Source organism: Cavia porcellus, unplaced genomic scaffold (assembly GCF_034190915.1).
Source record: "Cavia porcellus strain 051 isolate PalLab524CR breed Dunkin Hartley unplaced genomic scaffold, mCavPor4.1 scaffold_25, whole genome shotgun sequence".
Classification (NCBI taxonomy): Eukaryota; Metazoa; Chordata; class Mammalia; order Rodentia; family Caviidae; genus Cavia; species Cavia porcellus.
The window spans coordinates 11,588,093-11,865,992 of NW_026947508.1; the positions used below are offsets into that span (position 1 = coordinate 11,588,093).

The 277,900-nt window shown below is 50.7% G+C and overlaps 7 protein-coding genes and 3 long non-coding RNA genes across 26 annotated transcripts; 5 read left to right on the forward strand and 5 right to left on the reverse strand.

Annotated features, from left to right (window-relative positions):
* Window positions 1–25,028: 25,028 nt before the first annotated feature.
* Spen (spen family transcriptional repressor) lies at window positions 25,029–114,363 on the forward strand. Of its 3 annotated transcripts, none has more exons than XM_063235565.1 (15): window positions 25,030–25,347; window positions 50,147–50,467; window positions 53,980–54,459; window positions 82,432–82,592; window positions 86,018–86,218; window positions 89,279–89,430; window positions 93,091–93,216; window positions 93,696–93,809; window positions 97,336–97,449; window positions 98,675–98,775; window positions 102,971–111,182; window positions 111,472–111,954; window positions 112,115–112,309; window positions 112,703–112,861; window positions 113,225–114,363. In XM_063235565.1, the coding sequence occupies exons 1-15, from the start codon at window positions 25,265–25,267 to the stop codon at window positions 113,354–113,356; spliced, it is 11,034 nt and encodes a 3,677-aa protein (XP_063091635.1). In that variant the 5' UTR covers window positions 25,030–25,264; the 3' UTR covers window positions 113,357–114,363. The 3 variants fall into 3 exon arrangements, with proteins under 3 accessions (XP_063091637.1, XP_063091635.1, XP_063091636.1); XM_063235566.1 differs by having other exon boundaries at window positions 82,435–82,592; XM_063235567.1 differs by lacking the exon at window positions 53,980–54,459 and having other exon boundaries at window positions 25,029–25,347.
* On the reverse strand, window positions 94,083–97,453 carry LOC134472920 (uncharacterized). Its single transcript, XR_010042951.1, has 2 exons — window positions 97,314–97,453; window positions 94,083–96,778 (listed from the first exon to the last, which is right to left on the reverse strand). It is a non-coding gene; the product is annotated as an uncharacterized LOC134472920 (long non-coding RNA).
* A 1,305-nt stretch (window positions 114,364–115,668) lies between the features above and the next one.
* Zbtb17 (zinc finger and BTB domain containing 17) lies at window positions 115,669–141,021 on the reverse strand. Of its 3 annotated transcripts, none has more exons than XM_003471394.5 (16): window positions 140,860–141,021; window positions 137,728–137,814; window positions 121,010–121,216; window positions 120,072–120,260; window positions 119,264–119,401; window positions 118,858–118,983; window positions 118,169–118,410; window positions 117,946–118,088; window positions 117,574–117,874; window positions 117,368–117,455; window positions 117,137–117,253; window positions 116,919–117,039; window positions 116,708–116,838; window positions 116,326–116,535; window positions 116,123–116,212; window positions 115,669–116,050 (listed from the first exon to the last, which is right to left on the reverse strand). In XM_003471394.5, exons 3-16 carry the CDS (start codon window positions 121,212–121,214, stop codon window positions 115,767–115,769), a joined length of 2,385 nt encoding a protein of 794 aa, XP_003471442.1. In that variant the 5' UTR covers window positions 121,215–121,216; window positions 137,728–137,814; window positions 140,860–141,021; the 3' UTR covers window positions 115,669–115,766. The 3 variants fall into 3 exon arrangements, with proteins under 3 accessions (XP_003471442.1, XP_005004407.1, XP_063091638.1); XM_005004350.4 differs by lacking the exon at window positions 140,860–141,021 and adding an exon at window positions 140,797–140,818; XM_063235568.1 differs by lacking the exon at window positions 121,010–121,216.
* LOC134472919 (uncharacterized) lies at window positions 141,012–143,094 on the forward strand. Its single transcript, XR_010042950.1, has 2 exons — window positions 141,012–141,255; window positions 142,871–143,094. It is a non-coding gene; the product is annotated as an uncharacterized LOC134472919 (long non-coding RNA).
* An 11,261-nt stretch (window positions 143,095–154,355) lies between these two features.
* Srarp (steroid receptor associated and regulated protein) lies at window positions 154,356–156,720 on the forward strand. The gene is made up of 2 exons (XM_003471393.5): window positions 154,356–154,503; window positions 156,131–156,720. The coding sequence occupies exons 1-2, from the start codon at window positions 154,431–154,433 to the stop codon at window positions 156,547–156,549; spliced, it is 492 nt and encodes a 163-aa protein (XP_003471441.1). The 5' UTR covers window positions 154,356–154,430; the 3' UTR covers window positions 156,550–156,720.
* A 4,237-nt stretch (window positions 156,721–160,957) lies between these two features.
* Clcnkb (chloride voltage-gated channel Kb) lies at window positions 160,958–179,550 on the forward strand. Of its 13 annotated transcripts, none has more exons than XM_013154030.3 (22): window positions 160,958–161,255; window positions 166,538–166,654; window positions 167,693–167,978; window positions 169,819–169,924; window positions 170,587–170,715; window positions 171,263–171,391; window positions 171,784–171,923; window positions 172,171–172,248; window positions 172,324–172,402; window positions 173,133–173,258; window positions 173,447–173,531; window positions 173,614–173,715; window positions 173,844–173,928; window positions 174,135–174,308; window positions 174,698–174,767; window positions 174,884–174,994; window positions 175,226–175,439; window positions 176,036–176,169; window positions 177,870–177,958; window positions 178,058–178,141; window positions 178,826–178,912; window positions 179,145–179,550. In XM_013154030.3, the coding sequence occupies exons 3-22, from the start codon at window positions 167,958–167,960 to the stop codon at window positions 179,190–179,192; spliced, it is 2,091 nt and encodes a 696-aa protein (XP_013009484.1). In that variant the 5' UTR covers window positions 160,958–161,255; window positions 166,538–166,654; window positions 167,693–167,957; the 3' UTR covers window positions 179,193–179,550. The 13 variants fall into 13 exon arrangements, with proteins under 13 accessions (XP_013009484.1, XP_063091639.1, XP_063091643.1 ...); XM_063235569.1 differs by having other exon boundaries at window positions 167,716–167,978; XM_063235573.1 differs by lacking the exon at window positions 166,538–166,654 and adding an exon at window positions 168,160–169,399 and having other exon boundaries at window positions 167,716–168,041.
* Hspb7 (heat shock protein family B (small) member 7) lies at window positions 161,731–164,797 on the reverse strand. Its single transcript, XM_003471392.5, has 3 exons — window positions 164,523–164,797; window positions 164,005–164,138; window positions 161,731–163,132 (listed from the first exon to the last, which is right to left on the reverse strand). Exons 1-3 carry the CDS (start codon window positions 164,704–164,706, stop codon window positions 162,953–162,955), a joined length of 498 nt encoding a protein of 165 aa, XP_003471440.1. The 5' UTR covers window positions 164,707–164,797; the 3' UTR covers window positions 161,731–162,952.
* A 196-nt stretch (window positions 179,551–179,746) lies between the features above and the next one.
* On the reverse strand, window positions 179,747–196,415 carry Fam131c (family with sequence similarity 131 member C). The gene is made up of 7 exons (XM_003471173.5): window positions 196,141–196,415; window positions 184,421–184,536; window positions 183,681–183,716; window positions 183,406–183,499; window positions 181,822–182,004; window positions 181,575–181,685; window positions 179,747–180,600 (listed from the first exon to the last, which is right to left on the reverse strand). The coding sequence occupies exons 1-7, from the start codon at window positions 196,166–196,168 to the stop codon at window positions 180,320–180,322; spliced, it is 849 nt and encodes a 282-aa protein (XP_003471221.2). The 5' UTR covers window positions 196,169–196,415; the 3' UTR covers window positions 179,747–180,319.
* Window positions 196,416–224,596: 28,181 nt separating this feature from the next.
* Epha2 (EPH receptor A2) lies at window positions 224,597–253,341 on the reverse strand. Its single transcript, XM_023565743.2, has 17 exons — window positions 253,133–253,341; window positions 248,903–248,970; window positions 246,791–247,460; window positions 239,152–239,307; window positions 238,740–239,072; window positions 238,064–238,179; window positions 237,532–237,685; window positions 237,016–237,115; window positions 236,490–236,545; window positions 236,098–236,223; window positions 235,805–235,993; window positions 235,620–235,681; window positions 235,326–235,535; window positions 235,024–235,173; window positions 234,059–234,252; window positions 233,276–233,431; window positions 224,597–225,225 (listed from the first exon to the last, which is right to left on the reverse strand). The coding sequence occupies exons 1-17, from the start codon at window positions 253,215–253,217 to the stop codon at window positions 225,120–225,122; spliced, it is 2,931 nt and encodes a 976-aa protein (XP_023421511.2). The 5' UTR covers window positions 253,218–253,341; the 3' UTR covers window positions 224,597–225,119.
* An 11,331-nt stretch (window positions 253,342–264,672) lies between these two features.
* On the forward strand, window positions 264,673–267,928 carry LOC111757204 (uncharacterized). The gene is made up of 3 exons (XR_010042952.1): window positions 264,673–265,257; window positions 265,799–266,070; window positions 266,218–267,928. It is a non-coding gene; the product is annotated as an uncharacterized LOC111757204 (long non-coding RNA).
* Window positions 267,929–277,900: the final 9,972 nt, after the last annotated feature.

Below are 277,900 nucleotides of genomic sequence, written 5' to 3' on the forward strand. Positions count from 1 at the left end.
CGGGAGGGAGGAGAGGGGATCTTTGGCCTGCGGATGGCAGCGGGGAAGGGGAGGAGGGATCAGTGGATGGGGGGAGGTTCTCCCCAGACGCTTAGCCGGGGTGATTTAAACCGTGTTGGAACCAAGAGTCCCACAGAACTCTTCACTGTCACAGACCGCTGACCTTCGAGAAATCCCAGCCATCTCTGCCCAGGCTGAGTGTGTTTGCAGAGGGCTAGAGAAGGCTCTAGAAAAGGGGCATTGTGCCAGGCACGGCAGAGCAAGCCTGTAGTGCCAGCACTCCGAAGGCTGAGCCAGGAGGGTCATAAGTTTGGGTCAAGCCAGGCGACCTAGCAAGTTCAAGGCCAGCCTGGACCACATAGCAAAGTCTCTCAGAAAGTCAAAGAGCAGTGAGGGTTTTTGTGATTAAATTCAACCACTGGCACCCAGTTCCACGCGTGGATTGTTTATTTAATTATCTATTTAAACTATCTAATGCAGCTGGGCATGGTGGCACATGCCTGTAATCTCAGCATTTAGGAAGCTGAGGCAGGAGGATCATTGCAAGTTTGAGGCCAGCCTGGGCTACAAAGTGAGCTCAAGTCCAGCCTGAACTGCATATTGAGACCCTGTCTCAAAATGACCAAAGAAGAAAATTATTTAATGAAAAGGAATCATGTCTTCCTTTTGTATTATTGTTTTTGTTTTGAGGCAGGGTCTTGCTATGTAGTCCAGGCTGGCCTTGACCTCACTGCGTTGCCCAGACTGGCCTCAAACTCACAGTGATCCTCCTGCCTCAGCCTCCCAGATACTAGGATTACAGTGTGTGTGTGCCTGGCTGATGACTCCAGAAAGGACTCCCATCCCCCAGCCGTCCCCCCCTCCCCCCTCCCGGCCCTGGGAGCTGGTCATCTCCTCTGTGTCTACAGACTCACCTCCTGGGCCCTCCTATCCACAGCGTCATGCACCCCGTGGGCCGTGAGCTGGCTTCTGTCACGGGTGTTTCCTGGGTTCGCCTGCGCTGGGGCACGTGTGTCACACTGCATTCCTTCCTATTGTGAAATAATTCCTATTGTCCGAGCATGAGTCAGCTGTGCTGTTTGCCCCTTTGCTTATCCGTGGACACACAGTGGCTTCCTGATTTGGGTTATTATGAACAGTAATGCTACTACCCGCGTTCAGTTGCAGGGCTCTGTTTATTTTGTTCGTTTCTTTTTTTTTACAGCCCTGGGAATCAAACCCAGGGGCCTTTGCACTGAGCTACTGCCCAGAATTTTTCTTTTCTTTTCTTTTGGAGGGGGCGGTCCCAGGAATCAAACTGAGGACCTCAGGCTTGCCAGGCAGGTGCTGGGTCACTCAGCTCAATCCCCAGCCCTCTCTTTCCTTCCCTTTCCTTTTGAAATGGGGTCTCACACACACAAAAAAAGGTTTAGTAATAAGCTACAAAAGAAAGAAAGAAAGAGGTTCTCGGGGCTGGGGATTTAGCTCAGTGGCATAAGCGCTTGCCTTGAAAGCAGGCAGTTGTGCGTTCGATCCCTGGTAACGATAAAAAAAAAAAAAAAAGAAATAGGTTCTCACTAAATTGCTAGATTACCCAGACTGGGCTTGAATTTACAGCCCTCCTGCCTCAGCCTCCCAGGGCTGGGATATAAGCATATGCCACTACAGTGAACAGTGAACATAGATCTGTACAATTGAGGAGACAGAAAAAAACAAAACTAAAGAGGAAGCTGCGGCATAGGCCAGCTGGGATTAAGGGCAGCCGCTCCCTACCCTCCCCCTCCTGGGTCACTGTCACCTCTGAGCTCTGTACTCAGGGTCTCTGGAGCCAGACTCTGTGCTCAGGTGTCCTGGCCCCACCCCCCACTGACATGGGAGAAAGGAAATCCGGGGAGAGAAGAGAGCCTGGTGTGTCCCTGGAAGGTGAGGCCGAAGTCCCAAGTCTTGCTGATGGCCCTGTTTTATGATTCACGGGAAGGCGCCGTGCAGTCTGGTAAATTTCTCCTGACCGATGTCCATGCGGCCATGGGACAGAACCCTGGGGCTTCCGCTGGCCTTTGAGGAGCCGACACGTTCTAGGGATGGGACCTGGAGACAAGGACCTCTGTGTTAGGGCCCTGTGGGGACTCGGCATACCCAGACATGCTGCCACTGGTCCGGGGGACACTTAACATGTTACTCAAGGAAAGCGCTGCTGGGATCCTCGTGCTCCGGGAGGCTGAGGCAGGAGGCTGGCAAGTTAGACCCCCGCCTGGGCGACTTAGTGACCTGGTGAGACGCTGCCTCAAAGTTAAATCACTTCTTCTCTTGGAAATAAAGTAGACTTGAAAAAAATGGGAAAAAAAAAATCAAACCAAAAGGGCTGGTGTTCAGTGTGAGGGGATTGGGCCCGAAAGAAGAAAAGAGGGGCTGGGATTTAGCTCAGCGGCATAAGCGCCTGCCTTGCAAGCAGGCGGTCGTGAGTTGGATCCCCGGTACCAATTTAAAAAAAAAAAAAAAAAGAGGAAGGAAAGAGAAGAGAAGGGGGAAAAAAGGAGAAGAGAGAGGGGAGGGAAGGGGAGGGAAGGGGAGGGGAGGGGAGGCGAGGGGAGGCCTCAGACTCATGGTGATCCTCCTGCCTCAGCCTCCCCAGTGCTGGGATTCAAGGCTTGTGCCCTCATGCCTGGCTTACACACTGAATTTTTGATGGTATTGATTCTATAGGGGAGATGATCTGGGGGGGGCGGGAATTTCATTTCTCACTCTTTGGGTTATGCAGCATGGGCCTTTGGTCTGCACCTCCCTGTCCTTCCCATCGCCTCTGCCAGTCCGCACCTTGGGGGCCTCACTCAGGGAGCAGGGCCGGAGCCGGCTCCCTCCAGCACAAACACAGCTGTGTTAAGGGCTTCCCTGCTACTCTAGCTCCTGAAGGCAGAGCTACTGTGGCTGGCCAGCCTTATCAGTAGAAAACCAAGATAAGAGGCAGCCTTTTTCCAGGCAGTTACCATGTGCTACATACTTTCCTTCTTGGTTTGTTTTTTGAATCAAGACCTAACTATGCAGTTTGGACTGGCCTTGAACTCGCAGGCTGTCCCAGGGAGCCTCCTGCCTCAGCCTACCAGGTGCCGTCAGTGCAGGCGTACCCCACCACACCGACTCATTTTCCTTTCTTTCTTTTTGTTTTTAAATTTTCCTTTCTTAAGAGTATACTGGATGTAACTTTCTTCTTGTGCCTTGTATTTAATTGATGAGCTAAAAGAGCTAATTATGTAAATACTCCCAGGAAGACTTGGAACAGGACTCATCTGTCCTTGAGCAGCCTGCCCCTCGCCTCAAGTTGCTCATCTGAAGAAGCAGAGGAATAGGGATTGAGCCCAGGTCTCCGGAATGCCAGACAATGCTCTCCCACTGAGCCACACTGCCACCCCTGCAGTCTGACTCTTTCATGTACAAAAGCATGCACGTGACATCCCTGTGACATTCCTGCTGAGGAAGCAGAATCTACTGTTAACGGGCTGCTGGGTTCAGGAATTAGGACATCACTGAAAATGTGTCTTTCTGCGTACTGGTGCCTCTGTCCGCAGAGGAAAGTGCCATCCCCAATGCTGCGTGTAGTGGTCCTTTCTGTGTAGTGTTGCCCTCCTTGAGAATAGTTTCTGTAACCAGGTACTGTGACGCTTGTCTCAAAGCCTGGAGTCCCAGTCACTAGGAAGGCTGAGACAGGAGGATCCCTTGAGCCCAGAAGATCCGGATCCGGAATAGCCTGGGCCACATAGCAAGACCTTGTCTGCAAGAAAAAAAATTCCAGCACGTATTTGACGCTTACAGCACCTTTGGGCGCGGAGCAGCCCACACGTCAGGGGCCCACAGGCACCGGCAGCTCACAGCCTTGCACTCAGGGCAGCTGGAGAGCAGCCATCGCTAGTCGTGCGAGGGGGGCCTGGGTGGAGTGGACAGAGGTCTCACCATGTCCCTCAGATCATGCTAAATGAGCATATACCAGGTCCTCTGCCCCCTAAAAAGGAAAGGCGGGCTGGGGATGTCACGCGTGCAAGGACCGAGGTTCAGTTCCCAGCACCAAAGGGGAAAGAGGAAGGGAGAGAGAATGGGAATCAGATTTTCCAAAAGTCAGAAACTTTGTGCAAATTCAGCTATTGCTTCTTCTTTCCTGCAGCCTAAGAGCTAGAACAATTCCTGTACATTTACTTATTCTTTGAGAATAAGTCCAGACCGGCCTTGAATCCCCTTTGTAGCCCGGCTGGCATTGATTATTTATTTTTAATATTTATTTATTTATTTGGTTCCGAGGATTGAATTCATAACCTTGCACTTACCAGGCAAGTACTTGAGCCAGTAAGCTAAATCCCCGGCCTCAACTATTTATATTTTATTTTACATTATTATTATTATTATTATTATTATTATTATTATTGGTACCAGGAATCAAACTTAAGACCTTGCACTTGCCAAGCAGGTGCTGTACCACTGAGTTATATCCCCAGCACTATTTTTTGTTTTTGGTGATAGGCTCTCACTAGGTAGCCCAGGCTCCTGCCTCAGCCTCTGGGCGCTAGGATTACAGATGTGTGCCCCCATGCATGGCTTCCCCATATTTTATTTTATTTTATTCTGAGACTGGATTTCACTATGCAGTGCAGGCTGGCCTCAGACTCCCAGCAATCCTGAGTGCTGAGATTATAGGTGTGTGCCACCATGCTCAGCTCCCTGTATTTTATTTATTTTTGGTACTGGGAATTGAACTGACAAACAGGTGCTTATACTGCTGAGCTAAATCCCCAGCCCCTCTATATTTTAAATGTTTTTCTTTTCTTTTCTTTTTTTTTTTTTTTGTCTTTTTCTTTTTTATTGGTACCAGGGATTGAACTCAGGACCACACAATTGCAAGGCAGGCGCCTATGCCGCTAAGCTAAGTCCCCAGCCCCTTAAGTGTGTTTTTAAAAAAAACTAAAGAATCATGTTTCATGTGAAAATTACATAAAACTCAAAATTCAGTGTCCGTAAAGATAAAGTCGCATTGGAACACCTCCGTAGTCATTTGCTTACATATTTCTTTTTTGTTGTTGTTTACATATTTCTGTGGCTAGACTATTGTGTCATGCTGGCAGAACTGAGTGACTGCCACACACAGAGATAACAGGGCCTTCTAAGCCCTTTACAGAAAAAAAAAATTTTTTTTGTCTTTTTGATTTTGTTTTGTGTTGTTGGTGTTTGTGTCTTGTTTTGATACAGGGTCTTACTATGTACTTCAGACAGGCCTTGACTCAAAGCAATCCTCCTGCCTCAGCCTCCCAAGTGCTGGGCTTACAGCTGTGTACCACCATGTCGTTTTGTTTTATTTTTGAGTGTGTCACTATAGATCAGGCTGGGCTGGCCTCATAATCACAGCCATCCTCCTGCCTCAGCCTCCCCAGTGCTGAGATTACAGATATGCACCAATGCACCCAGCTGTGTTTTGATTTTTTGAGACTAGCCCTGGCTATGTATCCCAGGCCAGCCTCAACTCAAGGTTCTCCTGCCTCAGCTTCCTGAGTGCTAGGGTTTCGGGTGTGCCTCACCTGGCCCAGCTCAGGAAGTGTTTATTATCTGGCCTTTGAGAGCCGGTTTGCAAATACAAATCTGGGGCTGGCCCAGTAGCTGGGGAACTTCACACACAGCCAGCAGGGCTGCAGAGATCACAGCGAGCCAATCACAGGAAGCCCAGTCTAGGGCTGGAGGCCTGTGGCTCCTTACCACAGAGAAGCAGGGCTTTCTCCTGGATCCTGTTTTGGCTTTGTCTCTGCTCTGGGCAGCTGAACCCGCAGCCCTGAGAGCGAAGGCATCGGTGGTCAGAGCAGTTCTCCCCCTTGGCACCCCACACTCTCACTGTGACCCCATAATCAATAGCGTGTCCTGTCCTCAAAGGAAAAACACTGAGCCTAGGCGGGAAGGGCCACACGGCCCCTGACCACGACATAATGCACTGGTGCTGGACGAAATGCCAGAAGCCAGGGATCAGTGAAGCCCAGAACAAACCTGCTCATTGCAGGGCCAGCGGCTCGTCGGGGGCTTTCCCGGCCCTGGAGTGCTTGCCCAGAGCTGCAGGAGCAGAGAGGGGACAGCAGCGATGCTCAAGGCCCAGGGCCCAGGGCTGGAACTGGGCTCCTGATCCAGACCGAGGAGGTTCCAGCTCTGTTGTGTCGGGGTGCCAGATCCTAAACGGGGGCGGTGGACTTCGATCCACGCGGCACTTACAGTCTAATTACTGTTGCAGAGGGCCTTGGGATCCTTCGGATTAAAAAGTCCCCCGGCAGGACGCGCGAGGACCGGGAGGCAGAGGCACTGCACGGGTGGCCGCTCCCCGCCGCCGCTGCCGTGCTGCCGCAGGCGGGGTGGGGGAGGAGGTTAGGGTCCTGGCCACAGGCGTCCTGCCGGACCCAGAACTGGGCCACAGGAACTAGGCCAGCGGCCCCGGCAGGTGGCGGGGAGATCTCCCTGGGCTCGCAGCGGCCCGGAGGCGCGGGCTGGGCTTCTGGGCCTGCGCACCCGGCTGCGGGCCAATTAGAGCCGCAGCGGCGCCCCCGCCCGCCAGGAAGGGCCGGCCATGGCTCAGCTCCGGGCCGTCCCGGGCCGCCAGTGGGCGTCCCAGGGTTTCTGGGAACCCAGCTTTTTTTTTTTTTTTTTTTTTTTCCTAATTAATCCTGAAAGGCCTGGTGCTGGGTTACAGCAGGAACGGAGCCGGTAGCCTAATTAGGAAGCCCCATGTTGCAACGCTTAAAATACATATGGGAATCCCAGTGCGTTCCCAATGCGCCTTCCTGAATTTAATCCTAAACCGTTCCGTTCAATCCTCTCTTTACAGGGGATCCTGGTTAATTATGTAATGGCTTAACCTCCAGTGACAAGGATGGAAAAAAATGGGGAAGCAGGCCAGGAGTTGATTCCCTTTTCCTTGCATCTACTCCGGCAGGACCACGGGGAAGGCTTCTGGGGAATAAAATCCCAGCAGAGCTAGCTGCCTTCCGACTCAGCAGTCAAGTAGATTACTTTTGCCTTGGAGTGCATGGGAATGCTCCGAATTATTGCTTTTTCCTTGCTATTTTTATCCGCCACAACTGTGGGACCAGGTGGGTCCCCCGGTATTTAAGAAGACCACATAGATTTACCCATAAATAAATGCTGCAGTGTGCTTGGGCTATGTCGAGTTGGAAGAAAGTAAGGAACCCTCAGATGTCTAAAAATGTATTCTGCTAGGCGCCGTGGTGCACAGCCGTAATTCCAGTGTTCAGGAGGCTGAAGCAGGAGAATCACTTGAGTTTGAGGCCAGCCTGGGCTCTGTAGTGAGCGCAAAGCCAGCCTGAAATATACAGTGAGACCCCATCTATAAACAAATAAATACATAAATAAAGTTTATTCTGTGCTAGCCCTGGTGGCACAGGCCTGTCATCTCAGCTACTTGGGACGCTGAGGAAGGAGGATGACAAGTTGAACACCAACCTAGGTGATTTAGTGAGACCCTATCTCAAACCAAAACAAATGAAAGGGCTGGAGGAATAGGCAGTGGTGTAGCTCAGGGGCACAATGCTTAGCTAGCAGGTGGGAGGCCAGGGTTCAATCCCCAGTACTGCCAAAAAAAAGCTTTAAATAAAACTTAGAAGGGGTTGGGGGTTCAGCTTGCCTCCCTGGCAAGCATGAGGTTGTGAGTTCAATCCCCAGGACCAAAAAAAAAAAAAAAAAAAAAAAGCGTGACATTAAATAAAACTTTGGGGGCTGGGGTTTAGCTCAGCGGCATAAGCGCCTGCCTTGCAAGCAGGCAGTGGTGAGTTTGATCCCTGGTACCGATGAATAAGAAAAAGACAAAAATAATAAATAAATAAATAAAACTTTGGGCTGCGGATACAGCACAGTGGCACAGCGCCTGAGTGGAGAGCACAAGGTCCTGAGTTTGAGTCCTGGTACCAAAACAACAACAACAGACACCTTTGTTTCATCACCTAGAAAAGCTGGCACACGACTCTAGTGCTGCATCTGTTTTGTAAATTATAATGTTTTTTCAAAAAACAAAGAAACTGTGCATATCACACCCACGTTTCCAGCATCCAGTGCTTTACTTTGGGATTTAATTTGTGCCAGTCACATAAAGATAATTCCCAGACAGTTAGTTTTCTGGGTTTGTAGTGTTAGACCGGTGTCTCGAGGAAGACTCCAAGGGCCTCGCTCTCATGTAAAAACAAAAGGGGTTTTTATTATTCCGTGTACACGGGGTCCTCCAAACAGGTGGAAACGGAGAACCCTGAGCTGGGGCAAGGCTGGTGTTTTTAAGGATGAAAACCGCAAAGCAAGCATTGTTAGTCAGCAGACTTTATCTCTGAGTTTCCTGACATAATTATCTTACTCTAGCACCACAACCGTTCTATTTGTAGAGGGCAACAATGGTTAGCATATCAATTAGATAAGATTTTACAATTCTTTACAGAAGAGAGCATTGATTAACATATCAATCTTTTACCCAGGGAAAAAGGAAGACACACATTTACAGTTACAGGTATTACTATGATATAAACGAAGCTATTTTTGTGAAGAATGTACAATCTAATACAATCTGATGCAATTAACACAATTTGTGACGGGGGCTACCGGATAGGGAAGACCCAGGATGTCAGGAGCTATTACCTCAGGCCTTTGTTTTATGGCCTTTAGGAAGTTAAAACTTAACCTAGTTAGATTTGAAGAGAGAAGGGGAGGGGAAGCACCAGGTGGAACGAGCTTTCTTGGTCTCTTCAGTAGCACTGTGTGGCTCACAGGACCAAACATCGTGGTGATGCACTGTGCTCCTTCCTCAAGTTTCAAAGCAACGGACAGGCGGGGGATGTGGAGTCTGGGGATTGAACCCAGGGCTTCATACTATGCTACATTTCCAGCTCTTTATCTACTAATTTATTTTTTTAAGACAGAGTCTTGCTGTATATCCGAGGCTGGCCTCAAACACAGAGATCCTCCTGCCTCAGCCTCCTGAAGACTGGGGTTTCAGGTGTGCACTACCATGCCCAGCTTATTTATTTTGACTTTTTCAAGACAGGGTAGCCCAGGCTGGCCTGGAACTCATAGCAATCTTCTTGCCTCAGCCTCGTGAGTGCTGGAATTACAGGCATTCAGCACCACACCCAGTTTTTTTTCTAAACAGGATATTGCTAAATTGCCCAGGCTGGCTCAAACTTGTGATCATAGAAGTCAGGAAACTCAGTGGACTTCATCCTCTAGCTCTCAGTTTAGATTTCAGAGCCACATAGTACAGCACAACCTGTGACACCAGCATTCCAGAGGCTGAGGCAGGAGGATCTCTGTGAGTTTGAGACCAGCATAGGCTACATGGCAAGACCCTGTTTTAAGCACTAATAAACAAGTTTAGATTTCAGTAGCATTTCTTAGATTATAGAGCACTTTTATATCCATTATCTCATTTGATCGGATTTTTACAAAGAACCACCCCAAGAGGTGGGCAGGTACAGCATATGTAGTATAGTTAATGGATTCATTTCTAAAATTAATTCCATGAATATTTATTGAGCAGCTAATTAATGTGTGTTAGGATGACGATCGTTCAGTGGGAAATCAAACACATCAGGGCCCTGCCAAGAACATTTATGGAGCTTGCCAGGGAACACAGAATGCAAATCCAAATCTTTTTGACTGACATATATATTTTTTGAACTGCTGTCTTAAATCAGAAAAATAAAGCATAGGTAATTATCTCTTTTTGTTTTTATTTTTTGTCTTTTTTGAGATGGGGTCTCGCCATGCAGTTCAGGCTGATCCTGAGCTCATTTTGTAGCCCAGGCTGGTCTCACACTTGCAATGATCCTCCTGCCTCAGCCTCCCAAATGCTGGGATTACAGGCATGAGCTACCACGCCCGGCTGAGATGATTATCTTGATGCTGTCTCTTAATAAATTAGTGGCAGGGGCTGGGGATTTAGCTCAGCGGCATAAGCACCTGCCTTGCAAGCAGGCAGTCGTGAGTTCGATCCCTGGTACCAATAAAAAGGAAAAAGACAAAAAATAAAATAAATTAGTGGCATCTCACACATGGACTTGCTCAACCACGCACGCTTGCCAGCTCTACATCCTGTCTTCCACGCCTTTACTTGGGGGACAGTTTGTACCCCAGTTCCTCTGAGGACAAGGGCACCGGGCTAAGGCCCCATTCTCTCCCCATCTCCTGGATTCCATCAGGAGTGTGGGGAAGTCGGTGTAATTCCTCCTACGTTAGACACAGCTGGGAATGGTGGCCCGCACCTGTAATCCCAGCTGTCTCGGAGCCTGAGGCAGGAAAGTCACAAACTGCAGCCTGGCAGAGGCAACCATGTGACACATGCTGATCCTGTCAAATACAAAAAGCCGCTTCCTGCCTGCCCTGCCGCCCTGCCCTGGAACTGCTGAACGCAGATTGAAACCTTTACAAACTGAACCAAAATTAGCACAGGTGGGCTGGGGTTTGTGGGTCCCTAGCTCAGTGAAGATTCGGGTCCAAGCCCCAGTATTTCGGGAAAGAGCCCAGCAGGTTCAGGTCCGCCCGGGCAGGCAGGCGGTGAGATCCTGCCTCAAAAGAGAAACAAAATAGAAACAAAAAAAAGGGAACAAACTTCTCTGTAATTCAATTTTCCAGCCATGGGTCCTTACCAGCTGCCATTCTTATTTTGTTTGGTGCTGGTGACTGAGTCCAGTGTGTCACACATGCCAGGCAAGCACCCTGGCACTAGGCTACGCTCCCAGTCCTATCTGGGTATTCCTTTGTGTGCTGTGTGTGTGCACCGTGTGTGCTGTGTATCACGTATCACTGGCAGAGGCTGGCAATGGCTCTGCGTCTGCGCCACATCCCCAGCCCTCTCCTTGGAGCCAGGGTCTCCCTCGCCCAGGCTGGGCTCCCCTTTGCAGTCCCCCTACCGGGCCCCCAGGCAGCGGGGATCACAGGCAGGAGCCACTACAGGTGGCTCTACCTCCCGGCTCTGTGCCCTCCTTTTAGAGTTTCTGAACAAATGCAGAAAAACTGAACCAGGAGTGTTTAGCACTGACGTAAGTAAATTCAAATACAGAACTTATCAAAACAAAAAGTTTGAGAACCTGGGTTCAAAAGCCAGCACCAAAACAGCCTTTTTTTCATACATGTTTCAGGATTTTAAAAATGCATAATACAGGGGCTGGGGATTTAGCTCAGCGGCATAAGCGCCTGCCTTGCAAGCAGGCAGTCGTGAGTTAGATCCCCAGTACCAATAAAACAGAAACAGACAAAAAAAAAAGCGCATAATACTGTATACTAGCGCCTCCATTCATGAATACTTTTGTTTAAGAACAATTTGGTTCACATAGTATCTGGTAAACTTTGGTTCTGTTTGCAAACTTTACACTGGGTGACAAACATGAAACGGGGTCATCTTTCTGCACAAACATCACAGCCTTCTTTTCCAAACTTGCAGAACAAATTAAGCTTGTGAGCTGAGGTACCATCGTATTTTCATCACATGTTCCAATACGCAGTAAGGTTAGGGGCTGGGAGTGTGAATCAGTGCCAGTCAAGAGGCTTGAGTTCAATCCCTAGCACTATAAAAACAAACAGGAACATGGTGGTTCATATTGAAAATAATTTTTTTTTTTGTGCCAGGGATTGAACTCATGACCTCGAGTTTGCCAGGAAGGTGTATAAGCCACTGAGCTAAATCCCCAGCCCCAAAAATAAAAATTTTAACTAGGGGGCTGGGGATTTAGCTCAGCGGCATAAGCGCCTGCCTTGCAAGCAGGCAGTCATGAGTTTGATCCCCGGTACCGATAAAAAGACAAAAAAAAAAAAAAAAAAAAAAAAAGTAAAAAAAAATTTTAACTTAGTGTGGTGGCACATACCTGCACTCGGGAGGCTGAGGCAGGAGGATCATAGTGAGTTCAACATAGTGAGTTCAAGGCCAATTTGAACTGCACAGAGAACCCGTCTCTTACCCCCCTCCCCCACACACAAAAAAAAAAACTTAGCTGAGCACAGTAGTACACATTATGACCCCGTCTCTCCAGACTTCCCCACTGCTGGTGTTTCTACTTGCTCAGGCCAAAATGTAGGGCTCATCTTTTTTTTTTTGTACCAGGAATGGAACTCGGGACCTTGCACTTGTCAGGCAGGTGCTTATGCCACTGAGGTATATCCCCAGCCCCAGGGCTCATCCTTGATTCCTCTTTTTATAAATCATATGTTCAGCTCGTCAGAAAGCCCCTTTGGACTTACTTTGAAAACACACCCAGGCCCTCCTGGCTACTAGACCTCCCCTTTCCCATCTGGGTCCCTGCTCCTTCCTGAGGCTTCTTATTCCCCACGCATTGCGGAACCCTCTCAGACCTCAGGCCTATCACTCAAGGCCGCCTCCCTAACTGAAGCCAAAGTCCTCCCGCTGCGACTCAGCCCCATCTATAGACCCTGGCCTGCTGGGTCTATAGGGTCACCCTTCCCTGCTGACACGGTCCCTTCCGGCTCTTCGGCTCAGCTCTCCTGCTGTCTTCGTGCACCACTGCCCTGGGCCAGTCCTGTGCCTACCTGGCTTCTGCGGGAAAGGCTCCCTGCATCCGCAGGCAGCCCTCCGGGTCTGTAAGGCGCACTCTGACACACACCCCCACCCCCCACCCCCGCCGCAGACATTTCAGGACGCACCTCATCTCTTACCCTATTTCTCTATTTTCACCCTAGGACTTCACATTCCTGCTTTTCAGTCTCCTGATTATATTGGCCCCGCTATCCACTCTCCACAAAATCTTTGTCTTCATTCAGTGACATATTCTAAGCACAAGTAGGACCTGGCACATGGTTGAGCCTCAGAAACTGTTAAATAGCCAGGCCTGGTAATCCCTGTAATCCCAGGACTCAGGAGACTGAGGCAGGAGGATCACTGTGAGTTCAAGACCAGCCAGCCTGAACTGCATAGAGACCTTGTCTTAAAAAGACAAAAAACAAACAAAACCCACCAAAAATGAAACAAAAAACCACACAAAACTGTTAAATATACAAATAAATTAAAACTCAAGTCCAGAAAGTGGTTTTTTTTTTTTGTCCCATTCCCTGTCCCCCGCTTGTTTTGAGACAGGTCTTGCTACTAGGCCAGCCTGGCCTCTAACTCATGTCCAGCCTCCTGAGTCCTGGGATTACAGGTGTGCACCACCATATCTGGCAGAAGCCATTGGTTACATTATCTGATAGGCCATTTAAATCATGATGTCAAAACAATAAATCTGTTTATTTCGTTTAATCTGCACAGTTGTCAAGATGGGATTTTGCTTGAGGAAAGGCCATTCTTTTTCAGGAAGGAAAAACATGTTAGATGTCCTGGGAATATTTTCACTTTTATAAAATTTTTTTTAAAGAAGAAAGCTGTTGACTGCAAGGATTTTTTTCTTTGAACAATACTTTTGAAGTGCACTTCACAACTGTGTGTCTCAATGTTTTGCCTCAAATGGGGGAAAAAAGAAACCAATTATACTATGTGGTGTTTCCAAAAATATTAAGAGGGACTTTCCATATTACTAACGCTCCTAAAAGAGCTCATTTATCTTTACCAGGAAAAGGTTATTATTTTGTGTTTTAAATTCTCTCCCATGCCAAAATTTACAAGAAAAGTTGTCCTTTCCAGGAACAATGGATAGACAAATTTAGTGTTTCTGTTGTTCAGAAAAGCATACAAACTCCAATAAATGCCCCCCCCCAAATTTTTATATATATAAAACAAATCCAAAAGCACAGGGCCAGGGGTTTAGCCTGCATGGCAAGCCTCCTGATACCAGAACAAACAAACAAAAACAAAACACCCAAAAAACAAAAACCAAAAAAACATACAAAAAAAAGCATGAGCCAAAAAAGCCAACCACATATCTTTCCATTCTGTACTGGCAGTCTTCAGAAACCGGGTAAAATCAAAGATTTTAGTGAATGCTTTCATTTTTTTAAGAAATTTAAAAAAGGGAGTAGAAATTAATCCAGACCCTTCCCTTTCAGAAAGAAAACCGGAAGGCACAATGGGCTATTTTGGAATCCCCTAGTCCTGCTGGGCCGGACATACCAGAAAGAGATCTGGGACGACAGATACAAAGGCCTTTGCACCCCTGGGGCAGATCTGGAGATCCTTGGCGATGATTCAAAACCTGTTTGAACTTAGCTCTCTACACAGTTCACCTGTTCAACCAAATACGGGCCTTTCAGCTTTCGAAGTTGAAAAATGTTTGCAGGCCAATAGTATCAGGGTGGGGCAGGAGGCCACCCCAGGACTTCTGTACCACTTTTTATTTTGCAAATACATACCCCTGGGACATAAGGGAGATGCCAATCTCGTAACCAAGACCTACTCTTTAGGAATGGTGATGCATGCTTGTAATCCTAGCCCTCCTGCTGAGGCAGGAGGGTCAGAGTCTGAGGACGCTTGGGTACACACAGTTGAAGGCTAGCCTAGCCTATACTATATAGAAGAACCACGTCTCGAAAACTAAAAAAAAAAAAAAAAAAAAAAAGAGCTAACTGAAATAAACTGGCACCTTTTTGAGGCAGGGTCTTACGGCCCAGGCTGATCTTAAACCTGCAATCCTCCTGCCTCCGCAAAATGGTTTGTGTGATAAATGTAAAGGCTAAATGGATGACCTTAGCCTGAGGTGGTGGCGTACACCTGTAATCCTGAGGTACGAGGATCACCGTAAATTCGAGTATAGTCTGGGCTACATAATTCAAGCCACCCTGAACTACATAAAGAGATCCTGTCTGAATACAATGTAAAAAAAAAAAAAAGACATTACGTGTGTGTTTTATAAAGAAAACCATACCATAGAAACTAAAATTGTTAAGGTTGATCTTCTAGTCTGTACAAAAACATGCTGGGCATTTATTCCCTCAATTTTAGTAATTCCCTAAATCGGAGCATAATAGTCTGTATTCCCAGCATATGCCCTGTTCCCGACGAGACTAACGGTTTAACTCTACTTTGAATATACAGGCAAGAAGAAAACTGAAAAACATGTTTCCTAAACACTCACTGCCCCAAGTACAGTAGTTCAGTTAAAAAGATTTAGAACTGGAAGGACGGTATAAACACTCTCATGGAGAAGCCATCAGTCCCATATCTGTTCCCTCAACGCTTCTGATTTTGTATCTCATCATTATAAGCTTCAGCCTTCTATTAATGAAACTGATCATTAAGTCCCAATACAGAGTAACCATCACACACACACACACACACAAACCCACTCTGCGACAAGGCCATCAAACCACTGGAGCCAGGAAGGGCTGACTCCCTTATGAACTCAAGCTGTTGGGAAGAAAAAACAAACTTGACCCACGCACGGCTGGAAGACAATTTTAAGCAGCCTTACTCTTGAGTTTCCTGGCTTTGTTGATTCGAACCACGACATTCCCATGAAAACCCCAAGACATAGTTGAACATTTTCCCGGAAATCAGATTGGCACAGCTGTCTCGGCATTCGAAACGTGGTTGGAACACACATATTATTTTATTGAGTCAGCTGGCTATTTACATACTCATAAGAGATCTGAAAAAGCAATTAAAAGGAAGGTGTGCTCCACCGACAGAAACCGAAGACCTCACGCCCGTGGTCCGGGCAGCCGAACCCACGCGAATCGGCCCGGAGCTGCTCCGCCGCAGCTGCGCAGTGCGAGCGCCGGGCCAGCCAATCAGACGCGAGCGCTCTCCGCCCGCCTCGGGCACCTCCGCGGTGTTTTTCCTTTGTAAAGCGATCGGCCTCCGGGCCACATGGGCTGCAGCACCTTTGTTCAGGTGCCCGCAGCCGCTCGCTCTGCCCCGCAGCTTCTTTGCATAACGCCTTGCTCCTCCCGAGGGTCCAGAGAGCGGCTCCCCACGCTGCGTTCTAAACCCTAAGACAAGGCTTCCTTCCACGTCGAGCCGGGCAGTGCTGCCGTCCACGCGTTTAGCGCGCGGGAAAGGTGTGGGATCTTCGGACGGGTTCCCAGGCCGTGGGGCCCGCACGCGCCCAGCACCTCCCAGGCGGCGTCGCAGGAACAAAGGGCCGCGCCCGGGCCCCGCCCCCGCGCAGCGCGAAATGGCGGCCGCACCACAAAATGGCAGCCAAGCACCCCGCCCCCTGGCGCCCCGGGCCTTTGCTGTTACGTACAGCAGCTTCCCCGCACTCGCAGCGTTAGCTCCACGCCACCTTAGTGGGGACGAATGGCGAGGGAATCACAGAGCCTTCCAAAAGGCGAGACTACGGAAAACGGAGTCTGGAGCCTCTAAAGCGGAGCCCGGCAGCTACGCCTAGTTCTAGCGCGGCTCCGAGCTCTGGGCCGCCAGCGCCCGATCCACCGCGCAAACGTCCCATGGCGCTCCGGGCATTTCAGGCCATCTTTGCCCTTTCCCTGTCTTGGAGGCGAGGGGTCTGGGTACGGCCACAGGAAGCAGCGGCTGGACGGTCCCCGTGTATTTCCCCGCGGTGTGAGGGCCTCTGAGGGGTCTGGCTCTGTTTTAGCCTGTTGCTTGAGAGTTGTGGAGGCAGGGCGATGGCGGTCTGCTTTAGCTATTTCGCATTCTCTCAAACGCAGCTTTCCTGTGTTTCCCATCCCCCAGCTTCCCTTAGGCTCAGTAATTCCAGAAACTTCTCAGGGAAACTCGAAAGCCGCAGGTTTCGCTGCAGCCGTCTCCCTCCCGCCGCATGCGCGATGGGTGTGGCGCGCGGGAGTGTGAGAGTGGTACGTGCGCGCGCGCTCGCCCGAGGGGGAGGTTCTGTCTCACAATGAAGGAAACGGCTTCTCCCCTCCCCCAACATTGTCGCGCAAGCGCGAGGGAGCAACTTCCCTGGCCTCAGAGGGACGCGGAGAGAGGCGGCACTAAGGTGCTCCCGGCCTGCCTCTGCGCGCCTGCGCACTGAGCCCTCCCTGCCGTGCCCTTTTCCCCATTGCTTGTAGCAGCCGCTTTGATGTAAAGTTGCGTATAAGCACCTGGCTGGTCCCTTGCTCTTCGTTTCCTTAGCTCCGGGTTGCGGAAACTGTACCCCTTGAGGGGTTATTGATTGTGTAGCACGGGTGTACCGGAGAGGAGCGGTCTCTTTGTGCCCGGGGGCGGTGCCCGCGGCTTCCCTCTGGCTCCCGCCCGCGCCATGTTCGGGAAGGCACCCGACGACGCGGTGTCTCCCCCAGAGGAGCGGAGCGGCCCTACCCGAAGCGCTTGCATTCGGCGCCGCCTGGCGTCCTTGTTCACTGGGCCAAAAGAAATGTGTCTGTTAGGCTGGCCGCAGCCCGTGGCTCTGGGGCTCTGGGCAGGGCCGCCGCTGCGTCTGGTCTCGGTGGGGACGCAGGCGCAGCCCGGGCTACTGCCCCGGCTTCCCTCTGCACACTCGTGCTCGGACAGTGCAACCGCAGTGACTCTGCTGTCCTTGAGACGTCCTCTTTCTTTGGGAGTGTGCTGTGAATTAATTGCCAGGGCTGTGAGTTCTCATTTAAAAAAAAAAAATCCTACTAGCCAAGGATAAAGCCCCTAACCGGCTTCCATGCAGCCTATGCTCGCGTCCAGCACCTTCCTCCCCTCGCTGGGGCGACGGTGCCCTGATTATCGGCTTGGGGCGCACTTCAGCTCCCCGTGCATTCACGATTGGAAACTAGCACGGTGTTTGTGAAGGAAGCATACTGGCAAACGCAATGTAGCACTGGAGGGTCGCCAGCCGCACTTTGGCCCTGCAACTCGTGGGCGGGTGCAAACTTTGGCCGGCAGGTGCGCGCGCCGTTGACCGCGGCGAGTCCGAGGTCAGGCCGGGGCAGCGCTCTGGGCGGAGCCTCTTGTTGGTGGCCCGTAGAGGAAGATCCGTCTTCCTGGTGGGAACTACAAGGTGCTGCCCAGTCTTTAGCTGAGTACCGTGTCGCTCGCCTGTAATCCTAGCTCCAGGGGAGGCGGGAGGACCACAAGTGGGAGGGCAGCATGGGTGATTTAGCAAGACCGGCTCAAAATAAATGTTAAAAAGCGCTGGGGCAATAGCGCAGCAGTAGATTTGATCCTCAGTACAAAATTAACCAAGAAAGATTTAGAAAATATAGGATAAAGCTTTCGAACGTTTCAAATTTGACCACATAAGACATTAACCATATTAACATGAGACATAACCACATTAACCATAACAATATTATTCCAACTTCCCACACATTTCACAAATAATACTAAATTATATTTGTAATTCTGAGAGTACATTGGTAATATTTCCTTAAATAGAGGAAAAAAGAGCAGCTTTTATGGGATAAAGAACAATAGAAACTTAAACATTTTCTTTTTTGAATAAATTATAGCCAGGCGTGGCAATTTTTTTGCCATCTCTTTCCAACTATATCATTCAAAGCATTAGCGCAATGTGTTGTCACTGATTTTCTTAAACAGAAAAATCAACTATTATGCTGGGTGGATGCCTGCAATCTCAGCTGCTCCAGATGCTGAAGAAAGGATTGAAAATTCAAGGACAACCTGGGCAGCTTAGAACCTGTTTCAAAAATCTGAAAGGGCCAGAGATTTAGCTCAGTGGCAGAACAAACTTCTTGGTTCAATCTCCAGTACTGGGGAAAAATATATTTATCTTTCTTAGAGGCTTGAACAGTAAATTATGAAGTGTTGGTTTTGCAAAGTGTAATCTAGAAAACTAGATTTGGTAGCTAATAGTATTCAATTTTTTGGAATTTTGAAAATTTGTGCTTAGATGATTTTCCCAGAGTACACTTTCTATATGTAATTCAGGTGGTAATGTGGGTCTCTCTCTTTCTGACCCCCAGAAATAGCAGGATACCTGCAGGGTGTAGGGGTACATATCTGTGATCTCAGTATTCTGAGAGCCTAAACCTGGAGGATTGTAAATTCAAGTTACTGTTTAGCCTGAGACACTTCAGGATTTAGCAAGATTGTGTCTCAAAATTTTAAAAATTTTAAATAAATAAAAGAGCTGGGGATGTAGCTCAGTGTAAAGGCCTGAGCTTCAATCCCTTGTATGTATCTTTTATACAGAAAGAGAGATACAAAGAGAGAGGAAGACAGAGCATGATGTCAAACACTCTGGTAAAAAACAAAACAAAACAGTAGATACTAGATATGGTGATGCATGCCTGTAATCTATGCACTCAGGAGGCTGAGGCAAGAGAATCATTCACTACCAGTTCGATGCTAGCCTGTATTACACAGTGAATTAAAGATCAGTCTGAACCATACATCAAGACCGTGTCTCAATCAAAACCACAGTGGTGTTGTCTATTTTCGTGTGTGTGTGTGTGTGTGTGTGTGTGTGTGTGTGTGACCCTGATTGTAACAAAAGGAATATTATCAAGTTCAAAGTGGGCTTTGGTCATTTTAAGGCTAGTTAATATATTCCTATATAACCAGACGTGGTGGCTCATGCCTGTAGTCCCAGCACTTGGGAAGCTGAGGCAAGAGGATCGTTGCGAGTTCGAGACCAGCCTGGGCTACAAAGTAAGCTCAAGGCCAGCCTGAACTGCATAGTGCAAGACCCTGTCTCAAAAAAGACAAAAAAATCTATATTCCTATATGATACCTTTTAGAAGAAATGCTTATATTTATGTACATGTTTTCCCATGAAATAGTTTTAATAGCTTAGGACACATTTGTCACCAAATCCTTGTTCAATATCTGGTAACTACTCTGTCCTCCCATTTCAATGGTGATATTAATTTACCTGCTTTAAAGAGAAACAACCAACAGAGAGAAGAGGCAACCCACAGTGTGGGAGAAAATGTTTGCCAGCTCTGCCTCAGATAAAGGATTAATATCAAGAACATATAAAGAACTCAAAGTCTCCCTCATATTTAAAAGCCCAATCCCAAAATGGGCATCTGAGATGAATACACACTTCTCAGATGAAATATAAACAGCAAATAAATATATGAAAAAATGTTCAAAATCACTAGTCATTTGAGAAATACAAATTAAACAACACCTTAAATACAAATTAAATACAAATTAAACAACAATACAAATTTCACCTCACCCCAGAAAGAATGGCTACTATCAAGAAATCAGTAACAAATGCTGGAGGGGTTGTGGGGAGAAAGGAAGGCTTGTTCACTGTTGGTGGGAGTGTAGACTGATACAGCCACTGTAGAAATCAGTGTGGAGATTCCTGAAAAAACTAGGACTAGAGGTCCCATTCAACCTGGCTATTCTCCTTCTGCATATCTTCCCAGAAGAATTAAAGACATTATACCACAGTGATGTATGTGCACCCATGTTCATAGCAGCACAATTTATAGTAGCCAGATCTTGGAAACAAGCTAACTGCCCATTGACTGAGGGATGGATAAAAAATGATGTACTTTTACACAAGCACATATTACTCAGCCATAAAGAAGGAAAAACGTGAGACTTTTACAGGTAAATGGACACAACGTGAGACCATTCTTATAAGTGAAATAAATCAGACATGCATTTATAAACATCGTGTTGCCTCAGTGTGAGAAGCAGAAATAATATACATGTATATACACATAAATAAAATATAGTTAAGATGGTTACACTACTGATTTCTCTGAGTTCATTGAAAGAAAGGTTTGCACTGGTACTGTTCAGACATTGAATACAGCTGTCTTGTGTTCTGGGTATGCACAATGTATGCACCATTTTTGTCCTGTGACTATTGTGTTTTGCAATTTTTAAATTTTTTTCCTCTTTGAAATAAAATGGATTTGGAAAAAGATAATTTATTGGCTTTAGTTGCCACGTTAGCATCCAAAGCTTGGTGCTGAGGCTCAGCCGCGTCCCCCATCTGATCTTCTGTGACGCATGACTGAACTCCTCCAGGACGTCAGGCATGCTAACTGCAGCAGCTCCTCCTCACAGTGTGAAAATAAGGCTTGCTTAGAAACAACTCTATTTTAATTCCCCTCGGCAAATGGCGCTGCTTTAAGGTCACCTTTGGAATTCTCTTTAACATTCAAATGAGGAAATGCACTTCACCATCTATTATAGATAACTCAGCCTACTTTTTGATCTTTTCCAATAAGCATCAATTATTGTTAAAATAAAAATAAGAGAATAACAGCGTGTTGTCTACTTGATGTTTTCCCCCTCCTTTTCTTCTTTTCTTTGAAAATATGCAGAGACACATGCTTATAAGAAATTCTGCTCCTTTCACTAAAGAAAAAAGTATAGAAAAAAAAAAAGAAAGAAAGAAATTCTGCTCCTGCCGGGGATTTAGCTCAGTGGTGTAAGTTCCTGCTTGGCAAGCTCAAGGTCATCAGTTCAATCCCGGGTACCACAAAAAATAAAAAAAGAAATTCTGCTCCTGTAAATATCTGTAAACAGATAGAAATGAAGAAAATCATTCCCGGTGTTTCCTGGTGGATTGTAGCCAAAATGAAAAGCACGGAAGTGTAGATACAATCAGACACTTGATTTGGGGCTGCACAAAGGTATATGCTTATCTGTCATGTTGTCATGAAGAGCTTTCACAACAGAAAATGTCGGGGGAAAAATAAAGGCAAGGAACTAAGTACACATTTTTTCTTGTTATTGTCTGTGTGGAGAAACTATCGCTGTAACACAACCTTTAGGCCAATCCAGGAGAAAAATGTAGTAGGAATACATGCTTCTGTTTGTTAAGCAGAGAGGCAGTTTTATTTATTTATGGTGCTGGGAGTTGTATCCAGGACCTCTTTAACTGCTAGGCAAATGCTCTATCACTGAGCTATATTCTGAGCCCAATATGTTGCTTTTTATTTATTCATTTAATTTTTTTGAGATGTGGGGTTCTTTGTGTATTTCCGAGGCTGTTTTGGTCTTGAATTCCAGGGCTCAAGTGATCCTTCTACTTCAGCTGCCCAATAAACTGGGACTATCCCTCCCTACCTAGATTTTGTTTTTTTAATTTTATTTTTTGGGTCCAGTCTTTTTATTCTTGTGATATGGAGAAGCTAGTATAAATTCATCTTCATTGCTTCTTACTTTATTATTATCATTGATAGATTGAAGCCAGGGCCTCATACGGCAAGAAAGTACTCTATCACTGAACTACATCCTCACCCCTTTACCTCATTTTTTATAATATCTATTTATTTAATTAACTTATTTTCCAGGAGTGAGGATTGAATTTAGGCCATTGCACTGAGCTATGTCCCCAATCCTTTTCTATGCTTTAATTTTTTTGGTACTGGGAATTGAACACAGGACCTTGCACTTGCCATGCAGGCTCTGTGCTGCTGAGCTATATTACTCACTCCAATCCATTTTATTTTTATATTTTGAGAGAAGGTGTCACTAGGTTGCCTGGACTGAGTTAGTTTTTTATGTTTTTTTTTTTTTTTTTTTTTTTGAGAGAGTCTCCATATGTAGTTCAGACTGACCTCAAACTCATGGTGATCCTGCTGTCTCAGCCTCCCTAGTAGTGGGATTATAGGTATGTACCACAATACCCAATGAATTAGAACTTCTGATCCTCCTGTGTCAGCCTTGGAAATAGCTGATTTTACAGGTGCTTGCTATCAGACATGGATCTCTTTTTTAAATACTTTATTTTGGGACTGGGGATTTAGCTCAGCGGCATAAGCACCTGCCTTCCAAGCAGGCGGTCATGAGTTTGATCCCTGGTACTGATTTAAAAAAAATGTAAAGAAAATATAATCTCTCTCTTTTTTTTTGGTCTTTTTCATTTTTATCGGTACCAGGGATCAAACTCATGACTACCTGCTTGCAAGGCAGGTGCTTATGCCACTGAGCTAAATCCCCAGCCCCGAAAATATAATCTCTATAAATACTTTTATTTTGAGGCAAGATCTTGCTAAGACACTAAGTTGCCCAGCCTGGGATTGAATTTGGGATCCTTCTGTATGCTCCCCAAGGGTGCTGGTATTCCAGGCATGCACCACTGTCAATCTTATATATTAATGGAGCTTGATTTGCTTTTAATTCTACCAAGTAATCAATTCCATATTATTTTCAAAAATAATAATTTCTATTTTATTTCATGATTGACTTGCATGAAGACAAAAAACCAAACTAAAGCAAAACAACCCTGTGATGCCACTGGATACTTTAAATTATGAATGAATTTTTTTCTATTATTTGAAAATACTGGGGTCGGGGATATAGTTCAGTGGCCCTGTGCCTGCCAGGCAAGCACAAGATCCTGAATTCGATTTCTGATAACAAACAAAAAAAGTAACGATAAATTGAGTATAGCATTGCATGCCTATAATCCCAGCTACTTGGGAGACTGTGGCAAGAGAATCCAAGATTCAAGATAAGCCCAGACAATTTAATCAGACCCTGCCTCAAAAATAAAAAGGGCTGAAAGTATAACTTACTGGTATAGTACTTGTACAAACTGCAGGGTTCAATCCCTTATTCCACAAAAGCAATGCAATCATCATAATTGTTTGTTGCTGAAGTTCCCAAAACAGTCCAAAAACAAAACAAAACAAAACTGGAAGTATTGAAATATAGAATGTAACCCAAGTGGACAAAATAGTATATAAAATAAACCAATTAAATCATCCAGCTTAAAATCTGTACAACTTACAAGTAAGCTGATCAAAGTTTCAAAAACCAATTGAATGGAAAAAATGCCAACCAATACAGTAAGGTTAGTCTCTGAGTTAGCAAATCTTGTACTGTAATTGTTGCAACTATGTGATTAACGGACTTGCTTAGCCTAGTGGATACTCTGAGAGAAGAGATTCACTTGATCAGACCTAGTGGGATCAAGTTTATTAGACCCAAAATAGACTGTTAAGCCAAATCAAAGAAAGTTTAGTGTAACTTTGCCACGGTAATTTTATACTCTCAATTTATTAAGAAACTATAGACTAGATGGCAGACAGACCCAGTGTGAAATTTTATCCTCTTCGAGACAAATGCAATTATGCACAAGTGACAGCTAACAGTGCTGTTGGTTATGATAATATGCAAAATAGTGTAACTTGACAATAAGATGGTTTGTATTTAGCAACAATAAAACCAAATATTTAAACATTATCTTTCCTGAAACATCACACTTCTGTTATTTCTATCGATAAAAAATGGGAAAAAATCGAGTTGTTGACTGTTCCAATTAACTCGATTTTTCGGTATTCAGCACAGTTGCTCTAGCTTTGTGGGTTTTCCCCAAGTTTCAGCAAACTGATCTTTGTGTAAAAATTAAACTGTAGGTTTAAAAAGCCCTTAGGCCTACAAAGGTTGGGTATCTGATCCTTTCTTCTGCTACACGAGATGTTGTGATACTGTTCTGAAGGGAACAAGGTTGGATTCGCAACTGTTTCAGTTCTAATACTTGTGCATTGTAACGACAGGATATCTCGCAAAAGGTTTCACAAGATCCTATATAAAAGCGTTGCTTCATGTTACAAGCCAATGATTCCTGGGAGGGATGGGTCTCTGAAGCCGTCATTGCTCAGCTGGGCGGTGAGAAGGGCGGCCTTGTCCCGACCACTTTCCCAAGCAGGCGGAGATCCAAGGGCCCGGAAACGGTCAGGGACAAGTCTCAGGTTGAGATAGGACGGGATTCTAGGTTTTGGGAGAGGGGCCTGGGCAGCCGTGTTGACTCTAGATCTGTCGAAATCAACCCCATTTTTCTTTTTTTTCTCCCCAGGCTGGCGCCAGGGACGCCTACACCACCGGCTGGAAGCTGCTGCGCGCGGTCCAGACCCGGCGTCTGCGGAGGGGCCGGCCTCCAGCAAGGCGGCGCGCCTGCGTACTAGACCCGAGCGCGCGCGCGTCGCTTCCCGGCCTCGCTTTCCTCCCGCCCCCGTCCTTGCCTCGGCTCCCGCCTTTGCCTCGCCTCAGCCCCCGCCTGCCCCAATTCGGCTCCGCGCGCCTGCGCGCAGGCTGTGAGGAACTGGGCGCCCGGGCTTTGGAGGGCGGGTGGACGGACGCGCGCGCACCCGCGGCGAGGGGGCGGCGGCCAGGCGGCGGGAGGCGGGCCGCGCGCGCCGGTGGGAAGCGTCCGGCCGCCACAGCGCCAGCTCCGTCGTCGTCGCTGCCGCCCGGGTCCCGCTCGCCCCTCCTCCCGCTCCCCCCGCCCGCTGCCGCCCGCGCGCATGCGCCGCCGGAGCGCGAGGGTCGGCTTCGGGTGTGTGGTGGCGGCACAGCGGAGCTGCGAGGCCCGAGAGTCGGAACCTGGGGGAGAGGGATGGTCTCTGCACGGGGGGGAGCCGGAGGAGCCGCCGCCGCTGCCGACGCCACCGCCGCAGCCGCCGCCGCCGCCGCCCCGGCGCCCGCCTCCCGGCGCTGACGGCCTCGCTCGGAGCCGGCGAGGGGGAGCCGGCCAGCGCGGTCGCCAGCACGCCACCCAGCATGGTCCGGGAAACCAGGCACCTCTGGGTGGGCAACTTACCGGAGAACGTACGGGAGGAGAAGATCATCGAGCACTTCAAACGGTGAGTGCGCGCCGCGCGGCCCGCCGCACTCGTCCTCCGCCGCCGCCCGCCGGCCCGTTGACGGTCTCCTCCATCGGCAGCGCGGGGATCCGGCACGGACCGGCTGGCGGCGCGCGGTGCCCGCTTCCCCCGGGTGTTGTTTGCCCCCTCCCCGTCACGGGGAAGGAGGCCAGGCGCTCCCTCGTTCTCCAGCCGGCTGTCGCCGAGCTCGCCGTGGCCGCGTCCTTGTGCGCTGCTCTCCGCTCCGAGCCGCGGGGCCGGGATCCGAACTCGCCCGACAGCCCCGGCCCGGCGCGCCTGGGTCCCGTAGCAGGTTCCGCGCCCCGCGCTCGAAATGTTGGCCCCGGAGCGGGAGGGACGCGGAGAAGCCCGAGGCGCGGTGATGCGGGCGAGGTGGGAAGGCGCCCGGACCTCGGGGCCTGTCTCGGCGCCGCGCACGGTGGAGGTGGTGGGCACTTGCGTGTATGCGGGGCTGGGTGGAGGAGGACGCCTGGACGGCTAGAGTTGAGTTACTGCGCTTGTTGGGGCGCTTTTCGCTCCGAGCCCGCCTGGTCTGCGGGTGGTGGACGGGGCACCGAGCCTGCCGGGAAGGCGACTCGGCAGCCTTTAAAAGCGCTGCTCCCCGGCCTCAAATTCGGTTTATGCAAATCGTTCACAACTGGATGCAGCTGTTTTCAACTTGCCTGAATGTATTTTGTTTGTAAAACATAAGGTTAAATGTTGCTGTCGATATAGTTTAGTCGCCTAGTGGTATTTAGCTCTTGTTTTCTTTGTGAAATCTGTGTACCGTAACTGGCAGAGGTCGCAAAGGATCCCTGATTATTTTAAAATGAGTTGGACTTGCACAATGAGAAGGACCTTAGCAAACCTGCGATTGTTTTCACCATCGCCGTTCTGGGGGTAGTAAAAACCCTGAAAGGCTCCAAGTTCGGTTTGCTCTAGATCCCTCTTACTAGTGAGTGAGGGAATTACGGAGTGGCCTTATTAGTGAGTCACCCTGGGAAAAATGGGTTGCGTCGCTGCCGTGCGGCCGCTCGGAGGGGGAAATGGACGCAGCGGCCGCAGCGCTCCGTTTTTGTAGACAGAGGGAGGACTGTCGGCTCTGCTGGCGGCGGCTGTTACCCGGGTATTAAATCTTCGCCGCCGGAGCGCGCGTGTGCGCGTGTCCGCGTGTGAAAAGAAGCCGGGCATAGTGAGACCATTCATAACCTGCTAAGCCGCCCTCGGCGGGCGCGCTTGCCGGGACTCCCGGTGTTTACTACGTTGTGCCTGGGAAAGCGGCGGGAGGGAGGTCGGGAGCACACGGTTTGCCCCCGTGCGCCCGGGTGAAGGGAGACCGCGGGCGGAGTCGGGAAGCAGATGGGAACTTTCCTGGCGCTGCTCCACCCCTTGCCCGCCCCCCGCCCTCTCCGCCGTTATCTTCAGTGTTTGGCGGAAAATCATTTAGGTTCACTTTGTTGGAATGGAAAACCCACTGAGATGTGATCACTTTGATCTCCTTGTGGACTTTCTCTGTAGGTCCCTGCCTGGGAAATTCGTTTGCCCCGACGTGCAAACACGTGCATTGCAGTATTCGCTCTCTGTTCTGTGGCTAGAAGTGTCATTTCCCATTATGCAGATTCCAGAGACACCGCTTGCCTTTGGCGGGGAGTTTGACCCCCGTGCAGTTGAGGGAATACGGAAAGGAGCCAGGAAACCGTCGCGGGCGGTCCGGGGAGGTTCGGAAGCGGCAGTGCCGCGGCCCGGCTCGTGTGAATGACTTTCTAAAATGGCGGCCAGGACCCACTTTATGTGGGAATCGGCGGAGCAGATCTCAGAATGCGCCGGGCGGGCGGGCGGGCGGGCGGGGGGCGAGCTGCGGCGGAGCCAGAGCGGCGGTCTGCTGGAGGAGCAGTGCTGTGTTAGAAAGGGCTTAGCTGGCACATTGCTCACGACTGCATTTAAAGGCATATCTTGCCTATTGCAGACCAAAAGCAGATGCTGCTGATAGAAGGAGGTTATTTTGGAACTAAGCAGGTCTTGCGTCCCTCAGGCTCCATTGTTTTAAAGGCGACTTACTTCATTTTTAAACGACTTTACTTTATTTGAATAGGTAATCTGTTTTAAAATAATATTCAGATGTATACAGGAAACATCTCCCTTCGCTCCTGACCTTCCTGGTTCTTACTCCTCACCCCCTTATTTCTGTTTTCTACTGTATTTTTCTGCACCTGGAAGAAGTTTTTTTTTTTTTTTTTTGAAGCAGTGTTCTTGCTGATCCAGCGATGGAGCTAAACAGACCAGTCTTTTAAAATGCCTGTTGTAGAATATGTTTTGTAAAATGTGTGACTGCTACTTGAAAGGAAAATGAAATCTAGATGATTTAAATGAAAGGAATAAAAGGTAGTTGTACCAAAACGATAGCTCTGCAAGAAAACGTAATGGTATTTATCTCCTGTGTATTGCAGAAATCAGAATGAAAAAAACCCCATGCAATTCCTATATTAAAAATGAAGCTTAAGTGCCCTTTTCCCTAGCTGATTACAACATTGACTAATAACAGTTTTACAGGATTAAGAGGTGTACACTGGGAATACATTACATAAAACGTTTTCAAGATGAAAATTCTCTTAACAGCGATTAGGCTTTTGCATGAAGTATTTGGATTAAAAAAACAACCAGATTAATCCAGACAACTGTGGGGGCAGGGCAGCTCAGAGACATTTTTAAGGGAAAAAAAATTAGTCAGTTTTTTAAAAACTATATTTTGATCAGTGATTTTGGTAGACAATAGATTGAAGGAGGGATGCTTGCTGATTTGGCTTTTCCCCTTCAGTGCCAAAGAAAGAACTTAGAATATAATCAGAGTATTTTTAAAACTTGGTTTTATCTGCTTGCACAATAATCTATTGTGTTTATTCTCTTTACAGCTTTCCATATGGTGAATTAAGAAAAATAAATGAGGACTATTTCTGAATCAGGTTTTAGTTAACAAAGATTCATTACCGGTGCACAATAGAGAAAGTCCTTTCCTTTGTATGTTGGCTGGGTTGAAGGGGGAAGGGAGGAATTACACAACAATTGACTGCTGTCTTTTAGTTGTGAGAGGTGTATACACAGGCAACTCCTTAAATTAAAATGGGCAATAAATAGAACCTTTTTAAAAATTTGAAAATTCTGTGTTCATTATTTTTAGATTTTTAAGTAAGTGACACATTAGGTTCTTCCCATTCATTCCCCACCCTTAGTTTTATAGATTAGGTTAAACATTATGCAAAGGTGGAGTGAGGTAGGGCCTCATATAAACATGTCAAAGAATGAGACCCATTTAAAGTTGTATTTTGGGGGCTGGGGATTTAGCTCAGCGGCATAAGCACCTGCCTTGCAAGCAGGCGGTTATGAGTTCGATATCTGGTACCAATAAAAAAGAAAAAGACAAAATAAAAAAATAAAGTTGTATTTTGTTTTTGCTAATTTTGAGTGTTTTTCACAGTGATTTCCCTGAATTTAAATACCTGGAATGAATGTTACATGTCATGTCACATGTATTCAGATATTTTTTTTCTTGGATAAAATATGAAACGAGGAAGAATTTCCTTGTCCTTACTTGCTGAATAACTAGACATAATTTTAAACTTAAACAACTTTAACTTAGCTTATATTATTATTATTATTATTTTTTGGTAGCAGGGATTGAACTCTTTTTTTCTCTTTTTTAAATCAGTACTGGGGATCATAGGGCTTGAACTCTTGATTAACCTCACACTTGCCAGGCAGGTGCTTATGCCACAGTTAAATTCCTGGCCGTAGCTTGTATCATTTCTATATCATTTCTTTGAGACCAGGCAGTTTCTATGAAATGACCTCTGGTTTTGAATATTATGATTTTGAGTATCTATTTGCATGAGAGGTTTTTGCATGTTTTAAAAATACTACCAAGAAAAAGGATACCACAAAGATTCAGTTACCTTGAAATAGTACTAAAATTAGGACCAAATTCTTAATGCCTATGGCAGATTGGAGGATAACAGGGCTCATTGCAAGGAAGAATGATGTCATTTGACTTTTGTAGACTATACCTTTTCCCAGCTACTTTTGTTGTAGATTTTTGGTTGCTTGGGATTGTATCATTTGGTATGTTTACAAAGAAGTTTCAGGCTTGATTTATGTGACGTTTTAAATTGAACAAATTTTAAATGTTGTGGGAAAACGTTTGTAGACATTATAAAGATAATGGTAATGTGAGTGAGCTTTTTCAAATGGCCTTCCAAGGGGCTGGGGGTTTAGCTCAGCGGTATAAGCACCTGCCTTGCAAGCAGGCGGTCCTGAGTTCGATCCCCGGTACCGATAAAAATGAAAAAGACAAAAAAAAAAAAAGAATGGATAAGAAAAATATGTTATTCAAATGGCCTTCCAAGTCTCACTTTTTCTTTATTTTGAAGTTTTATTTGCAGCCTTGAGAATTGAGTGTAAGATCCTGCACGTGCTAGGCAAGTACTACATCTCTAACCATGTTGCTTACATTGAAAAAAATTGAAATATTTGATGAAAACTAGTGTTATCTAATTGGAGGCCATGTATTTCTTTTATTCCCCATCTTGTCCTTCCATTTCCTTTCTTTTTGTTTTTGCTTTTGCTTTTGAGAGAGTTTCCCTATCCATGTACTGTAGTTTAAACTGGCCTTGAATTCATTATGTATAGCCCAGTCTGATCTTGAACTTAAAACCCTCCTGCTCCAGCCTCCTGACTCTGATTCTGGAGAGCAAACCCAGGACCTCATAGATGCTAGGCAGTATGCAAACCATTGAGCTATAACATTAATCACTACTGTTTTAAAAAACCACTTCTGTTTGAACTGTAGTTAGCTAGTAGTAAATAGTGAAATCTGAAAGTTCCTTGAGTACATGGGTACCTAAATTTCATTGTTGTGTGGTTGAAATAAATACTATTGAGAACCTTGAAGCAGTTGAATAATAATCTGTTAAGCAAGAAACTCAAAAAAGTAACATCAAGTTTTTATTTACTATTATTATTTGCTTAATAGTTGCTCATATATTTTTCCCTTTGTTCTTTTTTTTAGTTGCTCATATTTTGACTGAAAATAGCATATTCTGTGGAAACCAAATGTTAAATGGCTTTATTAAAGACCATGTAATTTTTGAGTGATATCTAGCTAATATTTTATTTATTTATTTATTTATTTATTTATGGTGATGTTGGGGATTGAACCCAGGGCCTTGTGCATGCTAGGTAAACACTCTGCCAGTGAGCTACATATCCAACCCTTTTTGTCTAATCCTTTTGTCCTCTTCCCCACAGCATCACATCCTTTTGTCTAACTGACTTTTAATGTGTAGAAATATGCTTTGCAGTGAAAAGATGTTCTTGGTAGAAAATATTTCAACACTATATTCAGATTGTTCCCCCTGCACAGGTCCCTGTCTGCCAAGTGAGAAATTGTCTAAAAAACCCACTGGAATGGTTCTGTAAAATCTTAAGTTTAGTGAATTTTTAGATCTGATTACTTACGATTTTATTTTGGTTTTGAAATGAACTCTGACATATTCAAGGGTTATTATTCTATAAAGAATGGTGCCACTTACTACAGTTGGGAAAAATTCAAATAGGAAACACTGTAATGATTTTTTTGGAAACACTTTAATTTTTGTCTCATTTACTTGGTGCTAGATTTTTAATCCATCATTAAACTCTAAGAGTACTTATATATGATTTTCTTTGTAATAGACGTTGAAGACATTGACAAACAATATGAACTTTTTATTCTTTTTTTTTTTTTTGGTGGAACCAGGGATCAAACTCATAACCTTGCGCTTGCCATGCAAGGTGCTTATGGCACTAAGCTAAATCCCCAGCCCCTTCATTTTTTTAAATCAGATTTTGTTAGTATTTTAGATATATATAATGATCACATTCATCAATATTTATTTGTTTTTGAGACTAACTCCAAACTCATGGCAATTCTCCTGCCTTAGCCTCCCAACTACTAGGATTATAGGTGTGTGCCATCATGAACAGTCTTTTTAAAAAAAATTTTTTTTTTTAAAAATTTTTTGAGACAGGGTTTCACTGTGCAGTCCAGGCTGGTCTTGAACTCACTATGTAGCCCAGGCTGGCCTCCTACTCTCAGTGATCCCAACTGCCTCAACCTCCTGAATGCTGGGAATTATAGGCATGTGCCATTACATGTGGCTAATGGGAACGTTTTCTAGTTCTAGCTTGCATTGGTTTAGACTGTTAAATTCATACTATTTTTGCAGATCCTATGTTTGTTTGTTGAGGCAGGGTTTCAGTATGTAGCTCAGCTTGATCTGGAATTCACTGTGTAGACCAGGCTGGCCTTCAGCTCATGGTGATCCTCTTGCTTCAGCCTCCTGAGTGCTGGAATTACAGTTGTGCAACCCCATGCCCAGCCCTGTTTGTAGATATTTTAATGCACTGCCTTGTGTGTGGAGGTCCTGGAGATTAAATCCAGAGGTGCCTGCCCTATAGTTAAACTATATTCCCACCCTTTTTAATTTTTTATTTCTAAACAGGGTCTTGCTAATTTACCCAGGTTGGCTTCAGATTTGTGATCCTCTTGTCTCAGCTCACCAAGTAGTTGGGATTATACATATTTGTTACTGTGACTGGTTTATGCATTTTTAAAATATATAATTCATTCATAGTTTCTTTGATCCTTAGAGTTGTTTGACTCAGTAATTTTTTTTTTTTACATTCACCATCACTTGATGTTTTTCAGTTTAAAACCTGAGGCATAAATACTCTTAAAACATTTTTATTTAAGAAACTACATTTGCTGGCTGGTACATGCCTGTAATCCAGCACTTGGGAGACTGAGGCATTTGGAATCCCTGGGAATTTGAGGCTAGTTTGGGCCACATAGTGAATTCAAGGCCAATTTTACCTGCATAGTCAGACCCTGTCTCAAAGGAAAAAAAGAAGAAAAAAGAGAATATGTCTTTTATAAATCACTAAGTTGATAAGAGAGCTGTGGATATGGCTTAGAAGCAGCACGGCACTTGGATAGCATGTAGGGATCCTGGGTTCAAGTGTGAAGCACAGGAGAAAAAAGATAGCAGATACTTTTTTTTTTTTTTTTGTACTAGGGATTGAACTCACAACCTTGCACTTGCCAGGCAGGCGCTTATGCTGCTGAGCTTAAATCCCTGGCCCTTATTTTTTTGTTTTGACCACTTTTATGTTTACCTTTTGTATTGGGGATGGAAGCCAGAGGCTTTGCACTGACCTGCTTGCTGTTGTTTGTAAAAGTTCTTTTCCATTAAAGTTTATTTATTTTTTTGGTACTGGGGATTGAACTCATGACCTCGCACTTGCAGGCAGGTCCGTATGCCTCTGAGCTAAATCCTTGGCCCAATTAAAGATTATTTAAAAGTCATCTTGGAGTGGGCTGGGAATTTAGCTCAGCGGCATAAGCGCCTACCTGGCAAGCGTGAGGTGGTGAGTTCAATCCCTAGTACCAAAAAAAAAAAAAAAAAAAAAAAAAATCCTCTCATAAAAGTCATCTTGGATCAAAAGAAGATAAAAGAACAATTTAATACTTTCTTGTATCCAAAGGATGTAAGGTCTGAATTACATGCCTGTAATTTCAGCGCTCTGGGAGGTTGATACAGGAGGATCAGAAAGTCCACTCCAGCCATGTCAACTACTGAGAAACTGTTGGAATATTTGAAAAAAGAATTGGTGATATAGCTCAAAGTAAAGAGCCTGGTACAATTCCTTATACTGTCAAAAAAGAAAAAAAAAGTATGTTAGAATCTTCAATGAAGACTACTACCACTTAGATCAGAAATTAGAGAACTACTAAACTTGAATGGGAAAATATATCTTTTACTAATCTTATAGGAATCTAGTATTTCTTTCAGCTATGGTATAGCAAAAGATCTAACTCAGTAGTGCAAGTAGTACTTATGATTTTGTTAACTATACAAATCATATATTTTCATATTTCATGATGTTGTTGCAAGTGTATCTCATTTTCATCACAGCTTGGAAATTATAGTAGCCCCAAGACCTCTTGTTTGATGCTTTTATTTAATGCATGAGTAAGGAAGCGTATATTTTAGAAGTATTTTAGAAGTATTTAAAAGAAAGGTATCTTGGAGGATTTGGAAAGTTCACAGAAGTAGACAAAATAGTAAATGAATAGGGGACTGGGGATTTAGCTTAGTGGCATAAGCACCTGACTTGCAAGCACGAGGTGGTGAGTTTGATCCCCAGTACCCTCCCCCCCCAAAAGTGAATGAATATCAAGTACCTCTCATTCAGCCCCAGCAACCATTTAGTGGATGATTCTTTTTTTTTTTTGTCTTTTTCCTTTTTATCGGTACTAGGGATTGAACTCACAACTGCCTGCTTGCAAGGCAGGCGCTGATGCCGCTGAGCTAAATCCCCAGCCCCCTAGTGGATGACTCTTGACAAAAACTAAAGGAAAGGGGGACAGTGCTTTGGAGGTGAGGGTGAAAAGGACTTGTATAAGAAGATGGAATTTGATACACCAGTTACTAGTTTCCCAGGCTCAGCGCGATGGTTTTTTTTTGGGGGGGGAGGGGTCTCTTTGAGTCAGGGTCTCACTATGTAGACTAGGCTAGTCTTGAACTCACTTTGTAGCCCAGGCAGATCTCAAAATGAAGTGATCCTCTTGCCTCAGCCTTCCCAATGCTGGAATTACAGGGGTGTAATGACACCAAGCTGTAGCTCAGTATTTTGATCTTACTGTTGACCTCCCATAGTGTTGGGATTACAGGCTTGCGCCACTGTGCTGAGTTTATGGTAAACTCTTGCCTGTGGTACACACCACCACCACTGTGATTGTTGACAAATGGTAATTTATCTATTCCTGTGATAGTTCTGCATTTTTTTCTACTGTAGACTAAAACCTGTCAGCTTCCTCATCTTACCTTCCCTTTCTTCCTCTGTAAAAAGTCATTTGAAAAATTATTTACCTATTTTTTCCTATGAATTTTAATGCAGTATTTAATTTATTTATTTGTCTTTCTTTTTTATCGGTACCGGGGATCGAACTCATGACTGCTTGCTTGCAAGGCAGGTGCTTATGCCGCTGAGCTAAATCCCCAGCCCCTGCAGTGTTTATTTTGATGCCCAAATCATTCTGGTAATTGACCAATGGAAGCTCCTTCATCCTGGAGCTGGAGAATTGGTGGAGAGGAGAAGGAAAGAGAGAGGCTAACTAGCTTCGATGTCCCCTTCATTGTTTTAAGTATTTATTTCTGACCAACAGAGTGCTTTTTGTGTCCTACTATATTTTTCCAGAAAGCCCTAAAGCTACTTAGAAACCAAGATCTGGATGCTCCCTTTGACTATTGTTGCAGATCTGAGGTTGTGTTTTATGTACACACACACACACACACACAGAAGAACTTAATTTTTTTTTTTTTTTTTGTCTTTTTTGTTTTTATCGGTACCAGGGATTGAACTCACGACTGCCTGCTTGCAAGGCAGGCGCTTATGCCGCTGAGCTAAATCCCCAGCCCCTAGAAGAACTTATCTTTGTTCTGTAGTTTAAAGCTGTGAGAGCTGTGAGTCTACCTGTTTTGCAATACGTTAAAACTTTTTCTGGTCTGCTCATTTCCATGTTTGTAAATCCCTTCTCAGACAGTAAGAAGTGTGACTCTCATGACACACATGAGTGGGAGTCAGGCTTTTTACAGTGTATGTGTATGTGCATGTTTTTTGAGACCGAATCTCTCTGTATGGTTCAGGCTGACTTTGAATGCACTGTGTAGCCTGGGCTGCCTTGAAAGTGTGATCTTCTTGCCTCAGCTTCCTGAGTGAGGGGTTTACAGGCGTGTGCCACTACTCCTAGCGACATTTATTTATTGGTCGTTGAATTATGTGTTGCATGAAGCTATTATCACAGCTGCTTTGCCTCTTTCCTCCTCTGGCATCTCTAGGGACATTATCCTGTGGCATCAACCTGTTTTCCCCATTACCTACTTTCTTTCTTAGAAACCAATGGGAGAGGACCAAGAAAAGGAAGGGAGCCACGTGTGGTAGCTTATTGGTGTAATCCCAGCACTCCATCGAAGAGGCAGGAGCATCCCCCAAAGTTCAGGGCCAACTGCCTGGTGCGACAGGAAAGACTACATAGTGGGACAGGGGGAAAACTACACAATGAGACAAGGGAAAAACAAAACAAAACAAAACAAAAACAATGTGAAGGAAGGCTGAACTGAAAGTGACTTACAGGTTTCTGCTATTCTTTTTTTTTTCCTCTCATAGGAGATAATTTGTGGATTAACCTGCGAGTGCCAAAATGGCACTTGTCTGCGGGGCTACTTTGAAGTAGGTTGAGTAATCTCTCTCTCAGAATTTCAATTTGGTTCTACGTGTGCTGCAGACTTTTCTGTGACTTAATCACTGGAGCTGAGTCTCACAAAAGAGATAGGAGGATGGCGAAAGTTCATTTCTTGCGAAAATGGTACCAATTATTTTGGTGTCTGCCACTCACTCTGAGTGGGATGAGTGAAATTTCCCAAACCCTACCTCCCCAGGAATATTACTGACCTCAGTTCGGTTTTTTGTTTTTTGTTTTTTGTTTTTTTCTTCTTCTCTCCTTCAACTGTTGCTGCCCACGGAAAGCCTTCCTTAATGAATTAAGATCCTTGCACCTTGGCATAAGCCATAGGATGTAGAAGTTCTAAGTTTACTTTGAAGTATATCTCAGTGGTTTAAAAATATTCCAAAGTACTGTTGGCAGATAATTACACTAACGCAACTAATTTCTCCCCATTCTTAAATGCCTAGTCAGTAACCAGGTTTGTAATTGTCTTAAAGTGCCCCTTATACCCTTTCAGGAAGCAATCTTGTGACATCCAGAGTGTCACACATGGTAAGGAAGTGTTCTGACCTAGCAACCCCCAGCCCAAGTTTTTTTTTTTTTAAACTCAGGTCCTAAATCATATTATGACTATCAGTATTTTTTTGGAAAAATTTTAATTCATATGCAATGAAACAATCATTTTGTTTAGAATTTAATTTTTTTTTTATCGTTACCGGAGATCAAACTGCTTGCAAGGCAGGGTCTTATGCCGCTGAGCTAAATCCGTAGTCCCTAGAGTTTAATTTTTTTTTTTTTTTTTTTTGTCTTTTTCTTTTTATCGGTACCAGGGATCGAACTCATGACTGCCTGCTTGCAAGGCAGGCGCTTATGCCGCTGAGCTAAATCCCCAGCCCTGCCTAGAGTTTAATTTTAAGAAATCAAAGCATCCTACCTCCTACCACAGTCAAGATACTGCTGTTTTTGTTTTCATTTACTGTTAGATATTTGCACTGTTTAAATCTGATAGTCTGTGGATTTTAGTTTCTTTGCTTAGTTTGCTTTCTTTGAGAAAGATCGCACTTTGTAGTTGAACTTACTATGTAGCCCGGGATTGCCTAGGTCTCATAGCATTCTTCCTACCTCAGCCTCCTGAGTGCTGGAATTACAGGCATGTACTACTGTGCCATATCTTACTGGTTTCAAATCTTTAGTTTTTAAGGTTGTTCATTTTAGTGAGCTTGAGTCCTTTCAATGAATTGAAATTCTAGTACACCCATAGTTAGAATTAAATGCCATAATAGATGCTGACTTTTTTTTTATTGCTGAGGATCACACTTGCTAGGCAGGCACCTGTACCACTGAGCTAAATCCCCAGCCCTGATAGATGCTGACTTATTATATAGGTGAGTCTACTTTTGGTTAAAGGGAGATTTATGAATTTCAAATTTACAGAGAATTCCTTAATTTAGTGTGTGATACAGTATATAAAACAAAGGTATTTATTAACACATTTATTATCTAAAGTTGGATGTATTTAACTTTTTAAAAATTCATTTTATTGGGCCAGGGAGGTGTGGTGGCATACTCCTGTAATCCCAGCACTCAGGGAGGCTGAGGCAGGAGGATCATTGCAAGTTTGAGACCAGCCTGGGCTACAACGTGAGCTTAAGCCCAGCCTGAACCCCGTAGCAAGACTATGTCTCAAAAAAAGACCAAAAAGTTAATTTTATTGGTGCATTTTAGATATACATGATAACATTCATCATATGGAATTTGTACTTCTTTATGATATATCTTGCTTCTTTTTTCCCTTTTTCTTTCCTTCTTTTCAACCCCTCTTTCCTTCCTTATTTTATAAAAGCTTTGTTTCCAGTTTTTCCATCTATAATCTTTTTTTCTTTTCTTTCCCAACAAACTAGATTTTAAGACAGTTTTATAACATTGGTGTATCCATTACTGTGAAATGAATCCTTCTGCTAACCAACTTCTATTTTTAAAAAAGCCTTTAGTCAGTAGTGGGTGCTATTTATTTATTTATTTATTTATTTTTGAGGCAGGGTCTCACTGTACAGTTCAGGCTGACTTTAAACTCCCTGTGTAGCTCAGGCTGGCCTCAAACTCACAACAATCCTCCTGCTTCAGCCTCCTGAGTGCTGGGATTATAGCCATGTGTTACCATGCCTGGTGGTTTTATTTTAAAAGATCACAGAATTTTTAGAGTTTTTTTTTTCCTTACAAATGGGCAGTGTCCCCCACGCCATCTGTTTTATTTTAAGGAGAAAAAGAAGATGAAGAAGAAAAACTACAACAAAATTTCTTTTTTTTTTTTTTGTCTTTTTCCTTTTTATCGGTACCAGGGATTGAACTCACGACTGCCTGCTTGCAAGGCAGGCGCTTATGTCGCTGAGCTAAATCCCCAGCCCCAACAAAATTTCAAAATATATGAATCGGGGTCAACAATGGTACATACATTGCAGTGGTACATACATTGTACATACACTGTCACCCCCAAATCATTGAACTAGAGCACAAGACATCTGTATTCAGCCGTCCGAACAGTACCAGCACAAATCTTTCTTTTCAATGAACTCAGAAATCAGTAGTATAAATATCTTAACTATTTTTAAATATTCATGTACATACACGGTTTTTCTTTCAGCTCCTCACACTGAGACAGTATAATGTTTACACATGTGTGTCTTATTTATTTCACTAATGAGTGTGGTCTCAAATTACATCCATTTACCCATAAAAGTCTCCAGTTTATCCTCCTCCTTTATGTCGGGGTAGTACTCCATTGCATAAAAATTCCACTTTTTTTTTTTTTTTTTTTTGGTCTTTTTCCTTTTTATCGGTACCGGGGATCGAACTCGCGACTGCCTGCTTGCAAGGCAGGTGCTTATGCCGCTGAGCTAAATCCCCAGCTCCCACATTTTTTATCTTTTCCACAGTTAATGGGCGTTTAGGTTGTTTCCAAGATCTAGGTATTATAAATTGTGCTGCTATAAACACGAGTGCACATATATCCCTGTGGTATGATGTTTTTAATTCTTTTAGGAAGATACCTAGAAGAAGAATAGCTGGGTCCAATCACCTCTAGTGCTGATTTCTGAGGAATCTCCACACTGCTTTCCACAGTGGTTGTATCAGTCTGTATTCCCACCAACAGTGGAGAAGGGTTCCTTTGCCCCCATATTCCCTCCAGCATTTGTTGGAGGGAATGCATTGGTTTTTCCAGTTCTTTATATGTTCTCGATAGTAATTCTTTATATGAGGAAGAGCTGGCAAACATTTTCTCCCACATTGTGGGTGACTGTCTCTTCACTCTGTTCATGATTTCTTGGGGCCGTACTTCTAAAACTGTTATACAGATCAATGCAATCTCAATCAAAATTCCATAGCATACCTCACAAAATTAGAGAAAACAGTCCTAAAATTCATGTGGAACCAGAAGAGACGTAGAATAGCAAAGGCAATCCTGGACATCAAGGACAAGACAGGGGGCATCACAGTCTCTGACTTGAAATTCTCTGGGAGTGAGGTGGAATCTCAGTGTTGTTTTAATTTGCATTCTTGAATTATGAGTGATTTTGAGCATTTTTAATTATATTTATTTGCTGTTTGTATTTCTTCATCTGAGAAGTGTGTATTCATCTCAGATGCCCATTTTTTGGTTTTTCCAGTTCTTTATATGTTCTCGATAGTAATCCTTTATATGAGGAAGAGCTGGCAAACATTTTCTCCCACATTGTAGGTGACTGTCTCTTCACTCTGTTGGTAGTTTTTCTTGCTGCGCAAAAGCTTTTCAATAGGATAAGATCCCAATTACTGATTTTTTTGGTGACATTTCCGGTGAAGTTGGGGTTTTGTTTATAAAGTCTTGTCTTTTTTTTTTCATCTTTTTGAGACAGGGTCTTGCTATACAGTTTAGGCTGGCCTTGAGCTCACTTTGTAGCCCAGGCTGGTCTCGAACTCGCTAGGATCCTCTTGCCTCAGCCTCCTGAGTGCTGGGATTACAGGTGTGAGCCACCATGTCTGGTGACAGAAAGTCTTTGCTTATACCAGTGTCTTTAAGAGTTTTACCTACTATCTCCCAGCAGATCTAATATTTCTGGGTTTTTTGTTTTTCTTTTTTCTTTTTTGTACCGAGGATCAAACTCACAACCTTGCGCTTGCCAGGCAGGCACTTATGCCACTGAGCCAAATCCTTAGCCCAGTATTTCTGTTTTAATATTGAGATCTTTGATCCATTCTGATTTTAGCTTAGTATATGGTGAAAAATATGAGTCCAGTTTTAATCTTCAGTATGTGTAGAGCCAGTTTTTCCAGCACCATTTATTAAAGAGGCTATCTTTCTTTCAGTGAATGTGTTTGGCACCTTTGTCAAAGATAAGATGGCTTAGAATGTCTGGAGTTGTGTCTGCATCTTCTAATCTTTTCCAAGGGTTTTGGGCCTGTTTTTTATTTTTATTTTTTTCCAGTACCACACTGTTTTTATCACAGTAGCTTTATAGTATAATTTCAAGTCAGGGATTGTGATGCCCCCATCTTGCCTTTGTTGCCCAGGATTGCCTTTGCTATTCTAAGTCTCTTCTGGTTGCACATGAATTTTAGGGTTGTTTTCTCTAATTCTGTGAGGTATACTATTAGAATTTTGATTAAGATTGCATTGAATGTGTATAACAGTTTTGGAAATATGACCCATATGGGCAGTCTTTTCAGAGGCTTGTTGATTAGTTGAGAAGTATCCTTTTGTTAAAAGTTAATTTTACGGCTGGGGATTTAGCTCAGCGGCAATAAGCCCCTGCCTTGCAAGTGTGCGGTCGTGAGTTCGATCGCTGGTACCAATAAAAACGAAAAAGACAAAAAAAAAAGTTAATTTTACATAGCAGATATTATAGGTGTGAGGTAATGTGTGTGTATGTGTGTATAAATACCCCCACCCAAAAATAATGATTCCTGCAGTGTTTTGAAGAATTTTAACAGTTGGGGCTTTACTGAACACAAATGGCTTTTCCCAAAAGTTATAGTTACCAAGCTTTTCATGTACAGGAATCTGGACACTCACTATGAATTCAAAGTCAGATTGGTGGATATAATTTTGTTTTAAATGTTGTCAAAAGTTTACTTGAAAAGTGAGAGGCAAGGAGGTAAGGGAAGCACTGGCTCTGTAGTGTGAACTTGGACTGAAAAAGTGAGGAAAGGATAGAAGAGAAGGTAAAGGTGCACTCTGTCTTGACCAGAGTGGGCTGCCGTGAGGAGTCACCGGAACACTGCTGGATCTAGTTTTGTTGGTCAGATTCAGTTTATTCCCAGTCATGAAGTTTTCTCAATCCCTTTTTAAGTAAAACCGGTAGTTTTTCCTGTCAAAAAGTAATTTGGGGGCAGTTTTGGGTCCAGTCCCTAGCACCCCCACTTCCCCAAAGAAATCCATGACCAAGAGAAGGTATTTGCTAGATATGCATATACCTTAGAAAGGAAGTTCTGATGAGTACTACAGCATGGAGGAATCTTGATACATTATGCTATGTGAAATAAAACAGTCCAAACGGACATACTGTGTGATCTGTTAACACACACGTGAGATTTCCAGAGAAATCAACTTCTTGGAGACAGCTTATAGGATGGTTGCTTTGCTTTTTACTGTTTATGAGCACTGCTGTAGTAAGCAGTCATAGACAGTTTGCAGGCATATACATTTACACACAGAATCATTCTTTGCAGTTCTGGGGCAACCATAATGGCACTGAGCTACATTCTCAGCCCTTTTTAAGTTGCTGGCCTTGAACTTGCAGTTATCCTGCTTCAGCTCCTTAAGTAGCTGAAAGTATAGGCGTGTACCAGAGCATCAGTGAGTTTTTGTTACTAATTAAATCATAATTCAGGATCTCAGGTAGGAATCATCATGTATCCAGGTCTTCCTTTACCACCCTGGGAGAAAGACAGGAGAGAGAGAGTGGAGCCAGTTTAGATCTTCCTGGGAAACAGTTTTATGCCCAGAGGCTACCTTGCAAGTGTGCGGTCATGAGTTCAATTGCTGGTACCGATAAAAATGAAAAAGACCAAAAAAAACCCCTTTAAACTCAACATACAGGTGGCAGAAAGATTTGTATACCACTTGCACAAAGAGAGATAGCATTCTTCTTTCAAATTTCCCATTCCGTGTTTTAAAAAATTTAATTACTATTTTTTAAGGAAGAAAGGTTTATTGACTCACAGTTTCCAGTGGGCTCAATCCAACATCAGTTTGCTGTAGAACAGAAAGAACACTGGTGGGGGGTGGGGGGGCATGTTAGAGGAAAGCTGTTCAACCATGGCAGAAAGGCGCTGAGTTTTTTTTTTTTTTAATCAGTACTGGGGATCGAACCCACGACTAGCCTACTTGCAAGGCAGGCACTTATGCCGCTGAGCTAAATCTCTAGCCCCGCTTTTTTTTTTTTTAAATTCCTTTCAATACTGAGGACTGAACCAAGGGTCCCAGGCCAGCTAAGCAAATACTTCCACCACACAGCTACGTCCATTTATCTTCCTCTCTTTTTTAATTTTCAGACATGTTCTTGCTAAATTGCCCAAGCTGGCCTCAAGCTTGAAATTCTCCTGCTTTAGCCTTCAAGAATGCTAGGATTAGCTTGGTGTGGTGTTACATGGCCTGTAATCCCAGCACTCAGGAGGCTGAGGTAGGAGAATTCCAAGTTTGTGAGTTTGAGACCAGCCTGGGCTACAAAGTGAGTTCAAGGCCAGCCCAACCTGCATAGCAAGACCCTATATCTCAAAAAGACAAAAAAAGGAAAAGGAAAAAAAAAGAATACTAGTACTATAGATCGTTGCCACTAGGCCTGGTTTTTGTTTTTGTTTTCGTTTTTTTGAGATGACTATGTAGTCCAGGTCATCCTTGAACTCAGTGATGCTCCTGCATCAGCTTCACAAATGCTGCTGTTGCTGAGGATTTAGCTCAGTGGCATAAACACCTGTTGGCAAGAGCGCAGTCGTGAGTTCAATCCCTGGTTACCAAACAAAACAAACAAACAAAAACAACTGCTGCTGTTATAGGCATGTATGGTATCCCAGCCCTTTTTAATTTTATTTTTTATTTTGAGACCCAGTCTCAATAAATTATTAAATTGCCTGGATTGAGCTTGAATTTGTTTGTTATCCTGCTTCAGCCACCCAGAGTTCTGGGATTACAGGGTGTGCCACGATTTCTGGCCTGAACCTGAGCAGCGTTTTTTTTTTTTGGTTCCAGGGTTTGAACCATGACCTTGCCCTTACCAGGCAGGCACTTAAGCTGCTGAGCTAAATCCCTGGCCCCTGAGCAGCTTTTTGAAGTGTGCTTATTTTATATACCATTTGTGTATATGTGTGTGTGTGTGTGTGTATACATATATGTTTATTTGAGACATGGTCTTGCTATGTAGTTCAGACTGGCCTTTCTTTTCTGTTTTATTTTATTTTATTTTTTTCTTTTTGAGATAGAGTCTCACTGTGCAGTTCAGGCTGGCCTTAAGCTCACTTTGTAGCTCAGGCTGATCTCGAACTTGCAGTGATCCTCCTGCCTCAACCTCCCAAGTGCTGGGATTACAGATGTGTGCCACCATGCCTGGCTAAGACTGGCCCTTCCCTCACTTGTGTAGCCCAGGTTACCCTTAAACTTGTCTTCTGCGTCAGTTGCCCAAGTGCTGCGATTGCAGGCATGTGCCACCATGCTAGGCTCTGTAGGTGTATATTTTAAACAAACATCCTAATCATGTATTTTGTCTGCTTTTTGTTCAGATGTCTCTCTCCCTTGTTATATAACAACTCTTTGCAAATTAGGAAATGATTTATTTCTTAGGTGTTCCAAGTATTTTTCCCTTTTTTGTCTTATTTAATATTTTACTTTATAAGCATTTTAAAGATTGTGGTGGAGATTTATCTCAGTGGCAGAGAGCTTGCACAGGGCCAAGGCTTTGATTCTCAGCATTTAAAAGCAAAGCAAAACAAAACAATCTAGAGGTTGAGGGATTGAACCCAGGGCCTCATGCATGCCAGGTAACTGAGTTACATTCCCAAACCAAAACAAAAATACATTTACGTTTCTAGGAAGTCTTCCTTTTTGTATGCTTAAAGTATTTCCAGTCACTGAAACAGGAAATAAAGGTGTGGGGTCGGGATATATTGAGTAGAGTGCTTGCCTAGCATTTGTGACACCCTGGATTCTATCTCTACCATTGCAGAAAGACAGGAAGGAAGATAGGTAGCTTGGTTTATTATGACACTGAAGGAAAGCCAGTCTTTTAGTCTAAATATAAGCTCAAAAGGTTTATAAATTAGTAATGGTTTATAAATGAGAAAAGATGTTAGTAATTCATAAAAATGTTTGGTATAGAAAGGTAGTATAAATGTTAATGTTATTGCACTATTCCAGGTAGCTTGATGTTTTAATGAATACATTCATGATCTGAGTTCAAAAGAGGTATAATATAGAATTTTACTGGCTCTTTTGGGGTTCTGGGAATTGAACCCAGGGTCTAATGCATGCTAGACAAGTGTTCTACCACTGAGCCACCTATTCAGCCTCCTTGAATCTTTTTGTAATGTTATAAAGAATATACACAGATCTCTCTGTCTCTGTCTCAGTCTGTCCGTCTGTCTGTCTCTCTCTCTCTCTATATATATATTTTATTTTTTTTCCTTTTTTTGGTCTTTTTGAGATAGGCTCTCGCTATGCAGTTCAGGCTGGCCTTGAGCTTGCTTTGTAGTGCAGCTGGTCCTGAACTTGCAACCCTCCTCCTGCCTCAGCCTCCCAAGTGCAGATATTACAGGTGTGCGCTGCCACACCTGGTTCACATAGATATATATTGTTAGAAATCATCTAACTAGGGGCCCTGGGTATTTAGCTCAGCAACATAAGTGCCTGCTTTTGCAAGCGCGTGCTTGTGAGTTCCTGGTACAAAAAAAAAAAAAAAAAAAAAATCATCTAACCAGAATTTAATATTAATTTTTTAGGCCTCTTTTTATTCCATATGGTATGTTCATTGCTCTTTACTCTGTCCATTATAGTTCCTGATCCTTTGCCCTTTCTTCTTCTTCCCCTTCTCCTTCCCCCACTCCTTCTCTTCCTCCTTTTTTTTTCACTAGTTAATGGATTACATATTGTCCTCTTAGAAATATTTGTTCAAGTTACAAAATTAAAGCATATAAAATGGACATTCAAACTGTGAGACTGCAAACAGTTCTGTTCAGTGAGCCAACAAAACTCAGTAGTAACTTCCTCCTTTTTTATGGTGTAATGGATTGAGTCTGGGGCTTCCTGCATACTGATCATTTGCTTTTCTTTCTTCTTTTTCCTTTTTTGGCTTTTGAGACAGGGTCTCGCTATGCAGTTCAGGCTGGCCTTGGGCTCACTTTGTAGCCCAGGCTGGTCTTGAACTTGCGAGGATCCTCCTGCCTCAGCCTCCAGACTGCTGGGATTACAGGCATGCACCACTACATCTAGCTTGATCATTTACTTTTGAATAAAGAACAACTTGGTGATTATGGAATGGGAGGGCAAAAAGGTAGGCAATATACAAAGACATTGTTATTTTGATATACTATTGGAAGATCATATAGGTTAAGTGTTCCTTAATGCTTGAGAATGAAAGTATTTCAAATATCAGAGTTTATTTTTGTATTTTGGAATATTTGCATGTGTAGGTTGAGCATCTCAAAAATCTGAAGTTATCTGAAATGTGAAAGATTATGAATGCCTATATGACTCAGTCTGAATTGGGCTTTAGATTGGTAACTGTCTAGGATAGTTTCATGCATTTGCAAAAGGATTGATTTTTTTTCTTCCTCAATTACAGTCCTGCCACTCTTCCTTATATAGTAGGATTTCAAAGTATTGAGAATTTCTGAGGAACTGAGGAAGGAATCTTTTTACGTGGGAATAGAGAGGTAATATTAGTGATGATAGAAGACTCAATTTTTCTTTTAAGTGATGCTGGAGATTGAATCTAGGTCCGTGCAAGTACTAGGCAAGTGTTTGTATCTCGAGCCCCTCAGATGTGATCTTTCAAGCCTTGACTAAGAGGACCTTGCTATGAAATTTGGATACTATGAGGATATAGTTCTGCTGTCTTGTTTCAGGAATGACTCAAGGATTCTTTTCTGTAGTAGGAAGACTTGTGTGCAAGTGATACATGTAGAAGTTCATTATTATTGCTTATTAATAGGTCATTTTCAGAAACTGGAATTAGAGTTACTCTTGCATTCTTGTTGGTAATTCAGCCAATGAAGGTAGAATGGGAATGAAAAAGAAAGGTATTGGGAGACTCCACTGGGTTTTAGCATACTAATAATCTTTGCTTTTAAGTAAGTGATTTTTTAAAAATATTTTTAAAATTTGCAGTACTGGGTACACACTCTACTGTTTTTTAATTGGTACCGGGGATCAAACTCACGACAGTGTTGCTTACAAGGCAGGTGCTTATTCCACTGAGCTAAATCCCCAGCCCCCACACTCTACTGTTGACTCATATATCTCTAGCCCCTTAGAAATAATTTTTTTCTTGAAACTTATTTATTTATTTGTCTTTTTTTTTTTTTTTTTTTTTGGTCTTTTTTCTTTTTATTTGTACCGGGGATCGAACTCATGACTGCCTGCTTGCAAGGCAGGTGCTTATGCCGCTGAGCTAAACCCCCAGCCCCTATTTGTCTTTTGTCTTTTTGAGACAGGGTTTAATTATGCAGTTCAGGCCAGACTTGAACTCAAAAGCAATCCTCTTGCCTCAGCCTCCTGAGTGCTGGGGTCACAGGCATGCACCACCATGCTTGGCTTAAATTTTATTTTGAGACATTGTCTCCCTAATAATTGGGCAGCCTTTGAGCTTTTTTTTTTTTTTTTTTTTTTTTTTTTAGTGTTGGGAATTGAACTCAAGACCTGTGCTTGCCAGGCAGCCACTGTACCATTAAGCCATATCCCTGGCTCCGTTTCCTCTGAAGCTTTTAACTTCCTGCCTCACTCTCTTAAGTACTGGGGATTTCAGGTGTGTGCTGTTGTGGCTGGTAGATCATTTATATATTTTAATGATGGTAAATAAAAATATGAACTAGTTTCATAGTGTTTGTAAAATTATTATTTTGGGGGGGGGTGTTGGTGGTGTTGTATTTTGTAGCCTAGGCTGGTCTTGAACTTGCAGTGATCCTCTTGTCTCTGACTCCTGAATGCTAGGATTACAGACATATGGCACCAGGGCTGGTTTTAAGATTAAAGACAATTCTGTTAAGATTGTTAATGTCTCTCTGTCTTTTTTTTAAATTTTAAGGCAGGGTCTTACTAAGTCCCTAAGTTGCCTGTCTGGGTTTGAATGTGCCAGCCTCATATATCAATATCCTGGAATGCTGGTATTATAGGCTTTTACCTCCAACTGCAGTTTAGGGTTTTTTTTAATTCTTCAAAAATTACAAATGAAGCCAGGCATGGTGGCACACAGTTATCACCCTATCTCTTTCTAACTGTTGGGAAGGCTGAGACAGGAGGATCAAAGCTCAAGGCCAGCCTGAGCAATTTAGCCTGGGCAAGTTAGCTTTGAAATGTGGGGTTGTAATAAGATACACATTATATAAAATGTATCACTTTAAATTTTTTTCTTTTTGGTACTGAGAATTGAACTCAGGATCTGTGCTTGCCAGGCAGGTGCTGTGCCATTGTCTTTGTTTTTTTGTTTTGTTTTTTGAGACAGTCTCATTGTGTAGTTTAGGCTAGCCTTGAACTCACTATGTGGCGTAGGCTGGCCTCAGACTCACAGAAGTCCTTCTGCCTCAGCCTCTGGAGTGCTGGGACTACAAACCTGTACCACCATGCTCAGCTTGCTTGCTTATTTATTTTTTTATTGAGAAAGAGTTGTGCGATGTGGTTCTGGGTGTCTTTGAACTCACTGTGTAGCTCAGGCTAGCCTCAAACTCATGGCAGTCCTCCCACCTCAGCCTCCCGAGTGCTAGAATTATAGGCATGCACCACCATGCCTGGCAATCATTTTTAAACTGTACAATTCAGTGGTATTAGATACATTGGCAGTATTTTATAGTATCACTAATTCCGCAACTTGTAATACAGACACTACCCATGAAGTGGTAACTCCTAATTCTCATCTTCCCCCAACTCTGGTGCCCATGTGAAGTTGCCTGTTGTAGATAATCTCATATAACAAGCATCACCTACTGTTTGTTCTTTTGTGTGTGGCTGTTTTGCTTAGCATAATGGTTTTCAATCATGTTCCAGTATTTTATCAAAACATCTTTTTAATGATAATGATATTCTGTTATGTATATTCATATGCATTCCACTAGTGACTTTTAAGTTCTTTCCAACTTTTGGCTATTCTGAGTAATGGCTGTACGAAGTATTGGTGGACACATACATACCTGTTTGAGTGCCAGTGGAATTACTGGGTCATATGGTAATTCTGGGCTTAACTTTATGAGATAATGCAAAACTTTTCCACAGTGGCTGCCCATTTTACATTTCTACCAGTTGTGCCCACAGCTGGTTCACCATATTTTTGTTAGTGCTTTGTTTTTTTTTTTAATTTTTAAAATTATTTTGAAGGTAGTAAAATACAACAGAACAAGATGGAACAAAGCCATTTGAGACAGTGTAGTGAAATTGGTACCGAACTTCACAGCAGGTTACGGGGATAACAGTAATAGGTACCATAGTATATGTTGTTATCTTTACAATAGTTGTTCTTGCAATCAGTTCAGGCTGGCCTTGAGCTCACTTTGTAGCCCAGGCTGCTCTCAAACTCACAATGATCCTCCTGCCTCAGCCTCCTGAGTGCTGGGATTAGAGGCGTGAGCCACCACGCCCGGCTCTCATTTTTCTAATGAGTAAATATTCTGAGCATATTTTCATATGCTTTTCTGCCATTGGTGTATTTTTGGTAACATGTTTTGCCCTTTAAAGAGTTATACCAGGTATGGTGACACATGCCAGGCTAAGACATTGGGATTGCAAGTTCCAACCCCGTCAGTTTAGGGATTTAGTAAGACCTTGTCTCAAAAATAAAAACGGGCTAAGGATGTAGCTCAGTGTGAGGTTCTAGGTTCAACCCTCAGGTACCCCCCTCCAAATTCATGTATTCATGATACATGTTCTGTGTCAAATACATTTGAATGTATTTCTGTGTTTGTATGGGGAGACCTATTTCAAATTCATCAGATTTTTCTCCACAACTTATAGAGGGTCAATTATTTTATACCAGATAGTTTTGTTAGTTCTAATTGTTTTCTGATAAAACTGGATTTTAGTAGTTCCTTTTTAAGAGCTGGTAAAATCGGGGCTGGGGATTTAGCTCAGTGGCATAAGCATCTGCCTTGCAAGCAGGCAGTCGTGAGTTCAATCCCTGGTACCGATAAAAAGGAAAAGACCAAAAAAAAAAAAAAAAAAAAGAGCTGGTAAAATCATATTAGGGAACATAAAATAGAAACATGTTGCTTTCTTATAAGCTTCTTCATAGGAAGTGTAAAATTATAATCATGAATTGTCAGCAAAAATAAGTACTATATTTAAAAGTGCTTCTAGTTGGGGTGGTGGTGCCTATCTATAATTCTAGCACTTGGTAGGCTGAGACAGGAGGGTCTTTTTGGGTTCAACGGCAGCCTGAACTACAGAGCTAGACTTTGTCTCAAAAGAAAAGTGCTTCTGCCTGGCTTTGTAAGGTGGGATTACAAGTATATAAAATATAATTGTTAACTTCTAATGACATTGATAGAATTTTCATGATTTGTTTTTTTGTACTGGGGATCAAACTCATGACCTCACACTTGCCAGACAGGTGCTTATGCCACTGAGCTAAATCCCCAACCCCTTCAATGAATTTTTGATGATCACAAATTTTGTTTCTCATGAGTGCTCAAATTTTTTCATTATAGATGCAGTATACATGTTTTAGGAATAAAAATTAGAATATGATTTATTTAGTTTTTTGAGACAAGGTCTCACTGTGTGGTATAGGCCATCCTTGAACTTGCTTATGCAGCCCGGGCTGGCCTTGAGACCTCATGGTAATCCTACTATCTCAGCCTCCTAAATTATAAGAGTGAGATTATAGGTATGAATTATTCTCAGATTTATACAGATGAAAGACAATTTCAGTTAGACCTAAATTACAAATTTTAACACCTTGGAAATAGATTATGTAAGACAGCTTGGGATCTAGCTTAGAGTGCTTACCTGGCAGGCAAGGCCTGAATTCAGTCCCCAGCAAGCCCCTCCCCCCACTATATTAAAATATGAGTATTATTTAAAAACAGGCACACTGATAAATGGGGATTTATTTTTGGTTTTAAGGAATATTGGAAAGCATGTCAGTTTTTTTTTAGTAAGAACACTGTCACTTACTGAATAAAATGAAATCTGTATAATTACACAGTTAACAGTTTTTACTTTAATAGAAGCCTTTTAAAAAACATCTTAACTCATTTTGGAAAATTATTGATATAATATAATAATGTTGATCTTTTTTCTCCCCCCAGATATGGCCGTGTGGAAAGTGTTAAAATTCTCCCGAAAAGGGGATCTGAAGGAGGAGTGGCTGCCTTTGTGGATTTTGTGGACATCAAAAGTGCACAGAAAGCTCACAACTCCGTTAACAAAATGGGAGACAGAGACCTACGCACGGATTATAATGAACCAGGCACCATTCCGAGTGCTGCTCGGGGATTGGATGATACAGTTTCCATAGCATCTCGTAGTAGAGAGGTTTCTGGGTTCAGAGGAGGTGGTGGAGGGCCTGCTTATGGCCCCCCACCATCACTTCATGCACGAGAAGGACGTTATGAGCGGAGACTTGATGGGTAAGTTCCAAGGTTTCTGTAGGCAGGTATTTTGTATTTGATGTGGTGAGAAACAGAAACTCATATTTAGGGGCCCCAGATGGATTTAAAGTTTTGGGCATTCTCAATGCTTCCTATTTTGGGTTGGAAACGGAAGTGATTTCTGTCCCAGTGGCTGGTGTCTTATGGAATCGTAGAGGATATTTCCTGCAGTGGATTGGATATCAGCTCCTGAGATATAATATGGTGGAAGAGCTCCTATGACAGCATCATTTTTGGAGTTACCTGTCTTCTAGAATTAATTATTCCTCCTTTTGGATAATACTAAAAGCCTTCTTTGGATATATCCCTTCTACACAGTGGAGTTACTTGGCTGCAGATTTTGTGGTCATGCTATTTGGAATATTTCTGGAATATTAAGAGCCTGCAGATTGTTTTAGAAGTTACCTGCTTCTCGGTTTTCACTGCATAAAGTTTACAAACAAATTGGATTGTCATGAAAAATGTAGCAGACCATAATGATGCAACCATTTGGATTCTACAAACAATACTCTACCATGGAAATGTATACTTGGGTGAAGAAGAGTGAAGGCATTGCTTGAATTTTCCAGTTTGGATCTACACAGTTTCAATATTGGAATTACACTCCTTGATGGAATGGGGGAAAATTGAGATGATGGAACATTCCTAAATTCTGGAATATAGCCGTTCTTTTCTAATTGCTGGAATGTATGGGATGTCACGCTTTCAAAATTTCATTAGCTCAGAGGAAGAGGATTACTATTTCATTTCTTAAGTGAGTTGCTGCCTAATTAAAGGTACTTTACTTTGAACTCCTGGTGGTGATTGCTTATGGATACAGAGATCAAAATTGACTCGGCTGGATGGCTACAAAAGCAAACAACTGGCGAGCAACCCTGTCTTCCTCATTTGTTGGAATTGTAGAGATTATTCCTCTTCTGCCAGATAATCTGATTCATACTTAGGGCTGGAGATTTTTATGAATGTGGATCAATTTATAATTATCTGCTATCTCAAGAAAGAAGTCTGGGGGTTTAAGAGTTACAGTTTGTCTGGGACTACTTGCTTCCAGTGGAATTATTTTGTTTGGTCACTATGATTTTTTTTTTCTTTGTGGTCATCTAAATATCATTTGACACCCTTGCCCATTAAGAAGGTGGATTACCCCTGTAAGAGGGGCCAAAATTGGGGAAGTTATGTTCACAATTCTCTCCCTAGGTTTAATTGGGATTATAGGTCGTGTTTCCAGAGTTGGAAAAGGTTGGTATGTCCTGACCTGTGTATATTAGCCCCTCTCCTAACCCAAGTCAAACTCTTTTTCTCCCCACTAACTGTAGAAGTATTTAGTACTAATAGATGAATCAAAGAATAGCTGTTAGATTTCAGTTCTGCTAGCTCATATGCTTGCCTTCTGTATCTTCCTAATGGATAAGAATTTTACATATTTATAAAGTATCAACTGTAGGAGTAAGTCTTGTAGAACATTTTGCCTATTGCTTCTGGTTTATCAGTAATAATGGCTCTCAGTGATTAACATTTGATATAGTGCTAAATGAACTACTCATAAAATTTTTTCTTAAGTGTCAAGTTTCAGAATTGTAGCAAATAAAAAAGGAGAAAGTCATTTAATAAATGGAAGAAAGAGGCCGGAAAAAAAAATTGAGCCGGAGATTTAGCTCAGCAGTGTAGGAGTCTGCCTTGCAAGCGTGCAGTCATGAGTTTGATCCCTGGTACCAAAAATAAATAAATAAATAAACAAAGAAAGAAAGAAAGAAAGAGGCTGGGTGTGGTGGCACACTTCTGTAATCCCAGCATTTGGAATGCCGAGGCAAGAGGATTGCTGTGAGTTTGAGGCGAGCCTGGGCTACAACGTGAGTTCATGGCCAACCTGAACTTCATAGTGAAACCCTGTCTGCACAAAAACAAAAACAAAACAAAAAGAAACTTGAAGAAGGAAGGATATTGCTGAATTTTTTACTAGGCCAGTTGCTTTTCATAATAACAGCAGCAACAAAAACAAAATAGCCTAAGAAAATGGGATTGCTACTGAATAAAATGGTGGGTTAAGATACTGGAGAATATCCTTCACTGGAGAGATCCTAATTTATTTTTCATGATTCTTTAAGCCTTTTTGGTAGAAGTTAGTTCCACAGATGAAATTGAAGGAAGCTCAAGTGAGTTGGTCCCTTATTAGGAACTCAGAAGCTGGGTTTCAGTTACCCACAGAAGTAGAGAATTTACAATACAAGAATCAAATTTGTTTCTCATTTTAATACATACTTGCACTGTACAATTGTACATGTGCTTTTTCATACTTTTGAGTAAATAAATATTCAGACCCTACTGAAAAGGGATCTGGGGATGTGGCTCAGTGATAGTGTACTTGCCTACCTGTGCAAGGCCCTAGGTTCTATCCCTACCCCTGCAAAAAACCAAACCAAACAAAAACATAAAGTTAAGCCACTGCCAGTAGTTGAGTATATTACAGTATTAACTATGTTACAGTTCCTGACATTGGCTAAGTTTGCTACTGTCAACTTGAATATAGCTAAAAATAAGAGCACATTTCCTCTGATCAATAAGTACATATATTAACAAATTGACTTATGGAATAAGACACTTTAAATGTGAAATTTGCTATTACATAGGATTGCATGTGGTAATCCCATATTTTGATATCTTTAGTGTTTTAAGATTTCATTTTTGTTATTAAATATATTTAGGCAGTTTATGTAGTTTGGCAATTTTTATAATTAGCCAAATAATTAAAGTTAATGAGTACATTGGGTATGATGGTGCATGCCTGTAATCCTAGCTACTTGGGAGACTGAGCAGGAGGATCATAAATTGAGGGCCAGCCTGTGTAACTTCTTGAGATCCTCCCTCAAGATAAAAAAAAGGGCTGGGCATTTTAGCTCAATGCTAGAATGCTTGCTTAGCATGTGTGAGATTTTAGGTTTGATCCTCACCATTGCCAAAAAATACTTAGAAAAAGTAACATTCACAATTTTTTTTTTCTAGATTTCTTTGAAATTTCTACCTGCAACAGAACATGCACTGCAACAGGGCTTTCATGTCTGTGTCTAAATTTAGTATTAAAATATGGCCTCAAATAAATTTGCAAGTAAATACAATTCAGTATATATTTTAATCAGATGAAAGTGTAAAGAACTTTCGTATTAGAATGATAGTTTCTTCCAGTAAATTTAAAATAAAAAGATGGTATATACGTGTAATTCTGTAAATGAGCCAGAAAATCAATAATAAAATGAGCAACCTACCAGCAGAACACTAGTCATGAAAGCTCAGTTAAAACAATGATTGCTCAGCCATGAAAATAACTTTGGGAGTAAAGTAAAATGTTAAGCTTGTCAGTGTTTACTTATTAAGTAGGCTAATGCTGTTTAGAAAATGATCAGTTGCAGAGACAGTTCTGAGGTGAATGTTTGCATGACTGACTTAGTTTTGTTTGCTCTTTTCTGATTAAGTATTTTTCCCCCTCCTGAATGCAGGGCTTCAGATAACAGGGAGCGTGCTTATGAACATAGTGCCTATGGACACCATGAACGGGGGACGGGAGCATTTGATCGGACAAGACATTACGATCAGGATTACTATAGAGATCCTCGGGAGCGGACATTACCACATGGGCTCTATTACACTTCTCCTCGGAGTCGAAGTCCAAACCGTTTTGATGCTCATGATCCCCGATACGAACCTAGGGCTCGGGAGCAGTTTACACTGCCCAGTGTGGTACACAGGGATATCTACAGGGATGATATTACCCGGGAGGTACGAGGCAGAAGGCCAGAGCGGAATTACCAGCACAGCAGGAGTCGCTCACCACACTCATCCCAGTCTAGAAATCAGTCTCCTCAGAGACTGGCTAGCCAAGCGACTAGACCCACCAGGTCCCCTAGCGGCAGCGGCTCTAGGAGTAGATCCTCCAGTAGTGATTCAATCAGCAGCAGCACTAGTACCAGCAGTGACAGGTAGGTTAACAGCCTTTTGTTATAACAGATGACTGTTAAATTCTCAACGATCAATGATAATGGTTTTAGCATAATGATTTTTTCAAGAAAATAATCCTGGATTGTATATATAATATGTAAAGTAACTTTAACATGTGGACATTGAATTAACTAGAAGCTAACCAGTGATACAAATGCTGTTTCATCCTCTAAAAATGCAGTATTAAAATTAAGTTGCCAGCTGGCATAGTGGCGCACGCCTGTTATCCCAGCACTTGGAAGGTTGAGGCAGGAGGATCACCATGAGTTTAGGCCAGCCTGGGCTGCTTAGTGAGTTCAAGGCCAGCCTGAGCTACATAGTGAGACCCTGTCTCAAAAAAAAAAAGGAAAGAAAAAAGCCAAAAAAGAAGGTAAATGACTTAAGGTATATGAGGATGAGTCTTATGACACTGAAAATGTGGTATACCTAAAGTTTTTAAACTTTTTAAGTGCACAGTGCCAATGTATTTTTTGTTATGCTTGAGCATTTGTAAGAGCTGTTTGGTTAAATGTTTATTGGTGAATTGTTGACATATTAGTGTTTGAATCAGCTTGTAAACGTATTTATCAACATCAAGGTGGTTAACCAAATTTAAAACTCAAATAGAAAAGGTTTCTTTAATTGGGGTTGTGATGTTCTCTAAGGCTAAAATAATTCATTTCATTTTAGTTGGGGATTTGTTTTTTACAAGGAAATTTATTCTAAAGGTGAAAAATAATAAACTGAGCATAATTTTAACAAAGAGACAACAGAAGTTACATACGAATTTTGAGAGAGTAGATCTAGGTAGATGGTATAGATCAGTTTAAGTTTAGACAATTTAAACTCTCTGGACCTCAACTTTCTCAGCTTTTTAAAGAAACTTTATGGAGTTATTGTGAAGATTAAAATGAAAACTGCTTATAAAATTCTAACCTTGATACCTACTATACAGTAAATGAATACTGTCCCCCTCTTGAATGCTGCGTTCTTTGCTTGCTTGCTTGCTAGCTATTCTTACTAATTCAGATGCTGATAGTCTTTGGGTTCCTCCCGTTCCCATGTTGGTTTGTGTGTATGTATGTATGTATGCTTTTGAGACAGGGTCTCACTATGCAGTTCAGGCTGGCCTTGGTTCACTTTGTGTAGCCCAAGCTGGTCTGGAACTCAGCTTCCCAAGTGCTAGGGTTACAGGCATACACCACCACATCTGCTTGCCATTGTTGTTATCATTGTTATTTAGTTAATCCCAGATTTCTTAGTGATGAATTTAGGTGTTGTAAAATTTAAAAATGTAGGACACAACTCCTTTGATCTGGTTAAAATCCCAGAATATTTTTCTTTCAGTATTGGCTACTTAGGTTTAAGAAATGCAACGATTATGTAATTTAATGGCTGTTTTTAGGCTTCCTAAATTTCCTAATTCAGAATAATAAGTGGAAACATTTGGTTCTTAAAATGAAACAAAGTAGTTCGTTCAGGAGGTTAGAAAAGTCAGCTCTTGTGTCCAGCTTTGCCTCTCCTTTATGATATGGTTGAAAATCTTCAACTCTCTTTTCTAGAGTCAGGATCTTGATGTGTAATTCAGGCTGACCTCCCAAGTCACGGTGCTCCTTTTGCCTCAGCCTCCCAAGTGCTAGAATTACAGGAATATGATACCATGCCTGGCCTCTTAACTTCTCCTGATTTCATTTGTTGTATTTTCTAGGTAAATGATTGGTGAAATTCATTTGAATCCTATAAACCGATCATTAAATCTTGTTATATTTTATTTTTTGTTCTGCATAAAATTGTCTTAATACTCAAGTTTGCTGGGCACAGTTGCACACATGTAACTTCAGGACTCTGGGAGGCTGCTTAATTAAGAGAAAGACTTTGTCTCAAAATAAAAAAATTTACAAGAACTATCAATGTAACTAAGTGCAGAGGCCTTATATTTAATCCCTGGTACTTAAAAAAAAAATCAAATTTTAGTCATTTAAGGAATTTCACTGCATTCCTTTGGTCAAAACTTACTGAGGATAACATGTTAGCACTGTTGAAGTTGGGAGAATCAGTGATAAAAAGGCTTCTGTGGTGTTAATACTTTGATGGGAGTTATAGTGATCTGGTCTCATTTTGTAGGCTTAAAAGCTTAAACCTAAGGTGATATAAATTCCATGGTCATATGTTTAAAACAACAACAAGAACAAGAAGTCTGTGCTTCTATTTACTATACACTACCTGGAGGGCAGGATGTGCTTGGAAAATGTACTTGTGGACTAATTGTGATTTGAAAAAGTGATAGCTCAGTGGCACAAGTGCTTGCCTGGCAAGTGCAGGGTCATAAGTGAGATCCCTGGTACTGGGGTGGGAGGTGGTGAACAAGAGGACTTTTTATGATCACTATTCTGGGTTACAGTAGCTTGATTTATCTACTTAAAGTATGCAATAGTCTGACAAACTTAATTTGTCTTACGTAATGTTTTAGTTAGGCTAGGATTTACCTTGTGGTAGTAACGTGCACTGTTGGACTATATTATCTGACAAGGTTAAGGATAATTGAAGTCTGGCTGAGGACAGCTTCTAACCATGGCTTGGGGGAGAACCACTGACAGATTTTTGCTGTTTCCCTTTCCCTATGTGTGTAGGGTCTTCTGTTAGAATGTTATCCCCCACCCCCAGAGGTTATAGTACATTATGTAGGTCATTGGTTTCCTTTCATATGCAATCATATTTTCTAGAGCTATAATATTTTGACTTTTAAATAACTTGTAGTTGATTACCTGAACCTAATTCATGAGCTTATTGATTCTCTTTTAGTTTCAATGACAATGGCAGCTGCTATGTAAAGATAATTTTTGTTTCTATACACAAAACAATGGGAGAGTGGAAAGAGAATTATTTAGTCTACAGGGAGATGTATGAAGTAGCATTTGCTGGGTGGTGGAGGATATATGTATAGGACATAAGCAGGGAGGGAAGCATTTCAGGCTAGACAGGGAACATTAAGGGCAGAAGGAACAACCTGAAGAGATAGAACTAGACAAGAATGTTTTGAGATATTTAGATTTAACCACACTAGAGTGTTGGGGGAGGTGGTTTTCATCTGTGAGCCCTTAAAGAATTTTCAAATCAAGATGACTTCTGGAGATCTATGCTTCAGAAAGATGATTGGTGGTATAGACTAGAGATTATGGTTAGGAGTCCATTTTAGTACCTTAGAGAGGGAAAATTGAATTGAGTTCTGACCTGGGACAGTTAGGTGAGATGTTGCACTAAGAGGTAGATTGCTGATTTATTCAAAATAATAAACTTTGGTGAATGGCTAAATAATGGGCTTTCAGTGCTGTCTTGTAAGAATAGGACCGAGTGGTCTTTGTATGTACCAGTATATTGCCTTTTTCAGAGTACTCCAAAAACAGTTGAAATAGTACTTAGGCACTTTTCTTTCTTCCTTTCCTTTCCTTTACTAGTTAACACAAAGCATAAAGCAGAATTGATGTAGCTAGGTAAAAAAAATTTGAGCATTGTGTTGCAGTGGAGGAAAGCATACAGAAATAAAGTTGTCTGGTATTGAGAGAGTATGCATTAGCTCTGGGTTCAGCTTCCCTTTTTATCACATTAGCTCCCTTTTGTCTATAATTATACTTCGTGCAAAGTATTTTCAAATCTTATATAAATTCTTAGTGTTTGATTTCCATTTGGAAGATATAAACTCTTTTTTTGTAATCTTTAAAACTTTACAGTTGAGCCTGGGTTTGGTGGCACATGCCTGTAAACCTAGCCCTCCTGAGGCAGGAGGGTTGTCAAGAGTTTAACACCAACCTGGGCTATATAGTGAGTTCAAGGTCAGCCTGTACTACATAGCAGGATCTCATTTCAAACAGAAAAAAAAACAACAAAAACACTTTACAGGGCCGGGATATGGCTCAAAAGCACAGCGCCTACCTGGCAGGTGTGAGGTTGTGAGTTCGATTTTTGGTACCAAACAAACAAAAAACACTTCAGTTGTAGAACTATGACATTCCTAGAAATTCTTCATCTTTTTGAGACAGAGTCTTGCTATGCAGTTCAGGCTGGTCTTGGGCTTAAGCGTAGTCTGGTCTCGAACTGGCAATGATCTTTCTGCCTCAGCCTCCCAAGTGCTGGGATTATAGACATGAGCCACCATACCCGGCTCCTAGAAATTCTTTAAAGATATTTATAATTAACACATATAGTGGCAAAATACCCATAGAAATAAGTTTCTCTGTCTCTAAGATTGATGGGAAAAAAACTACCTTTGATCCTCAAGTTTTATAGTTTTGGTGAACAGATTCCTAGCAGTGCATTTCAAATGAGTAAACATGTAATTAATGGCAGTGTAGTTGTGAAGTTATAAACAACATACCTACTGTTTCCTTGCAACTGTTCACAACATTTAACTGGTAAGAACTGGGGCTTCAGCGTATTGGCTTTCTCTTCTGCTGCCCAGTCCTGCTGGAGGTCTCTTGGTAGGGCCATTTAATGAGTCATTTCTTTCAAAAGAACACCTTAAATAAATTAAGTTCCACGAAAGCATTTTTTCACAATTTTTTGATTGGAGTTGAAAGTACCTTATAGTTTTCCTAATGTGTGAGAATAATTGTGAGTGGGCTTTAGTTTATCAGGTGTTCATTTTGATCATGGGCAAAATGATTGGGGTAGGTAAGAGGGGAACCTGGATTGGATGAGGGCCAGCATTATGGCTGTCTGCTATCCCATAATTAAATTAAGTGTAACCTTCCATGGTGAAAGTAGGCAACAAATGCAGTAATGTTAATAAACCACAGTAACTTCACAGTGTGAGTTATTATTGTTACCAATAGAAATCCGCAGATATTTTAATGTTTAATGTTACGGTAATAGATATCTCAAATTTGGGTTATATTTATCTTTACTTTGACAGTGGGATAGGTATTAAACTCAGTGTTAGTAAAGACATGTTACTTTTAGTGTAATTAATTTCCCCTTTGCTCCTTTTTACCGTATACATTTATTTATTTGTTCATTTTTGTGAGACAGGGTCTTGCTTTGTAGTTCAGACTGCTTAAACTTACTATGTAGCCGGCCTGGCCTCAAACTAGTGACAGTCCTCCTGCCTCAGTCTTCTGAGTTTATTGGCATATGCTACCACACCCAGCTACTTAATAGATTTGAAAACATTCTGAAAGGTGGTTCATGTTGTCACATCTTCACCAACTTGTCAAAAATGGCATTTTTTTTAGTTGCAGTTAGCTCCTGATTCTGTATTCTATAAAAATTTATTGAGAACATAGAAAAACAGATGAAATAGTAATAGAAAACAGTTGCAATTTTGAGACTCCAACATCTTTTCTTGTTTCAACCCCTCTAGCAGGTTGTTTTCCTAAATGTCCTTACAGGTTAAAGTTAACTGGATTTCACATCCAGCTATCCATTTCATAAGGAATACCTTACCTTTTATTTATGAAATAACATTGCTCATAAAATTGTATGGGGCTCTTAAAATAGGTCAATTTGGATTAATCTGGCTGTGGCTAATTAATGTAAAGAAATTCTACATATGTGATTGCGAGTTAATATAATTAGATTAATGTGAATGTCTATGACGAAGTATATCTTTCTTGTTTTGCTGAAGTTAGTCTCATTTTTTTGTCCCCTTTAGCATATTTTTTGTTTTTTGAGCAGCCTTTTCCTCTAAACCTGGCTCAGTTGAAGGAGGATATTTCAGCTAATTTCAGACCTTTATTACTACATTTTTGGTTTTTTTTTTTTTTTTTTTTTTTTTTTTTTTTTTTTTTGGTCTTTTTTCATTTTTATTGGTACCGGGGATCGAACTCATGACCGCCTGCTTGCAAGGCAGGTGCTTATGCCGCTGAGCTAAACCCCCAGACCCACATTTTTGGTTTTTGAGGCAAAATCTTCCTCTGTAGTCCAGGCTGGCCTAAAACTCACTATCTTCCTGCCTCAGTGTCCTAAATCCTGTAGTCACAGACATGTATCACTAAGCCTGGTTTCGGACTTATTTTTTTCTACTGTTAAATATTTAGATGGAAATTCTTAAAATCAGTATAGTAACTAAAAAGAAATCTACATATAAATAACTGTAGCCAGTACCCTCTCATTGTCTCTATAGCTTTCACTGAAATCATAAAATCTTTTTTCCCCTTTTTTGTGCCAGAAATTGAACTCACAACCTTGTGCTTGCCTGCTGAGGTCTCTCCCTGGCCTACTCATGTGGTCTTAATTGTACTGAGATAACCTGTTTGAAGATATTGTAAGTTTAGAGCAAGTAGTCTTTGTTGTATTTTGAGACAGGGTAGCCCAAGCTTGAACTGATGATCCTCCTGTCTCAGCCTAAAGTGCTTGAGTGCCACTGCACCTAGCCTTAATAGATTTTAAAAATTACAATGAGCTGAATGTGGTTGGGGTACAGCTGTAATTCCCATCTTTGTAATTCATGGGATTGAGGTGAGAGGATCCAAAATTTAAGGGCATCCGGGGCAATTTAGTGAGACTCTGTCTTCAAATTTAAAAAAATGAAGATGGAGCGCAGTCATGGACTTCTTGCCTAGTGTGGGTTTAAGCCCTTTAAAAATGTAATTGAAGCTGGGTACCATGGTAGTTGCCTACAGGTTCATCTACTTGGGAAGCTGAAGCAGGAGGATCACTTGAGTCCAGGAATTCAAGATCAGCATGGACAACATAATGAGACTATCAACTCTGAATTTAAAAATTTTGTTTTCAAATTTTCAGTGTATAGTTACATTATTTAAATATCTTTTTGTTGTCACAGCAAAAGGGATTGAACTCATGGCCTGGCACATGCTAGACAAGTGCTATGCCACTGAGCTACATTCTCAGGCCTTAGAATATGTTTTGAATTGTCACAAACTGGAAGTTTACCAGGGGGAAATTTAGGGGCTGGGGATTTAGCTCAGCTGCATAAGCACCTGCCTTGCAAGTGTGCGGTCATGAATTCGATCCCTGGTACCGATAAAAAAGAAAAAGACAAAAAAAAAAAAAAAAAAAAAAGCGGGGGAGAATTTAGGAACAAAGAAAAGAGTGGGAAAGATGAACAGTTATAAATTTGGGGGCAGGAGTAATGATTGGGCCTTAATGCTGAGCTACAGTATTCCTAATCTTATTTATTTATTTAGTTCCTTTTTAAAATTTGTTTTTGAAAAAAGATCTTGCTGAGTCTCTGAGCTGCCCAGGTTGGGCTTAAATTTGCAGTCCTTTTGCCTCAACCTGTTAAAGTTCTGGGATTACAGGCATATGCTAACACACCCTGCCAAAAGCTATATATTTAAAGAACTGTATCAACAGAGCATTCATCTTTCTTGCTAGTCACATAATTCTTCATAGAATTTAAAGCAGTCAGACTTTTTTAGTTTGCATGGTCTGTTAAGGTTCAAAGTTTGTGGTTCTCTCTCTTCTGTTAGCTTTGCATTGGAACAATCTGATATTTATTGAAAGGGAAATGAAAAGTATTTTTTACTGCTGGTGTTACTTGCAGAATGTGCCTGTATGTTTCTTTTAAGTTATATGGTTTGAGTAAATTAAATCAGAAGTTTTCTATAAGCCTAACACTTTTAACTAATGTTAGACAGTTTTTGTTTCCTGTGATACTGGGAATTGAACCCCGGCCTCATGCATGCCAGGCAAGCCCTGTACCACTGAGCTATATACCTCTTGCCCCTGAATTCTTTATTTTTTATAGTAGACATAAGAGGGTTATAGAAAAGAATGTGACCCTTTCAGTTGGGTTACAAAACAAAACAAAACAAAAGTCTTTCCCTTTCTTTACTTCAACAAACCAGATCTGCAGATCATTTTGTGGATAATCTGGATGTTAAAGATTACAGTTTCTTTCTTGTAGAAGTTTCAGGTCTTTCCTCTGGATGATTTGCAATTCATTTATTTTAATTGTGTAGGAGACGATCATCCAAGTTCAAAAAAATGTTCAGAATTGCTGCTGTTTTGCAAGATTGTGAAAGAATATGGTTGAGGCTGAAAAGATGAGGGAAAGCATTGGGGTGGTAACTCATAATGGTAGTGTGCCTTCCATTTCTACAGGTGTTAATTGGGAGAATCTATGTTTATTACTTGGATTTTCTGTAGTAATATCTTGTGCTAGAAACTTCCACGTATTGCAGCAGTTTTAATATATATACTAAATAAAGTTGTTTTTTGACTCAGCGTTTCACTGTGTGGTTCAGGCTGGCCTTGAACTCACTTTGTAGACCAGGCTGGCCTCAAACTCCCAGTGATCCTCTTGCTTTAGCCTCCCAAATGCTGGGATTATAGACGTGCACCACTGTGCCCAGCTAATAAAGTGTTTTTTTTTTGTTTTTTTTTTTTTTTTAAGTAGAGTGGTTTGTGGTATATGTGTGTGTGTGATGTCCTAACACTGTTTAATTATAAAAACACATTTGTCTAAATTTTTATCATCAAGTGATAATATTTCTATAAGAAATATGTAGTAGTTTCCAGATTCAGTTAGAGAAAAAATTTTGTTTGGTTGCATTGTTACTCTTTTTTGAGACAGGCTCTCCTGTAGTTCAGGATGGCCTTGAACTTCCAGTGATCCTCCTGCCTCAGTTTTCCAAGTGCTGAGATTACAGGCATGTGTTACCACACCCAGCTGGGTTGTTTTGTTTTGTTTTGTTCTGTTTTTTAAATAGAAGAAAGTACTACTAAAAGTAGTGGTTTTTAGTCTCAGAAAAATTGTTGTAACTGAAACTATTTGTGATTATCTTTTATCTTTTTTTGACTGTTCTATTTGTAGCTACATAAAATTGAAGTAAAAGTACAGATTAAATTGGCTTTATTGTATAATACCAACCTTTTTCTTTTTACTACTATGATTATACTTGACAATATGAGGTGAATCACTTAAATTGAAAGGATTTTTTGTTGTTGTTGTTTGAGTGCCAAAGAGAAAATATCTTGTGTTGAGACCAAATTATTTTACTTATCAACTAAAAAGAAACAAAGAAAACAAAATTATATAGTGAATATCAATGATTAGGTGTATTTTCCTTTTGAAATAACAAATGAAGTATATATTTTTGGGAGCACTCAGAAGATTTTCAGGGAGGAACTATAAAGGTTTAGAGAAAACTTTTCAATTAAGAGGCCAAAGTCAAGGATAAAAAAATTTTTTTTTGTAGTGCTAGTAGATCAAACCCAGGGCCTTGGTGTGCCTCTACCACTGAGCTATGCCTCAGCTCAGTAAATGTTCTTAGGAGAGACCTTTTTAATTTACCGGTACCTTTTTTTTCCTTGTGCAGGGGATTGAACTCACAACCTCGAGTTTGCCAAGCAGGCACTTATGCCGATGAACTAAACCCCTGACCCCTTTTATTTTCATTTATGGAAATAGTTCACATAGGCAAAATGCAAATATTTGTATTCTTGTTTAACTTTAAGTAAATTACATACTCCACATAGTTGGTTTGTTTCTGCCTTTTGTTGTGGTTCAGTTTTACTTTTTAAAATATAGTTGAAACTGACAGTTCAAAAGGGAGAATGTTTTGAGGAAGATTAGTGTTATGTATAAAATGCACTCATTGCTTTGGACCTTTCCAACTGTCAAATGAAGTTTCTGTCTTGAAGGCTACAGTTGTCACTTGTGATGGAAACCAGTAAAAGCCAATCAGTGGTTTTACTGGCTGAGTGTTTTCTCTCCTTGAAAATAGTGGTATACAATTCTTTGAAAAGTTGCCCGCTTTGGAGATGAGTTACTGGAGAGAAACATAATAGCAAGCCTATTAAAAACAGTAGGTCTTTCTTCTTTCTGTCTCAGATACCTATCACTTTGAGAAGAAGATGAAGATTTGCTTATTCCTTGTTTAATGGGGTTTTAGGACTGTTTCGCGGCATGGACTAAGTGTTTAATAGTTGTGTGTTCTGAAAAGATATGTCTTTAAAATTTTTTTCTATTCATCGGTGGCAGAAAAAACCTGCAGAGGTCACTGAAGAGCCCATATTTTTGAAACACATTGCATATTTTGACTGCTTTTGCATAGTTCGCTTTGTTTGTCACTGTCTGATGAGCAGCTCACAGCTTTGTCTTTGGGGATCATAATTACCTGCCAAGCTTTTTTTTAATGCTAAATATGGAAAGCAGCAAAGTGTTAGGCATTCCTCTGATGGGGTTAGCTCCCATTGGAGAGCTCTGTAAGCTGGTTAGTTTCCTTTCTGGTTTTCTGGAAATACTGTCAAGTATAGCATTTTTAGTAAGGCTTTTTTTTTTTTTTCCCCTTTTTTCCTTTTTTGAGCAGTGTGGATCTTGTTTATGGATGGCCCTTCTATGTGTAGGTGGTCCATTTTGGAAACAGGTGCTGGGCTGACCCATGTAATAGTATTTGTTTTACTGCTAGGGAAATGACAACCAGATAGACCCAAGTGGTGAGAGCACCCGGTTTACCCTGTACCGCTGGTAGCCAGTCTGAATATTGTAAGGGAAGTTGGAAAGTGCTTGTTTATGACTTGAGCCAGCCTAAACTGGAATCATCCAGTTTGAGTTGGCTGCTTGCCACCTCCCTGGGCTTCCTTGTTTTGCCAGCATTTCTGGCAGGCTGTCAGCCCAGGGGCGGGACCCGAGCTGTGTGACTGGACAGGCAGTGGCAGGACCTGGGTGGTGCTGCCTGCACCAGCCACCCAGGGATGCCAGTTTCTCCGGCTTGCTCATGGGATGCAATGCTGTATTTTGGATCTGGCAAGGGTTAACATCCAAGACTAGATGGTAACAAAATTACCAAAAAGTATATCTTTCCATTATTGACCCTTAGCTCCAATGGTAATTTTTGTCTTCTGCCCCTTTAGAAGCTAAAGCTTGAAAGGCTGCTTCTGCCCTACTACTGTGGGATAGCCTTACTACATGCTTAGGGAACTTTGTTTTAGTTAGGTTAGCGTGTCTCTTCCTTACCTATTTATTTTTACTCTTGGGTTGTGTTGGGGTTCATTCTGGTTAGTTCAGCAGAAGAGGTTATAATAGGTTTGTGATCTGATACCTTTTTTAGTGTTTTTTTTTTTTTTTTTTTGATACAAGGTCTCACTGTGTAGTGCAGGCTGGCCTTGAATTTGCTTATGTAGCCCAGGCTGGTCTTGGAGCTCACAGTGATCTTGCCTCAACCTCCCAAGTGCTGGGATTATAGGCATGGGCCACCCACATTTGGTTTATTTGCTTGACTTGGAAACAAAATATGTAAATCCCTTTAGAATAAGGTTCCTTGTAGTTTTTAATTTAATCTCACCATGAAAATATTACTGTTGCTTTAAAAACTAAAAAACTAATTCAGTGGATTAAGTTACACAAAACATTGTTAAAATTGAAAATGCCAAACCAGGATTGGAGATTAAGCTCAGTGATTGGGCAGTTGCCTAGCCATGGGTTTAATCTCCAGCACAAAACAAAACAACACCAGGCCAAAGGTTTGTGTGTTTGACTTGATTGTTATTTATTTATTTTTTTGAGACAGAGTTTTACTCTGCAGTCTAGGCTGGACTTGAATTTACTGTGTACCTGCTGACCTCAGATTTTCCGTGCACCTCCTGCCTCAGCCTCCCAAGTGCTGGAATTACAGACATGGGACGCCCACACTTGTTTTATTTGACTTGAAAACAAAATATGTAAAACTCTTTAAAAATAAAACCCTGTGTTATGCTTCAAGTTGCAAAATTGTAACGCAATAACTATATAAAGTGGCTCTGAGTAGAAGAGTTAAATGATTAAACATGGCCAGGATTTCTGATGAGAGAAGACCATGAAGTTACTCTCATATATTTCAATAAAACCACAAATAAGAGTGCATTTATTTTTGTCTTATTGGATGCCAGAATCTAGCAGTGTAGAAAATGGATAGCTTTATTTATGTATTAAGCTTTTGGAATGAGGTTGATAGCTGTGTCAGCTGTTTTACTTAGAGCAGAATTGGTGGTTTTGTTCTTTTATCCCTCTTTCAGTGTGTTGACTTGGAGTTTCTGTGGTGTTTTCAGAAGCTACTATATAATTTCATACTGCACCAGTCATTCATAAAATAAAAGAAAATAGACTTCCTTGTTTATAATAAACATTCTATTTTCTGAGTTCAGAATTAGCCAATATTTCATGCCAGAGACCCTTTTCTGCCCCCAATTTAAAAAAAAAAAAATCAGTGCCTCAGAGTGCGAACTCTGTGATTGCCTCTATCTCTGCAAAGGTGCTCACACACTTCCCCTGTCCCAAAATGGAACACACACTCTCTGTAGTCTGTATAGTGGAGGCTGTTAGTCACTCACTCACATGCTGCTTAACTGCTCCTATGTAAAGTCATCTCTAGAGAATGTCTTCTACATCCACTTTCCATAGTCAATAAAATAGTAAGTGAAATGTCTCTTAAAATTGCACAATAATTAGATTTTGCTGGGTGTGATGATGCACACCTGTAGTCCCAGCCCTTGGGAGGCTGGTGCAAGAGGATTGCCATGAGTTCAAGCCCAACCTGAACTACGTAGTGAACTATCTCAAAAACAAAACAAAAAACTGATTATTATTATTATTATTTTTTTTTTTGTCTTTTTCCTTTTTATCGGTACCGGGGATTGAACTCACGACTTCCTGCTTGCAAGGCAGGCGCTTATGCCGCTGAGCTAAATCCCTAGCCCAAAAAACTGATTTTTTCCTAGGAATCTCAGACTCATAGTGTAAAAGAAATGTTTTTAGGGTGGAAGAGAAGATTAGAAATAGAAATTATGCCAGAATGGGGTGTAGTACTATATGCCTATAACACTAGGGCTCTGTGAGGTTGAGGCAGAATTGTAAGTTCTGCTTGGGCAACTCAGTGGCTTAGCAAGACCCTGTCTCAAAATAAAAAGGGGAGGAGGTAGATTGGGGATCTTGGGATGTAGCTCAGTGTGAAAGCTCTGGGTTCAATCCCTACTACTACCCCCCAAATATATATATATATATATATATATATATATATATATATATATATGTATTTGTGTGTGTGTGTGTATGAATAAAAAGATGTGACTGGTAAAATATTTTTTTGCAGATATGTGGGAAAACTATATAGTTCCGTAAAGTAGGTTAGTTTCATGAATCGTTTAACGTTTTCTTAATTCCATTAAATAAAATTTTTTTCCCTTTCACACCCAGCAAAATTCTGTGTTTCCTTGGCACAATTCTTTGTGGGCATTTTTATTTTTGTTTTTTTTTTGGTACTGGGGCGTGAACCTGTGTGGTTTTTTTTTTTTTTTAATCATGTTTAAATCACTATCTGAATGTTTTTCAAGTTTGAAGTAGTAAATATGCTGAACTAAGGTAAAGTTTTTTAGAGTTATTTGTTTTGTCTTGTTTTTATTTTTTAATTTATTATTTTGGGGTTAGTGGGGATTGAATTTGGGGGCTTAAGCATGGTAGGCAATAGATAAGCATACTACCACTGAACTATTACCTAGGCCTCTTCTCTAATATATCTATCTATCTATATATCTATCTTTCTTTCTTTCTTTCTTTCTTTCTTTCTTTCTTTCTTTCTTTCTTTCTTTCTGCCTGTGCTTTTAAGATTGAAATTTATGAACTGCACTGCTTATTTGTTGGAGATGTTAGGAATTATGAGACATGTGACTTTACAAAGATGAGACACTATAATGTCATTCCGACAAACCCTATAAGCTGAGCTACATCCCTGGCCTTTTTTTTTTTTTTTTTTTTTTGGCCTGGTACTGGGAATTGAACTCAGAATCTTGTGCTGACCCTGCAGGTGCTGTGCCGCTGAGCTATACCTCTGGCTCCTCCCTAGCCATTTTTATTTTGAGAAAAAGTCTTGGTAAGTTGCCCAGGCTGAGCTCAAATTTGGGTTCCTTCTGCCTCAGCCTTCCAGACTAACTGAGATTATAAGTGTGTGCCACCATGCCCATGTTCCAGTGGTTCTGGTGCTTAACAGTTACTTTAACATGTACTATGCCTTTAATGTGTTACTGCCAATAACTGGTATTTATTAAGGGCACATACATGTATTTGGGGCCATGCTTAAGAATTGTTTCAGCATTGAAATGACCCACATGTTCTTTCATTTAAAGAATGATATGCTTTGTTTACTGGGGGAGGTGTTTGCTTCTAGAGCCAGGTTGTTCTGATACTGGAGGCATTAGCCCTATGTGGACATTGGGCATCTGAGATGTGCTGACACACTGGGGTGTAGCTCAGTGGTAGAGTGTTTGCCTAACGTGCTCAAGGACCTGCATTTCATCCCCAGTACGGTACGGTGAGAAACAAAAACATGCTAAAAGAGTAAGTCACATATTACATGATCAGATTTGTAGGGAATGTCTAGAATAGATGAATCTATAGAGACACAAAGTAGATCAGGAGTTGCTAGGAGCTGGAAGTGGGAGAGAACAGGGAGTTTTTGCTTGCAGATATGAAGGCTTTTGTTTGTTTGTTTAAATGAGGACATGAGAATGTGCTAAATTTTGTTACTAGTGATGTACTAAAAACCACCCATTGTTCACTTTTAAATAGGTTACTTTTACTTTGTGAAATTGTACCAGTAGAACTACTTTAAAAATACACATTGCCAAGCATGATGGCACATGGATGTAATCCTGGCACTCTAGAGGTTGAGGCAGGAGGATCCTGTGAATTCAAGGCTGGCATGATTACATAGCTAGATCTTGTCTCAAAAACAAAAACAAAAGCTGGATGTGGTGACACATCCTGAAAGGGAGGCTGAGGAAGGAGGATCATGGCAAGTGTGAAGCCAGCCTGGGCTACCAGGTGACTTCAAGGCCAGCCTGAACTGCATAGTGAGACTCTTGTCTCAGAAAGATAAGAAAAAAGTAGAAACAAAAATCACCAACAAAAAAAGCCCCCAACATATTAAAGTAAGACCCTATCTCAGAAAACCAAACATTGCATTTAGAAGACTTAAAGATCTGAAGTCTAAAAAGTCTATGGTTTTTATGTTGATTACACGTTCAAGTACTACATATTAGGCTAAATAAAGTATTAAAATTAATTTCATCTGTTTTTACTTACTAAAAATGTTGCTGTTTGAAACTATTGAACTACATTTCTGGTATATATTATTAAATGTCTGTTGGGGCTGTGTGTGGTGGTGCACGCCTGTAATCCCAGCGCTTGGGAGGCTGAGGCAGGAGTACCTCTGGGAATTCAAGGCACCCTGGGCTACATAGTGAGTTCAAGGACAGCCTAAACTACATAGCAAGATTCTGTCTCAAAATGAAAAGGAAAAAAAGTTGGGCAACACTGTTCAAGAAGCAGATTCATAACTCATGTCACAAAATAATTTGTGTATCAATTTATGAATGGTATAAAGATTAGAGTCTGTTTTCTTTCCTTCCTTCCTTCCTAGACCTTTCTGTTCTTTTGGCAATTATGGATTAATAGAAGTAGCTCTTTGAACTTTATATTTAAAATATTAACTGAACTACTTCTAGATTTTAATTTCCAACAAATGTTTTTTTTTTTTTTAAGACATGGTCTTACTATGTAGTTCAGGTTGGCTTTGGACTCATTGTGTAGTAGCCTAGGCTGGCCTTGAACTGCCTCAGGCTCCCTCCCATTGCTGGGATTACATGCATGTGTCACCATGTCCAGTTTTTTTGGATTTTTTTTTTTGTTTGTTTTGAGACAGTGTCTTGCTTGTAGTTCAAGCTGGCCTCAAAGTCACAACAATCCTCCTGCTTCCGCCTCTCCAGTGCTGGGATTACAGGTGTGTGCCACCATGCCTGACATTCAACAGATTTTTGTATTGTTCAATTTATAGTAGTTTGAGAATGATTGAAGAGTGTCTTCATTCCTCTTCCTCTTTTTCTTTTCTTCTCCTTCCTCCTTTCTCTCCACCCTCCTCTAATTTTTGAGATGATTTCACTGAGTTGCTAAGTTGCCCAGGTAGTACTTGAATTTGAGATCCTTTTGCCTCAACCTCTAAAATTACAGGCATGCACCACCACATTGGACTGAAGAAGATCAGTTTAAAATGATGGCTGATTCTTTTGTTAGTGATATAAAAATGTGTCCCTGTTTACATACAGTGCAGTTGTGTTAGGATTAGAAAACGATAGACTTGTACGTTGGTTCTGGGCACAATTTCTGTAACCAAGATCTTTGTTATTTCAACCCTAAAGGGTGGGAAAATGCCTTCTGACTGTGCTTTGTCATCAGGGTGGTTGGAGCCATTTTGACTGGCACGAGAAGAAACTGAAAATTTAGGGTGGGCTTTCTTACCGAATAATTTGTACTCCTTTAAAAATTGAGTGCCCCAAATAGTTGATAGCATATGCTTTCTTTCTTTCTTTTTTTTGTCTTTTTCATTTTTATCGGTACCAAGGATCGAACTCATGACTGCCTGCTTGCAAGGCAGGCGTTTATGCTGCTGAGCTAAATCCCCAGCCCAGCATATGCTTTCTATTGCAGTGTTTTGTGTGTTTCTAACTTCTTGGACTTGGAAATGCCTGAATATAGAGTTTAGAAGTGGAAATAACAAACTTCTTTTGTATTCTAGGTAGGAAGGATTATGTACTTAGCAACAAAGCTAAAGCTAAATTGCAGAAAGTTCATGTTTACTTGTGGATTTGGTAAAGGCTCCATCAGTTGTGTGTCTTAGAATAAAACATTTTACTTGATCTGTGTGCTTTCTTGGTTTATATTTTTTGAAACATTTTAGTTGCTCATATAAGAAATATATCTGGGGGCCAGGGGTTTAGCTTAGCAGTCTAAGTGCCTGCCTGGCAAGCATGAGGTCATGAGTTCGATAAAGCATGAGGTTGTGAGTTCAATCCAGTACTGGGAATTGAACTCACAACCTTATGCTTGCCAGGCAGGCCCTTAGGCTGATGAGCTAAATTCCTGGCCCTTTATAGCTGATTTTAAATACTATGTGTTTAAGGTAATGTGGGAACCCTACCATTAAAATTGGGACCAGGTTTTTTTTGTCTGATGATCTCTTGCTAATGAGAAAAAGGATTTGTTTCTTGAGCAGGCTTTACATCTGTGTAGAGGGCATCCTGCTTAATGCTTTTTTCTTTTGGTTACCTGAGTGGAGCTTTCTGACTATTACGGGGTTGCCAGCCATGTAATAAGCCCACAGATTAGGCTCTTTGGAATTTAAACCAAAAGAAGTTCTCTAGTGCTGATGTTGTCTTGGTCAGTGAGAATATGTAGAAAAAGCATTATTGCTGTTTACCCACTATGGGTTTCTTTTTTGTCCTCCTCCTCTTCTTTTTCTTCTTCATCTTTGTCTTTTTCTTTGTCATCTACATCATCTTCGTCTTCATCTTTTTGAGATAAGGTTTTACTATGCAGTTCTGGCTGGCCTTGAACTTACTTTGTAGCCCAGGCTGGCCTCAAATTTACAGCAGTCCTCCTGCCTCAGCCTCCCAAGTGCTGAGATTACAGATGTGTGCCACTACTCCCAACCTTACCCACTGTGATTTTTGCACTTACCAAAATCTTTGGGGCTGGTGATGTAGCTCAGGAGTAGAACACTTGCTTAGCGTGTGCAAGGCTTTATTCCTAGTACTGTTAATTTTTAAAGTCAATTAGGAGATTTTAGTGCTCAATAAAACTCAGAGAATGTTACATGATTGGGAGTAATAGATTGACAAAAGCAAAGCTTCAGTTCACTTCTGCTGTTATTGTCAGCTACAGTTGATATCTGAAACTACCATATTATGTTTTAATGCTAAATTTTATAAGCCTTAAATATACTTTAAGTTGTAGTAAGAGATGCAGTACAATACTTGCCAGTTTAATTTTTTTTTTTCCAAGAGACAGAATCATGCTATGTAGTTCAAGCTGGACTTGAACTAACTATATAGTCCAGGCTGGCTTCAAACTCATGGCAGTCCTCCTGCCTCTCCCTTCCAACTGCTGGAATTACAGGCATGTGCCATCCTATCTGGCTGACCATTTTAATAGTTTTCAAGTGTATACTATATTTCACTGGTGTTTTGCGCATAGTTCACCCAACCGTCATCAGTATCCATCTTTAGAACTTTTTATCATTAAATAGTTAACTCCATTGCATTCTCTCTCAGCCATTTAGGAACTATCTGTCTCAGACTTTTAAAAATCTTTTTAATGAAAAAAAATTTTTTTTGTTCTGAGGCTCAAACTCAGTTTTCTGCATGCTGTACCACTGAGCTATGTCCCCAGCTTCTGTCTCCAAATTTTTTACTACTCCAGGTATCCTTTTTGTGTAGTACCATACAACATTTGTCCTTTGTCCCCTGGTTCAATTTCATTCAGCATATTTTCAAAATGCATTTACCTTGTTGGATATATCAGAATTTCATTCCTTTGTAAGACTGGATAATATTTCTTTATTAGTTTTGGGTGAACTTTCATTATCTGGCGTTATTCCATAGATAAAGTATTCCATGTTCCAAAACAGCCCGAGCCTCTCCCCATGAGTCAGTGCCATTCTTCGTGGACTGCAGGTAGAGAGGAGCAGGCCACACCAGCAAGCAAGCCCAGTCGGAACCAGCAGCATGCATGGTTCACTGCTGGACTGGGAACAGTTAGACCCCAGCCTCTTCTGGCGTGCAGGCTGGCAAACAAGAAGTACCACCCCGTCCGTCTGTGGCGCGCCCCCTCCCCAGCAACCAGTTTATCTAGAGAAACACAGGCTGTGACGATAGCTATCCAGGTGAAATGCAATTGGATGCATGTGGTGCTTGGTGTTTCATTGACCTTGCAGGTCTAGGGCCAGTGGTCTGATCATAGACTCAGAGGATAGCAGTACGCAGTGTGGCATCTGGGGGATCTCCTCCTGAGTGTTGCAGTAGCCATTGTTGATTCTCTGTAGTCTTGTTTGGAAGTCCTATATCCTTTCCATTGTTTTGTTGGGATAGGGTTTGTTTGGTTTGGTTTGACTTTGTTATATCTGATGGCAAGAGCAGCTATTTCAAAGATAGCAAGATATATTATGGTAGCAATTTTGGATTTGTTGTTGGCTTGTTTTGAAGTCCTTTATTGCAGTCATTGTTCTGTTTGATTTTTACTATGTCTAAAGTTATCTGCAGCATTATGGTTATTGATTTCATAATGTTTTGAAGTCCTATATCTCTTACAATGGTTTGTTTTGATTGGTTTTAGTGTATTTTATCCTCTTTAAAATGAAAAAAAAAAAAAAAAAGCATTCCATGTTTCATTTATGTTAACTGGTGGTGGCAGCAAACTTAAGACCTGTGTGCTCATCGGTATCATTGAAAACTCTAAAAGGTTCATCATCACTGACTTATGTAACTCTACTTCAAGACAGTCAGAAGCTTAAAAATATTAACTGCAGCTGTAATTTCATTCTGGAAAATTATTTATATTAAACCTTTCGTAGCTGGGCATGGTGGCTCACGCCTGTAATCCCAGCACTCAGGAGGCTGAGGCAGGAGGATCATTGCAAGTTCCAGACCAGCCTAGGCTACAAAGTGAGCTCAAGGCCACCTGGACTGCGTAGTGAGATCCTGCTCAAAAAGGCAATAAATAAATAAATAAACAAACCTTTTGTAAGCAAGCTAACCATCTACAGCATATTCAGTTTAGATTTAAACAGCATTTTCTCCCAACACATACTCTGGTGGAGGGTACTGGGGATTGAACACATGGCCTTTGCGTTGAGTTACAGCACCAGATCTTTATTTTCTGTTTTGAGACAGTGTTTTGCTAAGTCACTTGCTCTGGGCTAGCCTCCAACTTTCAGTCCTTCTGCCTCTCTGCTTGCCAAATTTTAGGATTGTTTTATAGGCATGTATCACCACTCTTACCTGTAGAATGGAGCCAGTACCTGTCTAAGATTTGAACATGCTTAGTATTTTTAAGTATTCAGCTAGAAGCTACATGGAAACCAGGAGAATTCAAGGAAAGTTTATGAGGTCTATGTTTTTTAGTCTTAAGAAATCCTTAGGAAACAAATGGTTACTATTGGTTTATATCAGCAGTAAAAAAGCTGATTGTGGCAAGAAGTGTTGTTGACTATAGTTCTTTTTCTTCCTCTACCTTTTTGTCTAGTAAGAAGCAATACTTCTCTTTTATTGTTTGTGTTTTTGTTTTTTTAGACAGGGTCTTATAACGTAGCCCAGGCCAGCCTTAAACTTCACTAATTCAGTTCTGTCAGATCTTTTCTCATTAGAAATCTTTCTACTTTCTGATGCTAGGAGAAATCTAGTAGACTAAAACAGTTAAAAGCTAAAAATCTGATTCTACAGTAACACATCTTTTACTCTTAATAGTTTTTGTCAATAGCAATGCTCTAAACTTAAGAGTTTAAATAGTTTTTCATTAATTTTGGCTTAAAAGGACTTTGTTGTTGATTTGTACACTTGAGTTCTGCAGTGGTTTCCCCAGTTCTTTTGTAAAAACACAATCACCAGTTAGAGCTGGCTGTTACCTAGGGCAGAGCACAGGTTGTGAAACTCCCTGGATTCAGCTGAAGCTTATGGGCAGAGAGCAGCAGGGAACCTGTTAGCATGGTTTAGATGCTGGTTCTAAGAAACAGCAGTGTAATCCCCGCTCTCAGGAAGCTCAGACTGGAGGATTACTGTGAGTTCAAGGCCAGCCTGAATTAGACAGCAAGAAGTCTCAAAGAAAAAAAGAAAGAAACAGAGAAGAGCCACCAGCTTGATTTTATTTTGTAGGTCATCTGTGTGTGTGTGTGTGTGTGTGTGTGTGTGTGTGTGTGTGTTGGAAGTATGTGTAGGAGAGTAAAATAATATAAAACTTGTTTATTTATTGATCAAGTGATTGGTTGAGGAGGTGTCCGACTGGCCCCAGCTGGCCTTGATCTAGTAATTTTACCTGGGCTGGCCTTGAACTCGGTTCTCCTGCCTCAATCTCCCAAATGCTACGATTACAGGAATGTGTCACCAGGACCACCTATCAATAATGTAAAAGAATTCTAGTTTCTTCAGATACTTGTTATTTTTATGCTGACTTTTTATTTTGGGGAGTTACCTATTTTTTGGTTCTTTCTCTCTCTCTCTCTCTCTCTCTCTCTCTCTCTCTTTCCCTCTCTCTCTCTTTCTCTCTCTCTGGTGACACAGGGATTGAATTTAGGATCTTCTCCTTGAGCCCCCCACCCATCACTCACCCCCACTTCTGAGACTTGTCTTGGCTCAGTCACTGTATTGCCCAGGCTGGGCTTGAAGTTGAAATCCTCCTGCCTCAGCTTCCTAGAGTGCTAGGATTATATTTGTACAACTCTACACCCAGCCCCTTTTATTATTTGTTTGTTAGTAGACAAGTTCGATTCTTGTCTAGACTGACCACAAACTTGCAGTCCTGTTGCTTAAGTCTCCCAAGCTGCTGGTATTAGGCATGTACCACTGTGCTCAGCTTTTTTGCTCAGCTTCAAGTCAGATTGTTTTTATTGGTTACACAGTTGTATTACCATTTTTATTTTTTTTAATTTTATTTAAGGAGAAAAAAAAAGCAGAGAAAGGGTACAAGTTATACAGATTTACAGAAAAAAAATAAACAGTAGGAAATCACTAGTTAATGGATTACATATTGTCATCTTAGAAATAATTGTTCAAGTCACAAAATTAAAGCTTGTAAAGTGGACATTCCAACAATGATACTGCAAACAGTTCTGTTCAATGATCCAATAAAACTCTGTGATATCATTTTCTATCTTATACACTTAAATATACATGCAGTTATATAGTTTAGAGCACTTTCTTTTCCTCTCTTTTGTACAGTGACTATTACACATTTTGGGTTTCATTGCTCCCACGGTTCTTATTACTTTTTTGGAAGAGAGTAAAACCAAATGCGACATAACAGAACAGAATCGGTCAAATCAAAAGGGTGGACATAATAGATAATGTAAAAACATAATACAAGGTGATCAACAATGGTTACCATAATGCCTCCCACTATCTCTAATAGAATTGCCTATATCATTAGTTATAATAAAATTGAACAAAACAGTAAAGAACAAAACCAACAAAACCAAAACATTGGAGACATTGTAGGTCTTCAAAAGTAGATAAAAGTCAACGAGAATGGGCGTTATAATGAATCTCATTATCTTCACAGCTGATGCCTAAACTTTCGAACCTGATACTATCCAGCAAAACAGAATAGGGGAACATCAGTCAAAAACAAGCTGGTGAGAGTAATACAGGGCTTTAAATCGAGATAATGGAAAGTCAAAGTGGGTTACTATAATATATCCTGCTATTTTTATTTATTTTTCCTTTAAGTAAAAGGATAAAAATAAAAAAGTAAATAATGGAGTGGAGATTGAGATAAAAGAGGGCATAACAGCGAAACAGCGCAGATTAAAACATAACCATTTAGGCAGAATTGTATTACCATTTTTAATGCAAATTTAAAATGGCTCCAAATCATAAAGTGCAGCACCCCATTAGCCTGTTTATGTGAAATAGTTTTACTAATTTCTTCTGGACATTGTTCTTGGATAAGGAACAATCTAATTTGATAGTAAAGTATCACCTCAGGTCCCTAGGTTGAAGGTAAAAAATTATGTTGTATATAAAAAGAAGCTATTTTAGTATAGCTTTTATTGATGTAAACCTTACTCTAGAGTATATATAGCTATCCAGTATATGTCACTGTTGGTCATTATTTGTTTAAAAATTACAAAATAGTTTTGTCTGTAAAGTTCTTGGACCTTGGTGTTGATATGACGAATGACACATCATAAGAAGTTAGTGGCTTTTTTTCCTTTTTTTTGGAGGGGATCTTGTGTAGTGTAGGCTGCCGCACACTTGCAGTGCCGCAGCCGCGAAGTCCTGGGAGTACAGGCGTGTGCCACTGTTCGTGCTCTGCATTTTATCTTTGTATCATGGTTTTCAACATCAAGTGACTACAGAGTGTTTTGTATCCCAGTTTGACCATGAAAAGTCTAATTCTAAAAGTTGATCTACTTTTTTTTTTCTTGGAAGTTTGAGAGATATGTAGAGATTTTTTATGAAATAATCTATTACTAATAAGGAAGAATAATCACCTAAAGATCCCGTGTTTTAATCAGTCATGGTGGTACGTGCCTATAATCCCAGGGCTCCTGGAGGCTGAGACAGGAGGATCACAATTCAATGATTTGGTGAGACTATGTTTCAACATAAAAGGTAGTTCAGTGTAAAAGCCCTCTTGGTTCAATTCCCAGTGCTGGAAAAAATAAATCATGTGTTATATTGCTCCGTGACACTCCTACCCACACTTCTCTTTTTCATAGCACTTGGTGACTTGGAGTCACACATTACACATGCTCATCAGGAACTCCCACCACTGAGCTTACATACATCTTCAGTCCCCTCCACCCCCAACTTTTCTCCCTTTCTTCCCCCTTTCTCCCTCTCCCCTCCTCCTCTCTCCCCATTTCCCCGTCTTCCCTCCCCCTCTCCTTTCCCACCTCTCCTTCCCTCTCCCTCTCCTATCCCCCCTCTCTCCTTTCATTCATTTTTAATTTTGAAACAGGGTCTCACTCAGTTACCCAGGCTGGTCCTGAATTTGTGATTCTCCTGTCTTAGTCTCCTGGGTAGCTAAGTCTAGAATAGCAAGAATTACAAGTGTGTGCCACTGTTCTCAGCTATCATGTTAATGTTCAAAAGAAGAAAAGACAGTCAAAGAAAAGATGTAGGCCAGTGTTTCTCAACCATAGTACTAGCACTCTTCACAGTCGAGACCGTAGATTGGTTGTGGGGACTGTCCCTGTGCCCCACAGGGTGTTTGTTTATCACCATTGCTGGCCTTTGCCTACATGATGCCTCTGAATGCTGTAGTGCTGCCCTTTTCCCTAGAAAAGAAAGATAAAATGCTTTTGTTCACAGCCTACCAGTGCACAGCCTACCAGAGTTCTGAGTGCAGTGTAATAGCCATCCAGTGACTGGTCTTTGCTAGACATTTAAAACCCTTCCTATCTTTTCTTTTTTTGGTGCTTTGAATCCAGGCTCTTACCTCTGCATTCACTCTACCATTGAGCCATACTGCCAGCTTGAAACTTTCTTTGTATGTGTTATGTATATGTATATGTACATACACACACGGTTTGTTTTTATGGTACCAGGGATTAAACTCAGGGCCTCTCACAGACCTACATCATCAGCCCCATTTCTGATTTTTATTATTTTATTTTTGGTTTTTAGTTTTTTGAGACAGGATTTTGCTGAGTTGCCCAAATTGGGCTCAAATTTTCAATCTTTCTGTGTGACTCCCAGAGTGCTAGGATTATAGGAGTATTTGCTGTATATGTGTATGTATATATTTTTGCTTTCATTCCAGAAAATGTTTCTAACAATCATCTTTTTTGCAAAGTTCCATATAACAAAGTCTCTGAAAACTTTTTTTTTGTCTTTTTCTTTTTTTATCAGTACCGGGGATCGAACTCATGACCACACACTTGCAAGGCAGGTGCTTATGCCGCTGAGCTAAATCCTCAGACCCTGAAAACTTTTTTTTAAAAAAACAGTGATGTGGTGGTGGTGGGGGTCAGGTTAATGTGTGTCATATAAGTCCTAGAACCAGGCTGGGGGTGATAAAGTGCTTGCCTGGTATGGGTAAGATCTTGGGGTTCTGTCTCCAGCACTGATGGGGAAGGGAGGCTTAAAAGATCTTAAGATCTTAGTTAGAACAGCTATTATTTTTCCTCACAAATTAACAAATGATCCAGCTTCAGTGGCACTAGCACTGGTGCAGATTTACCACAGTTAGATGTTTACAGATAACACAGGGATATAAAAATGTAGAAGCCAGTCTTCCATGGTCACCCTGTGTGGTGCTGGTGATGGAACCCAGGGCCTAGCACATACTAGGCGAGTGCTCTAGCACTAGGCTGCATCTCCAGCCCCTTTTAAATTTTAATTTGAAGCTGGGCATGGTGGCTCACGCCTGTAATCCCAGCACTTGGGAGGATCATTTCGAGTTCGAGACCAGCCTGAGCTACAAAGTGAGCTCAAGGCCAGCCTGAACTGCATAGTGAGACCCTGTCTCAAAAAAGACATAAATAAATAAATAAATAAATTTATTTTAATTTGAGACAGAGGCTCTCCAAGTTGCCCAAACTGACCTTGATTTTAGAATTTTCCCCCATTTGACTCAAGCAGCTGAAATAATAGGCATGTACCACTGCTGTGGCTTTCTTTTTAGTTTTATCATGTATATCTTTTTTGTTGTTTCATTATTTCAGTAACCAGAAATTCTGCCTCTGTCCACATTTGTTGACTGCTAGTACTTTTTAAAATTTAAATACGGGTCTTGAATACGGGGTCTGGTGCATGCTAGGTAAGCCCTCTCTTTTGAGGAAGGATCTTGCTAAATTTTCTAGGCTGACCTTGAACTTGGAGAATCTTCTTGCCTCAGTCTCTCAGGTAGCTATCATTATAGGCATGTTTCTTGAGCCCTGGCCACCTTTGCTTACTCACTCTTACTAAGGAATCTTGGTGTATATACTATCAGGAGTATTATAATTAAAATATATTCCTTCCTAGTTACCTTATGATTCACTGGAATTAAGTTGGTAAGTCACATAACATATTTGTACTGCGGTCTTGTAGTTTTGTACATCTTGTATTACTTAGAGTATGTATGTGTGTATGTATTTATTTATTTTTTGCGAGGGCCTTGAACTCATTGTGTAGCCTGAGCCAGCCTGGAACTTGCAGCAGTCACTCCTCCTCCTCAGCCCCGTGAGAGCTGAGATTACAGGCTTGAGCCATTGGCTATGTAGTTATGTAGCACATGTAGCAAGGCTTTTTTTTTTTGTACTAAAAACAAGGTTAATTATGTAACCTGAATTTCAATGACAATGTAAATATCCAATTCAGGATACTTTTTTTTGTGTGTGTGTGTCTTTTTCCTTTTTATCGGTACCGGGGATCGAACTCATGACTGCCTGCTTGCAAGGCAGGTGCTTATGCCACTGAGCTAAATCCCCAGCCCCTAATTCAGGATGCTTTTTAGTACTAGCAATACTTTTAAGTAATGATCTAAAAAAGCTTCCCTTTTTACAGATGGGACATTGAAGCCTGATCATATACAGTGTAGGAGACCTGGCAAGGACAGCTTGAGGTTTTTGTTGTTGGTGGTGATTGGTACTGCAAATTACACACATCAAGAGCATGCACTCTACTGTTGTGCTCTGTAGCTCCCCCCCACCCCCATCAAATCCTTTTTGGTTCTTGCCGACACAGCTTTATTTCTTCACGTTTCAAGCTGCAGAAACTGAAAGTTTTTGTGATAGCCTCATGAAATTTTCTGTTTGCTTTAGCATGTGGCAGCTAAATTAAAAAAACTGTTTCTGTAAGAAGGCAGTCTGTATTTATTTTTTGGGGGAAAAAAGCAATTCTTTTCATCCTAAGCTTGTACTCATATATCTAAATAGACTGGTGATTGTTCTGGATATGAGATTTGTAGGTGTAGGGTAGGTAACAAAAATTATCATAGGTTATTTCCTGTTGTTAGTGTGCTTAAAATGGATTAACCTCTAGTTACTTGTTTGAATGATTAGGCTTCTATAATAGAAAGATATAAAGCAAAACTTCACAAAGTTGGCCATATCTGTAAATAGCCTTTTATTAGTCTATTTGAGAATGCCAGAAAACATCTTAAAAACCACAGCTATCTTGCATATCCCACACTGAAAGTGAATTTTAACAGTTCTTAGGCATACATATTTTTTTCTTCTCATTTTTAAGTTGTCTTTCTCTTGAGAATTTTATTAAACAGTAATATGTCCAATTTCTTCAATTCTCACTTTCCATATTATCCAAAAAGAAGAGAGCCTGAGCTAACAAGGCTCAAGTAAAATTATATATTTCAGTCAAAAATGTAAAGTTAATTTACCAGTGAGGTAATACAACAAATAATAATGTGGAGAGAGCATCTAGAATTCATAAGTCTGAAACTGGAAGTGTTTCAAAATTTGAAACTTCTTGAGCACCAACATGACACCAGGAGTTGAAAACTCTAGGTCATAAAACATTGTTCCTTGTGTAAGTTTATTTAAAATATATAAAGTTACCATTAGACTCTGTGTGTAAGATGTATATAAAACAGATGATCCCCATGTTTAGACTTGAATCCCATCCCAAGGTATTTCATTCATAAAAAGGTAAAGTGCTTCTTACCCTAAGCATTTTAGATGAGGGATACTCAACTTGTGATAGGAGAACAGAGCCAGAACTATGTTGAATACCTAGCATTTCAGACCCCACACCTGTGGATTATGTTGCTTATTCTTTTTGCGGGGGCGGGGGGCTTGAGACAGAGTCTCAGTATGTAGTGCAGGCTAGTCTTGGAATTTGCTTTTTATGGCCTAGGCTAGCCTCAAACTCACAGCCTCAGGCTCCTCAGTGCTGGGATTACAGGCTCACACCACTGTACCCAGCCATATTATTTAATTCTTAACCCTGTAAGATAAATACCATTTCATTTTACAGATATGGAGCCTGAGGCTTATTAGCAGGAGGTTAAATGATTTGTCCAAGGATCTGTGATACATATCTGAGTCAAGATTTGAGTCTACATGTCTGAATCCAAAACCCTGTGTATCCATTGTGTAACTAATGTACTCAAAGTGAATTGCATTCCCTGGCTTTATTTCATTTGAAAAAACAATGACCAGGATTGCTTACAGAACACAGCACTTGCTTTGGGGCAGCACATGTTAGTGAAACAGTGTTACTCTTACACCCATTCTCAAGCCATGTGCACACTTATGTATGCAATGTATGAAAGCTGGCCTTTCATACATTATTGTATGTGCACACTTATGTATGCACTGTCTTCTGCCATCTTCGAAGATTGAGGATGTGGGGCCTCCAAAGAGTCCATTCTTACACCTTAGACCTGTTAATTGTTGCTGATTTTAAGCCAATTTAAACTGTTTATTATTGCTAATTTTTGTTTATTATTCATTTTAAGAAGTTTCATGTTAATATTGTTTTATATGCTACTCACATAGGCTTTTCGCTAATGTTTGTGAGTGTACTTTGTTTATTTTGCCTTTCTGCAGCAGTGAGTCCAGCAGCAGTTCAAGTGATGACTCTCCAGCCCGATCCGTTCAATCTGCAGCAGTCCCAGCTCCCACATCCCAGTTGCTTTCATCTCTGGAAAAAGATGAGCCCCGTAAAAGTTTTGGGATCAAGGTTCAGAATCTTCCAGTACGCTCTACAGGTAAAGTTTTACATGATGTATGTTCCTCTCAGCTATTGATGAGGAATGAAATAGATCTTTTGTTTGTTTTTGGTGCTGGGAAACGAACTCAGGACCTCGGGCTTGCCAGCTAGGTGCTGTGCCACTGTACTATATCTCCAGCCCCTGTTGAGGAATAAAATAAACTGGGAAATAATTGTGTATTTGGTAGCAAAAAAAAGCTGTCCTTTGTGATGCATTGATATTTAATACCGAGTACAGTGGCAGCAAACCTGTGGCATGAATGCCAGCCTCATCTGGCTGTTACTGCAAGCTCTGAAAGGTTCGCCGTCTCTGCTGGTACAGCCACTTCCTCACAAAACTAAAACTGGAAGCTCTATTTGACCAAGCCATTTCTCTTTTTAGGTATCTTCCCAAAAGAGGTGTTTTATTTTGGTGGGGGAGTGTTTTGTTTTTGGTTTTTTGAGAGAGGGTCTTGCTATGTATGAAAAGCTGGCCTTTCATACATTATTGTATGTGCACACTTATGTATGGATATATATATATATATATATGTAGAAATATTTTATGGCGAATGGTATATAAAGATAGCTTTTTGGCTTTTTTTCCTCTTTGTGTTTGAGACAGTTTCACGGTGTAGCCCAGGCTGGCCTCAAACTTGGAGTGATCCTCCTGTCGGTCTCAGCTCTCATGTATGGGGATAACAGACGTGTGCTGCCATAGCTGGTTGACATGATTTAATTTTGAATAAATATATTTCTGGATTAAATATTTTGGTATTGGGAGAAATTTGGTGGGATGAAATTATAGAAATGCTACTTTCATTTAGATTTATTATGTGAACCCGGCATCCTAAATTACATAAACTAATTTTGAGCATAAATTTAGGCTAGAAAACATACTTCAAAATATTAACATTTTAAATAAAGGAAGCATGAATTACAGAAAAGTATAGTACAAACTATTCTTTTGTGTGTGTGTGTGTGTGTGGTACCGGGGACCAAACTCACAACCTCTCACTTGCCAGGCAGATGCTTATGCCACTGAGCTAAATCCCCGGCCCTACTATAAGCTGTTCTGTAGTCTCAGTTATCGTGATTATTTTTACTGGTGGCTGATCCATAGTATACTGATTCCTGCATTATGTGTATTGAGTATGTAAGCTTTAAAGCTGCTGGTACACAGTTAAGTCATCAAAGACCAGATTAAGCATTTCTTAGCTAAGTGCATTTCCACTATTGCTTACTTTTTCAGATGGCCTGTGAAACTTTTTTTTTTTTGAGACAGAGTCTCACTATGTAGTTCAGGCTGACCTTAAATTCACTTTGTAGTCCATGCTGGACTCAAATTCACAGTGATCCTTCTGCCTCAGCCTCTTACATGATAGAATTACAGGCGTGTACTACCATGCCTGGCTTCAAATAGCATATGAAACTTATGTACTGGATTTTTGACTATAGATGCAATAAAATGTTGGCATATTTTGGATTTAGATTACATGGTAAGTTAAAAATGACAAAGAAATAAAATTGTCTTGTCTCTTAGCGTATCTTTTGTTTTTATGTGTGTCGTTCTTGTACCAGGGATTGAACTGATGACCCCTGTACTTGCCAGGCAGGTGTTTGTGCCACTGAACTAAATCCCCAGCCCCCTTTTGTTTTTAATTTAAAGCAAATTAACACAAGACCCTGTTAAGCTTGATTTTTGTTTTGTTTTGAATTTTGATTTTTTGACAGTCTGGATGTGTCCTTTTGGCTAGCCTTGAACTCACTCTGGAGCCCAGGCTGGCCTCAAATTTACAGCAATGATCTGGCCTCAACCTTCTAAGTGCTGGATTGCAAGCATGTGCCTCCACAGCTGGCCTTTGTTTTGTTTTTTGGTGCTAAGTATTAAAGCCAGAGTGTCTGCATGCTATGAACACATTCTTCCTCTGAGCTTTACCCTGGCCACAAGAGTGTTTTATTGGTATTGAAGTTGTTCAGTGTATCACACACACATCTCACATAGTTTTATCATTGAGATGGTACTGGGAAGGCTAGAAAATGATGGTGCTTCCTAGGTCTTTAACACTTTTACTTATTTACAAAGATATATCATATATCATCAGGTGTGGTGGCTCATGCCTGTAATCCTAGTACTCAGAAGGCTGAGGCATGAGACCAGCATGGGCTACAAAATGAGCTCAAGGCCAGCCTGAACTGCATAGTGAGACCCTGTCTCAAAGACCAAAAAAAAAAAAAAAGACAAAAACAAAGATACATATGTATTTTTACTATGCACATATTAAGAAAATAAACTTCTTTTACATAATACTCCAGATTTTAAAAATTCGACATTTTGCCATTCTCATTCATCTGTCTCTTATTTTCTTCCTTTCCTGCTCTACTTTTACTTATTTTTATTTTTTGATGGTGTTGGGGATTGAATCTAGGGCCTTGAACATGCTAGATAAACATTGTACAACAGGTTTTTTTTTTTTTTTCCCTCTCAAAGTGAATTCTTGATGTTATGCTGTTTCATATCCGGATACTTTTTACTGACATTTTCCTGGAAAACCAAAAATCCTTCTTAATATATATCAAGTAATATCTAATATCAACCTTATTTTTGGAATTTTATATAGTAATCTCTTAAAGAACTTTTAAAAATTATTTAATTCGAAGAATAAAACACTTTTTTGGGGAAGGTAGCACTGAGGATTAAACTCAGGGCTTTGTGTAGCTAGGTGAGTCTCTACCATTAATCCCCTGGTGCATTTTTTATATTTGTTTACTTACTTATCCTCCCCCCCCCCCCCCTTATTTTCTGAGACAGCATCTCACTAAGTTGCCTAAGGAGCACTGGGATTTGAGATCTTCCTGCCTGAGTTTCCCTAAGTGCTGGGATTATAAGAACTGTTTGCTTGTTTGTTTTGGTGCTGAGCTAAACCTCCAGCCCAAGTAATGGGATTACAGGCATATGCCACCACATAGAAAAGGAACATTTTCATTTACTTAACTTTTTTTTTTTTTTAATAACAGGGATTGAACCTGCCTTGCCCTGGCCAGGCAGGCACTTGTGCCACTGAGCTAAACCCCCGTCCTTTTCATCTACATAATTTTGGTTTTTAAAAAATTTGTGATGCTGAGACTCAAACTGAGAGCTCTGCATGTTAGGCAGGTGCTCCACCACTGAGCTACATGGTCCTAGTCAGAAAAGGTAACATTTTAATGTTAACAAGACCTAGATCAAAAACCAAGCCAAGCCGAGTATCACTGTCTGCCTCTGTAGTCATAGTACTTGGAATGCTGAGGCAGAAGGATCATTTATGCTCAGGAGTTTGAGACTAACCTAGGCAGCATACCAAGACTTCCATCTCAACAAAACAAAACAAAAAAACCAACAAAATAGTTTGATTAAGTTTTAATTAACTTGGAAATGTTAACTTGTTTTCCTTGGGGATTTAGATACAAGCCTTAAAGATGGCCTTTTCCATGAATTTAAGAAATTTGGCAAGGTGACTTCGGTGCAGATCCATGGAGCTTCAGAAGAGAGGTATGGTCTGGTGTTCTTTCGGCAGCAAGAGGACCAAGAAAAAGCACTGACTGCATCAAAAGGAAAGCTCTTCTTTGGCATGCAGATTGAAGTAACTGCATGGATAGGGCCAGGTAAGAGACAGGTTACACACACCGTACTCCAGTGAATGTGAGAGTGCGGCCTGTTATCTAGGATAGACACATACTTGTGGGGTTTTGTTTTTTGTTTTTTTCCTTTTTATCGGTACCGGGGATCGAACTCAGGACTGCCTGCTTGCAAGGCAGGTACTTATGCTGCTGAGCTAAATCTCCAGACCCCATACTTGTGGTTTTATTCATTGGTGTACTGTTGATGTCTTCTCTTTTAAAGAGTGTAGGAAACAGTTCCTAGGAGAATGACAACAGAATTACTCTGAATTAGAAACTATATGTTGATATTATTTGAAGAATTCACTAGATGTGATTTATTTCCATTATACCCAGCACAAATTGGATCAGTTATTGTGAAGCTGGTCACTCTCATATAAGTCTTAGGAGTTGGGCCTGTTGGGAATTTCAAAAGAATATTTTATTAGCCCGAACCTCCCTATCAGACCTGTTACAACAGGCACAACACTGGTCAGTATTTCTCAGAACAAACTGTAGTGCTTATTTAAAAATGACCTCTTTGACCTCAGCCTAGCTAACTCGTTCAAAATTGACACACTCAGTTTTGGGGACTTTTGATTTAAAGCAACTTTTGAATTAATTTGCAAAGGAATTGGTAGAAATATTAAATTCTACAGTTACCTTGTGAAATTGAAACTGCTGACCTTTTAATTTTGGTGCTAAGGACCTTACCAGGGCCTTACGCATACTAGGCAAGCACTCTACCATGGAGGTGTACTTGGGCCCCACACAACTGAACTCTGTAAGTCTTTGAATAGAATTTATGGCCCCTTTATACAGTAAACATGACTGTTTCTAAAATGCTCATTTTATAATTAAGAGAAAAAATACAATTTCTGTGATAAGAATATGTAAATGTTATATGTATATTATAATAGGCATAAAGTTGTTAGCGTATATATATTGTAAAATGGGTATAATTTTCTGATGGAATGCAAGAATTCAAGAGAATTATTACCTTTTTTTTTTTTTTTTTTTTTTTTGTCTTTTTGCTTTTTATCAGTACCAGGGATCGAACTCACGACTGCCTGCTTGCAAGACAGGCACTTATGCCGCTGAGCTAATACCTTTTTAAAGGAGGACTTCACACTCATTTCTTCTCTATTGATTTTGACTTGTATTGCGCTACATTGTACTGTGCTAAGAGCAGATTTTTTTTTGAGACAAGGTCTTACTGTGTAGTTCAGGCTGGCCTTTTAGCTCAGGTTGGCCTCAAACTCACGGCGATTCTCCTACCTCAGCCTCCCAAGTACTGAGATTACAGGTGTTTGCCACCATGCCTGGCTATAGGAGTTGTTTGTTTGGTTTTGGGTACTGGCGATCAAACTCATGACCTTAAGTACTTACGACACTGACCTAAATCCCCAGCCACTGTTTGTTTGTTTGTTTTTGAGGCAGAGTCTAACTATGTAGTTCAGGCTGGCCTTTAACTCACTATGTAGCCCATAACTGGCCTCAAACTCAGATCTTTTTGCCTTAGTCTCCCAGGTACTGAGATTACAGGTGTGTGATCTCCTCCGTGCCTTGCTTTTCCGGTTTTTTTTTTTTTTTTTTGAGTTCTTCTGTAACACATTTGGATGCTGGGGATGGGGCTCAGTGTTTCAGCAGCCCTAGCAACCATGAGGACTTGAGTGATTCCCGGTACCCCCCAAAAAACAAAAAATATTTGGGACAAGTCAGAATTGCATAAAGAATATATAGTGTGTCTATAAATTATATAAATTTTAAGAACCAAAGTTACAGGGGCTGGAGATTTAGCTCAGCGGCATAAGCGTCTGCCTTGCAAGCAGGCAGTCGTGAGTTCGATCTCCGGTACCGATAAAAAGGAAAAAGACAAAAAAAAAAGAACCAAAGTTAGTAAATAATGAGTCTCTAATATAGGGATATTCAGTTGGTGACTCTCAAATCTCTTAAATAGTAGTGCCTGTTTGAATTTTAATTGTAAAAAAGGTTTTTCACCTATTTGGGAGGCTGAGGTACATGTATCTCTTGAGCCTAGGAATTTGATGGCAGTCTGGGCAAGATAGACTCCTTTCTTAAAAAAATTTTTAAAATCTTTTAAAATAGAACATACAGTACTGTACTATAATTATCAACAAAACTTTGAATGTTCCTGCCCTAGACCAAGTTAACAAGTGGGGCTTTGGAGAAAGGCAGTGATTGAATTAGAAATTAAGTCAGGACTCTGGTACTAAGGAATGGAAATTGCGAGCCATGTTTAGCCTCTTTCTGTTTGTCATTGGGGACCATACAACACCAAAAGAAGATGTTTTGTTAAAGTTGCCTCAGTCAGTTTTCATAGTTACTTTTTTTTCCCTTCTTTTCGAGACATGGACTCGCCATGCAGTTCTGACTGGCCTTGGGCTTACTTTGTGTCCCAAGTTGGGTTCGAATTTGCCTCCTAAGTGGTAGGATTATAGGAGTGAGCCCCCACACCCAGCTTCATAGTTACTCTTGTATCTAAAAAACCTGCCTTTCAACAGCTGGGTTATTGTGTTAATTAATGTGACCAACATGAAATGCTAAACATATTAAAATGTTGAAAAGTAAATGAAATTAATGGAGCCTAGACTATTTTCAGCTGAGTTTTTAAAACATATTCCAGATAGTAGTTTTATATTCCACGCTGAGAACCAGCTTTACAGTTTTTGCTGGAATTTTAGAGCTATATGTGTGCCAGTGATTAACTTGAAAACAAGTTCATTTAAACTGAAATTTTGTTCAGTTTCCAGTTCATTTTCTACGTAAAAGATAAAACCAAAGTGTGAGTTCATCTTTATTAGCTTCTGTATTTCTATTCTAGTGTGGTGTTAACAAAAGGCAGCTATTTTGAAAGTGTTTAAAGTATTTCAGTTTGTGAGTATTCAAGTCTATTATTTCAGTTACATAAATGCAGATTTCCCCAGTTTTATATATATAAGACATATATCTTATATATATCACACACACACACACACACACACACACACACACACACACACACATTCTCCTCTGAGTTTTACTTTTCCTCTACTCTGCTTACAGAAACGGAAAGTGAAAATGAATTTCGCCCCTTGGATGAAAGAATAGATGAATTCCACCCCAAAGCAACAAGAACTCTCTTTATTGGCAACCTTGAAAAAACCACTACTTACCATGACCTTCGCAACATCTTCCAGCGCTTTGGAGAAATCGTGGTATGTTGCTTTGTTGATTAAAAACAATATTGAGCCAGATATGGTGGCACATGCCTGTAATCCCAGGACACGGGAGGCTGAGGCAGGAGTATTGCCATGTGATCAAGGCCTCTGTCAGCTACCTGGTGAGTTCAAGGCCAGCCTGGACTATATAGCAAGAACCTATCTCAAACCTCCCCCCAAAAAACCAATATTAGATCTTTGTCATAATGCATAATACAGATGATGGTTTGGCATGATATTTAATGGTATAATAAATATATTTTCTCATTTGCTCTGTGCATTTTTAACTTCTGTTAAAAGATGACACAAGGTGTATAGCTAGGCGTGGTGGCTCACACCTATAATCCAAGCACTCAGGAGGCTAAGCCAGGAGGAGGATCGTTGTGAGTTCCAGGCTGGCTTTAAATTCACTGTGTAACCCAAACTGGCCATGAATTGGAGGTTATCTGTGTTGCCTCACCCTCCTCAGTGCTGGGATCATAAACATGTGCTTCCATGCACAGCTGATTGGATTCTGTTGTACCATCTGTAGTCGTGTGAATTGAAAGAAAAATCTGGAAGAGAAAACGTTTGTAAAGAGGAGCAGCAAGTTAGTGTGTGGTTATTAGGTGATCACATCAGGTATCTTGGGAATTATAGAATGTGGATGTCATGTGTTGGAAGTTTAATTCTATTTTAGTTTTAATTAAAATTAGCAAGCCATAGTGGTGCATACCTTAGCCCCAGCACTATAGAGGCTGAGACAGGAGAACCATCTAGAGTTTGAGGCCAGCCTGGGCTGTATAGTGAAGCCGAATAGATAGATAGATAGATAGATAGATAGATAGATAGATAGATAGATAGATAGAAATTTTAATTAAAGTCACTTTATATTATATAAGTCATTCTTAGGAATACAAGTATTTTTCTATTTCCTGTGACTTAAAGCTTGAATCAATTCATAGTAAAAGTTGTTTGGCCATCGCTTTAAGCAGTTGGGATATACTGTTTCATTCTTTTTGAAAAAATAAGGAAATTACTTCTGTTTTTGAAAGTCTCTTCACTATTAAGAGTGAAGAAACTGTTGTAGTATATTTGGGCTCTAGAGAGTAAAAGTGTTTTTGGTAAGAATAGCTGTGGTTAATCTTTCAGGGATGTGTGTATACCCATACATCTTTCTTTTCTCCTATCCTGTCTTTCTTTTCTCTTAATACTTTGTGTGGAGCTGTTATTAGGTATTGAAATGAGGCCTGCCTGTGAGCTACATTCTCAGCCCCTTTTTGTATATATGTTTATTTGGGGACAAAGTCTTGTTACCTCCCTCAGTTGCTGAGACTGGGCTTAAATTTGGAATTCACCTTCCCATAGCCTCCTGTATTGCTGGGATTAAGGTGTATACTTTGTTACCTGACTGCATATGTTGTTGCTTTAAGCAAAAGATCCTTGTTTTGATTTGATTTGTTTTGTTTTGAATGACATAATCTAGTCTTGTGAATAAAATGTTACCAGTGTCTGATCTAAACTTCCTAAGAATTGGGAGCAAGAGATATATTTGGTAGAAAAGGAAAAACAGAAAAGCTGTATTGAGACATTATAATACTCATCTTTTCCTGATTTTTTATTTTTCATATCCTTTTGGTTTTATGAAAGTGGTTCATATTGATTCAAACTGTACTGTCTACCTAGGTGGGTGACATGGAGCTCACTTCCCTATCTGGACTCTGGTTTCTGTCTTTAGACTTTTATATGCATATTATTTAATTTGTTGTTTGGCATTCATAAGTATAAATTGATAAAGCTTTCAAACATACTTTTATGATGCTACTTAATTTTGGAGCACTATACAAGGGTATAGTTAGGTCAGGCGTGGTGGTGCACTCCTGTAATCCCAGCACTCGAGAGGCTGAGGCAAGGAGGATCGTTGAAAGATTGAGACCGGCCTGGGCTACAAAGTGAGCCCAAGCCCAGCCTGAACCACATAGCGAGATCTGTCTCAAAAGGACCAAAAAAAATACATATATATAGTTGGGCACACAGATACAGTTATCAGTATTGCTGAAAAAGGGATGATTATTGTGTTAATAGGGTGACCATGTTTATATTGTTTTTGAAAGCCATGATCTTAGGCTAGCAATCACCGTCAACTGCTTTTATTCCCTCCCTTGCTTCTTGCCCTCACCCTCTTCCTCCCCCCTTCCCCTCCCCCTTCTCTTTTATTCATTCAAGATAGTCTTGCTGTTTTTGCCCTGGCTTAAATTTTTAAGTGACCCTCCTTCCAGTCTCTGGAGCACTGTGACTACCAGTGTGTTCCCCTGTGCCTAGCATTGAGTATTACCATTTTAAATGGCACACAGTCTTTTTTAATTTTGAGAGTCACTAGGTTACCCAAGCTGGGCTCGAGTTTACATTCCTTCTCTCTCAACCTTCCAGATTGCTGGGATTACAGGCATGCACCTCCAAACTAGGTTTATCCTGATTTTGGGGGGAGGGGTACAATTCAGATTACTTTGAGTTTTTTATTCTATGTAACAGTTAAAATTAGCTCCTCATTTGATCTCTGGTACTGAAAATAAGTAAATACATACATACGCAAGCAAGCAAGCTCCTTAGGGCTGGGATTTAGCTCAGCAGTTTAAGGGCTTGCTTGGCAAGCGTGAGGTCATGAGTTTGATGTCCCATACCAAAATAAATAAATAAATAAATATCTCCTCTTTTGCATTGTTTTGAAGAATATTTAGTATAGATCATTGCTTTTTAACGATCCATTGAGTAATTCTTCAGTACATTACTCATTTTGCTGTTTTTAAGTGTTGATTATTGGCTTTTGCATTACTGCTGTTTTTAAGTCTCAGTTAAGCTCCCTTAAGGAGGCTTACATATTTACAGTCCTTACTCTGCAATTCATGACACAGCTCATTGTTGTTTTAAGTGTTGGTTTCTCTGGACCACTTCCATGTCTGCACCCAGTATTTTCACCTCTTCCTTCCAGCAGACAGGATGAGTATCAGATACCACTACAGGGTTTGTGTGTTTCAAGGAGAGAGAGTGTTCTTTGTAGAGCATGTCTTTAATGTAGGGACAGTCTTTCTTCACAAAGTAGTTCAGGTATTTATACATCCATTCATTCTGGTTGGGGGGACTGTTGACTATATTCTTAGCATCAACCACTGGCCTTGGCTCAGTTGGATATACTGATATCTGGGTACGTGTGCTTGTATGTCTGTCTTCTGACTGAGGACTTCAAACCATTTTTATCATATTTAGGGTATTAGATGATGCCAGAAGGAATTGTAAGAATGTCGCAACTTAGACTACTCTTTCATTATCATAACTTCTTTTAACACTGATATTGTGCATTTTAAATTTTGAGTTGCAGTACAGTTGCTGTCTGTGACCATAAATGCTATGATAGGTAGTTTTTAACTACTGATTTACAGTGATTATAATGTACAGTTTTAATTAAGAGAAGATTGGGATTTTTTTTTAAAGAAATAAACACCTGGGGCTGGGGATTTAGCTCAGCGGCATAAGCACCTGGCAGTCGTGAGTTCGATCCCCGGTACCGATAAAAAGCAAAAAGACAAAAAGAAAAAGAAATAAACACCCTACATGGAGTTGCTTAATTCCATTTTATTTTCATGTTGGCGTATTACTAAATGGTAGTTTTGGCTTTTTCAGGACATTGATATTAAGAAAGTAAATGGAGTTCCTCAGTATGCATTCTTGCAATACTGTGATATTGCCAGTGTTTGTAAAGCTATTAAGAAGATGGATGGGGAGTACCTTGGAAATAATCGTCTCAAGGTAAATGAATTTTCACAGAATGTTGTATTGTGATGATTTGTTTAAGGTCTGGAGTTTTTGTGCCTATTTGTGATTATTTAAGATTGCAGGACAGTTAGACAACCATAAAGGAGATACACTTTTCTTTGTATCCACTTCCTATCTTAATGTAATTTGAACTATACCTAGTTAGCCATATAGGATTGCCTTCTTTTTTTTTTTTTTGGTATGGGGAATCAAACTCAAGACCTCGTGCTTGCCAGGCAGATGCTGTGCTGAGCTAAATCCCTGGCCCCAGTATTGCTTTTCTTGAAAATTTTTATTTAATTTTAACCACACAATTTCCACTTAATATGTTGATTTACGGGGCTAGGGGTAACTCACTGGTAGGGTTCCATCAAAAAAAAAAAAAAAAAAGGTAAGAGTACTTTTCTAAGGATTTTTTAGTTGAGTAGTGATTGTGAACTTTACTAATTAGAAATTTCACCTTTTATATTCAGTTGGGTTTTGGAAAGAGCATGCCTACAAACTGCGTATGGTTGGATGGGCTCTCTTCAAATGTGTCGGACCAATATTTAACACGACATTTCTGCCGGTATGGGCCTGTGATAAAGGTAGGTTGGGGCTTTGGGCATGGTTCAAACTTGCTTCTGACTTTTTTTCTTGCTGTTTAGTTAATTTCTAGTACTGCCTTTTCCTTTTCTTTTCTTTCCTTTCTTTAATAAGTTGCACATTAATTTTTTTGTTTGTTTTGCTAAAATTTGGTCTATAAGGACATTGTATCTGTTAGTTTATGGTAAGAATATTTTGAAAAAGTAGCATTTGAGCAAGCTGAGTGTCTTAGTTACTTTTAACTCGTCGCTGAGACAAAATACCTCATGCCCAAATTGGGGAAGGAAAGGTTTATTTCTCACAGTTTTTGGAAGTTTCAATCCATACTCAGTTGCCTCCAAGGCAGGGTGACATGGCAGGGCTGCAGTTCATGGTGGCTGCAAACGACAAGGCAGAAACTGGCAAGAGAGAGACACACACACACCTCTATCTGGGTGTAGCTCTGACATCATCAATCTAAGTGCTAGAGAATGAACAATCACAGATGCATAATGCAAACACATGAGGCCTAGGGGCCACCTACATAAACCATGACACTTGAGATTTTTTTTAAAATTTGAAATTTCTCTACAATTAAATAAAATAAAATAATTCTGGGTGTGGTGGCACACATCTGTAATCCAGTACATGGAAGGCTGAAGCAGGAAGAACTTGGTGAATTTAAAGCCTGCTTGGGCTACATTGTGAGTTCAAGGCTGGTTTGAACTACACAGGGTCACCCTGTCTCAAAAAACAAAACAAAGTGGTCTGGGGATTTAGCTCAGCGGCCTAAGTGCCTGCCTTGCAAGCAGGCAGTCATGAGTGTGATCCCTGGTACCGATAAAACAAACAAACAAACAAAGCGGGCATGGTGGTGCATGCTTGTAATCCTAGCATTTGGGAGGCAGAGGCAAGAAGATCACTGAGTTAGATGCCAGCCTAGGCTATATTGTCAGTGGGACCCTAGCACATTACACAAAAAACAACAAAACAAAGCAATATTTCTTAGAGATCTTTGTAATTCTATCTCACATTAAAATTTGTACACTAAGGCAGGAAGATTACGGGATTGAGGCTGCTAGCCTGGGTCACCTAATGAGACTTTGTCTTGAAAAGGGAGAGGGCAGGCATGGAAGCTCATGCCTGTAATCCCAGCGCTCGGGAGGCTGAGGCAGGAGGATCCTTGCGAGTTTGAGACCAGCCTGGGCTACAAAGTGAGCTCAAGGCCTGCCAGAACTATGGCGAGACCCTGTCTCAAAAAGAGTAAATAAATAAGGAGGGAGGATTTAGCTCAGCGGTTCAAGTGCTTGCTTGATAAGCACAAGGTTATGAGTTCAACCCCTGGTACCCCCCAAAAAAATAAAAATAAAATTCTAATTAATCTCTTTTACACTAGAAATGTAGTTTGACTTGTATTTTGGGTTTTTTCTTTTTCATCTTTTTGTGACAGGGTCTTGCCTTGCTATGCAGTTTAGGCCGTGAGCTCACTGGGTAGCCCAGGCTCCTCTTGAATTTGCAACAATCTTTCTGCCTCAGTCTCCCTGAGTACTGAAATTACAGGCCTGTGCCACCACACCCAGCTTTTTGTTCTTGTTTTTGGTACTTGGAATCGAACTCAGGCAGACAGGTGCAGTTAAGTTCACATAGCAGAATATTCATTTAATCAGTGTTTGTTATATAACACACAATCAAGGGAACAGGAGCTCTGGATATAATTCCATTGTGTGACGGTAAAGCTTTAATTCTTTCTTTTAAATTTTATTTTTAATTATTTATTCTTTTGTGGGGGGGTGGCAGGAATTGAACTCAAGACCTGCTTGTCTAGCAGGCACTGTGCCACTGAACTATATCACTGGCTTAAATTTTATTTTAAAGAGAATAAAACCAAAATAAAACAGAAAAAACCCAATCAAAACAAAACAGTGGAAGTGATATAGTACTTCAAAACAGGATAATAGGAAATCAACAATGGCTGCCATAATGCCTCTTGTCTTTCAAAATTGCTGCCCATACCATCAGACACAATAAAATCAAAATGGAACACTGAAGAAAACAAACAATAAGGGCTGGGGATTTAGCTCAGTGGCATAAGCACCTGCCTTGCAAGCCTGCGGTCGTGAGTTTGATTCCCGGTACCAATAAAAAAAAAAAAAAAGAAAGAAAACCAAACAATAAAAGAGAACACAGCATTGAAAACAATATTGGATTTCAAAGACAAAACAGAAATTCCCCGTATTTACTATATTTCATATTTTTATCCTCTCAAAAGATGCTGTCACCAGCTCTACAAAATCAGTCAGACAATATAAGCATTAAGCTGTTCTTGTACTTTAGTTGCTATCAACTCAGTCTGGGTACCTCTGACAGGTCAGCTGGTGGTTTGGGAAGGCAGGGTTCTTGTCTCCTAGCCTAAATACAGTTGGCTTCTTGTTTTCTCCTCCTGGGACCTGCATGGCTTCCATCAGCTCAAGAAAAGGGAGAATTGGCTTTGTTGCAAAAACATTTCTGGTTTCCAGGGTTTCTATACCCTCCCAGGGGGTCTCTGACCCCTGCAGGTCACTGGAGATCAGGGCTACAAAGCAGCAACCTAGACCTCCTAGCACACAGGACACCTGAGCTTTAAGCTAAAGGCCCATATGCTCTGTATAACTTTTGACATTAGCTTCATTTTAACTTTTGTTGTTTGGGGATGTGCTTATCTTCAAGATTGCTTGTCTAAAAATACAGCAGCCTTAGGATAGTAGTGCTACTGATAGTCAAAATTCATTAAAATTTTTTGTTGATTCAATATTGTAATTTTGTCCCTCCTTTTCAAGAGTGCCTGCCTGTCTGCCTGCCCTCCTTTCTCCTTCCACCAAAAGTAAATGCTTCACTTAAATACAGCACAGTAGTCAGTCAGCGTTGAGAGCGAAGTAGCCAGGCATGGTAGTGCACACCATCTTAGCACTTGGGAGACTGAGGCAGGAAGATCACTTTTGAGTTCGAGGCCAGCCTGGAATACATAGTTCAAAATCAGCCTAAACTACATAGAAAGATGCTATCTCAAAAAACAAAACAACAACAACAACAAAAAACTCCACACACACACACACACACACACACACACACACACACGCACACACAGAAACAAAAACCAAAAACAACATTGAAAGCAAAGTAAAATACAGAAAAACAAAAAACAAAGGCCACACTCTCCGTGTTTCTGTGTATATTTTATTTGTGTTTACTGTAATGTGCCTTGTGAGAAAAGGCTGTAATTTTTAAAAAATAAAATATGTATAATACTTTTTCTTGTGGGTGTGGTGGTACATGCATGTAGTAACAGCACTTTGACAGGCTGAGGAAGTAGAATTACCATGAATTTGAGGCTTGCCTGGGTTGTATAAGGACATTCAAAGCGAGCTTGTACTACAGTGAGACCCTGTCTCAAAAAAATTTTTTTTTCTTGGTAACTTTTTTTTGACTTAGGTGGTTTGTGAAGATTGACACTTAGGAGTAGTGGATAAAGTTCTTAACTTAGTTTTTACCTTGTTTTGTTGTCTTTTGCAGGTGGTGTTTGACCGTTTAAAAGGCATGGCCTTGGTTCTTTACAATGAGATTGAATATGCACAAGCAGCTGTAAAAGAGACTAAGGGGAGAAAAATTGGTGGCAATAAAATTAAGGTGCGCAAAATGAATGACTTTAAAAAGAAGCTCAACAAAATTGAATTCAAATCTCAACCCACAAATAACTGGCATCTGTAGATTGATGGCAAGTGGGTGGTTTACAGGACATGGTTTATATATGGCGTCAGTTTAGGGGGGAAATCAAGATTGTAACGCTCAGCATAACAAACTTGTAGGCATAGGTCTTGTTAGCTAGGAACCACAGATCCTTCCCTAAAAATTATGCTGCCTCCATGGGGATCATGGGTGCACGCTCATTGCAAGCCCACTCACAGTTGTGACAAGTGTGTCTATGCCCAGAAGTGCCAGCTATCACTCAGTCAGCTCCTGCAGGCTCTTGCTTTCCTCCTCTTCTCTCCTAGAGTGGGGAACTACTGCAGGCATATTACTTCGATCTGTTATTACTTGTTTGAAAATTTTATATTTATGGTTGTTTGAAGGAACTGTAATCTTAATCACTGATGAGATGGTATAGTAGAAGTGTTGCTGATAGTTATCATATGCTGAATGAAGTTGAAAGTTCTTCCATATTATGTTGCAGCTGTTGTTCCAGTAAATGTATTCAGCTTCTTGTTCTTATTTTTTAATTTTTTTGGATTTTTAAGATAGGGCCTATGTAGTTTAGACTGTCGTTAAATTCAGTATGTAGTCTAGGTTGGCCTTGAACTCACAAGGATTCTCCTGCCTCAGCCTCCTGAGTGCTAGAATTACAGGCATGCCCCACCATGCCTGGCCTCACCAGCAAATTTATGTACATCAGAGGTTTTGGTGGATTTAATTGCTCTGATTATTTAATTGCCAACCTAGGTTCCTAATAGTGATTTGTTTTGAGTTTTCCATTTTACTTTTTCTACTTCTGGAACCTTAATTACATTTGTCAAGACTTGCATAAAGTTGGTTAGATGTTGTGGACACTAGCATTCATTGGGCTAAGGCAGGAGAGTTGCTACAAGTTCAAGACCAGCCTGGACTACACAGAGAGTTCGAAACCAGCCTTAAAACTATATGGTGAGGCCTTGTCTTGGGAGTGGGGGTAGATTTCTATGAAATTAGAGAGATCTTAGATTAACAAAATGTAATTTCAGTCTATGGAAACTACTTCACTTGAGACAGATTAGGCATTCCTGAAATTTTTTTTTGAATTATGAAGAATTTTCAAATTGGAAAATGTTTTCCATGATTAAAATCTGAAATTTGTATCAAACTTGTATTTTTTTTGAAGGTGGATTTTGCAAATCGGGACAGTCAGCTGGCATTTTATCATTGCATGGAGAAATCTGGTCAAGATGTCAGAGACTTTTATGAAATGTTACTAGAAAGAAGGTATGTATCTTAAACCTAAGAGTATGGCTTGAATTTTAACATGCAGTGCAGAGATGTTAGATGGGTTAAATTTTATTTTTCGGGGCTGGGGATTTAGCTCAGCGGCATAAGCACGCCTGCCTTGCAAGCCGGCAGTCGTGAGTTCGATCCCCGGTACCAATAAAAAGCAAAAAGACAAAAAAAAAAACCCTTTGTTTTATTTTTCACTCCTTGACTTATATTCCCGTCTCCTAAAAGACCTTTTTCAGTCTGTCATGTAGAAACACAGGGTTATTTTTGTGAATCCAATTTTCATGTGGCTCATGGGACACTGGGATACCCTATCTAAATTTCTTAGTACTTTTACGATTCCTAATTTATTTACTTTTGTTTTGGCTTTTTGAGAACAGTTTTGTGTAGTTCAGGATAGCTCTGAGCTTACTGTGTATCTCAGGCTGGCCTTGAACATGTGGCAATACTCCTGCCTCAGCCTCCCAAGTACTGGGATTGCAGCTGTACACCAGCATGCCCAGCTGCTTCTGCAGTTTTAAAGAGTTACTGTTTTAGGGGCTGGGGATTTAGCTCAGTGGCATAAGCATCTGCCTTGCAAGCAGGCGGTCGTGAGTTCAGTCCCCGGTACCGATAAAAATGAAAAAGACAAAAAAAAAAAGAGTTACTGTTTTGCCATGTTGTAACTTTATGTGCCATTAATTATAAGTACATATCACCCCATCCTAGTTTTAATAAAATATAGTAGGGTGTATTACACATAAGGCACTATTAGTGCCTTATGTAATTAATAATGAAAACATCAAGTTTTTACCACACAGGCTCATACTTTTACTAAAAAAAAAAAAAGTAAAAAAATTTAAAAAAAAAATTTTTTTTTAAATCTGTACCGGGGATCGAACTCATGATCACGTGCTTATGCTGCTGAGCTAAATCCCCAGCCCTTAAAAGTAAAAACTTATAAAAGAATAGTAAGATCTTGGCTGGGGTATGGCTCAGCCGCATAAGCGCCTGCCTGGCAAATATAAGGTCCTGAGTTTGATTTCCTGTACACCCCCCCCCCCCAAAAAAAAAGACTAGTAAGAGGATTATTTGTTTTGATTCTCTGAAGTGACTCAGCCAGAGCATATAGGAATTTATGACTTTGGCAATATGAAAGGTAAGCCTGGTTTTCCAGTGGGAATGTTTTTAATCCTGGTAATATTGTATTTGATAGTTATTCTGCTGATTAGACAGTATATTAAAACATCCTAACACCTGGATATGGTGGTGCACACCTTTATTTCCAGCACTCTGGGAGGCTGAGGCAGCAGAATTGCGTATTTTTAGCTCAGCTTGGACAACTTTGAGACCCTATCTCAAAATTAAAAACTACCTGGTATGTAGCTTGGTTTGAAGGCTCTGAGTTCAATCTCCAGTAGGGAGGCAGTGTGTGTGTGTGTGTGTCTGTGAAAATGGAAACTTTTGTCCATGTGGTGAAGCCTTTGCACAGACGTGCCTCTGCTGTTAAATCTCTGGTCCTGCACAGATGTGTTAGACAGGTGGCTTTGTGTGAAAAATGCCTTTCCGTCTTCTCAGTGGAGAAGAAAGAGGCTCTGTGGCAAAGAAGAACCCTGTCCTGCTCGTGCTACCACAAGTCTGTTGAAAGCATTTCTGTTACCTCTTCATTCTAGTTTATTTTTTTGTGGAAATCACACAAAGTATCTCTTTTGAGTTATTTCCTAGTAGAATGTGGTGCAGTAGTCACTGAACACAGAATGTTTTATGTTAAAAATGATGTCCACGGGGGCTGGAGGTTTAGCTCAGCGGCATAAGCTCCTGCCTTGCAAGCAGGCAGTCGTGAGTTCGATCCCCGGTACCGATAAAAAGGAAAAACACCAAAAAAAAAAAAAAAAAAATGTCCACTACCAGATTCCTAAAAGGATGATAGTTTCTTTCTAGTAGATAGAAATCCAAATCATTAAAAAATGAAAACCAGCAGTCCTCTGGCTGCAGACAGTCTCAGTGGACTGTGCTGTTTTCTTAATTGTGTCATGCGTGAGTGTGCACAGGCCAGAGGATGTGTGTCTCAGTAAGGGGAGAGCACGTGCTCATTCGCTGGCTAAGTGGTGGCATGCAGTCACTGTGAGTACATGAGGTGCTTAAAGGCGGTCTTACAGGGATTCCAGTCATACGGGGGTGGCAGGTGTGTTGCAGGCCTACTTGCATCTAAGATACTAAAAGGTCCAGTAAAGGCCTATGTGTATGTTAAATGTTTTTGTTTTGTTTTTTAAATGTTTTTTTAAAAAGCAATATCTTATGAGAGGTGGGTAATGTGGTGTGTGTGTTTATTTTTATATATTATTACTCAAAACTCATTTTTGGCCAGTCACTTATCTTAGTGATGGTTTGGCTTCGGTTCTGGCTTTTTGGCTCTTGCCAATGGTTATTTATCCCTGTCTGGTGATGTGTATTTCTTGGGAGTGGTGGGGTGTGTGTGACTTCTGGGACCTGGATTTGCCCTATGTGGTTTCAGACAGTAGTTCCTGTGGAATGCATTCTTTGCAGTAGAACTTAAGGATTCTTCTATTTTCCATGGAGTGAAGTCATCCTTGTGAATAGTTGATGCATGAATAGAAAAAACTTTTTTCCATTTTTCTAAACAGTTCACTTATTTCCCAAGCTTTTTTGTTTTTATTTTTTTCTTTTAGAGACAGGGCCTTGCTATGTAGGCTATCCTTGAGCTCTCTGTATTGCTCAGTGAGCCTCTTGCCTCAGTCTCAAGCACTGGGATTGTGGATGTCTGCCACCGTGCTGAGTGCCATGTTATAAGAATATCTTTCTAGGGGCTGGGGATGTAGCTCAGTGGCATAAACTCCTGCCTTGCAAGCAGGCAGTCATGAGTTCGATCTCTGGTACCTATAAAAACAAAAAAGACAAAAAAAAATATATCTTTCTATCCTCCCTTCCCCCGTTCTCTGTACTGGGGATTAAACTTGGAGCCTTTTACATTCTAAGAAATCATTGTCCTTGACCTGTATCCCCAACCCTTTTTTAAATTTTGAGAAAGGTTCTCACCAACTTTCATTAACTGTCCTACAACTTACGATTCTCCTGCCCTGACATCCTAAGTAGCTATTATAGGTGTGTGGCACCATGCTGGCCAGAACATCCTTGGTTAAAAATGTAATTGTGGTGAGACATAGTGGCATACACTGTAATCCCAGTGCTCAGGAGGCTAAGACAAAAGGATCACTGCAAGTTTTCCAGGCCAGCCTGGGCTATAGAGCAAAACCCTTCTCAAAACAAAACAGTAATTGCAAAAGACTTAGAATTGTGGGGTGTGCTGCTGGTGTGGTGGTGAACGGCTGTAATCCTAGCACTCGACCGACTGAAGCAGGAGGATTACCATGAGTTCAAGGCCGGCCTGAACTACATACTGAGACCCTGCCCCCCCTCCCCCCCCCTGCCCAAAAGTCAATAATAACAGTGAAAAACTTCTTTAAAAAAAAAAAGTAGGGACCAGGGATTTACCTCAGTGGCCTAAGTGCCTGCCTGGCAAGTACAAGGTTGTGAGTTTGATCCCCAGTACCAAAAAAAAAGTACATTTTGATAGTGCTTAATAACAGATAGTGCCTGCTATGTTGTGACTCTTGAGTTAAAAAAATTGAATCATTGCTGTCCATTAGGAAATAATGTACATTATGTACATTGTTCCAAATTTCTAGTGGTCAAATTAAAAACTAAAAAAAAAGTAGCAGTTAATTTTCTTTCACTATATCTAAAATACTGTTTCAACATATAATCTTAAGTTAAATTAAGTTTTAAATATTTTAATTCTTTCTGAAATTGAGACATACTTGTAATTATTTGTCGAAATACTATGTGATAATTTGACATGTATACAATGTGCAGTGATGAAATAAGGATAATATCCTTTTGATCTTAAATATCATTTTTGCTTGAGTGCTTTTTGTTTTTTAACTAGGTCTTCGAAATGTAGTGTGTGTTGTGCACTCATATCTCGGTTTAGATGGGTCAGATTTCAGGCGCTCAGAGTGAAACATGGCTGCCCAGTGGCTGCTGTGTGGGAAGCTACCCCAGTTATCAAGTGATGAAACAGTGTGCAGCGTGTTTAGCACAGAGCTTTCTGACCTCCTGTGTATAACCCAGTGTGTAAGTGATGAGGGGATAGAAGCAATAAGGGACTCTTCCTTGTTTTTGGCAGAGAGGAGCGAAGAGGATCCTATGACTATAACCAAGAGCGGCCGTATTACGAGAGCATTCGCACTCCAGGCACATATCCTGAGGACTCCCGGCGGGACTACACTGCTCGGGGGAGAGAATTCTACTCGGAGTGGGAAACATACCAAGGAGACTACTATGAGTCACGCTATTACGATGATCCTCGGGAATACAGAGATTACAGGAGTGATCCTTATGAACAAGATATTCGGGAATACAGTTATAGACAGAGGGAACGAGATAGAGAACGCGAAAGATTTGAGTCTGACCGGGACCGAGACCATGAGAGGCGGCCCATTGAGCGGAGTCAGAGCCCTGTGCACCTGCGCCGTCCTCAGAGTCCCGGCACATCTCCCTCCCAGACGGACAGGCTGGCCAGTGACTCTGAGAGGAGGCTGTACAGCCGCTCCTCAGACCGCAGTGGCAGCTGCAGCTCCCTCTCCCCACCACGGTACGATAAACTGGACAAGGCTCGTTTGGAGCGATATGCAAAAAATGAAAAGACAGATAAAGAACGGACTTTTGATTCTGAGAGAGTGGAGAGAGAGAGACGCTTAATACGGAAGGAAAAAATGGAAAAGGACAAAACTGACAAGCAGAAACGGAAAGGAAAAGTTCATTCCCCTAGCTCTCAGTCTTCAGAGACAGACCAAGAAAATGAGCGAGAACAGAGCCCTGAAAAATCTAGCAGGAGTTGTAATAAACTGAGCAGAGAGAAAGCCGACAAAGAAGGCATAGCCAAAAACCGCCTAGAACTCATGCCTTGTGTGGTTTTGACTCGAGTTAAAGAAAAAGAGGGAAAAGTCATTGACCATGCTCCTTTGGAGAAGCTGAGAGCCAGACTTGATAATGATACCAGCAAGTCTTCTGTCCTGGATCAGAAACTTCAGGTCTCTCAGGCTGAGCCTGCAAAACTGGACCTGTTAAAATTGGAATCTGTTCGCATAAAAGTGCCGAAGGAAAAGGCACTTGCAAGCCACCCTGAGGTAGGAGATAAAGAAGTCAGGCCTAAACCCAGGAAGCACCTCAAGCCAGAGCAGGCTGCTGATGGGTTAAGTGCTGCAGACCTGGAGAAGCTGGAAGCAAGGAAAAGGCGATTTGCAGATTCTAGTTTAAAAGTAGAAAGGCAAAAACCAGAAGCCAAGAAAAGTAGCCCTGAGATGGAAGATGCTCGGATAATTCTGAAAAAGCAGGCTGATGTGTCATCTCGAGATGTTATTTTGCTAAGGGAAGGAGAGTCTGAAAGAAAGCCTGTGAGAAAAGAAATTCTTAAAAGAGAATCTAAAAAAATCAAAGTGGACAAACTTAATACTGTTCCCAGTCCTAAAGACAGTCAGGAGCTTGTCAGTATCTCTGCTGGGTCTGGCTCAAGGCCCAACTCAGAGCTACAAGCAAGATTGGGAGAGCCAGTAGTGGAATCTGCAGAAAACCAAGAAGTCCAGTCCAAAAAACCTAACCCTTCAAAACCACAGCACAAACAGCTGCAGCTCTTAGATGATCAAGGACCAGAGAGAGATGATGTCAGGAAAAACTATGGCAGTCTTCACGATGAAACACCTGAACGTAAACCAGGCCAGGACAAACCTCATGCAGTAAATACTGAGGAAAAAATTGGCATTGACATTGATCACACACAGAGTTACCGAAAACAAATGGAGCAGAGTCGTAGAAAACAGCAGATGGAGATGGAAATAGCCAAGTCTGAGAAGTTTGGCAGTCCTAAAAAAGATGTAGATGAATATGAAAGACGTAGCCTTGTTCACGAGGTAGGCAAACCTCCGCAAGATGTCACTGATGACTCGCCTCCCAGCAAAAAGAAAAGGATGGATCATATTGACTTTGATATCTGCACCAAGAGAGAGAGGAATTACAGAAGTTCACGCCAAATCAGCGAAGATTCCGAAAGGACTAGCTGTTCTCCTAGCATTCGCCATGGTTCCTTCCATGAAGATGACGACCCACTAAGCTCCCCAAGGCTAACGTCAGTAAAAGGGTCTCCTAAAGTAGATGAAAAAAATCTCCCCTATTCTAGTATAACAGTGAGGGAAGAGTCCTTAAAATTTAACCCTTATGATTCTAGCAGGAGAGAACAGATGGCAGACATGGCCAAAATAAAGCTGTCTGTTTTGAATTCTGAAGATGATCTAAATCGTTGGGATTCTCAAATGAAACAGGACACCAGTAGATTCGATGTGAGTTTCCCAAACAGCATAATTAAGAGGGACAGTCTTCGAAAAAGGTCGGTTCGGGATTTGGAACCTGGTGAGGTGCCTTCAGATTCTGATGAAGATGGAGAGCACAAATCCCACTCACCCAGAGCTGCTTCACTGTATGAAAGCTCTCGATTGTCTTTTTTATTGAGGGACAGAGAAGACAAATTACGTGAGCGAGATGAAAGACTCTCTACTTCTTTAGAAAGGAACAAATTTTATTCTTTTGCACTGGATAAGACAATCACACCAGACACTAAAGCTTTGCTTGAAAGAGCCAAATCCCTTTCTTCGTCCCGAGAAGAAAATTGGTCTTTTCTTGATTGGGACTCCCGGTTTGCTAATTTTCGAAACAACAAAGATAAAGAAAAAGTTGACTCTGCTCCGAGACCAATTCCATCCTGGTACATGAAAAAAAAGAAAATCAGGACTGACTCAGAAGGAAAAATGGATGATAAAAAAGATAATCATAAAGAAGAAGAACAGGAAAGACAAGAATTATTTGCCTCTCGTTTTTTACACAGCTCAATCTTTGAACAAGATTCCAAGCGTCTGCAGCATCTGGAGAGGAAAGAGGAAGAGTCTGACTTCACACCTGGCCGGTTATACGGGAGGCAGACATCAGATGGAGCAAACAGCACGAGTGACTCCGTCCAAGAGCCTGTGGTCCTATTCCATAGCAGATTTATGGAGCTCACCCGAATGCAGCAGAAGGAAAAAGAAAAAGACCAAAAACCTAAAGAAGCTGAAAGACAGGAAGATACAGACAGTCATCCCAAGACCCCAGAAACTGCTTCTGAGAATAAAGAATCTGAACTGAGAACTCCTTCTTTAGTCGGGCCTCCCAGTGTCACAGCTATGACTCCAGAATCAGTGTCACCAGCACAAGAAAAAGCAACCAGTGAAAAAACAGTACAGTCACCTTTGGTGACAGAAGAGAAGACTGTGGAGCCAGCCTCTGTCTTGGAAGAAGCAAAGCCCGTATTGGAACTGGCTCCAGTCTCTGTCGAACAACCAGAACAGGTAGACTTGACTGCAGGGACGGACACCAGTAAAGACGCTGCTGCGGTGCCGCCGTCCATGGTTGAAGAAAACGCATCCACTACGCAGCTGCCTTACCTGGATGCCAAGCCTCCAACCCCAGGGGCCTCGCTTTCCCCAGTAGAGAGCAGGGTGGATCCAGAACCTGACAGTGCTCAGCCACCTCCGAAACCAACTCAGAAGCTTGGCGATGCTGATGAACCCAAAGCAGAAAAGGCAGATACAGCTGCAGATGTCGAGCCCAGTGCAGATCCAAAAGCTAAAGTTGTTTCTGAGGTTCAGGCTCAAGCGCCTGAAAATGTAGATATTGATCCTCCAGTTGCTACAAAAGATAAGAAGCCAAACAAAAGTAAACGTTCCAAGACCCCCATCCAGGCAACTCCAGCAAGTGTCATGGAAAAGCCTGTCACTAGGAAGAGTGAGAGGATAGACCGAGAAAAACTAAAGCGGGCCAGTTCTCCTCGGGGAGAGGCACAGAAACTTTTAGAATTGAAGATGGAAGCAGAGAAGATTACCAGGACTGCTTCTAAAAACTCTGGGGGGGACTCTGAGCACCCTGAACCAAGTTTGCCTCTCAGCCGAACAAGGCGCCGCAACGTGAGGAGTGTTTATGCAACCATGAGTGACCATGAAAACCGCTCTCCAGCCAAGGAGCCCGTAGAGCAGCCACGAGTGACCAGAAAGAGACTGGAGCGAGAGCTTCAGGAGGTAGCACCAGTTCCCACCACTCCACGGAGGGGGAGGCCTCCAAAAACACGCCGTCGTGCTGAGGAGGAGGAGGAGACTGAGGCCAAGGAAGCCACAGAAACGCCCAAGCCCGCTGAAGGATGGAGGTCTCCAAGGTCTCAAAAATCAGCAGCCACTGGCGGTCCTCAAGGGAAAAGGGGAAAAAATGAACCAAAAGTTGATGCTGAATGTGCTGAGGCTTCCTCTGATGTGGGTCCCCAACTGAACGTGAAAGAAAATAACGCCAAGTCCAAAGTCGAAGAAGCTGGAGGTGAACAGAAACGTGACAAAAAAGAAGCCATCACAGACAAAAATACATCTGACATTCCTCCTGTTGAGGTGGTAGAGAAAAAGCCAGCCCCTGAAAAAAACCCCAAATCAAAGCGAGGAAGATCTCGAAACTCAAGGTCAGCAGTGGACAGATCTGCACATCTGAAAAGTGCAGCCACAGCTGTTGGCCCTGGGGAGGCTGCAGGAGCTGTGACACGGCATGAGGAAACAGAAGCCTCGGTCGCGGCAGTCTCCCCTGAGAAAAGCGAGAGTCCTCAGAAGGAAGGTAGTTCCTCATCCCAGCTGAAAAATGATCCAGTGGATCCCAGCAAGGAAGCAGAAGAGGAGGACGCCTCTGCCTCCAAGGTGTCCCCCGAAGCCACTCAGCTAGCCAGGCAGATGGAGCTGGAGCAGGCCGTGGAGAACATCGCAAAGCTTACTGAGCCCTCAGCCCATGCAGCCTACAAGGCAGCAGCTGCGGGCGCAGCCGAGGGCCTCGCCACAGAGGACAAGGCCAAGCCCCCACACCAGGCGAGTGAAACAGAACTGGCTGCCGCCATCGGCTCCATCATCAGCGACATCTCTGGGGAGCCGGAGAATTTCCCTGCTGCCGCTCCTCCTTTCCCTGCCGAATCACAGACAGCTCTGCCGCCACAGACGCAAACGCTGCAGCCCCAAGAGGAAGGGATGGAGCCCGAGACCCACGAGGCAGTATCTGGCATCTTGGAGACAGAGGCTGCTGCAGAATCTTCTGGGCCACCAGCCAGCACCTCTGCTACCTCAGGAAACCCAGCAAATGCCAAGGACGCCAGAGGGAGCGGCAGCGAAACCTCCCAGCCGGCACAGGAAACCAAAGGGTCAAAGGAAGTGGAAGTTCCTCCAGCTCGGAGAGACAAAGGGCGCCAGAAGACAGCTCGATCACGCCGCAAACGGAATGCAAATAAGAAGGCAGCAGGTGCCGCCGTGGAGCCCCATGCCTCCGAGTCTCCCCAGGCCGAAGGCACGAGCCCTGCTGCCAGTGAGGCGGTGACAGTGCCACCCCCAGAACCTCCAGAGGAAGAAAAGCAGCAGGAAAAACCCCATTCCACTCCTCCTCACGTGTGTACCTCTGATCCTAACAAGACTCTGTCTACAGAGAATTTGTTCCAAGAGGTCTGCATTGAAGAAAAGACTCCCACCAAAACACCTGTGCTCCCAGACCTCCCCCAGTCTTCCCAGCCAGCACCAGTGGAAGATGAACCTCAGGCCAGGTTCAAGGTGCATTCCATCATCGAAAGTGACCCAGTGACTCCGCCCAGCGATTCAAGCAACCCCCCACCCATGATTCCTTCTGTAACTGCTGCAAAGCTTCCACCCGTGCTGACCCCTGGAGGAATCCCACACCAGAGCCCACCTCCTAAGGTGACAGAGTGGATCACCCGGCAGGAAGAGCCACAGGCTCCCTCCACGCCATCTCCAGCTCTTCCCCCTGATACCAAGGCCTCTGATGTGGACACCAGCTCCAGTACTCTGAGGAAGATCCTCATGGACCCCAAATATGTGTCTGCCACAGGCATCACATCAACCAGTGTCACCACGGCCATCGCAGAGCCTGTAAGTGCCGCCCCTTGCCTACACGAGGCGCCAGCTGCTCAGGTTGAATCTAAAAAGCCTCCTGTTGAGGACAGGCCAGCAGCTCCAGTAGCAGCCACCTCTGATGTGCAAGCCTCAGAGGTTCCAGTAACCACTGACAAGGAAAAAGTGGCCCCAGTTATTGCTCCTAAAATTACATCTGTTATCAGCCGGATGCCTGTCAGCATTGATTTGGAGAATTCCCAGAAGATAACCCTGGCAAAGCCAGCTCCTCAGACTCTGACCGGCCTGGTGAGTGCCCTCACTGGCCTGGTGAATGTCTCCTTGGTCCCAGTGAATGCCCTGAAAGGCCCTGTGAAGGGGTCAGTGGCCACACTGAAAGGGCTGGTGAGCACCCCTGCGGGGCCAGTCAATGTCCTGAAGGGACCTGTGAACGTCCTCACAGGGCCGGTGAATGTCCTCACCACGCCAGTGAATGCCACCATGGGGACAGTGAATGCCACAGCTGGCACTGTGAATGCTGCTACGGGTGCAGTAAGTGCCACTGGGGGGGCAGTGACGGTCACAGCAGGTTCAGTGACTCCTGCGTCTGGTGGTGTGACTGCTACAGCAGGGGCACCAGCTATGACAGGTGCAGTGATTGCACCGTCAGCAAAGGGCAAGCAGAGATCAAGCAGTAATGAAAACAGCCGCTTCCACCCCGGGTCCATGTCGGTGATTGACGACCGTCCTGCAGATGCGGGCTCCGGCCCGGGGCTCCGTGTGAACACGTCGGAGGGCGTTGTGCTCCTGAGCTACTCAGGGCAGAAGACCGAAGGTCCACAGCGGATCAGCGCCAAGATCAGCCAGATCCCCCCGGCCAGCGCAATGGACATTGAATTTCAGCAGTCAGTGTCCAAGTCCCAGGTGAAACCTGATTCTGTCACCCCGACACAACCTGCACCCAAAGGACCCCAAGCTCCCTCAGGCTTTGCGAACGTGGCCACCCATTCCACCCTGGTGCTGACTGCCCAGACCTACAATGCCTCCCCTGTGATCTCCTCTGTCAAGGCTGACCGCCCGTCCTTGGAGAAGCCTGAGCCCATCCACCTTTCTGTGTCCACACCTGTCACCCAGGGTGGCACGGTGAAGGTTCTTACCCAGGGCATCAACACACCCCCAGTCCTGGTCCACAACCAGCTTGTTCTCACCCCAAGCATTGTCACCACTAATAAAAAGCTCGCTGACCCCGTCACCCTCAAAATAGAGACCAAGGTCCTTCAGCCGGCCAGCCTTGGGTCTACACTCACACCCCACCATCCCCCTGCGCTGCCCAGCAAGCTGCCTACAGAAGTGAACCATGCTGCCTTGGGGCCCAGCACGCCAGCAGACCGGGCAGGCTCCCACCTGGCAGCCACCAAGTCAGACACACACTCCCCCCGCCCCAGCGGGCCCGCGCCAGCCCCGTTCCCCAGGGCATGCCACCCCAGCAGCACCACGTCCACAGCGCTTTCCACCAATGCCACAGTCATGCTGGCTGCAGGCATTCCAGTGCCTCAGTTTATCTCCAGCATCCACCCAGAGCAGTCTGTCATCATGCCACCGCACAGCATCACCCAGACTGTGTCCCTTGGCCACCTGTCGCAGGGTGAGGTGAGAATGAACACGCCTACCCTGCCCAGCATCACCTACAGCATCCGGCCAGAAACGATTCACTCTCCTCGGGCCCCGCTGCAGCCCCAGCAGATAGAGGTGCGGGCCCCGCAGCGTGCAGGCACCCCACAGCCGGCTACGGCCGGAGTGCCCGCTCTGGCCTCCCAGCATGTTCCTGAGGAGGAGGTGCACTACCATCTCCCCATGGCTCGAGCTGCAGCCCCCGTGCAGTCCGAGGTGCTGGTCATGCAGTCTGAGTACCGGTTGCACCCATACACCGTGCCCCGGGATGTACGGATCATGGTGCACCCACACGTGACAGCGGTCAGTGAGCAGCCCAGGGCCATGGAGGGGGTGGTGAAGATGCCACCTGTCAGCAAGGCCCCTCAGCAAGCTGGGAAAGAAGCTGCCAAGACTCCTGAGGCTAAAGCCGCCCCTGCCCCTGCCCCTGCCCCCACCCCCGCCCCTGCCCCACCCCCTATCCCCACTCCTGCCCCGCCCCCGCCCCCTCCCAGCGAGGCCCGAATTCTCACCGTTACCCCCAGCAACCAGCTCCAGGGGCTGCCTCTGACGCCCCCCGTGGTGGTGACTCATGGGGTGCAGATTGTGCACTCCAGTGGGGAGCTGTTTCAAGAGTACAGATATGGAGACATCCGCACCTATCACGCCCCAGCACAGCTCACGCCCACCCAGTTTCCTGCTGCTTCCGTTGGCCTGCCCTCCCGGACCAAGACTCCTGCCCAGGTGAGGTGGGGCACGTGCTTGGGGGGCTCCTCCTATCGCTTAAACGTGTTGATAATGTCTTGGGGTTTAAAGAAGAGGCATGAGGGCAAAAGGGTCAGATCACACCATGGAGGGCTCCAGCTGGGGGCAAGCTCAGTGTGCCACGTGTGTGCAGTGGCTTCTGCCTGCAGTGGGGCAGAAGGTAGTGGACCTTCTCAGCCCGCACCTTCCGGGGCGCGCTGGCCCTGCGTTGGGCCCGGGGTCTGTGTATAGCAGACTGACTCTTGCTCTGCCTTCTTTCCCACCCTAGGGGCCTCCTGAAGGTGAGCCCTTGCAGCCCATTCAGCCTGCTCAACCCGCACCACCCACTGCACCCGTGCCGCCCTGCAATCCCCAGCTCAGCCAGCCTGGCCAGCCGCCGACTAGCAAGATGCCCCAGGTTTCCCAAGAGGCAAAGGGGACTCAGACAGGCGGCATTGAGCAGCCCCGCCTCCCAGCTGGAGCTGCAAACAGGCCGCCTGAACCCCTCACCCCCCAGGTTCAGAGGGCACAAGTGGAAGGCGGCCAGACTTCCTACCCCTCGCCCGTGTCGGTCTCCATGAAGCCGGACCTCCCAGCCCCCCTGCCCGCGCAGGCCGCTCCAAAGCAGCCGTTGTTTGTTCCTACAACTTCAGGCCCCAGCACCCCGCCAGGGCTGGCTCTGCCGCACGCTGAAGTCCAGCCGGCCCCCAAGCCAGATTCCTCTCCACACTTGACTTCCCAGAGATCCGTGGATATGGTCCAGCTTCTGAAGGTAAGCGTGCGTGAGGGCCGGCCCGTCTCCCAAGCTGTGTTCCGTAGTCAGTGTCCTAAGATCGCGCGGTGGACCTAGGCCAGCAAGCTGCTGCTGGGGCCGTAGGCAGCCCCCAGCGCCTCAGCCACGAGCTTGCATCTGCTTTGTCTTCTGTGAGCAGAAGTACCCCATCGTGTGGCAGGGCCTGCTGGCTCTCAAGAATGACACAGCTGCCGTGCAGCTCCACTTCGTCTCTGGCAACAACGTCCTGGCTCACCGGTCCCTGCCCCTCTCCGAAGGTGGCCCTCCGCTGAGGATCGCACAGAGGATGCGGCTGGAGGCCTCTCAGCTAGAAGGAGTGGCCCGAAGGATGACGGTGAGAACTTCCTGGGGCCCAGATGAGCCCTGCCCATCATTGGGGAAGGCAGAGTTGTCCCTTGCCTGCCTCTTGGTTTGGGAGGGTTTTTTTTTGTTTTTTTTTTTTTGGTTTTTTGGAGGGAGGTGGTACTGGGTATCAAACTCATGTCCTCACACTTGCCAGGCAGGCACTTATGCCACTGAGCTATATCCGTGGCCCATGGGGACAGTTTTTGAAGTGGCACCTTGTCTTACTACTAGAGTGTAAAATACCCCTACACCCCAAAACAAGGCTTTTTTTTCTTTTAACAAATTCACCTCAGAGATGGGAGTCTTAATGGACGTAGCACCCTGACTTAGACACAGCTGCTGTTTGGTTAGGAGGCCCCTGACCGCTGTCTTCTCTGCCCAGGTGGAGACAGATTACTGTCTGCTGCTGGCCCTGCCCTGTGGACGTGACCAAGAAGATGTGGTAAGCCAGACAGAGTCCCTTAAGGCTGCCTTCATCACGTACCTGCAGGCCAAGCAGGCGGCAGGGATCATCAACGTTCCCAACCCTGGCTCCAATCAGGTTGGTCTAGCACAGCGTCATGTCCCTTGTCCTCCCTGACCCAGGAGGGGCTGGTCTGTGGCAGGTGGAAGTCACCAGCATGAGCTAGGGTGTGCGGCAGTCCTGGAGGAGGTGGGCAGAGGGCATTTTGGATAGAGGCAGCCGGCACCGCGTGGGAGGGGCCCGGGGAGCCCAGGGGCTGAGTCCTGGCTGCGGGACATCACCTGGGCTGGTGAGGCCGGTCCAGGGCGTCGGAAGCATGCTGGAGGCGGTGTGCCGAAGATAGACGGTCCCTCTCTCTCTCTCTCTCTCTCTCTCCCCCTCTCTCCCTCTCTCCCTCTCTCTCTCTCCCTCCCTCCCCCCCCCCCCTGTTGTCTTTTCCAGCCCGCCTATGTGCTGCAGATCTTCCCACCTTGCGAGTTCTCTGAGAGTCACCTGTCCCGCCTGGCCCCGGACCTTCTTGCCAGTGTCTCCAACATCTCTCCCCACCTCATGATTGTCATTGCCTCTGTGTGAGCCACTGGACTGTCACCACCTCAGGGCATTCCCCCCCCCCCCCAGGGTCTACCGGAAAAAAAAATGAACACCAGACTATCCAGTCAGGCAGCGAGCGGGGCAGCTGCACATGGGACAGACCCCACTGGCGGACGCTGCCGCCTCACCCGCCCAGCTCCCAGGGTCACACCTCCCTGCGTGGCGGTGCTGCTTCCTTGTATGTTTACATGACACTGTCGCCCAGGGCGTGCCACTGACTGAGGGACTTACAGACACCTTGGGGGCTGGGCTTCTCTCTTTCGGGAGAAAAGGAATAGGGCAGTGGAATTTCTGTTTTTAAGAAACAAGAAAACAGGACTGCCTTTGCACTAAATTAGTGACTTGGACTTTTGCACAGTGAAGACAGGCTATGACACTCTGACAGACGTCTTGGTGTGTGTGAACACGTCACGGACGCTAATGTAGGACTCGGAACTTCTGCTGAAACCTTGGGGTCAAGGAACATTTCATTGGGTTTTTTTGCCCCGCCGCCTCTTTTTTCCCTTGCTCATTGGATGTCACCTTTAACTCCTGCTGCCACCACCTCTGTCTCACCAGGATGTACAGTTTACAGTGGAACAGGAGCAAACATGATTTTCTTTCTTGGTGGGATATGCAGAACTTGGGATGTGTGTATATATAAATATATAATATATATAAATATATATAATACTGACTTAAAATTAAATTTCCCCGACATACATTTTTTTTAATCTGTGCCAAAAATGTGTTTTCAGAGAAAATCTTATTTTCATACTCAGACTTTGTATCGTCACTCATTTGTATCAGTGCGCTTCAGGACAGCACGGGCACTGCCCGCGGTGTGGAAGTGTCACTCGGCACCTGTACAAAGAGACTGGCCAGCCCTGTCCTGTGCCCAGACCTCTCCAAACTTCCTAACACTTATTAATTTATGAAACTGTTTTTCTCAGCGCAGTTTTGTTTTGTGTGTCCATTGGATTACAAACTTTATTAAAAAATACAAAACACCTGAAGTGTTAATGTGATTGCTGCTGGGGGCGCAGGGGGCACTGGCTCAGGGGAACAGCTCAGGCTCCGCACACCTGCAAGGACTATAAATCGGCATTTCCTTTGCGGGGCATTTCACCTTGTACAGAAGAGTCTTTGGTGAGGGACAAACTTTCTCCAGGTTCTGGCTGGTGTGTGCAGGTCAGTGTGAAGTGTCAAGGTCCTGCCTGGCTCCAGGTGACTGGACGGCACTCCAGCCCTGACACAGGAGGAGATGCTCCTTTGCGGAAGTGTTTCCCCGCCCATGCACAGAAGCCCTGTGCTTGGGACGCACCTGGACCCCACATGCCAGGCTCGAGCTTGGTACCCACTTCAGCCCATTAATGTCTCACCCAGGCCCAGGTCCTGCTCTTACTGCTTCCAGCCCCCAGTATGGTGCCAGTGGCTCTTGCAAAGCTGGGAGCCAGAGGCTGGCCTGCTGGTGCTCCTTGTGTTTCAGTAGGCCATGCACCTGCTGCCTGGCAGGGGTGCAGAAGGGGTGCTCAGGCTCCTCGCACCTGGAAGGACTATAAATTATTTGGCACTTCTCTCGCAGTATCAGTGGGGCTCCTACAAATAAGCCTCCCAGCGTATCCAAGCGCACAGGATGCAGTAGTGTCACCTGCGAGGAGGGGCTGGCTGTGCGCAGCAGGCTGTCAGTGTGGGTAGACAGCCTGCTTTTGCCCTGCCCCTCCTGCCATAGTGCCCAGTAGCTCCCGCCGCCCCTCTGGCCAGCCTGGAGCTGGAGACAGAGTCAGGGACATCAGTATTTCCCCAAGGACAGCTCTGGCAGGGTCACTGTGCAGCCAGTGCAGGGCCCTCTTGCTTCTGCGGGCTCAGAGGCACCCGGGGGCCTGGCCTGCTCCTTTTCGTGCCCCCACGCTCCCAGGAAAGCACCCTTGAGCCAGACCCGCAGGCAGCCAAACAGGGCAAAGCTACTGAGGTCTCTGGCCGGGCTTAGTTTGGCTGAGGAGCTGGTTCCGTCCGGGGTACCTGGCTCTTGGGGAGCAGTATGGGCCTTCCCACTGCCCACCCCCGCCACGCAGAGGTGAACAGGGACACTTGACAGTGCTCAATGGCCAGAACATTCAGGCCTGGGCTGGGGAACTGCAGCCTCTGCCCACGTGCTGCACTGCCCCACTTAGGACAGTAGGCCTGGGGACAGACACACCTGCAGCAGGGATGGCAGGACTTCCCAGGAAGGCTGGTCCTGGCCAGTGGGGCACTTGTATCACAGCTGTAGCTGCCAGCCCTCCCACTCCCCCAACAGGGACCTATAGGCGGCATTAGAAAATAATCAAATTTATTCTCTAGGTAATGGGGCCGCCCTGCTCAGTTCTAGGGTGCATCCACCCTTAAATAAAAGTCAACAGAAGGCCTCCGGTCACTCGGCAGGCGGTGCACACTCGGGAGCGGCCGGTGGGGTCTCTGCTGGCACAGGGACGCCCTCAGCCCCATCTCGAGGGCGGAAGACAAGCTCGCCGGCCTGCAGCACCTGCCCGGCTGGCCACGTGCTGCCCGGCCCATACTGCTGGTAGAAGTCGGCGTCCGTCTGAAACATGACCAGAGCCTGGGCTGTGTGGATCCGAACGTGCTGCGCCAGACTGTTGGCATCCAGGAACTTGTCCCCACAGGAGTCACAGGCATAGAGTATGTGGGTGTTGGGGTCTGTGGAGGGGGACTGCGGTCAGGCTGCGGAGGCCCGGGGCACCAGTGCCCACACCCAGCCGGCCCTCTCACCTTCTTCCTGCACTTGCTTCACGGCTTTGCTGATCTCAGCTTTCAGCACTTCTGTCTCATCGGCTGTCACTGCTGCCCCCACGGGAACCACTGTGGACAGAGGCAGCAGGGCCTCAGGCGAAGGCCGCAGTAACCACCCTCCCATGCCAGTCCGGGGTGCGCTACCGCTACTGCAGCTGCCCTCTGCTGCCCAGCACCCGCACCTGTGAGCTGAGTGACGGCTGTGGCTGCCAGTGCCTCTGTGGCCAGCGTGACCATGTCATCGACAGTGACCACGCTGACCTCGCCACCCTCCTCTGGCTCCAGGATCTTGATGCCTGCCTTGCCCTGGTGCACGGTCTTCACGTGGGAGCGCAGGTTGTCCACCCGGTTGAAGCCGCGCCCACACTTGTCACACAGGTAGGGCTTCTCTCCTGGTGGGGAGGCAAGGTTCGCGCCTGCCTCGGGGGAGGGTGGCTGGGGGGGCCTGGGAGGCCCTCCAGGCCTGTTTCCCCAGCAGCCCTGTTTTCTCCAGCAGGAAGTGACAGGCGCCTCTGGAGGCTCTAAGGAAAGGGTCTAACCTCCCCTGCTCGAGGCCGCGCTCACCCGTGTGGATGATGATGTGCTTGGACAGGTCGCCCACGTTCACGAAGGCCTTGCTGCACACGCTGCACTTGTGCGGCCGGATGTTGTCGTGGTGGCGGATGTGATTGGCCAGCTGGCTGGACTGGACGAACCTAGCGGCGCAGGGAGGGAGTCACGGTTAGGGCCGAAGGGCGCCGGAGCGCAGGGCGGGGGCACCCCGAGCCCGCCGCACCTCTTGCCGCAGCGCTCGCAGACGTAGGGCTTCTCCCCGGTGTGCTGGCGCACGTGGGCTATGAGCGAGCTGGCCTGCGTGAAGGCCTTGCCGCACATCACACACTGGCACGGCTTCTCGCCTGCGGAGGGCGGAGGCGGAGGCTGAGCCTGAGCCTGAGCCTGAGCGCGCGGCTCCGCCCTGCCCCGCCTGCGGCCGGCCGCCCGCCCGCCACCCACCCGTGTGGATCCGGACGTGCCGCTGCAGGGCGCCGGGGTCTGCAAACTGCCGCTGGCAGTGCATGCACACGTAGGGCTTCTCCCCGCTGTGGATCCGCAGGTGCCGCTTGAGGTTCCCTGTGGAGACGGGGACGCCCGTGGGTTAGGGCCGAGGCCGGCGGGGAGGTGGCAGGCGGGCGGCAGGGTGGGCGGCGGGCGGGGTGGCAGGCGGGCGGGGAGGCGGGCGCCTACCTGAGGTGGTGAACTGCTTCCCGCACTCGCGGCACTTGAGGGGCCCGTCGGCGATGTGGATCTTCAGGTGCGCCTTCAGGTTCCCCACCTGCGCCGGGCAGCGGTCAGGGGGCAGCACAGCCGGGCCAGCGGGAGGGGCTGGGCACCTGGCAGGCCACCACTCCCGGCTGGCCCCTGCGGGCCGCCCCGTGGCCCCCGCGGTTCACCTGATTGAACTTCTTGTCACAGTGAGGGCACTTGTGCTCCTTGTTGGTGTCGTGCGTCTCCAGGTGGCGCATCTTGGACGTGGGGTCGGAGAAGGAGCGGCCGCAGTAGTCGCACTGGTAGGGCTTCTCGCCGCTGTGCACCAGCTGGTGGCGCTTGAGGTTGCCCGAGGTGGTGAAGAGCTTGCCGCAGTCCTCGCAGCGGTAGCGCGCCTCGCCCGAGTGCCGCTTCTTGTGCAGGTTGAGCAGGCTGATGAGCCGGTAGCTCTTGCCGCACTCCTCGCAGCCGTAGGGCTTCAGCGGGCTGCGGGGACAGGGTGGTGGGCAGGCGGGCGGGCACCGCGGGGCGGGCGGGCACCGTGGGGCGGGCGCTACCTGTGCGTCTTCTCGTGCGCCTTGCACGCGGCGGGGTCGGAGAAGGCCTTGCTGCACTCGCGGCACGAGAAGGGCTTCTCGCCGGTGTGGATGCGGATGTGGCGCTTGAAGTTGCCCGTGTGCGTGAACTCCTTGCCGCAGTCCTGCGGCACAGCGGGACGGGACGGGCGTGAGCGGGCTGGGGCCCGGCCGGCGGGAGGGCGGCCCCACCTGCGCCCCGCACCTCGCACTTGTGGATGACAGAGCCGTACGCCTTGGACTCAGTGCGGTCCCCGTAGGTGCCCGAGCGTAGGCTCCGGGCCTCTGCACCGAGCTCCTGCCCTGAGTCCGTGCCCACCGACTCCTCAGTTTCCTCGGGGGCCTCCCCGTTCTCCAGCCGAGCGCCCTCCTCCTTGGCCTCGGCAGGCTCCGAGTCCTCCTCCTCGGGCTCCTCTTCCCCTTTGCTGGCAGGCTCCACCTCCATTTCTGCAAGGGGCCGGCAGCACTGAGGCACCTGGGGCGGGCACTCTGCCGCTCAGGGTTCAGGCCCCACACCCCTTGCTCTGCTGGGCACCTGGCAGGGCTCCAGCACTGTCTGGGCATGATAGGGAGGCAGTCCCAAGCACCGCCGGGGAAGGCACCAGGCTCTGTGACCTGGGTGTCTGCTATCTGGAAGCGACAGGTATGGCCTCGGTCAGCTGCAGATGGGCATTTCAAGCCAACAAGCACTGGGAGTGCTGTGAGCAGCAAGGCACGGCCTGCGTCACGGTGCTCCTGGACTCTCCACCAGGATGCGCAGCTCAGGTTCAAGGAGGAAAAAGCTGACACGGATGGTGGGTGGCTCCAGGTGGGGCTGGCCAGCGCAGGAGGGGAGGTGGAGTGGGCGGCAGACAGCAGGCCCCAGGAGGGGATGCATCCCAGGGCCGGGGGTACCTTGCTCTGAGTTCTCCGACAAGGCAGCCTCGGCTTCTGCTGCGGCCATGCCACTCGCGGGGTCCGGCTTAAGCTCCACAGGCAGGGGTTCGCGGGGGGCGTCAGCCCTCTCTGTCTGCTCTGCGCCTGAGGCGGGAGGGTGAGCATGGGAGGCGGGATTGGAACCCTCTGTGCAGGGCTGATGGCACTCCTAGACCAGGCCCCTGGTGGTATCTGGAAGAGACTCCTCAGAACAAACCCCAGGGAGGCCCATGGGTGGGCGCTTGGGTCGTGTACCTCCCTAGTGCAAGCCCCTTACCAGTGGCACTGGGGCCCAGGGTGCTGGCAGGTGACAAGACAGACCTCTGACTTGCAGCTGCCCACCTCCTCCTCCAGGCAGCCAGTCTGTTCCCAGATCATAACTCACCACTGGCCGTGCTCTGGGCCTGGCCACCCCGCTCCTCTTTGAGCTCCCCGCCTGGGCCTGGGGGTGCACCACTTCCAGCTTGGTCCAGCCTGCTCAGCGTGGTGGCAGCAGCCTTTTCTCTGGCTCTCCTGTCACCTCCTGAAGGTGGAACATGTGAGAGCATCCATTTCCCATGAACAGCCTACCATCTGCCTGTGGTCAGGTGGCCTAGAACCTTCTTCTGGTTCTGCTGGGTTCCCCTGGGGATATCTATGCAAAGAGTGGTGGCTGGTCTGTTTGCTGGAGCCCTGGCAGGGCACCTGGCCTCTGGGGCCTGGGTATTTGCTATCTGGAAGTGGCAGGCGTGTCCCCAAGCCCCAGTTCTAAGTCCAGCGGCCACTGGGAATGCAGCAGTGGCATCTCCTGCCTATGTGGGGCACGCAGGCTGGTCAGAGAGAGAGACTGCACGCGCGCGGTACAGACACTGTCAGAAGTCAGCACTCAGGAAAGACACGGCACTCCGAAGGCATACGGCTAAGCCTGGCCACAGGGAGGAGGAGAATGCCGGGGAGAAGTCAGCTGAGGCAGGGTCAGGAGCAAGCCCCGCCCCACACAAGCCGGGACGCGAGTGCAGCTCCCTGGCCTGTACTGTGCAAAGGTAGCAAAGGGGCTGGCCCCGGGACCTTCCTCAGATGTGACTGCGGCCAGCCTCTACCAGCACTCCCAGGAGAACAGGCGGCATAGGTAGCCCGAAGAGCCAGTGGCAGGGCCCCCCTCAAAAACGGGGTGTGGAGCCACCTGCTCAGAAACAGGTCACCAATAATCCTACCTTCCGCAGGTGGAACCTCAGGATTCTCTCCAGCGCTAGTGACTGGCTCAGCAAGTGATTTGAGAGCGTGGCAGGCTGAGACGATGTCCTGTATCTGGAGGAAGCTGGCCACGGCCAGCACGTCATCCACGTTCTCGGAGCTGAGGCTCAGCTTGGCCGTGTACATGAACTCCAGCACCTGCCCCAAGCCTGCCAAGGACAGGACAACCATCACAGACCCTCAGCTGGGTCCAGCAGCCCAGCAGCCCGCCAGCCCAGCAGCCCCCCTTTTGGCAGCAGGTTCAGACACTCAGCCGAGAGCTTCTGTCGCCATCTCCTGGCAGCCCAGCAGCCAGCCTCTGAAGAGAGGGCCACCAGGTGTGGATGCCATCCTGCAGCCAGGGCAGGGCAAGAACATCTGCCCTGCACACCCTTGGCCACCTGCTGTACTGCATCCCTGGTGATGTTTCAACCCAAAAGCGCAGCACCTCCTCAACGCTCTGTCACCAGCGACCACCAGGACGGTCATCTGACGCCTGTGGGTCTCAGTCTCCACGACTATAAAATGGGAGAACATCCCCTGTCCTGATTTCTCACATGTCACACCATTCTGGGTCAGGAACCCAAATCCAGGACCAGCACACCCTTGGTCCCACTGCAGAGCCCACTGCAGCTGGCCCTGGCCATCCCCATCACTGTCCCCACACTCGTGCTCAGCAGTGGGGCAGTGTCTCCAGGGACCCGACCCATTCCGTCCATACGGACAGGACTTGTCCCATGTTCACCATGGCCTGCAGCGCATGAGTCCCCACTCCCAGAAGGTGGCAGGAACTTGGTATATGCTCAGGACTGAGACTGGCATGGGAGGCCTGCAGGTGCCACCCTGGGAGGGCCTGCATAGCTTGGGGCCACCCACAGCTTCTGGCCTCAGCAAGCTCGCCCTGGCCCCAGAGGGGTACCTGCCGCGTTACTGATGTCCAGGTGCACCACGTCCTTCTGGTCCACGAAGAGCATCTTGAAGTACTCGCTGCACGCTGCCAGCACTGCCTTATGGGCCTTAAAGTCAACACCATCCACCACAAAGGTGCAGTCACACAGAAGCCCCAGCTGCCGCTGCTGGTTCAGCTGCTCCAGGACGTGCTGGCTGTGCTGGGGGAAGTCCATGGCTGCAGAAAGCCAAAGGCCTCTGTCGGCACAGCGAAGGCAGCCAGCCCAGCTCGCCTGGCAGCCCCAGACTCCCGCAGGAGGGAGCAGCAGAGACAGGGACAGTTAAAACAGTGGAGACGCATTTTGGCTCCTGAAGGGCGGAGAACTCCAGGCACCCGCCGCAAGCCGGGCTGGACCAGCAGCTCCTAGGTGCCTGGGTGTGCTGCCAGGGAAGCCCTGAACCAAAAGGCAACAAGGCACTGACCTGGCCATCGCTGTCTCTTGCCAGGTGATGACAATAAAGAGTCAAAAAAGGAAACAAACACAAAACACTGCTTGCTGTCCTCATTCCAACAAAGGAACGAAGACATGGTCAGTCCATCCCCCTCCAAAAAAATCACATCTGAGAGTAAAGGACAGGTGTTCAATAGGACACGTTCAGCTTTAAGAAGCTCTATTTTGTTCATATTTTTCTTGCCCCATCACGAACTGATGCAGTGTTTGTTCAGGGACATGACAAGGTGGCTCTTTCATCAGTGGGTGTTTCAGGACCTGGCCCCTCTCCCACGGCACCCACAGGCCCTGGGCAGTTCTCTGTGCCTACTAAATTGGGTCCTCCAGGACGCAGAGCCCCTCTGACTCACAGGAATCCCCCACCTCTGGAAACCCTGTCCTGGTGGCTTTTTCTGGATAAGCAAGAACTCCGATCCTGATCCCAAGAGCTGCTGACTAGCCACTGTCTCCAAGCCAAGGGCCTGAACACCCCACAGGCACCGGGAGTATACAGGTGCCCAGGACAGCTCCCTGGCACGGCCCTGCAGTACCACCAGTTGCACTGGCCAGGGCTAAACAAGAATCACAGCCCCCCATGCCCAGCACCACTTCAGATCTGTCTGAGGATCAGTAGTTTCCTAGAGAAAGCAAGCAGGCCTTCTTTTCTAGAAAGAATCAGTCTCAGAATGTTTTAAAAGAAAAACCAGCACCCTCTTGTGAGGCAACACTGCACAGATGAGCACGGCGGGTCAGCCCAGTGGTGGTTCTCTGCCAGCTGCTCCAGAAATGGGTTTGGACTCCTCTCTCCTTGAGGCCGGAGTGGCCCAGGCCGTCTCTGGGAGGCAACAGCCACGGGCTCTCTGTCACCAGGCTTCAGTAAGTAGCTCTGGCTGCTCCATGACATCAGCCTCCTGGGCTGAGTCACTGGCACTGCAGCTGGGAGCCCCCGTGACCATGTATGGCTGCTGTCAAATGAGCTGTGGTGAGAGCCACGCCTCGCGGGCCAGCACAGGTCCACCCGCTCCGTGGCAGCTCGAAAGTGAGGGGCATGGCTGGGCATGGAAGGACAGGTCTGTAATCCCCGTAGCTTGTGAGGCTGAAGCAGGACAGTCACAAGGTAGAACCCAGCCTGTAATATTCAGCAAGACCCTGTCTCAAAATAAAAAAGTAAAAAAAGGGATTGGGACACAGTTGGATGCAAAGGCCCTGGTTCGATCCCCAGTACTATGGTAAGTATTCACGGAGCTGGAGAAGGTCACTCAGCAAATAAAGGGCGCCCAGCACTGTAAATAAGCTCCTGAGCCCCGTGTGCCAGCCCTGAGCCATGGGCTCCAGGCCACTGCAGCAGGAGACCAGAGACCCTTCCTTCACTTTCTCCTCCACACGCAGCCCAGGCTGGGCCCTGTCTGGCCACACCACTTCTCACCAACGGGGGACACTGGAGTGCTAAGGCCTCTAACCCTGGAAGGAGCAAGGTCCCACTGGTACCCTGAAGTGCAAGGGAGGATCGTGGCCGTGCTCCTCCTGAGCCTCAGACATACAGCAGAACCTGGGCGCAGTCCTCAGAGTTAAATGCCCTTGCTGGGGTCCTTGAACCTCGGTACTGTCTCAGCAGGGCATATAAGACCAAAGGCAGAAGGCCTGAGCCAAACTGCCCGAGATCTGTCTTCTCTGTGGTAGAAAAGCCATGAACACACAGAAGCGCAGGGAAGCCCCAGCCCCAGCCGCTCCCCCTCTGCACACTGGGGAGCCTCAAGTGAGCTATCTCCGGAGTGCAGAAAGGAGGGGACAGGACGCGAGGGCCACATAAGGCATAACCCTCAGTTAGTGTCAGAGTCTGCAAGTGAGGTCCAGGCCAGCCCCCTCGGTCGGTGGGCCCTGAAAGCTGAGCTGGCAGGGACATCTCTGAAGCTCCTCCTCAGCGCAGTGGCTGAACCCCACTGGTGGGAGCCTGTGTTCTGCCTGGCCAGGAAGAGAACCGTGAGGAGTGATTAGGTGGCAGGGTGGAAGCCTAGGGCACAGCAGTGAGACTACAACAGCCTTTGAAAGGCCACCTGGAGCTCCCAGAGGAGGGCAGCAAACAAAGCCCAGCCAACTGCCCTCCTGGGGCTCACACCCTGGCAAGGGCTACAGGCACTACCACTGTTTTCAGGGGCCTTAAAGGCCCTCAAGACAGGGCAGATGGTACCACCCCCACCACGCACAGGAGAAGCTAGGTGACCCATGCATCACTGTGCACCGGGCCCTCTTCTAAGGTAGGAGCTGAGGTGGCTCCTCCCCAGATGCAGGGGTCAGGAGAAAACCAGAGACCTCTACTTCCTCAAGGAAGTTCCAAGAACAGCTCCCCTCCCCAGGGCATCTGTCCTAGTAAATAGAAAAAGAAAAGAGAGGTCAGGTGTGGCGGCTCATGTCTGTAATCCCCACACTCTGGGAGTGTAAGACAGGAGGCTCTCAAGTTGCCAACCTGGGCAACTCAGTGACATAACAAGACCTTATCTCAAATTTAAAAAATTAATGAAGGTCTAGGGGATGTAGCTAGTGCAAAGGCCCCGCATCCAATCCCCACCCAGTACAGAAAAGCAACACAGAAATGGAAGCGAAAGGAAGGGACAGAGGGAGAAATGGGTGACAGGTGAGGGGAAAGAAAAGCAGCAAGGTTGGGGGAACTAAGGCGGGAGAGGACAGGAAGACCCAGGAAGGGAGAGAAGGAAGAGCAGCCTGTTCCAGGCAACAGACAGGCAGCAGCTCCAAGGGGGCTGGTGCAGGTAGCTGTGGGGGCCGTGCAGGTGCCGAGTGCTAAGTGGGTCACCCACAAAACAGCACTGCCAAGCACCTCCCTCTGATGAGCACCCCAAGCTGCATGCACAGTGAGTGCTGTTGGCCTTGGCTCTTCCCCGGATGCTTCCAAAGGCTCCCCAGGCTGTCTGCAGCCAGCACGGCCACATCTGGAAGGGCAGAGACAGGCAGAGCCTGAGGATGAAGCACAGCCCGGACCTCGGGGATGAGCAGCGGAACCAGAGCAGGGACGGCACAGGCCCTTCCTCACCACAGCTGTGGCCCCTCACCTCCATGAGGACGAACATGGGCACTGGTTAAAGCTAGTTACGGCAAAGACCTCAAAACTAAGCACCACACAGACAGAGACCACAGCCCATCACGCTGAGTCCCAGGTTAGATGCAGAAGGTGAGTCCCAAACGATACCCGGCTTGCCTCATCCTCTGTCCCCCGACCAGCCTTTTCCTCTGATGAGGTCGCAATCTTTCCTGGGACACCTCCAGCAGCCAGTTCTGAATCTGTGATTCATGCCCCACAGCCTGGGGTCTAGGCTGGGATGCTCTCCTATGACCCACAGCCTGGCAGGACCGAGTCTGGGGGCCCCACTGGGAATTCTCTGGGGATGAAGGGTGGCACTTGAGGGACACTGTGGTGCCGTCCAGGCCTGCGAAACAGGCATCCTGCTGTCCAGCTCATCGGATGGGGCAGTTGGGCCTGGACTCTAAAGGCAGTGCAGCAGTCCCTCCCACCCTGCCCAGTACCCTTTGTGGCCACTTGGAGTGGAGGCACAGGGCCCAGTGACAACTCTGGGATTAGAAACCTTTCTCCAGCTGCCCGCTGAGTGCTATCATATGCATGGGAACAAAGCAACTGCCCAGGCAACTTCCAAAACTGAGAACTGGAAATCACTCATGCTTAGGAGGTACACTGTGCAACCGGGGACAGTGAACCAGACAGAAGGACGAAAGGGAGGGGTCACCCGAAATTAGGGCCTCTTCACTGGATGGCGGGGAGGTGCTGCAGGGCTCTCCTGAGCCACTGGCGCATCCTGGTTCTGCACTTGCACACACCTAGAATAGTAAACATTTGTATGAAGACATTTCAAAATCCAACAAAATTTTTAGTAAGTGAGGTACAGAGCCACACTTGATCGAGTCATGGCACAGGGACCAGGCAACTCTCATCAGGGCCATCCTGAGGCCCCAGACCAGCTGGCAGCAGGACACTGCGGGTCAGCAGAGCTAGAAGAGCCACAGCCATGTAGGCAGTAGGACCAGACAGCTGGCAGATCCACCTCATGCATCCTCCAGGCCCACAGACTGCTGGTGAGGAAGCTCTCTCTTGAAGTCATGAGACCCACTGCTTAATTCAACAGGTCTGTCATGATGGCCTGCAATCTCAGCACTCAGGAGGCTGAGGCAAGACAGTAGAGAGTTTCATGCCCAGCAGTGCCACAACACAGTGAGTTCAAGGTCAAGTATGGACTGCACAGCAATATCCTGTCTCCACAACAATAAAAACCAAGATCCTCGTGCCTCTTTTTGCTTTTGCTGCCTTTGCTGTCTTCTATCATCACCATGAAGTTGCCCCTCTGCCATGCCATCCCTCTGCCATGCCATCCTGCCTTGGCACCAGCTGACTATGGACTGAAACCTCCACAAACTGAGCTGAATCAACCTTTCCTTCCTTGACAAAACAAACAAGTTCCTCCTATCACATGCACTTACAGAGTCTCTGCAGACCCTGTCTTTAAATAAATAAATAAAGCAAGCTAAAGACCTTACTTAGCAGATGGTGTCTCCATGCCTTTTATACTGGGTACCTCGGGTGCACTCAGTCACCCCATTCTGTGACTTGACCCTGTTAAGAAGTGTAATAATAACCCATTATTCCTTTCAACGCATCCTAGGAAAGTCCCAGAGCACAATTAGCAGGGAGGGAGGGAGGAAGGGAGGCGAAGGTGGGAGCTGAGCAAAGAGCTCTGCACAGCAATTTTCTCCATCTGCGGGGAGGACTTTACTTTGACCCACTGCTCCCTTAGACCCCCGGGGGTGATGCTGATGCTGAGTGCCCCATGGAGCCGCCTATGAAATGTGAAACACTACCCAAGTTATTAGCGAGCACTAAACTGCAGGCAGGGTTTCCACGCTGCCACAGTGGGGCCCATTAGGCAGGGAAACAATGGCCAACTGCAAAGAGATGCTGAGCTTGACAATCCACAGGGCCTGGCTCCCACAGCAGGCCGCACCCTGCTGAGTCCCCACACAAACAGTGCAACAGTGGTCTTCTCTAAGTTCCTTGAGGAACCTGGGAGCCGTTGGGAGGTCACCACCTGGCTGCCAGCTGCTCCATTTTCCTGGCTTTCTAGAAATACAGATGGCTCAGGGGACAACTCAGGCCAAGAAATGGATATTCACATTAGGCCAGCCATGCAACTCTGAGGCCCACCTGCCCAACCCCACCAACTACCCCAGGTAAAAAACTGTCCCCTGGCATGGAGCTGGGCGTGGTGGCACAAGCTTATAATGTCAGCTGAGGCAGGAGGATCGTTGCAAAATTGAGACCAGCCTGGGCTACAGCTGGGCTCAAGGCCAGCCTGAACTGCATAGCAAGACCCTGTCTCAAAAAGACAACAAAAACAAAAACAAAAAAAAAATTGTCCTCTGGGAGAAAAGCACATATCAGTAGGAAAAAAAGCAGATTTCTTAAATCTAACAAAACTCTAAATATAAGATTAAGTCGCAACATTGATTCTGCTTCGAAATCATGTCACACAGCTGCAGGTCTCCAAGGCTGCCCCAGGGGCCACGCCAGGTCCGCTCCAATCTGCGGGGCCAGTGCATGTCCTGGGGTGCAGTAAGGCATCTGGCCCGAGACACCACGTCCGAGTACTTACGACGTGACGTGGGCACTCAGACCCTTCCCTCCACCTTGGCCACACGCTCCACAGCCCCAAGTTTCCCAGGCGTCCTTTCAGTCCTCCTGTGAACCTAACAAGCTCACAGCAGGGGCGGGTGTCTTTCTCCCTGAGAGCACTCACAGCACCTACCCCAGGCCTCGGTCTCCTGCAGGTACAACTGCGATGGGGACCCGGCGCTGTAAACTGTCAGATCCTGGACTTTTCAGTATGGCTAATTCAAGTGTCAAAATATCTCGTGCAACCATGGCAAAAGACAGCTGGATGCTGGGGACTGGATGATGACCCAAGCCTCCCTGGACAATGATTTTCCATCCCACGAGTCACAGCAGCTCCCATGTGCTTCGAGGTCTGTCCCCTCCCAAACAATGCTGCAACAGGGATAGATGGATGCCATCACAGCAGCGGTGAGCTCTGGTGGCAAAGATGTGTACCATGCTCCTGTCTCGTCCCACATTCTTGCCTGCTCTGACTGCTGCCACTGGACAGGGTGTGAGGCCAGTGCCCACAGGCTGAACTTCCTGGCCTTGACTGGAACCACGTGTGGCTTCTCCAGCGATTACCCTGCTGGTGGTGTTCTTCATGGAAGACACAACACCGAGACGCAGGACTTGAGGAACAACTCCACGTAGGTGCCCAGGAAACCTCCCCAGGTATAGCAGATCACAAGCACTCAGTGTTAGGGCACTGTCCTTGGGGGGCCTCACTCTCTACAGCAGGACCAGTCACGGAAAAGGCTAATGAGCTTCAGGGGCATTTCACAGGGGCCTCCCAATGCTTGTCTGAGGTTACAGCTCTAAGCTGAGGGAGGAAGACGGGTGAGAAATCACACTATCAGGTCCTGAGCACTTCAGAGAAAAGTAACACACACTGAGGTGAGTGGGAAAGGAGCCAAGGGATCCCTCTGAGGAAGGGCATTTAGGCAAAGACCTGAATGAAGTACCAGAATAAGTCACACCACTATACGCCCCGGGACCACAGGGACTCTGAAAGAGCAAGTGCAAGGGCCCTGGGGCACACTGGGGGGTGGGGGGGACAAGACCTCCTAGAAGGCTACCTTGGAAGAGGTGAGGGCATAGCAGGGGCATTTTCCAAAGGCCACTCTGGAGATAGGAGCATCAATCAGGTCACCACAGTGAACAGCAAAGTGGTGATTGCCTCACCAAGATGGCAAGGGGCTCAGGCTCGGGATGTGTTTTAGTACAGCAGATGTGGCTGATGCTCGAAATTCCAGCCCAGGAAAACAAAGAGAGAGAAAGAGAGAAAAGAAGGAAGCAAGCAAGCAAGGAAGAAAGAAAGGAAATTCCAGCCCGAGAAGCACTTCGTGGGGGACTGCATGGTGGGGGGTAGGCGGCAGAGGGGAATCAAGAGGCCCAGTTAGGATGACGGCATCACCTATAGACGGCGGCCAGCAAGGGAGTGGCTACTGCATCCAGAAGACAGCAGCAGACGCCGGGCGAAGCATGTGTGCCTGAGCCCTGGGCGCAGATCACTCAGCCTAAAACAGGAAACGCGCAGGAACAGACTGGGGAGCAGCAAGACCCACAGCAGACCGGAGTGCACCCAACAGTGGAGAAGTAGAACATCTCCCGCAGGCCCGAGCTGGGGCACAGGGGCGCGGCAAAGCCAGAGACGTGGGCAGCCTGGAAATGACCCAGGCGCCACGGGAAGCCAGGGCTCCTCTCCAGGAACAACAGGGGGCTGAAGCCTCCCGGGAAAGGCAGGCAGGGTGGGCATGGTGCTCCTGCCTACAGTCCTAGTGATACAAGAATGGAACGCTCCACCTACTACAGGACCCTCACGAGCTCGTGTTCTCTAAAACTGAAGAATGAATTTTAGGAACAACGGAGGTTAAGAGCAGAAATATTTATTGAGAGAAAGAAAGCCTCTGTCTGTCTGGGAGAGAGACAGAAGGGGTCCTGAGTGGGCTGCCAGGGACTCTGTCCTTTCTAGGGATTTTTATGGAAAAAAATCATGAGGTGAGGCAGGTCTAAAGTGGGAAAAACCAGGATCTCGAGAGGTACACAGGCATGACGTGGGACAGAGCTACGGTCAACCAGTAAGTTTAACTGTTAGATAACACTGAACAGATCAGGGACAAATGGAGGAGCAGTCACATAGCAAGCAAGCATTCTTGATGGATCAGTGACTCTTCCTATTGGGGGCTGGGATGCTGACTCCTGGTTTCTCAAGGTGATCCAGACTTAATCCCTAAGGAGTATATTTAAGGGGGTGATTGCGTTTGTTTTGCCTTCTGTCTGGAGATCTGGCCCACAGCAAGAGGTGTGTGTCTCCTCCAAAGTCACTCGACATCTGGTCCTCTGCCAGCTTCTTCGAGGGCCCAGCCCTGTCTGACTGCCTATAATATTTCTAACTGGTTCAGCTGCCTGTAACACTATCACTCAGGAGGCTGAAGCAGGAGGACAGCCATGGGTTCAAGGCCAGGCTGAACTACACAGTGAGACCTGTCTCAAAAAACTGAAAATAAAGAAAAAAAAGAACAGCAGTCGTTTGTGCGCCCCGTCCACAGATCCTTCCAGCAGGAAAGGAGCGGTGCCAGTGCCGGAGGACAGGGCGCCTGGCACCTTCTAAAGAGACATAAGCAAAGGCACTACGATTCAGGCAGAGGCAGCACGAGTCCTGAAATGGGCGTGTGACACACCGGGCCTGGGCTCTGTAAGAGGAGGAGCAGGTGCGGCGGTGGCGGGTTCACACCCGCAGCCAGCCATCAGGCAGCGGTGGGGAAGCCCCGCTGAACCAACTCGGGGTGCCCCCTCCAGCGCTCCTTACCCGGCCCCTCCCTGCGACCCCATGAAGACCTGGAAGGTGGCGGCCTCAGAGCCCCCAGCTGGCTATGCTGCGTGTCCCCAGCTACAGCCCTGGCAATGACTCGCACCTGAGCAAATGGCCCTGAGGAGGCAGAGACGGGAGCGAGGCGGGGACAGGGACATGCCATTGATATCTTCACTGTACTCTTTACCCCCTGTAAAATGATCTATTACAGGATTAAAACTCAGGGAGAAAGACACAGAAAGACAGGCAGGCAGCGAGAGAGGAAGAACAGCAGAGATTCAGAGACCATGTTTCTGTTCATTCAGAGACACATGCTTCTATCCTGCATTACCCTGAGGCCGCTCACCTGCTGTGAGACCTGGTCGCTGAAAACTTCTCAACAGGAAAAAATGTCTCATGTGGGAAATGGAAATTACAGGCACCTGACAGTGTGTCACTCGGGAAGACCCAAAGAGCGCAGATCCCGTAAGGGGCCTCCCCTAGAGCAGCAGCTGGCTGCTCCTTCCCGGTGACACTGCAGCTCAGCCCTCCTCCCAGTCACACCCCCCACATGGCGTGAGAGGCACAGGGGCCTGGGACCCAGCCTCGGCCTTGGGAGAGAAGCCCGGTGCGACAGGCAAGGGTGTGTGAGGATGTGCGCTTCCACTTCCTCCCCACACAACGGGGGTGGCAGTGAGGGTCCCACTTCACAAGGCTGGCGTCGTCTCTATCACTGCCGTGTCACACGCAAACCAGTGCCTGCAGTACAGTATAGGACAAGGGGGCCCCGGGGCCCTAATTCTCACTTGCCCCGCCCTGCTTCTAAACGTGGGTGTAAAATCAGCACCCAGAGCCCCTCGCAGCGAATTCCCGCCTAGCAGCCGGAGGCCTGAGTGTGGGCTCACTTGCTCACAGGGAAAGCAAGGCCCCACCACCTACCTCCTACAAAGGTCTCAGTGACACAGAGGAACAAAGAGGCAGCAGGAGAAAGGGGACAGACTGGACAAAATCGCAGAGAAACGAAACGGCTGGGAAACCTCCAGGGGAGGAGAGGCCTGGGCTCCACTGACATGCAGCAGGCAGACTTCTGGGTGACGCCTGCTCGCCACAAGTGACTGACTTTGCCGGGTTTGTATCCACACCAGAATCAGGTGACAGCCAAGGTCTCTTCCAACATTAAGAATTAATAAATGCTGAACAAATGAATGTCATAATGAGACTGCCAGATTACAAAGGCATGCGTTTGGGGCTGGGGATTTAGCCCAGTGGCATAAGTGCCTGCCTTGCAAGCAGGCAGTTGTGAGTTCGATCCCCGGCACCAATAAAAAAGAAAAAGACAAAAAACAAATGAACAAAGGCATGCGTTCGAAGTGTGACAGATACTGTGTGGGTGACAACAAAAATGAGGTATTTGCTAACACTCAACAGGTGCCTTCTGTTTAAAACTTTCCCTATACTATTATCTTTTTTTCTTTCTTTCTTTCTTTTCCTATATTGGGGATCAAACCCATGTACCACTGAAATATGTCCTCTGGCCCTTTATGCAATTTTTTAATGTACAGACAGGGGCTTGCTAAACTACATGGGCTGGGTTCAAGCTTGCAATCCTTCTGCCTCAGGCTCCAGAGTAGCAGGGATTCCACATGTGTACTGCTGCACCTGACCTCTAGTAATAAGATTGCCACTTGTGAGCACAAGTGATACAGGACATAAATACCAACTGTGAAAAAAAATTATACACACACACACACACACATATATATATATATATATATGGCAGAGGCCAACATCAAATGTTATGTTTACTACTCCAAAGAAGATTATGATTACGCTAAGTGAAGATTTTGTAAAACTTGACTGAGAGAGACTGAGGAATGGCTCAGGGTAGAGCCTGCCTACTGGGTATGATATGAGAGGCCCAGGTTCAACCCCCAACACCACAGAAAAAGCCTCTTGGCTCCCTGCCAGGGATGAAGGAGGCTCCCATCAGGATTATTAGGAGGGGCGGCCCAGGGCCTCAGCCTGGGCCCTCAACAAACAGGGCCACCAACCTCCACCTTCCAATCCCCAACACGTGTGATGGCAGCCAGCAAGGGTGCGGGAACCCTCCTCCCACAGGAGCACTCTGCCAGCCACTCAGAAATGTGAGCTTCTGCGAGAAGTAGAAACCACCCCGTGCAGCCCCTGCCTCCACCTGCCTGTCTCTAGGCTTCAAACAGGTGACCTGGAAGCAGAACCACAGACAGAGACACAAACAGAGCCTGGCCGGAAGGCCAGGGCTGCTGAGGGAGGCAGGCGGCCTCCTCAGGCCTCCGGGGAAGGAACGAACAGACTGGCCACTGAAGGGCAAGAAAGGCTGGAAGGAAATCGAAATGTCCTCAGTGCCCATGGCTACTCTGGTTCTCAACTTCCCAAAAGCAAATGCACAAAAGCTGGGGACAGTGCTGAGAGCCTATCTGGTAAATAGGGAGTTAACAGCTGGGCGAGGTGGCACACACCTAGACCCCACCCAGAAGGCAGGCTGAGGCAGGCAGAGGGATCACAAGTGCAAAGGGCAACTTGGCAAGACTCTGTCTCAAAATAAAAAGGCTGTAGGTGAGTTCCGGGGCAGAACCTCTGCCTATCATGTGGGGGGCTCTGGGTTTAACCCCAAGCACTGCAAAAAATAAAAAATTATCCCTGATATGTTAAAAGCTCTTCAAAATTAATCAACCACAAAGCCAAGCATGGTGGCACTTGCTGAAATTCCAGTATTCTGGGAGGCTGACACAGGAGGATCACAAGTTCAGCCTATCCTGGGGAACTAGTGACTCAGCAAGATCCTGTCTCAAAAAAAAAGTCTGGGAATGTAGCTCAGTGCCAAGGCCTGGGTTCCATCCCCAGACGTGGTGAGGGTTAATGAACTGCAAAACCACAGGTTTCACACAAAACATCCACACCTTCAAGTATCACGGCAAAATGATTCCCAGCAGTGGGAAGGCAGAAACAGTCCAAACGTCCACAACTGATGAAGGAATAAACAAGACGCAGAACACACCCACACACTGGACCTTACTCGGTAAAGAGAGGATGCACCCATACCTGCTACAGCGTGAACCCTGAAAACATGCACAGCCCACGAAGCCATTCATCAAAGACCAGGCTGCAGGATTCTATTATATAAAATACGCAGAATAGGCAAATACAGAAAGACAGAAAGTAGACTATCGGGGGCCTGAGGAGTGGGACAGGGATAAAGAGGCAGTGACTGTGGGAGGTGTGGCCCTCTTTCTGGAATAAGAAAACAGCAGAAATTCCCAGTGGTGAAGGCTGCACAGCTCCGCAGACTTCACTGAAAGCCCCGAACTGTATGCTTTCAGTGCCTGAACTGCATAGTATGTGAACCATATCTCAATAAAGCTGTCATTACAAAATTAATCGACAAGAAACAGATTTATCTCCCAACAGAGAAGTGAATCAAAGAAATGAACAGGCAATTTGCAAAAGAACTACAAACGGTCAACACACCCCACACAGAAACAAAAAAAAGAGTTTGGCATCCATCACTGGTAATCAAAGAAGCGCAAGCAACCACTTTAAGAAACAAGCAGGCAAAGATCTGCAAGACAGCTCCCCCTGCGGCAGGGGGCAGGGCTCCATCCTGAGGGCACGCTGCCAGGCTGCAGGGTCTAGGACTGCAGTTTAGTTTGGTGCTGCTTTCTCGGTGGTGCTGGGGTGGAAGCTACAGCCCCAGTCCTGCTGACCAAACTTTAACCACACTCACTGGTTGGGTAATGAATGCTTCCGTGTGAGCTGCTGGGTGAACCCGCAATGCACACCTGTGACCACCCCACCCGATGGGTATCTCAGCCAGGTACGGAGAAACTGTCCTGGAAAAACAATGTAGCTGGAGCCAAGCTGGAGCCAAGCGTGATGGCGCACACCTGTAATCTCAGAGCTCAGGAGGCTGAGGCAGGAGGATCACCATGAATTCAAGGCCAGTATGAACTACCAAGTAAGGGCCTGTCTCAAAACAAAACAATGAACGTAGGTGGAGCACCATCACCAAGAGAAGCAGCCTTGCTAATGACACCCTCTCCTACATGAAGCCCTCTAGGGGATGTTACTGGCGTGGGAAACCCAGAGGCTCACTGCCTCCCCAGGGCAGTGGCCACAGAGGAAAAAGTGACTGGAAGAGCTGCCGGACTCATGAACGCTCAATGCCCCCCTGTGACAAGGGTGTGCATGTTGTCACCCCACAGTGCAGAGGCAAATCACAGCTTGGCGAGGCTGTCACCTGCTTTGGTCTGCCACCACACCCAGGCTCAAGGCCAAGCCCGTCACACTCTAAAAACTATGAGCTGCCTGGGTGTGGTGGTGCACACAAGGTATAATTCCAGCACCCTGGAGGCTGAGGCAGGAGGATCACTGTGAGTTTAAGGCCAGCCTAGGCTACCTAGTGAGACCCTGTTTCAAAAAACAAAATACATATATACTGTGTCCTTTCTACTGCAGACAAGGACAGAATTCCCAGGCAGAGAACACCAAGTTCAGCAGACCCTTAGCCTGTTCCCAGAAGACAAACTCATGAATAGGGACCTGCCACGGTCTTTTCCCTGGTACCATGAGAATTAGCATACAAAAACCCAGGCATGAACGTTACTCTTTAATTTCTAATATTCACAGTTTGCTACTGCCAAATGACCTACAAAGGTAAAACTATGAAACATCTCAATTTTGGGGAGTGCCACTCACCAGATGCCCCGGTCAACTCTCCCAATGCACACAGCAACAAATGCTGAATAAAAACTTCAAGGCATGTTTTTAAACGCATCAAAGAACGGGTAAGTCAAGTAACCAAAGGAGAGGGCAAAAACTAAACAACAGCTGGAATCCAGGGAGTAAGGAAGCTTGGAAATGGGGTGTTGAGAGCGCTTGCTGAACTGAGCAAGCCTGAGCTCCCTGCCCACCAGGAGCTCACAGAAAGGAGGTCACAGGAGCCCTCAGGGAAAGCAGGCTGCGGAAGCCTGCCTCCACCCGATGCTGCCACTGGGTGGCGGTGCCACAGGCTCCCCTGAGAATGTGGAGCCCCAGACAGCCCCAGTACACTACAGCCCATCACACATTTTTACAGTCCAAATCCATACCACATGAAAGGTATTCTTCAGGCAGATGAAGAGATCCCAGAATTATGAGATGTAGACGGAATGCAGAACGAGGGGAGTTCTCATGAATAATGACAAAGTCTAACACAAAGCTAAACGATACCTCATAAAGTTTTTAAAAGAACTAAAACACACCTACAGAATAAAAGTGAAGAAGGCAGTGCCAAGGACTCCAAGTGCTGCGAGGTCCTGAGTGTCTAAGTGTAAAGACACTGATGAAAACTAGACTTTGGAGAATTATGTAAATTCAAAGATGTACCATGTTCATGGATGTAGCTCCGTGTGAAGGTCCCAGGTTCAATCTCCAGTACTGTAACCAAAAGTGGGGAAAAAAAGGGCAAGTAACTGCCAGCTGTGTGGCACTCACTTGCACACCTGGGACCCTAGAGGAGCAAAGGCAAGAGGATGAAAGTAAAATGCAGGTGTGCCCTGTGGGAGAGGTGGCACACAGGGGACTCCAAAGGTCATGGTAACATTCTTTTGGTAAACCAGGTGACAGGACAAGGTGTTCCTTGTACCCTTGTTCTTTATAAACACTTTCTTTTGCATCTATTCAACACTGAACGTAAAACCAATGACAAAACTGAAGAATGTTTTAAACAGCATTTGGAAACATGAAGGGCAACTGATTCAGGAAGCCCAGAGAGCCACTGACAGGGGTCTGGAGCCAAGGCCCCGGAGGAGCAGAGCTGCCCCTCACCCTGGGCCCTGGTGACAGTGCCAGCAGGACGCTGCTTCCCACCGGGCAGGATTGAGAAACTGGACAGTGCCTTCCCTGCAGACAGGAGAGCCGCTTCTCAGAGTGACAGCTCCAGTGCATAAGTGGTGGGGCGAGAGAGCACATTCCACCACCCAGACAGTTTAGGACCTACAGCCGAGCTCGCTTGGGAGTTCCAGCGAACCCAGGCCTGGAAGGTGCCGGCAGCTGAGCCGCATCTGTGCTGCTGCTGCTGCTGCTGCGACTGGAGGGAGGTCTCCATTCTAACCTCACCTCCGCTGGCTTCCTCCAGCGCACAAAGCAAGTCCACAGTGCACGCCCCGGTTTCCCACTTGTGCCTGTGCCTGAGCTGATTACATTATTGAGGTCAACCCTAATTCTCCCAGGGACGGCTAAGCTACGGTCACCCCAAGGAGCTCTGAGAGTGCCACACACCCGTGCTGACGGAACACACGCCCCTGAGGCACACGTTGAACTGTCTCCATGCCAAACACCCTCTGACCTCCATCATGTCAGGCACTTAAAACTGGCCCGGCAGGGCATGGTGGGACATATCTGGATGCTGGCGGGTTACCTGCCCAGCTCACAGAACTCTCAGAACAGTTCCGTGAGGTGGACCCTGTGACCCGGATTTTACAGATGAGGAAACGGAGGCTCAGCAACTAAGTACCTACCCCTGCAGCCAGAGCACCCAGCAGTGCAACAAGGATTCTCATTGGCCCTAGAGTCCTGGCTGCCTGATTCTCTCTGCGCATCCAACGTGCTCTTCCTCCAAATCCCAGCATACCGGTGCTCGGGCCTTCTGCTGCCAGCCAGCCTCCTGCGCATGCCCACAGGCTTGCCGATCTGAGTCACTAAGTTGCTCAAACTTGGCTTGCACTTGTGGTCCTGCTGCCTCAGCCTCCAGAATGCTGGGGTTACAGGACTGTATCCTGCACCCTGGCTATACCACACCTCTTCATCAGACTTCCGGGTATGTTTCTTTCTCAGTACCATGACTATCCACCCACTGAGTTGGGAACCCTGAATGCATAAATAAGCCTGGAGTCTCTCAGCCCAAGCACCATAAATCTACTCACAGTCAGAGCAGCATACTTCGAGGAGATGGAGATCTGGGGCACAAACCCAGCCTCCTTACTTATTCAGTGGACTTCCTCTCAGGTGGGCCTGCACCCCAGAGCCGTAATCAACTACCCTGGATGTCTCAGCCAGTTTTTCCTCCAGTATTGGGACAGGCACGACTCAATTGTATCTGGTTGTATACCAGATGCAATAGTTAGCTTATGTTTGGGAACCATGTTACACAAAAACGTGTCTCTTTTTAAACACCAGAACCTTAAAGGAATAAGTATGTGCCCCTTGCTTTGTCCTTTCCATTTGCCAGACAGATTCACACATGATGGCAGGAGCTGGAGCAGCCAGCATGGACCATGAGATGGATGCCTGAGTTTGAGCAAGGAGAGCCAGGTTATCAAAAAGCCCTGTTCCCAAGTGGACTCCATGGAACAAAGTGACCCACTCCACCAGCACTTTTTAGTGAGGGGTGAGAAATAAGATTCTACTTGCTTTCAGCCACTCCATTGGGGGAGCTGCTTTCTGGATAATTTACTTCTTTCTTTCTTTTTTTTCTTTATTTGCAGTGCTGGGAATTAAACCAAGGGCCTTACACATGGTCTGCAAGCACTTGACCACTGGGCCACACCCAGGCCCCAGTGGAGATTTTAGATGGCGCCTAATTAAAACAGTGGTGTTCCCTGTCCAATAAACCCATTCTGGTCTTTAACAACTTCTCAACCAAACAGCAAAGGGCAGTTTGTCACTACTAATTTGAAAGAAAATTCTCTTTGAAAGGGCTATCTGAATCATGCTGAGCACAGAGGAAGGACAAACTCACTTCCTGCTTGGGTGCGTGGTCGAGCAGGAAGACATACCTCAGATTTCCAAACAGCCCAGGCTGTTCCTCTCCGAAAGTCTGTCTGCGTCAGCCCCAGCTTCGCTCCCCTTCGCCAGCCCGTTACCTGTGTCAAAGAACACAAAGGGAAAATCTGATGAGAACACACAAGGTCCCTCCTCCTGCTCCTGAACAGCCGTCCCTGCATCTACTCATCCTCCACAGCTCCGTGCCTGGTGCACTGCCTGGCGCCAAGTAAGTGCTCACTAAATAGTAAATTTAGTGTCCTGCATGCAGGACACTGTGCGGGACCTGAGACCCGGGACCCGGGACCCAGAACACAGGGTGGATAACCTCAGCCTGCGTTCCCACACTTGGGAAATCCTGCCTGATGAAAAAGACAGACTGTGGGCCAGGGGTTTAGCTCAGCGGCACAAGTGCCTGCCTGGCAAGTGCAAAGTCATGAGTTTCATCCCCAGTACCAAAAAAAAGAAAGAGAAAGAGTGTGACAGTAAGGAGCAAAAGCAAGGGTGCACTCTGTATCCCTGCAGTACAAGCCTTCCTCTGGGACATTCTGGACACTTCATATTTGTACTCTCATCCCAGGTAAGCACATTCTCTCCCGTGACTGTAGTGACCTTTAGTGGACAAAGCTACAGGATCAATACCAGGCAGCTTTACTTAATGTTTTAAAGGCTCCTAATTCCAACATGTTCAAAACTTCTGTATCTCTTTTTTTAGTCTGAGACAGGGATTCACTATGCAGTTCAGGATGGCCTTGAATTTACTCTGTAGCCCAAAATGGCCTCGAACTCACAGCAATCCTCCTGCCTCAGTCTCCTGAATGCTGGAACTACAGGTGGGCAACTCACTGTCTTGCTCAATGTGTCGGCACATGCCTGTAGTTCCAGCACTTGGGAGGCTGAAGCAGGAGGATCGCTGTGAGTTCAAGGCCAACCTGGGCTACAAAGTGACAAAACACACAAAACCAAAAAATCCTCTGTCTGTCTTCACACTGTGGTTGTGAAGTGGCATGGGATAGGAGATCACCTGAGTACAGGAACTCGAAATCAGCCTGGGCAATAGCGGTACTTTTCAAAACACACAAAGCAGAACTGCTTTGTCCTGCTCTCTAGCACAGCGAACCCTACCAATAATCCACCAGTAAAATTTGGGACACTGTGACTCCGCCCTGCCCTTAACTCATCAAAGTAATCGCCAAGTTAGCTGGGCGTGGTGGTGTATGTCTGTGATCCCATCACTCTGGAGGCTGAGGCAGGAGAATCCCTGTGAGGTCACGGCCAGCCTATGTTACACAGTAAGTTCAAGGCCAATCTGAACTACATCATGAGATCCTCTCTCAAACAGACCAAAAAAACCAAAGTAATCGCCATATTTTCTCAGTTCTACCCCCAAAATCATCTCTCCCAACCTCCTGCCTCTAAGCAAAGACCACCCTCTTTTCTCACCTGGATCAGCCTAGCAGCCTCCTAACTGGCTTCCAGGCCCACTCCCTACCAGACCTTGAGAGATCTAACTCACAAGTATGATTCTCTCTAAGTTGTTTTGTTTTGTTTTGTTTTTGAGACAGGGTCTCAGGCTTACATAATCCAGGCTGGCCTCAAACTCGTGGCAATCCTTCTGCCTCAGCTCTCTGAGTGCAGGGTTAGAGACCTCACCTGGCATGAATACATAAATATACTTTTTTTTTTTTTTGATACAGAGTCTCGATCTTCAAACTTCAGCCTCCAGAGCACTGGGATGATTGTTAATGCCTTTTCATTAACTTAAAGCTCAGTTTTCAACTGGGTTTACAAGGTCCCCTCAAGACTTAAGACAGCCAGCTCCCTCAGCTTTTACCTCCCATTTCTCTCTTTAGGTTTGAGCGACTTGAACTTTCTCATACCTTACACCTTCCTTCTCCCCTCCTGCCTCACTTCCCTACACATCCCTTAATACTTCAGCTTTCTGAGGACAGAAGCCTCCCCGGTCTTAACCTCACTGTCAGAGCAAGGCTCCTGTTCTGACGTGTCAGAATTGCCTATTTACCTCTGTCACTCTCACTCTTAGCGCTGGGAGTCTTTTAGCTCTGGGTAACAGAAATACAGTGACAGTCTTGGACGTGGTGACACATATCTATAATCCCAACACTTGGGAGGCTGAGGCACGAGGGTCGCTGTGAGTTCCAGGCCAGCTTGGGATAAACAGTGCATTCAAGGCCAGCCTACAGCACATAGTGAGATCCTTGTCTCAAAAAAAAAAAAAAAAAAAAGACAAACACACAGTAACAGGAAGACAGAAATACTGTAACAGAAAGACAATCATTTATCCTGCAACCTTAGGAGTTCTAAGGACCCATTACCTCGTTTAACCTTTAGACAATCTTAGGAGGTAAAATTTCACCATGTAGTTCAGGCGGGCCTCGAACTGACTACGTAATCCAGGCTAACCTCCAATTTGAGGATTCTCCTGCCTCAGCCTCCTGAGTGCTGGGATTACAGACATGCGCCACCACATTTGGCATATTTTATCATCGCCTCAGCTTTAAATACGGATGAGAGCTAGGCAGAGAAGGCAAACCTAAATTGCCTAAGGAGGCAGCACGGAGCCGTTAACCGGGCACGCTAACTACTACCGGGACTGAGGCCGTGCGCAGCACTGCTGTGCTCGGACCTATCCGGTGCCGAGCCACCGTCTGCGGAACGAATGAATGAGTAAAGGATTCCACACAGGGCAGTGAGGGCCTCCACTGCGCGCGCAGCCCCTAGGCCCTGCACCCCGGAGCCCCCACCCCGGACGCCGGCACCTCGCCCCCAAGCGGAGCAGAACGCCCACCCGCCGCGGCGCGCGGGGTCAAGGAGCGGTGACAGCCCGCGGCGGGGGCGCAATGTTGCCAGCTGCAGTGTCACCCGGCCCGGAGGCTCCTCGCGCTCCCTCACCGGAGCAGCCGGCCCGCCGCCCACTCGCCGCTCGCTAGCCGGTCGGCGCCCCGCCAGAGTATCCCACAGCGTCCTGCACTGTGGGGGGTCCCCGCAACCCCTGTTCCTGTCTCATTCCATTTCCCTCCCCTCCCCCACACAACCGTCCATGGCGTCCCGCCGCGCCTCACCCTCCACTGCCTCTGCCCTGGCTCCCAGGACTCCTCCGGTCCCCGGCGCTTGCTGACCCTCACCTGCCATGTCCCAGACCGCGCCGCAGAGGGAGGTGCATCACGGCCGCGAGAAGGCCAGAGACGGCACTTCAGAGCAGACAAAGGGCGCCGCCATGTTAGAGTCGGGCGGAACCGGCCTCGCAGGCTTCCCGGCCGCAACTTCCGGCGCATGCGCAGCGCTCGTGCTAGCTGCGCGACCGCTGGCGGGCGCATGCGCTTAGTCACCCAAAAGTTCTACCTTGCAGTACTTCTGCGCTTAGGGTTGTCCTCGTGATAACTGCCTTGGGTTTCTATTCTGAATGGTTCAGTAGCAGCTTGCATGTTTTTTGCACTTACTCTGTGCCAGGCACTGTGGTAAGCGCTTTATGTGCGTTATTTCATTAACTCCTTCCACCGACTTACTCAGGATCCACAAAGGTAAATGAATTACACGTAGTAACGCATCTAAGTGATGGAGTAGAAATGGGAACCTAGTTGTGGCTCCAAAGCTGCGGGTTCCATTATAGTTTTTTACTTTATTTACCATTGACTTCTCCCTCACTCTTCGTGGGTTTCCTTCGTTTTTCCTTCTGATTCTTTTATTTCCTCTGATCGGTAATTTTTTGAAGAAATTGTGCCTTTAAATTTTTTATTAGTAAAAATAAAATTAGGCTGGGGATTTAGCCCAGTGGCATAAACGCCTGCCTTGCAAGCCCAGGGTCATGGTTCGATTCCTGGTACCAAAAAAAAAAAAAACAAAAAACAAAAAATTTATTAGTGTATGTTTGCAGTACATAGTGATTACCATTAATGTGGGGAGGACGTTACACGTACATAACACATCTTTCCATCTCCTACCTTCCCCTTCCCTCCCTGTTCCAATTCTTGTTCCCTTTCCCGTTTGCAAAAACTCTGTTTTCGTTCCTGTTCTGTCCCATGCCTGCTTTCTATGTGACTTGCCTCCTCATTTGATCCCCATTTAATCAATATTACCTAATCACTTATGCTCAGAATCTTATCGATTGACCATAGTTTTGTCCCCCTGCCATGCCCCGCTTGTAATTTCCAATTTTTTCCCTGCCTTGTGCCCACTTCACTTCATGGTTTTGCCATATGACAATCCCTAGAAAAGGCTGGGTCCTTAGTAACCCAGTCAGGACTCTGTCTCTGTCTCTGTGTCTCTCTCTCAGAAGCTTTCTTGCCCCCAATAAATATATTCTTCTCTCCACCCCCGAAAAAAGCATACTTAGTGATGACAATCTAAATGTCTATGTATACTATAAAATTCCTGCTAATACTATAATATCTTAAAATGCATTACTTACATGTTTCTTTTTTTATTTGAAGAAAAAAGGATAGAAATAGAATTTCCAAAAAAAACCCCTCTATTTACATTACTTTATTCAATTATTTCTACCCCACTCCTTTCCCTCTCCTCTCTCACCTTCCGTCCATCACGTTTCATTCATTTGAAAAAGATTGCTCTTGGGCTGGGGATTTAGCTCAGCGGCATAAGCACCTGCCTTGCAAGCAGGTGGTCGTGAGTTCAATCCCTGGTACCGATAAAAGAATAAAAAATTTTTAAAAATATAAAAAAAGAAAAAGATCGCCCTACTGCCTCTTTATCTGTCTTCCTTTTCTGTTTTTCTCCTGCCTCATATGAGAGAAAACATGTGATGTCTAAATCTTATTTCATTTGTTTTCAATTTAGTCTCAAACTGCATCCATTTACCTATGAATGCTTCAAGTTTATCTTCTTTATGACAGAGTAGTACTCCATTGTCTTGTTTGGCTTTTGTTTTTGGTTTTTTGTTTGTTTTGTTTTTGTCTTTTTAAAACAGGGTTTCACTTTGGAGTTCAGGCTGAGCTTGAACTCACTTGTAGTCCAGCCTGGCCTTGAACTCCCTCCCATGGATCCTCCTGCCTCAGCCTTCCAAATGCTGAGATTACAGACGTGCATCACTGCGCCCAGCATTCCATTGTGTATAAGTCTTTCCATGATCTATAATTTTAACAACACTCACCATCACCTACTAATTTCTTTGACTTTCAGTCATGTGGATTTTGTGAGAATTCTGACCCTGAGTGAATCCGACTCCCCATCTTGCTTTCCCTGAACCCAAACAGCTAAGCACAGTTGGAAGGAGCATCTCATGGGATGGACTACACCACATGAATTCATGACCACGCCCCAGATGGGACTAGGACAGATGTCATCTGGCCAGCTCAGTCTTTGTCGCAGTGATAACGGAATAAAAAGCCCAGCAGCTGATGTCATCCCTTCTGTTCTGTTTTGTTTTGAGACAAGGTCTCACTATGTGGTGCAGGCTGGCCTTGAACTCACTTCTGTACCCCAGGCTGGCCTCGAACTCACAGTGATCCTTCTGCCTCAGTCTTTACAGTGCTGAATTGAAAGCCTGTGCCACCACACCACACCTAGCATGGGCTCTTCTTTGAAAAAAAATTTTTGACTGTTAGCATGAAATGTATCTTGATATATTTTCAACTGTATAATACAGTATAAAAATCTCTAGATCGGGCCAGTGATTTGGCTCAGCAGCAAAAGCACTTGCTGGTAAGTGCAAGGTCATGAGTTCAGTTCCTGGTTCAAAAAAAAAAAAAAAAAATCTCAGAGTCTGTTATTGTCAGCAGATTTCTATAACGTTAGTTTCTCATAATTGAGACCTTATGCCCACTTATTAGCAATCTTCTGCTTCTTCCTCTCCCACCCTGATAACCATACTTCTACCCTGATTCTGTGAGTTTGACTGTTTTTATTTATTTTTGAGGGGTTTCTTTCTGAGACAGGATCTTGCTATTCTGTTCAGGCTGGCCTTGGGCTCACTTTGTAACCCAAGCTGGTCTCAAACTCACAACAGTACTCCTGCCTCTAAAGTGCTGGGATTACAAGAGTGCACCCTGGTTTATTTGTTTTTTGAGTGTTGTGTTTTGTTTGTTTGAGACAGGATATCACTAGGTAACCTGGGCTGGCCCCAAACTCATGGTGATCCTCCTGCCTCGGCCTCCACCATGCCTAGCCAAGGTTAACTATGTTTAAATACACCATATAAGTGGAATCATGCGGTGTCTTCTCATGGCTGGTTTGTTTCCTTGGTGTATGCCCTCCAGGTTCATCATTATTGGTTCACAGAGCATATTAAAAGTGAATGCTAGGGGCTGGAGATTTAGCTCAACAGCATAAGTGCCTGCTTTGCAAGCAGGCAGTCATGAGTTTGATCCCCAGTACCGAAAAAAAAAAAAAAAGAATGCTAGAGGCTTTGGGTCTACACTAGAGGAAGTAGTCCTGCTGGGGCGGTGGTGAACACCTATAATCCCGACTCTGAGGAGGCTGAGGCAGGAGAATCACAAGTTGAAGGCCATCCTGGGCTACATAGGTTCAAGCCCTCATTGAATCACAAAGAGCCTGTCTCAAAAAAAATTGTTTCCCCTGGTAGCTGCACAATTTTGTATTTCCACCCACAGTGCTCAAGATTTTCAGTTTTTCCACATTCTTACACATACTTATCCTTGGCCTTTTTTTTTTTAAACAGAGAAAATTATAGCAGAAGTGATAGAAGTCATCTAACTTCCCAATATTAAGTGCAAATCTATCTCTGTATTGGTCTGTGTGGAATGTGGTCAAACAGGACTCAGCATCTAATCTTTCCAGAATCTAAAAGGCTACAATTTTATCTCCTCGACTCAGCCACAGTGAGATCTGGAAGGCGGAAGCAAGGTAGTTGCCATAATCCTGTGTTTAAGAGAGAGATCCTGCTGCCATCCCTGCCCCCCAGGTAGGTTGTTTGTTCCCAGTACTGGGGTTTGAGCCTAGGGCATTGCAATCTGGGCTCACCAGTGGCCCAGAGATCAAAAAGGACACCAGAAAGGTAACCCTGTCCCTGCTAGGCTGTGGCGGACTGACAACTGGTGGGCAACTTTAACGCCCAGTGGAAGTGAGTGGGCGTGGTGCTGGGTGTGGAAGGTCCACTTGGGGATTGTTGCCAGCCACCAAAAGAGCTGGAGAGGAAGACATAGTATTGTTGGCTCTCCTGGAGGGGATTGTTGCACGTCTTTCCTGATATAAACATGGCTGTTCTCATCATTGGAGGAGCTCAGGACCATGTCACTGAGAATGGCTGTGGTTCACTTTGGGGGAGCTCTGGCCCTTACTTTGAACATTGCTTCCTGGCTCCAGTGCAGACCCCCCAGTCTACTGATACTGACCCTTCATCCCACTGGCACAGACTTTCTAGCTTCCAGTGCTGACCTTTGGACCTTCCCAGTGCAGGTCCATGACACAGACTTGCATGAGCCATTGTCATGGGCTTTAGGTCTTCAGTTGGATATTGCCACCGATCCAGGCCCTCAGCTGGATTCTTTGGGTCTTTAGTGTGTGGACAGATTTCCTGCACTTTTTTGTGTTTGAATCTTTGAGTGACTATTATAAAATAATTCTATGAATTAGGCGTCCTGTTTAAATTGTTTCCCTTGCAAACCCTGACTGGGAACATAGGCAGAACCAATATTCTCTAAATCAAAGTAGTTCCAAACCTGGTATATATATATTTAATGCAATCTCAATCAAAATCCCAATAGCATTTCTCATAGAACTGGAAGAAATAATCCTAAAATTCTTGTGGAACCTTAAGAGACCCAGAACAGCAAAAGGAACCCTGGGAAACAAGAACAAAACAGAAAGCATCACAATCCCTGATCCAAAGTTACAGCTCAAAGCCACAGTGATAAAAGCAGCATTTCACTGGTCAGAAACAGACACATGGATCAACAGAACAGAGCAGAGCATGCATGGACAATCCCAGGCACTTTCAGTTATCTGGTCTTTGACAAAGGGACCCAAAATCTACATCAGAGGAAAGATAATTTCTTTAATGACTGAACGTTGGAAAAACTGACTATCCCCGTGCAGAAGATTGAATCTAAGGGGCTGAGGATTTAGCTCAGTGGCATAAGCACCTGCCTTGCAAGCAGGCAGTCCTGGGTTCGATCCCTGGTACCGATAAAAAGGAGAAAGACAAAAAAAAAAAAAAAAAAAAGATTGAATTTAGACCTCTATCTCTATGACTAGATTAAAGTCAAAATGCATCCGCAATCTAAACAAAACTCTTGCTGGGCATGATGGCACATGCCTGTAATTATAGTCATTGGGAGGCTGATGCAGGAGGATTGCTGTGAGTTCAAGGCCAGCCTGTACTACACAGCAAAACTTTGTCTCAATCTCTCCCCCACCAATAAATAGAACTTTTTTTTTCTTTTCTTTTTTTTTTTTTTTTTTGGTACCAGGGATTGAACTCATGATCACGCGCTTGCCAGGCAGGCACTTATGCCGCTGAGCTAAATCCCTGGCCCTTATTTTTCTTTTTTTGGTATAAAGGTTGAACTAGGGCTTCATGGTTGCTAGGTGGGCACTGCACCACTGAGCTATATCCCCAGCCCAAAATAGCTTAAAAAAACCTTTTTGATCTTCTTTGAGATAGAGTTTCATTATGGAATTCAGGCTGGCCTCAAACTTGCAGTGATCTCAGTAAAATTCTTGAAGACATGTGGTAAAAGAAGAAAAAAGGAAGACAAATTCGTGTTAGATTAATGCTATAATCATAGATTTGCGTGTCTCACTTCCAAGATCTCTATTTAGTCAAAACAGCAGCAGCAATAACAACAAATCAGACACAAGCTAAAATAGCCAAAAAGCCTCCTGGTGCCTTTTTGCTCTAGGAAAGTTTACAGCATTGAAGTCCAAGAAGAAGGCATCTCTGGCTGGTATCCAGACTGGGTAGAAGCTGGATTCTGTGGCACCGTAATCCCAGCACTCCAGAGGCTGAGGCAGGAAGATTGAGTTTAATCCTAGCCTCGGCAACTTAGTCACTTAGCAAGACCCTGCCTCAGGGGGCTGGGGATTTAGCTCAGCGGCATAAGCACCTGCCTTGCAAGCAGGCGGTCGTGAGTTCAATCCCCAGTACCAATAAAAAAAAAAAAAAAAGAATTTGATATATAGATAAGTGAGGCATATAGAATTCCAATTAACCATAATCAGAAAAAATTATACAAATGCATATAATAGTCAAGATTTCAGAAATTCAACATGAGAGCAGAATATTAAAAGCTGTTAGAGAAAAAAAGAAACAAGCAAAACCCATCATAATCACAACAGACTTCTCGTCACAAATTCCTGAGTCAGGGAGAGTTTAAAATGAAATTTTCAACCTCTAAAAGAAAGCAGCTTCCAGGCCAGATATTTAGCTCAAAATGCTGCATATGAGAAACACATTTTATTTTGTGGGCGGACTGAGTATCAAACTCAGGACCTTGCACTTGCCAGCAGGTGCTTATGTCGTTGAGCTAAATCCCCAGCCCATGAGAAACACATTCAACTCACAAAGAAACTCATAGGCAGGAAGTCAAGGGATGGAAAATGATACTCCATGCAACAGGAACCCAGAAAAAGCAGGGGCAGCTATTCTATTTGCAGACAAAGTGGAGTTCAAGTCAGGACTGATCAGAAGAGACAAAGAAGGTCACTATATACTTGTTAAGGAAGAAATTTTTAAAAAGCACTGATAGGTGCTGGTACTGTTGTCATGGGGGACCTCAAGACCCTACTGTCACAAATAGACAGACGAACTTGACCAAAAAGTCAACAAAGAGGTATCAGAACTGAACCACTTCCACAAAAAAGGTTTTAGTAGATGTCTACAGAGCGTTCCACCTCACAACATCAGAATACACATTCTCCTCAGCTGTGCACAGGATGTTCTCCAAAGCAGCCCACACACTAATTCATGCAACATTCTTAACTAAGTGCCAAGGAGGTAAAATGATCCTGTGCATACTGTCAGACCATAGTGAATGGGAAACCGAGGGCAAAAGCAACCACAAGAACATAAACACATGGAAATTAAGTAATATCCTCCGGAATAGCCAATGGGACACAGATGAAATTAAAGGAGAAGTTACACAATTTCTACAATTAAACAATAATGCCAATACAATATACTGGAACTTACAGGACACAATGGAAGCAGTCCTACAAGGAAAATTTATAACTGTGAATTCCCATCTTAGAAAACCAGAGTGAGCACTCGGCAGGTTGAGGCAGGAGGACTGTTGTGAGTCTGAGACCAACCTAGGCTACAAAGTGAGCTCAAGGCCAGCCTGAACTGCATAGAGACCTGACTCAAAAAGACAAAAAAGAAAAAAGAAAAAAAGACAACACAAACACACACAAAGAAAGAAAGAATAAATGAATGAATGAAAGAAAAACAATGAGCTGAAATAAACAACCTAATGTGAACTCCAAGCTTCTAGAAAAAGAAGAGCAAGCCAAATCCAGATTTGTACAGGGAAGGAAATTATAAAGATCAGAGCAGAAATTAAGACAGTGAAGGCTAAAAAACAGTACGCAGAATCAGTGAATTGAGCTGGTTCTTTGAAAGACTGAATGACACGGAGAAAGCCTCTGCCAACATTTTTTTGTGCTGTTTCTTCTCTGCTGCGAGAAACAAAGTATAAATGAGCACCAAATGTATAATAGATACTGCGAAACAAAGAAAATGTTCAAAGAGAAGGGGGACGGGGGAGGAGGGAGGAGAAAGGAAAGAAGGGACGAAAAACAGAACAGAAGGAGAAAGTGGCAGCAAAACTTCTGTAAATGAGGAGGGAGGTGGAGGGAGGGTGGGGAGGGGGAAGGGAAGCTGCACCGTGTTCAGGCCCACGGTTCTTAGGATGAGTGCAGTCATTATGTCTACCTAAAATATACCAATAAAATGCTTGAAAACACACAGAAGTGAGCAGCTGGCACCAATACACACTTCTTAGAGGAAGTATAAATGGCTAACAAATACGTGAAAGAATGTTCCACGTCCCTGGCCGCTAGAGAAATGTAGATTAAAACAACACTGAGATTCCAGCTCACTCCAGAAAGAATGGCAGCCTCCAGAAATCAAAGAACAGCAAATGCTGGCAAGGCTGTGGGGGAAAAACAAGCCCTTATGATGGACCTGGCTGGTGGGAATGTAAACCAGCACAGCCACTATGGAAATAAGTATGAAGATTCTCGGGAAACTCTCAGTACTGTGTATAGTGATGCAGGCCTGCAATCCCAGCAGTGGAGAGGCTGAGGCAGGAGGATCACTGGGAGTTTGAGCCTGGGCTCCACAGGGAGTTGAAGGTCAGCCTGAATTACAAGGTAAGACCCTGTCTCAAAAGCAAAAATAAAAACAAAACCCTGAAAAAATTAAATATAAAAAGTGGATTTTATAGGCCTGAGGATCTAGCTCAGTGGCAAAGCGCCGGCCTGGCAAGTGTGACGTCGTGAATTCAATCCAAAAAAAAAAAGGATTTTATTCTTTCTTAGTTTGTGTTTTGCAGTGCGAAGAATCAAAACCAAGCCTTTGCGCATACCAGGCCTGAGCTGCCCCACAGAACTGCACCCCAATCCCAGGAAAGGATTTTCATACTCCTCACGGGCACCTTTGGTGCACACTTTAAAAATTCTTTCCCATTTAAGTCCTGCAATGCATTGCCAGCCCTCAGGGAGGCCGAGGCAGGAGGGTCACAAGACTGAGTCCAGCATGGGCAACTCCAGATTTTATTTTTGTACCGGGGATTGAACTCATGGCCGCACACTTGCCAGGCAGGTGCTTACACCACTGAGCTAAGCCCCTGCCCACCTAAACTGATCTTCAACAGGCAGTAATTCTCCCGCTTCAGCCTCTGGAGTGCTGGAATTATCACATTTTCTTTCGGGTTGTCTTTATCCCTTCAAGTTACTTATTTGTTTCCTTTCCTGGCCTTGCTGCAGAAACGGGGTCAGCCATCGCTGAGGATGTCCTGCACCCCGCTTTTCCCCGGCTTTGTCCCTGCTGTCCCCTAGTTCCTGTAACTGAACTCCAGAGGCCTGACGAGAGGCAGATGGAGTTTCTGATAAGAACACCGCAGAGGAGGCGCTGACCTGTCCAGCGAGTCACTGGGGCCTCGTGGGTGTGCTGGTGGGAGCAGCCTTTTCCTCTCCACTTCTGCTCTTCTCTTCTCTTCTTTTCTCTTCTCTTCTCTTTTTCCTTCTTTTCTTTCTTTTACGAGATACGGTCTTGCTATGCAGGAGGATTACCACAAATTGAAGGCCAGCCTTGGCTGCATAGTGAGTTAAAGTGCAGCCTGAGTTACACAGCAAACTCCCAGATGGGCGTGGTGGCTCACGCCTATAATCCCAGCACTCGAGAGGCTGAGGCAGGAGGATCCTTGCGTGTTTGAGATCGGACTGGGCTACAAAGTAAGCTCAAGGCCGGCTTACTTTGCTGAAGTGCATAGCAAGCCCCTGTCTAAAAAAGAAAAAGGATCCCAAGAAATGTATTACAGTAAAAGACACAGGACCGTGAGAGCCCTTTGAGTCCCCACCCCTTGCCTTCAGCACATTTATCCCATCGTCCTGGACACTCTCCAAAGTCCTTCTGCAAGTCCTCTTCCATGAATGTCTTAGTTGCCCTGTTGTGCCCAACTCAGCGTCCTGGAACAGTGGAACATTCCCTCTCCTGGTCACTTGGGCTTGGGGAGGCACCAGAGGTTGCACGGGGCCAGATCCAGTGCGTAAGGCACCCTGTGAGGTTTTCTCCAGCTACCTTTCCCTGCATTTCACTGACCCCAGGGTGCTGGAGTCTCCTGCTGGCTTTAGCTTCCTTCTGTCTTGAGCCAAGAAATGGTCAAGGAAGCGCGAATGGTAGCAAAGGTTTATTACAGAGAAAAAAAGAAACCGGCTCTGCAGGGTGAGTGTGGGCGAGTCAGTGGGGGATTAACGGTGGCGATGGGTCTGCTTTTGATTTTCATTTTTTGCTTGATTTGAGACAGGGTCTGCTGTATAGTTCAGGCTGCCCTTGAACTCCATATGTTTTTATAAAACACTATATGTTTAAAAACACTATATGTTTTTAAAAATCTATATATTCACCCTATTGTTTTATCACACCTCGTATGTAATCTTAGTCCTGTGACAGAGTTGTGCAACCATCGCCGCCAGCTAATTTCAGAATTTCACCACCCCCGGAGAAGCGCCTCACTCCTGCCTCCCCAGCCACAAACCCCAGCCCCCTCTCTGCCATCATGGCTCTGTCTGTTCTGAGCATTTCATACAAATGGAGCGCACAGTCTTTGTGGACTTCCATGCTGTTTGCTTGTGTCTTGTTTGTGTTGCTGGGGACCGAACTTGCTGGGCAAATGCTGGACCACTGAGCAACTCCCCCATCCCACAGTAATTCTGGCCTCGTTGCAAAGTGGCTCAACTCATATAGCTTCTGTACGCTCCACCTACAGTGTCCCCTCTCGTTAGCATCTTTTAAGGCTGTGGGATATTTGTTAAAACCCGGCAGGCCAAACCAGGTATGGGAGGCCCACGTCTATAATCCCAGCACTCAGGTGGCTGAGGCAGGAGGATCACAGCAGGTTCCAGCCTAGTCTGGGCTATAAGACCAGCCTGAATTACATGGGAGATCCTGTCCCAGAAAGACAAACAACAGCAAAACAACTCAGCAGGCCCAGGCTGAGTGAGCAGCCCAGGGGGTGGACATTTGCTTAGCAAGCGTGAGACCCTGGGTCCCCTCCCCAAGCCAACACCCAGAAGCAGGGAAGGCAGTTCTGAAACCTTAGGGAGATCTGGGAATCAGGTTTCATTCAGCTGGAGCACACTTTTCTGTAACTGTCCAGCGAATGGCTGGGGCGTCTCTGGCCTCCCCTGGTCCCTGACCGTCTCTCAGTGTCTCTGTGGCCTCCAGTCCTTGGCGGTTTGAGGACCACTGGCCTGCAATTCACAGATGTTTCTGTGCTTGGAGTTGCCCAAGCTTGTCTCACGTTTAAACTGAAGTTTCCAGTTTAGGGAAGGAGCTCACAGGTGTGAAGTTCCCGTCTTATGACACAGTATGGAAGGTGCAGCTGTCACATCACCACAGCCACTTTAAGAAACACGCTTCATGGCAGCATTCTGAGGAGGCTTGTAGGGAGCCGAGTGACAGGCATTGCTGTCTCAATGTCTCTCTAAACTTGTTGATCTGCAGGCGGGATCAGAGGCTGAGGCAGGAGGATCACCAGTTAGAGACCAGGCTGGGCTGCAGAGTGAGCTCAAGGCCAGGCTGAACTATGTAGTGAAGCTCTGTCTCAAAAAACTAAAAAAGACAACCAAACAAACAAAAAAGGTAACATATATATTGCCTTTTTTTGTTTTTCCTTATTGGGGGTTGAACCTTGGGCCTTGACATTGAGCTACATTCGAACCCTTTTTAATTTTTCAAAATTTTGAGCCAGGGTCTCCTTAAGTCAGTAACTTGCCCAGGCTGGGCTTGCACTTGTGACCTCCTGCCTCAGCCTCCCAGAGTGCTGGCATGTAATCATGCCCAGCTTGACCAACCCCTGTTTAACTCATTTAACGCAGGCAGCCATATCCAGCTAGAGTTTAACATTATTGTTTTAGTTCATTATTTGCATAGCATATTAGTTTTCTTTTGATGCTGTCACAAATGACCAAAATGTAGTGGTGGAAATTTATTCTCTGTAGATCAGAGGTCTGGCCTGGGTCTCGCTCGGCCATTCCCCAGGGTGCTCAGCACCCTGGAAGTCACGGTGGGTTGTGGAGTTTCCAGGAAAGCGCAGCTTCCTACCAGCTCCGTGGTGGACACTCCCAGCTCAGAATCCCTGCCTCCTCTCTGTGCTATCTCAGATTTACTGCTGGTTTGTGTGCCGGGGTCCTGACTATCATGACCAGAACAGTAAAGTTAAAGGCTCTGGCCTCTTGTCCTTGGATCTGAGGCCGCTGTGGAACAACTTCATTCAGGGCCATGAGAGTGGAAGCATCCTTTCTCAGCACCAGGACTGGAAATATTCATCTGTCTGTCTGTCTGTCCATCTTCTTCTGCTTCTCTTTCATCTGCTCCTTTTTCTCTCCAAACTAGGCCTCAGAAGAAGCTAAAATTTCTCCTCCCTAAGGTGAGTCATAGAAACTAAGAAAACACCCTAATCTCCCCGCCATCTGTCTGCTTTGAGGGCAACCATAAAAACGTTTTTTTTTGTCTTTTGAGACAGGGTCTCACTATGCATTCAAGATGGTCTTGGACTCACTTTGTGCCCAGGCTGGTCTCAATTTGCAATGATCCTCTTGCCTCAGCCTCCCAAGTGCTGGGATTACAGGCGTGCACCACCACGCCTGGCAAACCATAAAAATTTACCAAGGCCAGCATGAACTATAATAGTGAGACCCTGTCAAGGAAAAAGGAGAAAGTGTGACCATGTCGTGGCAGTGTAGTGGGAGAAACCGAATCTGGGTCCTGTTCTATTCCTTCGGCTGAATCTGAAAAGCCCGCAGTGGCAGGTGGAGGCCTTGTGTTCTTCTGTCTTCCACACGGGTCTGTCTAACCCAGCGGGGAAAGGGTCTCTCATTTCTGGATCCTCGTGACCACGGGGGCACCCACCAATTCCAGAAGAAGCTCGCATTGCAAACTCCACAGCCCTCCTCCCAGCACGAGGCCCTTGGGAACGGGAGTCCCCTCGCAGGTTCTGGGGCCCAGGGCGTGAACCTCTGCATGGGACCTTTGCTCTGCTTGCCAGACTTAAGTGTTTGGTGTGTTTATTTTTCATTGTTTTGTTTTGGAACTCAAGATTGAACCCAGGACTTCCCACTGAGCTACATCCCCAGGCCCTCTTTTATTTTTTTATTTTGAGGATACAAGTTGTCCAAGTTGGCCTCAAAGTTGCCATCCTCCTGCATCAGCCTCCCCGGTGGCTAAGATTACCAGCATGGGCCACCATCACCATGTCTGTTTGCCTCTTATTTGTGCAAGTGATCTTGGTTATTATTTTATTTTATTGTCTTTTTGAGTCAGGGTCTCTCTATGCAGTTCAGGCTGGCCTTGAGCTCACTTTGTAGCCCACACTGGTCTCGAACTCACAACTCTCCTGCCTCAGCCTCCCAAGTGCTGGGATTATAGGTGTGAGCCAGGAAGCCTGGCTGATCCTGTCTATTTTTAACATAGCAACACCAACTTTCCTCTTTCTTTCATTCTTTTTCTCTTTCTTTCTTTTTTTATGCAGTACTGGGGAGCCAACCCTGGGCCTTTGCTCTGAGCTACATCCCCAGCCCTTTGTTTTTTGAACCAAGGTCTTGCTACATTGCCCCAGGCTGAGTGTATCATCCTGCCTCAGCCTCCCAGAGTGCTAGGATCACAGCTGTGCACCTCCTCCCCCAGTGACATTCAGTTCTTAGGGGACAAACAAAAGAAGCTGATGAAACCGCAGATACGGAGGCAGTTTTGAGAAACCAGGCCTTGCCTTTCAGAGGAGGAGGTTCTCCAGGACTGTGACAGTCAGGGAGCAGCTGGCCCGGGAAGGGACTGGTGTCTGTTTATAGGAAGCCTGCGCCTGAATGCAACAATAATCCTGTTGACATAACCGTGTGGATCAAAGCAATCCCCTGACTGCCCCAGGCCAGTTCCGGTGGCTCAAGGTGGAATTCACTCAGCGGATCCGGATCCGGTGAGTATAAACGGTCTGGTCCTGGCCCGAGAGTAACCACATCCTGGAAGAGGTGGCTGAGGACCAGTCTCCTCCTACCAGAGCCAGGCATGGCCCCCTCGGAAGACCCCAGGGACTGGAGAGCCACCCTCAGTGACAACTTGGGCCAGGAGACCATCTCGGGTGAGAGGAGCTCGGGGGGCTGAGGGGAGGTGGCTGGCTGGGGTCCCGTGGGAGATGCAATTTCGGGGCTGCTGACTTCTCAAACATAGTGAGCTTCGTTCACTTCCGGTATTAAGCAAACTACCAGCATGTCGGCTTTCTCCTGTGCTCCTGTCACAGTCAGAGCATGTGGTTACAAGGACAGGTACACCATGCTGGAGACCTGGAAAGTGACTCTTTTGGAGGGTAGGGGTTCTGGGCATTGAATGCAGGGCCTTAGGCCCTAAACTACAACCCCAGCCCTTTTGTAGTTTAGACAGGCTTTTGCTAAATTGCCCAAGCTGGGGTCTAATTTGTGATCCTCTTGCCTCAGCCTCCCAAAGTGCCGAGAGTACAGGCATGCGCCATGACACCCAGCTGAAAAGTCTTTGGATTCAAACAGCCCTGCTCTGGTCCTCGCTCCCCTGATAAAGGGATCCAGTGTTTTCTTCACTTTTCTCCTAAAGACTGGACTCTGAGCTGGGGGTGGGGTGGTGGCCAGCTTGGCTTAGTACACAGCAGGGATCCTCAGAGCAGGTGACCCAGACGCAGGTAGGATTCTTCAAGGCTGTGTAGGAGATTGTAGAGGAGGGCGTTTTGGGCTTGATGACGGGTTTCAGTAATCCCAGTACTCTGGGAGGCTGAGGCAGGAGGAATACAAATTGGAGCCCAATATATTAAGTTAGTAAAGGGCAGGGGATGGAGCTCAAAGTCAGGGCCTTAGGCTGCAGTCCTGTTACCAAAAAAGAAAAAAAAAATTATGCAGGAGGGCAAGGACCATTGTGCTCCTTGAAGACCACCAACATTTGTGCAAGCTGAGTCTGGGTTCCCTCATCCGCAGCAGGTCATCCTCTCTCACCAGATGCCCCTCGGACCTCAGGCAGAGCAGCCCCTGGGAGCTTGTAAGAAAAGCTGGATTTCAGGCCCCACCCAGATGTGTTTTAACCAGATCCTGGGTAGCTGCTGTGCAGTCCGAGGAGGGGCTCGGAAACAAAGGTCTGGAAGGCTGATGGCTGGCAATGGAGACACCAGGATCAAAACTGAGGCTGGAGGGGGCTGGGGATTTAGCTCAGCAGCATAAGGGCCTGCCCTGCAAGCAGGCAGTGGTGAGTTCAATCCCCGGTACCTCGCAGAGCTCTTGCCGCTGGCATTCTTGAGACTCTGAGTTCATCCCCAGCACTGTGAAACCAAACAAAAATATAAACAACTCATAATCCCAGCACGGGGAAGGCTGAGACAGGAGGACGCTGTATGTTCAAGGTCAGCCTGGGCTACACAGTGAGTTTTAGTCCAGCCCAAACTCTATAACAAGATCTTGTCTCTAACAAACAACCAAAACCAAACCAAACCAACAAAAAAAAATCCTTGGGTCTCTGCCATACCGAAATCATGTCCTTAGAACCCCACCTGTCCTATCTACATCTCTCTGTGTAGTTAGGCTGCCCTCCAACTCAGCCATCCTCCTGCCTCAGCCTCCCAGGGGCTGGTGTTACAGGTGTCCACCACCACACCTGGGGTCATCTTTACATATCATCAAAAAATGAACAAACTGCAGAGTGAGTGTGCACCCTGTGCAAATACACACCTCTAGTCCTTTCCTTCCTTCTAGGTGGGAAGCCAGCCCGTCCTCAGACCCTCCCCACAGCACATGTGACTTTCATCATTGACTGTACCCGTGGGAAGCAGCTCACCCTGGCAGCACCCCCAGCACCACCTCAAGTTCCCAGTCGCAGCCAAGGCCCCAGCCAGGGCCCCGTCACCCCATCAGTGAAGACCTACATCGTGTTCTGTGGGAAGAACCAGCCCCCTACCACTCAGGGCATCTCCCTGGAGGGGAGATGCGCTGCCTGGGCCCAGGACACCCTGCCGCCCTGCCCTTCCCGCACCACCAGCCTGTCCAGCCCCCAGGAGGTTCCCAAAGCCAAGGGAAACCCCTGGAGGGCTGGGGCTGTGGCGTCTTCACCTTGGGGGGCCGTCAAGGGCTCACTCAAAGCCCTGTCCTTCTGTGTCTGTGGGCAGGCTGATTAGACCTGTGCGCCCAGGATTGGCCTCCCTTCCTCAGCCAGGTGGGGGGCTTTCGTGCCTTGCCTGAGCCCAGGGAACAGCACTGCTAGGGCTGTCACTGTGGTTTTCTGGGGGCTCACATTCTTGGGATGGGAGGATGGAACAAATAACCAAATAAAGGTGGCTTGAAACAGGGATGTGTGATGTGCAGGTGGGAAACGGGACCAGTGTGACAAGGAGGAGATTTTGGGGAAGGACTTGGTGAGCAGGTGAGGCCAGAGGGTGCTCTGAGAGATGACATGGCATCTCTTCCCGGGGGAGATCACAGTGCGGGCCAGGAGCGCACAGAACACTGGGAGGGGGTGTGGCCGACTGATTGGGAGATGTAGCCAGGTGCTGTGACGCAGGCCTGTCACCCCAGCATTCAGGAGGCTGAGGCAGGAGGACCACCATGAGTCCAAGGCCAGCCTGAACTCATGTGAGTTCTGTCTCACATATCAAGACCTGTCTCAAAAAACAGGGAGGTGATCAGAAATGATACAGGCTTATATTTGTTCAAAGGAAGAGATTATTCCTTATTACTGCAGATCAGGGTCACAATGTCCCATACATGGGAAATGAATGGGAAAAAGGGGTGCTTGATCCCCAACCCACAGGACCTTCATGCTCTAGGGCAGGAGGGAGATAACTGGTGTGGGGTGTAAGTTGGGTGCCTACCACTGTGTGCCAGCAGTACCCATGGGGGGAAGCACTGTTGACATACCCACCTCAGTTTGGGAACAGAGACAGAGAGGTTGAGGAGGGCATCCAAGGCCACCCAGCCTGCCAGGAGGTCAGAAATCAGTCAAGCCGGGAGCCCAAGCTCTTGGTCCCACCGTGGGGTGCACAGACTCCTGTCCTGGAAGCATCTCCTCTAGGTAGAGGGGGTCCCGAGAGAACGGACACATCTCAGCCTTGGACTCACACCTGGGTGACTCGAGGGAGGGAGGTGATGGCTGCCTGAGCTTCAGATGAACGTGAAGGGGAGAGTGGCACAGAGGTGGGAGACACAGGGGAGACCCCAGCCAGCTCCAGGGAGAGATGGGGCTCCTGGGGCAGTAGCCTGCCACAGAGTCACCGAAGGGAAGCGGCTGGGGTGCAGGAAGGAGCAAGGTGGTCCTGGACGGGCTAAGGTTTCATCACTGAGTATCTATTAGGCACCCACTGTATGCCAGGCCCTGGCCACAGTCTGGCTAGGTCAGTGAATGAGACAGACAAGGCCTTGCCACGAAGGAGCTGGGAAGGATAGCTGTGCCCAGATGCACACTAAAGAAATCAGAAAAGTGGGAGGCCGGACCCTCCAGGCGGGCTGGGTCACGTTTCCCCGCGGCTGCCCTTAAAAAAAAAAAAAAAAACAGAAATCAGAAATCAGAAGCCACATCACAGGAGGCCTGGGAGGCATGACAAGGGTTTACTTTGGGTTTTTTGCAGTAATAAGGATTGAACCGAGGGTCTCTGCATTGAGCTACATCCCCAGCCCATTTTTGATTTTGAGACCAGGCCTCATTAAGTTGACCAAGTTGGGCTCAAACTTGCAATTCTCCTGCCTCAGCCTCCCAGAGTGCTGAGAGTATGGGCATGGGGCGCAGCTTTCTGATTTTGCTCTGAGATGGGACAGCCAGATATGAGTCCAGGATGTCCTGGCCAGGCCCGCCTCTGAGCAGGACCCCTCTCCCTCTCTGGCTCCTCTCCCTGTAGAGCGGACACAGTAGACAGGCGCCGGAGAAGCCGAGGAGGTGAGTCAGCTCAAACACCATGCACGAAGGCTTGGACTCGACAGGGTGCCGCTGGAATCCGGGCAGCACACGCCCATGCGGAAAGCTGACCCAACTCCCTGCCCTGTGCTCATTCTTGAGGTCGCTGCTCTAGAAGAGCCAGAGACAGATTGCCCAGGGAGCAGAGACCCTCAAGGACAGGGAGGCACATCTAGTACTCCACCAGCAGGTGTCGCCCTATCACCAACCTGGAGGACACAGGATCCAGACCTGGGCGGGGAGAACCAGGGACCCCACAGGGCAGGGGTCACAGTGATGCGGACACCACCCAAACTTCTTCATTCATACCCTGAGAAGAGAGTGCCTAGGCCAGCCGTAGTGATATTGACGGATTTACGGTGCTTTCTTGGTAAGAATTCTGGGAGGGATCAGGAGCGCCCTCTATGGTCCAGATTTTTGCCAATGTCCACTGCCGGAGATTGAACCCAGGAACTCACACAGGCTGGGTAAACACTCTTCCGTAGAGCTTTTAACTTTTTATTTTGAAACAGGATCTTGCTAAGTTGCTCAGGCTGGGCTTGAACCTGTGATCCTCCTGCCTCAGCCGCTCAGGTTTCTTGGGTTAGAGGTGCCTGTCACCACACCCTGCTGGTCAATTTTATATGCAGGGCTGGGGATGCAGCTCAGTGGGGAGGCCCTAGGTTCAACCCCTAGGACTACAAAAAAAAAAAAAAGATGGTTAATTTTATGGTTTGATTTTAGCTCAGTAATTACTCTTTAATGTATGCACCTTATAAATGTGTGAGAGACGATTTTTGGTTTGTTTTAAATTGTCTTTTAACAAAGAGAAGCAGGAGGAGAGACAGGTGCTGTCTGAGAGGTGGGGAAACCACAGGAAAGCAGGGCTGGCGAGGAGGGGACGAGGGGGAAGAAGGTTCCCAAGGGGCAGTGACCCACACCAGGAATCCCGACCGGGCACGTTCTGCAAGTTCGAGCCCAGCGTGGGCTACCCAGCAAGATCCCAGCTCAAAATGCAATTTAAAAAGAAGCAGTGCCTGTAGAGGCCACGTGCTCTAAGGGACAGTGGTGACAGGGAGCACTTGCCCTGCATGCATCTGGTGCCTGGCAACGTGCTGACTCCTCGCACAAGAATCAGAAAGGCACAGACCAGGCTTTGGTAGGTAAAGCGACTGCAGGGGTCACACAGCCAGTGGTCGGAGCTGAGATGGGGATAAACAGGCAGTTACGCAGGGAGCTTCTCTCTGTCCACTAGGACAACAGGGATGCAGAACTGAGGGCAGAGTCCACCGGCACTGAGTGGCCAAGGGTGCAAATGAGTGTGTGTATGAATGAGTGTGCAGGTGAGCAAGTGTGCGGTGCTCACACCTCACCCTCTCCTGGGTCCCCAGCCTCACAGCGCCCACCCCCACTCCCACTGGAGGCTGTCCCTGGTTGGACAGGGTGCTCTAATCCTGGCACTCTGGGAGGCTGAGGCAGGAAGGTAGAGCGTTTGAGACTGACTTAGTGAGACCCTGTCTCAAGCCACAGAGAAAGGGCTAGGGGTTCAACCTCCAGGACCACACACAGGAAAAAGAGGAGGAAGGGGCGGGGGACAGGAAGAAGAAAAGGAGACAGGGGCTGCTGCCAGGTGCTGGCTGCTCCCAGGGTGCCCACCTGGCTGTGCTGACCGTGTACACCACGGGTCACCCAGGGGCACCCGTGCCCAATCCCCCACACCAAGCCCTGGGCCATCTCTGGCTGGGGCGCGTGGGAAAGCTGACCACCTTCCTTGCACACAAAGCTGTCAGCACGGTGCCCATGAGAACTCAACGACCAGGTGACCACCTTGAACACCGCTTTGCCCTGCCCAGATGGCAGCCCTGTCCAGATGCCCTGCCCAGATGGCAGTGCCAACCTCAGGGAGGAAGAAGCTAAAGCTCGGGGCTTCCAGCCCCGACGACCAGGGCTCAGCTTCACTCACCCCTCCCCCACCTCTCTCCACCCCTGCGCCTCGGAGAAGACCCAGGGGCCGCCATAGGTTCAGCAGGTGCAGCTTGCTGTGTGACCCTGAGCCAGGCTCCTGCCCTCTCTGGGCCTGAGTCTCTGCATCCTAGCATGAGGCACTTGGGCTGGCTCTTTGAGGGATGGGGAGCCTTAGGCGTGAGCTCCCTTTATGTGCCTTTGGGTTGCTTTTGAAGGAAGAGTTTGGGAAGGGGGATGTCTCTGGGCTGGCTCGCTGATAGTTCTGGAGGGCTTTCTGGAGGAGGAGCCTTTTGGCCTGGACCATGCCTTTAAATGAGAGGGACCCTGGGTGGCCCTCTGTCTTTCCAGCTTTGCCCACCTATCCAGGCCCTCTCTGAAGTTACAAGACCTGAGAGGTCCTTGTCCTAGTGGGAGCTGCGGGAATGGAGTGGGTGGATAAACCTGCGTGCTCCCTGATGGGTTAAGAAAAGACTGATCCTGGTCCGGGTGGACTGGACAGAGGCCTGCCAGAGCCACCAGCAGGGGTTCAAATCCTAGCCATCCCGCTTCCAAGCTGGGTGACCTTGGGCCGGTGACTTGACCTCTCTGAGCCCCTGTCCTTCTGAGCTGCACAGAAACCGAGTCGCTTGCAGTGGGGGTGTGGCCGGCGCTCCGGCGGGATGAATGGGGCCTTGGTTACTCTAAGTCCAGTGCCTGCTCAGCCAGGCCTATATTTAGCCCGGGAAGGGGCGGGGGCACCGGGACACAAAGCGCGGCCCCGCCCCCCGCGGGGGTCACCTTGGCCCTGGCTCCCCAAGCCCGGTGCGCTGCGGTGGGGTGGGCTGGGGCCCGGAGGAGGTGGTCCAGCCTTGCTGGCCGGGCAGAGGGAGGAGCCTCCAGGGTAGGGCGTCAAGGTGAACCTGACCTCGGCTCCGGAGGGGGAGGGAGCTCCACCGGCCCCTTTCCTCCACGCAGCGGGCGATGAGTGTCCGGCTGCAAATAGCCTCGGAACGGGTGAGTCAGGAGGCCGGAAATACCGCACCTCGCTGCCCTGCTCCTGACCGCGGCAGAGGGCTTGTCCTGGATCTCCCGAGGGCAGAGGGGTGGGGTGAGGTTACCCCCAGAGTCCCTCGGCCCAGCTGTGTGACCTTAGGCCGGCTGCTCAGCCTCTCTGGGCCCCAGAGCCCCCATGGGCTAGCAGAAGGGGCCCCGGGCACCCTGCCTCTCTGTGCCCCTTCACCCAGGACGTGCTGGGCACAGGGGTCTCCAGAATGAAAGAATGAACAAAAGACAGGGACAGGCCGCTGGGAGACAGGGTCTCACAGAGACAGTCCTGGACTCCGCAGGTGGGTGAGGGGCGCAGGGGGTGGCCCAGGGGCACCACATTCCCCAGAGGGCTGCAGCACGTTACCTTGGTTCTTTATCCTGGGTCCCCAGCCCAGCTGCCTCCGACTGGGGCTTGGGAACTGCAGGCAGGGACCTCCAGAAATCTGTGACACTGTCATTTATTGTGTGTGCAGGTTACAGCGCCCCACTCCCCCACTGCCCCGCCCACCCTCCCCAAGTGCCCCAGAGCCGCAGGGGTCAGAGGCCAGTGGACAGTTTGACCAGCCAGGAGGCAGGGACAGATGTGGCTCTACCTCGCCCTGGGCCTGACTGTGAGCCTCCCTTCCCCTCCCCACCTGCTGGAAGACTGAGCCACAGTCCCACAGATGGGGGCCAGGAGGGAACTGGGCTGGGGGCTCTTTCTGTAACCCCCTCCCCAGCCCCTGAGGTGCCGATCGAAGGGACTCCCCTAGGCCTCAGAGGTGGGGCTGAGAATGGCTGATGTCCTGGGTTCACTGCGGACTTAGTTTCCCCATGGATAAAAATCGAGGGGCTGAATCCATTTTTCGAGTTGGCTTCAGTGGTGATGCTGCGTACACAGAGGACCGTGGGTGTGGGCGTCAGCTCCATACTCAGCCCTGGGGGGGGCGCAGGGGGGGCAGGCGGGTGCGCCTGTGGGGTGGGGGTGGGGGTCACAGGAAACTGGGGTCACTGGAGGGGACCCTGGCTGCAGGGAGTGGCCTGGGAGCCCAGGTTTGCCCTGGGGGAGGACAGGTCCAGCATGCCTGAAGCAAGATTTTAACCTTCCGCAGTGAACCAGCTGTATTGGAAAAACCCCTTCCCAGCAGAGTGTGGAGCCAGGCGCTGGCACAGCTGGCTGGGCTGCAGGAGCCGCCAGGGGAGGCGTCCACCACCTGGCCCTCTTGGCCTCCCGGGCCCTCAGGCAGTCCCACCTGGACAGGCACATTGCCTGTGACCGTCCCTCAGCCTGACCTGCTCCGCTTCACCGGGGAATCCCCAGTGCCTGGCTCCCCCCCTTGAGAAACTCCACAGATCAAAGGATTCCCGTCTGTCTGTCCTGCAGAGCTTTTATCCAGAGCCCCTGCCTGTCCCCAACCCCTTCCTCAAAGTGGGTCTTTAGGACCTTGCTGTCCCTACCCAGCCCCTCAATTCCAAATTGAGAGACGCCATATTTGGAATACAGGGGCCACGCCAGCCTTCCATAGGAGGAGTGGAGGACTCTAGCTTGGGGGTGATGCCCACCTGGGGCCTAAGGGCTTTGGGAGCTGAAATGTCCTGGGCAGGGGGCATCATCCAGGGCTCTGCAGGCTCTGGGGAGGCCGGTGAGGGAGGCGGGAGGGTGGACAGGGCAGCAGCCGAGGGTCTCAGATTTTGATCTCTGTCCTGAAGGTCTGCTGAACGTGCTCCGTATGTGGGTGACGCCGTGCCCGGATGGTGAGGCTGCCATCCTCCCGCAAGGCCGAGGTCACCGAGGTTGGGTCCACATCCTCCGGCAGCTGGCACTTGTGTGCAAAGGTGTTCATGATCGTGCCATCAGCCGCCAGCTGGGGAGGGAGATGGGTCAGTGTAGGCTGTCCCCAGGCCTGAGCACTGAAAGCCCGGGCTCCTGGACACTCAAGCACATGCAGGCCCACCGCTGGGCCAGGCCACCTGCCCCGCCCCCACAGCTCTGCCAGCACACAGTGTCCGGCGCAGTCTGCGGTGGCTGAGTCACCGTCGGGGTGGCAGAGGGCACGTGCTGCCTCACGCCCCCTGGCAGGGGCTCCCTTCCAGCTTCACAAGCTCTGGGGAGGAGCAGGAAGGCTTGGTCACATCTCCTCCCAGCCACAGCTGGCTGGCTGACCCAGAGTTGCTTTCCTGTCTGCCTGGGCACAGCCTCTGGCCATGCAGAGGCTGCAAGGCCTTTTAGGGGCTCAGGCTCAGTGACCTGTGGCCCTGAGATCCGTGGGTGGAGGGGGCACTGCAACCCCAGCTTTGCATCTCTACTCACAATCTGGGGCTCCCAGGATGGGGTCTGGGCCTCTAGCTCCCAGTGGAAGAGCTGGAGGGGTGGCATGTGGGGACAGCTGCCCGCCGCTGCCCAGGGAGTCCTCCACCTCTCCAGCTGCCCACCAACCTCTGCCGGCGGACCTAGCCTCACTCCACCACTGCCCCTCACTCCCCTTTCCCCAACCTGGATGTTAGCTCTGGTGTCCCCTCAGCCCATGCCCCAGGGTCCCTCAGCTGCTGTGGGCTCCTGTGCTCCATGTCTGGACACCTTGGGGAGGAGAGAGGCATGGGGGCCACCGTCCCCCAGTTTGCCTGGAGGAGTTCAGATGGGGAAGGGACACTGCTGGGGATGGGTAGGGGATGGGAGGAGAGGACCAAGGGTGGAGGAAAGGGGTGGAGGGGAGACATGGGGCTGGGCCTGGCTCACCTTCTCTGCCCGAACCTCGATGTGGTTGTTGGAGGTGGTGACAATGATGTCCTCAGGGGAGAAGTCTCTGACGTCCACAGCAAACTCGTAGGCATCTCCGAGGGTCTTGATGTTGCCGGGTCCTGCGGGGCGGGCTGTGGGGAGGGCAGCTGTGAACCTGGATGTCTGTACCCGTCTAGGGGAGGGATATGGCTCCTGAGCCCTGCCACTGCCTCGTCCTCTCAGAGCCAGCCCTTCCCGTGTACCCTGATGACATCAGCCTACGGCAGCCCCAGCCCCACAGTGCCCACCTTACCCGTGCCATGGTGCCAGCAGACCTGGCTGCAGTTGCCAGGCCTGGGTGGGGACACCCTGGGGCCCACCTGTGTTCATGACCACATCTGTTGCAGTGGCCACAGGTGGCTGCAGGCTATGTGGCACCTGTTCCTGGCTGTGGCAAGCATGGTACCCTGGCTGATGCCCTGGACTGGCTGTCCCCAACCTCTGTGAGTCCCCTGCCCCCAGAGCCTCACACTTGCCTGGGAAGGTCAGGGGCTCCGAGTGGGGCCGCATGAAGCTGCCAAAGTCCTCGGAAAAGAGGTTGAGGGCCTTCTCCATGGGGGGGTCCTGGGGCGGGAGGGCACAGGAGGATGAGGAGGAAGAGGAGGAGGAGGAGTGGAAGCTTCTCTCCGCTCTGAAGGAGGAGGATGTCCGGTGGCTCATCCACGGGCAGCGCTGGGCCCTGTCCACGCGGGCAGGGGCAGGCAGGAGAAGGGTGTGGGTGCAGGGCTGTGGCGGAGCCTGCTGGGCCCTGACGGCCCGCGCTTTATAAGGGCCGACTGTCCCTGGGCGCAGGGCCAGCCTCTTGTCTATTCGCTAAATTTAGGCCTCTTCACGCTCCGGAGGGGGCTGGAAATCTTCACCGCCTGGCATTCCAGGGCCATGGCTCCAGCCCCAAGGGCCTCCGCATCCCACGGCCAGGGAGCTGGGTCCTGTCCCCTTGCTGGGGGCTGGTACTGTCCCAGGACTTCTTAGGTTTGGTGTCTGCCCCATCAGTCTAAGGGCTCGCTTGGGATGGGCCTTGTGCTCTGGTAGACTGCAAACTCCCTGAGGGCAGGGTGGGTGCAGGACCTCTTGGCAGACTTCCAGGAGCTGAGGACCACCCACCCGTGGGGGGCAATGAGCAGCCGTCCCCCTGCCAGGATTCCTGCCCTTGGAACACTTAGGGGGCAAGAGAAGTGAGCTGGCAGCCAGAGGCAGGGCTAGGGCTGGGCTCCGACTCGACGGGGCAGGTACTTAGGTCACTGGCTTTAGAGATCCCACAGGTCCGCTTCCCAGCGCCTGTCTGCTTGACCTCAGCCTCAAGGTGGAAACAGGTACCCTAGCTCTGGCTTCCGGGTGCCACTGGGCATAGGCTCCCCTTTGCAGGATGGTCCCCTTCAAACCTCCCCACCCCCCACTCACAGTAGGATGCTAGGTCCATTTTATAGACAGGAAAACAAAGAGAACCCAAGGGGTGGGCCGGGCTTTGTGCAAAAAGAGCTGGAATTCCAACCCAGACCGTCAGATGCAGGTTTCTTCTAGAACGTACACCTGTGGAGATGGAAGATAGCCCTACCTCCTGCCCACCTGCTGTTCCGAGGAGCAGGGACTGAGGTCTTTCGGAATCAGGGCAGAGCTGGGGAGGCTCAGCTGGGGGGCGGCTGTCTGTCCGTCCAGGTTGCAGCTTGGGGCTCTCCTCCCAGATCCTGCTCTTCTTTCTCAGAGCAGCACAAGCCCTAGGTCCCCTCCCCTCCGTTTGCTGCCATCTCTTGAAGCCCTCCAGGTGCTTATAGCAGAGTCCTTTGCCATGCCCAGCACCTGGCAGGGTGTGTGTGTGTGGGGGGGGGGTGTGGGTATGTGTGTTACTAGGACTTAGACCCAGGGCCTTCACACTGAGCCAAATCCCCAGCTCTTTATTTAGTTTTTATTTTGAGGCAGGGTTTCACCAAGTCCCTAAATTGCTCAGGCTTGGCTCCAATTTGCCACCCTCCTGCCTCAGCCTCCCAGAGTGCTGGGATTACAGATATGCGCCACCACACCTGGCTAATGTTCTTATGTGTAGGAGACTGCTCCTCTGGCACTGTTTGCAAAGAACAGTTAGGAGTTCTGGCTCCCCTTGCTAGGAGGGGCTCCTCCCTTATTCTGCAGCTCCCATGAACCCCGTCTGGAGCTCTATTTCTGGGGGCTCCCTGTGGGGCTGCCACAGGGGCCCATGGTATGGGAGGGGGAAAGGCAGGGCACAGGGGGGCCAGGGTGCTGGCTGGAGCAGGAGTGTCACTCCACACAGAGGGTCCTGCCTGTATCCCTGAGTCTCAGCAAGGGGCTGCTGGGAGGTGACAATGCAGAGGCCAGGGGGAAAGTGGTGGGGGCCACTGGCCACCCGGGGACAGGAGCCAGAGGCTAAATGCAGACGCTCTGTCATGGTGCCCGAGGGCCTGAGTCACTCTTCCTGGACCTGGATCCCTTTCCCACCCCCGCCCACCATTCCTCCTCCCTCCTGTCCCCATGCCAGGCAGGCGTCATCCACGTAAATGCGGAACCTTCTGGCTCTGGTGACCAGAGGGACCTCCAAAGGTCATCACGGCCCTTTCCCTGACTCTGGCCATGGCTTTTCCTCAAGACCACAGAGGTAGGGGTTGCTTCAGCGATGATCCAGTCCTTGGGGGGAGGGGCGCAGTGGTGCACACCTGCGGTCCCAATGGTCTGGGAGGCCGAGTCAGGAGGACTGCGACCTTTGAGCCCAGCCTGAGCAGCTGAGCGATTTAGTGAGTCCTTGTCTCTAAATTAAGAAAGGGCTAAGGATGTAGGTCAGTGTAAAACCCTACACTAAATCCCTTATACTACTAAAAATCGAAACAAAACCCATGCCCTTGAGTTCAGAAAGCATCCCAGCCTGTGGCGCCTCTCACTAGTGCGATGCCCTGAGATTCCTCCTGGCCTCTGAGAAGGATTCCACCACCTGTGGTCTGCTCAGAGCCCAGTGGCAGGGACACCTGTGATGCACTGGACACTGCTGAGGCCTGGGCAGGTGGATGAGCGAGGCAGAGGCAGACCCCACTCCCATGCTCTCCTCACTGGACAGAAGAGGGAGCTGAGGCTCTGGGTGGTGCAGGAGCTTCAGGCCTGCTCTCCTTGTCCTGAGCCACCTCCCCAGGTGCCCAGTGTTTCATGAAGCTTCAAGAGAAGTGGGGGGTATCCACTCGAGACCAGAGAGTGAGGGTGCAGATGCGAGCAGGTGGCTGTGGGATTGCCACGCAGCTGCCCGAGAGCAGGCACGGGTGTTTGGGCTGTCAACACAGCAGGCACAGGCCGGGGTGTGCCCTTGAGCCCCCTCCCAGGCACAAGCATCGATGCCTCTGCTCTGCTGTGAGCTCACTTGGCCAGGCTCCCGGCGCCAGAGGCAGCTCAGGGTCTCGGGTTTTCCCAAACCCCTGGGGACTCAGCGTGGTTTTCTGGGAGGTCACTTGTCCGAGGCAGGCGATGGTTGTCCCTGGTCTCTTTTGCAAATCTTCCAAAAATAGATCCTTGTTCTGCTGAAACCTCCAGGTCCCGGGCAGTGTCTGATAGGGAAAGAGCCACTCACTCTGGGTCTGAGCTGAGCCTCTGCTGTGTGACCTTGGATAAGTGACTGGCGCCTCTCTGACTCTCCATTTGTCATCCGCAAAAGGGTGACACTGCCAATCCTTACAGGTGGGCGGATGATGAGCCACGCTGCAGATGAGGGCTCCTGGCCCATGAGACTCACACACCGCTCCGAGTTCGTGTCCTCCCCGCAGTGAGATGAGGTCTGCGAGTGGTCCAGAGGCCCCGGCGGATGACTCGATTCCAGACGCAATTGGCTGACAGGAGTGTCCGGACATGAAGATCAAATCCTGTTCCTCACCTGCCTCTGGAGACCTTTACCCTCAGCCCCCTCCCTATCCGTGAACAAGATGAGGAGCCTGGGGCTGAGTGTGAGGGCGGGATCCTGGCTCTGCCCTGGGCCTCTGGGACCTGGGTTTTTGTTGTTGGCTGATGTGGGTGTTTTATTTACTTTTTTTAAGAAATGTTGCGTGGGTGTGGCATACTGAGGATAGAAAGCTAGTCCTTCACGCTGGCTATATCCCTAACTCTTTTATTTCTATTTTGAGACAGGGTCTCAACAGTCACTAAGTTACTCAGGTTGGACTTGAACTTGCAATCCTGCCTCAGCCTCCTAGAGTGCTGGGGTGACAGGTGTGTACCACCGAGCCAGCAGGGGTGACGATGTTTATAGTTTTTTTCTTATTCTTTTTTTTTTTTTTTTTTTTTTTTTGAGACAGGGTCTCACTAAGTAGTTCAGGCTGACCTTGAGTTCATTATGTAGCCCAGGCTGGTCTTAAACTCACAGTAATCCTCCTGCCTCAGCCTCCTCAGTGCTTGGATTACAGGTGTGTGCCACTAAACAGGGTTTTTTGAAACAGGGTCTTGCTTTAATTCAGGATGGCCTTGAACTCAGTAGGTAGCCCAAGCTGGCCTCAAGCTCCCAGCAGTCCTCCTGCCTCAGCCCACCAAGTACCGAGATTACAGACATGTGCCACCACAGCGTGCTGTTGCTGATGCTTTTGAGATTGAGTCTTGCTCCGTTGTCCAGGCTGTCCTGAAACTTCTGGCCTCCGGTAGTCCCCTTGTCTCAGCCTCTGAAGAATCTGCAGTTACAGGCATGAGCCATGGCACCCAGCCGGCCTCTGTGCTCTTGGGAAATAAGCCTTAGATTTCTGCAGTGCTTGCTTCTTTTTTTGCAGTGCTGGGGAGAGAATGCAGGAGCTACATCCCCCATCTATTCTTATTATTTTAATATTGGGTCTCTCTAAGTTGCCAAATCGCTTAGATTGGGCTTAAACTTGTGATCTCCCTGTCTCAGCCTCCCAGATGGTGGCAATCACAGTTGAGCACCATGATGCCTGTGCAATGCCATTTCTTTAAAACAAGCTAATGCTATTGCCTGCCTGGATCTCTGGGAGCACTTTGAGTGTCTGAGGAGGGCCAACAACTGTCCCTGGCACTCAGGGAGGCTGAGTCTGGACCATCCTGCTCCAGCCTCCAGCTCTGGGTCTCCAAGAGTGTTGTGGGAGCCTGCAGCAGGGCTGGGTGCCCCGCTCTTCGAGCTCTGGTGTGTGTGTGGGACACCCTCTCCCTCCCCCCAACCTTGCATCCCTTGGCAGCTGTGCCTGCAGGGCTCAGTTGGCCTGAGCGGTCCCGGCTGGTTTGTCAAGGACATTCTTAATGGCCATGAGGGCAGGGCGGGCGTTGATTGGCAGCAAAAACACACACAAGCACACCTGTCCAGGTGCTGGGGCTGTGGGCTGTGGGGAAAGGCTCTGCTGAGGAGGCCCAGGGGCAGGGCAGCCGACAGGTGAGGCCTGCGTGCACTCGGAGGGGACCTGCCAGGCCAGGTGGGCGGAGGGCTGGGGGCTGTGACCTCAGACCGGGATTCAGGGTTGGGGTTTCCCTGAGTCTTGCAGCCTGAGGTGGGGGTGCTCAGAGATAGGGTGGGGAGCAAGGCTGGCCATGGACAAAGGGACCACACCAGGACACAGCCCAGTGTCCCGGGAGGGTGGGAACAAGGACTTTGACCAGAGGGCTGAGGGTCCTGGTCCTGCCTGTGCCTTCTCTGCTGCTGGAGAGTAAGGGGCACCTTGGCCCCTGGAAGCCCCCATCTCGCACTTAACACACGGGCCCACACGCGCACACTTGGCCTCTCCTGTCTGTTCAGAAGGTAGAGGACAGCAAAGGCTGGGTCAGCAGGGGTCTGTCTGTCTCTCCACTCAGCAGCACCCAATGGAGGAGCTGGTGGGGCTGCGTGAGGGGTCCCCGGGGAACCCGGTGACCCTCCATGAGCTCTGGGGCCGGTGTCCCAGCATCCGCCGAGGCGTCCAAGGTGAGAGCTGGGTCCCCTCCACCCACTGCCCCGGCCTGCCCTTCAGGGCCCCACCCCAAGCCCAAGAGCAGCACCCTTCTGTCTTCCTTCCTTGTGTCCCCACAACCACTGCCCAGATCCTCTGGGTGGCAGGGAAGGAAAGGGGCAGTCTGGCTGCCCACTGGCCTGGTCACCTGTGCCAAGCACCTGCCTTCTGCTCTTGGGAGGTAGAGTCCGGGCCTGGCCGCTGTGTTCCCCTCTACCCAGCCCACTTCCCTCACCCTGTGTGCCAGGAGGGGTCCCAAGGGCCAGCAGGTGGCTGGGAGCCTCGGGTTGGGACCTGTTTCTGGGGCCCAAGTTCACTGCTCTTGGAGAATGTCCGTTAGCCAGGGGACAGAGGAGGCAGAGGCCACAGAAAGGGGCTCTGTGAGCTTCCAGGCCGGGCTGGGGCATTGTTGAAGGCCTGGGAGACTGGTACCAGGCCCTGGGGTGACCCGCATGCTAAGTGGAAGCCCCAAGAGGCCTGTGACAGCCACGGCTGCCTGACCCACACTCCAGCTTCTGCCCCCCAGTGCCCAGTGTGGGTCAGAAGGCCGTGGTAGGAGCAGCGGGCCCGATGCCTGCTGTGCCCAACCTTCACCACTCCTGCGGCCTGCGGGACTGTGGCCCAACGTCCTGTGCAGGTGTCCTGGAGTGGCTGAAGCGGATGCTGTTCCGCGTGGGCGAGGACTGGTACTTCCTGACGGCCCTCGGGGTGCTCATGGCGCTGATCAGCTATGCCATGAACTTCGTGGTGGAGCGCATGCTCCTAGGTAACAGTCCCGGGCACCCACACGCTCTCTACCCTGGGCTGGGGGACCTGCACATGTCCTGGGGATGCCGGATGGGCCACCAGGTGCATCAGGGGTAAAAGAGGGCTCAGTCTGCTCCCAGCTTCTGCCTGGCTGTGTGGCCCTAGGCGTCTGCCCCTCTCTGGGCCTCCACCACCTCATGCTTTTCTCACCTGAGTGCTGCCACCCTAAGGCCACCTGGAGGAGGTGCTGCAAGGCTGGGGGTGGGGGGCCTCAATTTCTCCAGAGGCTCAGCTCCCATAATGACAGCTGTCACTGAGACCATGCACAGCTGTCTCCTGTGGTCTACAGTGACTCTTCGAGGGAGGTATTGTCACTGACCCATTCACCAGATGGGAAAACAGAGGCTCAGAGAGACTGAGTCACTTGCCAGGTCCCTCCGCTAGGAAGTGGTGAAGCAGTATCCTCCTCCTGCCCCTGCTTGGGGCCTACATGGGCACCACAGCCTCTGGCCCCGGGGGCTCTGAAGGCTTCGGGGACGCTCACCCTGACACCCCACCGTCCTCAGCACACAACTGGCTGTACCGGGAGATCGGGGACAGCCACCTGCTCCGGTTCCTATCCTGGGTCGTGTACCCGGTGGCCCTCGTGTCCTTCTCCTCCGGCTTCTCCCAGAGCATCACGCCCTTCTCTGGAGGTGAGTTCGCAGCCGTGCCCCTGCCTGTGAGCTTGGCGCTGTGGTCCCCGCTGGCCGTGCACTGGGAGCAACAGGGAGAGGCAGGCTCAGGACACTGTGCCTCCATCTGCCATCATGCTGCAGGAAGCCTGCATGTGGAGTCCCGGGTTGCCATGGGCTCTGCCTTTCTGTGTGTGGGGGTGGGGATGGACTCAGATGGAGTCGGTCCTGGGCCCTGACGCCCCACCCTGGGAGGCCCAGCTAGAAGAACACAGACAGCCCGAGAGCCCCTCTGGGCCTCCGCCTGCTTTTCTGCAAAATGGGAATATGAATCCTAACCTCGGAGGGCAGGGAGACTCAACCAGACCTGGACGGCAACCCTCTACCTTGGCCTGGTCCTCACCCCCCTCCAGGCTCCGGGATCCCCGAGCTGAAGACCATCTTGTCGGGGGTGGTTTTGGAAGACTACCTGGACATCAAGAACTTCGGGGCCAAAGTGGTGGGTCTGTCCTGCACGCTGGCCAGCAGCAGCACCATCTTCCTGGGCAAAGTGGTACGGACTCGACCCACCCAGCCTCCTGCCCTCCAAGAGCAGTGGGAAGACAGACCGGGTCCCCCATGTGACAGCAGCCATCTCAGGGGGGCCCTGGAGTTTGGGAGGATGGCAGTGGACAAGGGTGTGATGGGGAGGCCATGCTGGATCTCAGGAGGAGGAGAAAAAGGAGAAGGAAAAATCGGGGCCCAGTTCCCCCGCCCTGGGGCCCTTGCCCCATGCCCTGTGCCCACATCTCATCCCCCAGGGTCCCTTCGTGCACATTTGTGCAATGATGGCTGCCTACATGGGCCGCGTGCGGATCAAGACCATCAGGGAGCCGGAGGTGAGGGGCTCGGGACCCCGGAAGGATGGGGGAGGAGGGAGGGGCTGCCTCTGAGCCCAGGCCCTGTCTCCCCAGAACAAGAGCAAACAAAATGAAATGTTGGTGGCGGCAGCCGCAGTGGGGGTGGCCACTGTCTTCTCAGCCCCCTTCAGCGGTGAGACACCCCTCTCCTCGCCCCTGAACCCCCAGGGCTCCACATGGCCCTGGCCTCTCTGCCTTGGGGCTGACCGGCCACTCCTGTACTCAGCAGAGGGCCCGGGACCAGTTCCTGCTGTAGTCCTGCCCAGAGCGGGGTGCAGGGGGGCAGGTGTCTTCGGGAGGACACTAGGCAGATGTGACTTTGAGATCTAGTTCCCACTGTGTGACTGTGGCCCCTGAGCCCACTTCTCTGAGCCTGGTTTCCTCAGCACAGGTCCTTAACAGCCACCGAGGTGGTGCACACCTGTCATCCAGCACTGTGGGAGGCAGAGGCAGGAGGACTGAAAACTCAAGTCCAGCATGGGCCACCCGGTGACTTAGTGAGACCTTGTCTCAAAAGTGGAAAATGGGGGCTGGGGATTTAGCTCAGTGGCATAAGCGCCTGCCTTGCAAGCACGTGGTCATGAGTTCCATCCCCGGTACCGATAAAAAAAAAAAAAAGTAGAAAATGTGTTAAAAGGTCCGGGGATGTAGCTCAGATTGAAGGCCCTGGATTCAATCCTTAGGACTGAAAAAAAAAAAAAAGGTTGGGGTTCCCCTTGCTTGGGGCTCAGGCCATGGGCGCCCCCACTTCAGGACCAGCAGGATAGGTGGCCCTGGCCATCCAGTCCCCAGGACAGCTGCTCAGTAAAGGCCAGGGAGAGGGTGACACGGCGGGGGGGCCTCCTGACTCAGTGTCCCTGCAGGTGTCCTGGTCAGCATCGAGGTCATGTCCTCCCACTTCTCCGTCTGGGATTACTGGAGGGGCTTCTTCGCGGCCACCTGCGGGGCTTTCATGTTTCGCCTGCTGTCCGTCTTCAACAGCGAAGAGGGTGAGGCCTCCCCTCCCCGATTCCCCTCCCCTCCGTCCCCATCTGTCCCCCTCCCCTTCCCTGCTCCTGCCTCCTGACTCCCAGCCTGCAGGGCCGGAGGGTAGGGCTGGACCGTGGGGGGCCTTGAACGCCAGGGGTATTTGGGGTCCCTGCCCAGCCTCGGACCCTCGGGCCCCTCCTGCCCCCAGAGACCATCACTGTCCTCTACAAGACGAGCTTCCGCGTGGAGGTGCCCTTCGACCTGCCCGAAATCTTCTTTTTTGTGCTTCTGGGGTGAGCGGGGTCCCTGAGGGCCGGCTGGGGTGGGGGCTCCTCGGGCCTCACCCGGCCTGACCCCCACCCGTGCTGTGCCCAGGGGCATCTGCGGCGTTATGAGCTGCGCCTACCTGTTCTGTCAGCGCTTCTTCCTGGGCTTCGTCAGGAGCAACCGGTTCACCTCCAAACTGCTGGCCACCAGGTGCGCAGGGGGGCCCCAGCTGAGCCCCATCCCCCTCTGAGCCCCCCGGGAGGGATCAGACAGGGATCCTCATTTCTGGTCCAGGCGGTGGGGAGGAGGAGGCGCTCACGTCCCCTCCCTGCCCCCAGCAAACCACTGTACTCAGCCCTGGCGGCCCTGGTGCTGGCCTCCCTCACCTACCCGCCCGGCGTGGGCCGCTTCTTAGCCTCTCGGGTAAGCGGGGGCACGGTGGGAGCAGGACCCCATCCCTTGCCTCCTTTTACATCACCTCAGTGCCCAGAACACCCTCTAAGGGAGAGGCCTTTGCGTCCCTTGACAGCTGAGGATGCTGTGGCTCTGGGAGGTCCCCAGCTGGGTTGGAGGTGGGGTGGGGTGGGAGGCGGCCATCTGCCCCGCTCCAGCCACCTGCCCTGCTCCAGCTGTCCATGGGCCAGTACTTGAACTCACTGCTCGACAACAACTCATGGGCTCTGGCCACCCGCAACTCGTCCCCGTCCTGGCCTACGGAGCTTGACCCCAAGAACCTGTGGCTTGAGTGGTACCAGCCGGAGTTCACCATCTTCGGGACGCTGGCCTTCTTCCTGCTCATGAAGGTGGGTCTCCAGCGCCAGCGGGTGGGTTGCCTCCTTGAGCATGGAACCTGGCCTGGCCCTTCTGCCCACACTGCGTGGTCTGGTCCCTGCCTATCGAGGTCTCAGACAAGTGGCTTCAGTTCCTGGAGCCCCAGATTCATGATCTTTGAAATGAGTTATCCAGGAGTGGTGGTACATGCCTAATCTGAGCACTGGGGAGGCTGAGGCAGGAGAGTTCCCACAAGTTTGAGGCCAGCTGTGGTTACATAGTGAGTTCAAGGCCAGCCTGAACTGCATAGTGAGACCCTGTGCCCAAAACAAAACAACCTTAGAAAGATAAAAATAAAAATAATAAAATGGGGTAGGCACTGTTGTCTCTAACCTCTGCCCTCTGCCCTCTGCCTGCCCAGTTCTGGATGCTGATTCTGGCCACCACAATCCCCATACCTGCTGGGTACTTCTTCCCCATATTCGTCTACGGTGAGCCCAGGGTGCTGAGGGTCTGAGAGGTTCCGGGGTGCAGGGGTGGGCCCATGGCTCCTGGTCTACCTCCCCCGGGACAGAGGCCTGGCCCTTCATCCCGAGTCTGTGATCAGGAGCTGCCATCGGGCGCCTCTTGGGGGAGGCCCTGTCTGTCGCCTTCCCGGAGGGCATCGTGGCTGGAGGCGTCGTCAACCCCATCATGCCAGGGAGCTACGCCCTGGCTGGTGAGTTCAGGGCTGCTGGCCGGGTGGTCGGGTGTGTGCCATACCTGGAGAGTCGGCTGGAGGCTCCATAGGGCACAGAGGGGTATCTGTCCCCTGGTTCATGGAACTGGTGCCTCCCTGAGCCGAGATCCCTCTTGGCATTTGTCTGTCCTCTGGTCACCATGCCCAGCGGAGCCCAGCAGTGCTTCCTGGCCCGTGCTGCCTGCCCAGCCCTCACCTCCATTCCCCCAGGGGCGGCGGCCTTCTCGGGGGCCGTAACCCACTCCATCTCCACGGCGCTGCTGGCCTTCGAGATGACCGGCCAGATGGTGCACGGGCTGCCCGTGCTGATGTGCGTGCTGGCGGCCAACGCCATCGCCCAGAGCTGCCAGCCCTCCTTCTACGATGGCACCATCATCGTCAAGAAGCTGCCCTTCCTGCCCTGGATTCGGGGTCGCTACATCAAGTGAGGAGCTGCTGCAGGGGGCAGGGTGGAACCCAGAGGGGGCTGGGGGTCCCCAAAAGAAAATGCCCTGGTCGCTAACCTTGGCCATGGTGTCCTCTGGTCCCTGTGTCCCCCAGGGCCCTGCATGGTCCAGCTCAGTGCACAGCACAGAGCCAGCACCAGCTTTGGATGGGGGCTTCCCTCCCTGCCCTTACTGCATGTGGGAAGTGGGGGGCAGAGCCAGAATGGGGGCCCCCATGCTTTCCCTGGACCACACGGGACCCAACAGCTCCTATCCACAGAGAGGCAGGGTCTGGAGGCTCTGAGAGCTCTGGTTAAAGGTTCATCTCCAAACCTCAGTTTCCCTATCTGTCAGATGGGGGTGCCCAGCCAGAGGTTTCTAGACTTCAGAGTTGGTTTGACTTTGCTGTGTAACTTGTCTCCCTGTGGAGTTTTTCCAGAGGGCTGATGGGATAAATCAAAGCAAAAGAGCTAGGCTGGGGGGGTCTGGGAGGCTCAGGTGCAGGCCTGGGCCCTCCGTGAGGAGTCTCAGGCCTCTTCCCAGCCAAGCTCCCTAGAGACTCTGGGGACCTGACAGGAGCACCCTCTGCCCGCAGCTCCCACCTGGTGAACGTGGGGCACTTCATGACCAGCTCCATCACCACGCTGGCCAGGGACGCACCGCTGCAGGAGGTTATCAAGGTCGTGACCTCCACAGAGGTGGCCGAGTACCCGCTGGTGGAGAGCACAGGTAGCCGGCAGGAGGACAGGGGCTGGGGACAGGGGCAGGGCCAACAGGGAGGAGCAGGGCACGTGTGTGGGTTTGAGTCTGGGCCCCGGCTTAGCTGTGGCACTGGACAAATCCTTTTGCTTCTCTGAGCTTCTGTCGCCCCATCACTGACATGGACACAAGAGCCACCCTTGGGGGCGGGCCGGGGGGGGGGGCTTGGGAGCAGCTTCCCCAGGCCCTTGTCCTCCTGTTGCCATGACGACAGCATCTTTTGAACCATAAATGAATGGTGGCTGTGGTTACCAGACAAGGGCAGCTGGGTGCACTGGCACACACCTGTAATCCCAGCACTCTGGGAGGCTGAGGCAGGAGGGTGGCAAGTTCAAGTTCAGCCCTGGCAACTTAGAAACTTAGTGACACTCACTCTCAAAAAATATATAAATATATATACATATGTATATATTTAGGGCTGGGTATGCAGCTCGGTGCAAAGGCCCTGGGTTCAACACCCAGTACAAGGGGGTGAAAAAGATGCATAAGCTAAATCTCAAGGGCGGATCTAAGCAGCCCTGTCGGGGTTACTGCCAGCCCACCGGACCCCTTGGGGCAAATGAGATGAGGCACACACATGGCAACTGTAGCATGCCTGGATTTGGGTCCCCACTTGCCCTTTGGGTCAGCATCTGGCGCAGTGAGGGACCTGCACAACCACACAGGTTGTCCCTGTAACCACCCTTGGAGGAACATGAGCACTTGTGGCCCATCCACACTGGCCAGAGTGGCCAGAGGCCCTCGCCCCAGGGCTGGTGCTCCATGCAGCAGAGCAGGCGACATGGACTTGGCACGTGGGTGACCCCAGGGGCTTCACCTCCTAAAACAAGGCGTTGACCTCAAAGACAAAGTTGTTTTTTTTGTTTTTTTTTTTGTTTTTTTTTGTCTTTTTCATTTTTATCGGTACCGGGGATCGAACTCATGACCACCTGCTTGCAAAGCAAGTACTTATGCCGCTGAGCTAAATCCCCAGCCAAAGACGAAGTTTTCTTCTACACTGGAGCCACAGGGAGCACAGAGGTCCCGGCACCCAGGAGTAAACAGCTTTGTTTAGGACAGGAGCGAGCAGGGGTGCGGGGACCCCGAGCTCTCAGCTGCACGGTAGAACCTGGGGCCTCCTGTGTGCCGGGCAAGTGCTCTCCAAGGAGACCGAGACAGAGGCGCACCCCAGCCCAGCCCCCAAGTTTTTACTTTGCTGGACAGAAAGCAAAGGAACCAAGGTGGCCCTTCAAACCCCCACTACCCCCACTACCCCAGGGCTAGTGAGAGCCGGGGCAGGAAGGCCTCAGAGCCCCGCGGCCTCTGGGCAGCGTTCACTCCCTCATCACCCTGAGCTGGACGCTGAGCCTCCTGTCCTATGAGAAGCAGGTAATGCCCTGGTGTCTCCATGCCAACGTCTGCAGCTCCTATTGAGAGGCCCTGTAACATAGGGATCTCGGTGGGGACCAGGAGGCATCCTCACCCGCCACACTCTTCAACCGAGGCTGAGTGACCTTGAGCAGGACAGCTAGTGACTGTCCTCGTGCCTCAGTTTGCTGTCCTGTAAGATGGGTGAGAAGGGTTATAACAGACCACAGTTTTCCTCCTGGACGGGAGCTGAGCCTTGTGCCGGGCACACTGTGGGGAGTGAGTTCCACCTCCATAACCCCCTCTCCCTCGCCACCTACCAGAGTCTCAGATCCTAGTGGGCACGGTGCGCAGGGCCCAGCTGCTGCAGGCCCTCCTGGCTCCGCCACCTTCCTGGGCTCTGGGGCAACAGGTGGGTCCTGGACAGGGCTGGAGGGGGTGGCTTGGAGGGCAGCCTGGGGAGAGGAGGGAAAGGCTGGCCCGGGACCCCATTGTCCCTTTCTGTCTCCAGCGGCATCTTCAGGATATCCTGGCTGAGGGCTGCCCCATTGAGCCAGTGACCCTGCAGCTGTCCCCTGACACCACCCTGCACCAGGTAAGCACAGCAGACCCGGTGGCCTAGGTGGAGGGGAGACTTGAGCTCCAGCTTCTCCGCCCCCAGGGGTGCTGTCTCTTCACCCAAGGGTGGGCACCTGGGGCCCCTCCCTGCCGAGGTTGTGATGCTGGGAGACTAAGGAAGCGAGGGCTCAGGAAACAAGCCACTGGGTGAGAGACAGTGGTTCAGAGCATCACATCAGCCGGGCATGGAGGTGCACACCTATAACCCTAGCTACTCAGGAGGCTGAGGCAGGAGGACCACATGTTCAAGCCATTTAGTGAGACCCTGTCTCAAAATAAATAAAATGGGCAGGAGGGTAGCTCAGTGGTTTTGGACTCTGGTTTCAGACTCCCTTTTCCCCAAAAAAGTGTTGCATCAAAGGACCTGTGGATTTCAGTTTTCCGTCGTCCCCCACATTCTCTGGGTGTGGTTTTGGGTTAATTACTTAGGCCCTCAAGGCAGAGCATGGCCCGAGAGGCCCGGACCGAGGATGCCCCCTTCTTGGAGCTGAGGCTGGAAACGGTCTTCCCACCTGACTCCCCGCCCTGCTCCTTGAGTGGACTCTGGCGGCCCCTAGCGGCCACAGTAGACCTCGCAGGCCGTGTCCCCGTCTTTCCTCCTGCGGCCCCCCAAAGGGGCGCACCCTGCGCTCCAGCTTCTCCTCCTCACCTCCCCTGCCAGGCGCACAACCTGTTCGAGCTGTTGAACCTCCAGGCGCTCTTCGTGACGTCGCGGGGCAGAGCTGTGGGCTTCGTGTCCTGGGTGGAGGTACCAGGGTCTCCAGGGTGGGCCAGAGCAGAGGAGGTGTGTGTGTGTGGGGGGGGGCTGCTTCTTCCCTTTCAAAGTTTGGGGACTTTCCAGGACTCTGATGAGCCCCACTTCGTGGCCCACCGTGTCTCTGAGCCCAGCTGCTCCTGTCGCCTGCAGCGGTTCTCTGGGCTTCCAGGACGGCCGTCCCCATCCCCCCCCCCTTCCTCACGCACCCCTCTCTGTGCTGCAGCTGAAGAAGGCCATTTCCAACCTGACAAACCCCCCAGCCCCGAAGTGAGCCGGCCTGGCAAGACAGACGGACACCTGGTGGCCCTAGCGACAGCCCCTGCCTCTTCCCCTCCACCCAGCCCAGCTCCAGCCTGGCCCCGAGAAGCCCCCACAGTCCCTGTGTCACTGGGTCCCATGGTGGGGGGGACAACAGCGACTGCCTCGAGTGACAAAGCTCTCTTGGGCAGACAACTGGTGACAGCGGGGGGGGGGGGGGAGGGAGCTCAATGTGGGGTCCTCAAACCACACTACGGGCGACGAGGGCGGACTCTGGCGCCCCCTGGCGGGGCAGACTCCCACCCCAACTCCGGAGAATAAAGCGGTTCCTGGAGCTGCCTGCTGGCCTCCTCTGCCCTCAGCTCCCTGCCCTCCCCGGCCTCCTCCTGTCCGTTCCTTGGCAGGCTGATAAATGGGTCCCGAGGAATGGCACCTCAGGGTGCACGAGCCTTGGGCAGCCCCGGGGTTCTCTCCCACCTGGGAGAAGCTGCATGTCTTTGCCCCATGCTGTTCCCTTGCCCAAGGGCTGGAGGACACCCCTGCCCTAGCAGAGACCAGGCCGATTCATCAGGGCATAGCCACCACTTTAATGTCTCCGGAGAACCAGGGGGAGCTAGGCAGTGCGAGGAAGGGAAGGGATTCCCTGGGTTAGGGAGCTGGGCACTGCGGAAGCAGGTCCAGAGGGTGAGGGACAGACAGACCCTCCAAGTGCCCAAGGGTGCTTAGCTTCCAGAAGAGGCTACCTGCCTTCAATGGAGCAGGCACCCAGGAGTCGGGCTGAGCCGGGTGCAGGCAGGCCAGGTCCCCAGGCCCTACTCCACAGGGGCCTCCTGGTCCCGTCTGTGATGTTGTCTGCCTGGGGACACGGCTGCAAGCTCCCTGGGGCCGGGATGGTTGCCCTGGTGTCTGTGGAGTCTTTGAGCTCACAGAGTGAGATCTCCAGAGAGCAAGGGGCCCACTGGGCTGAGAGGAGAAGGGGGGTTTGGCTCCCACCGCGGGGCGCAGGTCCAGGAGGCACAGAATGGTCCACCACGAGGGGTACCTGCCCCGTGGAGTCCCAAGAGGCCCAGGCTCCAGGCCTTGTTTGCAGACGCTGCCCACCAGGCCCAAGGAGGTGTGGGGGTGCTGCACCCTGCCCGCTCAGTTGTAGAACACTTCGTCCTCCTCAGAGAGGGAGCCACTGTCCACCGAGGGCAGGGAGCCCTGCAGGGGGGCCCCACCGCTGGGCCCTGGGCCCCCTGGCAGCTGCCTGTGATGCTGCTGTTCAGGGCTGAGGTGGTGGGGGCTGGCAGCCGTGATGGGGATCTCCTCGGGTGAGGGCCAGTCCTCAGGGGAGAGGCCTGGGGACGAGAGAGCCAGGAGGCTGTCATCTCCCACGGGGCTGCTCGGAAGGCTGTCCTGAAGATAGATGCTCTCCAGGTCTGGAAGGCAAATGGGGTACGGGACAGGATGGGGACCTGCGGCTGCTCCGTGCCCTCCACGGGGTGTGGGGGGAGGCAAGGGGCATGGGACCTGCCTCGTAGGGTCCCCATGGGCATGTCGCTGAACCTCTCTGAGCCCTGTCTCCTCCCTCTGACGGGGTGGAGTAGCACAGAGCAGGAAATGGAGCCAGACCCCTCTAAGGATGGGGACCCAGTGCCCCTGGGGCCTGGTCTGGCCCTCCTGGTCACAGGGAGGATCACGTGGTAGGTTAGCATGGGCATTGCCCAGGACCCATGCCCGCTGATGCCCCCTGTAGGAATTCGGGGTCCTAGAAAGGAGGTGAGCTAGCTGGGCTCCGTGGTGCATCCTTGTAACCACAGCACTCTGGGAAGCTGAGGCAGGAGGACTGCAAGTTCGAGTCCAGCCTGGGCAATTAATGACTTATGGAGAACGTGTCCCAAATAAAAAAATGGCTGAGGATGTAGCCGGGTGTGAATGCCCTGGGCTCAATCCCCGGTACTGCAAGAAAAAAAGGGATGGGTGGGCAGAAGAAAGGAGGGAAGGAAGGAAGGGAGGGAGGAAGGAAGGGAGGGAGGGAAGGAGGGAGGGAGGGAGGGAGGACGGACAGGGAAGCAGGGGAGCCAGGAGGTTGTTCCTGGGGGTGACTCCAGATCTGGCTCTGATGCTGCTGGCTGTGAGTCTGGTGACTTCGACCCTTTAGTGCCCGAGGTTCCTCATTTGCACAGTGGGGACAATGGGACCTGTCCCTCAGGCTGCCGTGGAGATAGTGGACTAGTGCATGGGCAGCGTTGGGTACAGTGGCACTTGTCCTGCTCAGGTCATCCCTGTGCCATGGCTGGGTGAGGGTCGCAGTCTGTCTCACAGGAGGGAAGGGCTGTGGGGGCCCCTGCATCCGAGTGGGCATCCAGAATCCCGGATGGTCCTGCCCACCCTGCCACACCCCTGCGTGTACCATGGAGCTGGACAGTGTCCCCGGGGCTGTCCTCAGGGCGCAGCTCCTCATCGTCCAGCGAGGACCAGGCGCTCAGTGTGGCCTCTGTGATGGCAAACTGTTCAGCTACCCCTGGGGGACAGCGAGGCCCCGCTCAGCAGGGACATGGGACACGGCTGGGATCGGGCACCCACTCCATGCCACGTCCCCTGCCGCCCACCCCGCCACCCCCTCTGCCCGCGTGGGGGCCAGGTCCCACCCCACTGACCTGCGGCGAAGCGTGCCTCTCGGAGCTCGTCCGGGAGGCAGCAGTAGTGTTCGTCCTCCGCCGGGGTCGGCGCCCAGCCCGCCCGTGGGGCGCTCCAGCCCTTCCACTCGATGAGGTGTGCCACGCGGCCACGTGCCATGGCCGTGGGCTTGGTGATGTGGTCCTTGATGCTCTGCACCACGCCTGGGGCCACGGGGACGGAGGGTGACAACTGCCCCAGCACCCAGTGTCCTCAGCCCCACCCATACGTAGCCTGCACCCCACATCTGAATATCATCCAGTTCCTCCTGGGCAACAAGTCCTGAACTCCAAAGCCGCATGCTACCCTGTGGCTGACGCCTCCATGTACCCACCCTGCCCTTGCTCTGGTCAGCTCTGTGCCCCCGATTCACTTAGAGCCATGCCACCCTCCATGTCCCAGCCCAGGGAGCAGCCCTGCTTCTTCTGCAGATGGGTCACACTCCCCTGATGATGCTGGTCCTGTGCTGCAGGCTCCTCCAGCTGATGGCAGCTGGGAAGCAGGCAGAGGGGGCTGCCTGGAGGAGGAGGTGGCTCTGAAGGGGGTGGGTTTGATCAGGTGGATGAAGGCATTGGAGAGTCCTTAGGGAGCCATCACCTCTGGGGTGAGACACGGGAAACCCCAACCCTAGGATCGCAGACAGGCTGGGGACCGAAGAGCCTGGGGCCTGCAGAGCCAGGCTGGGCCCAGACGGTCTCGCAGAGGCCACCACAGGAGAAGGGTCAGCAGAGATGGGGCAGACCCACCGCCGAGGCAGAGCATCCTCATTGGGTGTCCCGAGTCGAGGGTAGAGACAGGGTCATTAGGGGCCACACAGTGACCCAGCAAGGGACAGGGAAGGGCAGGGCAGATGGAGAGGACTCCAGGGGTAGACGGCTGGACACGGAGGGTGCCGGAGAAGGGCAGGCAGAAATGAGTCAGTGTCTCCGTTCACTATGACTGAGCACAGATCTGGGGGTCCCCGAACCCCGACAGCACAGGCACATGCCTGTAATCCTAACGCTCTGGGAGGCTGAGACAGGAGGATCATAATTTCAAAGTCAATTTCAGCAGTTTAGTGACTTAGCCAGACCCTGTCTCACAAAGTAAACACAAAAGGGCCAGGGGTGTAGCTCAGCCTGAAGGGGCAGTACTGCCCAAAAAAGGGTGTGTCTGTGAAGGACATGAAGGGCTGGGGGTGGGGGATGGTCGTGAGCAAGAGGGGGGCCCAGCACCCTAAGGCTGTTTCAGAGGAGGAAAGCTCAGGCTCGAGAGGGCCGCTAGCGACCTAGAACAATGGCCTGGGGCCGCCGGGGTCCCAGCCAGCCCAGCTCAAGCTGCACCCTTCCCGGAGAACTGCCAGGGTCCCCCAGAGGAGTCAAGGGCTGACCAAGGAGGATGAAGGCCCAGCAAAATCCAGAAATCTGAGCACCCCAGTAATGTAACACCAGGAAGCAGAACCCCTAAAACATTACCACCTTGTTGCCCGCACGAGCCTGGTGTTTAGAAAGCACTGAATCCAGCAGGCCTGCCCCCTGCCCGCTCCCTCCCGCAGCTCTGTCCAGGAGGACACAGCTGGAGCCTACCCACGAGGGACGAGGTGGCGAGGGCTGCCACACTGTAGCTGCTGGCGCGGGCTGTGGAGTCACACAGGTAGCCGTTCGTGGTCTGGAAGCACCTCTGCAGTGAGGGGGTGAGGTGAGCAGGGAGGGTGGGGGCCGCTTCTCCATGGCAGCAGGACTCCCACCATCCAGCCCACCAAGCCAGGGAGGACAACCCAGTCCCCCTCGTCCCCAGGGTGGGTAGGACCGTGGGCACAGCGGAGGAGGGCAGTGGTGTTCACCAGGGCCTTTGCACTGACCTGCCAAGGATCCCAGCAGAAATCCTGCTGTTTGTCCTACGGTAGGAGGAGAAAGGGTCAGAGAGGGCCCAGCTGCCACACGGCTGCGTCCTGAGCTGGGGTGGAAGTGGGGGTGTCTGATGCTCTACGAGGTCACAGGCTGCCCATGGGTTGTGCCCTGGTGTCTCCTGGCACTCAGAGAAAGGAGGAGGGGACAGCAGTGGCCCTGGGAGGGAGGTGGCAAGCAGGTGGGCTCTGATCTGGGTATCTGTAGACTGCTGACCCAACATCTCGGGCCATTGGGTGACCATGTCATCGATGGCACAGATTGTGACACCACAGGGCACAGTGCCTGTCGCAATGCTCCATGTGTACCCTCCCAGATAAAGGCCAGAAAGCAGTCAGGCTGACTGGTACATTCGAGCCACAGTTCTCTGGGGCAGGGCTCCACACCGCACCTGGACTTAAGGAACTTGTGTAGAGAATGCGCCCGAGCTGCTCTCGGGGTGGGGGCGCAGGCTGCTGAGGAGCCACGGACTTACCTCGGAGCCCGCTGTCTGTGGGCCTGAGATGACCTGGGTGCAAAGACCTTCAGGGCAGGGCTGACTTTTCTAAACACACCTGGCCTAGTACCAGGATGCCCGGTTCCATCCAGCCCCTCCTCACGCTGAGCTGCAAACCTAAGGGGCCCTGGAATGGCTTCTGCTCACTGTGGGCAGCTGTGGGGACACAGAGGAGGCTGGGACAGGGCGCCTGCTTACCTTGCCAGTGACATGGCCTGCCGCAGTGGCAGGAGGGTGGCCGGGAGGCAGGTCTGCGGTGAGGGGGGCTGTGCCCCGGGGCATGGGGCAGTCCTTGTGGGCACTTGTGAACAGATCTGGAACCAAGGATGAAGACAGACAGTTAGGAAAGCCCAGCACTGGCCAGAGAAATAAAGCCAGAGGAGGGAATCTGGCAGGGAATGAACCGAAGTAGAAAATGAAGTCCAATTATGTTTGCAGGTGATACAACTTTTTATATACTGGAAAAAACTAGAGATTGAATTGAAGCCATTGAATTGGTAAATGAATTCAGTAAGGTTGCAGGATACAAAAGATACAAAAATAACAGCTTTCTGTTATACACCAGTAGCAAATTTGTTGAAAAAAAAAATCAAGGAAGCAATCCTAGGCACAAGGTCCACGATGACGATGGTGATGATGATGATGGCAGGCAGGGTGGTGCACACCTGTAACCCCAGCACCCACCCGGGAGGCTGGAGCAGGAGGGTCGCTCGCTGTGAGGCCAGCCTGGGCTACGTAGTGAGGGTTCAAGGCCAACCCGAACTACATAGCAAGATCCTGTCTCAAAACAAAACAAAAAACCCATAATAATATATGAAGGATCATCTACAATGGGAATTATGAAATTACTGAAAGAAGTTGAAGAGGGGGTTGGGGGTTTAGCTCAGCGGCATAAGCGCCTGCCTTGCAAGCAGGCAGTTGTGAGTTCAATCCCCGGTACCGATAAAAAGAGGAAAAAAAAAAAAAAAAAAAAGAACAAGCCTGCTTGACCGCGTAAGACTTAATCCATGGAACCAATCACGCAATAACCTGCCATCAGCCTTGTACTTCCTAATTGCAAAACATATTTAAACTGAACTCTAAGCTGACTTGGGGCTGGTGATTTGGACTCAGACTCAGCCCCCAGTGCCTTCCACACTCCTCGGTGCAGAGTCTTCCATTCAGTGTGATAGCATTTTTTTTTCCTACAACAAGATCAGTTTTCAGGGAGACAGTGGCACATGCATGTTCATGCAGCAGCAATGCCTTTCACAGCTGCCAGGGTACAGAAGCAACGGCAGGGCCATCGATGGGTGAGTGGACTAAGGACGTGTGGTGTGGACACAAAGTGCAGTATTGCTCAGGCATAAAGAAGAAGACAGTCCTGAGGCATGCCATGGCGGCGCACACCCGTGATCCCAGCACACAGGAGGCCGAGGCAGAAAGCCTGCCACAAGTTCAAGGCCAGCCTGGGACACATAGTGTCTTGGTTACTTTCCGGTTGCTGGGACAAAATATGCCACGTCCACAAGTTAAGGGAGGAAAGGTTTATTTAGCTCAGAGTTTGTAGAAGTTCCATTCCATAATCGGCTGGCTCCAAGGAGAGTAGCTTGGCAGAAACCGTTCCCGGCAGGCAGAAGGTAGCCAAGCACCAAGGGGTGGACCAGAGCCTCCCGTCCCTTCTGTCACCCGGCTACTCAGGGCGGGGAGCCCTCATGCTGTTAATCCTAGTGACCCTGCGCCTAGCCCTGCACCGTGAATCAATCTCACCATCGCACACTGCAGACCCGGCCACTGCTGAGAAAGCCCCGCCTGTGACCCAGCCAGGCTTTGCCGGACAGTGAGACACAGGCCAGAGCACACAGCGAGTGCAAGGCCAGCCTGAACTCCACGGTGAGACCTCGTTTTGAAAAAACAAAACCAAAGAATGAAATCCTCGCAGCCTTGGCAACATGGGTGGAAATGGAGGACACGAGTCCAGGGCCGCAAGATCTCATTTATGTGGGAGCTAAAAAGTGGATCTTGCAGAAGGAGGGGGTGTGATAGGCATCAATGAGGCTGGGGAGAGTGTGAGGAGGGATGGAAGCGTGGTTAATGGGGTACAGGAGGGCGCACGGGGGAGTATGTGATACTAGACACTGAACTTGGGGCCTGTACACTGAGCTATATGTTCACTCAATTTTTTTTGAGATAGAGTCTCACTAAATCATGCACCTGACACTTGAATTCACAATCCTGCCTCAGCCTCCCAGAGTGCTGGGATGATGGGTATGCTTCACCACACCTGGCTAGAAAGAGTAACTTTTTTGTTTGCTTTTTGAAACAGGGTCTCACTTTGGAAGCCAGGCTGGCCTTGAACTCACCATGTAGCGCAGGCTGAGCATAAACTCTCCATGATTCTCCTGTTTCAGCCTCCCAAGTGCTGGCCTGACCTCTACTTCTGCCTCCTGCTGTTCCCTCCCCCAGGCTGTGCAGGCTTTCAAGAGGCAGCCAGCCCAGTGGCCCTGCAGGACACCTCCTTGTGGCCAAGTCGAAGAGGGGTGTTCTGGCCCCGCAGGGGTCTGTTGCAGGCGGCTCACGCCCACCTCCAAGCCCCCAGCCCACACCTGACCTCTGACTGGATTTCCAGGCCCCTCCATGGAAGCCTAAATTGGGGTCCCAAGCAATCCGGGCAGAAGGGAGATCCTGACTCGGGTCCATCTTCTCCCTCTCCCTGGGTTTAGGAAAGGAAGCAGCCATCCTGGGCATCCATCAGACTGTAGCAGCCGAACGTCTGTAGTTTCTGAGTCTGCTCCCTGCCACCCCTGGTAAGATGAACCTCCTGGCTCTGGCCCGAGTCTCCACTGCACCTGCTCCCAGGGTGGGCTGGTCACTGTATCCACCCCCACCCAGGGGAGGCACAGTCTGGCCCAGTGGGGTCCCCGCAGAGTCCCTGTGGTTGGGGTTAGGGGTGCTCCACGCCTCACCTCAGCCTCCTTCCTCCCAACTCTGTGACCGCCCATGTGCTCCCCTGGCTTTCTGGGAGGGCTGTAGGGCCAGGAATCTGCCCTGAGAATAACATTGGTGGGTGGCCGGCTGCACACCTAGCTGGGTGGGGAGCCCCTGAGATAAAGGGCAGCAAGTCCCCTGCGGGTCCTTCCCTGCAAATGGGGGCTGTGGGCATGCAGTGGTTTTTAAATTTATTATTATTACTACTTTCTTTTGAGAGGAGTCTCAGTGTGCTGGTCTTGAACCTCTGAGCTCACCTGTCCTCCAGCCTCGGCCTCCCAAATATTTGGAACCACAGTCAGGGGACTCCAGGTCACCGCTGTAACTTTTTTTTACCTTGTAAACTTTTTATTTATGTTGAAACTTTTTTTTTTTTTTTATCGGTACCGAGGATCGAACTCACGACTGCCTGCTTGCAAGGCAGGCGCTTATGCCGCTGAGCTAAATCCCCAGCCCCCTATGTTGAAACTTTTTGACTCTTCTGTAATTACCCCAGAAAGAATGACCCTCATCAAGAAATCAAATAGCAACAAACATTGGCGGTGCGGGGGGAGGGTTTGTTTCTGCTTTGTTGCAGGGAATAAGCAACCACAGTGCAAATCAGGAGGCAGATTCCTCCCAAAACTGCAGCTGGGGATTCCGTCCAACCCACCTATCTCCTGCCTGCCTTTCAAAGAATCAGAGACACCGTGTTACCCTGATCCACGCGCGCCCGTGTGTACAGCAGCACAGACCACAGACGCTAACTCCTGCAAGCGGACGCTACGTCTGTCAGCAGATGGGTCGATAAAGGAAAGCGGAATTTACACACACGGAGCCCACGCTGGCATAAAGAAGGGCAACTCTGAGTCATCTGAAGGGAAATGGATGTGCTTTGAGACCATAATGTTAAGTGAAACAGATCAGACAGGCAAGCATAAATATCACACGGTGTCTCTTATCTGAGAAACTCAAAGTATCAATGACGAGCAAATTAAAAGATACATAATAGGAAGCAGGGGGACAATCTTTCTCCAAGGGGAAGAGGACCAAGAGATGGGGGAGAGAGGGAGAGGGACAGAGAGGGGGTGAAAAAGGATTGAAGACTTGTTCTGCTCATGGACAGACTCCCTGTGAGGAGTAGAAATATTACGCGCTGCACACAGGGCTGACACAAACGCATTGTATGGCTCCACAAAAGCTTTTCCTACACGGTGCTGGGGACTGAACCCAGGACTTTGCACACTGTGCTACATTCCCAACTATTTTATTATTATTATTGTTATTATTATTATTAATTTTAAGACAGCAGGGTCTTTGTAAGCTGCTAAATTACTCAGGCTGGACTCAAACTTGTGATCCTCCTGCCTCAGCCTCCCAGAATGTTAGGATCTCAGGCATATGCCACCACACCCAGCTTCAAAAATATTTTCTTCTGGGACAGTGTTACAGGCAACTGAATTACATAGAAATATTACAGGCAGTCAGGCAGAACTGGGCCCTCGAAGGAACCAGTGCAGAAGGCCAGATACCTTGCATCAGTGAGAGAGATAGGTACCTCAGCTGTGGGCCAGATCTCAAGACAAAAGGTCAAACAAGTACACACACATAGTAAGGATTGATATTCTAAATAAGTCTCCGTCATCCTGAGGAAGCCAGGAGTCACCATCCCAACCCCTACAGGAAGAGTCACTGCTCTTTAAGCATGCCCGCTTGCTATATGACTCGCTTCCCCATTTGTCCCTGATTTAATCAATTTCACCTGAGCAATTAACCTTATTGGTTGACTGAAGTTCTGTCCCACCTCAGGCCCACCTTGCGAGTTCCCATGTTTTCCCCACCTTGGTAGTTTTACCCTATAAAAGTCCCTAAAAAAGACAGCCTTTGGCAGCCCACTGAGGACCCCTTCTGTCTCTCTGCTAGATAAACGCTTCCTTTCTCTCAATAAATATATTTTGCTCTTAACCTCTGTTGTTCATTCTTCAATTTTAGAGAACACAAACTCACACCTGAAACCTGGCAGGCTGGGGGTTTCTTTTCCTGTATCTACAGGGACAGATCTCAGTGGTCCAGCACTTGCCTTGAGCATGGGAGGCCCTGGATTCAAGCCTCAGTGCAGAAAACACAAATCCACACAAATAAAGACTAAAAAGTTACTACAGCGAACACATATACCAGTGACACCAGCATTCATGATCATGATCGAGTACTGGACTATACATAGCGGCCCGTGTCCTTTCATACGGCCACAGCAGGACTGTTTACAACAGCAAACTACAAACACCTGAGAAACATGTGGCCTGGCACTGTCACAGGGTGAAGCTCACTGTTCAGCTCCTTTCTGATCTTACGGAATCACTGTTGTGTATGCTGCTATCGCTGATCAAACACGGTCACGCAGGGCACAACTGTATCTGAGGATTCACACTGTCCCCCCTGTGCAGCCCAAGCCAATGACCACCAGTCACAGGATCCAGTGCTGAGATTATGGGCATGCACCTGACTCCAGCTAAACAACCCAGGAGGAAGGCCTGGCCCTGGGGGTTAGGGCTGGAGTCCCTCCCTCCATCGGAGCTCTCTCCCCAACAGTGGTTGCAGGTTCACCCGACCACAGCATTTAGGTCTCTACAGCATGGCCCACCAACGGTCTTATCTAGCTGACACCTGACCCTCCATGCCCCTACGTGGAGCGGGTCTACAGCACCCTGCACGCAGCACTCTGCACGTTGTACCCATGTCTCCTGGGTCTCTCAGCAGAGCACAACTAAGAAGGGCCTTCTTCAGCTTTATTCACGTGAGTCCCTGGCTCCTGCCTTCAGGCCCAGCACGTGGGAGATATTTCCCAGCACCAAATATTTCCCGTAAGGAAAAGGCAGGAGAACCTGGATGCCCAGGTTAGAGCTCCAGATAAAAAGTGCTTTGCATGATATCTCCAGCCCCACCCCAACATCATGGGAAAGAGGGACCCTAAGAGAGGAAAGGCCTGGCAGAGCTGAGGGCAGACACACCCCTCAAAGTGCAGCCAGCCCTGGCAGGAGGGAAGACGGTGGCTCACAATGATGCTGGGGAACAGTTTCCTCCTGGCCACACTGGACTCTGCAGGAGACACCGGGGCTTTTGGCTGGAGGTGAGGTGGGGCAAGGCAGGAGGTTGGAGCGGGCTGGAGGAGATGGTCTCTGGAGAAAGGAAGCCAGGGACACCTTAATCCCCTCCCATAGTGTCGCAGGCATCGGGGGCAGAGCAGAGGGGACAGCGTCCAGCAGTCCTGGCTGCATGACCCTGAGCTGGTCCTACCTCTGTTTCTGTGTTTGTACAGGTAGTTTTCTACCAGCAAGTGCGGCTTTCATGAGTCAGGTGAGCCACTGACCAGGCGGTTATTGGTGGTGGCCCTGGGGATCGAACCCTGGTCTTCACTCTGAGATACAGCCTCAGTCCTAGCTACTTAGCTGCTAATTTGAGATCTTTCTGCCTCAGCCTCTCAGAGTGCTGGGATTACTGGTATGTGCTACCAAGTCGAGCCTGACTAGGTCTTTTTTTTTTCTTCTTAAGACAGGGTCTCACTATGCAGTTCAGGCTGGCCTTGGGCTCATTTTGTAACCCAGGCTGGTCTCGAACTCGCAACGATCCTCCTGCCTCAGCCTCCCGAGTGCTGGGATTACAGGAGGATGCCACCACATCTGTCTATTTTTAAAAAAACAAAATAGGATGGAGATGAATGGAGACATTAGGGCCCACAGCAAGGTCAGGTTAGATCTTGTTTCCTGAAGTTTCTGTTTGATTACATGGAACATGGCTAGGGATGTAACTCAGTGACATAAGCACCTGCCTGGTAAGCGCAAGGTCCTGAGTTCAATTCCCTGTGCCAAAAAATAAATAAATAAGTAAAATAAGTGATGTGGAGCACACATGTGTGCACACACACACTGAGAAAGGATTTTCAGGTGTGCACACTGGATCGAAGTGCAAAATAGATTAATGCCTTGGAGAGGTGCTGGGGTATTTGGGGTCCATGACCACTCCCTAAAGCTGTTTTTGAATTCTGCAGCTTCAGAGTCCCACGTGAGGGGGACACAGAGCAGCCAGCACAGGAGACGTGGCAGGCAGGTGGTGTCAAAGGTGAGGAGCTGGTGGGCTCGGGGACTCTTGGCTCCCTCCCCTCCACAGCGGGGGTGCAGGTGTCACAGCCCCAGTGCTTTCTCTCCCCCCCCCCAGGACTTCAGTCCCGTGATGTCACAAGCTCGTTGCTATGGAGACGTCAGGTAAGGAACCAGCCCAGGGTGAAATCACAGGCTGCTCTTAGCCCAGCTGGGACCAGGCTGCGTCACTGCCAGGAGCCACTGGAAAAACAGCTTCAAGGAGCATGGGGGCTGGGGCCAGCTGGAGGGGACCGCGAGCTCCTGCCTTTCTTGCGGTCTCCCATTTCCCAAGGGAACCGGGGGAGACACCTCCTTTCTGGCCCCACCTAACTCCCTCAACCCCAAGGTGGTCCGAGGCCCCTTTTCACACTGCTCCCTCCTCCCTTTGCCCTGGCCTCAGGAGTGACAGGCTTCTGGTCACCACAGCAACAGGAGGGGCCATCTCTATCCTTCAGAGAGTGAGCCATCACCCAGATGCCTGTCCACCCCTCCACGTTCAGTCAGAACTTCCTTTCCGCTCAGGGATGTCTCCTGCCTCCGTCCCCAGCGCCCCATCACACAGCCTACCAGCAGACATGGAACCCGAACCCATCTTGCGGCCAAGCTCACACCCCGGGCTCCCTGCTTGTTCCCTCGGGGCCCCTTATTGGATTCAGAGCCACCCAGCGCCTGTTGCTGTCCTTTAGGGCTTGGTGTCCCAGCATGAGTCACCGTGGCTGCCATCTGTCCCCTGAGTGTCTCCCGGGAAGGGAGGGGAGGTCCTGTTAACCTCTGCGATTTCCCAGAGGCCCGGCACGGGCCAGGGCGACTTCTTGTGGAAACCACGCAGTAACCAAGCAGCAGCCTGGGCACCACCCACTCCCACAGTGCCCGTCCCCAGCCAGCCACGGCTCCTGCTCTAGGTGTCTCCTGCTCTAGGTGCGCAGGTGGCCCCTCCAGACGCCCCTGCCCAGCTGTGACAGCCACACTCTGTCCCGGGCCCTGGAGGAGCGGCTGCCCCCATGTCTGGCCCCGGGATCCAGCCCCCACACTTTCCTACAAGGCCCTGGGTGCAGCCACATGGCTGGGCCCCAGGGGCTTCTGCTTCTCCAGGAGATGAGAATCTCAGAGCAGGAGGAGGTGCATGCTCCACAGCGGCTGCTTTGTTCCTGCCTCGGTTTCTTTTTCTGGACAAGGGGATAGATCCTGGCCAGCCGCTTCTCTGGTGCTGTCCTCCCTTAGAGGGAGGCCATCCAGGGTGAGCCTTTGGCCTCCACCTGGTGAGTCACTGCCTGGGAGCAGGTCACGGAGCTTGGCATCGATAGTGTCCCCAGCAGACTGAATGTCCTCCTCTCCCCAGGACATCTGTTTGCAAGTCACTTGGGCCTGGATGATAGCTTCGTCCTTGGGTTGGTTTAGCTCAGAGCTGCCCAAGGAAATCCTCTTCTTTCCACCCACAGCAAAGGACCTCACACACCCCTGCTCCTTCTGTGTCCCCTGCCAACCTGAGTGCGGTCAGGCTCTCTGGACAGCTGTTCTAACCTCACCTCCTCCAGGCAGCCTGCCCAGATTGGCCTCTGCTGGATCAGGTGACTCCTTCACCAGGAGCCCTATGGGGCCCAGGCTGGCTTTCAGTGATTCGCTGCTACTGTTCAGGACACATCTGCTATTTCTTGGGTACTTTCCTTTCCTTTCCATCCACTGTCCTTCCCTGAACCCTTCAAATAACCCTGCAGAGTAGACACCTTCATGTCCACTTTAGAGATAGGGAAACCGAGGCTCAGAGAGGTTAAATTATTTATGCAGGGTTACAGCACCCCTTTCGGCTAGTAAACGCCAAAGAGGTTCAAACCTAGGCCAAGTCCAGCTGGAGATATTGGTGCACATCTGTAATCCCAGCTACTCCACAGGCTGAGGCAGGGGGACCGCCAATTCAAGGCTGGCCTGGGCAACTTAGGAAGATTCTATCTTAAAATTTAAAAAAGCTGGGATGTAGCAAAATTCAATTCCCAGTACCATAGAAGGGGGCGGGGAGGGGTTGGGGTGTAACTCGGTGGCACAGCACTTGCCTAGCATGTGTAAGGCCCTGGGTTCAATCCCTAGTGCCACCAGAATTGTGCTCTGGGGTCACACAGACGTGCATTGGAGGAAAGGCCTGTGTCTCTAGGCTCTGGGCCCCTCCCAGGTGGAAGAAAAACTAACTGGGTCAGGGAAGCGAAGGCTCAGCCTGGCTCAGCATAAGCACCCAACAAATGGTAGCTTAAAAATAGATAACAAACACAAAACAGCTCCCGGAAACAGCGTTAATCTAGTCCCTGTCACTTTCCTGCTGTCCTCAGACCCTGAGTAAGCGAACACCTGCCCGGCCTCCTCTCCATGAGGCAGGACAGCACCCTTTTCAGCCAGAAGCTCTGGATCCGCTGTGTGCACAGAAAGCAAATCACACACATTCCCCAGGGGCGGAAGTGCGGGTGCTTACGTGGGGCTCTGTGGCAGCACAGATGACACTGCGAACGCTTTGCAGGAATGAAGCCACTGGGTCCCCGGCAACCAGAAGACACCAACACTGTCACCTTCCCATTTTAGGGCCAAGGACACGGACGGTGATGAGACGCTGAGGTCACTGAGGTGTCCACACAAGCCTAAGCAAGTCGCTGAGGTCACGAGGCTCATGAAGCGGGGAGGGGTAGAAATTCAAACCTCAGCTGGCCGGGGAAAGCCTGGACCTGAGGTGCGGGTGGTACAGGCTCCAGGCACAGGGTGGGCATTGACACAGAGCTCACAATTCTGGGTGCTCAGGCTGTGCCCTGGACCCTGCACTGCCTGGGCAGATGGGCTGTTATTAACAGCACAGGTGTGAAGAACAGGTGGGAACTCAGGAGCCCAAGGAGTCCTGCAGCTCCAGGGAGCAGGGCAGATGCAGGCAATGCAAGCCAACGACACCCCCCAGGATGGGTCTGTGCACAGGGTTCAAGCCTTGGCTCTGCTATTTCATAGCAATCCATGAGTCATTCAACTAGCTCCTGCCTGGTCCTTGTAAAACAAGGACTATGGTGGTATAGGGCCAAAGCTGGCTTTTTTTTTTTTTTTTTTTCCTTAATTTGTTTTTGTTGGTCCTGGGGATCGAACTCATAACCTCACATCTTCCAGGCAGGCATTCAAGTCACTGAGCTAAATCCCCAGCTCCAAAGCTGGCTTTTTGTGCCAAAAACTTCCAGACTATACCTGGTAAGCAGTAAGCACCTGGACTGTATCAGTGACAGCTGGAGGGTAGGTGGCCTCCGTCCCATTTGTCCTGCTGCATACTAAGGCTACAAGTGGCCCTGTGCACTCAGCAGGGCCTGGGGATGGCCCTGGGGAAGCCAGGCAGACCAGAGAAGGTGGAGAGGGTGTGTCCTGGCCAGGGTGACCTCAGACAGGCCTGGCAGAGGGAGCATCAAGCATGGGACAGAGAGGACTTGGACTTCAGCTTAATGGTGTGACCTTGGCAGGGGTCTCTTGCTCTCAGGCCTCTGCTCTGTGCTCCCTGACCCTCAACTCACAGACCAGTCCACCTGGGGCACGGTCTCCACGGCACTGGGCACAGGATGACCAGGTGATGGGGAAGGGACACATTCCCCGAGGCAGTGTCCAGGTGCCCAAGGCCAGCCGCACATTGACTCTGCCTGGAGCCTTGGGGGTTTCTGGGGACACCTTAGATGTTGAGAGCTGAGAGCCTACGACTCCTAGAGAACCTGCAATGCTCAGCACTCTGAGAGCGGCCTCCCCTCCCAGAGGGCTGCAGGCACAAAGACCCGGCCTGCTCCGCATCTGCACACAGTAGGTGCCCTATGAACTCGCGAGGCCTGGCCAGCAGCTAACGAAGCTTCTCTGGCCTGAGCTGTTCATTCCCCTCCCCGACTCACAATCCCACCTCTACACCTCCCAGGGACATCCACAGCCACCTTCCCAAGTGTCCCCAGAAGCCTGTAACAAAGTCCTGGGAGGGGGAGGGGCCCTGCTCCTGCCTCCAATCATCCAGACCAGTCCATCCCTCTGCACCCGAATAAGCATTGGGGGTGGTGGTGACCGGTGGGATGTCTGTCCCACCGACTTTGAGGTCAGGGTCACTGATCTGGCCAGGGCCACCAGAGCCCCACACCCTAGTCCTGCTGCGGGATGAAGGTCCCAGGTGAGAACCAAGCCCAGCCCAGCCTCTTCCTAAGGTGCTGCCCAGCAGCTTGCTGGGGAGGGGGCTCCGGAGTCACTGAGCCCATTCCCCAGCCTCTGGACCCCACTCACGGGCAGTGGGTCCTCAGGCCTGGCCTGGGTCCCCAGGTGGGGGCAGCTCACCCCAGCTCCTTGGCAGCACGTTGGGGACAGTCAAGGGTGTCAGGTCAAAGAGAAAAGCAGCGGTCCCCCTAGCCTCAGCTGTCCCCTGACCCCTCCAGCGTCCTGTCCTGATCAGGTAGGGAGGCTCAGGGTCAGGGATGCGAGCAGAAGGGAAACCTTGTTTAGAGCTCGTACCACCCTTAACCCCTTCCTGCCGGGCCCTGGCATTGCGGGTGGGGGCGGGGTGTAACGAGGTCTGAGTGTTGGGGCGCCGAGGAGGGGCGGGTCTACTTTATCTCCCTGGACCCCCTTCCCTAGGAGGAGCCAGGGGGAATCCGAAGCCTCCAGCCAGGCGCCCCGCGGGGGCTTGTGGCCGCAGGGAACACAGCGTGCGGGGGACCCTGCTCCATGCCACCTGCCGGGTGGAAGCCGGGCTGGCATGCGGGGACCTCCGCCCCTCGCAGCTCCAGTCCCGGGGTGCTGCTGGTCCGCTGCCCCACCCGCCTCCTCGGAGCGGCCGCGTCCCCAGGCCCCCGCGCCCCTCACCTCGCGACACGCAGGAGCCCATCACCATCACGGGGCCGCGAGGCCGCGCCGCTGCGCCTGGGGTGCGACGGGCCGGGCGCTCATGTCTCCTCCGCCCGGGCACGCGTGGCGCTGGCGCAGGGCGGGCGCAGGCGGAGGGCGACCCGCAGGGGCCGGGCTTGGGCTGTGCGCTCTCGGCCTGGCTCGCGCCGGGTCTTCCCCGCCGCCAACGCCTCCCACGCGGCGCAGGCTGCTGCCAGGGGCGGTGACACGGCGGGGCGGGGCGGGGTGCACAGGCTGGGGCTGGGGGGGGTCCGGAGGGAGGGGGAGGGGAGGGGGATGGAAGGGAGGGGAGGGGAGGGTGGGGAGGGGAGGAGAGGGACGGAGGGGAGGGGAGGGTGCCCCCCCACCGCCGCGCACTCCTCTCAGACCTGGGGGGGACGCGGGCCGGTGTGGAGGGACCCCAGTTTTGCTCAGGTCAACCTGAGGCTGAAGGTCAGATGCAGCAGGGTAGGAAGGCTGCAGGCGGAGCCTAAAGTAAACATTAATTTAATGACAGTGACCTGCACACACAGTGAGCTGCACACACAGTGACTCCAGTGGCTTGTTCTGCAGAGGGAGGCCCTGAGGGTCCCGATGTCGGGGTGCCTTCTGGGGACCCTCAGTGTGAGGGTCAGTGCCTTTGACCTTGGGCTCCTCATCTGGGGGCTGCTGGTCCAAGGTGGGGGCACAGAGAGTGCACTAGTGGCCTCTGTGCTGGACAAGGGAGGTCTAGTACACTGAAGGGGTCAAGGGCTGCCTAGGGAAGAAGGGTAAACTTAGGCAGGAATTTTTTGTCTCCATCCCGGGTGTCCGCCAGTGGAGCACGAGCAGCTACGTCTCATCACACACACACTGGTACACTCACACTCAACTCTGTGTGAGCGAACTCTTCCATGTGTACCTCCCCCACTCACTCTGCATGTACACCCACATTTGTGCACATATTTACACACACATTTGCACACACACTGGCTCGGGGCGGGGGTCACTGGGGGTCCCTTGGCCAACCCTCCCCGGTCTGAAGCACACGCACTTGGACCTGTGCTGCTTCCCTGTCCTCCTGCCACTGCAGGTGACCCCATAGGATGACAGATTTGAGGCAGGGCACTGGGGCGTGGCCGGAGGCTCAGCTCCTGGGTGCTGGGTGACCTCTGTGAGCTGCTTCCCCTGCGGGGCTCGGCTTTTCACTTGTTAGCTGTGGGTAAAAATGTCGCCTGATGAAACTGCTGTGAGGGCTAGTGACATAATACAGGCAAAAACACTGACTCTTGGTGGGTACTTACGGCTAAACTGAGTAGTCCTCAGTGTCTGTAGGACCTACATTTCCTTGGATTCAATCACCTGCAGCTTAAAAATATCCAAAAAACAAAGAATGAGTCTGTACTGCGTATGCATTGATTTTTTTCTTGTCTCTTCTCCCCCTCCCCTCTTTGGTGGCCTCTGCAGTCATTCTTTTTAATTTTTATTTTAAGACAGGGTTTCATTACATTGCTAAGTTCCCCAGGCTGGGCTCAAACTTGTGATCCTCCTGCCTCAGCCTCCCAGAGTGCTGGGATTACAAAGCATGCGCTACCTCACCTGGATTTTCCTTGTCTTTATTCCCTGCACAGTACAGAATAACCGCTACCTGCAGCATTTGACCTGAGATGACCTGAGTCTACAGGACGGAGGTGGTAAGCAGATGCCACACTGTTGTATAGAAAGCATCCACCTGGAACATCCACAGATTTTGGTATCCTTGGATGATGGGGGTCTTGGAACTAATCCTTCATGGACTCTGGGGCAGAACTGTAGTACTTTGAAACAGGGTCTCACTATGCTGTCCAGGCTGGTTTTGAACTCACTATGTAGCCCAGGTTGACCTTGAACTCTTTTGATCCTCCTGTCTCAGCCTCCTGACTGCTGGGATTGCACATATACATCACCACATCTGGCTCAAGCGGAGACTGAGAGAGACAGCATCCCAAGTCTGCTGCTCCGTTACCTCCCCCAGCTTCCCACAGGCAGGGGAGGTGGGAGCCCCCACTTAGGAGACACATAGGAAGCGCCTACTGTGTGCCAGTGGGAAGGGGGCAGGAGCACCTGTCTCTGAGTGAGTACCACGTGGGTGCAGCTGCTCCGCCCTCCCACTCTGGCCTTGCTGAGGCGGCTCTGTGGGGACCTGGGCAGAGGAAACAGAAGTCCTTTTTCTCATTCCTGGCATGGAGTGGCTGGGGCTGGCTTGGAGAAGGGCTCTGACTCACCGTGACGCAGGATGGTCCGTCATAGCTGCTGGCAGCTCGACAGCTCCAGGACACAAGGGACAGAAGGGGACCCCTGCAGAGAGGACAGGCAACTCACTCACAGGAGAGGATCGCTCTATGTGGACTGAGACAAGACGAGGCTGGGCCGTTGGCTATCCCTTTGGTGCCTCCAGCCCCTGGCGCTCACGCAGGTTAGCTCCGTGCCAGCCCAATCCTCTCAGTGGACCCGCTGCTCCTCAGAGAGGGGTGGAGGTTTGCCAAGGTCACACAGCAGATCGGTGGCAGAGTGAGGACTAGAACTCAGAGCTCCTGCCCGGCAGCCAGGTCTGGCCCCAGCCTGAGCCTGGGCCCTGTGGGGGCAGCGCTCCCCCATTGCGTGTCCACAGTCACCTTCCCAGCCCTTGGAGTTCCGCTGAAGCGGACGATGTCCAGACAGCTCTGAGAAGTGTGGCTGTCCTCAGGCAGGCTGCCCTGTCCAGCTCACCTCATCTGCCCTGTGACCTTCGATGCCTCCCTCAGTGCCCTCCGGCTATGCAGGAAGGGCAGTCAGGCCACGCCCTTCCCACCTGGCCTCCCATTCTCTCAGTATGTCCTGGGCATCCAGGGAGCGTGCCCTCCTGCAGGCTACCCCACTTGCTCCTGCTCATTTGTGGTCACTAAACAGCTCTGAATGCCGGCCCTACTCTGGGCACTGGAGCGTGGACACTGCAGGGCTTGGTTGGAGAAAGATTAATCAGGTCCTCAGGAGCTGCCACAGAATGGACGCAGCCAGTGCCTGCAGGGCATCCTGGGGGCAGGACGGAGACAATTCCCTTCCGAGGAGCCACTGCATGGATGGCTTGAGGTCAAAGCGGAAGGTGCTGCATCCCCTGCCAGATGAGTTCGTGAGGAGGTCCTTCTGCAGAGGCTCACCACAGGGACAGCCGAGGTGACAGCGACCCTGAAAGTACACTTTGAAGGCTGGGTGGGATGTTGACAGGCTCTTCACATATGAAGGTTTGGAGGCAGGGACATCTCAGGACACCGAGGCAGTAGCATTTGGGGGACAGTGAACAGCTGCTGCCCTTCTCAGACCTCCAGCATTCCCCTAGGGAGGCTAGCGGCTGACAAGCAGAACATCGAGGTGCTGGGCAGACCTGGGTTTGGATCCTGTGCCCAGAAGGATGTGTAGCAGGCACCTAGTGCGTGTTGACTGAATGCAAGAGAACAGGGCTCACCCAAGGTCCCGTGTCTGGGAAGCAGTCACAGCCACGGCTGAGTCAACTCTCAGAGCACTGAGGGGGCCAGGCTCTGTCTGGTCTGAGTTGATGCTGGACTGAGGCGGGCAGGGCACTGCAGACTGGAACTCATGGGTTCACAGGGAACCCACCTGTTTCCTCTCTGCGAAGTGCACTGCCATCTGTCACCCTGTATGTGTGTGGGGTCCCCTGTTTCTCTGGTCAGGGTTGGAGCTGGGAGCCTTCCTAGGAATCACAAGAAAGAAGGCCACAGGCTGAGTTCAGAGTATGGCCACTCTCAGCGGAGAGTGGATCTGATTGTCACCTGACCCCATTCTCTGTACCTGTGGATCTGATTGTCACCTGTCCTTATCCCCAGGACAATCAGCTGGATGGACAAGATAGGGGAGGGAGAGAGAGATCAGGAAAGCTCTTGGTGTTCAAGGAGGCAGAGCCCACAGGGAGCTCCAGGTCCAAGGGAGGAAACGCCTGCCGTGTGGGGCCCTAGGACACGGGGAGAGACCAACCCCCACCCAGGGGGCCTATGGAGCAGAGGGAGATGCTGAGGTTTCTCCAGAGCGCCTGGCCCACCCAGGACTCAGAGGCTGGCATCCTGCCTCCCAGGTGCCAGGGTCTCCGCAGGCAGGAAGAGGCCCCTGCTAGAAGACAGGCACAGATACTGAGGGGGCGCCTGGAGCTGACTGTGAGTGTCATGCCTTGGGTGGCCACTGTGGGGCAGCCTGAGACAATGCCATCCTCCCCAGCCTCCATTTCCCTTCCTCCCTCAGCTAAGTGACCCAGAAAGTACCACGCTGGCAACTGAGACCGGGCCAGGGCTCAGGGCTGTGCACGCCACACCCTGTGCAATGGAGCCGGGCACAGGCAGAGGGGACCAGTTCTCTCACATGGGGTGATGTCTGCCCTAGGGTGGGACTCAGGCCTCAGCACCAAGGTGGCATCTTCTCTGAGCTGTGCCTGCCAGGGTTCCACTATCTTTTCCTGGTTGGCACCGTCTCCTAGAGGCTGGCAGTGCTCCTGGAAGTGCCTGGTCCTGACTCCCACACTATGGATGTTAGCAGCAGAGCTGGGACCTGGGCCCCACAGCCTGTGGGACTCCGCGCTCCCATCCGGAGGGCTCAGAAGCTAAGTGCTACTTCTGGAAACTGGGCCCTGCCTGGGGGCTGCAGGGGCCAATGGTTGGAGCTTTGGGGTGGGGGGGCTTGGGAGACTGGGATGTGCCTGCTCCCAGGTCCAGGTGTAGGATTGGGGGCTTCCGGCTGGAGTCCAGTCAGAGCCCTCCCCAGACACTGGCTGGGCTAGGCAGGACTGGAAGGGAGACGGGCAAATTCCCAGTCTGATGAGGGAAACAGCAGAGGAGCCCCAAGTCAGACAGAAGAGACCCAGCCACCCCAACCAGCTCCATCCTGAGTGGGGAGGACCCTAGGAAGAGACCAGGGCTGCACAAGCTGTGAACTGCTCCCCACAAGGCCATACCACACACATCTGTCCTAGTCCTACCCAAGAGGTGTCGCCTGTCTCCTTCCCTCATCCACACCTTCAAGTGGTGCCTGAGCTGCCCAAAGACAGGCTGCAGCTGACAGGAAACAGGTAAGGTCCAGCTGCCTTGGAGACCGAAGCTGCCCACAGCTTGTTCTTGTAAATAAAGTTTTATTTAAACACATCTGTGCTCATCTGTTTGCCTGTTGTACGTGACAGTGCTGCCCTACAACTGGGGATCAGTGACTTGCACAGAAAGGTTTGTTCAAGCCCAGTTTAGATTCTGACAGAGGAGGAATCAAGAAAGTAACAAATCATGAACCACACCAGGCAGGGCACAGCACGGCCCGGGTTTGAGAACTTAGGGTGAGACTGACCACTTCTTTATTTTGTTTTGAGATAGATTCTCACTATGTAGTCTAAGCTGGCCTTGAACTTGAGGTGATCCTCCTGCCTCAGCCTCCCAGGTGCTGAGATTACAGGCATGCACCACCACAACTAGCTGACCATTGCTTGGCACTTCCACCCCTGGTACCCTGAGCAGGTCAGCCAGGCAGGATGGGGCAGCACACGAGAGCTGGCCCTTGTGGAGATCGACCATGGCTAGAGTCTTCTCTTGGGTTGGTACTCGTGTCAGGTAGGGCTGATGTGCTCAGCTGGTCTCACACCTGCTCATAGCGTTTCCCAGGCTTTGTCCATCTGCTCTCAGCTGCATGGTGCCCATCCCGGAGGCAGGCAGGAGACGGAAGCCCCTCCTTTTACAGACGGGACAGCAGCACGCCACCAGGCACAATGAGTTGGCCCAGGCTTGTTCTACATCCCCTACAAGGCCTTGATGTTGTGGGAAAGCCCCGGATGGTGCTCAGGACCCCGGGGTGCTGGCCCAGGACTCATTCGGGCACGTCTGTCCCCTCCAGGCCTCTGTGTGTTCCTCTGTGCCCCAGAGGGTCAGGCACATGGGGCTGTTAGTCCTGCCGGCTGCACGCCGGGGCTCGCCCAGACCCTCTGCGGGCCTTGGTTTGCCTCTGTAAAATGGGGAGATGAATGCGGGGCCCTCCCACACTCCCGGGGCTGGTCCCAGGCCAAGGAGATCACAGGTGGGAAAGCTCTTTGAGTTTGGTGAAGAAAGCAGCTCTGTAAACCTAGGGGGTTATTAGGCTGGGCCAGGCCGTTCAAGCGTGGGCGCTCAGCCCGGAGATGTGGCAGTACCCAGCCTGGCCATCAGAGGGCACTGTGGAGAAGCCGGGCCGATCCCAAATTGGAATCCACTAGGTTCTTCCAAAAACACCTGCTGAGACCCCGTGGCGGCACCAAGCCTGTGATGCAGGGCATGGGGACATGGGCAGGAATGAAAGGGACCAGTCCAGTGGCAGGGTGAGCAGATGGGGACAGGGTCTTAGCCTAGAGTAAGATAGCACAAGGGTAGGCGCTGGGCAGGCACAGGGACCGCCCTGCCCTGGAAGAGAGGTCCAGGGGAGCTTACAGGGAAGCCAAGCCTGGCTGCCTGGGATCAAATACCGGCTCTGTCACCCCTGGGCAAGTCACCACCCCTCTCTGGCTTCAGGTTCCTCACCTGTAAACTGAGAAGAAAAACCGCCCTCCCTCCTAGAGCATCTGAGGGCCAGTGAGCTAAGCCTGGGTAGCATTTTTAGAACAGGGCCTGGCCATGGCAACCCTTGACTGTCTAAGCCTGAGAGTGAAGCTGGCGAGGTGATAATGCCTATAATCCTGGCACTGTGGGAGGCTGAGGCAGGAGTGTTGTAATTTCAAGCCTAACCCGGGCCATTTAGGGAGACCTTGCCTCAAAATAAAAAGGGCCGAAGGCTCTGGGTTCAATTCCTAACACTGTACTGGGGGGAAAAAGATGCAGTAGCAGAAGCCACGAGGGGTTTGTGTCCACTTGGGAGGTGCGGCGAGGACCGGGCCAGGCAACTTTGGGCTGACAGCTTTGGATGACAGGGAAGAGGAACCCTGACTCGGGAGGGAATTTGAAGGAAAAAGCCCAGCCCGCCTGCTTGGCACCCTTGAGCCCCTTCAGCCTCTCATGAGTGCAGCCCTTGGTGTCTCTGAGCCTCGGCCTCTCCCTCTGTAGAATGGGCGATGGCCCCTGTGTGACAGGGCTGCGGAGTGTCCCCAGGCCAGCCTGGCTTGGGAGGAGCATGAGTGCAGTGCCCTGTGTCCCAAGCCCTGTGTCCCAAGCCACCAGCCCCTTTGTTAGGAAAACCAGTCAAAGAGGAAACACCTCCCCCCAAACAGACAGAGCCCAGCCCTGCCCTGCCCCGCCCAAGCTGGAGGGCCGTGCTCTGGGAAAGTGCCCCCACAGAGGTGCTCGAGGTACAGTGAAGGCAGAGAAGTGGGCTCCGGGACAGGCCCTGTTCACTACAGAAAAGCAGAGTTCAGAAATGCGAGGGAGCTGGACATGGTGGCACATGCCTATAATACCAGCACTCAGGCTGAGGCAGGAGAACCTCTTCAAGGTCAAGGCTAACCCTGGATACATAGTAAGTTCAAGTCCAGCTTGCATGGCATAGGCGTAAGACACACAGATGAGTACCAGGACAATTCCAGGGGCTGGGGATTTAGCTCAGCGGCATAAGCGCCTGCCTTGTAAGCAGGCAGTCATGAGTTCGATCCCCAGTACCGATAAAAAAAAAAAAAAAGAAAGAAAAAGACCAGGACAATTCCACTCAAAATAAAAATCCTGGGTTGAGGATTTAGCTCAGCGGCATAAATGTCTGCTCGGCAAATGCTAGGTTGTAAGTTCAATCCCCAGCATCAAAAAAATCCCAGCTGGCCATGTTGGTGATGACTACAACTCCAGTGCTCAGGAAGCAGAAGCAGGAAGACTGCCATGAGTTCGAGGCCAGCCTGAACTCATACTGAGACCCTGTCTCAAAAAACTAAAAGGAAATAAATAATGAATAAATAAATTCTTAAAACCCCAAGCCTCTCACTGTAACTACTTCTTATTGCAAACAGTTTAGGAAGTGAGGATTCGTCTGAAGGCCATCGTTTGGAGGGAAACTGAGGCTCCAGGAGGCCGTGCTGGGACTCTAGACTCTGTCAGCCACAGAAAGGGAAGTGCTGAGATTGTGCCCATGATACGGGCTCTCTGTGTGGGAGACATGGACACAGAGAGCAGGGAGAATGGGTCAATAAAGGCTTTGCTAGGTCTGGTGTCTTGGAGGCCTGGAGTCTCGGTGCCTTTCCAGGGCCTGGCTGGGGCAGGAGAGGGGTCAGGGCTGAGCTGGTACTGGGGAGAAAGGGGCGCCAGGCTGTCCAGGGTGAGGGCCGTGGGGTGCTGGAGACCAGGTGGCAGGGGCTGACGGGCACAGGGGCTGGCAGGGACTGTCCAGCGGCTCTGTCCATCCTTCATGGGCCTGAAGTCCCTTTAGGCTCTCGGAACCTCTGGGTCTCCCCATAACTCTCCTCCCTTTCCCCAGGTTAACCTCTCCAGGGGACCCCATTTGCTCCCCTATTTCCTCCTGTTTCTCCACCGAAATCGAGGCTGGGCATCCTGGGAGGGGGAGGGGCTGCAGGGTGAAGACCAGCTGAGTGACCATGGGAATGAACCAGCAGGTGGGCGAGAGCCGTGGGCCCAGTGTGGGCTCCGAGCTCAGTTCTTAGTTCAGTCCCACCCCTCAGTTCTCCCGCAGGAAACCCGGGCTCAGAGAGGGTGTGGGCCCTGTGGTGGGTCACACAGCCCCGAAAAGCTGGGCTGGCGCCACCCCAGGGTGGATCCCCCGGGGCAGCTCCATTGTGCTCTCTCCAGCAGGAAACCGCTGCGCTCAGCAGCCCTGGAGGAGAAGAGGAACGGGTTTGGCTACGTGACTGTGACCAGCAGGCCTAGCCAGGCCTTGTGCCCGGAAAACAACCTGCTGGGTGGGCAGCGGGTGGAGGCCTCCCGGCCTGGCGCAGGGGAAGTAGCTGAGGGGTGGCTTCCCGGGGCTGGGAGGAGGCTTCAAGTTCTGTGCCCCGAACCTGCCCCTGAGGGGGGCGGCACACGGTGGGTGGCAAGGTCTTGGTGCTGGCAGCCCCTGGGTGACCTGTGCAAGATCCTGTAGGCTCCTCGGCTCTGGGTGGGCAGCCGTGGGGGAGGGAGGCTCAGCAGGCCCGGCAAGGGGCTGAGCCCCCACAGAGCTTCCCATCAGGGGATTTGGTGGGTTTGTGCCAGTGAGTCCCCTCCAGGCCCAGGGGCTGACTCTGGGCTGGCGGGGCGGGACTGGCTAGGAAAAGGTCCTGGGGCTCAGCCAGGACCACAGGGAGGACCTTGAATGCCAGACCCACCAGGAGACCAAGGAGAGCCATGGAAGGCAGCAGTCCAGGGCCAAGGTGCTGGACCTGGTGTCAGAGGAGGCCACACTTGGGCACCAGCAGGGCACAGGGAGCGGGGAAGGGGGTTTCATGGACGCTGGTGGGTGATGGAAGAAGACAAAGGAAGGGATCGCAGGCCTGCAATCCCAGGATGGGGGAGGTGAAGCAGGCCTGGGAGCTGGGGCTGGCGGGCACTGGGCAGAGCCTCAGCTGGAGCGGCTGCTGATTCTGCCACCCTGAGCCATTGCTTTAGGAAATGAAACTCAGAATGGTCACCAGGAGGAAACCGCCTGCCCAACTTACAGGAATGGCCCTAAGATGGAGTGGCTGTACCCTAAGCTTAACTCTAAACTTCTGCAGGCCACAGCCTCACGAGCTATGGGGACAGCAGGACAGGGCTGTATGGGGACATCTCCTGACTGACCCCAGGCTCTCCCTCGGGCTCCCAAAGCCCCAGCTTCCTCATCGGTGAAATAGGCTCCCATGGTGCTTGGCCCAGAAGACTGGTGCCAGGGATGAGGTCCCTATGCAGGATGCGTGGCACACATGAGGTGCCCAGTGTCTGTCACACAGCCTGAGGGACAGATGTGCAGCACCCATCATGTAGAATCAGGAAACGGAGGCTCAGAGAGGCTCAAGGGGCTTGTCGTGGTCACCTGTAGTTCTAACCCCGAGCCTGGACTCTGTGGGGAGACGGGTGGGCAGGTGGGGGGGCAGGGGCAGGACCCACTGTCCTGCGCTTGGTTCAGGAAGCAGAGACCCACACTGCCCTCCCAGCCCTCCTGGCCTCTTCGCTCCTCTCACCCCTCCCGAAGGCAGGCCCCAGAGGGACCGGAGTAGCACCCAGGAAGCAGCTCTCTGACTCTGGCTCCATTCTGGGTCTGACTTGGATTCTTCCTGCCTAAGCCACAGCCCATTTCCTGTCCACCGCCTTCTGGGGTGACAGGTGGCAGCCACCCTCAGTGATGTCCCATCCCTGCCCACCAAAGTGGAAGAGGCACTCGCCAGCCCTGAGTTGAGGCACCATCCTTTCTGGCCCAGCGGTGGCCTGGTGCTCTGCAGGCTGGCCCTGGGTGGGAAGCGCAGTGCCTCCCTCCTCAGGGTTGCCGTAGGTCCAGGACGGCTGGACCGGGATCGTCCTCCTCTGCTCCCTTCTGGTGCTCAAACCCAGCAGGGCCTGAGTCTTGAATGCCAGGCAGAAGCCAGCCAGCCCTCTGCACACCTGGCCAGGTGAGAAGGCGATGGAACCGGAGCCAACTCATCGCTTGGGTGGAAACAACAGCCCAGTGGGAAGCTGGCAGCCGCCTCCGCCTCCCGCTCCTGGCCCCCTCCCGGGAGCCCCGCCCACGGGGAGCAGAGGGTGCCCCAACTTGCCGGAGGAGTTTCCATCCCACACCTGTGCCCACACTGGGTGTGTGCAGAGGTGACGGCTGGGGGCCACAGAGAATCTTTGTCCTCCAGACCTCCTCCCCTCCCTGCCCCCCTGGCTGATGTTAGGGAGGTGCCAGGGCTCTTGGAATGCCAAGAGCCCCATCAGCTCACTTTGGCAGTTTCCTCCAGGGCCAGGTCAGCAACAAAGCAAGGACTTCCTGTTCCCACCAGCCAGGACCTGTGCCCCTCACGGGAAGGGTATAGCTCTAGTGTTTCCAACAGGGGAACAGGTCCCCACTAACCTCTTGACCCAAGCCCTGGTACCCCACTTTCGAGATGGGGACTCTGCCTCCTTTGCCCCGGGAACACTGCAAATCCTCAGGTACGTGTGGAGTGGGCAGTGGAAGCTCAGAGAGGGCAAGTGACCCAGCCGAGGTCACACAGCCAGAAAACAACTGGGACTCAACCCAGGCCCACCCACTGAGGTCACACATACGCACACAGGAATGGGCGCCCACCCTGCTGCAGGACATACAAGCCACTCCTACACCCCAGGGGTGCACCCATGCACACCCCAAGCAGCATACCCGGCTGCCCGCACCACTCCCCCCGCCAGCTCCTGCAGGTACACAAACTTCCTTCTGAGCTGGTCTCACGCTCTCCTCCGTCACCACCCCTCCTCCACGCCTGCAAGAGCAGGACGGCACTTGTCCTGGTCCACCCCCACAGCTCGGTGCCCTCTGCTACACTGGCGCTACCCTGGGCCTCTCTGGAGGAGGCTTGAGAGGCACAGAACGGCAGCACTGGCCCCTGCACAGTGTCTGGAGGTGGCACAGGGCATCCTGCTCACAGTGGTGGCACTTGTGCCCCAAGGTGGGGGGCTCAGCAGCTGGCAGGCAATTCTGAGAACGGAGGCCTCCACTCAGGGAGAAGCTGACGGCCAAGCCCCTGGGCTTTCCTCCATTGTTCCATGTCCCTGGCCCACATGGGGACCAGCTGGGGTCTCAGGTCCCTGCAGAGGGGGAAGGGCACTTGCTCTCTGAAGCAGGCTGACCCTGAGATGGACCCTCCTGCCTCTCTAATAAGAGGCCCACATGGAAGAGGGGCCAGGGAGGCTTGGAGCCCCGGGGAGGAGCTGGGGTTTGTGCCCAACTCCACACTCCCAACTTTGCCCACAGTTGTCCGTCTGACCTCACAGCAATCCCGGGAGACAGAGGAGGTGTGTTTATTTATCTCAGCTACAGCACCAGTCTACTTTCTAGACAGCTAGGACACTGACCCAAAGCCCCCGGCCCCCGGCTTATGGTGGATGCTCTCCAAATATTGCAGCAAACCAATGGGCCAAAGGGCTTGAGGCCCGGATTTGAATGTAGGTCTGATGCCAGGTCTCTTCTCCCCACCCTGTCCAGCTTCTCTGCAGCCTCGAGGCCCACAGATGAGGTGCAGCAGGCGTCTGCCCCTCACGGGCACCCTGTGTGACACAGCCAGCTCTCCGGGGCTCCGTGCAGCGGCCTTTCACATGCAGAAAGCGAGGCGAGCCCCTGACAGTGCCCTGGCCTGTCCCACTTGGGGTGGTGGGCTGTGGCCACGGGGCAGCGGTCACAGACCACCGACATCAAACAGGGCCTCTTCACGGACCACGATGAATCGAGACCAAAATGTGAGACCTCGCCGCAGTTGCCTCTGAACACGCAGACAGATGGATGAACGTGACCCAAACCACAAAAGGCCACGCCATCTCTGTCCCGGCTGAACGAGGGTCAGCAGCTTCCTTTCTAGATAAAAATCACTAGGATCCTCGGTACACAGTTATGTTTGTGATGGCAGCAAGTGGTGAGCAAAGCTCACTTCCTTGCGTCCTTCCCAGGGCCCCCGGCTTGCCTGCCCCCCTCCTCGTCCTCCAGCGGAGACCTCACGGTTCCCCGAGGCCAGCGTCCCCTTCCACCAGTGGCGCATCTGGCTGTGCCCAGGTGTGTATGGTGGTCGCTTTTTAATGGCCTATGTTTGCAACACAAAATAACTACATTGGTTTTGGGAAATTGGAATCTATGTAGCGCATTTTGGTCATTTTAGGCACCAGAAGATCCTCCCTGCCCGCCTCTCCTCTCTCTCCTTGGCGCTGGTCCCGTCCTGATAGCCAAGGTCTGGTGGTCTTTGGCTCCCAGTACGCAGATATGATGACAAAACCCCACAACTGAACAAGACTTGTCTTGTTCTGCCTGTTTCGTTGACGCCTGTGGAGTCTCGGGCCAGGAAAGTGCCAGCCCCAAGGGATCAGCCTCCCAAGATGCCCCAGACAGGGCCCTACCGGTGGCTCTCCAGCCACCCGCAGGAGGCCCATTCCCAGGCTCGGCTGGAGAAGGCCAGCTCCCTGCTGGGCCTGCTGCTCCTGCAGACCCCACCCACCCACCCTGGCCCCAGCTGAACTGTGACATTAGGGACACCCCTGCCAGGCCCTGCAACTGGGCACGAGGTCCCTGTGTGGACAGGACAGACAAAGGGCCCAGCCCCGGCCAGGAGGCAGGAGACCTGGCTTCAGGTGCTGTCTTCACCTGCCTGCCTCTCCTTTGTCCCCTGAGCCCACGCCCCAGGGGGACAATGGGTGGGTGGGCTGGATGTGACCTGTCCTCACCTGGGACCACACCCACCACGCTATGGCTCCAGCCCCCTTCCGGGATTGGGATTGGGACCTTGGACTGAGCTGAGGGGCAGGGGAAGACCTAGGAGACCCCTGCTGTCCCCCTCACTGGTCCCTAGACCCCCCCTGCCTGGGCAGAAGCGCACCACATGGTCACTCCCGGGGCTTGGGGTGCAGGGCTCTGCTCCCCTCCGCCCCATCCCTCCTGGTGTCTGGGCTCAAGGACCACATCCAAGTCAAACAGGACGGGCTGGGCCGGAGGTGCCGCAGGAAGGCCGGCAGAGCCCCGGGGCACGAGGGGAGGACGCGGTGGCAGGGGCAGCGGGAAGGCATCCGGCTCTTGGCAGCGGGGCATGTGGCATCCTCCAGGCTGCCCCCGGGCAGAGGAGAGGGAGGCAGGAGCGGAGGTGACCTTTCCAAAAAGGAGCCCTTCCGCAGGAAGACGAGGGAGTCTGAGCCGGTGATGGCTACTTTCCGTGAGCCGTGGCTTCAGTGATTCCCCATGCGTGCGGGAAGCCTCCCTGACTGCAGTGTGCCCAGGGCTCCCTCAGCTGGCTTCTCCTCCTGACTTTGGTCACACTGGGCTGTAACTGATTACCTGTTATCTGCTGGGGGAGTTGGGCAGCTTCCGCCCTGTTTATGACTGAATCCCTGGGACAGGCCTGGCCCGTGGTGGGTGCCACGTAAGCATTTGATGACAGCTGGAGGAAAAGTGACAGTTATAGAGATGCGGCCATTCTGATGTTGGGACGGCTCCTAGTGGCAGCAGGCTGTGCAGGGCTTTGAGATCAGGAAGGGAAGCAGAGGGAGGGGACATCCTGGCCTAGAGAAGGATAGAGGCTTCTCCTTCCAAGCCATGGGCTGGGCATGGTGACATATACCTGTCATCCCAGAACTCTGGGAGGCTGAGGCAGGAAGATTGCAAATTTGAGCCCAGTCTGGGTAACATATAACTTAGTAACTGGGACCAACATTGCTGCTGAGGACAACTAGAGTTTCTAACTCCAAGTTTAAAAAAGGGAGAAAAAAATCATTTTAAGAGTGTCAAAACCTAACAAGGTAGAAACTGGATGTAGTGTGCGCACCTGTAGTCTCAGCTACGGGGGAGGCTGAGGCAGGAGGATCATTTGGATCTAGGGGATAGAAACCAGCCTGGACAACAAAGTGAGACCTGTCTCAAAACAAAAGCAAAGCAACAAAGTAGCAAGATCCTTAGCAAGAATTAGAAGGCAAGTATGCAGAGAAAAAAAGGCCAGTGTAAAAGATCACATTTTCCCTGGGAGTCTGCCAATCTTGGCCCTGAGCGTGGGGGGAGGGCAGGATGACAGGTAAACCTAGCACTGAGTGTGGTGGCACACGCCTGTAATCTCAGCACTCTGGGAGGCTGAGGCAAGAGGATTGCGAGTTTAGTGGCCAATCTGGGCAATTTAGGGACTCAGCTGACCCTGTCTCAAAACAAAGGAAGGCGTGGAGGATTAACTCAGTGCAAAGGCCCTGGGTTCAGTTCCTAGGACCGTATAGGCACACACAAAGCTAAGCCAAAAGCTGGGGCATAGCTCAGTGGTAGAGCCCTCGCCTAGCAGGGGGTCAACCACCAGCAACACCCCAAAACAATGTTCTGATTTTATAAAGAGACAGGAAAGGAAAGGAAAAGAAAGCCAACTTTTGATTCAGGAAGAGGGGTCCAAGCTCCACATCATCTGTTTTTCTTTATTTCTCTTTCTTCCTTTCTTTCTCTCTTTCTTTCTCTCTCTCTTTCTTTCTTTTCTTTCTTTCTTTCTTTCTTCTTTCTTTCTTTCTTTCTTTCTTTCTTTCTTTCTTTCTTTCTTTCTTTCTCTTTCTTTCTTTCAAGAAAGATTCTTGCTAAGTTGCCAAATTGCCCAGGCTGGGCTCAAGCTTGTAATTCTCCTGTCTCAGCCTCCCGGAGTGTTGGGATTACAGGTATATGGCACCACACGTGGCCCATAATGACTTCTGGTGTTGGGATTACCAGAAATTATGGCCTTAGAATCACAGGCTCAAAGATCCTCATGAACAAGCTGATGCTGAGATTCATACGGGAATGTGAAAGTCCCTTTATAGCCAAAATAACCTGGAAAAGGACTTTGGAAGGCTCATGGTTCCTGACTCCAAAATTTACTACAAAGCTAGAGTAATCAAGACTGTAGGACTGTAGGACTCTCTGTAGTGGTGCACTCTATAATCCCAGCACTCGGGAGGCTGAGGCAGGAGGATCGTTACGAGTTCGAGACCAGCCTGGGCTACAAAGTGAGCCCAACGCTGGCCTGAACTGCATAGCGAGACCCTGTCTCAAAAAAGACAAAAAAAAAAAAAAGGAACAAGACAGCAGAAGTGGCATGAGGATGGACAAACAGACCAATAGGATGCAATTGAGATCCCTGAAATAAACTCTGACATTTTTGTTTAACCTAATTTCATCAAGGATGTTAAGAAAATTCAGCAGAGGGATAGTTTGCTACAAATTACGTTGGGACAACTGGATTTTCACCATCAACTCAAAGTGAGGGTGGAATCCTCAGGAATGAGATTCCTGCCCTAAAAAGAAGATACACAGCTGGGTGTGCTGGTGGCGAACGCCCATAATCCCAGATCTCTGGGAGGCTGAGGCAACGGGGTTGCAAGTTTAAACCCAGCCTGGGCAACTTAGTGAGAACTTGTCTAAAAATAAAAATATAAAATATAATGAGGGCTGTGGATGTAATTTAGTGCAAAAAACCTGGGCATAATCCTCAAGAAGGAGAAGGATGAACAGGAGGTAGAGGAGGAAGAGGAGGTATCTCTCTCTCTCTGCCATCTTGTGGGCCAGGAAGAAAGCTCTCACCAGAACCAACCATGCCTGCACCCTAATCTCAGACTTGTAGCACAAGGAGCATATTTCTGCTCTTTAAGCCACCCAGGCTACGGCATTTCTGTTACAGTCTGAACTAAAACGACATCATTAGTCATTAGGAAACGGGCGTCAAAGCCACAGTGAGATTCTGCCTTCAGCCACTAAGGCAGCTTCAGCCAAAGAGACGGACCACGGCCAAACCTTTACAGGTTGGCGACAGGAATACAGAACAGCCTTGCTGCTTTGGGGCATGGTTTGGAAGTTCTGAAGGATCCAGCAATTCTACTGCAGGGAATACCTCAGAGGAGGGGAACGTTCTCACACAGAAACCAGACACAAAAATGCCCACAACAGCATTTATCCTTATTATTCCTGACACAGAAACAACCCAGACGTCCACACACCGAGGAATCCTAGAGCAAACACGGCATATTTACAAAGGAAAAATTATGCAGCCATTAAAAAGGATGACATACTGACACACACCACAGCGTGAATGAACTTCAGGACTTTAGGGGAGGGGCCGAGGATTTAGCTCAGCAGCATTAGGGAAAGTGATGTGGGCCAGCTACAGGGCCACACTCTGGCTATTTCACTTACATGAGGGGCACAGTGCCCAGAGCTTACACATGCTGGGCAAGTGCTCTATCGCTGAGCTACACCGGCATCCCTGTATGCCTACAATCCCAACGCTGGGGGAGGCTGAGGCAGGAGGGTGAAAATGTAAATCCCCCTGTGGGATTTAGTCAGATTATGTCTGAAAAAAAATTAGGAGCTGGGGATAGAGATGAGTGGTAGATGGCCCCTGAGTTTAATTTCCAGGGCCCCACATCAAGAACAAGGCAAATATTACAGTTTGTGGATTATATCTCAGAGACCCTTGGGGTGACACTAGTTGGTAACAGCTAACTAGCTACCTCCTGTTGAGCGCTAATGACATATCAGGTATGCCGGCTACTAGGGTCATCACCCCACAGGCTCCTCTCAGCGTGCCCACAAGTCCGAACTGTTGCTGTTCCACTTCACAGATGGAAACCGAGGCAGAAGGAGGTAACTGGGCCTCAGTCAATGGCGGTGACAGAGCTGGGATTCTATCCAGGGGGCCTTCGGAATCCCGATCCTGAGACCACCATGCCAACCGCTCAGTCTCCACAGAGGGAGCCTGGGGGGTGGAGGGGGTCCTGCCCAGGTCACGCAACCCAGGGACAAGGGAGGACCCAGGCCCATTCCCCCCCGCCACTCATCATAAGAGGCCTTCGGAGTCAGGTCCTGCCTGGGCTGGAGGTGCTGTGAGCCGGCAGAACCTAATTTTCTAGACGCAAGAGGTCCTTCCTCCATGTGGCCCGAGGAGCCCCGGGAAGGTCTGCAGGGAGAGGAAGCCAGAATGACCGCCATGGGGGAAAACTCAGCCAGGCTGGGGTGCGCCCAGCACACCCACCTTGTCCAGGGGAGGCCTCGGAAGCCCTGCTGCAAAATTGGGCATTGAGAGAGATGCCAGGCTTGCTCAAGGTCACACAGCCAGTAAACAGTGACACAGAGTGTTAACTCAGCCACCTCGGTCTGTGTCTGAGCTTCAGCCACCACGCAGGCCTCCAGGGTGAGCAGAGGGATGAGTGGGTGGGCGAATGGGTGGGCGGATGAACAGGGAGCGTGCTGTGCTGCCCGACACCGCCCCAGACTCACTTGATGGGCCCGCCGGACAGATGTCAGGGAGGGGCAATGAACAGCGGTTTGGGGAGATGGGACCTGACAAGTGGCTGGGGACATGGGTGAGGGTTTTGTTCCCCACTGGCCGGGGCAGAAGGTACAGGGAGAGCCCAGAAGGGGGCCCTGGTGCCTGGAGCGGGGCTGGGAGTCCAGGCAGCTCTGGGTGGACTCCCAAAGCGGGCAGGTCCGCCCTGTCTCCTCAGCTCCGGGTCTGCAGAAGGGGCAGGGCTGTCCCAAGCTGCTGGATTCAGTACTGGGCTGTTATCTGTCACTCAGGGCCAAGTGTGGCCCAGTAAGGACAAAGGCCAGGTCCCAGGCTCCGCACGGTAGGAGTCTGCAGGAAGGGCCTCTTCTCCCTGTGGCCGCGGGACCCCCCTTTCTGGAAGTTGCAGCTCTACTGATAGGGACACCCCAGTCTGGGGTGGGAGGTCCTTTCTAAGGGAAGGAAAGACACAGGCCCCAGGTTGCTGGCACATGCTTCTTGGTGACCAAGTCCTATGAGACATGATCAAAATAGTGAATGCTTAAGTTTTTTAAAAAATTCATGCTAGGTGTGGTGGTGCACACCTGTAGTCCCAGCACCCTGGAGGCTGAGGCAGGAGGATCACTGGGAGTTCAAGGCCAGCCTGCACTACAAAGTGAGTTCAAAGTCAGCCTGAACTAATGAAATCTTGTCTCAAAAAAAGTTTTTAAAAATTCAATACAGCAAAAGATACACAGTCATCACTGTTTGTAATAGCTAAATCTTGGGAACAGTCCAGATGCCTATCAACTGACAAATGGATAAAGATAGGGGTTTTCTTATACGGTGGAGTACTACTATGTCATAAAGAAGGGTAAGCTTGAGAGATTTCTAGCTAAGTATATGCTGAAATCATAGTTTTAAAATTATTTTTATTTTTTGAAACCATGCCTTTAAGTGAAATAAATTGGATACACATGTGTAAATACCACATTGTTCCTCAGGTGTAAGAAACCAAAAATATAAATAAGGACCAAAATATATGAAAGATATTAGGAAATGGGATAAAAATGTCCAAATGAGAAGTGGAACAGGGAAGGGGGAGGAGGAAAGGAAAGGAAGAAAAAAGTAAGAGAAGGGAAAAATAGAAACAAGGCTTTTGCAAATAAGAATGGAAAGAGGGCTTGCAGGGAGGCGGAGAATAGGAAAAAAGAAAAAAGATACGTACAGACACAAATTCCCTTTGATGAATGTGATCCATATGGATATCAAAAGTGCACCAGTACAAAATTTTAAAATGCAAAAAAGCATACGTTGCCGTGAACCCTGCTTGAAATAGTGCTCTCACTTTGCACCCTCATCCTGTGGATCCTGTGACTTTCCCAGGCATCTCCACAAGCCCTTTCGTGTGTCTGAGATGTGATCAAAAACTCAGGGAACGTTGCTGCCGGGCGCCATCCGCAGGTCAGGCTCATCAGAACAGAACCCGAGCCCTCCCGCACCTCGCTCCTCAGACCCGGCTCTGCGTGACACTGGCTCTTCCCAGAGTCAACACACCAGGGAAGTTGGTAAATGTTCTGAATCGATGCGGGCCACTCAGGTGGCCAGGATGGTACAAGCCAAGACATGAAACAGGACCTCCAGACCTGCTGCAGAGGCGGTAGAAGGAGGCGGTAACGGTTTTGAGGCGAGGGAGAGTATTTCAAGGACCCTGAAAGGCACTGTAAGCTTTTGCTGCAACCAAATTTTTCATCATGGTAGTTTTTGATCACGCCACAAACTCCACTTGAACTTACGGGTTTGTTTTGTTTTCTAGTTTGTGGTGCTGTGAATGGAGCCCAGAGCTTCGAGCACGCTAGGCAAGGCTTCCGCCACTGAACTGTGCCCCCGACCCTTTCTTAAAAGTTCATTTTGAGACAGAGTCACACTAAGTGCCCAGGCAGGCCTCACACCGAATCCTCCTGCCTCAGCCTCCCAAGCAGTTCGGATAACAGGTGTGTGCCACTACATCCAGCTTCCACTCACACTTAACAAAGCAGGGGTGCGGTTATAAAGGGGTGAACTCGAGAGTTAGCGGGCCTGGGTTCCCATTCTAGCTCAGACGATGTGTCACTCTGGCCAAGTCACTTGTCTCTGGATCTACCTCGGTCTCCCCCTCTGTGAAATGGGCACAACAGAAAGAGCTGACACACCAGGTGCCATAAGCAGCACTTTCTGTCCATCCTAAGCAAGCCCTGGGTCTTGGCACTCAGATCCTGTCACCTGAATGCTACTGCCAAGTCCTAGGTCTCCTGGAACTCACAACCGGACCATACCTAAGGTCCAAACAAGACACAGACCCACGCCATCTGGAGGTAAATGCCGGGAGGAAATACTCAGAGGTTTGGGAAGATGACATCTAACCAGATTTCTCCAAAACGAGGCCGCCATGGCGGCTGGGGATATAGCTCTGCCACAAAGTGCCTGCCTGGCAAGCGCAAGGTCATGAGTTCAATCCCCCGTAGCAACAAAAAATAAAAAGGGTATACAAAACGAGGAGGAGGCCCTGTGGGAGGGCCGGGCGAGGACCCTGGAGGAGGGACTAACATGGCGAGCGGGTACCAGAGAGAGCCAGAGTGCGGGCGCCTCATACTTGGACATTTGACGACATCCTTGGCTTCTATCTGTGGGACGCAGTAGCACCACCCAACCTCAGCTGTGACCAACAGGTCATCCCTCAAGGTCGCCTGGCAGGTCCAGGGCGTCCAAAATCATCACTGGTCAAAAACCATGGCAGGTGGTGAGTCGGGCAGATGCCAAGCCCAGGGTCCTTCCAGGCTCGGACAATGAGGGGAGGGTCCCGGGGTGGACAGGCTGGAGCCTTAGTCATCCTTCTGTTGCTGGGATGAAATACCTGACATTCAGGGCTTCCGGGAGGGATGTTTGTTTTGGCCCGTGGTCCCAGAGGCTCAGCCCAGGGTGGGCTGACCCAGAGGCAGCCGCAGCATAGCTGAAGGGCGGGGAGAGGAAGGCTCGGCCCTGGCAGCCAGGAAGCAGAGACCGAGGAAGACCAAGAGCCAGAGGAAGGGGCAGGGGACAGTAGCACCCCAAGGCCACGCCCTAGCCCCCAACTTCCTCCAGCCAGGCCCCGCCTCCCGCAGCCATGCAGCCTTAAACTCACCAATGGGCCAACCCACTGCCGGGGTCAGCACCTTGGTGACCTGGTCACCTCCCCTGGCCACTCTGAACGCTGCCGCACACCATCCAGCCCTCGAACACAGCTTTGGGAGACCGGTGACTCCGCCCTGCCTGGGGGTGTCCCACCCAGCTGTGCGAGAGCCCCCCACAGCCGCATCTGAAGCCCCTCCTGTGCGCCCCAGGACCCCACCCTTCCTCTCCATGCCCTAGGGGACCCCCAGCCCCGGTGCTCCACAGGACTCTGCTCCTCAGGGGTCCACCCCAGCATGCATACCAGCAGGTGACCTGGAACCCCAAACCTGAAGGTAAATCAGCCCCGGAGCGCCCCCTTCAGCTCCCTGTTCAGGGCAGATAGAGGGAGCCCCTGAGACTGGACAGCCCCTCCCCTCCAGTTCTCCGTGTCTGCTCTCTGGGTGTCTGGGTCCTGCTTTCTCTGGGTATCTCGTGGGTCTTTCCTTGTGCCCCCACTGCTGCCCCAGTGTCCATGTCCCCCTGTCCCTCTGTTTGTCCGCTCTGTCCTGTCCTTCCGAGGCTCTTCCTCTGCGCCCTGGCATCCTCCCCTCCCCCGGCCTCCCCCCGCCGCTCCCGGAGTGGAGTCTGTGTCTGCTGCGGTGGCTCCAGTGGCTTGGATGTGCTCAGCTCGCTGCTGTCCGCATGATCTCACTTCCCCACAGCTGCACACGCACCCCGGTTCACAAACACCCGGAATGCACCGCAGCACCTACGGCAACAAGCACGTGTGCAAATGCACCAGGTTATACATACGCATGTCAGGCACACACGTGTGCATACAGGTCTCCTTACCTGTCTGCAGGGGACCTGCCTCCAACCAGCCCCCACTTGCCAGGTCCCAGGGAGCAAAGCCACATGGCCCAGCCCAGGCCAGCTCCTGCCCCTCCCTGCCCAGCCTCGATGCTGAAGCCCCTGGCCCCTCTCCCATGGACCTCTGTGGCAGGGGGCTGGTCACCAGTCAGGGCCTCCTCTCCCTCTCCCCTGGCCATCTCTTCTGCCCCCCGCCTTCTGCCAAGGCAACCAGTTCTAATGGGCGCTGGAGACCTGAGTCCAGCCAGCTCAGCTACCATCACCCTGGGGATCCCTGGGCATGTACCTCAGTGTCTTGTGCATTAAACAAGAGTCAGCACAGTCTGGCGGCCTGGCTGGCACGCGGCGGGCACTGGACAGGCGAAGCACGAGGCCCTGTGGACAGCTTCCTGCCGTCCGCCGGCCTCCCGGCCCCCCTAGTCTGGGCTCTGGGCACTTCCATCCATCGTTAACCCCCCACTGGCGGCCTGTCTCCAGGAGAGCTTCCCAGCAGGCTTGGGGGGTCGGAGGGAAGGGGGGAGCCAGCCTTCTGCCTTCTAATTTAGATTCCTGGGTTTCTGGCAGGAAGCACAGGGAGGCTGACGCTGTAATTAAGGCGATTTCTGAGGCTGTGGGAGGAGGCAGGAGCCCACTAGGGGGCTGGCCCCCCAATTCTCCTTTCTCCCTGCCAGAGTCCCAGCCTCGGAGCTTCACCAGGCTCCCCTGTCTTCTCCCGGGCTCTGAACTCAATTTCTGCACCCCAGGAAACCAGAGATCAGCTGGCAGCTGCGAGCCAGGGGTCACACTCGCTCCTGAGTTACTGGGGGCCTCCCTCTGTCCTCTGTGGGTCCAGTCCCGGGGTGCAGGCAGACTCCAGGCATGTGGCTCCTTTGTTCTGTCCACTCCTTACCCAGGCCCCTCTTTACCGGGTCCCCTCCCTCTGCATTCCTGAGGAGTCCGGGCAGAGTCTCCTGTCCGGTGAGCTCTGTGGCAGGGGGGCTCATCCCACCCAGGGGTAAAGGCCAGGGCAGCACCTGGACCTGAGCACCCTGTGACCCAGTCTGCCCAGGAGTGCCCTGAGGCTGTGCAGAGCCTGTAGTGGCCAGAAGGTGGCCTGGGGCTCCGTTTCACTCTAAGGCTCACTGAGGCTCAGGACTGGCATCCGTGGAAAGCGGCAGCGGGCCCAGGGAGGCTGCCAGCGCTCCTGCCTTCCCCGGGCTCAGTGTGGCAGAGGCTCCGCCAGTGACCTTCCTGGGTTCCTGCTCTGCCAGGCTCTGTGGTCCTGGGCGACTCCTGCCCTCTCTGGGCCACCACTTCTTCCTTACTAACAAAGAAGGCCAGAGCTTTCACCAATAGCAATTCCAAAAGACGAGGGCCCGTGTGGGCGGGCTTGCCGCTTTCTTGGTGGAGATGGGATACTTTAAAAATTAGGGTCAAGCACAAAGACACCAGGGGACAGCCCAGGTGAGGCAGGTCGCACACATGTGGCCTTCTATCCTTTTTCAAGTCCCAGATGGTGGGGCATCTTTGCCTTCAATGGCTTTGGATTCTGAATGGCTGAGTTCCGGCTCTGGGGCTGGGCTGTTTAGAACAAGTGTGTGTGCTGCATGTGAGTGCGTGTGTGTGTGTGGGTGTGTGCACGCGCCTCCCTGTAAAGGGCCCAGCTTCTTCTCAGCTCTAGCCTTAGCCCCACCAAGTGGACACTAAGTCCAGGGGGCAGATATGGCTTGAGGCGGGCCTGGAGGGGGTGCCAAGCATTCCCTGCACTGAGGAGAAAGAGGGCTTTTGTTGCCCCCAAGCCTGGCCACCCTCAGCCTCCTTGAATGCCCCGGGCACCCTGCCAGGGATAGAGAAACCCACGCAGTGATGCCAGGGAATGTGGAGGCCGCTGCCTGCCCCGATCTCTCTCGGATCCCTGGTTAGCTGTGCCCTCCTCCCAGCTGAGGGTCCAGATGCCACCCTGGATGGGGCTGGCATTGGTGATCAGGTGTTTTGTACCCTGGGTGATGCTCTGGGTGATGGGTCCCACCTAGCCTGCCTCCCAGGGACCTGGTCTGCAGGGACCTCTGCCTTCTCTGGCTTCCGCTGTCTGCCTCCTTCCCCGGCACCCGGGACACCCCCGAGCCTCCCCCTCAGATCTGGAATGTAGATTGGGGTGCGGGTGGAGGTGCACACAGGCCTGGACTTTCTCCATTGCTGTGGTCCCCCTTGCTGGAGGAGGTGGGCCGGAGACACTTGGCCCCTGGTGGCGGCGGCAGGGCCTCATTGTGACCTGGAGGCCCAGACTCTGGAATGCAAGACCTCTTGCCATCCCTCCCTCAGACACTTTGCTTTGTCCTCAGCCTGGGTTAATAGGATTGGGAAGGGGTGGGGGGCAGCCTCTGGTGGGGGACACCCCCCTGCATGGCCACAATGGGGCCCTGTGACATCACACTGCCCCCTGCTGTGATGTCCGGGATGGCACAATGGACCTTCCCAGACACCCAGCCTGGGCTGGACAGATGGTCAGGGGTGGGGGTGAGGGGCGGGGCCGGACACCTGCAGTTCTAGGACTCAGGCCTGGGAGTGGGGCTGAAGGACAGGGCAGGGCGCCAGGTGGGCAGTGGCTGTGGTCCCACAAAGCATTGTATCCACATTTTGCAGGGGTCAGAGGCAGACAGATAGACAGACCGACAGGCAGGCAGGCAGGCAGGCAGACAGGTCTCTGGGGAGTGTCCTTCAAGCCCACAGATTTTGGGGCTGGGCAGGAGGGCAGGTTGGGGAAGGGCAGGGAGGAGAAAGGGCTGGAGGGTGGGACAGGCAGGGCAGGGTGCTGGCTCCTAGAGACCTGGAGGCCAGCCTGGGGCCTGGGGTCGGGGAGTAGGATCCAGGCTGAGGCCATGGAGGACTGAGAGGGGTCAAAGGGCCGAGGGGTCGCGTCTGTGCCCAGCAGGAGACCTGGTGCCACAGCTGCCCGCCTGTGTGGAAACTGCATCCGCAGGCCTTGGGGCCAGGCCGCTGGGGAATGTGACGAGGCTGCCGAAGCGGCATCGGGCCCAGCGGGAGGGAGAGAGGGGCCCCTCCTAGGCGGGGTGGGATGCGGCCACAGCAGCAACAGCTTCCCAGAAACCAGGCCGACTCCAGCGGAGAAGACTGGCTGGCAGGGAAGGGCAGGGCGTGGGCCGGAGTGGGGCCCACTGCCTGGGAGAGGGCACCGGAGCAAGTGTGCAGGGTGCCGGGGTGGGGTGGCTCATCCCAGGCAGGACGTGTGTGCTGGCCTGCCCCCCACATGGCAGAGGGACTCCCAGGTCCAGCGATGGCCGGGACAGGCCCAGGGTCTCTTGCTTTGGCAGCCCGAGCTCTTCTGCAGCAGGAAGTGGGCGAGCTGGCCTTGCCTCCTCTTCCACTCGGTCATCTCCTAGCTGTAGCATCTTATTTTGATCACTGTGACCTTGCAGCACTCTGAAGGCTGAGTCGGGAAGATCTCAAAGTTCAAGCCCAGCCTGGGTAACTTAGCAATTCAGTGTGACCCTGTCTCAAAGAAGATGCACGGTCCGCCTCCCCATGGCTCCACTAGGCCTGTAGGTCCCCAAAGCCCAGTGCCTCTCCCTTATCATTTCCCTGTTTATTGAGCAACTATTGGAAGCTTCTGTGTGCTGCATACTGTTCTGGGCAGGGGTGCAGAAATGGGGTGGGGGGTGGAGGAATGGGAAGGCACCAGAGCCATGAACCCCAGCATTTCATGTGGCACTCAACTCCGTCTCCTCTGTCCTGGCAGCCTTGATTCTGGCCAGCCCAGGTCCATCCTTGGCCCTGGGTCTTGGCCAAAGGTTTTCCTCTAGGGTTTGCTAATTAATTAGGAAATCTGAAACCAAGCAGGTGCTGTTTTAACTCCTTGCTAAGACTGGGAGCCTGGAGGCAGCCGGGCGATCCCCACCCTGCACACTCTAATTGCCGCCTCCACCTTCTTTGGGGCTCTGGGGGACACATCAAAGGGCTGCCAAGGTGCCTGTAGCTCAGAGTCCAGGGAGGGCATCAGGCTGCAGGCCCATTTCACAGCTGGGAAGACTAAGGCTAGTTGGGAAGTTCTGCTTAGGGTGGGGATAAGAGCAAGGGCCAGCATGGCCTTAAGCTGACCCAGACCTTCTCTACATCCTGGAACACCCAGTTCGTCCCCCTGTCTGGGTCCCACTCTATGGCAACTGCCACTGCCCCCCACCAGACCAAGGACCCCAAGGGGGCAGAAGGAGGCCTCTTTCATCTCTGTGGCCTGAGTGCTGCCTGACACAAACCAGGCAGGGATGGGGGATAGAACAGAGCAGCATGGGTGCCTGGGACACGGGGCAGTGTGGCCTGGTGCCTCAGTTTCCCCAGTGCCAGTGTTTCTCAGATCTTTTCCAGGGAGGCTCCCATGATAGCAGAGAGGGGAGAAAGTCCAGTGAAATCAGGAACTCTGTGGCCTGAAGTGTGGACCCTGAGTCTGAGCTGAGAATCGGTGGCTCTGATGAGTTCTGTAACAGTCCCGGGTTTCATGTCCAACTCTGTAAAATGGACTAACAGTCACAGCTCCCAGGAGGGTGGTCAGAGGGTTAGGAAACGGTCACAACCCCTTTTCTGCTTGTTCTTTGGGCCAGAGTCTCGCTATGGATTCCAAAGTGGCCTTGAACTCACCACGGAGCCCAGGCAGCCACTGCCTGCCTCGGCCTCCCTCCCGGAGGCTGGGATCCCAGGCGTGCGCCACCAGGCCAGCTCACACCCTCCTCGGGGCAGTGGGTGCCCGCAAGCCCAGCGGCAGAGCCGGCTGACCCCAGGCCTGCGCCTGCAACCGAGCTGCTGCCGCTTTGGGCTGCTTTCTGGGCTGCGTCGCTCACGGTGTCCACTCTGGTCCCTGGGGTACGCTGGTGCTCCCCCTTCGCGGCCCTAAGTCACTGCTGCCTTCTTTGCTTTCCCTTCTCACCCTTCGGTCCTTTTTCTCTTGGAAGGGTGTCCGGGGTACACGATGCAGCAGAGAAGTGAGCCCCACTACCAGAGGAGAGAATCTCCGTGAATTATTTGGAATTCTGCAAGGAACCCTTGTCTTCGTTATTAATCAAGCATTTATTTACATCAGTGTGGGTGTATTTGTTTTAATCTTGGGGTTATAATCTAATGTTCTGTTATTTATTTTTGCTTAACTTGTTTTAGATTTGGCCCCAAGTTGATTCGCTTTGTTTCTCTTTTTTGTTGTTGTTTTTGTTGTTGAGACAGACTGTTGCTAAGTCACAAAATAGCCCGGGCTGGGCTCAAAATCTGGGATCTTCCTGCCTCAGCTTCCCAGAGTGCTACAACTACAGGTGTGAGCCACCATATCTGGCCAGGTTGCTCTTTGAGGCTGGCTCCTTCAGCAGCTGGACGTGTCCCCATCTACTTGTTTACTTGTGGTGCTGGGATGGAACCCAGGGCCTCACATGTGCTAGAGAGCCCTCTCCCACTGAGCTCCGGCCCAGCCTCTATTTGTGTATATTTTGAGCGCTTCCTCACTGTCAGGCACACATAGGATGCTCTTGGCTCCTCTTGAATTTTCCAGCCTAGAATCAGTCATTTTGCTGAATGACGCTTGGGAACCAGGGTGTTTGTTGCTCTTAAGGGGGTCACGGGGGGTATCCAGGGTCTCTGAGTGACAGCTGAATTTGCTTTAATTTACAAGTAAAGTTCCCCCTCCTGCTAATTGTGGGTCCAGTACTGCAGACTGCAGCCCATCGTCCTCTGAGCCTGGCACTTACAGCATTTGTGCCACATCATAGTCCTTGGGACGGCCGTGTCCACCGAGGCTCACAGGGAGAGCACACAAAGCCACTGGCCACCAAGGCACTCCCAATCCATGTCCACCACCGGGGCAGGCAGTTTCACATCCCCACCCCCTCTATGCCTCCTATCACTGCTTAATTCCTCCTGAGGCCTCTGCTACGTGACTTTTGGACAAGTCGCTGTGCTTCTCTGAGCTCTGTCTCCTTAAGACTGAGCAAAGCATCACACTGAGATTCCTGGTCAGGCTTTCCAGTTCCAGCCTCCGCTGCCAACTTGCTGTAAGCCTTGGTCACAGGGTCCAGCCTCGGTTTTCCTTGTCTGTGAAATGGGGCCACCCACAAAACTCATAACAATACGGAGGCTCCAACAAGCCAAAACCTGTGAGAAGTTTACTGTAGATCTTAAGTGCTGCTTGGCTGCTGAAGAATCTATTGGCGGTTGTGCGGGAGGGCGGGGAAAGCTGCTCTCACTGCCTGCTGGCCTCCAAAGTGCACTGGGCCTGCGGGCTGGAGGCTGGACTCGGGGCTGGGCCCTGGCCCCTGCCCATTTCCCACACCCACCGCTCCCAGGTGATGCTGCCCTTCTGCTTGATGCAAGGACCTCTGTCTAAACACTCAGGATTGGGGGAACCCTGCACCCCCATACTGTACTCCGGAGGCCTCTTAGAAATCCCCACTCCCCAAACCAAAAGCCAAGATCAACTTGAACCATCTGCAGCTTTATTCCAGAGCAGAAATAAGTCATTTTCTAACAATAAATATAAAAAAATAATAATAAATTAAGGTTCGAAAAAAAAAAAAACCCAACAAAATCATTAACACTGACAGAAATCAGCTAGAGGGGGGGAGATGGGGTGGACTGTCTGCCCTCAGCCCTGGCGGGGCCCTGACACACACATTCTCTCTACAAAGTACAAAATATATAGTTACAAAAAAACCTCAACACAACCAAGCACCCTGAGAGGGCCCCAGGAAAGCAAAGGATTGAGCCTTGGGGGCTGAGAACAGGCACCGAGGGACGGAGGTCCACTTTGAGTCCAACATCTGCTTCTTGTCGTGAGGGGGAGGCCTGAGGTACCCTAGTCACACGGCCGCTGTCCGAGCCCCCATCTTCCAAGATGGCTTCTCGTGGGAGAGGCCGAAGGGGCAGTCCTTGTGATGTCCACGGCCCCGGAGGACGCTGGGGACAGCATGGTGCCTGCTAAGTGCTCAGAGGGGAAGAGGTCTGGGCCCAGCTTCCGGAGCAACCTGTCGGGTCAGGCCACAGCATCATCCAAGGTCCCCAGCAGAGGCCTCGGTGAGGGACAACCAGAAATAAATAAGTCCTCCGTGGCCCGGCATGGAGCTGGCAGGAAGGCCACTTTGTTTCTTCAAGTATTTTCCTTGGGGGGGATGCAAGAGCCCGTGGGCAGCGCTCAGATGGGGATCCCCACCGTGTTCACCTGGTCCTTGAGTCCCAGCAGGCTGTAGGCAATGCGCTTCTGGTGGCCGGGCAGCCGCACCCCGATCCTCTTGATGTCTCTGGGGGCAGGAGGGAGAAAGGGAGAGTTAGGGGGAGGAGGAGGGCTGCACAGGGTGAGGGCGCCCTGGGGACCTGTGGGGTGAGGCCTGAAGGAGCCACGTCCAGGAGGCTTGCTCAGATGGCCAGGCACTGACATGTTAGAGCCTGAGGGTTTTTCCCCCAGTTGGAATCTTTGAAGTAGATGATCATTTCACCGTGACACTGCAGATTAGTGAACTGAAGCTCAGAGAGGTAAAGTGACTTATCCAAGGTCACACAGCAAGGAGGGACCAGAGCTGGGAACTATCCAAGCTGCAAAGAGCTGCTTCCCCTCACCTCTTGCTGGGGAACTGAGGCCCCTCTCCAGGGAGCCGGAGGCCATCTGTCCCTAACCTGCGGACGGGCTTGTGGGAACCCTCTAGGGAACTGCGCAAGGCCCCTCTCCCCAAGGTCTCTCCCTACACCCTGTCACACTTCAGCTTTACTCTCTGCACGCCCCTAGCTAAGGAGGGTCCAGGAAGTCCTCCCTGAAGGACCACCAGGAGCTAAAGCTCTCATAATAAGTACCCGGCAGGTAGGGCTTTCTTTATGGGAACCTCATTTTCAGTTTCTGGGGTCTGTGCCCACCTCTCTAGTCCCCTGTCCCCCTCCTCAGCAGTGTCCTCCTGGTGACCATGAGTGGCGAGGCTGAGTCATCTCGTTGCTGTTGGGGTGCCCCTGCCTCAGTTAGACTGCGAGTCCTGGCCGTGGGCCTGACCTCTGGTCCCTGGGTCAGGGGCCACCTGTCCCCCTGGGTCGGACCTCCCTTCCCCTAAGGCACCTGGTCAGGCACTCAGGATGGGGCTCCCTTCAGCCCTCCCCAAGCCAGGGACGTCCTTGCTGGGTGCCTTCTGGTTACTCTGTCCACCCTGGGGCTCCAGGGATGCATTAAGCCTCCAAAATTAATCTTCGGTAACAGCACAAATCAGACGGGGGAGGGGAGGGGTGGCCCGAAGACGGGTGGTTTGATCTCACGCTCAACCCACCTTGGTAACCTCCTCCACTCTGGGAAGAGGAAAGGGGTCCCCTACGTTCAGGCCATCACTGCTTGTCCTGCTTGCCCTACTTTTGATCTTTCCACAGCCCAGTTAATCCAGGAGTTACCCTCCTTCTCCCTCAGCACCCCGTTACCAGGCTAAGGCTCCCCACACCCCTGATCCTGACTTACCAGCCTGTACTGAGAAGGCTCTATCCTGCCTCACCCCCACCAGCCCTAGTGCTCGCTCAGCCTGATTCCATTTTTCCAACTTGAAAAACACTTAGTTCTTTCTCCATGAATCCTGCCCAATATATCAAAGAATTCCTGTATCTGACTCGGTCCTTGAATCTCCCCTGGCAGGACATTCTCATCATTCCGAGGAGGGGGACAGGGTAGCAGGTGGGGCCAGGACAGCAGATGAATAACAATGCCCAACACACCACTTCGGAGCCTGGTGGGAGGCAGTTCCCAGAAAAGATCCCTAATGGGTTAATGACCCTGACCAGGGTCACTGGACCCCACGTCTAGACTATGGGCCTTGACCAGACAACTCACAGCTTGGTTAACTTTGACCAGATCACTGGGGACTGATGAAGTCCGGCCCCATTCATGGGCTCACAGAGGTCCTTAAAGCCCCCAGCCCACTAGATCCTCAGTCTGCTGAGGGTCAGCTGCTTCTTAAATCCTACTTCATCTCCTGACCAGCCTCTGATAGCCAAGCCAAACTTTAAAAGTTTGAGGATGGGCCCTAGACGCCCATGGAGACCTCATGCTGGCCGCTTTCGAGCTGTTTCAGGGAGAGAGCAGCAGGCTCAGGCCGACAGAGTGGCCCGTACCACAGCCAAGCAGTGGCTACCGGCCAAGGCCTTAGCACAGGCAGCCCACACCAAGGCCTCTTCTAAACAAGACCCCAAAAAGCCAGGCGTGGTGGTGCACGTCTGTAATCCCAGCGCTTGGGAGGCTGAGACAGGAGGATCATTGCGAGTTGGAGACCAGCCTGGGCTACAGAATGATCAAGGCCAGCCTGAACTGCAAAGCAAGATCTTGTTTCAAAAAATAAAATAATAAAAGGACCCCCCCCCGCCATCTCGGGCCCTATTTTCAGTGTAGAAAGACTAGATAGTAGGCCACACTGCATCCTAGGCCACACCTGCAGACGAAACTGCACCCCCTCTGAGCAATGGTCACTAGAAGATGGACAGTCCAGACCGTCCCTGAGCCACAGAGCCTGGAGCCACCTCTCCTGACCCCTTTCCCACAGATCCATTGTGAGCAGCGCTGGGCCCCGCCATCCAAACAGGCGAGCCCGAGGACCCTCACATGGAGGATTGAATTACACCAGATCCCAGGAGAACCCCAAAAGAGCCCAACACTCCCCAGCCTACCCACAGTAGGCTCCAGTCTGTGACCCCCAATCTTAAAATCGTTACTAACTAGATTTGCCATCTGGATCACCCACCAACGGCCACCCTGTCCCACTGCCAAGTCAACCTCAGGGAGCCCCACCCCTTCCGGTTCTCTCACAGTGAACTACGGCTCCAACGCACTTTCCAAGATTTCCCCCCACTTAAACCCCATTCTTGCTTCTTTTTTTTTTTTTTTTGTCTTTTTCCTTTTTATCGGTACCGGGAATCGAACTCACGACTGCCTGTTTGCAAGGCAGGTGTTTATGCCGCTGAGCTAAATCCCCAGCCCCCCATTCTTGCTTCTGTTAGCAGAGACTCTACTAGACCGACGTACCACCTCCAGCCCCTGTGGGGCTCCTGTGTCACACTGATTTCCCTTCAGCTTCTCCAGTGGTCCTCCTGCATTAACAAAGAGCTGTTGGTCATGCCTGTCCCTTACACTGTGGCCCGCCATGCAGCCCCCCGGGGCCTCCCCTTGGCTCTGGGCAAAAGTGTCCCGCGCCCTCAGAGCATCTCCTCTCAAACCCCAGCACGCTCTTCCAACCTGTAGGAACTCAGGATCTTCGGTGTAATTCCATTCCCCACCCATGGACACACTGATCACATGAACATTAACCAGCCTGAGACCCACCGGGCCCCAGACTTAACCTATGTACGAGAAAACTTAAAAAGAGCCCAACACTCATCTCCCAATAATATAAAATCCCACTAAATGGCTCGGATTCCAAGCTCTAGACATTGGGCAAATGGTTCCCAAAGGGAATAGCTACTTACACCCAGCTCACACACACAAGAGGATGAAGCTACGCCCTGTAGCTGAGTGAGGGAAAGCTGATTCCCTGATAAACCAGACACTGCGTCCCTTTCTGGCCCTGGTGGAGGCAGCCTGGGTCCAATCACTCAGGGTGTAGACCACACTCAGCACACCGGTCACCGAAGGGCTTCAAAGCTCCTGTCTCTCTCAGATCCCTCTGCTCCACTGACCCTCCCACACCTGCTCCCTCTGGACCTCTGGCTCACGAAGAGGACAAAGGCATCTCTTCCTCTGTGGCACCTCAGCACACTCCTGCCCGCCTGGACCAACTGGACAGGTCCATGTGCATCGGGATTTCTGTCCGCCCAGATAGACCTGCAGGGCTCCCAGCTGGGCCACTTCCAGTCAAGACGATGACCTCACAAAATCCAAAGAGCAACGCAACGTATCCTCTTCGGGTAGGACTGGGAATAGTAGCCCCGACCGGAGCAGGGACAGCAGGTCTCACCACATTGCTCACCTGCTTTTCTCTCTCAGCCTCACTGAAAGCCAGCAACAGGGGGCAAAGAGCCTCACAGCTCTCTAGAAACACACAGATTCCTTGGCTGCCGTGGCATAGGGACCTTGATATTCCCAAGGCCACAGGGGAAGTCTCGGCTTGTTGGAGATCAAGGCTGGTTGGTTTTTGTTTTTTTTGCCAAGCCTGGCATCACGTGAGATTCGGCCCAAAAAACTCACAAAGCCTCAGAGACCAAACGATGATGCATGAAACCCATTGGTTCTCCTCAGCAACCATGAGGTGGCCGCTCCCCTCCAGGGACCCCCGCATAGCCATGGTCTGTGTGTTAAGGTCAGCGCCTTGATCAATTTGTTCCAAGCCCATCTGTACGGCTGCTCCTCCCTCCCCCCCCGGCTGTTATGAGCCAGGACCTCCCTCATGGAACCCCGGCCCCACTCCCCACTCGGGCTTCTCCCCCGACAGCAGCCATTCAAGGAGGTGACTCATAACCCGTCCCTTAAAAGGAGGAGTCAGGCCCGTGAGCCCTGACCCTGCCATCCCTCCGCTCCGAGAGACAAAATGAAAATGCTCCATCCACATTAACAACTGCGTCTTCCCAACAGTCCCCAACTTACCCTGGCAACAACATCCACCTACGACAGCCCGATTGAGGGACCCAGTCACGTCACCTAGTCACTCACTCCCCGATCTGTACCCCACTAGTTCAACTCCCTGCTTCTGCACCCCAATGAAAATATGCTTCCTGCTAGAAAGTGGTGCATGCATGTAACCTCAGGACTTGGGAGACTGAGGCAGGAGGATCACTGTGACTTTGAGGCCAGCCTGGGTTACCCAGTCAGTTCAAAGCCAGTTTAAACTACATAGCAAGAGCCTGTCTCAAAGGCAAAATGAAACAAACAAAAACACGTTTCCTCTTTTGTTCAGGGCCAAGTCCTGGATTTATGACCCAGATGTAGTTGCCAGAGACAATAAACTTCCACTTGAAATTTTCTTGTGGCTGGTTGGTTTTGTCACGGGTCTTTTCTGACCTAACAGTAACAGTGCTGTAGGAGAGGGTGGAAGACTCGCCCCAAACCTGCAGCCGTCGGGGAGAAAGCTACACCAGGGAGCCCCACAGGGTACAGGCCGCCCCAGCCTCCCCCGCCGCAACCTGCACCCCAACATCCCCTCGTAAAACCTCTTATGTTGCAGAGCCCGCAAGCAGGACTTTCATTGCAAACTTTGGGAGTTTTCTCCTCCACCGTCCTCACCCACCCACCGGCCCAAACCCATGAAACACCCAGGTTTTTATGGGCCCGTCTCCTGGCTGTAAACAGAGCTAATTATACGGTGCAAGCTCTATTTGCAATTCCGGAGACATGACTTTCCCACAGAAGTGCTGAGCAGGGAAGGGCTGCTCCAGGTGAGGGGCTGTGCTCCCCCTGCAGCAGGTCGGCCAGAATGAGCTTCCAGCCACCCCGAGGGACACCTGCGTGACACTCGCACCTTCACAGGCCATCTAGCCTCCGCCGGTGTCCCCATCCCTGCAGGATCCTGGGTGAGCAGGCAGCAGGGTCCCACAGGACTCTGAGGCTCACTTTAGGACCCTGAGGGCTAGCACGCTAAAAGGCTCAGACAGGAGGATTGGTTTGAGTTTGAGGCCAGTGTGGGTTACATAGAGAGTTTAAGGTCAGCCTAAACTACATAGTGAGACCTTGTCTCAAAAAACCAAAAATCTTAACAAAAGGATTGCGGTCAACCCCCAGTATTGCAAAAAATAAAAAGGAAATAGACAACAACAACAACAACAACAAAACACTGGGTGTCTGGAGCCTGTCACCCCCGCCCTCCCAGGGACCAGGACAGGCCTGGGCCACCCAGGTCCTCAGGGAGCACGGCTGCAGACTGAATGAGTGAACGAATTCACGGGGAATGAGCCATTGCCCCCACCCCGGGCCCTCCCAAGCCAGCAGCTTCTGATGTTTGCCCCAATTCTAGTCCTAAACTCACATCAAAGCCCTGAAGGGCCTGGTTCTGTCTTCTAATCTCAGTTTGTTTGTATATAAAATGGGGGTTTGGGGGAGCTGCTCCTGGGCAGCGAGCCCTGCCCCCGACTCTCATACAAGGCCCCCAGACCGTCGCTTCCTTTCCTAACCTCAAATGGAACCAGGACCAAGACGAGGGGGACAGATGGGCCAGCGCCTTAGGTCCATCACAGACCATCCCGCCTCAGTTTCCCTGCAGGGATACAGGCAGTCAGCTCCCTTCACAGAGGCAAAAAAACACAAGACTGAGGCCATATTTCTGCTCTCTGGTCATCTCCCAAGCCCTTGCAGTCAGCCCTGGCACAGAGCTGGGAGAAACCTCGAGCCTCAGATCCTCGCTCGGCAAGCACCTCCTCAGGCCCATCGGTCTTTCTCCCTAATTCCCCCAAAGGCTGCTGCAGCCTGCAGCCTTGAGCTGGGCAGGGCCCACTGTTGTGCTGGGCATGGTCTTGGGGCGCCGCATCTGAAACATCAAGAATCAGTCTTCTAGAAACCCAACCAGGTCCCAAGCAGCACGGGGAATGCACTCGTGGAGAAGAGACGAGGCTCTTGGACCACAGGGAATGAGCAGCCAGTCCCTGGGCAGAGGGTCCAGGAAGCAGAGAGCCCCAGGGGACGGTGGGGCACCGAAACCTAATTCCTGAGGCCCCAACCCCAGGCCACAGCGGAACTCTCCTGCCACCCCTCCCACTGGGATCTGTGTGGACAGTGGTGTGAGGAAGGTGGAAAGGGCTTCGAGGTCCGCGGTAGCTGGGAAGAGGAAGAGGAGGCAGCGCCCTGAGCCACGCAGGCCCCAGCTGAGCAGCAGGCGGAACAGGCAGCGCTGAACGACTTCCTGCCTTTCCCCGGCCCCTTCAAAACAAGCTGGGTGCACACTCGGGCTCCATCCCCATCCCCGGGCGTGGGAAAGGAATTGGCGAGGTGCACCCCAGGCTATTTCAGGACACTTCCGAGACACCATGTGTTTCCTGCAAGCAATGCCACCAGAGAAGCGGTGTCAGCCTCAGGGGGATCCCTTGGAGGGGCCCTGGGGGGCCAGCCCAGGCTCCCAGTGAGCTAGTTAGAGCTTGGGGGCCATGGCCTGTGGGCAGGGAATAGGAAGCATGGAAAAGGAGAGAGCAACTCCTCTGTGTGGGGGGCACGGCATCTCCGGGGCACCCCTGCGACGTCCACTCCACGAAATGGACACCAAGATCAAAGTTGGACCTTATCTGATCAAGGCCACCTGCTAGGAAGTAGCGGAGGTGGAGCCTTGACCTTGGGTATGGCCAGGAAGCCCAGTGTGGGCCGGCCACTGGCTGGCAACGGGAGATATCCTGGGACCTGCGTCCCCTTCTCCACATCCCGCCCCTGCCTCTGCTCAGCTGACCCTGGCTGGTTCCCATCACCATCATCCCCAGGGGCAGGCCACAGCCAGCAGGTCAAAGCCCCAGAGAATGTTCGCGCACAGCCCAAATCCCAGAACTTCTGTGACCCAGAACCATGAAAGGCGCAAGCTGTCCCCTCCTTTCGCGTAGTTCCCAAAACCCTCCTAGTCTCAGGCTCACTCCTGCCCTGACCTTGGCCACTGCACAAACCAGTGGGGACTCACGTCTATTTTTAGAGGACCAAAGGCTAAGAGGGTGATGTCTTCTCCTTCCAGGGACAGGAAGAGACCGCCCTGCCAAGGCCTTGCCGGGAAGGATCCCAGTGCAGGAGCCTGAGAGGAAGAGCCCGACAAAAGGCACCTGACAAAGGACAAACCCAGGGCCACTAGGGGTGAGCGGCCTGGGCCACGTGCAAGGTTGAGAGTGGACCATGTGGACAGGGATGCCAGGCGCAGCTGGCGGGACTCTGTCTCCTGAGCATCTGCGGGGCATCCTGGAGGGGAAGCCCCCCTCGCTGGCTGTGTATCCCCATGAAAGCTGGGTAGACTGTTAGCCCAATTTTCTCCATCAGTGACTTCCTTGGTCCCTGGGCTCTAGACTCTGACTGCCCAGGCTGGAAGCCCACTCTGCCGAGTGGCTGTGGGACCCCGGGCAAGTCAGCACCTCCCGTGCACCTGTCCCAGGGACAGTCACAGGCCCTGCCTGCAGAGTCCTCACGGGGACCGACTCAAGCACGCCTGCACAGAGCAGGCACAGGGCCAGCCCTCCATAAACCCAGCTTTGCCATTGTTAGAGTTACTCCTATTTTCCCACCATGGAGAAAGAGGCAGGAAGGGGAGGGTTCCCGGAGCCGCTGGCTGCTGGCCTGGCTCTGCCTTCCCATCGAACCTCCCTTAGAGAGGGGGGAGAGGGAGAGGGAGGGAGAGAGAGAGAGAAGGGTGGCTCAGAGGAGGGACACGAGTCCAGGCAGGGGCCACTCACTCGCTGGTCATCTGCACCACCTTCTCGATGGCGGTGTAGCCGGCTGCCATGAAGTGCTCCGTGTACTGCTGCATCTTGATGGACTCTAGCCACTCGGACACCGTGCGGAAGGGGACGCCCTCCGAGCCGCTGGTGCTCGGCAGCCGGATGGACACCCTGCAACAGGAGCCACACACCTGCAGGTGAGGGGCCGAGGCACCCAGCCACCTGGGCCCCAGCCCTGCTGGTCCCTAAGCTAGGCAATTCAGTGGCTGCCTGTGCCTCGGTTTCCTCCACTTGTCCCTCAGTGTTGTGTCTTCATCTGGGCAATGGGGAAGCCTGGCCAGGTAGGGCGCAGGGAGATTGGCCAGCCTGCTGGAGAAACCCCATCTCCATCCCTATCGCTGTGCTCCATTCCCACTAGCAAGGCACCACCAGAACCCCAAATCACGGAACAGAACCAGCACAGACGCAGGGACCTGGTCACTTGCCAGCCATGAAAGACACTTAGCCACCTGGTGTCTCAGTTTCCTCGTCTACAAAGGAGATAATTACAGGACCGCCTCGAGGATGTTAAATGAGTTAAAACATGTTGGGTGCTGAGCACAGGGCAGACGCGTGCAACAAGTGTTGGTTTCTCCTGCTGACGTGACCAGTGCTGTCCCTGTCTCGTGCAGCCTGGGCACAACTTCTGAGCCCCCTCACCATGCCCTGGCTGCTCCCAGCTGTCCACTATACCATCCCGGCTCAGGAGCCTGCAGGCGTGGAGTCAGGGTCACCACAGGCAGAGGGCGTGGGACTCACCGGGGGTCAAAGTCAGCGAGGGTCTTGAGGGAGTTGGGGGCTCGGATGAGCTTGTCAAGGATGCTGACGATGTCTGCAAACTTGGGGCGCCGGGCGCGCTCCTGCTGCCAGCATTGCATCATGAGTTGGTAGATGGCCGAGGGACAGTCCATGGGCGTGGGGAGCCGGAAGCCGTCGTTGATGGCTTTCATCACCTGGGAGGGGTCAGGAAGGTCATGGCAGGAAGCGGAGAAAAGCTTTGCACACAGATCCCTGGAAGGTCCCACACCAGGGGTAGGGAAGGGAGGGGAAGGGAGCCCCGCAAACAGCATGACCCCTTATTTTTCTGTTTTGTGGTATTTGGGATTGAACCCAAAACCTCTGCCTAAGCCACCTCCCAGCCCTTTTTAAAACTTTTTATGTTGAAACCCGGGCTTGCTGATCCTTAAATTACTCATGCAGGGTTTGAATTTGCAATCCTCCTGCCTTGGCCTCCCAGAGTGCCGGGATTACAGGCGAGCATGGCCACGCCTGGCTAGGTCTCCTTCTCAAGTCCAATATGCAATCTCCAGCTGTCCCCAGGCGCCATGGAGGAAAGGACTGTCCACCCTCAGAGTCCCCAGGGGCAGCCACACTGAGAGTCCAGCTCTGTCTCTGGACTTCCCTTGGCCAGGCTCATTCCCTGTCCTCTCTTCGCTTGGCTCCCTTCCTGTGTGCTGGATCTCAGCACAAATGTGACCTTCTGGAAGCCTCCTGGCGTCTGGTCTGTGTGAGGCGGGGCACGTGAGCACGCACGTGCATGTACACGCACACACAGACCCACACGGCATCCTCTCTGTTTTCCTATCTTTGTGACTCTAAGTGTACCAGCAACTTCGGGAAGCCATGAATGATGAAGATTAAACCCCCAAGCCCCTCCGCCCCAGCCAGGGATTGGGAAGGAGTAAAGGGCTTCGGTTCAGGCAAGGCTAGGAAACAGGACCCACCTCGTGGTTCGACAGCTCCCAGTAGGGCCGCTCACCGTAGGTCATCACCTCCCACATGACAATGCCGTAGCTCCACACATCGCTGGCTGAGGTGAACTTGCGATAGGAGATGGCCTCTGGGGCTGTCCAGCGGATTGGGATCTTGCCACCCTGCAGAGGACCCAGTTCCATCACCAATGTGCCCTCCCCTGTGTGTTCAGAGGTGTTTGGGCCTTGCGAGGTCCTCAGCCCTAGTGTGTAGGACAGAGCCGGGCAGAGGCCCCCCGAGTCCCCTGTTCCAGTGATGACAGCCCCCAACTCACACTGGTGGTATAGGTGGCCTCGGGGTCGTCCTCCAGCACTCGGGACAGACCGAAGTCAGACACTTTGCAGACCAGGTTGCTGTTGACGAGGATGTTGCGGGCGGCCAGATCGCGGTGCACGTAATTCATGTTGGCCAGGTACTTCATGCCGGACGCGATGCCCCGCAGCATGCCCACCAGCTGTAGCACGCTGAATTCGCCGTCCTTCTCCTGCAGGGACACGAGCCCTCCGCTGTCAGCCGGGCAACCCAGCCACGGCCCCGAATCCCTGCCTGCCACTGACCACATCCTTACCCGAAGGAACTTGTCCAGGGCTCCATTCTCCATGTACTCTGTGATGATCATCATGGGTTTGTCTGTGGGCCATGGGATAGGTGTGAGCGGGACAGGCAGGGCGGGCCCAGCCAGTCAGGTGGCCCTGGGGCGGGCACCCCCATCCCTCTGTAGGTCAGGACCCCCGGGGATCCCCGAAGCCTCACATTTGGAGATGACGCCCTCCAGGCGGATGATGTTGTGGTGGCTGAACTGGCCCATGATGCTGGCCTCGCTCAGGAAGTCCACTCGCTGCTTCTCCGTGTAGCCGGCTTTCAGCGTCTTGATGGCCACGGGCACCTCCTTCTTCCCCGAGGATGACTTCAGGGTCCCCTTGTACACCTCCCCAAACTCTCCTGTGGGTGGCGAGGTCAGGGAGCACCCCAGTCAGTCAGCCCAGGTGTCAGGTGACCCCCACCCGTACCTCTCACCACCTGCCTCCCGGGAGCGCCAGCCTCACCTGCCCCGATCACCTTCTGCCGCGTGATGCAGGACGGGTGGATCTCCGTGGTGAACTTCAGCACAGCCTGGTTAGGGTCTTCATATGTGTGGGGGTCCACGTATGTCTTCAGGGGCTTCAGTTGTTCTGGAAAGGGGAGGGGGTGGTCACACACAGCTCAGACGGGGTCCCAGGAGGGTGACCCCCTAGGGAAGAGGAAGAGGGAGCCACATGACCAGGGACCTCGGGAGCTATGGACTAGACTGTAGGGAGTGGACCTTCTGGCTGAACCCCTAAATCAAAGCCTCTGGGCCCCACCTAGAGCACTGGAGAAACCTGGCTGTCCCCAGATATAGCACAGAACCAGGGAGGCTTATAGTGGCAGCAGCAACCAGGACCTGCTTGCATCCTACCTGACTTGGAGAAATAGACATCCTCTGAGGACTGGCGGGCCCGCAGCCTCCTCCTCCTGAAAGACCCCAAACACACAGGAGGTCAGCGAGGCCCCGCCCCTGCCCCGCCCTGCGGGTGGGGGATGTGCTGTGCTCGGCCCTCTGTTCAGCCTCCCAAGCTGGCCAGAGGACCTCGGGCAGGCAGAGGAAATGAGCAAGCCAGGACTCACTCTGGATCTACGCCCCATAATGGCCCCGTAAGTAGCTCTAATGAGGGCTTTCCTCATGAGAGCTGCCCAGCACCTCCGGCCTGGTGTCCGGAGGAAGTGTGGACACACTGTTAATGACAGGAGCAGAGGTGACAACCATTGCAGCCCACGGTGTGCTAGGCACTGTGTGAAACGTGGACAGGTCATCAAGCTGCACATTGCCCAGGAAGCAGGGATTATATATTAGATTAGATTGCTTTACAGATGGCCCATTTTCCAGATGAGGAAACTGAGGTTCCTGGCCTTTGGGGAGCCCAGATATGGATTCTCTGACCAACCTGTGATGGATGAAGAAACCAATTCCAGCCAGCACTAGGAGTAGGATGACACCGACGGCCACACCACCGATCATGGCCATGTTGCTAGATCCTTCCAAGGCTGCTGGGAGAGAGCAGCTGATGACAGGGAGCCCCTGACCCCAAACCATAACACCCCCAGCTGCACTCCAGACCCATGCTAGGGACCAAAGACCACTGCTGTGTGCTGTGTGTTTTGACTTGCGAGTCCCATGTCACAGGCAGTCACCACAGGGATCCCTGGGCATGCAGGACCCTTCACTTGGGCTCTTTTTATGATACACAATTTGAACCCAGGTCCAACCCAGCCAAAGCCCACAGCCTCCCTCCTCCTCATAACATGGCCCCAGTCCCCAGATCAACACCCCCAGTCCTCAATCCTGCCCCTCCCCATTCCCAGGGGGCTGTTCCAAATTCTTGGGTGCAAATTCTTGGACCCACTAGCTCTTGCCAGGACATCCTGGCTGCATCATCTCAGGGCCCCGGCCTGGCACTCACACAGGGTTTGGAACTCATGCTCCTTGCTGCCGGCTCCCTGGCCCTCCTGCGTCAGCGCCTGCACCTGGACCAGGTAGGTGGTGTCCGGTGCCAGGTTCTCCAGGGTCACAGAGAAGCCCTCGGTGCGGTGCACATTGTAGCTGTTGGCATCCCCCTGCGTGCCAGCAAGCAGGGAGCAGGCAGTGAGCGACAGGCGGGGACTTCGGCTCAGCCCTCCCATACCCCCTGACCCCCACCAGAAAGGTGGTTCCCCTGGACACCCTTCTCATAGAGGAGGAAACCGAGCCTCAGAGAGCTGGCCTACCCAGCTCAGAGCCAGCAAATGCACCACCCAGGACCCTCACCCCCAGGGCTGTCTGCTTCGCCCGCTCCTGACCCAACACATCTCTCCTTCCAGTGCCTCCAGTGCTGCTCTGGGAGACTCCAGACCTCAGTTTCCCCAGCCGCAGAAAGGAGCATCTCTAACATCGGTCTGCTGTGGTGAACGCCCCTGCCCAGGAGCCCAGTACCAGCACCTCCCCTGGAGAGTTACCTTCTTGTGGTAGGTGACTTCATACTTCCACACACGGCTGCGCTGTGGCACAGGGATGCTCCAGGTGACAGTCAGTGACGTGGTGGTGCGGCCCTCCAGCCTTACTTTGGGGGGTTCTGGGCAGGAGAGGGTGAGGGAGGGGGTGTGAGGAGCTACCAGTTCAGGAGGCCCAGTGGATCCACAGCCAGCAGCCCTGACTGTTCGGACCCCAGCCTGGTCGCCCGGCATGGTGTGCACACCCGTTATCTGAGCACCCAGGAGGCTGAGACAGGAGGATTGCTGTAAATACAGGACCAGCCTGAACTACATAGTGAGACCTGGTCTCACAAAAACAACAACAAAGAAAGACCACCCTGGGACCCTAACTTCCCGCTGCAGACCCACCACAGATCCACCTGCACCCTGTGAGCACCCCATGAGGGCCTGATTAATAAAAACTAAGGAATGGAAGACCCCCACTGAGCCCTTCTCTAGTCAGGCTCTGCTCTGGGAGCCTTAAAGAACAACTCACGAAATCCTCCCAATAGACTGTTGTTATCCCACTTCACAGGTGAGAATGCCATGGCCAGAGAGGCCAGGCAACTTTGCCAAAGGCCCACAGCTCCAGAGGTGGCCCTTCAGTCACCCATCTGCTGTCCGCCCCCACCCCCTACCTCCCACACGTCCACAGCCTCACCTGTCTGGTTGATGCTGACACTGGCGGTGCGGAAGCTGCGGCTGGTCACCAGGCCCGAGACCCCGTTGCGGGCTTCCACGGCAAAGGTGTAGTTCATGTGTGGCTCCAGGTCGCTGACCGTCACGCTGGTGCGGGTGAGCGCATGTGGCGGCTCTGAGTAGCGCACGCTGGCCTCGCAGGGCCCACACTCGCCGGACTCCGGCCAGCACTGCTCACAGGTGACCCTGTAGACAATGTCCTCGCGGCCCCCCGTGTCCTGGGGCGGCGTCCAGCGCAGCTCCACCTTGGCACCCATGCCCACGGCGGTGAGGTAGTGTGGGGCGGACGGCGGGCCTGCACAGGGGCACACGTCAGCGTCTGTCCCCTGCCACACCTCACTGGCCACCCTGCCCTGAACCTCCACGGGACTCACGTGTGCAGGGCGTAGACAGTGCGTCCTCGGGGGCCCGGAAGTAGCCTTCCTCACACTCGCAGGAGGTGGCGCCTTGGAGGGATGGCAGCGTGTGTGCCGGGCACTGCAGGCAGGGGCTCTCGGATGCCTGGGACTTGAAGAATCCCGGTGAACAGGCTGGCGGGCACAGGGACACAGGCGCACGACGGTCAGCTCAGCCTGTACCCTCCGCTGGATGGTCCCCAATCTCACTGTGGGACCTCAGGCAAGCCACAGAATCCCTGTGCACCTGTTTTCTTGCTGGCTTGTGATGCCAAGATGTGTGGCCAGCACCCGGCCACACTAGGCTCTAGGAAGGGCCTCCCTGGGCTTCAAACCTGGACACCATCGTCACCAGCCCCCCTGGAGTGCCACGCCCCTAAGCCGGCCTTTGGGACCACTTTCAGTTTTCTAGGAAAGCTATGAGTGCCACACTGGGCACACTGCCCGCCTCGGGCTTCTGGGCTTAGGTGCCTGTCAGGGCCCCTTCTCCCGGGGGCAGCTGTCACCTGACCACGGCAGCGGCCACATCTGCTGAGTGGTTGGTATTTGCTGACTGACTCCACCACTCCAACTGATCGGCCAACTTTCCCAGCACAGGATGCCCCCGCTGGGGGGACCCCAACCCCAGGACCTGAGCACCTTCCTGCTCCGGGGCTGGCCCACCAAGAAGCAAGAAAGGCCGGGCCCCAGCATTTTCTCTGGACTAGGGATGAGGTATTTCCACCATTCACAGGGCAGCCAGGAAGCGGCTCTTCCTCCCCCAGGACGCAGTCCCTCCTGACCCTGCTGGCCAGGGACCCAGGCACCTGACTCTGGGGCTCCTTCCGCCCACCGCCCCATCCTGCTCCTGCCCAAGCTCCTTCCTGGCCTCACAGGCAGGAAGCTGCTCAGACACAGGGCCTGGGGCGGCTACAGACACAGCCAGAGTGGGGTCACAGCCCTGCAACCACCCCTGACAGCCTATTCTGAAGAGCAGGTCCCAGGTCACCTCCAGCCTCAGTGTCACACTCAAACACTGACCTTCTCCTCTGCCTGCCTGGAGCTGTACACAGACCCTGACATGAAAAACAAGGCCCATGAACACAGGAGTAGGAGCCCATGACAGTGTCTGCGATCCCAGGGTGGGTGAAGAGCTAACGCAATGGAGAACAGGAAATTACCTTGGCCAAGGGTCCAAAGGGTTACAGAGGAGATATTTTAGCTGGGCTTTAGAGGCTGTGTAGGAGTTCAACAAAGCAGACATGCAGGAAGGGGGTTGAAGGTGAGAAAAAAAAAACACGCCTAACACAGAAAGCGTGAGCAGCTTTGGACACTAACGGAGACAGCTGCAGGCAGTGGAAAATGGCCTTGAACATCAGGCCAAAGAGTTTAGGCAATGTCCTGGGGCATTAAAAGTCTGAATAATGACCTCAGGAAAAATGACAATCAGGAAAAAATCCTTCTTCAGAGGCTGCCTAGGCTCTGAGGTCAGCTTGGACAACCGGGAACAGCCAAGTTCACCTGTCCAGTCACTCCCATCCACGCTCCCCTTTGCACAGGGGACAGAGAGGGACCGAGTCAGGCTGCATCCCACCCTGGCCTAGGGGATGCCCAAGCAGCCCTTCTGTGCCCAGACACAGCCCCGAGACACCCATCTCTCGTGGGCACTGCCGAAGCGCCTACTGTGTGCACCTCACATCCGCCCAGCCTCAGAAAACACCTGTCACCCTCGGGCACGGCTGGCATTTACCCCACAGGGCAAAGCAAGGAAACTGAGGCTCAGAGAGGCCTGAAGACTTGCCCCGGTCTCCAAGCCACAGAGGCACAAATGCACGCTGACTCTGTACCCTGTCCTTCCCTGTGTCTGCCCCCAGGAACATGTCGGTTTGCAAACAGAGAAATCAAGGCTCTGGGACGGGAGAGGAGACGTGTTCTGACCCGCTTCAGTGGCAGGAAAATTCCCGAATTGTTTTGGAGCAGCTCTTGTCAAAGGGACGCATGTCTGTCTAGGGAGGAAGGTGCAGGCTGCAGGCTGGGGAGAGGTGGCAGCCGGGGAGAGGTGGCGGAGTAGCCAGAGCGGTCTCCCCCAAGCCCCAAATGATTTCAAGCCGCCAGCTGCATTAAGGGGTCTGCGTGTGTTCCGTGTCCTCCCACACCCTCTGCTGCAGCGCAGGAAGCGTTCCTTCCAGCAAAGCTTCAAGTTCAAACCAGGCCGCGGCAGCCAGGTTGTGGCTCTTCAGGCTTTGGCTCCCCACAAATGCTCATCCCCGGAGGCATCTACACCCCTCTCCCCGCAGCGCTGGCTCCTGGGGGCCCAGGCTTAGAGGAGTTAGGGGCTCAGGGCAGCGGGCCCAGCCCACGAGACTCTCGTTCCCTGCCCAGGATCTCAGGCTGGAGAGGCGGCCGCCAGCCTCCTGCACCCCCACACTCGCCAGGTCCCAACTGCCCCCTGTGCCGCCTCCCAAGCCCTGCAGCCCTGAAGCTCTGTGCCAAGGGAAGTGGGGGAGAGGTAGGTTCCAATCCCTGGCCCCAGAGCCTGGGGGTGGCCTGCCTGCTGCCGGCAGGAAAGAGGGAATCTGGAGAGATTTCCGCTGCGGATGTACCAGATAATACAGTGGAGAGGCAGCGTCAACAGGGCATGTGCTTGCCTGACGAGAATGTGCTGCCCCTCCTCCAACCAGACTGGGCAGCTCCCCCGCATGCTCTCCGGGCCCTGTCATAGTTTGCAAGGGTTCAGGGGTCCTAGAATCCATCATTTGGACACTAAGCAAGGCTCCAACTTGGCTGGATTTCTGGCATTCTGGGCAGACAAATCAAGACCACGGTCATACATACTTACATACACCAAATACTTTATGCCTCTTAGTCAACTAGTAAACTCCTATGCAGCCTTCAATACCCAACCTAAGCTCCTTTACAAAGTCCTCCCAGACTGCCCAACTCCAGGCCCTCTTGGGCTCCACTAGGGTGTCTACAATGTCGTGTTTACCAAACAGAACTGAGCACTTCCTATGTGTCTGGCACAATACTGGGTGCTGGGATACAGTGGTGAGACAGATAAGCATCTTTGCAGCTTCCGGGGAATTCACAGCCTGGCTTTCATGGCTCATTTGAAATGATTTCCGCACATAGGTGGATCCCTTGTGAGACTGGCAGCCCCCTGGGAACAGGCATGGAATCTGATTTATCTGCACCCCATAGCCTGGCACAGCGTCTGCAGGAAGCTGGTGCTCAGCTCAGGCCTTAAGTGGGTGGATGGTCATGCACGGTCATGCTCATGCCTGCAATCCCAATACTTGGAGGCTGAGGCAGGAGGAGCACTGTGACTTTGAGGCCAGCCTGGGCTGCGATTAAACAAGTACCCCTAGGGCTACACGAGTGACCAGCATCTAAGTGCCCAAGGAGACCCAGGGAGGTCATACACTGGGATACCCAACTGCCTGGCGTGACAGCCGGGCTCTGGCACACCTGTGGGGGACAGCGTTCCTGGCCCAAGCTGCCTGGCAGGCCCAGGACACTCCAAGCTGGGGAAATGGGCCACGGTGGCTGCACCTAGGGCTGTACCCTGGTTTATCCAGTTCCCAATGCCCGCCCCTCAGGTGGCAGCATGGGTGACTCAGGGACAGACGCCCTCCCGTGATGCAAGTTCAGTCCCTGGCAGAGCTCCTGCCCCTGGGCCCAGCCACCTCCCTGGCTCCAGGTGGTGAGGTCCTACAGGGTCAAGAGGTCATGATGGCAATTCTCCTAGGGTTAGTCACCTCCCCAGGCCAGGACTGGTGGGTGACCACAGGCAGCACTCTGGCCCAAGCCTGGACTTTGTACCCTGACAGGCAGCAAAAGCACCCTGTAAGTTACTGACCTGCAAATGAGGGACCCTGATAACTCCAGGGCAAGGTGACTTCCTGTAGGTCTCTCATTCTTGCAGGAGGGGGCCACTGCCAGGGTCTCCTGGGGCTGGCACACAGCGGCCCTGCCCTTTGGCACACCCCAGGGAGTGATCTGTGGGCACATTCCTCAGCCAAGTGTGATAAGCCCCACCCCTCTCCCCGACACTGCCTCCCAGCCTTTTATCTTCTGTTTGCCTTCCCTGCCAGCTTCCTTCCTTCCTTTCTCCCTTCCGGGGACCCACTTACCAAAGGGAGGGAGGGAGGGAGGGAGGGAGGGGCCCGCGCCTGCCAGTTTGCCCAGAGTGAGCCGACAGAGGGGCAGGCAGGGGACAGAGGTCAGAGCACCAGGATAACAGCTGCCATCGCGACCCCTGTCCCTGCAGCCACAAAAACGAGGCCAGTAGCACTCCTCAGGGAGGGGACAGCTCCGAGAGCCCCGATCACCAACTCACAAAGCCCCCGGTACAAGGATCAGACTGGTGCTGATACAGCAAGGATCCTGATACTGGACCCGGATGTGACCACCACAACCAGAGCCCAGGAAGGCCTCCCCTTCAGCTACAGTGCTGGGCCAGGCCTGGGTCACTCGGGATGCTGGTGCTGGAACCCCTTCCTCACCACACATGGTAGGTCACAGGGTCACAGCTCAGATGCATCAGTGCAGAGAGCCACCAGAGCCGGGCTCTGATCCCTGGGAGGCAGCGAGCTTCGGGGACACTAGTTTAAACCCACTATTCATTCTACGGATGGGAAGACGGGGCCCTCGAGGGGGCTTCCCAAGGTCACAATGCTTGTGGGTAAAAGGACCCATGCCAGGGGTGACTGGAGACACTCCTTGGGCCAAGCCCAAGTTCTTTTGGTCAGTATGGCCTCCCTGGACCTCAGTTTTCTCATTTGTGGATTAGAAACTCTAGGCTGCTTTGAAAACTTGCAGGAAATCTTGTTTATGAATGTTTAGCATGGTGCCTGGACCAAGGTGCTCCTAGCACTGGGGAGAGAAACCGGAGACACAAGGGGACATCTCCAAGGGGCTGGGTCCCAGCTGCCAGGCTGCAGCTCAGCTCAAGGCTGCAGGCCACCTGCTCACCTGGCTGTGGTCTCCCTGGGCTGAGGCGCCAGCCAGGGCCCCATCAGCTCAGCTAAAAATGCCAGCACAGGAAGCAGAGACAAAGCAGCCCCAAGAGATGGCGATCAGCCTGAGTGATTCCACTGTCCCCTGGGCAGTGTTGGGGACCAGGAGGGGGACGGAGGGAAGTGGGCTCATTCCTGACATAGCTCAGGGGAGCTCTGCTGGGCAGTGTGCCCACCTGTCTGCACACAGCACCTGAGATGCCATTTAACCCTTTCCTGAGCCCCCAGGCTCCCTGGGGAGTGTACCCCAAGGGGAGACGAACAGAGTGGACTTGGTGAGCTCAGGGTAGCACACCAGGGAAGCCCCAGTCAGGAAATCTGGCTGATGGTCTAGTGAGGCCAAGCAGAGTGGCCAGCAGTGGCCTCCAGTCACTCCTTCCTCTCCGGGAGCCCCCAGCCCCTACACTGTGACCCCCCCCCCATCCCGTGATCCCCCATCCCATGACCTGCCATCCTGGGGCTGCCCAGAGTGCTGGGCTCAGGGCCAGGACCTGAGTCAGGGATTCCAAAGGAACTCGCCATTTCCCCCCGTTTCCCGCCCCATCCTGCAGCCCACCCCCTGCTCTCTGAATTCTAACCCCGCACTGTAGACACCTCTCAGCCGTGTGGCTCAGGTGGGTCTCTTTGCCGCTCCAAGCCTGTTTCCCCATCTGTTCAAAGCCACTAACCACAGCCTGCCCCTTGCAGAAAGCCAGGGCAGCCTCAGCAGAGCAGCTGGCCAGAGCACAGGGAAAGCCCTAGTCTGTCACAGAACCATGGTCAGCGGGGGCTGCTGGGAAGAATGTGAACCCCCAGGCACATGGGAAGACATTTTCACAAGGGACCTCAAGCCAGGGCAACAGGTGCCGGTGACTGAGGGGTCCTGGCAGCTCTAAATCAGAGCCCCACCACCTTGGGAACTAGTCCTCCCCAGTGAGGCCCGCTCATTTTTGTAAACAACGCCTACCAGGACCCAGACCCACATCCCCAGAGGAGGGGAGCTCCCCGCTGCCCGGAGAGCCCCCCTTTCTTATCTCTGCAGGGCCGGCCTCGCCAGGCTGTGGAAAGTTTTCAGCTGCCCCTAACTCCCACCCCAGACATTCTTGTTGGAGGATGTCATGTGGGAGGAGCCTGCCCGCCCAGTGGTCCCCCCACCCGAGGGTCATTGTCTGAGCCTGGGAGTGTGCATCTGAGGTCACCTAAGCAGAGGTGGCCCAGGGTAGGGGCCTCACTCAGCAGAGAGGAGCTGGGAGGGGCCAGAAAGGGTCTCTGGGAACTTCTCACCCAGGTGCTTCTACCCACAAGTGTTTAAGGATCTGCCCATCAGAAAGGGGTATGGGGGCTGGGGATTTAGCTCAGTGGCTAAGCTCCTGCCTGGCAAGCTCCAGGTCGTGAGTTTGATCCCTGGTACCAAAAAAAAGGGGTGTGGGGATCCCCTAACATTCAGTCCCCTTCATGGGGTGCCAGAAACAGTTAAAAAGCATGTGTGACGTCTGCAGGTGACAGTGAACTTCTCTTTTTTTGGCTTTTTGAGACAGGGTCTCGCTATGCAGTTCAGGCTGGCCCAGGCTGGTCTCGAACTTGCAACAATCCTCCTGCCTCAGCCTCCTGAGTGCTGGGATTACAGGCATGAGCCACCACGCCCGGCTGACAGTGAACTTCTTTCATGTTACTCACAGGACACCAGGTCCGGAGACAGGAGGATTTAGCCAAGGTCACCCAGCAGGTGTGCGCACCTGCAGGACCAAGGCCCCCCCCCTTCTTAACTCTGCAACAAGCAGCAAGGGGGGAGACACAGCTCTGCGAAGGTCAGCCCGCATTCCTCGAATGCCCTGCCCCAAGCCCTCTCCAGAAGAGTCATCTGCTGGCACTGTAGACTTCCGCTGTCATGGGCTCTGGCCACGCCTAGCCCCGGCGTCCTCTGTGTGAGCTCACTGGTGCCCAGGCCACATTCCCAGAGAGGCTGACTTCACTGGCCCCTTTTTGAGGCTTAGTTTGCCACCAATAAAAGCCCCATGGAGAATCCAGGTCTATGGCCTCAGGGAAGATGGGGCCACCACCCCCTCAAATGCAGGCCTGTTACAAAGGGGATTCTCACATGGATTCACTTGTGCAAACCCTGGATCCAATTCAATCACTCTTGTTTATCAGAAAAGTCTGAGGCCCAGAGAGGCTCAGTGACTTCCCGAAGATCACAGAGCACATAAACGACAGAAATGGAACACGAGTCTGTTGGCACCAGCAGAGATACTCAGGAGCTACTCGTGGGCTGAATCAAAATTCACATCTGCACTTCAAATATGCATGTGTCAGGCACTGAGCTAAGCTCTTTACGAGTATTAAGTCATTGCATTACCATAACCTCCCTACAAGACAGATACTGTGATCATCCCCACTTTACGGAGGGTGAAACCCAAACACACAGAGGTTAAAGAAGCAGCTAAATGTCACCGTGCAAGGCGAGAGTGGGACTGAAACCCAGACATCCCTTTGCCTAGAATCTCGGTTGGTCATCTCCATACTAAGCTGCTTCCGACTCATCCACTCTCAGTGACTGAAGGAATCCAAGTCCCAGCTGGAGACGGACATCCACATCCACAAAGCCGGAGCTCACACCCTCCCTCCCGGAGGTCAGCACTCACCTTGGCAGGTGTCCTCCACCTTCTCATAGCCTTCTTCACACAGGCACTGCCCGATGGGCACCAGCCACTCGCCGTCCACTGCGCAGTGCATGCGGGGTTCTTCTCCCCCGGGGAGCACCACGGCGTGCTCCACACAGGTGCCGGCCACCGTGGCCAGGGACGGTGCGTCCGAGCCCGCAATGGTCTCGGGGAAGCGTGCCAGCCCCTGCACCATCTCTGGGCACTTCTTGTAGTAGACACGGACAGAGAGCAGCGCCACGCAGGCCCCGATGTCCTGGAAGGCCAGGTAGAAGCCCTTGCGCGTGAGCGGCCCCACAGTGCGCTCCTCCACGTTCAGCTTCACATGGCGGGCCTCGAAGTCACTGGTGAGGGTGATCTCATCGGGCGCGATGGTGTCGATCTTTGTGAAATGGCGCTTCTGGAAGTTGGTGCCGTAGTCCATGTCCGACTCAAAGTAGTAGAGGTTGAAGGTCTCTTTGCAGGAGCTGGCGCCGCCGGGGAAGCTGTTGCAATCCCGCACGGTGAACTTGAGCTCGATGAAAATCCGCTCGGCCTCGCCACGGTATACCCAGTTAGTGCGCAGCCAGTTGTCCTGGTCACCGGTCACCACGTTGCACACCGTGTACATATAGATGGGCATGTCGTCCATGATGTTCTGTGCCAGGTCCCACTGTGCAGGGTTGACAGGTTAGTACGGGTAGGTATTTAGGGGAAACTGAGACCCTGGTGGCAGAAGGGGCACCAGGAAGATGTTTCTCAGTTTGTATTCTTCCCATTTGACAGGGAAGGAAACTGAGGCCTCCAGAGAGACAATCACAGCAGTTGTGCCAAGACCTGAGCCTTGGTCTTTGTGGCCCTCCTATCTGGATGTTCAATCTGTGTATTAGGCTGGGGTGGAGCCTGGGACTCTGGGTGACCTCCAGCAGCTCACTTAAGTAGTCTGAACCTCAATGTCCCCATCTGTACATTGGGGACAAGAGCCCCTACCTTCCATGATTGCTATAAGGATAAATGACACAGTGTCCACAGAATGTCAAGCACAGAGCTCGACATGAGGGGACAATCACGCAAGGCAGCTGGCACTGCAATGCTGTCATCATTCGTGTCACTGGATGCCCTGGGTCAGCACATGTGAGTGGTAGGGAAGGGGTTAATTAATTAAAACAAGGCAGTCTGCGGCTTTGGGGGAACCTTCCACACGCATTCCTCCCTCTTCGGGAAGGTTTCCCAGGCTGGGCCTCGGTCCCCCATTCCCCGGTCTCCATGCCCTCTTGATCACAGCACATGGCAGAAAGTGCCGCCTAGCCTGGTTCTGGGCTAGATTCTGAGCTCTCGGGCACCTGCAGACCCTGCCTGGCACCAGCAGTGCTCTGGAAGTCTTGGTTGAACGACTGAATGGATGAGTGAGTGAGTGATCCCAGAGGACAGAGGGAAGAGGCCTGACCCGCACAGCGGGGCACTGGTCCAGGCTGCATGCCCTTGGGCTCAGTTTCCCACTCTGGTAATAACCAGGTTGGATTAGGTGACCCGCCTGGCAGCAGCGATAGGATCCGAAAAAATGTGCTCAGAGCTACACCCTGGGCCATGGAGCTATGACCAGGGCCAGGCCCTGAAGTCATGTAGATCTGATCACTGTCCCAAAGAACACCTTGGAGATGCCCCTTCCCCCGGCTCAGAGCCACAGGATGAACTCAGTAAGGACCCACTGCATAATGAGGGAAACTGAGGCAGAGATGGCAGCAGTATCTCCCCCAACATCACAAAACAGTGGCAAGCCTCCAGAAGGGACCCCAGCCTCTGGTTACAGCCAAGAACCATGGCAAAGAAGAGCTTGCCAAGCTGGCAGCCCTGGCAGGAAGGGGGAGCAACAGCTGGGGGGCAGGGAGAGGCCCAGAAGGAGGAGGAAGGAACTTGGCCTCTGGCGTGCTGGGGAGCCACAGTCGCTGCTTTTGATCTCTACCAAGCACCCCACTCCAGCCCTCTGAGCCCAGCCTCAGGCCTCTCCAAAGTAGGACCTGACCTTACAGCCTGGCCATGCTGTGGGGTCTAAGCCCAGCCCCACCTCCCTGGCTCCCATCCCGCACCCCTTCCAGCCCCCCAAGGCCATCTTACCCCTTTGCCGTAAGGATATGTGAGCCAGCCGAGCTCCCCTTTGGCTTCTGCGAGGTCCAACAGGACGACTGCAGAAGAAACAAGGGACAGTGAGTGTGGCAAAGACCACGGCCGGAAGGGACACACACACCCTCAAGTCTGAGGGCCTTGACCTGAGAAAGTAGAGGACTCAGCCATGCAGCAGGTTGGGGTCGGCATGGGGTCTCCTGTCTCCCAGGCCACCCGGCCCCCTTTGTAGCCTCCAGCGGGGCCAAGTGGGACAGGGACCCAAGAGCAGCTGTGCAGAGGGCTGGGGCGGCAGGGTATTAACCTCGCCACCACGCTGCTTCCTTGGACAAGGCCCTCGTGGTCCTTTTCACACACGCACGCGCACACACACACACACACACACACACACACACACTTGTACATGTGTCTCGTGCTCAGAAGAGAGCACTGTTAACAGATGGGAACAGTTGGGGGGAGCGCCTGGAGCCCATTTTCCCACCCCAAAGCCACAGCACAGGTAGGTAAAGGTCTGGACTCATCAGGCCTCCTACAAGGGGCCAAAAGTACACACAGCAGGCCAGGTCCCCTCCCTGGGAAAGTCACTCCCGCTGCTCTAGCCAGGGGTGGTTGGAGACCAGACATGAAAGCCCTTTTAGGGGACTTTCCTGGCCCAGAGGGATCAGGTGCAGGACCACACGGTCCCCCAAGAGGCATCTGGAGCCAGGCAGAAGGAACCAAGCCAGGGGCTTCCCTAGCTGGGCCTGCCAGATGCCACCCATGGTTTCTCTGCTGGAGACGCTGTCCTGGTCCCACTTCCAAGGAATATCCAGGTGGGGATCACTAAGTGCCACCAAACGGAGGCTTAGAACCTATGTGGCTTAGAGTCTAAAGTACATCCAGCCTGGATCTATCCAGCGTGCAGAAGGTAAAGCCCTAGAGTGGGCAGAACAAATCCAAGCCATCCCTTTCCTGGCGTCCTGGAGTCTGAGGATTCAGCCACAAGAAGTCGTCTCTCCCAGGCCAGCGCCAGGAGGAAGTGGTCTGCAGAGCAACCAAGGCAGGCTGGGAACAGGGGCGGCTGGTTTGGAGACACAGAATGTAGGGTGAAGGACTGGAGGCCCTGAGGGTAGACAGTCACGAGAGATGGTGTGACTCTATCACTTCAGGAGGCTGAGGCAGGACGGTTAACAAGTTGGAGTCCCTCATGGACAACAAAGCGGGACCTTGTCCCAGAATAAAATCTTTCATAAAAGGGCTCAATGGTAGAGCTCCGCTGGGTTTGATCCCCAGTATTTAAAAAAAGACACTTTCTAGAGCAGGGCACACAGCTTAGTGGGATAGTATGTGCTTAGCACGTGTGGAGTCCCAGGTTCAAGCCATAAAAGATAATTATAATAAAGTGAAAAGCCCTGTCCCAGGGTTAGACAGCCTCCTGCCTGTCTAACCTGATGTGGACCTGGTGTGAGGCTCTAACACCCAGGCTGCCGACCTCAGCTCTCTAGGAAGGGTCCACAGCCAGACAGGAAGGAGGAAATCTGGTGTGGCACAGGGCCCCACGCCTAGGCTGTGGGGACAGGGAGAGTGGCTGGTGGGGTGGGTCAGGGCAGGGATTTGTTCAGACTTGCCCAAGGCCACGGCTAGGTAAACCTTGTAACCCCACGAGCAAGTGGAATGTTCCAGCACATGGGAAGGAATCCAGGGGTTCCTGACTCCAGCTGGGTGGGAAGGAAAACATCTGTAAGTGTGTACTCCTCACGACACACACACACACACACACACGCGATGCACACACATGCGTGCCCAGCACAGGCTGCAGCCTGTGTCCCTTCAGCTTCCGGGCTCTGAAGGGTTAGCCTGGCACACCAAGTCCCTCCACCCTGCAGCCAGGGAGGCTCAGAGGTATCACAGGACTCCATCTGAGAAGAAAGAAGTCTCACACAGGACGGAGGCTCCCCAGGGGCTTCCAGCCACAGCCCCCACCCCGGGAAATTCCCTGGAACCAACCAGCAGGAACAGGGGGCTCAGCCCAGTCCCTCTGGCCCGGCTGGAGCCTCTGGAGCACGCGGCTCCTCCAGGCTTAGTGGTGCTGGCTTCCTGTAAGTGGGGAGCCCTGGAGCTCCTCAGTCCCCCACTAGCTTCCCAGAGAGGGTGGCCCTATCACCTTTCTCTGTCAGGAGAAATCTTCCTCTGCCCCACTGTAAGTGTCACCCTTGTGAGCCATACTGCTTCAGTGTTTTCCACAATGCAGTGCATCCTCAGGTCCCTCACTGCCACCTGCCTGCTTTCCAACCCCCCCTTACCCCAGACAGCTCACACTGAGAATGGGAGGGCGGGGGAGACTCTGGAAGGAAAGCAGGAAGACATCCAGAAAGCAGGCCTGGCCCCTGCAGAATCAAGAGCCAGGCCTGGATACATTGTTTCCCAGCAAAAGCCACCATGAAACCAACCCCAAGGTCAGGGGCCCTCCACTGGGGCAGCCCAAGAAGCCAGGCTCTCTGGTCTCATACTGCATGCAGAGGGCTCTGGCTGACAAGGGTCAGGCCTCACTCAGTTTCCACATTTGTAAAAGAAGGGCAAATGGTAACAGGAACTGATGGGCTCCACCAGTTTCCAGAAGCAAAAGTAGGACAAGAAAAGGGAGAAGTGAGAGTAGCAGGGTGTGAGGTGGAGAGGGCACGTGTGTGCCACCCCCCACACTGGACACCCAGCCTGAATCCCAGAGAAATGAAACCAGCAGCTGCCAGATGAGCCCAGACTCCGGCTCCCACCCCCCAACGTAGGCACAGCATCCTAGGGAGCCCCTGGGCAGGGGGCTCTGGGAGCCTAAGCAGAGTCCCTGGCCCAGTACAATCTGCACCCCTTCCTCCTGCACTACCTGGGGGCTGGGGGGAATTAGACAGCCACAGAGGCTGGGGATCCTTGTTGCACAGCAGGTACGGCATGGAATGGGGCGGCTCCCAGCTGGGGGCTGGGGGCTGGAGCCCAGGGCCCAGCAGCAAAGCAGCCGCCTAATCCCCCCACCCCTGGCAGCCCAGGAGAAAGGCCTGTAGTGATTCCAGCTGTCTCCCCTTCTCTCCAGCCATGGTCCCCCAGGAAGGGGGAGGACCGAAAGGTGGGGGGAGGTTGCAGACATGCTTCCCGGCAAATCCCCCCCTCACTCACTGGCCTCACAGGAAACCTCCAAACCAGGAGAGAGGCAGAAAAAGTCAAGGCTCAGGGAAACTTCTCCGGCAGGGCCCGGGTTTCCTCCGCTTCCCCCTGGCGGAGCTTCCCCCTGGCGGAGCCCGGGAGAGCAGCACGGCCGCGCAGGCCAGCAGCGAGAACTCCCTGCTCAGGGAACCTGACGCCGGCTGATGGTGGAGTGGAAGGTCCTTCCTCCCGCATTGGGGAAAGGGGCCCCCATCCTCTCCGCCTCGCTGGGCCATCGGCATGCAGCCCGGTCACGGCCACGTCTGCTGCGGCTCCTCAGCAGCGCGGCTCCAGGACGCTGGGCGGGGTGCGTGATTCAGTCCCCCACCCCCGGGTGCCCTGGCTCCTCGGTGGCCCTCGGGTGACGGCTCCACACCTCGCTGGACCGCGCCCCCACCTGCCGCGCATTTCCTGGTCCTGAGTCACCCCTTGCTCAGAAAGCCTGACTTGGGGACTTCCTGTCCGCACTCGGGGCCCCTACTTGGACCCAAGCCCGGGAGGGCACCCTGGGAAGGAGGGAAAGGCGCGCGTGGCAAGGCTTGACCCCAACCTCTCCCGTGCTCACCTCGGAGCCTGGAGGCAAAAGGGGGTGTGGAGAAACCTCAGGGGACAAGAGCTTCGGCTGGAGACTCCCCGCTTTCAGAGGAGCCCACTCCCCAAAAAGCGGGGCCTCCACAGAAATGCGTTCTCCGCTAAATCAGAGCAAGTGGGAGAAGCGAACTGAGATCAAGGGGAGCTGCCCCTCGGACCCTCTCGGATGCCCCTTCCTCTAGGGGCGCCGCGCCCCTCGCCGAGACGCCGTCCTGAAGCCGCTCCCCCTGGCTGCAGCCGCCGGAGCCGAGCCCTCCGTGCCCGTGGCCCCTGGAGCCCGATGCCAGTCCCCGGGCAGCCCGCTCGCGCTCGTGACCCCGGTGCCCAGACTGCGCGGCACCAAGTCGCTTTCCAAGGCTGCGCTCCGCACGGCGCGCCCAGCTCCTGGAGGCGCGGAGTCCGGGGCTCGCGGGTGCCCTGGCTCGCGGGCCTCGCAGGTCCAGCAGCCGCTCACACACTCACCTTCCTTGCCCTGCGCCACCGCGGCCGCCACCATCGCGCAGCCCCACAGCAGGGCCAGGCAGGCGCGGACCGCCCGGTACTCCATGCCGCCGCGAGCCTCGCTCTCCGCCCAGTCCCAGGTGCCCGGCTCCCGCACGCCCGCAGCCCGCCGGCCTCGGTGCCCCGCTCCCGCCGCCCGCGCGCCCGCGCGCAACTTCTCTCCCTCCTGCCCCGAGTCCTTAATGGAAGTTGGGTGAGAAGCCGCTCCTGTTCATTCATGCCCGCGTGACGTCACCCAGGCCACGCCCTCAGGAATGTCTTTAAAGGGGACTGGCACGGGGAGGGAGGGGAATCCGGAGGGCCTTGGGGAGGGCTGGAGAGCCCTCTGGAACCGTTGCCACCCCCAGGCCCGCCCTCCCCGAGTCCGTACCAGCGCGCCCCAAACGCTGGTGTCCAGGAATCCAGAGCTCAAATGAGGCGCGCTCAGCGCTTTGCCCTGGGAGGCTGAACTCCCTGCTGCCTCAAGCCTGGCAGGAGCAGGTTGGAGGTCCAAGAACCAGCTGTCGCCTTAGCAGCATGCCTGGGAAAAGAGCTCTAAAGTAAACAGGTTCTCCTCCCTCTCCTGAGATCCCTGAAGGGTGCCCCAAGCCCACCAAACCATTGAAGGTCACGGAAAAGATCTCTGTCCAGAAGCCTCCAAGCCACCTGAGGTGTAAGGAGTGAGGCCTGGGCCACCTTATCCTACTCTCATCTGGGAGCCAGGTGTCGTCCCCACTTTACAGAAGAGGAAATCGAGGCAGCAGGATTTGAATTCTAGTGGTCTCTGGTTTGCCCAGTGCTCCGTACCAGGGAAGGGCGAGCACCTGTACCCCAGTGCTGGTGTGGCAGAACGATCCGGTGTACTGTAACCCTGGAGGACACCTGGCTCCCACTGTTCCTCCAGGAGCCTCTCCCCCAAGGTTCCTCAGAAGTGAAGTCATCTTTCCTTGTGACGGAAGCGGCTGGTGTTAGTGAAACAAACGGGAAACGTCCTGTCAGCCACCTGCCAGGCCACCCACTACTGTCTGTTGCCCAATCACCATTTGGCCAGTGCGGAAGGAACAGCTGTAGCCAGCCTGGTTTTCCGGGGCCTGCTTCTGCCCACTTCCTTCTCTCTGACCCCATCCTTCCCTCAGCTGACTCCCCTGGACCTCTCACCCAGCAGCCACAGCCACGCTGGGCTCCTCAGGCACCCAGGCCCTCCCTGCCACATGTGGACAAAGCGGGTCCAGACATTTCCCCTGCCTGGGGAGAGAAGGGTTAATTACAAGGTGGGGGTTAATGAAAGCTTTGATCAGGTGTGGGAGGGGGGCCTTGCTCTTCAGAGGCCGTGAACACGCAGGAGTCATGGGAGTGCATGCGTATGTAGATGAAAGCCCAGCGTGGGTGTGCACAAGTGATTGTGAGAGCACTGTGTGTGTAAAGCGTGTCTGGATATGGATGTGCAGGTGAATGGGCTGGTGTATGTTTCAGTGTTGGCAGGAAGGAGAGGATTTACGTGTGACTGTGTGCTCAAGTCTTCTCTGCATCAGTGTTCAGAATCCAGAGCAGGCCGTGGAGTCAGCCAGTGAGGTTTTAAAATAGGCCGGTTGTTCACATTCCTGAACCTCCATTTGCTCATCAGGAAGACTGAAGACCTACTTGGGAGAGTTTCTGTGAAGATCAACTAAGGTCATGCATGTAACCACATATGCTGGGACCACAGAAAGCACCAGTTAAATCTCAGCTGTTATTAGCATTACATGCGGTCAGCCAGCGGAAGTCACATCTGGTGAGGGCGGGACACATGGTATGCCCAGGGCTCTGTGGACAGGCACGTGAGTGTGTGGAGACGAGTGCGTGCGTGTGTGTAATACACAGTGTTGGTAAAGGTTCCGCACAGGGCTAGGGACACTGTGGCATGTGACCCTCTCTGTGGGTGGTGTCTCCGCTATTAGCAGCCGGTGTGCCTTGGATTTGTCTGCAGAAACCGGTGCTGGACATACAGTAGGTAAACCCTTGCTGAATGAGTGAACAAAAGTGCTGGCAAGTTGTGCAGCACTGGGGCTGGGGGTTTAGCTCAGCGGCATAAGCGCCTGCCTTGAAAGCAGGCAGTCATGAGTTCGATCCCCGGTACCGATAAAAAAGGAAAAAGACAAAAAAAAAAAAAAAAAAAAAAAAAAAAAAAAAAAGTTGTGCAGCACTGAAGTCTTGGCGTGAGGTCCCAGTGGGTCCTTTCTATAACACATGTGGATTTCCATGCAGAGCCCGCACACCAGTTCCGGGGTACAGGCCGCCCGATGGCCATGGGTTGTGTGCCGGTGGCTGAGTACGGAGCTGCCTGTGGGCCCGGATGGTGTGTGAGGTGGCAGGAGGGTATGGGTGGGGAAAGCTCTCTGGCCTTTAGTCACCTACCTGGTGGCACACCCTTCCTCCTCATTTCCGACCCAGAGTCTTGGGCTATGGGCGGCTGTGTGCTCAGGAGGAAAGTTCACCAGTGAGTCTTATAAAGCAGCACCGAGACGTGGTATTTACTGTGACATAATCAGCTCTAATGGAGATGAAATTACCCCATAAAGGCCCCGAAGAGCCCCGAGGGCCTAAGTGCCACTGCAGCAGGCAAGGCTTCCGGTACAAGCAGGTAAAACTTGAGCGTGTGTGTGTGTGTGTGTGTGTGTGTGTGTGTGTGTGTGTGTGGCTCCCTCGTCTGTCTATCTAGGTGCCCAGGTTTGCTAGGACTTAGCTGGATGCTGGGCACAGGCAGATGACCAAGATGAACGTTGAAGCCTCGGTTTCACCCACCCCGCCTTTGATCTGCACTGCCTCTGGCCGAAAGCCAAGTATTGGAAATGATTACTGTACTTAGATTTTATGAAGCACTTACTAGGTGCCAGGCCCACTTCTAAGCACTCACCTACACAGACCGCTCAGGGCGCACCCCTCACTGCGAGGGGGGCGCGGTTATTTCCTTGGTTCACAGGAGAGCAGGCTTGCTCAGGAAAGTTGGAGATGGAGTTCCAGCCGGTCTGGATCCCGGGCACATTGTCACTGGCACCTCTCTTCCTCTGAATTTCACTTCCCTGGGACCCAGACAACAGCCTCCACCCAGGCCTAGAACCCCACACGCATTCTCTGCAGCCTGGTCATGAAACCCCCAAGATCAGCCCCCACCAGCCCCACCAGGACCCTGGGCTCAGCGGCCTGAACTCTCTCTTGTTTTCCTGAGCCTCTCAACTGTCTCCCAGACTATAAAGCACTGCCCCGGAGGGCAGGAGATGAACCTGACACCTCCTTGCATTCCCGGCCCCAGCTAGAACAGTGCCCTCCATACAGGAGTCACTGGAGGGACGCTGGAATTTGATGATGCCATTCTGAGTCAGTTTCCTCCATTCACTTCACTCCACCTTTTCTCCTCTCAAAGTGCTGGAGACTGAACCTATAGCTTTCCACACTGAGCTGCCTTCTCAGCTCTTTTGATTAGTGAGACGGATTCTCACTAAATTCCTAAGTGGCCCAGATTGGGTTCAAATCGGTGATCCTCCTGCCTCAGCCTCCCAGAATGCTACAATTCTAGGAACACATCACCATGCCTAGAAGTTCTGCCCTATGCCGAGCCCCTTTGCCCATGTGAACTCATTCAATCCTCCCAGCGGCCCCTGGAAGCCAAACTATCAATGTCACCTGTGTTTTGTTTTGTTTCTTTGTTTTCCTTTTGGGACAGGGTCTCACTATGTAATGCAAGCTGCCCTTGAACTCGGTGTGTAGCCCAGGCTGGCCAGGAATTTGAGGCAATGCTCCTGCCCAGCCTCCCAAGGGCTGAGTGAGATTATAAACATAGGCCACCACAGCAGGCTCCAAAAGTCACTTCTGAAAAAGCCACCTAACCTCCCTCAGACTGAACAAATAGTGTTACCCTGTAATAAACCACTGTCGCAGTGCGTCACAACTATCTGGGCTTCAGCAGGGAGCTCCTTGAGGGACAGAGCCCACATTTACTCCATCTAGGCCCCAATGGTGCTGGACATACGGTGGGTGGACACACTTGTACACATGCACACGCACACAGTTACTACAGCTCCCTCTTTTTCAAAACAAACACGCAAGCAAACAAATCATATCCTCCATTGCAGCCTCAGTAAAGAGTGCGCGGGTGAGGTATGCGGGGTGATCCTGGCTGAGTAAAAGTTCTGCGGAGCCCCGCCACCGCCACCGACGCTCCCACTCCGGAATGAAGCAGTGGGAGGAGAATCTGGGGTCTTAAATGTGGGCTCCTGATGGTGGGCGGGCGGCGCGGGAGGAAACCCCTCACTTCCCCCACCCCCAAAGCTGGATGAGAGGCTGCGCCGCTTCCTCTGAGCTCGCTCGCGCTTCCTGGGACCCTTTGAAGTGGGCTCTCGCCAAATCCTGCCCGCGGGGTGGGGGCGGGGCCTGGGGCGGGGCATTAGGGGCGGGGCCTGCGCCGAGGCTGCACCGGGCACCGCCCCCCGGGTCACCGGGTGCCTTCCGCCCACCTCTCCACCTTTGCCCGCTTCCCAGCCTTTTCCTGCAGCCCGGCTGCGGCCAGGCGCCCCGCGCTGCGCTCGGCCTTCCCTTCTCGGTCCGGTCCGTGCTGCGTGCTCCTCCCAACAGCTCCGCTCAGACCTCCACGCGGTGCGTCCTCGCGGACCCCTGGCCTTTCTCTGGCCTCTGAGACATGCCAGTCTCAGGCCAGGTTTTTTTTTTTTTTTTTTTTTTTCTTTTTATCGGTACCAGGGATCGAACTCACGACTGCCTGCTTGCAAGGCAGGCGCTTATGCCGCTGAGCTAAATCCCCAGCCCTCCCCCTTTTTTTTTTTATCTTTTTCCTTTTTATCGGTAGGCCAGGTGTTTTTAAAAACAAAGCACAAGTAGTGCCTGCTTGTTGAGCCTGTGTATCTCGGTGCCAAAACCCTGCCCCATCCCCTGCACGGGATCGCTTGGAGCACAGGGACTCTGTCCCGGTTATACCGGTGCTCAGAGGTGGAGTCACCTGGCCTAGGTCAGGAGCCAGAACGGGCAGAAGCATCCAAAACCTGAGTTCGCACACCACCCTGCACACTCCACTCCCACCTGACCTCCTGGGACACGTGTGGGGTCTCAAAGGATGAAATCCAGGTTCTCTGCTTCATGTAGAGGGAAACTGAGGAACACGGACAGGAAGTGGCTTGCTGGAGGTCATGGAAAAAATGCAAAGCTTAACACCCTGGCCTCCTGGCTCTGCATGGTGCCCTCGCCTTCTGGGTTACCTGTTTTCCTTCCCGTCGCTCCCACTGCAGCAGCGGACTACAGCCTGGGCTTTGGAATAAGCAAACCTGCCAGCAGAAGCAAGCCCGCCCGGCACAGGGCATTTGTGCTCCTGTTTCTTTCTGCCTGGGTTACTTTATTGCCCCTAGAGGTTCAGCGCCCACCACCTCCCACACACACACACCTCCTTCAGATCCCTGTCTGCATTCTGGGTCTCCTGGGAACTTGTCCTGACCACCCTGTCTCTGAGAGCAACACCCAGTTCCCTCCCATTCCTTGCTGTAGTTAACTAGGCCAGTTCCCTGTCTCCTCTGGCTCTCCCAATCAGGAATGGGGGTAACAGCAGCTCAAACTGGTGACTAAGCCAGAATCAGAATCAAGCTCATTTGGGCCCGTGGTGCCCTGACACGACTCAGCCACCTGCCCAGCCTACCAAGATAGGGGCTGAGGGCACACCCAACGTTTCCCATGGCCACCACTTCCAGCGAGACCGGGGTGGCTCGTCACAGTACTAGGTGTGCTTTATCCTCTACCAACTGGGGATAAAAATAATATGGCACTCACCTTGGGGGCGGGGGAGACATGAGAGCAGGGAAGAGTTAGCACAATGCCTGGCACATGGCAGGTACTCCGTAAGTGCCAGCTGTGATCATTTGATTACTGACACCATACTTGGGGGGCCCAGGCTGGCACAGTGTCTGCCAGGTACCATCCCTTCCTGAGTCCTGACAGTTGGCTGCTGGCCTGGGTAGAGGATCAGAAGAAGGGAGGAAGAGGTAGGGGAAGTGGGCCTGTTTTGTTTTCTGCCTCCCACGACCTCCAAACTTGCCCCTACCCTCTCCCGTCCCTGCCAAGACTAACCTGGCCAACACAGGCCCCATTCTCCGGGAACTCTGCCCCGGGCCCCTTCCTGCCACACTCCCTGGATAAACCCACCTGGATCCCATCCATCTGCAGGCTGGTTCTCATGCTCATCCCAGCCCTGGACCCCCACAAACCTACATATACCAGACCACTTTCCCACACAGGTGTATGTACAAACACACATCTGCCCATGCACACTCACAAGTGTGTCCACAGGCAACAATCCTGATATACCGTCTCCTACTGGCAAGGTCTTGGGTCTGCAGGGGACAGAGTGGGGCTCCTCTCCCACCCCACCTCTGGTCCTCCTTCCTGTCCTGGTTTCTTTCTGTCCATCCATCTTCACCAGCCAATCCCAGGGGCTTTGCTTACTCCTTCCAGCCCCCTAAGCCCCTCCATTCACCACTGCCTCACCCATCCATGAGGGGGTCCATCTGTCTGTCTGTCTGCTGGTAGCCAGCCCAGCAGTGAGCAGTCTATCCTCACTCTGTCCTCTCCGCAGCCACACCCAGCCCAGCAAGACCCTGTCCCCTTTCTCAGCAGGGTCTGTCATCACTCCTCCAGACCACTCTGTGGCCACCCCCACCCTCTCATCTGTCTCTCTCATCTGTCAGTCTGTCCATCCTTCATCCATCCGTACTTCCTCCTGCCCCCGAGCACTTCCCTGAGGTCACATCCATCACTTGGCAGACAGCCCTGCCCTGCCAGGTAGCCACCTCCTGGCTGCTCATCTATCTGTCCACCAGCCCATCCATCCATCTGTCCTCCAGTCCATCCATCACGCCACAAGACACTTGCTGTTTTTGCTGCCACTCACAAGTTCCTGATCTGATCCGGCCTCCTTGGGGTTCCCTCAGGATGTTGGGAGCCCAGTGCTCGCTCGAATTGTAGATCTCCGTGAGCTACAGCGTCCATTGCTTGATCCTGCACTGAGCCTGGGACGCAGTCCCTCCGAGCAGAGTGGAATGGGGTGGGGGTGGGGGTGCTGGGGCCTGGGGGAGGGGCTGCTCCACAGGGCCTTCTCCCCACCTACTCTAAACTTTTCACTATAGGCACCTATGACCCATTCAACAATACATAATTTGGCCCCGGTGCACACTTGTAACCCCAGCACTGGGGAGGCTGAGACAGGAGGGTGTCATGAGTTCAAGGCCAGCCTGAACTGCATAACAGGACTCTGTCTCAAGCAAAATAAAACAGTACAACCAAAAGTACATGATTTGGGAAGATATCCAATTCCCATTCTATTTCTGATTCCTTAGGAGGGGTCTGTCTGATCAATTCCCAGAATGAGAGGGGGGTCCTCCCGGCCCGGAAGTCCGTACCACAGGCCACCAGCCGCTTCTCCTAGTGATCCTCCGTCCCCCACCCCCAACCCCACTTTGTCTAGAGACCCAGCGAGGCAGAGGGACAAACATGGAGCAGGGACACCCGCAGGCCAGGGAGAAAACGCCAGAGGCCGGAGGGAGCCCGGGCCACGCAGAGGAGGGAGGTACGAGCTGGGTGACAATAGCGCAGGGCCCGGCGGGTGGGCGACCTGGGCTCCGGTCCCCTGCGGGGTGCAGGGGCTGCGCCCCACCTGCGCAGGCAGGCGAACTCGGAGTCCGCGGGCGGGAAGGGCTTTGCAGAGGCAGCGGAAGAGGGACGGGGTCCCCCCGCAGTTCGCAGCACCACCACCCCAGTCTCGCACCCCGGCCGCCCCCGGCCTCCGACCCCGCAGGTGTCGCCTTTGAGGGTCGCCGCGTGCGGTTTATGGCGCGGCCGCTTCCCGCCGCGAGGAGCCGCCCCTGCGCCTGTAAAGGAGATCGGGCCGCCGAGGGGCTGCGTCCGTTGCCATGGAAACACGGCCGCCCGGGGGCGGGCCAGGGCGGAGAGGTCTGCGAGCGAGCGGGGTGGCCCGGCGGTCTCCGGACGCTCCCGCTGCGCCCCGCGCATAGCTGTGCTTTCCGGCCCGGTCTCCACCCGCCCCTCCCCCAGGCGCATCCCAGGCCTGAGTGTAACAGTCCCGGCCTCCAGAAAGCCTTCGGCCCTGGCCCCAGCCTGGGCCCCGCTAGCACTTGCTAACAGTGATAAATAATCGGCGTGGTCCACGCCTTATTTGAAGAACCTGTGTGTCACTTCAGTCACCTTTGGTTGTGGCACGAACCACAGATAGACCTGAAACTACTGTTTTGTGTTTTGTTTTGTTGAGATAGGATCTGGCTATGTAGTTCAGGCTGGGTTGAACTCAGAACTCACAGTGATCCCCCTGCCTCAGCCTCCTGAGTGCTGAGATTACAGGCATGCGTCCACATGCACAGTTTCAGAGCTGGCTATTTTGTCCCTGTTTACAAACAAGAAGACTAAGCTGAGCTGAGTGTCTGCTCAAGGTTGTACAGCTAGAAAATCTCATCTGGCTCAGTTTCCTCCTCTGTTAAAAGCAAGACGTGCACCTGAAGCCTGCCAGCTGCCCAGGGTGGACTGAGCCCCGTGCATGTCTGGGTTTGGCGGGCTGAATAATTTTCTGCCTCTGAAGCCCTTTTCCTGAGTGTGCAGGCCCCACTCTGGCCCAGGGCCTCTGTGTCACATTCCCCCACCCACATGGACTCTCTGGACTGGAGTGCATCTCTCTGAGCCAAGCTGCTGGGGACTCAAGACACATCTCCAAACAGGCATAGTGGGACATTCCTGCAATCCTAGCACTCTAGGAGGCTGAGGCAAGAGGACTGCAGGTTCAAGCCAAGCCTGGGCCATTTAATGACTTAACAAGACCCTGTCTTGATAAAATTAGCTTGGTGCAAATGCCCTCTGTTCAACCCCCAGTACCAAAAACCTGGGGAAACATCTTAAGGGGCCTCCCAGCTCTGACACCTGCAGTCCTAGGTCCTCAAAGTGGGCCTTGCTGGGCCACCTCACCCCTCTGACTGGGCGCTCCCTAAGGTAGGGCGCATCTCTCCCACCACACTAGGCACTGCTATGGTTCACTGCCACATTCCCAGCTCTGTGGTCACTAGAAATATCAGACCCAGGCTGGACTTGGTTGTTCCTTGGCAGACAAGCACATTCAGGGGTCTGTTTTGGCCCCTGAGCCTGCCCTGAGATCTGCTGTCTGCAGGACTGGATGCCCAGCAGTCTTTGCCAGGGGAACAGTCTTGCCCAGAGGGGCCAGAATCTTCCCCCGAGGCAGCCAACCTACCAGTCGTGCTCCTTTCTGCTTGCTAAACATGGACAGAAGACCTGGGAAGTGTTCCATGCCCACCCATTTCACAGAAGGACAAACTGAGTTACAGAGGGAATGCACTTGACTAAGGTCACCCTCTGCAAGGGGTAACTCCGTTCCTTCCCCTGCTCCGTGCATCTCCCAGTGCTCCTTACAGGTACTTGACACCGGGTGTTGACACATCTCTAGTGTTGGGCTCAAGAGGGGGCAAAATTGGGTTGGGTCTGCTTGGTTTTTAGACTAAGATTCCAGCGCCTCACTCAGGACCTGGAACATATAAGCTTGTTGAACACACCTGATGATTCTCTCTTTTCTTCCACCTGGAGAGGTCCCGCCTTCCACGTCCCTGCTGCTAGCACAAACTGTCCTTGTGCCCCACACTTGATGATATGGATAGACCGTTACGTGGCATGCAGCCCCGGGCCCCTGCCCTGTGACCTTCTCAGGACTATCTCCGTTGTTTTGTTTGGGAGTAGCAGGAATCGAACTCACAACCTCGTGCTTGCCAGGCACTGTGCTGCTGAAATATAGCCCTGCCCCCTTTTAAAAATTTATTTATTTACTTACTTACGTATTTATTGAGACAGGCTCTCGCCTGTGTAGTTCAGGCTACCCTGGAACTTGTGGCCATCCTCTGGCCTCAGTCTCCCAAGTGCAGGGATTACAAGCGTGTGCCAATACATTCTGCTGTGTCCCATTTTATAGATAAGACACTGAGGCTCAGGGGCCAAGCTAAAGCCCAAACACACTCATTTTCTCCCGGTCAAGTGGTCCCTTCCCTGGGAGACAGGAGGACAAAGAGCCCTGAGCCTGTAGACCCTGCTGGAGCCTGGCTGACCTGGGCGTCTGTTCCAGAGACCGAAGGGTGCTGGCGGAGGAGTGAGGGGTCCCTCTGGGGTCTTCGCCTTCCTACTTCATATACCATGTGGGTGGGTGCATGAGCACCTGGCCACTTTGCACGTGAGGGCTCAGGGGGCGGCATGGGCCACTCGAGGGCCAGAAGCGTCCTGTTTGTGTCCCTGTCCGGTGTCTATGTCCCTGTGCGAGGGAACTGGGGTGGGGAGGGAGGCCATGATATACCCAGACTGTTTCAGGCAGGCCTGTTATCATTATCTTCATGTAGAGATAGAGAAACTGAGGCTCAGGGAGGCAAAGGGCTTGGCTTAAGGCCACACAGCTCCCTGTGCCAGGCGCCAGCCCTTCCCCGCCCCTCCTGCCCAGAGCAGCAGTGGTGCAATAATTGTTGTCCCACGCATCCGTCTCCTGCCAAGGCCTGAACACACACCGCAGGCTGGTTCCCCACCTCCTGAGCGCCTGGCCAGGCTGAGGGGTCAGGGGCTGGACCGTGAGCCCTGCTGCTATCCAAGGCCCTGCCTGGCTGCTTGTGCCTCAGACTGGGACACCCCAAGGGGAAGGTGGGGACTCCTCTGCAGACCGAGGGTTCTTCCAGGAATAGAGTGTACACCTGCTGGGGTGCCCAGGGGCTGCAGAGGGCAGAGCCAGTCCCAGGGTAGAATAGAGGCGGATTCCCCCTTCAGACTGGGACTGCCCAGCCCCTGGGCTCTGGGCAGCGTCTGGGGAGGGTCCTCAGCCCGGCTGGCTCTGCAGTCTTCAGCCCTGACCCCTAAATCAGTGCCATGGTTCCAAGAGTGTAGCCCAGGTAAGGGCAGCCACCTTCGGTCCTGGACTGGGCACTGGGGCAGAAAGTACCCGACCACCCCAAGATTGGAGCCCTGCCCCCCACCCGACTTTCTCCCACGGACTCTGCCCACCTCTGGGCGCTCTTATCAAAAACCACCAAAACCAGCCATCGAAACTCGAGCAGCTTTTAACCCCCGCACCCTCACCAGCTCACCCCGCCCGCCCTACCCTGACGCCCAGTGCCCACGCCCTGCCAGTCCCATTCCCAGGAGGCCCAGAGGGAGTCAAACTGGCCCTGGAAGCCAACACCCCGGACCCCTGAGGTCCTCCGCCCCATCTCATTTCTCCAGGGTGTGCCCGTGTTTGTCCTCCAGATGCCAGCCGGGGATGGGCACTACCCTGAAGATAAAGAGAATCTGAGGCTGGAGGCAGTGTGGGGACATCAGAGAGGCCGAAGGAGAGGTCAGCCAGGGGACATTACCTGTCCCTTGTCCCTGAGGTCCTCTCCCTGTCCCCTTCTCTCACTCTCATTTTCCCAGCCAGAGTGGGAAACAGACTTGAAGTGGTCCCGGCTCAGAGTGCCAGGCCAGGCTGGGCACTCACGGGCTGAGTCCTGGCCCCAGGCTGTCAGCTTTGCCCGAACTTTTCACTGAAGAGCCTACTGTGCCTCAGTTTCTCCATCTGAGAAACGGAGGCTAAGGAATGCATCGGTTTTATGATAGGAGATAAGAAAATGGGGCGCAGCAGCCAGCCAGGCGCCTGGCACACAGCAGTTGCTTAGCAAAGCATTACCTCCCCTCCCGCCTGCCGTCCTCACCCCGGAATGCCCTGCCTCCCAGTCCTCAGCAGGATGGCTCAGCCCTCACCCGGACCTCCGGCCCAAGTGTCTCCCCATTCCTCCCAGCCTTTGTCCCCGAGGTCCCCGTCCCTCCTTCTCCAAGGGCAGCGAGCTTCTTCAGCCCCTCCTGCCACCACCTCGGGTGACAGGTTTGCTGGGGGTGACAGGACACCAGCCCGCTGACTCAGCGCCCAGAGCTAGGCCTTGCTTAGCAACAGAGAGGCCTGGGGCAAACAGAGCTGTGGGCAACCACACCCCCGCCGCAGGAATGCGCCAGCGTTCCTGGGGGCTGCCGTGGCACCCGCTGTGGCCAGATGGGGGCAGGTAGGCACCTTGGTTCCCTGCCACCTTGGCGCTGGCAGGAAGGAGCCCTCACACCCAGGCCTGGGAGGTTCCCTAGGCCACCGGAGGGAAGGGGTCAGAAGAAGGTGGTAAGGCTTCGAGATCTTTGTCTGCTCTATGACTTGGAAAAGGCCTCTCTGAGCCTCAGTTTCCCCCTTGTAAACCAGGGAAGGAATAGCAGAAGCTGGCTAGTGAGGACTGGGCAGTCCCAGGGCTTAGCCGCGCCTGCCTTGCCTGAGGAGGGAAGGGAGGAGGACCCTCAGCTGTGGAGCCCATGTTTCCAGCAGGGGATGAAAGAAGCCTTCAGCTCTGGGGCCTGGAGGTAGACTGGGGCCCAGAGAGGCATTTGCACTTCCCTGAGCCACACAGCAGGGCCTGACACCAGGCCCAACCTGAGCCCATTCCTCACTGGCTGGGGAGGCCTGGGCTTCCTGGCTCTTCCAGCAGGCCCTGTCTCCTGCCTTCTGTGCCTGCCCCATGACTGCTCACCCCATCTGCCTTCGTCCCTGTCCCTTCTGCACAGGACAGGGCCATCTGAAGCACCGAGGAAGCTGGTTTATGAAAAGAGGCCTTGACCAAGGATTTAGCCCAGCAGCACAAGCGCCTGCCTGGCAAGCACAAGATTGTGAGTTCGATCCTCAGTACCAAAAAAAAAGGAAGGAAGGAAAGAAAGAAAAGAAAAGAAAGAGGCCTTTCCTTGGAGCTGGGCAGGGCCCTGGATTTGCACCCCGGATTCTGTCTCTGCTGTGTGATCTTGGGTACACACCAGATCTGGTCTTCCGTTTCCTGTTACAAGTTGAGTATCCTTTGCCAGGAATACTTGGGCATTAACTGGTTGAGAGGCTTTAGAGTTTGGGGATTTTGGAATATGCAAATATGAGAATCTCTAACTAATGTGAAAATCCAAAATGCCTCCAAATTCAAATTTCTGTTTTTTCTCAGGACCTTGTACTTGCCAGGCAGGCGCTTGTACTGCTGAGCTATCTCTCTGGCCTCCACATTTAAATTCCTTGAACATTATGTTGGTGCTCAAAGTTTCAGATTTTGGATTTCCAGACAATCAAGTTGTTTCAACTGTTCTGTGCACAAGAAGGTGACCCGAGCGGCAGACGGTAGGTCCCGGAGATGAGAGTCCCAGGTACAGGCCCCAGCCCCACGGCAACACGCCCCCAGCCCTCAGTGCCTCATTTTACCCCCCAGAGCTGCCTGCCTCTGACCCACTGTAGGTGGCTGAGCCCTGGTGCTGCTGCTGCTGCTGCTGTGAGGCTGGGCCTGCTGGGGGAGGGGGCTGCGGGCCCCACCATTCACCACTAAGCCGGGATCCGGGCGCCTTTGTACAGAGAACAAAGCCAGGGATCAGCTGTTCCCTGACCTGCCCTTCTCTGCTCCGGAAGGGACAGGCCCAGGCCCAGAGATGAGGGGAGCCGGCGAGGAGGGAGGTTTGCACCCTGAGAGGCCCCCTCCCCAAGCCAGGATGCGGTTATGAGGGGTGCACTAACCCAGGTTCAAACCCACATCTTAGCATCATGAGATGGGCAAGGGTTTATCCTCTCCAGGTCTCAGCGGCACAGTCTCTCGGGACAATGCAGTGGCTCCCACAGGAGGGGTCTTCAGCCTTGCCCTGGGTCAGGGCGCAGGCTGGGACAAATGCTGGATCTGAGTGCAAAACATGCGTTTGTGCACAGCCGTGCGTGTATGCATGCGTTCATGAAGGGGGATTCTGACCAACTCAGGACAGGTGTGCTGGGGACAGGACCTGACCTGCCAGCTGCCTAGTCCCCATTCTCAGCCAGGTGTCCGGGGATGTCCCTTGAGAGAGGATTGAGGAAGAAGGCAGCCCCAGGCCCTCCTCTCCCACCTCATCCCCTGCCTGGGCCTCAACCCGGGGCAGGCTTCCCTCCGCTGCCTCCCAGCCCGCTGCGGCTGAAGGGGGCCTGGCTGCGTGTTGCTCTGTCCTGTGACCCACAGTCCCTCAACCCCTGGAGACAGGCGCCTTGACAAGAGGTACTGAGGCCCGGGCTGGGCAGTGATGACTTGAGTTTCCAGGCTGCAAGCCAGGCAGCCCGTGGTCACACTCGGCCTGGGGCCTGGGCTCCGGCCAAGCGTCAGCAGTGAGATTGTTGGGTTGGTTTTATTTTAAACAAAAACGAACTTGGGGAAAAAAAAAAAAAAAAAGAACTTTGAGTGGAAACATGTGTTTCTCCTTCCTCCCCTCCCTCTCTTCCTCTCTACATCTTGTCTTCCTGTGTGCTGCTAGCGCCCTCCTTTCTGCTCTTCCACATGCTGTGCTCCTCCCCGCCAAGTCTCCTGTCTCTGTGTCATGGTGTGTATCTTGCTGTCCCCGCAAAGCCTCATGCAGGTGGGGTTTCCAGAGGTGGCCGAATCCAGAGTGCGCTGACTCACGGGTGCAATGCCAGGATTAAGGGTGCAGAGATTAAAGGTGGAGGATTACTAAATTAGCCCTGATCGGTTTGGGACCACCTTTATCTTGCGGCTCATCTAGTCTCCTGCTTGCTTGCCTTGCCTCCTTCTGCCCGCTGTGAATCATTTTCCTCTGCGATGCCCCTGTGCCACGCCACCCTGTCTGGGAGTCAGCCGATTGTGCACTGAAACCTCTACAAACTGTGAGCTCAATAAACCTTTCCTCCCTTAACTTGTGGGTGTTAGGTAATTTGTCTCAGCGATGAAAAAAATAACTAAGGTACTCTGTCTCCATGTCTCTCTCGGTCTCTCTCAATCTCTCTCTCTTTCTCTCTACCTCTTTATTTCTCTGTGGCTTATCCCATCTCTTTTTCCTGTCTTTCAAGAGTCTGGAAAGCCTAGGCTCCTTCGCTTGGGGTGTGTCCCTGGCCCCTGCCATGAAACTGCCAGTCTGAACCGGGCCCGATGTGAGACCGGGCTTCCCCAACCTGCCCCTTTGTCCATTTTTTTTTATACTAAGCATCCAAAATATAGTTCTGCAGGTTAAAACCAACTTTTCAGACACTGGACCAGGCAGGAGGTGTGGCTCAGGGGTAGAAGGCTTGGTAGCCTGTCTGAGGCCCTGGGTTCCTGTCCCAGCACTCCAGAAAGACACCATCAGCCGGGCGTGGTGGCTCATGCCTGTAATCCCAGCACTCGGGAGGCTGAGGCAGGAGGATCCTTGTGAGTTCGAGACCAGCCTGGGCTACAAAGTGAGCTCAGGGCCAGCCTGAACTGCATAGCGAGACCCTGCCTCAAAAAAAAAAAAAAAACAAAAAAAAAAAACAAAAAAGAAGACCCCATCAGTGTGGTCCAAACTATCCTTTCTGTAAGCAGAGACAGGGACCAAGGGGATCCATGGCCTGCCTGAGGCCACATGGAGAACTGTGGCAAAATTGTATCATCGGTACCTAGGGAAGAAAGTGATCCACATGCACACTACTGTCATCCTAAGAGAGTGTCCTTCCCTCCCCTGAGGTGTCACTCAGCACTCAGGACCACGCCCCTGGGAGCTGTCAGGCTGTGGCTGATCCTCTGCCCCCCATTTCCAGGCCCTTCCACCAGGCAGCGAGAGGGGAGCCTGGCTATTCAGAGCTTGGGTCTTTTTGTGACTGTGAGCATGACTTTTGTCCTCAAATCTGTGTCCTCAAATCAGGGTTTGCCTTTGCCAATGAGGGCCTTCCTGTTCATCCATGGAAAGGAATTCTGAGATATCTGGCCAGGAATGCAGCCTCCCTCCCAGAGTGAGAGGAGCCCCCTCAATCGGCCTCCAGTCCCCCAAATCTCAGGCACTGGGTCCCCAGTGTGCAAGGGCCAGCATCGTCCTGGCCTAGTGGAGAGGAGAGTGTCACTGCTGGTCCCCTTGTGAGGGCTGAGTCACGCCAGGGACAGGAGGGGTTGCGTGGTGCACAGGGGAATTCCTTCCTTATCACAGTGCCAAGAGCTAAGTCTGTAAATGCCAGGGATCAGGAGGTGGGGAAACGACAGGGACAGGTAAGCCCATCTTTGCAGGCGTGGGCAAACTCCTCATCCACCTGGCTGCTCTCTCTCCCCACCTCCTGCCTCGCCAGCTACTTGGCTTGGCTTCCAAAATGAGAAGAGGAAAGAGAGAGGGGCTATGTGGGCACCTGCTGGTCAGCAGAGAGGAGAAAGCTTTCCAGGAGCCCAGGGCACAGAGAGGGGCAGAGCCAAGCGCCACAGCCCCTGCTGCACTCTGTCCCCGGGACCACCCAACCTGGGGCCGGCCTGCGCCTCCCTCCACGGGTCCAGCAGTGCCACTGTCTCCTCTCATCCTCACAGCTGTCCTGAAGTCTGGGGCCATCGGCACCCACTTTGCAGATGACACAAGCACAGGAAGGGGGCGCCTCACCCAGCACAAGTGCTGTCACCTTTACAGGAATTTTGCAGGTCAGGTGTCACTGGTACTTTGAAATTAGCTCCTGAGGGACTGTTTACACCACAGCCATCAGCAAATAAAACGAAATCAATCGGGCCTCCCTTCCTTCCTTCCTCCCCTTCTCTTCCCTCCCCCTCCCTCCCTCCCTTCCTTCCTTCCTTCCTGCTTTTTCCTTTCTTCCTCCTTTTTTCTTTTGAGACAGCAGGCTGTTAAACATTCACCAGCTCGCACTGCCCGGAGGCTCCAGCTGTGCAGGGCCTCAGAGGGGTCTCTTACTGGCTCAGGGGCTCTAGGAGTTTAGCCAGACTCAGCTCGGCTCAGGCCCTGTGACACAGCTGAGCCTGCCTGTGTGCCACACGGAAGAAATTCCGCCCTCCCTGCTGTGATGACAAGAGCTAGCATCTCTTTCTATTTCTCCACAGCAGCTTCCTGTCCAGGGCAAGAGACTGTCCTGATCGTCCCTTTGGCCCAGGGATTAAAGGTCTGCAGGCCAGCATGCCCTGTTCTCAGACACCACCATCAGTTCCATAAATATTTACCAAGCACCTCAAGTAACCTCCCTGGGGCGGGGCGGGTGCATCTGCTGACTGAATTCATCCGTTCATTCCCCCCTGCACCCCTTCAGTCGATACGTGGCTCCCATGTGCCCCTGGAGGCTGCGAAGATGACAGAACCAAGACTATCCTGCTCTAAGTCTGGGCCCCGCCATGTGCTTCCAGCACTACCCAGACAGAGCTCAACCTTCTCAAGTATACAGGGACCGCCCTGGAGGGTGCCTTCCAGCCCCGGCCAGGAGGGAGCTAGTGAGACCTTTGTTGTGCACAGGAGAGAAGTGAAGCCCAGAGTTTATGCATTTATTCATCAATTTTGGTCGATGGGGACAGAGTTTCAGGGTAGGAAGATGAAAAATGGTTAGCGGTGATGGCTGTACCACAACAGGAACACACAGGAAGTCACTGAGCTTACTTCAAAGTGAATAAAATGAAGCCAGACATGGTGGTGCACATGGAATCTCAGCACTTGGGAGGCTGAGGCAGGAAGGCCAGAAATTCAAGGGCTGAGGTGCAGGGGAGACCAAGGCCAGCCTTGTAAAGCTGTGTGTGTGTGTGTGTGTGTGTGTGTGTGTGTGTGTGTGTGTATGTGTGTGTGTATTTTTTTGGTACCAGGGATCAAACTCACGACCGCCTGCTTGCAAGGCAGGTACTTACGCCGCTGAGCTAAATCCCCAGCCCCCAGCTGTGTATATTTTTACCACAATTAAAAGAACCAAACTGAAAAGCATTTATTGAACCTCAGTTTTGTTTCAGGCACCATACTAAACATTGTGGGTACAGCTGTGAACAAAACAAATTGATATACGGGAATGAAACTCCCAACCTGCTATGTCCGCAAGCTCGTGTTCTCTAAAATTGAAGAATGAATTTTAGGAACAATGGAGATTAAGAGTAGGATATATTTATTGAGAGAAAGCAAGCTTCTGTCTGAGGGAAACAGAAGGGGTCCTGAGCGGGTTGCCAGGGACTCTGTCCTTTCCAAGGACTTTTATAGAGTAAAACCATGGGAAGAGACAGGTTCAAGGTGGAGAAAACTGGGAACTCACAAGGCAGATGGGCATAAGGCGGGACATAACTGTAGTTAGCCAATAAGATCAATAGTTCAGGTAAAACTGATTACATTAGGGACAAATGGGGAAGCGAGTCACATGGTAAGCGGGCATTCTTAGAGAGCAGTGACTCTTCCCTAGGGGAGTGGGATGGTGACTCCAGGCTTCCTCAGGGTGACGGGGAACTATTTAGGGTATCAATCCTCAGGACATGGGAGCATTTGTTTGGTCTTTTGTCTTGAGGCCTGACCCACAGCAGAAGCTATCTGTCTCCCCCAAGTTGCCAGGTATCTGGGCCTCTGCCCTGGCTCCACCAAGGCCCTGGCCCTGTCTCACTGCCTATAATATTTCTAACTAACTCAGCTGCCTGCAACAAAATCCTGTTTGCTTTGTGGAGCTGTCTTTCCAGCACTGTTTGCGAGAACTTTCTAGAACTCCGGGGTGGTGTGATGGATGGACGGATGGACGTGTTCCCTATCTGCTTGGTGCAATGTGACCAGGAGGTACTTGAATAGTAGCTGATGCAAAGGGGGAACTGGAACTGGCTTTTGTTTTATGTCACTTTAATGCATTTAAACGGAACAGCTATGGGTAGCTACCGCCTACCGGACTGGACAGTGCAGTTCCAGAAGGCCAACTGCATGGCAGCGGGCGAGCTGGCCTTCAAGGCCAGTTCACCTGACCCGGGTGTGTCTTCAAGCTTCCCTGAGGCCCGGGCATCTCTAGGGGTGTGGGGTACAGGGCAGGTCCCAGGCTCCTGAGGGATTAGGACAAGGTCAAGTTTAAGATTTCCCCTTGGCCCTGCCCCACATTCTCAACAGTCGCAGCTTAGAAATGTGACCATGGGGCTGGGGATTTAGCTCAGCAGCGTAAGCACCTGCCTTGCAAGCAGGTGGTCATGAGTTCGATCCCCGGTACTGATTAAAAAAAAAAAAAAAAGAAATGTGACCATGGAGTGTGAGGTCCCTGAGTCTGAGCCAGGCCTGTCTGGGGGAGCTGCACCCTGGGCGCTCCACCCCAGCCAACCCAACCTGGAGGAGAACTAGTTACACTGCCCACCTGCCGTTGCTTCCCAGCCTGCACCGGGCCCTGCAGAGCACACAGATAGCACTTTACGCTCTCTCCTAAGCACCCCAGCCCATGGCCCACCCATCTCTGGGGCTCCCCACTCGGAGTCAGTGGGCAAGGGGAGGGACAGGCTTACCCCGGTGCTGCCCCACCCTGCGGGCCAGTCTGGTCAAGGAGAGGAAGGAAGTGAAGCAGGCCGGGGCCAGTGAACAGGGCTGAGGTGACTCAGGCCTGAGGAATTTGAAAACAAACATTTAGCCAGGGGAGGAAGAGGCTGCCATGGATTGCTGAGCCCTGGGCGGCCAGGTTCCCTCCTTCCTGGGGCAGGGGTGAATCCCAGCCCTGCTGGCCGTGGCCCCTGGCTGGAATCAGTGCCTGGGGAGTTGCCATTCCATGGGGGCAACCCAACCAGGGGTGTGTGGGGCTGGGCTCTGGCTGGGGTGAGGAGAAAGAGGGAGCCAGTGGGGGCTCTGCAGAGGGAATCTCCGAAGACTCCCGGAGGAAGTCACCTGAACAGAGACACTTGTCCATCTCGCCCCTCTCTGGTCAGCACTCCGGGGCTGCAGGGTGAGCAAGTGCCCATAGATCCACGGAATGAATGGACGCATGAATGAGCGGACGATCAAAGTGCAGTCTGAAGTCTCCTGGCGTAGACTGCCAAAGGAGCATCCATCTCCCTGCCTCCTGAGCCTTGTCCCCTCTTCCTGGTCCTAAGCTATGATCCCACTTAGTGCCCTGAGTCCTGCAGCTTCCTGCCTGGGCTCCAGTCCCGACTCTGTCATCTCCCAGCTGTGTGACTTTGGATGAACGACTTGACCCCTCTGAGCGTTACAGTGGAAGTGGTGGTAACGGCTCCTTCACAGGCCTGAGTGCCGGAGCGGAGCGTCCATGAGTGACAGTGCCAGGTGTGTGGTGAGAATTTCCTAAGCGTTTACAGATATTAGCCACTTACCCATCCATTAATTCACTCACGACTCCCTTGTTCACACAGTGATTCACTGCTTTATTCTCCCCGCCACTCACACCAGGGCATTGGGCAATCCCCGTGCCAGGTCCGCTCCTGCCGCCCCCCCCCCCGCCAGTCTTGCATGGTGCTGGTTGAGCTGCTAATGCCCATGACAATTTCCTGAATTCCTCCAAACCCCAAGGAAGGAGGAGGAGATGTGCTAAGCTCCTGGGCTGGGCTCCTTGGGCAGGAGCCAGAGCCTGGGGCTTGCAGCCTGTGGGCGCCAGGCCAATGCCCTCCACTGGGCAGCCTCGCTCTCCTGTCTTCCACAGCGGGATCGTCTGAGTCCGGATTTTATCCACCCAGCCGCCTACCTTGTGAACACTGGGACCCCGAGCTGGCTGAGGGGCGAGCCTGGGTGCTCGGGCCATTTCCGCGGTGCCAAGCGGAGCTGCGTGCGGAGCATAATGATTGCACGCTGACGCACGGTAGACGGCCACGCAGAGGCTCCCACGACTTCCTCCTTCCCACGGGCCGGGAGGACAGATCGTGCTGAAGAAAAGCCCACAGGCGCCCGAAACCCACATCCACAAGCCCTCCTCATGCTGGGCACCACGCCGGGCAATTCCAGCCCTGTGCCATGGCAGGGTACCCACCTCATTTCACTGAGAGGAAACCGAGGCTGGGCGCGGTAAAGGGACTCGCCAAAGGGTACCCAACCAGGAATTGTGGTGCCAGCATTCAAATCCCGTCCCTGACAGCCCAGTCTACCCCGGGGACAAGCAGGGCTGGCATCTGTGGAATTGGAGGAAAGCCGGGCTGGGCATGAGATGATGTTTGGGCTTAGGGGGTGGGGCGGCGTGCAGGCAAGCGAGCCAGAGAGGCAGGCCTGGTGACAGCGGGAGCAGGGCGGGTAACGGGAGCCTGGCCAGGCTGGGGCCCCAGGCAGGCCGCACAGGGCCTGGAAGCAGCAGGCTCGTCCTGTGGAGCCGCCCGGGTGATACCAGCCGCAGTGCGCTGACGCAGCGATTGCATAGCCTTTCCTGGAAAACGAATGGCGGGCGTTGTCGGGCGAGGGGGCGTGGGCGCCATCCTGCATGTAGCTCCTCCAGCGGGCTGCAAGGACGCCCCTCCAGGTGTCCAGGAGACCCTGTGTACCCATACCTGGAACTCTTGGGTGCAGACTCCAGAGCCACGGTTAGGCTGGGCAAGGGTCCCGGGGGCCCAGAGTGACCACCTAGCCCAGCAGCGCTGCCTCCCGGGCACGCCCCCGCTTGCCTTCTGCAGAGCCCTGCGTTGCTACATCTTGAAGGGGGACAGGTGTGGCCCCGCGTCCCTGTGACAACATTTGATGCCACTCTCCCTCAGGGGCTTCACCCGAGTACTAACCTGCTGTGGGCACAGATTTAGGGGGTACCAAAGGCCCCATGGGATGGAGACCAAGCCATCCACTGCCCAACTGGGGTCAAGGAGCGCCCCAGACCCTGGATACTCGGCAGGACCAGTCACAGGCGCTTGCTTGTCACGCCCTGGAGGGCGCCTCGGCAGAGGCTGAAAGGGCAGGAAGTGGGAGAACGGGGTCATCCCCGCATCGCTCCAGCTCGCTGCAAGCCTCAGCGGCCCTAGTTGCACCGTGTTGTGCTAGGAAAGATGACGACCAGCTCTGGCACAGGGTGGAGACAGGCGTGGAGGAGCCGATTTCTGCAGTCCTTGCCCCCACAGCGGCCAGTCCCAGCACTGACGAGACTTCCTGATGCCGGGCTGAGAAGAGGTGCTCTTCACAGCACGCTGGCCCCAGCCCCGGCCCCGTCTCCCACCGCTGTGACAACCATGCAGGTGGCGCACGTGCATGCTTGTGGTGATCCCAGAATCGGTGCTCATTAGAGCCAAGGCCTTCAGGAAGGAGGCCTGGCCTCAAAGGGGCTGTGAGACCCCACACAACTCACTTGTCCTCTCTGAGTCCCGGTTCCACGTTTGTAAACTTTGCATGATCCAACTAGAAGCCATTCAGTGTTGTGACAAGGGTTTAGGGAAGTCATCAGGACCAGGGAGGGTCAGGGCAGCAGAGGCCAAGGGTGTCCAGGGGACAAGCGGTTTTCAGTCCTAGGAACTAAAGCCGGGGTTGGGCACATGCTCCTGTTTTCTGGAGTCTGTGCCCTCCATGGCTCCCTGTCCAGCCTGCTGTCCCACATCCTGGATCCACAGCCAAGATAACAGGAGGATTCAGCCCTTGGGCTGTGGGGCCTGGTCCCAGAGCCGGGATCCTCCATCCCTGCCCTGGGCTCTGCTGCCCCCTTCTGGCTTGTCTGGGAAGCTGCCGCTCAACACCAAAGGAGATCAAACCTAGAAGCTCAATTAGCATACAAGTCAAAACCCTGGGCTAGGGTGCTGGAGATTTAGCTCAGCGGCTTAAGTGCCTGCCTTGCAAGCAGGTAGTCGTGAGTTCGATTCCCAGTACGGATAAAAAGGGAAAAAACAAACAAACAAAAAAAAAACCCCTGGGCTGGAGATTGTAGCTCAGAGGCACAGTTCTGCCTGGCAAGCACAAGGTTGTGAGTTCGATCCCCAGTTCCGAAAGAAAAAGTTATACTACTATCCTTCATGATGATAGTCAGCCTTACATTTGCAAAGTTCCTTTCCAGTCAGTCCTGGGCAGCACAGAGCACTGTATAGAACCTGGACTCAAATCAGGTGGGCATTTATGTCTGGACTCAATTTATGACTTTGAGTGAGTCACCTCTCTGAGTCTCAGGCTCCTCATCTGCAGAATGGGGTGACACACAGGGTTATTGTGACATTGGATTAAGTGACCCAACACCTGCCACCAATTATGAATTGAAGACAGTGACCCTTGGCCACCTGTCCATAAGATCACTCTAAGGTCTCAAAAGTCATTAAATTATCCAGCCAGGCTCAGACCTGTGATCCTCCTAGCTCAGTTTCCCAGAGTGCTGGGATGAGAGATATGCACGACCACATACACTTGGCTTTTCTTTTTTTCTTTTCTTTCTCTCCCCCCGCCCCCATCCAGACAGGGTCGTCCTACCTACCCCAGGCCAGCCGTAAAGTTGCCAGTGAGTGTAAGCTATTCCTGCACTCTGGTCCTCCCAACCTCAGCTTCGTGGGTGATGGGATTAAGGCAGCTGCCACCTCCACAGGCTGCGTTTTTGCTCCAAGATGTCCTCCTCTCTTAATCCACACCATATCCCCATTTAACAGAGAGGGAAACTGAGGTCCAGAAAGGAGAAGTAGGGGCTGGGGATTTAGCTCAGTGGCATAAGCACCTGCCTTGCAAGTGGGCCGTCATGAGTTCGATCCCTGGTACCAATAAAAATGGAAAAGACAAAAAACAAAAAAACAGAAAGGAAAAGTAACTGCCCTGGGGCACCACAGCCTGTCCACAGCAAGCCAGGCCTCAAGGCCCTCACTTGCTTCCCCATACCCTGCTGTGGACACTCATATGCACCCCAGACCCTCCGCAGCCTCACTGCATCCCTTGAAGAAGCAGGCCAGCTCCTGTCCCCTTCTGAGTCCTTGTCCTCCTTCTCCCAGACCCACGCCAGCTTCTCAAGTGCCAGGCCAGCAGCTGAGCCTTCCTCCCCGACCAGCCCCGGGCCCCAGGTGGCTGCAGAGCTGGGAGCTAGCAAGTGGCTTCCAGAGGTCACTGTCCATCACCTGTACCCCACCCAGGCTGATGACTGCTCATCCTGTTCTTTAGCCACTCAGGGGAGGAGACTCCATGGCTCTGCTTCCTCCATCCGCCCAGGGGTTTGTGACAGTTACCACAAGCCACTGCTCTGCCTACCCTGGGTCTGACCTGCAGTGTCAGCGGGGAGGACACCTGACACTCGGTGGAGGACAAGGGAGGAGCCCTGGGACCATGGGACAAGGTTCAGAGACAGGAAATGAGAGCTGAGGCCAAATTCAAACCCAGGTTAAAGTGCCAAGGGTGGCCGTGCCCTGGGCAGCCTCACTGACACCCTGGGACTCAAGGGGGAGGGGCTAGTGTGGGAAAGGGGAGCAGAGTGGCTCGGAGGGATGGAGCGGAGCTCGGCCTCTGGATGGACACAGAGTCGCGCTCGAGTCCAGTTCTGCCACCCGTGGCCCACGTTGCTGGGCTCTTCTGTGCTAGGCCTGCAGTTGGCACCCAGGCCACAGCACGGAAGACAGCCAACGGGGAGATAAGGGTAACCAGGCAACGGTGGGCACCGAGCAATGACAGGCCCAGCCCCACCTGGCCCTGCCCCCTCGAGGATGGACTTCCAGCTCCCTGCCATCTTCACTGGAGGCAAAGATGGTGCCAGAGCCCCAGGCCCCAGAGGGGCTGGCACTTGGATAAACTCTGTGGGATCAGAAGGACATTTTCCATTAAAAGCCAGAGACTATACCAGAGTAAGAAAGAACTGGGTGTGGTGGCACACATCTGTAATCCCAGCACTTGGAGGCTGAGGCAGGAGGATTTCTGCAAATTGGAGGCCAGTCTTAACTATATAGGGAAAACCTGTGTCAGAGAGAGAGAGAGACAGACAGACAGGCAGACAGACAGACACCTTGGGCCTCTGGGCCTCTTTTATATGTGGAAACAGAACAGGAGCAAGCCAAGGTCAAGTTCTCTGTTCTCCTTGGGCCACTGCTTCCCTGAGGATCTTGG

Coding starts and splice junctions, on each gene's coding strand:
- Clcnkb (XM_013154030.3), top strand. CDS start 167,958: ATGAGGAGCCTGGGGCTGAGT. Junction 169,925..170,586: donor CATCCGCCGAGGCGTCCAAG/GTGAGAGCTGGG, acceptor CGTCCTGTGCAG/GTGTCCTGGAGTGGCTGAAG. Junction 172,249..172,323: donor AGACCATCAGGGAGCCGGAG/GTGAGGGGCTCG, acceptor CTGTCTCCCCAG/AACAAGAGCAAACAAAATGA.
- Fam131c (XM_003471173.5), bottom strand. CDS start 196,168: ATGGTGATGGGCTCCTGCGTGTCGCGAG. Junction 183,717..184,420: donor CAGGCCATGTCACTGGCAAG/GTAAGCAGGCGC, acceptor CTCCTACCGTAG/GACAAACAGCAGGATTTCTG. Junction 180,601..181,574: donor GGACACTGTCCAGCTCCATG/GTACACGCAGGG, acceptor TTTGCCTTCCAG/ACCTGGAGAGCATCTATCTT.
- Zbtb17 (XM_003471394.5), bottom strand. CDS start 121,214: ATGGACTTCCCCCAGCACAGCCAGCACGTCCTGGAGCAGCTGAACCAG. Junction 119,402..120,071: donor TGAGGTTCCACCTGCGGAAG/GTAGGATTATTG, acceptor TTCCACCTTCAG/GAGGTGACAGGAGAGCCAGA. Junction 118,984..119,263: donor GGCCCAGAGCACGGCCAGTG/GTGAGTTATGAT, acceptor CTCCCGCCTCAG/GCGCAGAGCAGACAGAGAGG.
- Hspb7 (XM_003471392.5), bottom strand. CDS start 164,706: ATGAGCCACCGGACATCCTCCTCCTTCAGAGCGGAGAGAAGCTTCCAC. Junction 164,139..164,522: donor GGAGCCCCTGACCTTCCCAG/GCAAGTGTGAGG, acceptor CCCTCCCCACAG/CCCGCCCCGCAGGACCCGGC. Junction 163,133..164,004: donor TCGAGGTTCGGGCAGAGAAG/GTGAGCCAGGCC, acceptor CTCCCTCCCCAG/CTGGCGGCTGATGGCACGAT.
- Srarp (XM_003471393.5), top strand. CDS start 154,431: ATGGCCCCCTCGGAAGACCCCAGGGACTGGAGAGCCACCCTCAGTGAC. Junction 154,504..156,130: donor GGGCCAGGAGACCATCTCGG/GTGAGAGGAGCT, acceptor CCTTCCTTCTAG/GTGGGAAGCCAGCCCGTCCT.
- Epha2 (XM_023565743.2), bottom strand. CDS start 253,217: ATGGAGTACCGGGCGGTCCGCGCCTGCCTGGCCCTGCTGTGGGGCTGC. Junction 248,971..253,132: donor GGTGGCGCAGGGCAAGGAAG/GTGAGTGTGTGA, acceptor TTTCTTCTGCAG/TCGTCCTGTTGGACCTCGCA. Junction 239,073..239,151: donor ACTGTCTACGCCCTGCACAC/GTGAGTCCCGTG, acceptor GCCCCTGTGCAG/GCCCGCCGTCCGCCCCACAC.
- Spen (XM_063235565.1), top strand. CDS start 25,265: ATGGTCCGGGAAACCAGGCACCTCTGGGTGGGCAACTTACCGGAGAAC. Junction 93,810..97,335: donor GGTATGGGCCTGTGATAAAG/GTAGGTTGGGGC, acceptor TGTCTTTTGCAG/GTGGTGTTTGACCGTTTAAA. Junction 98,776..102,970: donor GAAATGTTACTAGAAAGAAG/GTATGTATCTTA, acceptor TGTTTTTGGCAG/AGAGGAGCGAAGAGGATCCT.